At 36.5% G+C, this 288,358-nt stretch overlaps 2 protein-coding genes across 2 annotated transcripts; both read right to left on the bottom strand.

Annotated features, from left to right (window-relative positions):
• Nucleotides 1-14,066: 14,066 nt before the first annotated feature.
• Nucleotides 14,067-91,341, bottom strand: LOC135074559 (probable G-protein coupled receptor CG31760). Its single transcript, XM_063968890.1, has 10 exons — nt 91,167-91,341; nt 70,996-71,119; nt 50,373-50,516; nt 49,449-49,649; nt 46,943-47,121; nt 44,952-45,166; nt 32,714-32,852; nt 23,176-23,281; nt 16,133-16,276; nt 14,067-14,749 (listed from the first exon to the last, which is right to left on the bottom strand). The coding sequence occupies exons 1-10, from the start codon at nt 91,220-91,222 to the stop codon at nt 14,129-14,131; spliced, it is 1,929 nt and encodes a 642-aa protein (XP_063824960.1). The 5' UTR covers nt 91,223-91,341; the 3' UTR covers nt 14,067-14,128.
• Nucleotides 91,342-111,827: 20,486 nt separating this feature from the next.
• On the bottom strand, nt 111,828-202,931 carry LOC135072684 (uncharacterized). The gene is made up of 2 exons (XM_063966734.1): nt 202,704-202,931; nt 111,828-112,627 (listed from the first exon to the last, which is right to left on the bottom strand). The coding sequence occupies exons 1-2, from the start codon at nt 202,897-202,899 to the stop codon at nt 111,828-111,830; spliced, it is 996 nt and encodes a 331-aa protein (XP_063822804.1). The 5' UTR covers nt 202,900-202,931.
• Between the last annotated feature and the right edge of the window lie 85,427 nt (nt 202,932-288,358).

Genomic DNA, 288,358 nt, shown 5'->3' on the forward strand with positions numbered 1-288,358 from the left:
CTGCTGTCAGACACTACGACCCGTAACACATGGCAGGCATGTTAAATTGTGCCGATTAACATGACATATCATTAGACAGATTAATTACCTAAGGTGTCATATTGCCTTCCAAACACTACAATAGCTATGTCTCCTGAATTTAAATTGAACATAGGACTTTCCGATCAGGAAATTCATTCCATAGTCTCATCATTGATCACAAATCGCTAGCTATGATGTCACAAATGTATGAACTTGATTTCATAATGATTTTTGTGTAAAAAATCTCCAGCAAATTAAATTGAGATCTTCATTTACTCGTCCCTTAAAATACTTGGACGGTGTAAATGTTTGAAACGTGATATGTTTAGCATGTTTATTTTCACCGTTTTCAGAAGCAATCGCTTTTAAATTTGGTTCTGACATTTAATATTTTGTTTCGCAGAATCGACCCGAGTCTTAAGATACGGCGGTTTTAGATTTCTAAATTATTTAGAATCAGTAATTTATTATACCTACATATTTCTTCCATCGTGTGGGTAGTAGAATAACCGGGGGATTATAGTTTAAGGCTAAGTTGCACCATCTTATTTTAACTTTAACAAATGTCAAAAATTTGTCAAACTCCATACAAAAAACACCGGTTATCGTCAAAGTTAAGTGATTCAAGCCAGCCTGAGACTTAATAAACTACCATAGCCCATTGACATTGTGATAACGGCATAGACCACGGCTGTATCACGCTCTTGGAAGTAAAATCATATTTCTTGATACATGCGATTATTCAAGTTCAGTTAAAGGATATAAGAGTAGGTACCTACTTAAATGAATAACGTTTTAATTTAATGCCTCAGAACGACTAGCAAAGTCTAGAAACTGTAACCGCAGCTAATTATAATCTCATTCGTACGCTTACTAAGCAGTTTATGAGACACTAAATAAATTCTTTAGACACAAAATCTCACTTATCGTCTCGTGCAATCTATACAGGGTGTTAGGTAAATGGGTATATGAGCCGACACTAGCCCATGTTAACATGGGCATATAAATGGTATGGTGAAGTCAGAAATTTGATATCTTCATTTTAATTATTTTAATTTTCATACAAATCGGATTTTATATTATTTATTTTGTATGAAAATTTAAAAAAATAAAATTATGATATCAAATTCTGACTTCACCATACCATTTATATGCCCATGTTAATATGGGCTAGTGTCGGCTCATATACCCATTTACCTAACACCCTGTATATATAAAAGAAAGTCGTGTTAGTTACACCACTTATAACTCAAGAACGGGTGAACCGATTTAGCTGAAAATTGTCAGGGAGGTAGTTTAGAGCCAGGAGAAGGACATAGGATACTTTTTATCCCGTTCGAAATTTAAAAAAAAGTCTGCTTATTTATTGCCATTCAGGCGGAACAAAGTTCGCCGGGTCAGCTAGTTAAAGATATATGCGTATTGCATATAGCTGCAATCACACCTGAGGGCTTAGTGTGAGTTTACATCAAACGTCGTCACTAGCGAGCCCGTTAAAAGAATGAAGATTTTAGTTCTTCAAAGTTTCCGCTAGGGGCGCTGTACAATCCATCATACATTTAATGTCACTTTTTTACGCAGTCGACATCGAATGCGTTTGACGTAAAATCACACTACGCCCCCAGATGTTATGGGTAAGGTAAGGTGTACCTAAGTAAGTACCTACCTAAAAAAAACATTAAATCCCGCAATCTTTTATGACCTACAGTCCCTAGACTAGGCAGTCGGGACTGACCCACTGACTCGCTCCAAGTTTCGTAATTAAAAATTTCGTGCTCCCCTCCTAATTGGTTTATGCATATCACGCTTTTTTCCTTATCTCCAGCGCGATTTTAAGGCTGTCCTTCGGTATTCGCTACGTGAATTATTTTAACTGTGTTGGGACTTTTGAAATGCTACATTAACTGTGGATTTATACGTAGACCAAAGCTAGGTACCTACTCTGGTTATTTCTCAGCGTTGAAATGATATTTAAAGAGGTCAGTTTCATATGTAAAGATTAACTTTAAAACATAGATTTGAATACAAAATGTAACTTGACCCGAAAGTCTCTTAATTTTTCGACATTTAATTTTGATATGCCGGTACTACATTTTTGTCAAGTCTCGTCCGAGAGCACTCGCCCAGGTTCGCCCGAATGTCTCGAGCGAGAGACAGCCCAAAGTGTGAACACGGGATCGAGAGCGCGCGAGCGACAGCGAGACACTCCGATCCTTACACTCTCGCACTCGGTCTGTTTCGTCTCTCAGTGAACTCTCGACGAGGTGTGTATTGCCGGAATTAGTTGTAAAAATTACTCACCTTTTCCAGCATGTAACAAGTTCTCCTCCATGATGCTCCAAAGTTAAAACCGCTCCAATGCTCCAAATTTCCACTCACACACTTCACAACACACACCAAAATCACAACACTAATGTCTGAAAACAATACTGTGCATAAAATAGTCTCTAATTATCACAATAAGATCGCATAATTTGTAAATCATGCGCGCGAACCCACGACCGACGCACAACTGAAGTTGTAGCGAGCGGGTGCAGATAAAAATATTTTTCTGACTACCCGCCTTAAAAAATGTTGGTGGTTTACTTTAGACATTCTTAAATTGAATTTGTATTGCGGCATAGATTTAGATGTTACATTAATGTAATAGAATTTTTAATTTTCCACGTCAATAGATTATGCAGTTTTTTTTACAAAAGATAGGTACATATTTCACTTTGTTATCAAAGACCGTGTCAAAGCTAATGTAAAAAAAAACGAAAACGGTGGTGCAACCTATTCTTTTTTTTAATTTGTTTTTTTTTTTCACTTGCGGGTTAACGTGAAATGAGACGGTGGAATGGAGAAATGATCGAATGATTTTCGTACCTGTTATTTTTGTATCAAGTGATATTAAACTAAACGTATTTTTGTAACGATTATTTTTGCGTTTAATTTAATGCGTTTATTAGATAAAATACTTTTCGTTGTTTGTTTTTGGCGCATCCTTTCTGTGCAATTTTCTCACTTTTTTTCTTCCAATATTCCTCTTCTCAATAGCGAATGGGCTTTCTGATGAAAATAGTATAGGGACAAGCGATGTTAATAAAACTGAACGGGCGTCCATTCGGCACACAATGTTTAGTTTCTAGCTAAATCTATTGTTGTATGAACTTGATACTTAGTAACTACGAGTATGTGTCGATATTTTACATTTTGTCTTTGTATTTTAAAAGAGCCATTGTGCATTGTCAATTTTACTTGGTCTTATTGGTTTACAAGATCGCCAAAATCTAAGTATGGCTTTGCTACAGACTATAAATGTAACTACGGCATAAAGGGACCTGATAAATGGTTTTTAGATTGGTGCAAGCCTTCGTATGTATTTGTCAGCCGAATTGCACTCAAGGGAAATTGATCCTTCGAAACCTCTACTTTCAAATTAGACTTCGAATTTAAGACTTAAATTTTCCCTCAGAACTAGCTTAGCTTTAGCTTCGTTGGGTTTTATTGGCGGTCAAATTGTAAAGGCATTACGAATTTTTATAAGCTTTTGTGCAAAGTGAACTTTATGTATTTATGTTAAGGTCCAATATCGATTGAGAAAAATACAGTTTGTGGTGACTTGATGTGCTATTGACTGAATGAAATTTTGAACAGTAGTGTACCTTCTAATAACTCTACCACTCATTACCATAGAGATATGTAGGTAGTAAATACTTACCCAAGGTCTCCGTAGCGTAGACGTTAGTGAAGTCTGCTGGCAACCGCAAGATCGTGGGTTCAACTCCCACCTGATTCTTCAACCACACCAACGCGTGCCGATTGTCATCGCGGCGCGATCGCCAATGACAGGTCGCGCGGACTGTCATGGGTCACACGACCTGTCATTGGCCTATGATCGTGCTGGCGATGGCGATCTGCACGCGTTGATGTGGTTGAAGCTTGAGGCAGTCTATTAGTTTATGTAGCTCCATTATTTATTAAAATTTAAGTAAGAAAGACAAGTCTACAAGTTTAAGAAATTAATGTCGAACTACGCAGTAAAGAGCAGGGTGATGTTTTTCCAACAAAACTCCTCCACAGATTGACGCGCAATTTTGTATCGAACACGTTCTTTGTAACAACTTGTGTGTGACATTTAAACTTTTACAAAAACAAGTCGATTTAAGTTAAATTGACAAAGTTAGAAATTATATAATTATGTTTCGAACATTTGGTAATATTTATAATCTTGATAATTGCATCTTAGAAACTTTAGATTCGAGGAAAATTTTTGGCGTTAATTTACATAACTTTTTAGTTCATTTCAATAGCAATTTAATGAGATTTCACAGCCGAAATAAGGCATCTTAGAGCTTAAAACGGTCTACCTGAAAACGGTGGAGTTTTAAAGAGTAAGTACTTAGATAGGACATCATTAGCAATTTATGCACTAGAAATTAGTAATAGTCGCAATGTACTACTAATTACAAGCAAATAGGATTTAATAAAGTAGTTCAGTTATTTTTTTTTTGAGCTAGACTCTCTCTTCGAGTCCATTAGAGACTGCAGTTCTATCAGAAGGGGAGTATAGTTAAACTGATAAACTGTTAAACTGACTTAATTAAAACTGATTCATTTACGCAAAGCAAATAAAACGTGGATATCTTCACAGGCAAAATCGTATCCTCTCGAACGTAAACAAGGCCAAATGAAAATAAATCAGCTCCCTTAACAATTTCCCTTTAAATTAAAGACAAAATAAGGAGCTTACTTTATCAATGTTTTTCTCTGAAGTCGCATCTCTTCATTTTGCTTGATTTATTTGAACGTTAAAAAAGATTCGGGGGAAGTGAAGTTCGAATTAATACGAGCCAAGACGAGCTAGGATAGTCATTTGTTTCTGTTTTTGTTTTTCATAGCTCATTAATTTGACAGGATTTATTTGCCAGCTTTGATTTTCGGACACTGATTTATAACGTTCCAATTATAATACGAAAGTTGCGTTCGGTAAATGGAATCGGCTGAGTGTGAAAGCATAAGCTAGGTACTCTCCCGTTCTTACCATTACAACTGTCTTTACGAATTATAAAACAGATTGGGTAAACATGATTTCGAATCAAGGGTTACATTTTACAGCTCCTGTCCTTTTTGCAATCATATTCTTGTATGCAATCTATATGGTAATCACTTACCATCAGGTGATCCGTCTGCTCGTTTGCATCCTGTCACATAAAAAAATAAAAAATCCCAGTTTATTCAAGCCAGCATTTCTTTACAAGTAACCAAACTAACACCTAACCCAGTATTTTTTTCATGAACTTCAAATCGAGAATTCACGAGTAGGTAATTCTCGAATCATTTGACTTCCAAAATTGACTTAAAACCAGAAATGTAGCTATCGAAGCCAATTTAACGAAGCTGTCGACCGCTGGGTTAATGATCCGAATTCGATTTCGTTTTGGGGTTGTATTCCGAACGTGTTGAAATAAGAAAGAAGATAAATTAAGTATGGAGTTTGGCTATATCGTTGTACACTCAATAATTGAATAGCTGGCACTTACGTATAAACGTAAAGAGTTTACGTATTTTTAGTATCCTTATTCTTTGACTTTTTAAAAATCGTATTTCACTTCCAGAAAATTCACCTTTTCCGTGATTTTCCAATATAATGATAAATTGACTTAAAAGGTAGGCATGTCTATAATTAGGTCGCAGAGTAGACCCCACATCGTGATGATTAGTGTAATCAATTTGTACCAGTGGTTATTAGCCTACTTCAAATAGGTTAATTTGGTACAATCCCAACTGAACTACGATTTAGTGACAACTTTGATGTATTGCTGTTAATGATTAGGGATAAATCATTCACCGATACGATTGCTAAATGTAAAGGTAGGTAGAAGTAATACCTATCTACTAAATAAAAATTAAATAAGTAATCGCCACATGTCTTGGTTGTTAAAACGATTTATATATGAAAGACTAAATTAAGACTGAAATAGTGAAATTTTGCAAAGATAAAAACAAAAAGTTAAATACTATGAGAGCCTACACATGTCTTGAAATAATTTGCCCTACCTGGGCTCCGAGAAAAATTAGACAAGCGCTGAGAAGAAGCGCTGCAACAAACTCTGTCATTTTGCCTAAAAATTCCCCATAGATACTCTGAAAATGTCCCTCCCACTGAATTTTAAGCGGCTCTAAATCGATAAGCCTTGCCCCAACTTACCCCCAACAATATTTAAATATTCTCAAACATTAATACAGTTTGCGACAAGATCAAAAAACGTTTTTCAATTTCAACCAAAGTTTAGCTCAAAGGACGAATTTGAGTTTCGCGTAAACACTCTATCTTGAAAAATATTTGACTTCTGACAAATGCTCATAACTTTGACTTTACATTTCTATTTCTGGGTCTTTTTCTCTTGGGTCAATCACATTAAGGCAGAACACGTGTTCACGTGAGGTTCGGGAGAAAGTTAAATTGGATTCTCTCGATGTGATGGCCGTGCGCGTGATTGTCGCGGAACATTAAGTAAATCGGGAAAAATCAGTTGCGAATTCTTCGTAAGTCCGTTTCCAAGACAATGCTAACAGCATTGCTGTGTTTAGATATAGAAGGTAAGATAGCTAATTCCTCTGTGGTTAAAGATACCGGGTGAAGGTCGTGGGGAGGCGCGGCAATTTTTTTCAAATAAATAAAACGCTAAAAGACAAAACGTTAAAAATAGATAATCTGCTTATTTTTTTTGAAGCGCAGATGTTCCGGAAGATGCCCCCAAAATGCTCTTTTATTTTGTTTAAATTGATAATTTCATTTTTCTTTTGTCCCGTTTCTAATTTTCGAGTAAAAGCGGTAATTGACTTCGCTTGTGAACAGCGATCGTTGACATCAAACGTTCCCCCATCGACACTGTAGAAGAAAAAATGTCGTCATTATTAAAACATAAAGCCGTATAAAGAAAAGAAGTTGACAAAGTGTGTTCTTTGGTAACTTTAAATCACAAAATGCGAAGGTATTTTCGTCAATTTGTACGTTTCTACTCCTGTATTTTGATGGGCATCGTTTTGCCTACTCACCTTGAACTGAAATAAGTGAATTTCAATGTATACCTAATCAAAATGCCAGAAAATGCTATCAGACAAACATTTTAAAACCCACAGTACAGGATGGGCCAAACGTTTTTGCAAATAACAACGCTTGATATCTAGAAGACGGTTCGTGGTAAGAACGCGTGAGTGATGGAAAACTGTGCATAATTTCATAAATTTTAGCCATTAAGGAGCGTTTCACGGGACAACAACATGTACTTCAATATTTATTCTTTGCTAGGAAAATATCTAATCTGCCTAAAGTTAGTTATTAAAAGTAGTTTTCGCGATTTCTTTTGTCAACATCGCGTTTTCTTGACAGTCAACGTTTTTGCAAGGGGCGGAAATTAAAAGAGCAAATTAAGGGACCACATTGTGTGGTCTCGGAATTGTGGCCCCACAGACTTCCTGGAAGTTGATGGCTCGGAGCGAAGTGACGTGACTTTGTTGATATATTTTTCTTAGTTAGTTTTGCACTCTTGAAGAAGATGCAACCGACATTGTTGCGTTGGAAACGTATTTAGTTAAATATTCTTTGTGAGCTATAAAAGTATAGTGCCGGCAGCAGTCCTAATGAAGAAGCTCGCACATTAGCTAATTACAAAGGAAATTTTGATAAAAGAGAATAGTTGAACAAGTTTTTAATGTAAGCAGTCTTTTTCAGTTTTATCTAAGGGTAAGGAGATATCATCCTTATCATCTTAGATTACATACAAAGTTCGGGTTCCACTTGAATAATGAAGACGGGTACATACAAAGTTATATTATAACTTTTACGCATCAAAACTAAGGCATGTTTCTGGGATTTAAAAGTGTTTGAAAAAAAAAATCATTAAATGTGGTTTTGCTTTTTAGGGTTTAGTTTCATAAAAGGAAAATGGAACCTTTTAAGCTCACTGTCAATTGAAAAGTTAGAGCTTGAAGAAGGCCACTTGCGTGAAACTGCTCAAGACCGAGGCCAATGATGACATCTATTATCGGAGGCCACGACACACTGGATCACTGAGTCGTAGTGCTACGGCTCAACAAGAGAGCCAAGTGAATTACATAACCATATCTTACTAATATTATAAATGCGAAACTTTGTATGGATGTCTGGATGTCAACTGAACATGTTTGTTACTCTTTCACGCAAAAACTACTGAACGGATTTTGATGAAACTTTACAGTATTATTGTTTATAACCCATAATAACATAATTATAGGCTATAACTTATGACGAACTGTGACAAGATAAATTTCACGCGAGTGAAGCCGCGGACAAAAGCCAGTACACAATAAATTAATCACAAGTAGATTGAAGTAGCGAGTAATTTAAAAACATATTTAGAAAGTACAGGTGATTTGTTTTCTAAGCGAAGTAAGTAGTAGGTAAGGAAGAATGGAAGATGTGGAAGATAAATTTGGTTAATAGGATCAGTAGAAAGATTTACGGAGACGGATAAAAATAAGGAACCCATAATACGCGACTCCGACTCACACTTAGCCAGTTTTTTATTTAAAAGTTCGGAAAGAAATCCTAATTCGAATATACCCACGGTTCCCAGAAGATACGCTCATTAGTGAAGGTCAAAAATGCGGGCTTTTGGGATTTCTTCTAAATAATTCTAAGAAATTATAAGACATTTAAGGCAATTTCCATTTGTTATAACTTTTGTCTGAAAAATAATATTCACATATTAATATTTTCTATTAAAAATCTGTCATTCTGCTGACCCACAATTTATTACGAGTATGAAGGTTGAAAATTTCCGACAAGTAAAAGGTAGGTTCAAGCAGTTCAAGTCCCACTTGAGGAAATAGTTTTTCAAGTGAGGATTCTTGTGTGGTAAAAAATATATTTAAGAGTACAAACTGGAAAACCTGTTTGGAGGCTGGGGTGCACTATCTTACTTTAACTATTATAAACGTTAAAAATCTGTCAATCTCTTAGGGCTATATTTCATCGGGACACCATGGCGGCGCAACCAGTCGCCGGCTACCAACAAAATGTATACAGCTCTATAGAGAGTTTCTCACCTGGTGTCCGTCTGGTTGCGCAAAGCTGCATACATTTTGTTGGTAGCGGCGACTGGTTGCGCCGCCATGGTGTCCCGGTGAAATATAGCCCTTACAGTTAAAGTTAGGTGGTAAAACTCAGCCTTAATGCGCTTAGTAGCTAGTTAATTTCTAACGCGGTTTCGATAACATTCATTCTCAAATACTTTCCATAGTAAACGTTGTGTTAATAAGCACTGCGTTTAGTGTTGTTATAAGTGTAGCAGCACTAAAAGACGTTCTCTTTACTGGATTTACTTAAACCTAAGCCTCGTAAGCGACCACAGACACTTTTATCGACGAGCGAAGCGAAGTGCTCTCAACAACTATTGCATGGCGCGAACTCGCTCGATGCAACTAAAAGAGTTTCCGTGAAAGCGTTTAACTTTTTAAATACATTGCTGGAGTTTGAATTGGTGTCTTGGATATATATTGGACTTATCCTAGTAACGTTGGATAGTGTGGCCATTTTAAATTAACTTGAGAGTATAATAACAAATAGGTACATACAAATAATAATAATATATAGGTACACCAGAATTTTGATTGATATTAACATAAGTCGTAGGTTCGATACGACCTGCAAGCTTTCAAGAAGAGTGCGTATCATCACCTCAAGGCCGGCAACGCACCTGTAACGCCCCTGGGTCTGCGGGTGTCTATGGACGACGGCAATCACTTACCATCAGGTGATCCGTCTGCTCGTTTGCCTCCTGTCACATAAAAAAGGTAAAAACTATGTATAGTTCCAAAATACTGAACTGTCCTATGCATGACATTGACAGTGGGGCGCCACCGTCAATACCGGATCGCTGGTTCCGATTTTTGCCATGTTGGAAAACATATAGTTGAACGATGGTAGCGCCCCCCTGTCATTGAGTTTGGTGGGACAGTTCAGCGTGGGTCATCTATACGTACAGACAGCGTCAAATAGTTCGGAACACCTAAAGTAGCTAAAAAGGTCGCAACACTTTTTGGCTTGGGTGTCACGAATTATTTGACGCTGACTGTTTCTATGTATAAAATTATGAAATTGCTTTAATAAACGGTCTAATTTTTAAACTTTTTGTTACTTTAATCCATAACAAAAAGAAAGAAAATAAATTGGGGATAAAATAAGGAGAACAATGTCAGATATGTATTTTAAACATTATTTCATAATAATCCGAGGTAATTTATGCGAAATTAAAATTAAAATCATAACAAAAATCAATGAAATAGATATTTTAGTTAACTTGTTTAATGAGATAGTAAACATCATTATTTCATACTGTCATACAATCGTCATGCTGACCAACCAACGTCTTAGCCTACATTATTATTATTATTGCAACTTATGGTAACCTGACTTGAAGCAATAATCTTATATACATACAAATCCGTATATTACATTATATATCTTAGTCTAATATTTAATGTCAACAATTTTATTTACAATAGAACAACCAAGGTTTTATTAAACCTTCTAGTATAACGAAGCCTTTAGAGCCAATGTTTAAAAGTCAAGAACTGAATGAACCCATGATAAAATGCTTTGCAATTTTGTTTAAAAAATATTTTAAAATAACTTGTTAAAAAATGGAAATATATTTTCTCATAAATTGATTACCTACAAACTTTTATGAAGTCTGAACTGCAGATTATTTATTTTACTTCAGCTTAATAAACTGAAATTATTTAATATTTCAAGTCTCATTACTAATATTTTACTCTTAGCTTATCAGTTACGTAGACTTCCCGTAACTTCAAAATAATGTATGACTCAAATCAACAACTTATCATAGCGCTTTACAACAGTTTAAAGTTTAACCGAACGCAAACTATGCGGTGCAGCGATGATTTATCTTTGCAACTAAAAACTTGTGTGTTCTGAGGGAGACATTTATAAATATCACTCATGCCAGCCGCCGCCGAAAGTTTTGCGGCTAAAAACTTTTACCGCGAATGGTTTTAGAGTATTGGAATAGCGCGTTCGCGTTAAGTATTTGATTTAAAATCCTCAAAAGAATGATCGTAAATCTTAAACTTTTGACTAGAACTTGGACTGTATAAATGTTCAGAATGAAATTATTAACAGCGTGGGTGGATGACAATTAGGTACAGTCAGCGTCAAATATTTCGTGACACCCAAAGTGGCCAAACAGTTGACAACTCTACCTTATTCTAATTGCAATGTAACAAAGACGTGTTGCGAACTTTTTGGCAACTCTGTCACGAATTACTTGACGCTAATTGTACCTAAAATAACTTCAAATCACGCAAACAAAATGGCCACGTAAGCCTTGATCACACGTACCGAGTAATCGAGCGAGACAGTGCTCTCGGCCGAGTACTCGGTGCGTATGAACATAGCGCCGAGTGATCGGCCGAGTACTCGGCCGTGCAAAGCGACGAGACAGTAGCTCGACTCCCGTTCAACTTACTAGGCCGAGTATCCACGCTCCCGCTGCCCCGCACTGTCTCGCTCGCTCGCTCGGCAGGTCTGAACGTGCACTGTCTCGCCACTCGCCACTCGGCCAAATGATTGACGTCACGTCCACAGATTAGAGAAAAAGAAAAGTCTCAATAGAACTGAACTGACTGTGCTAATTTCAAAACACGTGTGAACAGCTACTCGCTTACATCACTGTCTCGACCGAGTAAACACTTTACTGTCTCGCCCATTTACTCGGTACGTGTGATCAAGGCTATAATGACATCGTTTTGCTGTCTCATTAGCGTTTGTTTCTTCGATTTCGAGGTACATCTGCTCTTCTCGCTTGTAATAGACTGAATGAGTTGTTGTTACTTATCAACAACTTGGTGAACAATGTCTTAGTTCAGCAGTCTGCCTAATTGTACTCACGTAGAAGTCTCTAAAACAAAAGAGCTTTTGTCTTTTGTAATAAGCTTTGTACCATTTATGAGTTAATAATAATAGTTATTTCAACTGAATTCGCTTGAATAACCTCTGAAACAAGATAACATAGTTTAATAAATAAAAATGCAATAAGAGTGTAACATGTTAAATAAAACATTACTCAAATACAATAAATAGTTTCAAAGAGAGTTTGATTGTTTTTTTGTGAATTCTGTACGAATTGTAAATTCTATCAATTGTACTGGTAAATGGTTTTTGAGTGCAGTTATTTTATTGGTAGCGGTGGTTGAATTGGTTCCTCCATATTTTGAACTTTATTGAAATGAGAAAAGCTTCAAAATGATATAGAATAGTATTCGTACTGTAAAATAAAATTTTTGCTGCTCTTTTATCCCGAAAAACAATTGTAACAGTTATTTATTTGCCGCGTTTTGAAACAAACTGACAAATATAGCACCTTTAAATTTTATCATAAAATTTTACTACATACAATCAATTATCGCGATCAGCATGAAAAACAAGACAAGTGCGTTTTTGGTAAAAATAAATAAAAAAAATAAAATAATAATAATAACGCTCTCTGAAAAACATCAATCTTTTAAACTGCGATCTCCAACCCGCCTGCCTAGCGTGGAGATTATGGCAAAACCCTCCACTATAGTGGAGGAGGCTCATAGTCCAGCAGTGGACTGTAAAGGGCTGATGATGATGATGATGAATAATAATAATTTTCAGTAAAAGTTACACCGTCAGTCAAAGTTAAAGTCCGGTTTTTGTTTAATTTTCATAATAACCAAACTGTAACTTTCAGCTGTTCAAATTTAATACATACACAATTACTAGTAACGTTGGATACAATCCTTTTGCATTTTCATTGCCTCAACCACCGTGAAGCCGTAACAACTAATTACAAGTAATTACATTATAAATAAAGCTAGCATATTTACATTATTATTGTTACGTCATATTAATCGTAATTTATATTTATTATTTACAAAAATATAATCACTAGTTGTCTTTCATCGTGGCTGGAATGTACATCTAGTTAAAATATTTACACACACTACGGTCTACCCATAGTGTTACATACATTCACTTTGGCATAATTCTTTGGATAAAACAACTAGAATTTTAAATTACTTAAAACAATCACACAACAGCACATATAAATTTAAATTTAAAACATTTATGTCGTTTCATGATGTTCACTTTAAAGCTTTAATCCTTAAGATCCAAGAAAAATACTTCATGATAAGCCTTTGAGGTAATTTTAAACTATAATAATTCATTAAAACAATGCTTAAAATTACTTACTGATTAGTTGATGTTTCAAGAACCTTCCAAAAAATTTCAAGCTACGGAAATTTTGTGCCGCATTTAATACAATTCAGATTCAAAAATGTGTTTAAAGTTACATCTAGGTTATGTTTCGAATTCAGTATTAAAATCTTACTATATTTCAGAAATTTTTAAAACTTTAATATTTCTATGGATACAATCTGTTTAAACTTCCCTAACTTATTTTAAAGCACGAATTTTTAATGTAAAGGTAAACTCGTCTACGGCAGTGCATCTTTAAGATTTAACTCAAACAAATTCATCTTAACTCTCGCCAGCTATTTAAAAATGAAAACAAAGACTTGGTCTCTTTATAACATTTTTAATAAAATTTTAATACCATAAAATTTCAGAGCTTTTAATAAAAACATAAGTTGATAATATGTTTTTATTTACAACGTACCTATTAATGAAAGTTCTTAAGCGTGCAAACTGCTCCACTTTAGTAACTGTCTATCGAGCTATGGAGAAAATTTCTTCCAGCAAATATTCCCCATTTCCGAAGGAAATCATAAAAGTTTAGCACTTACTACAGTTTATACGAAGGAAGTTAGATTTGATATGCATTTTCGTAACTATGAAACTTTTACTTCGATTTTACATATACTCCATTAAACTATGAATCACAGTAAAGACTAGCATTTATATTATACAAAACTATCTATCAGATTTGAAATCTGACACGCGTGATGTTTTTTGCGCGGTTCGGATACAACTTTTTATATCGGAAGACACTATCGCGCTGCAAAATACATTACCCGTGCGAGCAAAGGGACGAAATCTAACAAGAATGTAAGTACAGTCTTTGAAATTATATTAAACAGTGACTTCTTCTGTAAAGCGGCTCTTATCGTCTAGGTTAATGACTATCGCGTGAGTCCTCGCGTGGCCGGAGCGCACTCCCCGCACGGTCTCAGCACTGCCCGGGCTCGTCTTCAGTTCACTAGTTTTCTCACTTTTATTATTAAAACCGTTATGGCTGGCCACCTCGGGCGGCCGTATATCACTACAGTTCGGTTCACCCGATATTTTGAACACACCGTTTTGTATATCGTCTTTGGTTTCTTCGTTTAACTCCGCGCGTTTTTTAGGGGAATCGGTGGTGACGTCGGTTTGGCTTTGCTCTGTGTTGCTGGCTTCGACGCTTTTTGTGGGGCTGAAGGTTTTGTGCCTGTAGGCTGGGGGGGCTTCGAAGGGCATGTCTCGGCCGCTGCTGCTTGATTCTTCTGCTGGGGTCACAGTGCACATGAGACGGTCTGCCACTGCACTGAAGACTGTGTTGAGTTTTAAGGGAGCGGAGTGGTCTGATGTAGGAGGCTTACGGTCGTGGATAGCGGCGGCGTCTTGCATGGCCGTGATTCTTTTGGCCACCGCCACGCCGGTGCCACACCGTTCTCGAAGCTTTTCTAGCTGGTTGCAGATTTTTCTGAACTCCTCCTATTAGAATAATAAATGTGTTAGTAACTACTAAGGAAGCTACGAATATCTTGTGCAAGAAAATATCGTCCGCGTAAGTACAGCCAATTTAAACTTTCAGGGTTATTTTTTAATGTTGTTACGAGTATGGATCATGAAATGCTATACCTACTTAAAAGTTACCTGAAAAGGTCTAAAATTTTTGCAGGAGTATGGATCATGAAATTCTATGATTACAAGTTACCTGAAAAGGTATACTAAAACTTTTGCAGATGCCATTTAAAACTGTTCCAAGCAAACTTAAGCTCCGTTTACTACCTCCTTTTTACTGCTTGACATTACGGGGAAACCATTTCAGCAAATGTTCAGTTTGCAACAAGGCAACCATAAACGTGAGAATTTTTAATATTGCAATTTCTGACGAAAGCGCTCAATAATGCTTTAAGAGAAAACATTACTGTAGAAACTTTTCTTTTACAAACTCAATATTGCATGGAGTAAATTTTAGTTTTTATAATAGTGAAGAAGCGAAGTTTAATCCATAGAATTTCTGAGCTTCTTTCTAAGCAATCTTTGGAGAAAAAACAAATAGTTGAACTGCTCGAGAAAATGCAGTGCCGTTAAAATGTGTTTCAAGTTAACACTTCGAAATTCTGTAATGGAGGAGAACTTGATCTTGGCAACCTCTTCAGCAAATAGTTGTGGTTATATGCCTTACTGTGGAAGTGTTATAATAGAACTGCTTGTGGCGAACTTTAGTCAGCAATATTTTATAAAAACTAAAACTAAACTTGGCAAATCTTTAAGCGTTTTCTTTTTTCTTGGCATTGGAAAAAGTCTCTTATTACTCACTAAGCGATATTTGACTATAATGACATTTAGCTGGCGGCTACGACGTAGATCATCCATCATTTTAGGGACCTCCCTTAACTATTTCCTCCTTTTCACTATTTGACATTAAGGGGGAAGAATTTATCTAATGTAATTTTGCTTGCACAAAAGCTACAAAAGCTATTGTTTTGTAATGGTTCAAAATTCACAATGTACCCTACTGAGTTATCCTCATGAGACGTACCTAGGTAGTAATTCATGGATCTAAAATGTTATCTAGTGCTTCAATAATAATAATCATGTCCTAGGGAAGTTATTGCGAGTGATAACATTATATTGTTACAATTAATACGGGTTGTAACACAATATTTATTAAGCTTCAAATGAAACACGGAGACTCAGTAAAGCAATTAAATTGAAATACCCATCCGACTTAATTAAGAATTATTTATCTAGGGTTTTGTATAAATCAAAATCAAATCGTTCCATATAGATTACATTCATATCATTGTTGACTTATCCTCTTTAGCTAATTGGCATATCTTTGTTAGATACGGAATAATATTCAGTTACCTCCAGTTCCCTTTCAGTCATATTGTCGCAAAACCGGGTGCTCCGGTTGGTCGTCATGGTGTAGGTGGATTCAGCCGGTCGGGACCGGAATTTACCGGTTTTCTCCCGGTCGTCCTTGCCGTGGCCCTTGTAGACCATGTATGCCTGTAGAAAATGTTATAGAATCAGATAAAGGTAGATAAATAGATAGATAGATACATGACTTTCCCACCTCTCGTTCCCACCGCTACAACTCCTGTGTAGCCAGGATCTACAGCTTGACCGCCAATAAAAACCCAACCAGTGAAGGTCAAGTTTGTCCCGGGGAAACAGCAGACGCGCAACGAAATTAATCAGAAGAACAGATAGATATACCTATGTACACTTTATTGAACATCCAACACACTTAAAAGAAATCTAAATATTACATAAAACATTTACACCTACTCACACCTACTCGTATATAATTGTTTATGAAAAGAACCAACCAAATAACTAGAGAGAATATTGTTCGAAGTTGGTAGTTTTTACTAGGATACTGTGCTATAACCTCTTAATAATTGTCCCCTCAAATATGATAAATTATTCTGAGGTGACTTTGGTTTATTTTAAAACGAAAATATTTTTATCAAAATCGTATTCGTATCAGAAATTTAATTTGAACTTTAAATTAGATTTCGATACCTACGGCAGCACAGATGTAACTTATGAAAACTTTTTATGAAACACAAAACTTTTAAAATAATTTATTGAATAAAGCAACTCTATGTCTCAGAATTTATCACAAAAAATTATGTACCTACTATATGTTTTATTAAAATAATAACGAGTATAACTAAAATTGTTAAATACATTCTGCTAAGCACTCAAATTTTTATTGTACATTAATTTTATTTTGATGCTAAAATTGGAATCATTATACCTACTCGTAATATTGAGGTTCTTAATATTGAGTCAATCTTAGATTCAAGTATGTAATTGTGCTACTAACAAGCTCTAAGCTATACTTTTTAAATATGGATCATATTTAAGACATTTTAAGAGTCATTCTCGAAATACAAAGTCTCGAAAATAAGAAACGAATAAAAAATCTTTTAGCCTTTATGTTTCGTTTCTGAGGAAAGATTAATAATATCAATTTGGAGTAGGTCTGAAATTCTGAATTCGCCGTTTAATTTCTCAACCAGGCCATTTAAACCTTTAATAATTTGGTATTGATACCATTTTGGTTGTGCTTTTATTCGTATTAGAATTCTTTATTGCTTGTAAATGGAGTAAGCTCGAAATATATCAAAGGCTTTGCCACTTAAACTTAATAATAGATTCTGAGTAGTTACTCATTAACAGCAACTTGTGAAAGGAGACTTGATCGAATGCTCTCTTACGACTGATTTATTCGTTTTGCAAGAAATTGCATGCATTGGAAAACTTGGATATAATAGTTACCACTTAAACCATTTATTGTTCCACTAGCGATCCGCCCCAGCTTTACATGGGTGCTAAGTATGCATATAAACCTTGCTTTTAAATCACTCTATCTATTAAAAAAACATCGCATCAAAATCCGTCGCGTTAGTTATAAAGATCTAAGTATACTTATGGACCGACAGACAGGAGGCGACGTTGTTGTATACTATTTAGTGATTATGACAGTCATCAATATAAAACCTATTGAGCTAATCACACTGAAACCTATATAACCTTCAGTTATTACACAAAAATGTAACATGTGAGCTGAAAGTTTTACTTCCTCATAATCAAAGTTAAGTTTTTATAATGGCAAATAATTTGTAGTTAAGATGAATGACTTCAAAAAACTAATATAATATCCTCTATGATACCAAAGAGATAGAGCCTACTTAGTCACAAAATATGGTCGATGGTCTTTCCAAACACAATTATTTTTGTGGAGCACAATTTCGAAAAAAGTTATTCCTCAACGAAAAGAAACATTTGTCATTCACAACCCAAGCACAGAAACTCAAAATACAACGCATATTACACAGACCACAAACCCGTATTCGGGAATCCAGCAAATAATTCATGCATCGTTGTAAGTGAATCTTCTGTGACGCAAAGCACTCAACCTTTTAGCCGCGTTTTTTGCATTTCTCGACCGAGCCGAGTCTCCACTCTACAACTGTACGAGTGAAACGTTTAGCCAGATGCCTTTTTGTGGCCTAAAAAGTCGCATTTATATACGGTTTCACGGAACTTTGTCACGTTCTTCCAATTTATCAAGTATTTCTGTAATGTTTTTTGGCTCCCACACCAGCGTTATAGACACGTTTCTGAATATTTTATTTTAATGATGCGCTACTTAGTTTCACAACAATGTATTTAAAAAGTATTAAGTAACCTTTTCCATCTTCTATTTCTATAACAGCAAAAGGTCACTGATTGACTGACTCACTGACTCATCACGAAATCGAAACTACAAGTGCTATGAGTTTCAAATTTTGCATGGGGGTTTCTTTTAGAACGTAGTGCTCACCAAGACGGGATTTTGCAAAATTCAACCCCTAAGGGGGTAAAACAGGATCCACATGTACGAAGTCGCGGGCGGCCGCTAATATAAGAGCTTAAAACTATCATCAAGTCGTAAGCCTTATTCATCATGGTTATAAAAATATTCGCGTAATTTGCTAACTGTACCAACTTGAAACTGTAGCTCAAATGGATTGTCCAGCCATTAAACCTAGGGCAAGAGCACCAGAAATTCCAGAGCAGTGTTGATTACTTTACATTCCACATTGTTCTGAAACCTAATTCAAACCAAACTCCAGAAGTAATTGGAACTAAACTTCATACCGGTTATCTTGTCGGTTCTGTTGTCACCTATAAGTATTACACTTTGAACTTAACATAACTTGGACTAAGTAAGGATTTCTGTATTATGGAACTTTATGTTTACATTAATCTTCGTATTTAAGAATTCTAGATTTGTATAGACATTTTTTTTTCTACATACAGGGTGTCCTAAAATTAGCATCTTAGGCAGCAGCTGGGCCTAAGATGCATCGAACAAGCTTATAATTATGTTCTTAGATTATCCTATTTTAGTAAATAATATCTATAGAAAAGTTTGATTGATGAGTTTTGAAATATGACTGACACGAGTATTAGGTATTTTAAAAATAGATTTAATAGACTTTCGATGCGCCTTAAGGTTCAGTCAAACCAACGCGATTACACGCGATCAGCCGGCGTGCAGCGATGGCGATCAGATTGAATTGCATTGATCGCCATCGCTGCACGCCGGCTAATCGCGTTTAATCGCGTTGGTTTGGCTAATACCTTTAGGCTTATCTACTTCTGGTGTCAGTGTGACGCGTCACACAAAATTAACACGTCATGATGCACATTTTGGGACAGCCTGTATAGAGGGGTAGACTGTAAAATATTTTTATTTTAAATAAGAATCCAGGTTATTAGTGCAATTATAAGCCCTAGCAACCGTAAAACTGGTTCACGATGACTATAAACCGGCTAAGATATTAGGGGCGTAAAAATCTTAAAGTCTTTATTGGGGGCTCTCTCAAATGGCAGCGTTAAATTTAGTTTTGTAGATCCTTCTTTACTAGCTTGTTTTATGCGCATTGATCGCCAAGTTGGCTCATTTTTCAGTTGGAGAGATAGCAATGGTTGATAATTTTTAATACTATGTTTTTCGCCATTTTTTGTAACTTTTTATAGGTACCTACAGTTGGTACAGTCGATTCTTCAAATTAAACTTTATTCCAAAATCGGAAATAACAATATGCCAGTGATGATTTAGCCCGATGTAGGTACTTACTGTCATAAAGCATTAGGTACTGGCCATAAAGTTAATATACCTAGCGGAATAGAGCAACAAAGGACTGAGCGAGCGAGATGTCACTAGCAGCAACACTGTGAGATAAAAAGAGATGCGTGATACGACGTAACAAAACCGTTTTTTTTTGCAGCTATTTGACTGTTCGTTAGCACTCATTGGCACGCTGAAAGTTTGAGCTCAGAGAATTTTTAGTAAGAAATGTGAAATAATTCTTACAACTGACACAAATGACAATCAAGTGAATATCCTAAAATCAATTAAATTGACAGCTCGTGGTTGTTGCTCTATTCCGAAGGAATATTAACTTTAAGATAATGTCGCTATTTTATGTTATTCCTGATTTATTTGTTTCTATTTCCATTGAAAGTTACAACATCCGTTTTTAATGTAAGAATATCAAACTTGACCCTAAACGTAAACACAACGATTAAGCTTCTCAGTTTATCTATGATCTGATAGATCCTGCCGGTTGGTCGCTAAAAAAACCTTTTTTCTTAAATTTATCAAACCACGAAATACCTCGCTTCATTGATAACAAAACCCGTGGAAGCTGTATATTTATTCTATCCCCTTTCATTTATAAGGAAAAAAAGAGACCTCCATTAATAACGATTTCATGGTCTGTGCCTCAAAAACTTCGGTTCCCCGTTCCCCTTTTTCATTCATTTGTAACACTTCCTATGACAGATAAAGTAACACTAAAAGGTCTTTTGCATAAAGCTTTGGATTTGTATCTCCATTTATCCTTACAAACAACCCACGAAATTTTAAACCTTACTACATTGAGTTAAGAACATTGACATAACTTCTGAGCATTTCGGTTTGGGGACAGAAAAATTAAAACGCCTCCTTTTCCTTATTGTAAAATAATAAATGTGGGTGTTGGTTTTGTTTTTTTTTTCTGAGGGCTTTTACTTTCAATCATCTGTGAAATTGGGGTCCATATTCGGTTGCATAAAAAATATTGTCATAATTTAAGAGTGCATAAAGTTTTTTGGCATACTCATCATTTCGCATAACTTTCATACAGAATAAATCATAAAGCATATATTTTTTTGCCATAACCACTTTTATTATAATAATATAATAATATTTGAGCCGTGTGGTGACGGCAGAGTAGAATACATTTGTCACCAACCCCTACTCTTCCCGCGGGTGTCGTAAGAGGCGACTTAGGGACTACACATCAAACAGAGAATGGGCAGCAGCGCTCTCTGAAAAACATAAATCTTTTAAACTGCGATCTCCAACCCGCCTGCCAAGCGTGGAGATTATGGCAAAACCCTCCACTATAGTGGAGGAGGCTCATAGTCCAGCAGTGGACTGTAAAGGGCTGTTGATGATGATATATTTTTTCTGTATTCTTGTTTTTTTAATAACGATTTCTAGGCATAACATTTATTGGCATCTAAACCAATGCCATAAATATTACCATTCATAATATACAAAATACCATAATGTTAACAAATATGAAATAAAAAATGTCATACATATAAAATATAAGTTAACAAATATAAATAGACAAGCAAGCATGCAAACAAGCATGCAAGCAAGCAGCAAGCATGCAATCAAACAGCAAGCATGCAAGCAAGCTGCAAGGAAGCATGTAAGCATGCATGCAAGCAAGGGTGCAAACAAGTAAGCCTGCAAGCAAGCAGCAAGCAAGCAAGCAGCAAGCATGCAAGCAAGCAAGCAAGCAAGCAAGCAGCAAGCATGCAATCAAGCAGCAAGCACGCAAGCATGCAAGCAAGCAGCAAGCAAGCATGCAAGCAAGCATTTGGATTGCCTTATCTCCGGCGCTGCGGGAAGTGCGGTCCTTCCGCTCTGGCGTAACATATACCCGGCATGCCATGCTCGCTTCCACAGCTTCGGCTTGCTGGTCGCCTTCGGCGACCAGCCTCAGCCGCTCCAGCTCGCACGGCTGCCGGATCTATGTTACAGCAAGCGAGGACCGCACTCCCTCCGCGCCTCCGGCTTTTAAATTACACTCTAGTATAGGGCAGACTAGTACCACGTGGAAGAGACCACGGCCAGTCGGGATCTACATAATTCCAGACCAGGCAAGCTTAATGTTGTAAAAGAAATGTGGACTGTATTATGTGCGTTATAATAGATAAGAGGGATTCGAGATCAAACAGAATGTATTTTCACAAGCTTAAGTTTTCTAAGAGACAGATCAAAAGAACAAAAATGACAATGACCATGAGAATTTAGTTTTTACAAATCTATAGGCCGAAAGAGTATAAAGGTGGAAGGAGGAACGTTCGCAACATCACAAATACATAATTATTTACATTTCAATGTTGGTTGCTCTTATAGACAGTATTTATGACTTTAAATGTTATAAATAATTACATTATGATTATCGTATTTTATTCAAAACAAATTTTAGGAATATAAAAATTATGTTCTTTACATTTATGATTATTTAAATTATGGTATTGAAAATTAGACAAAGTTATTATTATGCCTAAGAAACCATTATGCATTTAGAAAACTATGCATTTCAAAGATTATGCGAAAAAACTTTATGCAAATACTGTTATGCCAAACTAAATTATGATGAAAAATGTTATGCGTCTGAGAGGGCACCCGTGAAATTGTACCTAAGTGGGTTTCAGTAACAAAGCTTGTCAAAATTGTGCTATCCAAAAATAGTAAAAATTACGGTACCATGCAAGAGGGCAAGCTTGCAGAAGATTGCAGAGGGAAACCTATAATTATTGGGAGGAGTATAATAATGCCCGTTCTCACCATCAATCCCTAGTTTTTAAGTGACCCCTATGAAAACAAAATTCCTGTTATTGTGTTACCAGCATTATGCATAGGGGTCATTTAAAAATTAGGGAGTCGTGGTGAAAACGGCCATAAGTGCCCTAAAAAGGTTCTCCTTACTAACCACTGGAGCGTCCCGGGTGTAAGTAACCCCAGAAAAAAATTAAGAATTTGAATTGAAAATCAGCCTTCAATAAAATTTTACATAATCAAACTCTATTTGACTGTTCGTAACTTCTTCACATAAGAATTCCAACCTAAACAGTATCGCCTGTATTTACAAACATTACTAATGAGGTCTCAAAGTGAGCTTGGACTCTCGGTGCTCTCAATCACAGAGCTCTATTCAACGCTGTGCGTTCGGTTTGCTCCTTCACTTAAGCAAGTATCGTTTATAAATACGGGGAGTATACACCATCTTGGGAGAGGGATATTTCTTACCACCTCGCTTCGACGCCCTTACCGTGCCTACCTTACTGCCGAAGATGAAGCAGAGCAACAGCGTGACCGTTAGCTGCGTGTGGCAGAAGAATATGATGTACAGGAGATCCGGGTTCGCAGGGGACTGGAGGAACAACCTGTGGAGAGAAACCAGTGTTAAAGATAGTTTGAACATTATGGACCTTGATTCAAGGCAATAAAGTAAGAAATAATGTGGCAACTTTAGAAGCTGCTTAGACGCAGCACATGTCCTGCCTGGTGGTCGAATGCAAATTAGTTACTATGGCTGTTTATACAGATTGGCCGTGCGGAGCGGGTCCGCACCGGACGGTCCGCGTGACACTAAAACCAGCCTATACTTCGCATTAAAATTGTCAAATGTTGAGCAACCCGGACGAAAGCTTCTGGCAATCTATCTATACTGTCTATACTAATTCTATACTAATATTATAAATGCGAAAGTAACTCTGTCTGTCTGTCTGCCTTGCTTTCACGCCTAAACCACTGAACCGATTTTGATGAATAGTATAGTATGAGTCCCGGGAAAGGACAAAGGATACTTTTTATCCCGGTTTTTGATACAGGGACGCGCGCGATAAAGTTTTTCTGTGACAGACAAAATTCCACGCGGGCGGATAGCTAGTCCACCATAAATGGATCATCGAGGGTCAGGTTTAGTTTGTATCCTTCTGGCAGGGCACATGACCTACCGTTGTTGTTTCAGCCAAATGACGTCCACTGCTGGACAAAGGCCTCCCCCAAGGCATCCAGGCTCTTCCCGCGACCTTTACCAGATCGTCGGTCCACCTAGTAGGAGGCCTGCCCACGCTACGTCTTCCAGCCCGTTCCAGACCTACCGTTAACGGTGGGTATATAATTGTATGTATTTATGTGACGTATTTTTAGATAAGTAACAGTCATCAGTTTCTGATGCCCACTGCTCTATCGTGTAGTACATACATACCTAAAATTATATTCTCTGAAAAGGTACATTGATCTGGTCAACGTCATCAGAAAAGCCGCAAAAAAGTATACAAATTTTGAGTGACAGAACAAACATTTGCGATGCGGCTACGGCGCGGCTAAAAAATTTGATCCCGAAGCGTCGACGGTAACAAATGGTTCCCGTAATATTTATGGGCATTGACAATTTGATTTATTTTATGTAGAGCAAATACAGATTTAAAATGGGAAATAAAAATGGAAGAATATACTGGTGATATTTGACTTTGCTTCACGAATGTAGGTGCCGTATCGTTTGCTTAAATTCAAGGTAGCAAGTGCTTATAAAATGTAGTTTGTTAAATCAAATAGGAAAATACTGTAGATCACTTTACTTCATCAAGCCGAAGACTAGGGTTTTACTTGACTGACTCTTAGAGACAATCCGACTGCCAACTGACCGAGTGTTGTTTCGTTTCGTTTCAGCCAAATGACGTTCACGGCTGGACAAAGGCCTCCTCCAAGGATTTCCATAACGACCGGTCCTCCGCTTCCCGTATCCAGGTACTTCATGTGACCTTCACCAGATCGTTGGTCCATCTAGAGAGGCTTGCCCACACTATGTCTTCTTGCCCGAGGTGGCGACTCGAGAAATTTTCTGCCCCAATGTCCATCAACTCTACAAGCTATGTGCCCTGCCCATTACCACTTGATCAACGTGATGCGTAACTGCGTGGTGTAGTTACTCACAAAAGTTCGTGGCTAAGCAGCACTGTCTGGATCATTGTCATCATAATTATTGTTGTTATTAAAATGATAGGTCCATTTGATCTAAACCGCTATCGCAGGTTAAATGGATGGTTATTAATGAACATCAGACTAATGAAGCAAATTAGCGTGAATCAAAGCAATTTAGTGGACACTAATTTGGCAGCTAACAAGCCTTTGGTCTCATTATAATACTGTCGTAATTAAATTATGAACTGATTGAGCTATTATTGGCAATTATGCTCTATGATATTTTCGATATGGTATGATATTGACCGGTAGCGATGGACATACCTAACACATTGTTATGAAAAAATAATATTAAAGAATTTCATAATTTGTCGTCAAAACTGCATCAAAATATAAAGTAAGCTGTACTGAATTTGGTGCTAGTATCATAGGCAATATTTTCATTTAAATTAGTTTTCTTCTACAAATTGGTTTCGTTAGTTACAAATTAATATTATGTGACATTACTTAAATAACTAACCCCACTTCAGCCTTTTAGTTCAGGAGGCTCATTATTTAAGTCTTGAAGTTATTCAACTTGAGGAATTTAAATAAGTTTTTAGTATCATAAGCAAACTCTTTTCTGACGACGAAGTTGCGCTGTTTAAATGCTCCAGGAATTTTAAAATTAAGGCACTGCGCCAACCAAAACTTTTTGTCGCACGCGAGGCGGACTAAAAGAGCTTTTTCGGAAATTATTTTCATATGTTTGTTTAAACATCATATATTGTTCCCGGAGCTGGTCTCACAAGTTGAAGAGTGCTCTCGTGTTTTTGGTACTAAAATACTTTTGTGTGCTCGAAAAGTAAATACATAGCTACATAGATACCTACAAGGAATTTAACTTTTTCTTAGATTTTGCCCGTGTTTTATTACCTGTATCATATCAATAAAGAATGTGCATAACAAGCAGCCTGTGATTATAGTATCGTAAATTCAGAATGCCTGATTTTTACAGATTAAGCCGTAAAAAAAGTTCTTAAGCAAATAAAACAATGCCGCCATCGGCACTAAACAAAAGGCTGGTACAAACCTTTTAAAAAAGTTTTGATTTGAAAAATAAGTTGTTAAATACCTATACTACCATCATAAGTTCCATTTACCGTGTGGCCCCAGCTTTATGTATGAAGAATTTTAAAACAAAGCGTTTGCACAGTATAAAGTCTTGCCAAAGTATGCGCCTCGCGCGACATAGTTCGGGGAACTATGCTGCCTTTTGCAGGTAGCCCGGAGATAGTAATTCCTAAAGTATGACGTCTAATGAGAATGAGCCTTAAAATTATAAAGCCGTACCAGCGCGTGGAGTGGCAGAATTTAAAGAGGTTTTGTAGTATAAACCTAATGTACCTAATACAAATTTGGATATCGCAAGGTACATGATAAGTAATTCGTCGGCCGTTTGGTGTAGGTAGTGGTTCGAAACAGACTACTATTCCGGAGGTAGCGGGTTCGATTCCCGCACAGTACAAACATTTGTGTGTATGAACATATTTGTTTGTATTGGACTGGGTGTTTTCTGGGTGGTTACAAAAAAAAGTATTTAAGTATGTTTATATCCGCTGTCTAGTACCCATAGTACAAGCTTTGCTTAGTTTAGGACTAGAAGCGCAGTGTAAAATGTCCAAGGATATTTATTTATTTATTAATTAATTCAGGAAGCGATCATAAAAGTATGTTTTGATAATGTCCAAAAGGAAAGTATAAGTGACTATTCCCGGGAAATAGAGTATCCAAGGATACAAAGCTTTTTCTGATAGCCCAAGAAAAAAACGATTTTTTTTACCGTCGCAAATGTATCGTACCCTACGATTACTTTTTGATAACTAATCAGCTGGTACTGTAATTATTGCAAAGAATTGAATTACTAACTACGCAACAAAGTTATTTGTGTTATCAATCGTTTTATAATTGTTCGGTAAATCATTCGTGAACTAAACTAGAATACTAACCTACCACAAATTATTATTTGAACTGGCTGCATGTGTTGCTTTAGTTACCGGCTATCCGGGTTTACCGAATTTAACAATAGGTTAACTTGTTTGAATATATTGCAGTATAGAACTGGTGTAACCATGTTGTAATTTGGTACTGTTTAGTATCAGGTTAGGGTAACAAAATCTCTAGCTTCCTTGGTATAGGGCTCTTTCAAATAGGACGTATGCCGAACGTCAGTTCTAAGATTGCAAAAAAACTGCACTGAAATAAAAATGACAATTTATTCATTTATTGCACATAAATAAGTACATCGTACCTATATTGTTAGGTGATATGTACTAACATACAAATTATCCAAAGTTAGAGCCTTTTCAAATTAAGCGTTTTGAACAGGACGTCAGTTTTGCATTTACAAACCGCAAAAGCAAACCGTGCTTTGCCATTATCCTTATAAAATCGCATGACAACCATTGGCTCTAGCTTATTAACTTGTCAGATTTGTTGGTTACACGACATAATTACGGGAAAAAAAAACTAAACAAAAAAAAAAAACAATTACCAGATTGGGATTTCATAAAGACAGGCAATAGCTTATTAAATCTATTTTTAATAGTTTAATGCCCGTTTTCACCATCAATCCCAACTTTTTAAGCGACCCCCATGGTAAACCATAACAGGAATTTTGTTAACATTGCATAGGGGTCACTTAAAAATTATGGATTGATGGTGAAAACGGGCATAAGTCAGCTTGAGGCAAGTGCAAGTCGCATGCTGCGATAGCGAGCGTCATACTCGCGGCGATGCAACTACGTTCGCCGTGCTGCAATTTGCGGTTGCCCTAATTGCAGGGCAATAACGTAGGCTAGGGAGAACAGTCACACCACATAGTTTTCACCTTAAAATGTGACAACGTCCCTACGTTATTCAATACAAAATATCAATTAACCTAATGTAGATACGGGACTATTCCCACCTCTCGTTCCCACCACTGCAACTCCTGTGTAGCCAGGATCTACAGCTTGACCGCCACAAAAACCCAACCAATGAAGGTCAAGTTTGTCCCGGGGAAAAGTTAAACTGTCATTGGACCCGCAACGAAATTAATCAGAAAAACATAGGAGGAGTTCGAAATTAATGTTCGACTTCCCTCCATTGCAAAGCGGATGACAGGTGACAAAAAAAGGTTTTCTTAAAGAAAAGAACCTAACCTAACCTAACCTAATGTAGATACAGTACCTACGTTTCTATAAAACAGAGTATGAGTATAAGAATATTAGAATAAACAATAGATATACATAATATCATGGGTTTAGAAACCTCATTCTGCCCGGTCGACAAAGGTAAATCACTTTGGTAAGTCAAAGTCTAGGATCTTTACCGACTCTTCGGGAGCAGGCAGAATAACTACTGACCCCATGGTGTCGCTATACTACCCACAGCTTGCTATAAAACTAACCTATTACTACATATATGTTTCAAATCACACGATGAAAGCAGACTGGCCTGGCTGTTCCCTGCAAGCCTGTGGCTGCATGTAGAACCATTGTTTCGCGGCTGGCGTACTAAATCACAAACTTGGGGAAGTTTAGTGGCCTGCAAGATTTATGGCCGCCACCAGATATGGTACAATTGAAATATTTCACTATAGAAGTGTGGACGAGTGGATTCGATGATTTATACCGAACGGAGTAAATAAGTTATTGTTTCGGTGCTCCTGATATATTTTCACTTGTTCGGAAACACATTTTGTATTGTTTTACTGCAGAACTGTTGATTATGTTTTGAAATAGTGTGTTTGAAAACATGTTTGGTACAGTTGAAAAATATCTAAAATCTTATTTCAATTTATTTGTATTAGATAGAGACGAACTATTACCATAAACGCGATGACTTTCATTGATGATGATGTTGACTTTAATTATGAGTATAATCATCAAAATATTTGAGTTCCTAATAACTTTGTAACCTTTATTGGATATTTCCCAAAATATACATGGTAAGTTAATTTTGAACAAATTTAAAACAATTAGGACACTAACCTAATTGTTTTGACTGCAAATCAAACCTAAGATCTCAACATTCGGCCTACGCAGAATAGTTGCGTTCAATAATTCTAACCAGAATAGAATTTCGGACCTTTCGGACGAACTAATCAAACTTTTAACACCGCCCTCATAAGGCTTGACGTTCTGGGGACGTGATGCTCGTAAATAATTTACGTTAAATCAATGAATAATAAATGAACGAAAGAGGCAGACACTAAATAAATAAACAACTACCTTTTCCTGCGACTTAGACTTACCCTGTACTTTTCGGGAACACATTTCCGGGTATACACCTTGACAATACGAGTAATTAAACATTGTTAAAATGAAATATTATTAAACGAGTACCTAATTAAAGTTATTTCACATGTCTTATATCATGTGGATTGCTATTATTAACTCCACAATCGGGAATTTGACACCACTAACCGATAATTTCAAAACATAAACTATTTAACAGCACTTCAATCTAGCTCTAAATATAGAGTTGGTTTTCAATTACCTATCTAATTTCATAATGCTGTATTACATAATATATTGTGAGCCTAGATAATAATATACTTCAGAGCCTTTCAAGCATCAATCTTCTCATATTCAACTTTAAATTACGAATAAACTTCATCATGACCCGACACCTGTATTATGATCAAACAAACCGACGCTGTCAAATGAAAGCAATTTCGGCCTTATCACTGGGTGGTTTCGTAAATTTCGTTTATCGCTCGCATTTCAATGGTTTCATAATACCAGCCGGTCGGGCCCTCTTCATTTTGTTTGTAACGTCAAAACAAAGTCCGGGCATAATTATATCAATCTCCAGGCAATCTCTAATCCGGGTTATCCTATTAGGCAAATTGAAATTGGGCCCGCGGTTTGTAGCATTTTCGAATTTTCTGGAACCTCAAGGTTTTTACAAACTTTGATGGAGAGATAGTTCGGTTGTAAATGAAGAGGGTCGTGTATTTTTAAGGGCTCAGAATTAGGGATGTTTTGATGGGTATATGATACGTTTGGGCCAAGAGATAGTAGATTTAAATGCTGGGTGGGAACGACCGACTGACCGTAAAATTTAATTCCCCAAAAATGGTCTCGTGGAACATTTTAAAGTGAAACGCAATAATGAACGATAGTGAATCGTGTCAAGTTCTATTTTACATTTCTGTTAATTAATAAAATTGTTCTTTGAGCGGGACTTGTCACTCCGTAAGCGTCTTTTGAAGATCAATAGAAGGCAGTAAAATGTGTATTTTTACAATGAAAACTAGAAGAATCGAGTATTTGAATTTCCCTGTATGAGTAGACGACTTCTTGAAAAAAGCTCCAGTGATGGTGTGTAGGTGGCAAAAGGAGGTTTTCCTTTTGCCCATATCTTATTTAAAATCAAAATGACACTGGTCACACTGATATTCTTGGCGTCACTACGTCTTAATTACCCATTTTAAAGCACTTATTGGATCCAATTTGGCTCCATTTCTCTAGTTTGTAGACGACAATATTTTCTTTTACACCTTGAATAAGATGTTAGGCTACTTTTGAAAAACGTGAAATCTTTACTTAGAGTGAGAGCGGAAAATATTAAAAGGGATATATTTGCTTAGCAGCCTAACGATCTAATATTATAAATTGTTTATTTCTGTTTTTCTGAGAATCGTTTTCAGGAAATAATAATTTATTATTATTTTTTAGAAATACAGTACTACTACGCTTTTTTATCCTGTCAATTAAGAATAGGGTTAGGTAGTCTGATTATGCGAGATATGTTTAGTTCAATTTCAGCTAACTATGACCAACTTGTATGAGTATAGATTCAAGGCACCACTTTAGGCGCTACGTTAACTATTTATGTTTCAAACCAATCTATTAACACTAGAAGTGCCGAAGATTACGACCCCCCTAAAAGCGCCGCTGGGTCAATTTTGTCCCAGCATGTATTTTGTAACATTTTTTAAGTTTCAGGCATGAATATTATGGTTAAAACTATTTGTAGTATCCTTAAAAAAAGGTTTATCTATGTGGTTAAAACAATATGTACTTATTTCTTTAAAAATATAAATGTATCCAATTTTAATTTGGAATTATTAAAATTTAGATAATTTTGGTTTCATTTAAAAATAGTCACATATTACGTGGTTGTATACTGTATTAAAATCATGAAATTACTACTTTAACTAGTCATTATTATTTTTAAAGAAAAAATAAATATCTTAAAAATAATAGTGCACATTTTGCACAAAGTTTTTTTGTATGGTTTTTTGTCTATCTGGTGTACTATGTGTTTAGGAATTTCTATAGGTATGGTTATTTTTCTGTTATCTGTACACAAACAATGAAGTTTTTGACCAATTACAATGAAAATTATGTACGTTTAATCTTCAAAATTTTATAAGTCACACATTTTAAAAATGTATCAAATCATACAATGTATGAACTGGCTTATGTCTAGAGGCCATCTTCCTACTAATATTATAAATGTAAAAGTTAATAAATATTGATGAATTGAAGGATGGATGGACTGATGAATGGATAAGATGGATGAATAGGTGGATATATGCCTGGAACTTGAACTAAGTGAGTATGGATTCATGGTTAGATCGATGGATGTTTTTTCACTCTTTTACGCATAAAATACTAAGCCGATCTTAATAAAACTTTGCAATTTTATTGTTAATACTTCAGAATAACATAATATAGGCCATAATTTAGAGTAATGTTCAGTTATTTGGTCAAAAAGCAACGATAAGTGTCAAGAAATTAGGTCTTTCTATGATAAACTTAATTTCTCACGGGTGAAGTCACAGGCAAAAACTAGTACAATATATTTACATTTCTGCATTGTCACGAGTCACCTAAACTCTCCTCACCTCTCCACTTTCGTATCTCCTCGAAAAAAGGACTCTTCATCGAATTATTGTGGCAAATACCAGGGTGGGACAAAATTGACCCAGTGGCGCTTCTAGGTAAAACCGATTTTAAATTTTTTTCTATTAATGTTATATTATCAAAAACATTAAAAAATGATAAAATTCAATAAATCAGAAAAAGTCAAAAAGTTTCATGGACTTTCGTTGAAAAATAAAAAAGTTAGAGCTGATCAAACTCGCGAGTGGGACAAAAATGGGACGGCGGCCTTTCTAGTGTTAACTTAACTCTTAGATAGTAATAGTTAACATCAGGTTCAGTAAATAAGAAAATACAAACCGGTCGAGTTAAGCGCACACCTAGCAGCCGTGACGTCACATCGACGCTTTGGTACGGACGCACGGGGCGAACGCGAGGAGGTGTGCAAGTGGGAGGGAGAGTCGCATTCCAGCGAGGTGCTCAGTTGGCTCGATCGGGTTGTCATATTATACCTACTTGTCGGCCATTTGGTGTAGTGGTTCGAAACGGACTACTATGCCGAGAGGTCCCGAGTTCGATTCAGGGCAGAAATCGAAATGATGAATTTTAATTTGTGTGACGGGTCTGTGTGGCACTATGTATAATATGTGTGTATTTAAAAACAAGTATATAAGCAGTATATCCGTTAAGCTAGCACCCATAACACAAGCATATTAGTTACCTACTTTGGGGCTAGCTGGCGCTGTGTGAAATTGTCAAGGATATTTATTATTATTATTACTACCCGTTCGCGCTAAGTTTGCCGATCCGTGGAATGCGCGTCCCTCCCCCAACCGCGATTAAACGCAATTAATTAGTGATTAAACGCAATTAAGTGTCTTATTTTACGCAAATAGAAAATTTTTATCAATATTAATAAATAAAAAATATTTTTAATATAGTTTGATATAGTTGTAGACGCATTCCTTCGAGTGACGTCATATCGCCAGCGGCGAACTTATCGCGAACGGATAGTAGGTATTATGTACTTACATAGATATATTGAGGAAGACAGAGAGGAGGAACTCGTTGTAAATGGCCATGGAGATGAACCGGCTCTCGTTGAACTCGGAGGGCGCTTTCCTCACCATGATGCAGAGACGGATCCCCCACATAAGGAATATCACCTCCACTGTTAAAAGAAAGATTATACGTGAATGTATTGCATAATTAAAACCAAATTTTAGTCTCGCGTCAACGTTTTCTACGTGTCCTTACTTATATTATGTCCAAAAATGTAAGTCATGTAGGGGAGCGAGGGGCTTGTTGTAACAGGGGTAAGTAGTAACAGGTTCTTTTCACTAGGATCTTAAACGCAATTGACGTATGTTTTTGACTCGATTTAACCTATAAACCGCGCCGTATCATGTTGCCATAGCTAGTGTCCCGCCAGCCGGCGCATTGTGCACGTGCTTCATTTTTGCCAGGTAATATAAAATTGTACTGTCGTAAAATTTCGGTTTGAATTACTGACTAAATTCAAATGTTCTATATCTTATTTCCATTCTTTATCTATCTCTGATAATGTGTAACAGTTTTTATAATTGCTAAATTGTTTAAATAGTTATCTTGATAAATGTTAAAAATCATACCATGGGGTTAGTTGTAACAAAATGCGGGGGCTTGTTGTAACATGTTACAAGTAGTGTTTAACTAAATAAGACTGCTTAATTACTAAATTTTTAGGTGTTGCTTACTAAAAAGTGTATCTTCATTTTAGTTATTTTAATTTTCATACAAATCGGATTTTATAAAATTTATTTTGTATGAAAATTAAAAAAATTAAAATGATGATATCAATATTCTGACTTCACCATACCATTTATATGCCCCTGTTAACTTGGGCTAGTGTCGGCTCATAAACCCATTTACCTAACACCCTGTATAATACTTACTTTTAAAAGATGTGAATTTTATTAAAAAACAAGCAAAGAATAAATGATTAAAGGTATTATTGTCGTTTTTTTTGGCGTTACTACTTGCCCCGGTAGATGTTACAACTTGCCCCAAGCACGAGGTAAGTTGTAACACCGCACTTCTTCTAGAAAATAATTGATTGTAAAATAATTACCAATATTTATGGTATTATTTTTAATTGATTTGGTACAGGAAGAGTTACAGCATCCATCCATCTTTATTTAGTAGACATTTAATCAATAGATCTCAAGATATATTAGTTTTAATGAAAACTGTTACAACAAGCCCCTCGCTCCCCTATTAATGTCATACACATTATTTGTCAATATTACGGTCTATGTAGGTATGGGTGTAGTAGGTGAATGGTGATCAACTTCAGAAATCATAATCACTTCTGTAGCTGGACAAAAAATATTTAGCCTAGGCGCAGACCATCGATTTTTCGTCGGCCGATAGTTTAGTCGGGCAGTTGATCAGTATGGGCATGTATGGAAGTGCGCACATTACACCGATTTGATTTGGCCGATTCTTCATACAATTTAAAATCGGGCACAACTATCATCCAACTAAAAATCGGTGGTCTGCGCCTAGTCTTACGCGAGCTTTGAAAGCTCAAAATAAGCACAGCTATTATTAATATTTATGTGGAGAGTGAGACCTATTCTATAGGTATTCCAAAATGACTCCATTTTTAGATTATAATGAAAGAAATACCTGTTTAATTATCTACATTAGTTTTGATAGAATGTACTTCAGACAGTCTTATGATGGCCGCCTCTAAGTCAAACGACTGGAACCAGTTCAGAACTCTCTAAAGAGTTTATTAGAATAAATTAATTTGATAAGCAATTTTGTTCCACTTGTTCCGTCATTACGACAGAAGTTCCAAATAAACTTGCCTTGATTTTCAAGATCGTCAATCATCAAGATAAATACTTTTGACAATTAAATTTATTTGGCAAAAATCCCGTTTTTGGCGAATTTCTTAATTCCAAATCGTTCTTTGATTCATCATTAATTGTTACTGCGAGACTGTCTTTGTAATTTGTGGAATTTGACTTACGTTCCCCTAATTACTTCGTTTTCGGATTTGCTTGGCCGACATAAAGGTTACCTGCCGCTAGGGTTGCCAGGTCCAAAAACACAAAAGCCGGACTGTGTGCTTCATTTGGCCGGACATTTAACCCTAAAAGCCGGACATGCGACGGGGGGGAGGGGGGCAATTAGTGAGCTCACGAGTGAGTACTATCATCATCGGTTGCCTAACGTCCTGATGCGTGCGTGCCTTATTCTGTGGCTCGACTTCTTTTGCCTGGCGCGGAAAGCCTAACAAAAGCCGGACAGGCCGGACATCGGTTATTTTGGCCGGACACGCAATCAAAAAGCCTAACATGTCCGGCTTTGGACGCCTGGCAACCCTACCTACCGCAGATTACCGAGTTAATATTTGAATTGTAAAAGATTTCAGATTTTATAAATACTCTGCCGTGATTCGTTCGAACTTAAGGTCATAGCGGACTTATGAACTCGGAAAGGGATCAACACCGTCAACAAGGAGGCGAGGCGTTTACTTTACGGTGCGGATAAGTGTGCGTTGCAGTATAGAGTTTCATACAAATAATGCTGACCGCGTCGAGTTGATACGGTTACGATCCCTCTCTGGGTTGATAATTATTGTGCTACATCCTTAAAATGCCATCTGCGGTTCTAGGATTGAATCCTGAAAGGACAAAATTAAGTAAGTGTCATGCACTAAACACTCGTGCGATTATTATTATTATTGGTTTTTGGGCCTTCATTTGCGCCAGCTCGACCAGGGGGGGGGACTCGGCCACGGACCCGTTTGATCTATTGTGGCAGCCCTTGTGTTTAAAGTTCACTGCTTAGTTCCGTTGAGTCTATAAATTTCCAGATTCTTTGGAGCGTGATATCTGCTATCTCTTCCGGGTGCATGATGTGTCTCCCGAGATGGATACTTCTTTTGCTCATAAGCGGGCCGCATGACCAGACAACATGCATGGCCGTTTCTTCTTCTGTATGGCAGAATCTGCACAGAGATTCATCGGTCATGTTTCACAAGTGCGATGGTGGATATAGTAAATTTACGTTTAGCTGTGTTTATTACGTAAAATGTGTTTCTATTTATCTATTCTACATTAGCTAGTTGCCTTAGTCTATGCCTGGTACCTAAATATCAGCTGTATTGTTTAATTAAATAGTTACACGTATAAAAAGTCTCACATTTACCAAGAAGTAGACTCCTGTAAATATTCCCCGAAGCATGTAAGCTGATAAACGGGGATAAACAAAAGTTTTATTGAACTGTGGCTAGAACATAAGCACACCAAACACTAAGCACTGCCGCACACTAGTTGGTGCTAAAAGTTGTTGGTGCTAAAAGTTGAGGATGCTTAGTATTTTTTGTTTGTGAACGGAATCAAAAAGATAGAGATGCAGCCTACAAGTCGTCGCTTGCCTCTCTAACTGACGTAACTGACATTTAGCAAAATTTTCAGGCAATTAAACAGATCGATTTGTCTTGCGAAATTGGTTAAGATGGTGTAGATAATTCAGTTTCGAAAAAAAATTCAGATACGTCAGTTAGAGAGGCAAGCGACGAAGTATGAGACGAAATTATTCGCCATTATTATCTTATTTAGAGTAGGCGCACACCGTTGATTTTTCGTCAGCCGATAGTTTAGTCGGGCAGTTGATCAGTATGGGCATGTATGGGAGTGCGCACACTACGCCGATTCGATTGGGCCGATTTTTCATACAATTTAAAATCGGGCACAACTATCGTCCAACTAAAAATCAACAATGTGCGCCTACTCTTATACTGATTTTAGAGAACAAATCGACAAAATGGTGCGACAAAAGCTTATCGCGGCACGCATCCTAGGCAAGGTCAAAAGCGCAAAGATATGAAAAGTCACAATAGCAAATCGTCCAATCGTGATAATATTAAGAATAAAAAAATGTTTCTTTTTAAGTATGACCACAGAATAATAATAAGTACTACGTACAGAAGTTTTTCTTCGCGAAGGTATTCAAAAAAATGTATGCTCAATGTCATCAACAATATGGTGTAATTTAGCTTGTCTTAAGAGTCGAGCACCGTTTTGTTGACATACGTCAGTGATCGGTACTGTCTTGATGCCATAGGGCTGACTGCTACAAGAAGCTACTGCGTCGCCATCTAGCGCACCACACTTGCATTCACTGCTCTTCGCGGCAACGCGCAGCTACATGCGGCCGCCAGTTATATAGTGTAAGAGCTAGCACCTAAATATTTTATAACACACATAACTGTGACAATTTATTTCACGTGGGCGAAGCCAAAAAGCTAGTAAGAAATAAAAATTCAATTCAGTAGGTATTTCAAACCAAATTTTATTACATAAACAAACATTATACTAATTTCATTATGGGCCCTTAGTATGTGAAAACTGCAATTGACGATATTTCGCACTGTTTTCAATATTATGTATTACAGAACGTATGTGTGATGGGATGATATTTTCGAAAACACGATTAGAAAAAATTTTTCTCGAAAAAAAAACATTTACCTCTGGATTTTTTTATAAAAGTTTAATATGACCGTGTTTTACAATAAAATTCCTATAAAATCACAAAGGTATCATGTTTGCCTCTTTGATTTCCTGGCTGTTTTAGATTTCAAAAACCTAAATATATTAATTTATTAACTTTCTGATAAAAATGTGAATGGCTCTTACGATGTCCCCCCCCTTAAATCAAAATGTCTTTATTTGGTCTATATGCCCATCATCACTACGTAATAATTATAAAAAAAGTCGCTTTCCTGTCTGTCTGTCCCTATGTATGCTTAGATCTTTAAAACTATGCAACAGATTTTGATACGGTATTTAGGGTTCCGTAGCCAAATGGCAAAAACGGAACCCTTATAGATTCGTCATAATATGACGGCTGGCTGTTTCATACGGACGGACAGACAGACTATATTATAGTCTGTCTGTCCGTCCGTATGAAACAGCCATTTTTTTCCGAAACTATAAGAAAAATACTGATGAAACTTGGTATGTAGATGTATTCTGTGAACAGCATTAAGATTTTCACACAAATTAATATAGAAAAAAGCAATACATTTTGGTTTTCATTAAACCCATACGTGTGGGGTATCTATGGATACATTTCCGGCGCCTGAAATAAACGGGTATTTCAAATAAACTCGACCTTGAAATCATATTCCATTACATTTAAGCATTCTAAGTTACTCTAGGTTTGAATTTTTATTTTTGAAAATATATTATCAAGGTTCACTTTTAAAGCAACATAGCTCATTCGACAGATTTAAAAATGTGTACATTGACCGAGAACCCTTCCACATTCATTATTAAAAAAAATACGCTGAAAAGCTTTCAAACATAAAATTAAAAAATCTACTATACCTAAGTAGCATCGCATACGAAATGAAAACATAGAACGTTTTTGTGCACTTTTTAAAATGAGTTAACCAAGTATATGGCTATTAGACTTGCACACGTCCGTCCGTTTTTTGTAGGATTAATATAATTAAGTAACATTTATTTTTTGCATTCGGCTCTTGGTCTAACCCAAACGAAACACGAACAACTAATAAACTAACAATGAACAAAGTTGATAAATTAGTAATATGTAAATAATGAATTTGTTTTACGAGCTGTCCCGGCGTACTTCGTACCGCAAATTAATATAAAGTTGTTTAAGTGATTTATAAAATCGCAATATTAATTTTTGAAAGTAGGGTCATTGTGCTGGTTTTCTATCTAACTTCGGTTTTCGTCCATTTCACTGAGCTGCCATAAACACATGCGTAAAATTTGAATACAAAGTATTGTATTCACAGAAGGCAGTAGCCATCCCGCGCTAGTTTTGTTGCAATCTATAATGCCTAAGCAACAGTTCTACCTAAATGAAAATGTAATTTAAAAAGTAGTGAGTTCCAAAAAATTACGTAAATGCGCGGCCATACACCGGTCACCGGTACATTGCAGAAATCATCGCGCTAGAAAAAAAAACGTGCTGACAGGAAAAGTTTTTGGCACGTATGTCTAATTGATAGCATTATAAACACAATTTTAAGTGTTTATTAAACTTCTTCATACAAAATTAAATCTTAGATGACTAAGGGTCATTTTTTTAAAGCATAGCTCAGGTCATATTATAGCAGGCAAATCAACTCGGAAAGGGATCAACAACGTATCGCCTTTTGTGGCATGGAGGTAATAGTGGAGAGGAAATATAGATCTATACAAAAATTCGACAAATTAATGACAAACAGCTGTTTATCTCTTTCTAACTTACCCCTGGTGATGTATAAAAAAAAGAAATAGATAATGTTTGGTCAGTACTCATTCTGGCAACATTTTCATGTGACGTCACTAACTACCTGACTTGTGCCGAGTAGGTACCTACATACAAGATTTAAGAAAACAACATATTTATAGGCAATCAGCTGACAACTACACGCACACACACACATACAAATACCTGTCAGCTGATTGCCTATATTGCGGCCATGTTGTTTTCTTAAATCGTGTATGTATTTAAAATGCGTGTAAGTGTGCGTAATGTACCGAGTACGTTTATTTTAAAGTTACGCCAAGTCCATGAGACATTGATATACGTCAGTGTTTTGCGAGCTGTCATTGCCCTTCGCGCGCTGTCATCGGCGAGGCAAGGCGTTTACGTTACGGTGCGGATTGTGTGTGCGTTGCAGTATGGACTTTAGTTGACTGCCTTTATGAGCACTCGAACGACATAAAATAATATGATACATTTATGTAAGGGTATTTTAAGATCACAAAGTTGGCAACTCCGATAGTTGGACGAAAACCAGCGCAAAGACCCTATCCTGTTTGACACCTATAATAATTGACAATAGCTGGCTCGGCGAACTTCGGCAAACTAATGTGTGACGTGAAGTGCCAAATCGCGGAAAATGTCGGAAGAAATACATGAATTTGCATGAATTATCATGAATAATAATAACCACTTATTTACCTCTCAGTGTCTTCAGGCAACAAAAGTACATTGTGTGTTTTTATTATTATTTAGGCAGTTAAATACTGCACAGTATTTTTTTATTTTTTTCCGTAATACAAGAGTACCTACGCGTGCGTGTGTCAATGCTCGCTCGTATCTCGTATGTGACGCCTTGTCGAATCGCCTCCTGTAGGTGGGCTATCGTGCGTGTTTTGTTTTCGATGTGAACTCGCGGAGATGAACAGGCCTGGTATGACGTTTAAATAATTTAATAAATTTTTATAATCTAGTTACCAGTTTCAATCGCCGTTTAGGAACAAGTTCTACGAATTATACTTAATATTAATTTCAAGACCAAGACCTAAATTATTGCAATACGTGGAATCCCAGGAACTTTGAACACGAGTATGATAAGTTAAAACATGTTCTCAGGCAAAATAAAACAGACTTTACATTTTAAAACGATGAAAGTTTCTGTTAATTTAATATCTAATTAACTCACCACTATCACTCAAACACAATCCAAAGTGATTGATCGACAAACAATTCGGATCATCATATCTGGCCTGCCTCCCAAACTCGTCTGGCCACGGTGGAAAGTATAGGCAAAGTTTCACATTTTCCACTCCATATAAAAACACTGGTTATGATTATAGTTACGGTTAAAGTAAGGTGATGCAAGTCAGCCTTAAGGCTTGGTATTTCTGCTAAAGTAGGTATTTCGCGCTGTCAAAATCTGCGCGCGCAATACTTCGCCGAAGACAGCGCGCCAAAGAGCTCTCGCGGCTACACAGTATAGAAATACGCAGTTTAGAAATACGCAGTTGGTTAGGTTAGGTTGACTTCCTTCCGTTCAAGCGTCACACTCACAGCACTTTCTAATACAAATCATATCCAAGTGATACAAATTAAAACAACTTTCAAAATTTTTGGGAATATATTTTGGAATCGAATAAATATAGAATATAACTGCCAAAGTAAACACGGTTCAAAGAGGCGTGGCGTCACCCGACCTTCCGGAAGTTCCGCGCCGGCTAGAAGAATTTCAAGATTACGTCACCCGACCTATCGGTAGATCCTCGGGAGCTTGAGCGATTGGAAAAACATTTTATGATCAGTTACTCGTAGTAGCGATTATTTAGAGCTTGGATAATAAATTATAGTTGTTGCAATTCACAAAGCTTTACATGTGGTTAATTACATTAATCAGTACACGCATCAATTTTGTTCAGTCTTTTTGTTTATTAATAAATAAAAATATCATACTAAAATTGCATACATATTTGTTTGTATTGGTCTGGGTGTTTTCTTTCCATAATTTATGTATAACGTATGTACGGGGCTCTGTATCGAAAATCTAATAAAAATATGAGGAATAAGCATCACACACGGTTACCTGGAGTGCATTACCGCAGCAAAAAGCTTGCCATCTTAAATGAACGGTATAATATCGAGGTTTCGTCAGTATAGTTGCGAACAAAGGTGTTTGTGTAGTGTAGTTGAGTTGAGAGGTGAGAGACATTTTAATAATAATTTACATTACAGATAACAATGAGAGGATGACATTGCAAGGTGGTGCCAGTCTTAAATTCGTTGATATATGCTGCATCTGCCATGTTTTTGGCTATAAGATTCCTCTATCTTACGGCTTAGACCTTTAGCTACAGACCTTAGACAGTATTTTTGTGAAAATTCTTACGCATGGTGGAGGAAGGGACGCTCTAGACACTCAAGTCTACAAGGAGTCACATGAACTCCAGTTTTAAATCCGTTGACATCTGCTGCATCTGCCATCTTTTTGGTTAGAAGATTCTTCCATCTTGCAGCGTAGACCTTTAGCTACAGACCTTAGACAGTATTTTTGTGAAAATTCTTACGCATGGTGGAGGAAGGGACGCTCTAGACACTCAAGTCTACAAGGAGTCACATGAACTCCAGTTTTAAATCCGTTGACATCTGCTGCATCTGCCATCTTTTTGGTTAGAAGATTCTTCCATCTTGCAGCGTAGACCTTTAGCTACAGACCTTAGACAGTATTTTTGTGAAAATTCTTACGCATGGTGGAGGAAGAAACGCTCTAGACACTCAAGTCTACAAGGAGTCACATGAACTCCAGTTTTAAATCCGTTGACATCTGCTGCATCTGCCATCTTTTTGGTTAGAAGATTCTTCCATCTTGCAGCGTAGACCTTTAGCTACAGACCTTAGACAGTATTTTTGTGAAAATTCTTACGCATGGTGGAGGAAGGGACGCTCTAGACACTCAAGTCTACAAGGAGTCACATGAACTCCAGTTTTAAATCCGTTGACATCTGCTGCATCTGCCATCTTTTTGGTTAGAAGATTCTTCCATCTTGCAGCGTAGACCTTTAGCTACAGACCTTAGACAGTATTTTTGTGAAAATTCTTACGCATGGTGGAGGAAGAAACGCTCTAGACACTCAAGTCTACAAGGAGTCACATGAACTCCAGTTTTAAATCCGTTGACATCTGCTGCATCTGCCATCTTTTTGGTTAGAAGATTCTTCCATCTTGCAGCGTAGACCTTTAGCTACAGACCTTAGACAGTATTTTTGTGAAAATTCTTACGCATGGTGGAGGAAGGGACGCTCTAGACACTCAAGTCTACAAGGAGTCACATGAACTCCAGTTTTAAATCCGTTGACATCTGCTGCATCTGCCATCTTTTTGGTTAGAAGATTCTTCCATCTTGCAGCGTAGACCTTTAGCTACAGACCTTAGACAGTATTTTTGTGAAAATTCTTACGCATGGTGGAGGAAGGGACGCTCTAGAGACTCAAGTCTACAAGGAGTCATATGAACTCCAGTTTTTAATCCGTTGACATCTGCTGCATCTGCCATCTTTTTGGCTAGAAGATTCTTCTATCTTACAGCTTAGACCTTTAGCTCTGTAGCTAATAAAATAATAAAAAATACTGTCTAAGGTCTGTACCTTAGACAGTATTTTTTATTATTTATTTGTGTCAGTGTGCTCTTCTAAAGAGTGTAAGACGATTGTATGTAGGTACTATTAAAATGTAATTTTAACTCATTGGTTTTGTCTCATATTTGAGGAATGTACTATGTATTATGAGTAGAGTCTTCGTTTAAAAGGATGCGAACGATTTAAATTTCAATAGGTAGACAAAATTGATAATTTTTAATTATCAAAAATTTAAGCTTTCTCCAGTAACACTGATATTATTATACTGTGACTCATCAAAGTCATCATTGTCAAAAATATTGACAAATCGCGAACTGTCACGGCCAAAAAACTGACACGCGTCCGTCCTCCGTAAGCGCCACCGCGCGACTGATTGAGATTGTCCAAGCCGTCATGGACGATTTTTTCCACATTTTTTAACATAGTAACTAAATAAGACGCAATATAAAAATTTCATCCGTTAAAAGCCCTCAAGTTATTTCTGAACTTTAGTTTAGTAAAAGATTTAGAATCTCAAATCGCTTATTTTAAAAATAAAACCATAAATAGAAAACGAATAGAGGTAACTTTGGGAATTTATTCTATCGAGTCAACTTCATCAAATCGTGTTTCCATCCGTTAATAGCCCTCGAAAATATCCTCAACTATGCCCAATAAAAATCTTAACCTTTAATTTTACTGTTTAGTACCTCAAAAATGAAAAATGAAAACCTCATTTTCGCCATTTTCTCTGCTACCCGGCCTTAAGGCTTAAAGACGTAGCACATTTACCAACCCGGAAAGGGATCGTCCATACTGCATCGCACACTTATCCGCACAGTAACGTAAAACCAGAGAATTCGGCGCAACACCCCGCTAATCCACCCTAAATTTTGTCAGTGTGTGCGTGCGCGCCGCATACGTATTGGCGCGCTCACATACAAACCGCGCTCGGTGCGTTTCTATGAAGATGACCTACTCATTTGTATTTACTCTGGTAAACCGCCTCGCCTCGCGATTGACAGCGCCCGAAAGGCGATGACATCTCGCGAAAGGCGATACGGTGTTGACAATAAGCTTTAATGACGTCGTGATGATGTTGTGATGTTGATGTCTTGAGTAGCCAAGTTTACGACATGGCAAAAGTTTCACATAGTATCAGTGGCCTGGCTTTTGTACTTTCACTATCCCAGCTGGCGGGATCGTGCTCGCTAAACACTATTTAAACAATGCAAATATAATTATACGCTCATTAGCATCCGACTCACTTTTCCCGGTCCAATTAGCTAAATGAACTGTTATTTCTTCGCTAGGTGCTAATACAGCTGTGAAAAAGTTAAAAAGATGTGCGAGAAAAATAAAATATATTCTTAAAAGCTGCTCTGTGTTGTGTAAGCGCGAATTTGCTTGCTAATTGCTCTGTTTATGTTGCTTCAGTTTTTTATTTAAATTCTTTCTTAGAAGTTAAGTACTCCGAAAGGTTCGTTTCCTTCACATCTTTGCTGGTAAATATTAAATATGAAGTCAACTTTGTTGAAAATCGGGTCTGAATAAAGAACGAATTCCTTGAAACAACATTATGTTATAACCATGTAACTAAAGCAATGTAATGGGTCTATAAAAGAAGACCCTATGGGAACCTTTTAGACTTCTACGTGGACGAAGTTGAGGGCAAAAGCTAGTGGGACTATAAAAGTAATTAGTTTCGTAATGGACTTAAGGAAGTCCATAAACACATCTTCACTTAAAGCCACTGCCAATTATGTTGTTTAAAATAACGTACAGAGCAACGAGGCTCAACTACGCTGCTTAATAATACTGTTCGTTCGTTTCAGCCGAAAGACGTCCATTGCTGGACAAAGGCCTCCTCCAAGGTTTTCCACAAAGACCGGTCCTTTGCCGCTCGCATCACCTCCCGCGACCTTCACCAGATCGTCGGTCCACCTAGTGGGAGGCTTGCCCACACTACGTCTTCCGGCTCGTGGTCGCCGCTCGAGAACTTTTCTGCCCTAGCGGCCATCACATTAATATTTGCACATCGTATGTACGATAGAATATGTTGGAAACTTCTCTTTTTATAACCATTTGTATCCGTATTCTGGCAAATAAATGATTTATTAATATTATTATTATTATCACATGTGCCCCGCCTACTAAGCTGCAGCCTATGTCAGTTAAATGCTGTCTTGTTATGAAATTAAATACTTACAGTAGGTACGGGACTATTTCAATGTGTAGCCAGCCAGGATCTACAGCTTGACAGCCAATAAAAACCCAACCAAGTTCGTCTCGGTGACAAGTTTAAATGTCATTGGACAGGAGGAGTTTGAAGTTAAAGTTCGACTTCCCTGCAGTGCAAAGAGGATAATACGGCGGAATACTTACATGTAGTGAAAGAGTGGTCCCACCAATCAGTGTTGCACAGATACGCCTTAAGATCATCCTTCGTCCTGCCCACTATGACTGCCGGCGGCGCCACCAGCGTCCGTATCGCCAGAAGCACGCAAGCCACGCCGACTATGACGCCAATCCGCCGGAGAAGGTACATGTCAGATATCTTGACAGCTTTGGCTGAACGCACTTGGAAGATCACTGATATCCTGAGAAAGAAATTGGAGTTAAAGGATTTTTATTCAGAACAAAGCAGGTATTCAAAAAAATACCTGGTGTTAAGTGAGATGCAGCTTATGATGATACATACCTGCCCTGTAAGTGCCTATTTACTCTCGCCTTGAAGAGGCCCAGATTTAATGGGCCTTATTACAAAAAAGTTAAACCCGACACGAACTCTGGTTTAAAATGACATTTCCATACTAAATTTCAATTTCAACCAGGTTCAAACTGAGTCTAACTTTTTGTAATAAGGGGGAACATGTTTTGATTTAGGTGCCACGGTGGTGCTAAAGGTGCCATAGTGTGGCAAGGGTGAAAAGTTTTACTGCGTAAAATTTTTTTTTGCAGGTATGCTTTACTGGCAAGTCTTTGTAACCTGCTCTTAAGAGTGTAATAAGTATAACTGCTTATAAATTTATTACTTGGAACCTGAACGAAGAATTAAGGCGTGGGACGCATAATGATAAAAGTCACTTTTTTTTTTAAATTTATTTAACAACTTAAAGACAGTTACATTGAGACAATTACATTTAGATAGCTTTAAAAACCACTAGGGTTTGATGTAAAGCTAACGAGTTTGCAGTGGGTACATTCACAATTTCACATACAATTACATAATACAGCATAAAAATATTTTAATATTGTTACATTAGCTTTAGGAAATAGTCCTTCAGCTTATATTTAATATTTTTAACAGTGATTTCTTTCACAAATTCGGGTGGCATGTAAGTATTTTATAAGTGAAACAAGTATTTTATAAGTGAATTGTTTGAACACAGTGGTTTGAATGTACCTAGAACTAACTGAATTCCTCGAAAAAGGCTGATGTCTCTTACTGATGAAACTGCTTTTAACGCTTGGTAAATAAAAATGAGGGTCTTATTTGTAAAGGGCACCTATTCTATTTTTATTTTTCATTATCCTTTTATGGATCATTCTTATCTAAAGCACCTATCTATTCCTAGCAACCCACTCAAAATATTAATAAAACATCAAATATAACCGCACAATCTATCCATTTGATGTAAAACTCGTGCGTCTCAAACACGGCGATCAAAGAAAATATTTTGTTTACCCTTACAGGAAAACAGGCATGTTTTGACAAGACGTGCCCACGATTTTGCTTGGGTAGTTGTTGTCATTATATTTGGATTACGTAGCATAGAATAGACCCCCTCCACTTGTCCGGGATTCCTCACCCCGCCATTAATTCTCATAGCTGAATACTAAGTGCTAGGAAATTATTTAATGTTTCTCTGAATGAGAATAAGTTCTTCTATTGGAAGTCCTACGAAACATCTAGCTAAGAATGTTACCATTCTTATGTAGTAAGTTGTGCGATATTATAAGAACTTAAATTAATCTCATGTAGTCTGATGTGCTGATGACTGTACCTACATTACATTCTTTAAGAAGAAAATGCTTTTTAATTTTGCTGATGTTACTGACCATGGAAATACGGAACTATTCCTACCCGTCGTTCCCACCACTGCAATTCCTGTGTAGTCAGGATCTACAGATTGACCGCCAATAAAAACCCAACCAATGAAGGTCAAGGTTGTCCCGGGGAAAGAAAAATTGTCATTGGACCCGTAACAAAATTAATCAGAAGAACATAGCAGGATTTTGAAGTTAAGGTTCGACTTCTTTGACTATGAAAATATCAATTTTGGCGACAATAATTACCACATCTTCACAGGAGTTACAGTAGTAATAATAATTGGGAATAAACCAAAAATACTTTAAGCAAACGTCTGCCTTACCTCCAAGTCTTTAGCATCAAAGCACCATACGTCAGGCAGAACCCAACCTCCCTCAACCAGACCCTGGCGGTGCAGGTCAGGACCGTCGGTCGTCCGTACATCACGAGGGTTGTGCAGTAGATCAGCAAGGCTCCCAGTACTATAACCCTGAGCAATGCAGGGCTGGCTGCTCGAACCACCTGGAAGATAGCCTTTGTTACAACTGCTGCTGTCAAACCTATGTCGTCTGTTGAACATAGGCCTCCCCCAATGCTTTCCATGTCGCTCGGTTGGTAGCGGCCTGCGTCCAGCGCTTTTCTGCTACTTTTATGATGTCGTCGGTCCACCTTGTGGGTGGACGTCCCACGCTGCGTTTTCCGGTACGCGGCCTCCACTCCAGAACCTTACTGCCCCATCGGCCGTCAGTTCTGCGTAAAACCTATGTAAGGTTTATTTATTATATCACAGCTGCTTATTATTGAGTTTATGTTTCTGAGATCCAATCGTAAGAGAGTCAAATAGAAAGGTCATACGATGGATTCGTATTTTATTGGAAAAACATCGTGTAAAACCACATTAACAGAGTGTATTTGTTTAGTTAGAACATTACAGTCCAAGATTTAACACACTATAAATGTATACAATTTGCCAGATATCTATGGTGACTAGTTAGTTCAAACAAAAGAAACAAGTTCTTTGTTAAAACCCACACGATCAGGGGTAGATCACCTTTTCGAATTTCATGTACTAAAATGAAAGTGAGAGTTATAAGAAATAAAATTAAATAGTCTTTAAGTAGACTGAGCTAAATATGAAAGGAAGAAAAATAAACTAAATGAACATTGATTAATGAAACGTTTATTACTTTCTTGTTATTCAAGGTTGCACTATCTTAAAAATAGAAAAACAACGTTAATGGAACTTTGAATTAACCAGCTAGTTAATTTTCAGCGTTTAAGCTGTCAGAACATAGCTGCTGAAAAGAAACTAAATCAAAAGTATTTTGGCACGAACATTCTCGAGCAAGGGCACACAATGATGTGGAACTAATTTCTTTTTGAGCGCACGCCGCAGACAGGCGGCGAGAACCGCAAAGAGCTCGGAGTCTTTCAAATGAATTGAAGCAAATTAGTTTTTGGAATGCCTCGCAACGAAAAATAGCCCCTAATGAGTTGCCAAAAAGATGAACAAATACTTGTAACGTAATACATTTTTAAGTCTGAATTTCGCGAAGCTCTAAGCAGCAAATAAAATTTAAGCTGCTAATTAAATTTTAGCCGCAAGGCACTAAATTAAATTTTGGATTGTTAGTGAAAAAGCGACTTTTTCGGCGAATCAAAAGTATAATATTTAATCTTGCCACAGCTAATTTTCAAAAAACGGACCACATTTCACGGTTTCCTCAATACGTAATTATAAATGCCTTAAAAAAGATGACGTGCATCGTGACACACTGCGGCATCGTATTGTGCTTTAATTTGTTCTAACCCCTAAGGCATTTCAACCATAATTTCTTTGTCAACTTACCATACATGCCCATACTTGATGGTGAAGTAGACAATAAAAGGCAGGCACGATATGACCAGGCAGGCCAGCGCGAATATGGTCGACCGGACCACCCAGTTAAGCGCGGCTACGCAGTTAGAGCCATCCACGCACACCTCGCATCCTTGCTTGTGTCTTAGATCTTAAGGCCTTCAGGTAAGGCTTACATTACAATGTCAACTTACCGGCACATGTCCGTACTTGATGGTGAAGTAGACAATAAAAGGCAGGCACGATATGACCAGGCAGGCCAGCGCGAATATGGTTGATCGGACCACCCAGTTAAGCGCGGCTACGCAGGGAGAGCCGTCCACGCACACTTCACATCCTAGCTTGTGTCTTAGATCTTAAGTCCTTTAGGTTAGGCTTACATTACAATGTCAACTTACCCGCACATGTCCGTACTTGATGGTGAAGTAGACAATAAAAGGCAGGCACGATATGACCAGGCAAGCCAGCGCGAATATGGTCGACCGCACCCAGTTGAGCGCGGCTACGCAGGGAGAGCCGTCCACGCACACCTCGCATATGTGTCTTAGATCTTAATTCCTTTAGGTAAGGCTTACATTACAATGTCTACTTACCCGCACATGTCCGTACTTGATGGTGAAGTAGACAATAAAAGGCAGGCACGATATGACCAGGCAGGCCAGGGCGAATATGGTCGACCGGACCACCCAGTTGAGCGCGGCAACGCAGCGAGAGCCGTCCACGCACACCTCGCATAATGTGTCTTAGATCTTAATTCCTTTAGGTAAGGCTTACATTACAATGTCAACTTACCCGCACATGTCCGTACTTGATGGTGAAGTAGACAATAAAAGGCAGGCACGATATGACCAGGCAGGCCAGTGCGAATATGGTCGACCGGACCACCCAGTTGAGCGCGGCTACGCAGCGAGAGCCGTCCACGCACACCTCGCATAATGTGTCTTAGATCTTAATTCCTTTAGGTAAGGCTTACATTACAATGTCAACTTACCCGCACATGTCCATACTTGATAGTGAAGTAGACAATAAAAGGCAGGCACGATATGACCAGGCAGGCCAGGGCGAATATGGTCGACCGGACCACCCAGTTGAGCGCGGCTACGCAAGGAGAGCCGTCCAAGCACGCTTCGCAGCCTTCCGCGCATGGTAGGCACTCGAAGGCGTCGGTAACCGAGTAGAGACTACGTTGGTGCTGGAATAAAGATCAAGATATAAAAACTTGTCGATAATTTAACAAACACAGAGTGATGCAAACACTTTTTTAACTTTTTATAAACTTTATGGAGCTAATTTATAATATAAAGATGTCTACATTCTGACCAATAATAAAATTGTAATTATGCGAAGCATGTAAGTAACTATGAGATCCAGAGAACGGGTTTAAATAAAGTTAAAAAATACAATATTATTTCGTATTAATGAAAATTTGGGATAGTAAACAAAGAACAATCGAATTTTAAATAAACAAGATTTCCTACACTTCACTTGTTTATCCTAAGTGCATACGTTTGGGACAGCATTATTTTTCTAAGGCTGAGTTGCACCACCTAACTTTGGTCGTAACTTTAACGATAACCGGTGTTTTTTGTATGGAGTTTGACAGATTTTTGACGTTTGTCAAGGTTAAAGTAAGATGGTGCAACCCAGCCTTAGATTGATACTGTTTTTCAATGCATTGTCTTCGTCACTTTAAAATTCGTTGATTGGCTGGGATATACCATCTAACTTTAACTTTAACAAAAGTCTGTCAAACTCCATACAAAAAACACCGGTTATGGGTATAGTCACGGTTAAAATATGGTGGTGCAACTCAATCTAAATGTACAAAAACAGCACTAGCTGCAAAGAGTTTTACTAAATGAAGTTATATTAATTACTTTCCTAAATAATCGACTGTAATTATTAAGAAACTTACCAATAAATGTTTCTCATACTCTTCCTCAATGTCGCTGCCGTTGTAATATCTGTTGTCAGCCGTCGTGTTGGGGAAGTAGAAACCCCTCTTGCACAGGCACCGGTAGGAACCCCGACGGAACCCCAGGCCCGGCACGGGGACACACTGAAACAAATACAACGTGAGACCAAGAACGATACCCTTCAAGTACCTCGAGACACAATAGAAATCAATATCTGACATTAAGCCTGGGCGCAGACTACCAACTTTTAGAGTAGGCGCACACCGTTGATTTTTCGTCGGCCAGTTTTCGGCGAGTCGGGCAGTTGATCAGTATGGGCATGTATGGGAGTGCGCACACTACGCCGATTCGATTTTGCCGATTCTTCATACAATTTAAAATCGGGCCCAACTATCGGCCAACTAAAAATCAACGGTGTGCGCCTACTCTTAGTTTGCCAATTTGTATGAAGAATCGGCCGATACCAAATCGGTGTAATGTGCGCACTTTCATAAATCTTCATACTGATTAACAGCCCGACTTCACTATCGGCCAACTAAGAGTAGGCGCACACCGTTGATTTTTAGTTGGCCGATAGGTGTGCCCGATTTTAAATTGTATGAAGAATCGGCCAAATCGAATCGGCGTAGTGTGCGCACTCCCATACATGCCCATACTGATCAACTGCCCGACTAAACTATCGGCCGACGAAAAATCAACGGTGTGCGCCTACTCTAAAAGTCGGTGGTCTGCTAGGCTTTATTGTTACCGCGGTCTCATGCGACCGAAAGGTTTGATGGGTTTAAATATTCTGATTTGCACTTCACAAAAAAATTTTGTTGCTGCACTTCGACTCAAATCCGGTATTTTGAAAATCATTATTCTACATCTATGTATATAACCGTTATACGACGAATTTAATTTCATTATCAACAATTCACATTTTAATCGGCTAAACAGTAATAGAAAATAAAATAAAAAACGAAACTACCAAACGTGACGCCATTTTCCCGCCAAGAAAAATGTATTGATTTCTATTAGAACCCGAGGAGCATTAGTGATTTGAATTTGGAACGTCAAAACTACTAAAAAAGAAAGTAGTTTTTTTCTTTTCTGCGTCTAAAAGGCAAAGGCATGATTACACATGTCATACAGCCAGTTATTGTATTAAGCCTAATGTAACGTGATTTTTTGGAACGTCAATTCTGTATGAGATGTGACTTTGTTTATACCTAAATAGAAAAATAATGCTTACGGAAGCGTTCATTGGTTCATTATTAGGAGGAAAAATAATTTGCTAGGAAAATTTTGAAGACATTAAAATCCTCATAAATTTTCTTTCGCATCATCTTTTCAGACGGGACTCGGCCTTATCAGTAATCTTTTGTTTTTGTTGGCAGTCATTAATCCTGCGCCGCTGTCAATTAACGGTTGCTTATCAGCAGCTGTCAGCGGGAGTCGAATCTGAGATAATAACCGCTGGGAGGAAAAATGTAGCAGCGGAGTTTGTTTACTCTAATGAAATATAGGGGTTCCTTTAACGAAATTTTGATTTTAGCATTTATTTCTCAGATGTTTGTTTTTACGGTAGTGAGAGTTAAATACATAGATTAATAAAGCCTAGATAAGTAGATAGTAAGCGTACAAAAAGTGAGGCAACTTTTAGTGGACCATCCTGTCCACTTGAAACTTAATTGTTTTAATTATGTCTTTTTAAATATTTTTTAAGTAACAAATAATAACATTTTATTAATAAATGTGGATAAAAATCTCATATTTTCGAAAAAAAATGTCATAATTTAAACATTTTCAACAACGTCTTGATAGTAATTACAATATTTTTGCCTCATTTTTGACAAAGCGTTTGTAAAAGACTATGCATACCTACATCTGGGTTTTATTTTAAGGTTAAACATTAAATACTCGTAAGTATCACTAGGAAATAGCTTTATGAAACTAAGCAAAAAACGATCAAACCCGTAATATTCAAAAACCAATGTAAATCTACGCATAAGATAATAATTATAATATGCGTAGATTTATATTTAAGTAGGTAGGTTAGGTAACTAAATAAAGGGCCCATGAAATTGTTTGTAAAATATAAGGGCAAAGCCAAAGATTGTAACATCAATCATTATTATAATCAACATTATTGGTTTCCGCATGATTCCGATCCGTCAATGTAATTTATACCGTGCTAGGGAACCCGTGAAATGAACGATAAAATTTGAAATGCCCACTTATCGGCCGCGTATTAATAATATACCGTTTCTTTCTGCCCAATAAATTGTATCAAGTGATCCAGAGATTAAACATTTCGACTAAGATTTGTTGATTCTTATCAGTTCTTATTTAACCTGTTCTTTATAAAAAGCTGATGTTTTGCGAAGTGGATGTTGAGAGATTATTGGTACAAGTTTGCCACACTTTATGCAAAATTAGTTTACAATAAAAGATTTATTCATTTATTTTTATTTAAAAACTTTATTGCATACACAAAAAAGCGGTACAAATGGTGAACTTAATGTGGCATTCTCTACCAGCTGGCCTTGGGTGAAACAGAGAACTTGAGTTAGATTGGCAACTAAGATGGAGCTAACTGGTCAAAAGATGCTATTTATAAAATGAGTCTATCAGTCTTCTTCTTCTATCGTATACAAAGCTTTCAGGTTGTTACAACACTCGTATCAGACTTGCATTAGGTATCGCGTAGAACTTACTTAATTACTTTTATACTCTCTAACTTTTTCTAACGCTCGTATTCACAAACTACCGTATTATGAGGTCTCATAGTGTGCGTGGACGCACAGGGTGACACACAAACTAATCACAGAGCTTTATTCAACGCTGTGTTAGATTTGCTGCTTCACTTAAGCAAGCATCGTTTGTGAATAAGGGATGTATAAGGGACCAGGATAGCAAACCTGAGTCAAGTTAAGTGGAACAATTTTCCCACCATCCATAACCGGATTGACTTATTCAAATCAACTCATTATTTACTCTTTACTGCCTGTCCAAATATTTACTCTAATTTAACATTTACAACAACCAAAACCTCGGACAGACAGACAGACATATCGAAACTGTAAGGGTTCCTTGTCAGGTCTACGGAACCCCAGAAATGACTACAGTACAATCTGCAAACGATGTAGAATACTATCGACAATCGATATCCCCTCAACACTGTTTTTAATGTCTTTAGTTCTTCCACAGTTTTAGAGCTCAATAAATAGTTTATAACCGGATAATACCAGTTTATACTGGTTTCTTTGTACATTTTCGGGATTTTCCCTCGTGAAACGGATTATGTAAGGTATTACAGAAGCTTGGTACGTGGAAGCTTATGGGAGATTGGGGAAGATGAATTGTTATTCTTAAGGTGGTTTTTTGTCCACATTTTCTTATACATACCAGCGACATACTTAGTTTGCCTTTTTTTGCACAGAAGGCAGGTATTCGACCGCAATCGCATCTGATGTTAAGTGAGATGCAGTCTGGAATGGTTCATATCTGTAAGTTCTTATTCACTCTTGAGGTTTACCTAAATATTAAATTGGTCAACTTGAAGCCTGGCTAATGCCTACTAAACAATGTAATCAAATATGGAGGGTGGCGAAAATGTATGTACCTACTATGTCTGATTAACCCTTTACCTACGGGGCCTTTGGAAACCAAAGTCGCCTCTCAATACGGGGTATTTTAACCTAAAAAATTGTTTGCTACACTTCACATCAAGATATTTTTAAAAGTATGAGACTTACGGTATTTAAATTTGGAATATTATATTTTGCAACTAATGTAGTTTCATAATTACAAGCGCATTTTACACTTAATTTGCAATTTTATTGTTTTTTTGTCGTTAACCGTGATTTAGTATTGGCTTTGCCAAAATAACAATAGATGCCACCCGTATTGAGAACTGACTTTTGACTTGGCAACTATAGGTGCCTCCCGTAGGTAAGAGGTTAAAATCACGGAATCACGGAAACTAATAACGTACCTAGTCAAAATTGTTTATTGAGTATAACCTACTCAAAAACAATTTAGGTTCGGTGATTAGATTGTATTTTGAAAAAAAAAAAACTTCTCTTTTATATTACTTAAAATACGTTGAATTTTTTGGAAGCTTTAATATAAGGAAAAATTCAAATGTTTTTGTAGCTTATGTTAAGCCATTTAACACACGTCTCTTCCTCAAAAGCATGGATTTTAACCTATTTTTTCGCTCAATATCAATCAAATCACAGTAAAGGTTCGGCCAAACCAACGCGTGCAGCCTGCGTGGGCGATAGGGACTGATTTCTACAGATATGGGCACTTCTTCGAAATTGCATTCTTCGGCTGATTCATATGGACAAATTTCAAATTCAATTTTGGGTCTGTAACATAGACTCGTATGAAAATAGGTACACCCAATAACATATATTTGGATGAGGGACTCGTTTTGGTAAAGTAGTTTTCAAGATATCGACGTTCAAATATTTTGTGCCCATATGAATCAGAATTTGTTACATATTAATCAAAAATAGAAATAAAATTTAAATCTTTATGTACAATTGGCTCTATATTAAGAAAATAATCATATTATAACAAAAACAATGATCTGTTGTTATGAAAAAAATATCAGTTATCAAAATATTACGAGAAAAAAATGCAACGAATTCCACAAAATTCATGAAAAACATTTTTTGAAACTTTAGTATACATCCATAATATTTTGTCATCATCATAATCATTTCAACCATAGGATCCACTACTGAACATAAGCCTCCCGCAATAATTTCCATAATGACCGGTTGGTAGCGGCCTGCATCCAGCGCCTTCCTGTGAATGAAGGTTCTGCACTGAGCTTTCCGGCACGTGGCTTCTACTCCAGAAACTTGCTTTCCCATCGGCCATCAGTTCTGCATACTGTGTCCTGCCCATTAACACTTCAGCTTGCTAAAACATCGGACTATGCCACCATGCGACTTTAGATAGTTTATGGATCTCCTCATTTCGGATTCGATTGCATAAAAAAAAAACCAAGCATAGTCCACTGCATAGTAGTGAGAGGCCGCTTTTCAGTACAATATGTCATCACTAATAACACACACTGGATGTAGACTTTCATCTTATGGCACTAAGGTATTTTAGATGACTCTACTCAGCTGTATCACTTATCCAAGCCATCGTTGTTAAGATGTCCACCCACAAGGTGAAGAAGGTGAGATGAGCTTATAGAGGTTGTGGCAATGGCAATCAGTTAATCTCGAAATCATTGGAGGCCTATGCTCAGCAGTATATTATTTATTATGTGCTATGGACGCCATAAGTGTAGCTGAAATTATAATAAAAATAAATAATCGTTGGGCAATTTCATACAGCGCCATTTAGCCACAAAATAAGCAACAAATATGCTAGTGTTATGGTTGCTAGCTTAACGGATATACTACTTATTTACTGTTTAAACACATACATTATTCATAGTATAAAAATGATGATGATTTTTTTTATTCATAACAAGACCGCAATCGCACCTGGTCTTAAGTGAGATGCAGTCTGGGATATCATTTTTAGCTAATAAACACTTTTTTGGTGCTTGATAGATCAAAAACTAATTTATTTTATGATTCATATTGGGCCCTGACCATATGAATCACGCACAGATGAATCAGTTTTTTGCCTAAAATCGATCAAAACTCGTCATACATACAGACTACAGTGTTGTCATTTTTCTACATAAATCTATAACCCAAAAGCATCACAAGAAAGACAGATTAGATTTTTAATGCAATAATATAATTTTATAAAGTAGGCATTGTAATCAGCATGCCACCTGAACCAAGCACAGATGAATCAAGTATTTGCCTTCGTTACACCGGGTTCTAAGCCAACTAGCTCCACGTCTGCCTTCTAGCTCATCCGTTGCAAGATGGGCTTGCCTCCACGCCAGAAACCAGACTCTCATGATTAAAACCTGACCAGTTATGGTCAAGAACAGCTCACGCCATATGAATCAGTATTTTATGCCGGACACTGCTTATTTATTTTTTTGCAAACAAACTAACTTAATTAAAATTATGACGCATTTTTTTTGGAGAAGGACAACTCATTGGCTTTCGAAATAATTTTAAATTATATTGATATATCAAAAGGAAAATGCTACATCAACCATTTTGTTCCGGAAAACGGCTAACGGACACACCATATGAATCAGAGAATCACACTTCAAATATTTTTATTTTGTATAAAGACAGCAATTATGTCAAAAATGTAATTTGCGCCAGATAGGGCTATAGTTAAGCTATACGAAAAAAATATTGCATGCCATTTTGTTAGTTGGTTACAGAACTATACCCAAAGACATCGAAAATTTTGCCTCCGAAGAAATACCCATATAATTAAACGAATTAATATCTACTATCTCCTCTTAACCACCATCAATTTATCATTCAATTATTTACTTCAATTCCATGTTTATCCAACAATCGGACCGGCCCGTTAACAGGCGACCGATAGCGGCACAATGACGACTAGATTCACAATCAAGATTATTCTAAACGTTCATTGTTATTATAAATTACTCGTGCTTAAATAGAAGATAATTAATATTATTGACAGTGAGACAAAGCTGTTTATAGCAGGCAGGTGGTCTGATAAATGAATTGAGCAATACTTATCGGTTGTCAATTGTTTTGACAAAAAGCTATATAGGTCTTTAGTAAGTGCTTAAGACCTACTTTTACGCCCGTATTCACAAACATTACTATGAGGTCTCACAGTGCGTGTGGACGCACAGGTTGATACATGAACCAATCACAGAGCTCTATTCAACGCTGTGCATTCGATTTGCTACTTCACTTAAGCAAACATTGTTTGTGAATACGGGCATTAACCACAAATAAGTAATACTATTTTTGAATGTCATTGCTCTATCTTGCATTTTGCGTTTGCGAAGATACTAAGGATGGTACTAAAACTTGTCTAGATATCATAAGTCTTCACTCTTGCCTCCTAAAAATCCGGGTCATTGACAAAAAAAGCTATTTTTCTACTTAATAACGTTGCTTCTAAGCTAATTCATAATCATTAATGAGCTAGGTACCCGGAATCAAAGGCGTGACCGGCATAATTACTAGCGATCAGTCACACTGCTGCACAATGGGGGCATTCAGGATATGTTTTTGCCACCATCCCGGCGCCAAATTGGCGCGAACTATTTTTCTTCTGTATTTTTTGTCTTTATCATAATAATGTCAATTGAATCCCTTAGCATGAAAAACTCGGTGACATGACTTATGACTTGGCCTCCTTGGCGTCTGCCTCCTTGCGGAAAAAAAGGTAGAACGAGCCAAGATAGCGCCATCTGGTGATGATGTTTTGCTACAGTCCGTTGTCTACCAAATAGGATGAGAATATTTATTTTATTTTGGATTAAACTACAATAATGTGTAACACTAGTGGCCGCCCGCGACTTCGTATGCATGGATCCCGTTTTACCCTCTTTGGGGTGGAGTTTCGTAAAATCCTTTCTTAACGGATGCCTACGTCATAACATCTACCTGCATGCCAAAAGACTGCCGGAAATTGGCGTCTTTTTTTTTTCGCGCGGCCATCGACCAAACCTTGTTTTTTGATTACAAAATAGTGTAATAAACCAAACTTACTATGACATGTATATCTCTAAACTCAGTCTGAACTGAGTTAAGAGCGTTAGAAGTTTGATGGTTTACATATACTAGATTTGCTTTTTGCGCGCAAGTTTTGTAAGATATTGCAACAAAATAGTGACATTGTATGTGTAAACAAACAATACCAACCATTAAAGGCTCCAGACATCAGTGTGGAGCAGAATCAGCGCAATAAAAAAATAGCGCAATATTTTGTTGCAATTTCTTACAAAACTTGCGCGCAAAAAGCAAATCTAGTATGTAAATCATCAAACTTCTAACGCTCGTAACTCAGTTCAGACTGAGTTTAGAGGTATACATGTCATAGTAAGTTTGGTTTATTACACTATTTTATAATCAAAAAACAAAGTTTGGTCGATGGTCGCGCGAAAAAAAAAGACGCCACCTTCCATACAAAATCTGGCATTGCCATTTCAGCACGATCTGTCCAGTGGTTAGGGCTGTGCGTTGATTGATCATTATGTCAGTCCTTTGAGTTAATATATTTAGATTAATTAACTTAAGTGAACGAAAAAAATAAAATAAAAAGTAACCGCAGGCACACCGCAGGGCTGCCAGAAAAGCTACTACTGTTTATGTAATGTCTCTATGTAAAACACGTCATTTACAAACCATTATGATCAGAATAGGTGATGACGCTGTTTTTATTTTTTTTATTGGTTTGTTCAACTGGATAGCAAAATAGAGCCCTTGTTGAAAGTACATTTGCAAAAATATTTACAAAATTATTGTTTTACCAAACAGAACAAAGCTTTTTTTATAGAAAACCATTCGCTACATTGAAACCAGAACAACTTTATAGCTCGCATTTGACGACGAGCATTTACCCCAAACCAATACATTCAAGCAAACTACCAATTCTTCTTAACTCGTACATAAACCGTATAACTTTATTTCTCAACATAAACAGTAGTAAATAGTTCGCCCTTGGCACAGCTTCCAAACTTTATGGTAGGAATAAATAAAAGGCCATAGCGATTGCGCCTCCTTGCTGGCACAAAATAAAAAGTTTCAGTGACCATACTCGTTTGCGAAAAAAATATAAAAGAGCCTTCTGTGGTATAATACATTCAATTCAATAGCATATAAGATTGCATAATAACCCTTTCTATGTATTATACAAACTCTGTTCGTTTCATGTTTCGAAGTTTATACTTTTACATAACTGATTTGTGTAAAGAAAACTTTTCTTTCTGTAAGTTTACATGCGGCATTTAAATACGTTACAATGGATGAAGGGAAACCTTAGAAATAGAAAAATACTTTTGTCAGCTACGACGAAGCACGGAAATTCCACACAAAGAATATTGAAACGATTCATTTTAGCACAGCGTGTACATTAAGAGTAGGCGCACACCGTTGATTTTTAGTTGGCCGATAGTTGTGCCCGATTTTAATTTGTATGAAGAATCGGCCAAATCGAATCGGCGTAGTGTGCGCACTCCCATACATGCCCATACTGATCAACTGCCCGACTAAACTATCGGCCGACGAAAAATCAACGGTGTGCGCCTACTCTAACGTAGCAAAACGTGTGTAGGATCATCTGGGCCTCAAGTACCTTTTTAAGTTAAGATGCAGAGGTGATAATAGCAGTCTAAGGCTGAGTTGCACCACCTACTTAACTTTTACCGTAACCTTAAGCCAGACAACCAACTTTTTGTCGGCCGATAGTTTAGTCGGGCAGTTAATCAGTATGGGCATGTATGGAAGTGCGCACACTACACCGATTTGATTTTCATAAAAATTAAAATCGGGCCCAACTATCGGCCGACTAAAAGTCGGTGGTTGGCGCCTAGGCTAACGATAACCGGTGTTTTTTTGTATGGACTTTGACAGTTTTTTAACGTTTTTCAAAGTTAAAGTAAGATGGTGCAACCCAGCTTTAGCTTATAATATTACGGTAGACTGATCAAAATTCAATCCGAAATGAGAGACAATGGCGTTAGCGGCTGTGTGCCAAATCCTGAATAAAATCAGTTAAATTGTAATTAGTACTATGAGCTAATAAAATTAACTCAAACATTCTAAACAGGATTCTACTGCATTTAGCTAAATAGGTACTTAGCCGTTAGAAATCGTGTTTCTCCCAAATAGTATTACCGCTCGTACATTTACTATGCAACCGTTATCGTAAAATTACAGGATATTTGCGGCAAAGAGCCACGAAATGCTTGTTATTGAGCCGTTTTGGTTGCCGAAAGGCATAGTCTATAAACGCTTTGGTTTAATTACTAGTTACCGATATATGTGTACCAATAAAGAGCTTACTCTCTTCTCACTTACTTACTTCTCAGCACTTGCCAAGTGTTTGTCTCGAAGCTGGCAGTGCAAAAACTAATGAGACATCCCAACTAATATTATAAATGCGAAAGTAACTCTGTCTGTCTGTCTGTCTGTTACGCTTTCCCGCTTAAACCTCGCAATCGATTTCGATGAAATTTGGCAGGGACATAGTTTGAGTCCCGGGAATGGACATAGGATAGTTTTTATCCCGGTTTTTGAAACAGGGACGCGCGCGATAAAGTTTTTCTGTGACAGACAAAATTCCACGCGGGCGAAGCCGCGGGCAGAAAGCTAGTGTCCTATAAATCAGATCCTTACAGCATTGACGATTTGTAAGAAATAATTTAATAAGACAAAACAAATAAAGATATTTTTGATTTAATTTTGTTAACTGAATCAAATGGAACGTGGTGTTTGAGCCCAATGAAAGTAATTTTCTCTTTTCTTCAATAGAAAATGGACACAATAGAAAAAAATATATCAAAATCTATTTACCGATGTTGTACAATAATGGATCGTACTCACGGCAATCCTGCATATCAGACTGGATCCCGCAAAACTGAACTGTCAAGTGAACACATATTAATTTATGTGTTTGAAATTCGAATCACAAATTCGAATGGATCGGTTTTTTGCGGGACACTGCAACTACTAGCCGGGATCCTGCTAAAAACAGTTCCTGCAAAAAACGGGATGTCTCCGTGGAAACAAGTTCTAGTAATATACTTATAGTCCAGTCAATGAATGCCTTAACGACGGTGTAGAGAGAAATCCGTGGAACACAATTTCTGACCTCGGGACTTTATTTAGCCTAGTTAGGTGGTGAACATAGCAAAAGTCCCCGCCCTAAGCTCTTGAGCCGGCGGGGAGAGGGGGGTTTAAAGGTACCACTTTTCGGCTTTTCGCTTGCATCCTAGTGACATGATTACTATGAACTAAAAAAAAGCTTATTCAATTTGCTACAGGTGAGACTGTCAAGTTTTTCTATATCTTGTATAGTTTTTGCGGCATCTGCTCTAGAAGGTCTGTAAAATTGGAAATTTTATTGTTGTCTTACATGTTCCTTTCAGGAGAAAATCGACTAAATCAACATTGAGCAAACACTATAGACATGCGGGAGCATGTTAAGCCTAGTTCCATGGAGGGGACTGCACCGTGCGTATATTTAGACGAACCAATTATTACACAAATTAATGTAAAAAGAGTCGATATCTCACCCAGTCACTGACGGGGTAGATAATATTTTGAGCACGGCTGACGCGTAATGTTCGGCTTGAAATATAACTTATTGTCGACAATCTTATTAGGTACTTATAAGAATCAGATCTTGGGCATTATCTTAATAGGATTTAACGTATGCCTTGAGATTTGCTTGTGATCTTGAAGGTGACGTAACCATATACGATTTCAGGTTTATGCGTTAAGTACTTAATATGTAACTTTTTTCAAAATGTAACAAGTTTCGTTATTAGCATTAGTGTTAGCATTTAGAGATGACTATCAAACTAACTAAAAGAGCAGTTGTGGGTTCCATTCCCGCCTTAGTCAATTTAATTTTTTTTAAGTCTAATTTAGTTTCGTTAATATCTAGGTATCTATATTTTTTAGTATCAAAAAATGCGACGGTTGTATAGTCTTGTCTTGATGTTATTTAGTGTCTCGGGAGTGCTTTTAGTAATGTTCTAAGTCTAGTCATATTATATAGAGGAAAGATTTTATTGTTTATTTGTTTGTATTGAATAGACTCCGAAAATATTAGACCGATTTGAAAAAATCCTTCGCCTTTATAATCCTATATTATTTTTGACTAGCGGCCGCCCGCGACTTCGTACGCGTGGATCCCGTTTTACCCCCTTCATCTATCTTACGCGGTTTAGATTTTTTCATACAAATGTTTTTCCCGCTAACTCCCGTTCCCGTGGGAATTTTGCAATACCCTGTTGTAACCAAGCTTTGAGTTTACTAAGGTAACTGCATGCCAAATTTCAAGCGTCTAACTTAAGCGGTTTAGATTTTTCATACAAATGTTTTTTCCCGCTAACTCCCGTTCCCGTGGGAATTTTGCAATATCCTGTTGCAACTAAGCTTTAAGTTTACTAAGGTACCTGCATGCCAAATTACAAGCGTCTAACTTAAGCAGTTTAGATTTTTCATACAAAAGGATTTTCCCACAAATTCCCGTGCCCGTGGGAATTCCTAAGTATCCTATAACCTGCCCAGGAGTACGAAGAATAATTGTACCAAGTTTCGTTAAAATCCGTCAAGTAGTTTTTATAAGGAACATACAGACAGACAGACAGACAGACAGACAAAAATTTTACTGATTGCATTTTTGGCATCAGTATCGATCACTAATCACCCCCTGATAGTTATTTTGAAAATATATTTCATGTACAGAATTGACCTATCTACAGATTTATTATAAGTATAGATGAACATAGGCGGTACGAAGCTCGCCGAGTCAGCTAGTAATAAATAACTAACTCGACTCTCGCTAGCATCACCTTATTTTGATTCTGTACAAATATTTTAGCATAAGATCCCTCATAACACCCTCTTCGGCGAGAGCTATCAATAACCTACGACTCCGAATGTGTGGTGATACAAATACCCTCGGAAATATGCATTCTTCTCACGTCCTTGCCTCCGCGTAGATAGTCCCTAGAAAATATAGTAAGACGATTTGGTAGACCGCGAAAAGGGGAGAGGCAAAGATTGATGGTGAGGTGGTTTTGCATAAGCTTTTGTATTTACTTATCTTGAGTAAAGATGTTGAAAAGTGTACCATTGGAAAACTTGTCAAAAGTGGAGTGAATGGATAAGTAGAGACCACAACTTGGCAAATATTTATTTATTATCTTTATTAGGAAAAAATACAGCTTATATTATGATACAAGTAGCATAAAAATAATAAGTTTTGCCTTTGAGTTTTCACTGATAATTTAAAATTGAAAAGACAGATTCACAATACTTACAGCTAACTTAAACAATATTATTATAGTGTAGGTAAACTCCTCCTGCTCGATGGACTGATGACGTCAAGAAAATACGAGTAGCTGGCAGTAGAAAAACCAGCCAAGTGCGAGTCGGACTCGCGCACCGAGGGTTCCGTACGTATTTATGAAATTAAAATTATTATTTTTTATTTAAGTTATTAGTATGAAAGATTACGCGGTAATAAGCGGTTTACGATTTACGAGGTATTAAAAAAAACTACTTGCTAGATCTCGTTCAAAACAATTTTCGTTGGTAGTTTTTATAGTAATGTCATCATATGTTTTTTTTTAGATTTTTCATTTTCTTATTTTAGAAGTTAGAGGGGGGGGGGGGGGGACCAAGTTTTTTCCACTTTGGAAGCGTCTGTCACGCAAACTATTCGGTTTAGAAAAAAAATATTTTAGAAACCTCGATATCATTTTTGAAGACCTATCCATAGATACCCCACACGTATGTGTTTGATGAAAAAAATTTTTTTGAGTTTCAGTTCTAAGTATGGGGAGCCCCCAATATTTATTATTATTTTTTTATTTTTGCATCAAAATCTTAATGCGGTTCACAGAATACATCTACTTACCAAGTTTCAACAGTATATCTCTTATAGTTTCGGAAAAAAATGGCTGTGACATACGGACGGACAGACGGACGGACGGACGGACAGACAGACAGACATGACGAATCTATAAGGGTTCCGTTTTTTGCCATTTGGCTACGGAACCCTAAAAATGAAAAAGCGGAAGGAGAGAGTCTCGTTTGGAGTCCAGCTGTGATAATATTCACAAAATAAAAGCGGAAAATCTTGCAGTGGACATGGTAAAGTATGACGTCATGATCAGTGAACAACAATTATTTACAACACCCCCCTTGACAACAGCAAACTAGAAATCGGAATCGGAACAAGCATCTCGTTCCACACCGGATTTGATTATACACGCGGATACACCGAAAACGGGCGTCCGACTTTTAGCAGATGTTTTAATCTCCACCATGCCTTAACTACACTTAGGCTGAGTTGCACCACCTAACTTTGACCGTAACTATAACGATAACCGGTGTTTTTTGTATAGAGTTTGACAGATTTTTGAAGTTTGTCAAAGTTAAAATAAGAAAAGTCAAGTTATCGTTAAAATTAGGTGGTGCAACTCAGCCTGAGTTGTGATAGGTAAATAGAGTCAGAGATAATTATCTGGTTTTTAAGAAAACAGAGACAAAACTAATTTAGGAGATACAGCAAATGAGTGAAGTAAATGCTTCTTACGATAGGTAGCATTATCACGCAACTGTGAACCGACAAATTTGAGCCATAGTAAGACGTCCGATATTCTTTGGATGTATCGGTTTGTAGCCTTTGATGTGGGGCCGTGAAACTTACGGAATACCTACTAGCATTTTATCAAAGTACTAAAGTATATTTAATATTGACGGGAACAGTGCCGAAATATCGGAGGCTCGTAAACAAGATACATAAAATATTGTAGCAATTCCGTCAGTAAAATTATTCTGTTATCATGAAAGTTTAAAACAATAGAAATTACTAGGTACTCGTATATAATAGATTTCTAAAATAAAACAACTCTGACAGTTGACACACTCACAGAATAAATATTTGTATTATTACTTTTGATATTTTTATTGGTTTTATTAGTGTACCTACTTACCTGCAACAATTTTTCCCTACTGTTTTGATAACAATGTGGGAGATAGAGATAGTACGCAAAACTGACGGCCGATGGGGCAGCAAGGAGAACCTTGCTGCCCCACTCCAGAAGGAGTGGAGGCTACGTACCGGAAAACGCAGCGTGGGACGTCCGTGTAGGTACAAGGTGGACCGACGACCTGATAAAGGTAGTAGGAAGGCGCTGGATGCAGGCCGCTACCAACCGTGCGATGTGGAAGTCATTGGGGGAGGCATATGTTCAGCAGTGGACGTCCTGTGGCTGAAATGATGATGATGATGACGAGGGAGATGACCGGGGTAGATGGGATCGTACCCTACACAAATTAACTAAATACCAAATTACCAGAAATAAACTTATTTGCCATTAAATTACATATTGATTGAACGTTAAATTATAGTAATACTATTCACATTGTGCTACATTACCATATTAACAACAACGCAATAAACTCTGGCCATAACGCTATGTCAGGACACTCGAAACGGACAAGGAAACCCATAATGTCAGTTTATTGATGTTTGTATTCTAGGAATGTTATGGATGTGAAGTTTCGGTTATGGATACGGTTAAGGGTATTAAAATAATATTATACTTGTTTTGGTTACGGTTACGGATATGAAATCATTTCGGATTATCCGAAAGATTCGGATAATTTCGGTCACGGATATTAGAATTTTCAAAATGTAAAATTCAAATAGCAAGACGCTACGCGAGTCGCGACTCACATAGCTACTTTATGTAAGTACTATGACGGCATCTATGATAAAGGTAAAACAGGAGGGATATCAGATGGTGCCAGGAAAAGCCAGACAAGTAACAAATATTAAAAAATATTAAGATTTAGGCTCCGCCTATGTCCGAAACTATCCGAAAATTTTGAATTGGTTTCGGTTACGGTTACGGATATTTTTTTATTTCGGATATCCGATAGTTTCGCTTACGGTTACGGATATCCATAACATCCTTGGTATTGACTTAGTAATGGGGGGAACGGTAGAGTTGGTGGTGTCGATAGTATTGACAAAACTACGTATACCCGATCGAGGTGTAGTGATTATGGTTGAACTCTATCGATGTAGAGTTCTTTAAGATTTTTTTAAGTAAGCGTTTTTATTCTTCATTTAATCATGGAACTTTTTATTATGATTCTTTCTATTGTTTTATTGAATGGGATAAGAAATATTGATAAAAAAGTATTACTTACAGTGATATTGAATCAGCTTGAAACACGACAACATTTTGTTTGAATTAAATTCAAAATCAGAATCTTCCATGTCTTTATTATGAAATATATAACCTCAGCAGGATCATACCCATAATAATAAGCAGTTTGGAAACGACTGGTTTTCCACACTAGTCCGAGCTAGACAAAAAGCGGTTACATTTTTTTCTTTTATCATTCAATAACGTAAATGTATTTATTTGTCCTACAGAAAGGCAGTCCTACGGATGACAATTGAGTTATAATAATAAATATGCTATAGGATTTTGTCTATACCCCGCGCCGTCTACCCTAGCTGAGGGTGTTTACTGTTTATTTTACGAACGATTTTGCGTTTTAACCTAGGCTTGCGGTGTATCTAATAGGCAATACATATAATTGGGCCTTATTGATATGAAACATACTATATCTGTCACCTACGTATATTTAAAATTAGAAAGTCATTCCAGATATTAGTGTCTCCAGACTGACTTGTAGGTAGTCGTTACATTCATAGTTCGGAATAATACCTTCAGTACCTAAGCTTTATCTATAAAATTGGGCTTACTTATTTGGAAAAAAAATACAATGAGGAAAATTATTTTTATTATCTGGTATTAAAAAATTAGGACGATTGTCCCCAAAACAAATAATAGTTATAGGTCTATTAGAACCCTCTGTTTAACTGTTAACAATTCCACTGTATTGATAACCAGAGTAAATGTTATAGCTATCAAGCTGTCCAAACTCCGAAACGACCTATCAAATTTTATATATCCACATAAAATTAAATTATACGGCCGTTCTCTGTAAATCAAAATGGCGGATAATTGAAACAGGCAGCAGAATAAACGACCAGTGTAAACAACTTGTAACTGCCAATGCTGTATTTATCGGTCACTCGAGCCCTGGTTTAAGTCCAATATTTGCAGTCGGATCGTTCTGGAATGTTTATTCTAAACTAGCTTCGATCCACGGCTTTCCGCCCCAATAGCCACATTTCCAATCGGGGTCATAATTGAGGCAACCCTGTTAATTACGTTATTTTATTAGCATGGCGTCGGGCAGATTATCTTTGGCTTGTTAATTCAGTAACAAAGAGGTAATACAAGAGCCCAAATTATTTTAAGAGTTATGAGAGTTGATAAAATACGATAAAATTCAGTCTAGTATGAATGACAACATATTGTATCTATACTACACAACTATCTGTATAAAGGCGACAAGTGTTTAGGACTTTCCTCATCTTTTCTCGTGAGAAAATGAAAAAAAAAATTAATGTGGGATATGCCTGACAATTTTCCATTTAAAACCTTAAAATTTTGTTCCGAAACAGGTAATGTATGATGCTAAGCTACTTAGCTTGAGTTTCCGTGGTCCATATAGAATATTACCGGAGTATCGTTTGCGTTTCTCATTCGCAAAGAACTTTGTCGAATATACATACAGGGTGTCCCGTAAAGAGCGTGCCAAACTTAAGGAGATGATAGACTAATAGATGAACATCATCTAAGTAAAAAAATGTTTTAGTAAAAGTATCATCATTTCAAAGATATGACTTTTGTTTTTTTTTAAATCCCTAATTTTGAGCCTATCTCTTGTTGCTCTGTGTATAAATGTGCAAATAATTTTCTAGATGATTATGAAAAAGAATAAAAGAAATATCTGCTCATTTATACATACAGCAACAAAAGAAAGGCTCAAAATTGAAGATTAAAAAAAATATGAAAAATATCGTATTGAAAATGACGATACTTTAAAAAAAATATAGATTGCTATCTATTAGTCTATTCCCACCTCTTGTTCCCACCACTGCAACTCCTGTGTAGCCAGGATCTACAGCTTGAACGCCATAAAAACCCAACCAATGAAGGTCAAGTTTGTCTCGGAGGAAAGTTAAACTGTCATTGGACCCGCAACGAAATTAATCAGAAGAACATAGGAGGAGTTCGAAATTACGGTGATCTATTTAATCTATCATCTCTTTAAGTTTGGCACGCTCTTCACGGCACACCTTGTATGAATATCGTGGCTTAAAACAAGCCACGTGAAAAAGCCTTTCCCGCACATCTCGAGGCCCCACATAACGCCACTCGGGTGTTTTCCCAAGCGCACGCTATGGGCTCACAAATTCCGCTGTTTTCTCTCCGGATTTTATTAGAACCATTTCGGATCTTCGCTTATTCGTTCAGGATTTTGGACTTTGCTCAACTGTTACTATCAAAGGGGTATGGAAATTGGCTCGCTCGAAATGAATTTGGAAGTGCCATGATTATTGCCCGATTGTTCCGATGCAGCCGATTGTTTTGGCAATCGACTGGAAAATGAGAAAACTGTAGGTGGGTCTAATGTAGAATGTACGATTGTTCTAGTGTTTTTGTTTTAGGCCCAGAACAGACGGTGAAACGCAACTGCAACGAAACTGCAACTTTCTGATGATTCTGATGAATGAAACTGAAACTGAAAGTTTCAAACTGGTCGCGTCATGTGCGGTCTCTCAACGGACGCTATGGCAGAAACTTAGATGCAACTCATAAGTAACTAGCAGTTGCAGTTTCGTTGCAGTTGCGTTTCACCGTCTGTTCTGGGCCTAAGAGTAAAAATCCTTTTTAGGTTTTCATAAGCGTCAAGGAAATAATAGAAAGACATTGCCTGTCTTAGGCTGAGTTGCACCATCTTACTTTAACTTTGACAAACGTCAAAAGTCTGTTAAACTCCACATAAAAAGCACCGGTTATTGTTACGGTTAAAAAATAAGTTGGTGCAACTCATCCTTAGTGATATTAGGTTCGCCATTTTGTACGTGCAAATGGTTTCAAATTATTTTAATCTGAGAAAATAATCTTGAATGTTTTTGAAGTTGTAACGCTAGAGCAAAATTAATACAGACCATTTCTGTTCATAACAATACGGTAACAATTACCGTATTACCGCAAAATTCTAACCTATCCCATTCATCAAATTTCATACGAATGACAACACGTGTTATACGTCATCCATGACACAATATTAATGATTAAAGCTGGGAAGATCAGCTTGTCACGTGATTATTTAATGAGTTGTAATGTAATGAATGATACATTACCCGGGGTCCGCAAATTGGAGAGATTGTGTGTCATGCAGTTAGCATGACAATAGCTTGGCGGCAATTGTTTTAGGTGTTAATCACATTTAGAAAGCTCAACAGTATATTGGTTAACTGTAGTTCACTTTGTGGATTAGGCACATTGATAAGAGTGATTGATTCCCAGAATAGTCAGTAATATCCCCAAACATTCATATCAACTGTGTTTCAATTTGCAGGATTATTAGTTTTTAGTTTGAGGTAACTATTATTATTTGAGTATTAGGTATTATAATTTTGTAGTTTAACAAAAACAACAAGCTCTACAAGAAAATTATTAACAAGTTATTTACGTCACCTACTTTATTTTGTTAAACCGGTCTTGTGAAACTTTCAGCTTATTTTTTAATCTCTAACCCTATTTTTTACCTTCAGCTAGTAAAACACAGTAACAAAGTGAAACCGATGAACGCGAATTCCAACCTTTCATAAAACAGTAAAAAAAGTTCCGGCACCAAATAACGTTTGATCCACAAATTGTCGTAATCAAATTTCAATACCCGCAATTCGGTCAGCAAAAACCAGACAAAGCAAACGTTCCCCCACCGTGACGTAACAGTGTTTGTTATTTGTTACATTCCCGCAAACGTTACCATATCGAGGTAACATTTGCGCAAGTGGGAAAGTGGGAAATACATTGACAAATGTGCCCGAAGGCGATATATTGCGAAAGGTATCGGTTGCACCCGCAAGCACGGAAACCATTTGTCCACATCATTGCTTGTCACTTCCGCACCACTACAGTAAATAAATCAGCTTGTCTCGCCTGTAAGAGCTTTGACTGAGAATACCTACCTTTCCGATGGAATGCTCCAAATACTGTTGCGTAGACTAGCTAGACACACTAGGGTATAATGAAATGTCACTCAAAATTCGATTCGGTCTCAAGCAAAGATTCAAGCCTTTGATTTCTATGAAAATTCCTATGATCGCACATGTAGGTGTATAATTTGTGGTAAAAAAGCATCGATTAAAAGTCCTACATAATAACCAGTGTGTATAAATTCAAGTCCATCGTGTGTAGGTACTTTTAAACTGCAAAATTCCTTATACACTTTTATTGGCAGCGTTACGAATCAACACATAGAAACAGTTTTGATTAAACATCTTTTTCAGTACCACCTTTTTTAGAAGCCAGGCGTTGAAAATAAAGCAATAAGTAAAAAGAAAACTTCGTTTCCGATTGAAAAGAGATATAAGTTATTCGAACTGCTCTACATTTCTTTTTTACTATTGTTTTAGAGTTTAAAACAATCCTATTGAACGAACATATTAAAATGTATGGCTTTTACCGCTCTAATAATTTTTATGCGCTGAGTTTATCAACAATAATGTTGAGTTAATAGGTTCTCATAGAAATCACATCTTGGTAAACGTAGTGTTGGACGCCCATCTTTGCCCGATGAACCGACGGCCTCAAGATAAGATAAGCCAGCAGCAGCTAGATAAATAACCCTCCTTCTGACGCAGTCGGGTAAAACGTGTTTTTTCCATGGGGAAGCTTCACGTACCTACAGCAGTGGACTACCATTGGCTGAAATAGTGATGGACGTCCACATGCATGATGGACCAATGATCTCAAGGATGGCAGTTGGATGCGAAAATAGGGAGATGTTTTTTTGGGTCGATTCTTGGTAGTTTTCTTACTATTGCCTGAAATGATATGAATGAAGGTAGACCTACCTCAGTGGTCTTCTTCTTGCATTTGTCGGTGCCGGCGAAGATGTTCAGCTGGGTGGAGCCGACCTTCAGCGGACACTGGTCGATGTCCACCCTCCGCAGATCAATGTCGATACCGCTCGTTCCTCTGAAACGAAATACGTTATTAGATATTTGGCATTAAAGGTCGCATAACTAAGTCAGTGCTTGAGATATGGGAACGGTGCGGGAGGGGTGACATTGACATATTATTATTATGACGTGACAGAGGGTACAAGTTGTAAAGCACATCTGAAGTCTCGTTGATATTTGACGTTTAAAACACCCACCCGTGACGCTTCCATACATCAGGCATTGTCTAAGTTAAGCGCTAAGCTAGACTTTAGGTATAATTTTATTATTTTCTTCAGATTGCTTCGAAACCAATCTTTAACACATAGTGATTTCGGCAAGGTTCTTTTGGCGAAGGTTGTTTTAATACTATTTGATATTCTACCGGAGTAGGGTGTTTTGATATACATTCGGGGCTCGAAATAATTACTTCGTTAGCCTGAAATCTCCCTCAAGACACCATGATTTGAAAATCACATTTTTGGTCTCCCAAAAACCAATACCATACAAATAACCTCCTAGTTATAACGTATTTGCATGCATCGGCATATTTTTCGGCATCTATTAAATGCTGTGTCACTCAAAATGGTTTCTTTTGTAAAAAATCCTACACGATACAGGAAAATCATTATAAGGAAACCCACACACTGGTGTGGAAAAGGGAAATGACAAATTGGCTACCCAAGTCAATAAAGTTGTCGTGAAAGATATATATGTGTGTGTTTATCGAATCACTTATCGATCACAACGAATGCTATGAGGCAAACGACTATGAACATATATATTTTACGGCTGGTGTAAAATTTTACGTTTTCATAGCTGGAGCTATAACCTCATTTATGTCTGAACTGTTACGGTTCTCCGAGGTCCAGTGGTTTCAATTTTCAATTTTCTTGCATCGGAGATTCTGGGTTCGATTCTCATTGGGATGAGCATCTAATTAAAACAGAGGTTATACAGTGTGAGTCACGTTAAAGTGTACATATGAAAATAGATGAAACTAGACCTGTTTTTATCGACAAAAAAGAGGTCAAAAAATTTTTGAGATTTTTTTAAATTTTTTATAGAATTTTTTTTCTTCCAATTACTTATTGTAAAGAAAACGTAATAACTTTTAAACTAAGCGGTAGATCCTGATAAAATAAAAACAGTAATAATGCTAAATAACAGGAAATACTAAAAAAAAACATAAAATACACAAAAAACCGGCCAAGTGCGAGTCGGACTCGCGCACCGAGGGTTCCGTACAAACCTGCAAGGTTTACAAAGTTCGTTCATTACGACAATCGAGTCATAACTATTGTATTTTTATTGCAAAATGAAATGCATAACATTACAATGGGGAAAGATGGAGGAGCATAAATTTAAGACAAAGATCTCTTTATCGTTTAAGTAATCCTTTATTTTATAGTATTTGATATGAATTTCAACTTGATAGCTCTACGCGTTCATGAGGAAAAAAGTAATAAGTTTATATTTATTAAAAAATATATATTTTGTAATGTAACTAAAAATTTAAGGTTTTCGGAATTTTTCCTTTATGTGTGCTATAAAACGTTGCTTCATGCCAAATTTCAAGATTCTAGGTCGACTGGAAGTACCCTTTAGGTTTTGATTCCCTTGCGAGTACTTGCGAGTTTCAAAATATGCAGCTTAAATTGCTGTTTCTTTTGATTGCGTTGACATAGAAGTTTGATCTTGTTACAGCTTAAAGGTATTATAGACCTGAGTATTTGGTATGAATTTCAATTTAATACCTCTACGCGTTTATGAGGAAATGGGTAGTAAGTTTAAAATTATTAAAAAAATATATATTATGTGATGTAACTAAAAATTTATGGTTTTCGTAATTTTTCCTTTATCTATGCTATAAGACGTTGCTTCGTACCAAATTTCAAGATTCTGAGTTCACGGGAAGCACCCTGTAGGTTTTGATTCCCTTGCAAGTGTCGAAAATTTGCGGCATAAACGGCTGTATCTTTTGATTGCGTTGGCTTAGAAGTTTGATTTTTTCACAGCTTCAAGGGACAGTAGACCTGAGTAATTGATATAAATTTCAGCTTCATACCTCCACGCGTTCCTGAGAAAAAGGGTCTTGACAGACGGACGGACAGACGGACAACAAAGTGATCCTATAAGGGTTCCGTTTTTTCCTTTTGAGGTACGGAACCCTAAAAAGGCCAACAAATAATAAAAAAATGATACTTTTTGAAAAAAATCTTTATGAAAAAAGGCTTAGTTCAAACGATCATAGCAAATGTTGTGATAGGGATAGAGACATGCGATTTTTGGTTTTACAAAGATAATACGATATAAAACAATAAAAAGTAATAAAAACCACCGGTTATAGGGGCATTTTTTGGAGAAATTTATCAAATAACCAAAAAAACAGCAATTTTTAAGCAGTTTTTTTTCAAAAAGTATCATTTTTAGGGTTCCGTACCTCATAAGGAAAAAACGGAACCCTTATAGGATCACTTTGTTGTCCGTCCGTCCGTCTGTCAAGACCCTTTATCTCAAGAACGCGTGAACGTATCAAGCTGAAATTCACATGAAATACTCAGGTCTATTGTCCCTTTAAGCTGTGAAAATATCAAACTTCTAAGCCAAGCCAATCAAAAGATACAGCCGATTATGTCGATATTTTCAACAAATTTTCGACACTCGCAAAGGAATCAAAACCTACAGGATACTTCCCGTGAACTCAGAATCTTGAAATTTGGCATAAAGCATTGTCATATAATGCAAATATAGGAAAAATTGCGAAAATTTCATTTTTTTAGTTATATAATATAATAAAAATATTTTAATAAAATGAAACTTACTACCTTATTTCTCACGAACGAATAAAGGTATCAAATTGAAATTTATACCAAATACCTAGATCTATTGTCCCTTTAAGAAGTAAAAAAATCAAACTTCTAAGTTAACGCGATCAAAAGATACAGCAGTTTATACCGACACCTTAGACGAATTTCCGTCACACGCTAGGGAATCAAAACCTACAAGGTACTTCCTGTGAACTCAGAATCTTGAAATTCGGCACGAAGCAACGTTATATAGTACAGATAAAGAAAAAATTGCGAAAATGATAAATTTGAAGTTATATAAAATTTTAAATATTATTTTTGCTTACATGACATAAAATATTTTTTTAATAATTATAAACTTACTACATACCCTTTTTCACATGAACGCGTAGAGATATTAAAGTTGAAATTCATATCAAACACTTCTTAAATCTAATTGCCTCTAAACTGTGAGAAATTCTAAATCAACGCAAAAATTCAAAACCTACCTATAATGCAAATATAGGAAAAATAAATAAATAAAAAATAATCATACCGCATATTTTGAAATTCGCCACTACTCGCAACGGAATCAAGTAAGTAATTTGATTTAATACGTCATAAATTGTAAACCGCTACGTTTGTACGGCGGAACCCTCGGTGTGCGAGCCCGACTCGCACTTGGCCGGTTTTTTATTATTTGTTGGCCTTTTTTGTGTATTTTATGATTTTTTTTAGTATTTCCTGTTATTTAGCATTATTACTGTTTTTATTTTATCAGGATCTACCGCTTAGTTTAAAAGTTATTACGTTTTCTTTACAATAAGTAATTGGAAGAAAAAAAATTCTATAAAAAATTAAAAAAAAATCTCAAAAAAATTTTGACCTCTTTTTTGTCGATAAAAACAGGTCTGGTTTCATCTATTTTCATATGTACACTTTAACGTGACTCACACTGTATAGTCTAAAATTATATTAGATAGATTAGATACTGCATGCTTGAGTAAAGCTACAGTGTGTGAAAAGAAATATGATTCCGTGGTTTAAACATTAATTAGGAGTTTTACGCCCGTATTCACAAACGATGCTTGCTTAAGTAGAGCAGCAAATCGAACGCACAGCGTTGAATTGAGCTCTGTGATTGTTTTGTGTGTAACCCTGTGCGTTTACACGCACTATGAGACCTCATAGTAATGTTTGTGAATACCGGCGTTAAATGATTAATCTTTGAGGATCATAAAGTCTAGTCGTTTAGAACTATAATTTCTACATTTCACATGACATAAAAACAAAACTAAGCACGTCCGTGTGTCAGTGCCCTAATTGTACTTGTAAGACAGCTCTATTAACCCCAATATCCGAGCCAAAATTCAAAGCCCGATCCTGTAATAACTCGAACCCAACCCTAGAGATGTGGAGCGTGTCTACTATACCTACTGTATAGCATAGTGGTAGGTATTCCAGAAACTAGGGCCTCTCCAATAGCGTTAGCGAACAGATCAGTTCTTCCCATGCTTATTAGACGCATACATAAGATCGATGGAACGCCTTCTGCTTACGCAAGTAAATCGTCTGTGACTCCCTAAAATAAGGATGTTGTGATGTCACTTGTCGATATCGGAATTTTTTTATTCCTTACAAATCAACACATTAGCTGTTCCGGCAGAGTAGTTGCAGTTAGAGGAAAAATTATATGAATACGAACGTCAAGCCTCCCCAACCCATCTGACCAACGTGGGGTTTGTTCGTTTCAGCCGAAAGACGTCCACTGCTGGACAAAGGCCTCCCCCAAGGATTTCCACGAAGACCGATCCTGCGCCGCTCGCATCCAGGCACCTCCCGCGACCTTGACCAGATCGTCGGTCCACCTAGTGGACTCCACTCAAGAACTTTCCTGCTCCAGCGGCCATCAGCTCTACGAGCAACGTGGGGTGTTTTGCCTAAATCTTCTCTTTTGCCTCTGGTAAATTGCAGGCTTGTCCTTTAGTCCTCTTGCATTGGAGTCTAAATGCTCCAAGGATTAATAAAATGACATTTTGTTGCAGTATTTATGAAATTAATGCGATTTTTGTTGAGTTAGAAAAAGTAACTAAAAAAATCGCGAGTTGTTTTCTGCAAAAAAGTCCATAATATTATCGACACCCATTCATCTAATTCTTACACGCACATCACTAACTTTCTTGTAGCCCCAAAACTGCCTCGGGAGATATACGCAAGAGGTCGCCGCCAGATTATGCAAATATCTCCATCACAATGGATAGCTGGCCTCTGCTATACTCCAGGGGCTTTAAATTCGGCCTCCCCCAATTATACTCAGTTTTAATTGTTGCTTACTTAATGTTAACACAGCGGTAATTATGATGGGGAATCAAAGGGCTGAGTTGGGAAAAAAGAAAGTCGAGCTCATTAGGCGGTTTTGTGCGGAAATGTTTGTCTGTTTAAAAACGCCTTTTTATGACTCATTTCTTGTTTAACACAAAAAAGTAGGCAGGTAGAGCTATAAGTACGCGAACTTAGAGCCAAAACGCACGCGTTGCGGCGGCGGTGCGGTGTCGGAGCGGTGTCGCTGCGTCGTTTTACATAGAAATATCTGTGGAAAGCACACGACGCCGCACCGCTCGTATGCTTTGGCTCTTCACGCGAGGATAAAAATATTCGATAAAATAAGTAATTCAGCAATCACTCCAATAAACTAACCTCAACTAGGAAACAACAACAGGGCTCTCTGAAAAGCCTATAAATACAAATTACTTCAAAGCTATCTAATTTTCAGTCAACCAACACCATAACCTGGACCTCCGTTAAAATTGCAGTTAAAGTAATTAATGATGACCAGGTGAAGTGCGATAATCCAAGATAATAATATGATGATAGTATATTTACTAGGGTGGTCCTTATTTTTCGACTTTTGAATTATCCCCGGGGCACTTTCTCATTCGATTATATACCTCTAAATATGAAATTAGCTTTTTTTGTTTTTTTTTTTGGTTAAGATTTAGAGGTCGCTACCAGCTGTCAAAATATTTACAAAAGCTTTGAAGATCTTAAATCATGGTTTCATAAATGTTTTATTTAAGTGTTTATATCACATTTTACGTGCAAATGAACATCGCATAGATAGAATAGACAATCGCTTCTTGTCCCCTTCTCCCCTCAACCCCTCTTCTATACCGACCATGGTACCGACGCGTCGAGATACTAACAAGTAAACTCTTATATCTTAAAAATAATTGATTCAAATAATGCACATTGTACATAATATCTTAGTTCATAGCAACAACAATAATTTTGTAATATTTTTATTTGGCTTTGGCTTTAAAAATAAATGAATCTAACAAATACAAATTTTGTGTTTTTACTTAAAATTCAAACCTTGGTAGCGACCCCTAAATGTCTTTTAAAAATTAAAAAAAAAATAATGAAAGACTTTCATATGGTATATATTCAAATTACGTGGTGCCCCGCAAAATATAAGAAAAAAATTTTTTTTCGTAGGAATAAGGACCACCCTAATATTTACATAAACTTAAAATTACTTAAAAACTAAAATTTAAAAATTGCTAATAATAAAAACTATTTACAAAATAATAAAGATTTCACCCCCAGCGCCGCAGTCAGGAATGGTGCCCAAAAGGCTGGCAGGATTGCCACGTTGAATGGCCAGGCTAATTCTCTGACCAAAATAGCTGCCAACCTTTTGATCGACGGTCATGATGATATTAAAATTTGTATCATTTGAAACAGTTTACTCTAATCAATCAGTATTTGCATAAGTCTGAGGACGCAGATGTACCGTATGTATATTTTTATTATTACACATCTAACATAGCTCTATCTACCTCCTGTCATTAGGCACACCCGCCTAACCTCTACACGTGCGCTCAAAACACTCTCTCTAGATTTATCTTTTTCATTTACCAAAAGCAATGTTTTCCACTGATTTATGACCGCGAAACAAAGGGCGCCATTGAATAACATGCTTTTGTTTTTGCGAATATTTGTTATGTTTACTAATAAAGGGGTGAAAATGTTTTTAACATCTGTTAACCAATTTTGTTTAGTCTTATTTGCATATAAAGTACTTTCAGCTGATAAGGCCCGTTATATCTTTTAAAAATATTGTTTAAAGGTTCGAAGCCGACTACACGCAGTTTCTATGTTTTTTGTTTTTCTATGAAATACCTTCAGATGACTTGTCTACTTGTGACTTGTAACTATTACACAGATACCAGTAGTATTGAGTATGTAGTGTATAGAAACCAGTAGTATTGAGGCGACACGTCGTCTGCTGATGCTGCATGGTCTCAGCTACGAAATCATCATTTTATTAAGTATAATTTCAGCCATAGGACCGTTCACTGCTGAACATTGGTCCAAAGTGTATGTAAACTCCAAAATATGTTAACTCCAAACTCTCAAATTCACCCATCAAGGTGAAAAATCACAAAAATCCCCGTAACAAGAAAAGATTCGTGTCTTTATTTTGAATGATGTGCATATTTTTGCTACCTCTGACAAATGTGGGCCGTGATAAGTGAATTTATTCAACAAGTATGCTGATGAGGCGTACCCGAAGCGGTTGTAAGACGTGTTCCGTACGATTTGTAGTGAGGAGTTAGGCCATTTTTCACCGGTAAGCGGATTGAATATTTATTTATGTATTTATTTAATCATTTTGCACATTTTACAGTACAGTGGCGGACTTTATGCCAGGTGGCATTCTCTGAAAACTACTATGTACCTATTTATTCATTGGAAGAACATAGAACTACTCGTTTCACAAAGTATCGGCACTTTTATAAAACAGTAAAATCATATCTACAAACTAAAGCTGAGTTGCACCATCTTACTTTAACTTTGACAAACGTTAAAAATCTCTCAAACTCCATACAAAAAGCACCGGTTATTATTATTGATACGGTTAAATAAGGTGGTGCAACGCAGACTTAATGTCTTCATTATTCGTAGTAGTGTGTTTACTTAATTAAACGATGTTAATAATAACAATAAATTAAATACTATCTACTTTGGTACAATGTATTTTGCTTTTTAAGTTGATTGTACTTATTGTTTAATTTTTTGGTACCAAATAAATGTTTTTTCTTTCTTTTCTTTCTTTCTTTTCTTTCTTTCTTTTCTTTCTTTCTTTTCTTTCTTTCTTTTCTTTCTTTCTTTTCTTTCTTTCTTTCTAATTTTAAGATTTTCCAAACATCCACATTAAACTTCATCATCATTTTCTAACTTAAAGAATGACGAAATGCTTGTTTTATAACTTTGGCTGCTATCAGCTTGAGACTCAAACAATTCTAAGAAGTCTTCAGTAAACATTTGTTTGCCAGAATATTTGAGTAGATATTTGAGTTAGTATTCAACAGAATAAAACAGTATAAAGTCAATAGCCTGTGCAGATTCAAATAATTATTCAGTGTCTTAAGAAATAAGGGGATGTAAGTTATTAAACACATAGTCAGTTCCGAATATTACTCAGTTTACATACTTACGATGAGATGATTTATTATCAGATTAATAGCTACAACTATATTTGTTAAGTAACAAAAGAGGAGACCGAGGAGAGTTGTAACAGAGGTGAGATGTCACATAGCCGATTTCTCGGCGCCTATTACAGTTAAGAGCTCTTTCAAATTAGACGTTTTGTTGGTTGTTGTGCGTATGCAAGTCCGCAATAACTGTTGGTACTTGTCAATTTTCATCATCATCATCATCATCATTTCAGCCATAGGACGTCCACTGCTGAACATAGGCCTCCCCCAATGACTTCCACATCGCACGGTTGGTAGCGGCCTGCATCCAGCGTCTTCCTGCTACCTAATTAATTTTATTCTAACGCAATTAAATTGCAATTTTCCGTGTGCGGTTTAAGTTGAAAGAGCCTTTAGCGAGCTGACAATTTCACGCAACTGTGGAGTGTCGAAAGAGCAACGAATCCGCGAACGTATGCTAACGCAGTTTACAGTCTTAGATTCAGAGAAATTTACTTTGTTACAACATACCTCTGGCTCTGTTACAACTCTCCTCGGTTTCCCCTAAAACTTTCAAAGAAGTAAAAAAAACCGTTTCAACGACCTTTCGACCCGATTCAGGTTTCAGCAGGAATGAAGTTTTAGTCAGAATGAACTCTGAAATCGTATAGCCAGAAAGACGTATAGTTACGTACAAAATTCTTTGTCACTGTGGATGCTGCATTCAACATTCTTTCATAAAACGGCACAGAAAATATTCCCCTAAATCCAGGTAAAAAAACTTCATAGTCTGTCATTGATTTCTTTTTGTCGCTGAAGTTTCGAACTGTGGCTGGAATTTAGCTCTAGCTTTAGTTTGGTTTTGAAATACTTTGCTCATACAGAAAGGTAGTGAAATATAAACGAGTGAAGTTAAATGAAGAGAGATTCTTATTTTATTTTCTGTGCGCTTATAGAAAATAGCTTTGGCTGTAACATTTTCTTTTAAGATTCGAACATTTTTATCTCAATAAATGAATGTTTAATATATTTTGATTAATTAATTATCGAATGAAACCGTCTAAGAGTAACAGAACAAAGAAATTCTACGAAAAATAGTTTTCTAGATCGACTTTTCTATAATAAATTGCTAGTTATATTAAATTCGAAATTAACTGCGCAATTTCATTAACACGTTTTTAAATTCTTTCAAAGGACTAAAATTTAATTATTTCAATGTCAACATGAGAATCATTGTTTTAGCAACCTCGTTAAAGTTCATCAAAACTCTAGTATTTTGCAAAACAAAAGATTTTATTATTATTTTGATGAGACACCGTGTCAAAAGAAGTTAGTCTTAACTTCTAAAAGCAATGAAAATGTTTCTTTCAAATTTGCAAAACCATAACTTTTATGAAAGCTGAATTTTGTCCATACCGATTTAAACAAAAAAGTTTCTGTAGACACAGGTGGGTGTTTGCAAATGAAATTTTGGGGAAAAGTTTAATATTTCATAATATTTAAGTTTAAGTTTTGAATTGGTTTGGGGCTATTCCTCAGAGTCACGAATAGAAGCCGTCCGATAAAGAAGATGATTGATTTCGTTTATCCAATCTCTGTTTTGGGAAAAATCTGGTATATGTATACAAAGCAAGCTCTATTACTATAAAAAAAATGCATTGAATATTTTTAGGATCTCTAAATGTCAAGGAAAGATAAAAAAGATTTTCTATTTAAAAAAAAGCTCTATTACTTAAAAAAATTCGCGCCGTGCAGTCGAGAACATCGTTCATGCATTTCTACATTTGGTGGGCCTTAGACTAGTGTAGTCCTATGCTCTGCAGAGGGACTTATTTATAAAGGCTTACTTATTTCCCAACAGTACCCAAACCGTGTACCTTGAATCGCTCGGCAATAAATTACAGTGACCCACCATGCACATAAACTCGCTTGTCCAGTTGTTACCTAAGCCTTCCTCTGCCCTTTTTTACGATTGCTATTTTCTAACCTTGAAAAAGTAGTTGTGTAAACAAAAAAGTAAGAGAGTTCTCTTCGCATCATTTGCCACAAACGAGGTTCACCCTCATCGCTTTGATAGCTAGCTATCAGCTGGGGTATGTACATCGGTGGGACGATTTGTCACCATCGGTGATCTGAATAAAACATTCCTGTTTATATGAAAAAAAAAACACTCTCCTAAAACAAGAAAATAAAATTCATGGAAAATTCTTGCATAAAGGTATCATAATTAAAACATTACCATATTGATAGCAGGTACAGATCAGATACATTTATGTAAAAGGACACTGTTCTGATTAAGCCACGATCTTGGTTAAAGGTATTTAATGAAACTTTTCCCGCTCAAATTACGGCGTACGAGTAGAAACCACGTAAATTTAAAATTTCATCAATTAATAAACCTGTCGTTAAAATGTCAATTACAGGTGTTTAAACCAGCATTTTCGACACAACTAGTAAGTGATTTTGCAACTATAATCTCGTAGACGCGTTCCCGCTGCCACACAATAACTGCCCCGAACTTCGGCAACTCACTTAGCAGCATCGATTATTGAAGTCCGCCTGGTCTAGTGGTTCGAGTACCGGTCTATAGTTTCTGCTGTGGTCGCAGATTTGAGTCCTACAGGGGGTAATTAAAGTGGAAAGAGTAACGCATAATGCAAATCTGTAGAGTCATGAACGGTTTAGTAAATTTTTAGTCCATTCAGGTACTTATCTAATTACATTAGTAGGTATATACGTTTATCCGTTATCTAGCGGCGACATAAGCTATAATTACTTAAACAGTTTGAGACAAATTAAATTTCTTAGAGTAATTTAATAACTCATCATCAAGACAAACAATTTCCGTTGGAAATATTTATCATTTCATGAAAATTGAGACTCTGAGGCAGTCTTGCAAATGCGGATATCTCAAATGTATTAAATTAAAACTTAAGATAATAAATACCAAACATTTCCTCCACTTTTCAGTAAATGTATATGATCCAACTACCCACATTACCCACAATCTCCCGCTCCCACTGCAGCCCAATAACTCCGTCCAAAGTTTGCCAACTCATTTGATCGCGGCATCGATTATTGTCAAGTTAACGAAGCCCCGGTAAACAGCAAATCCATTAACTGGTGTCTCTGAGGCAGTCGCGTCTGCGGTATATTGGATTCAAACTATCACAGACTTGTTATGTCATTAGCTAAGTTCATTCTGAGAGAATTGGATCTGGTATGCTGGATTGTCTGATTCTGATTATAGTTACGAGTATAATTGGTAGAGCGTGTTGTGAGTCCTAGTAACTAGACGCAAATAACGTTAGCAAATACAATTTTAACATATAATTGTTCATAAGATAGGTCCCCTTAATTTATATTTATTGTCAGTGGTGCATAATATCTTTTCTTAAAGATTATTAAAGCTTTGTTCGCCACCTATTATCCGCTTTGCAATGGGGAAGTCGAATCTTAACTTCGAACTCCTCCTATGTTCTTCTGATTGATTTATTGCGGGTCCAATGACAGTTTTACTTTCCCCCGGGACAAACTTGACCTTCACCTTGACCTGGTTGGGTTTTTATTGGCGGTTAAGCTGTAGATCCTGGCTACACAAGAGTTGCAGCGGTGGGAACGAGAGGTGAGAATAGTCCCGTTCAATTAAAATTAACCCAAGAAGTTCAACATTAATTGGAATTCCTTATTTTGATGAACTGCATGGGTAAGGAAGTTTCCTAATCTCTCCTATCAACCATGGCTCCTCAAAAGCTTAATAAAGCGCACAATAATAAAACTATGAATAGCACCGCAACCCACTCTAATTCTTCGCCATATTTTCATCCATCCGCAACAAATACCGTCTGAAATCCTTCAATTGCCATTGAAGTTAGTAATAGCGGAAATAGGGTCGCGGCCACGGAACGGATTGCCCGCTATCGCACCCTGTTTGATCTGTGAGGGGATCGACGGATATCGTGATGCGGACAGACGGGAATAAGCCGCTCTTTATGTGGGAGATTAATTTATAGAAGACTAGCACACGCTGTGTTTGAAAAGAGGATCTGGGATTAAAGGTTTCTGAAAATCTTAATGGGTAATGATATTATGTGAAATTAAACACTGTAGCGTCTTGTGTAGGTAGTTGAGACAATATGGTGATTTATAACATAAATACTTTAGTTTCAAGTGCTGTCTATTATAGTGTTTAAGTATAATCGCTTAAACAGTAACAATTGTAACAAAGTAAATTGAAACAAAGATTGTAATATTCAATTGTTTTCGAGGGGATAGAACCTTTTTGGCGTATCCACACATATGCCCGTCATTAATTTTTTTTGCTTTAAGTTTCCACGTACTATAAAAGTGTTATAAACTATCGATTTTTTATAGATATCTTTTTCACTCACCACAAATAAAATTCTTAGATACCATACAACAGTCTATTAACCGGTTTAGTTCTATCTAATTCGTTATTCAGTCCGTAAGAGGCTATAACGGAGATGGGCGCGATACCGCCCGCCCAGGGACCAGGTTGCCGCCTATCGATATATCTGGTCGGTAGATTTACCGATATCCGAGCCTCTCGGGCGGTTCGAGCAATTGTATTTATTTGGCACTGAAAAAAGTATTGTTTTGTGACGAGTGAATAGTTCATTGATGTGCATTTTTATTGAAGACTAGCTTTCCGCCCGCGGCTCCGCCCGCGTGGAATTTTGTCTGTCACAGAAAAACAATATCGCGCGCGTATTTGCTCACCGTTTAGACCTACCCTGGACTACGACAAACATTTTAAAACCAAAATCAGCTCAATCGACCCAGCCGTTCTCGAGTTTTAATCAGACTAACGAACATCAATTCATTTTTATTTATAGAGATTAGGTCTTGTTTCCACGGGATTTTCGGGATTATCCATTTTTGCAGGAAAGTAGTACGTATTTTAATATCAACGTTCACATGAACATCCCGTTTGCAGTGTCACGCAAAAAATCGATCCATTCGAACCTGTAATTCGAATTTTAGTGTGTTTAATTATTCGTCATGTATATTCACACGACTATCCGGTTTTACTGGCAAAACTGGGTTGCCGTGAAAATGAGACCTTAAACACTTTGTAGTTAGGCTGGGTTGCACCATCTTACTTTAACTTTGACAAACGTCAAAAATCTGTCAAACTCCATACAAAAAACACCGGCTATCGTTAAAGTTACGGTCAAAGTTAGGTTATGCAACTCAGCCTTAGTAACGTCTGAATTGTTCAAGTATGCGTGTTTGATACTTAAAATTTCAGTCTAAAATATGGCGAATTTACTAACATGCATGCAATTAAGGCGACAATACACGAGGGTGTCGGCATCGGACAGCTGATTCGATTCGAGGAGCACTAGTTCGATCCCCGTCGACACTACGAGTATTATGGTGATCTCACTTCTATATTGACTGGGAAGGTTGTTTGTTCATAATAACTTCTAACATTTCAAAAATACATCACTAACAAGTTCTGGGAATAATTGAAGCACAAAATGAACTAGTTTGTGTTCCAGTTAGGGCAATAGAAATGGAAATTCCAACGAAATAACTACATACTCGTATCTGGGGACACGGCAGTGCCCCCACCAAGTCGAGCAAAAAAGCGGCACGGCCGTACCATCCTTTTCTCGAAGCAATTCAGGCCATTTTCGACCCCCTGTATCATCGTTGTGGATAAAACTAGAAAACTGAATTTTCAGTAACCATGCAGGCATTGTAAAGACACGGTATATTTAAAATTTCATTCAATTTGAACCAGTAGTTTAAGAATTATAACGGGTCAAAGTTTCTTAATTTTGTCACTCACTGACTGACTGACTGACTCACCGATCATCAAAATTCTAAGGCACTTCTAGCAGACCTAGAAGCTTCAAATTTGGAATATAAGTAGTGTTTGGTGTATGAATCAAGGAAAAACTAAAATATTTGGGGGCACGGTAGTGCAACCTCTAAGTCTAGCAAAATTTTTCAATTTCGGTCTAGTTTTATAAATATTTAACTACTTACCTAAATAAGTTTGTAATACCATATAAAATTAAATATAAAGGCACACGGTAGTGTCCCCGCCAAGTCGAGTAACATTTTTCAATTTCGGTCCAGTTTTCAGTTCAAGAAGTAGAACCGGAAAAGAGAAAACGGAAGGCTACCTACGAAAATAAGAAAATTTCATAAGTCAGAGAGAGGACGTTAAGAAAATTCGCTGCTGGTTAGATATACATACAATAAGTAGAAGGTACCGAAAAGGAAAAAAGTAGAACTGTTTACAAAATACAAAAAGAAATGAGATCCCATCAAAAACAATACTTGTCAAAGAAACCAAGTCTCGCAACTCAGTTGTTCTACGGTAAAAAGTTGTGAGATCCATGTAATACCAAGTCCAGGCCAGGAAATCTTTAACGTTTTACATAAATTTATTGACTTGGCCATCGCACTAAATAATTTAATTTACAAGTGTTTTCATGTTCTCGTTATAATAAGTATTTGGTCCACTGGTTGTATGGCGTTTGGTGAGGGGTTTCAAAGAGCTTCCAAATTATGAATCCAGAAACAACACCGTTTCTTTAGAGACACGGAATCTCGCTCGGAATTGCATGTCATTATAATAATATTTTTCAATAGCGTTCAGCCTTATTGCGTTCCTGCGATTAGATCTAGGTATTTCCTCGAGGCTCGAAAGAAATGATAACGATGACACACATTATTTACCACTATTTAGGTCGATTTAGGTATAAGAATAGGATTTAAGATACCGCGCAAGCACTCTCAAATTTAATAGCTGCTTAAGACGATTTGACAGTTGTTTGAGTAATGCTTAGCGTTGAATGGCGTTTCAGTATGCGAAAATTCATTTAAGTGGCGTTTGAGTTCAACTTAATTTGAGAGGTGCTTAAAAATTGAGAACTGCTCAGATATTGTTTTGAGTATGCGAAATGTAAGTTTAGGAGCTGCTTAACTATTTGAGAAGCCGTCAAATATTTAAATGGCGTTTCAGTATTCGGCCGTATCTGTCTTGCTTTCACGCCTAAACCACTGAACCAATTTTGATGAAATTTGGCATAGAGATAGTTTGAGTGTCGGGAAAGGACATAGGATAGTTTTTGTGCCAGTTTTTTAAACAGTTTTTCTGTGACAGACAAAATTCCACGCGGGCAAAGCCGCGGGCGGAAAGCCAGCTAAATTATATACCATTTATTTTATTCTGTTTCCAAGGATTAAGGCCGTTAAGAGGCTAATTCAGTTAATTTCCACAATTCAAAATTTCTGCGAAATGCTAGTTTACTGTTTTGAAAGACCGCTTATCTCTGGATTTCTTGACACAACATCCTTCAGAACTCGAGCACTTAGTTAATTAACAATTTAATCCATCGTTCCATGAAATTAGTAGACTAAATTATTGCAGCAACTTTAATTATTTTAGTTTGTTAAATTGTTATTTACAAACTGCAATTTAATTAAGTAACGTAGGATTTATTGAATTTAAAACTCATAAAACTCATTTATTTATGCAAGTAGGCTTTTAAAAAGCACTTGTACACGTCCCAGTATTATCAGTAGTACTTATTATTATTCTGTGGTATTATCCCTACCACTGCTTCAGGACAATAAATGGGCCAGTGCTGAGAAGCTTCTTAAACCGTTTGTTAGTAAGTTAAGGCTAAAACACCTAGTAGTATTCGTAAAAGTAGCAAATTAATTTTAAAGTACCATTCACAGCGAGGAATAAGAGAAACTCAATCTGTTTTCGTCCAAAAGCTCAACGATTTAAAGCCTGTTGCACTTCCGGAAATGCAAAGTTAATTTAGAGCGAGCTTTAAAGTTCGACTGCCGATTGTGGTTGCTGTTAGTTCCGAAATGACAGTTAGAATGGAAGTTTGTCTTTACAATTAAAACAAATTGTAATGTTTAGAAGCATCAAATGACGTCCACTGCTGGACAAAGGCTTCCCCAAGGGATTTCTATAACGACCGGTCCTGCGCTCCCCGCATCCAGGTACTTTCAGCTTTCCGCAACCTGTTCATCCACCTAGTGGGGGGCCTGCCCACACTACATTTTATTTGTCAGAATTTTTAATGTGTATTTTTTTTATCCACAACGAGGAAGCTCTTGGCCTGTATCTCACCTGATGGTAAGTGATGATCAGGCCGAAGGTGGAAGCGAGCTTCACCCGTAATCCACAACCACGGAGGAACTGGCTATCTTACCTTTAACTGCCGCAACACCACAATGCTGTTATCATTCTTGTTATGGCGACAGACTTAGGTAAGATGGTTGGATAGATTTTGAATCAGAGAAAAGATATTTTTTTAGAGCGAAATTGCACAGAAATCATTAATAATGATTTATAGTTCTTAGGTCTTCCTCTAAATAAGTAATTAGTTACCTATTTTTTATCACCTAGCCTTTAGATCTCAATCTACTTAACCATTCTTTACACAACACTTCACTCGCTTGGATCCCAAAATAACAAGAAAGAAACAGTGTGTTTACTAACAAATTATTCACAAACTCAACTTGTCCCAGGCTGACATCTTAAGTGCTGAAACTTTCATCTTAGACGGAGTCTCAATTGATACCTCTGTCTTGGGCAATAAATTGTCCCCAGTATGACTTCTGTAAAGGACAATAAAGATACTGACAATAGGTTAACATAATTTACTTTTATTTTGATCGAATACTTTGCCTCTTTCGAAAAGCTTGATCCAGAGGTCACACTTCACATAAAAACTCTTATCGCTTCGATAGAACCAATCTTTGTAAGCATTTTTTTTTAGTTTTTGAACTTAAAATACGCAAAATACAGTCGCTAACGTGCGACTTTAATACTGGAATCAAATCGTTGCTCTGAAAAGCCTAAAAAACTTTGATGTTATTTTGTAATTTAATAAATTGAACACGCATGTACCAAATACATTTTTTTCCTACCTATATTTACTGAATTAATATTATTTGGTTGAAACCTCTACCAGTTTTAATTGAATTCGTACCAAACAAAATGATAGTAAAAATGTTGGTGCTAAAAATAAAAACGTCTAATGTAATGTGTTTTCATAGGTATGACCCGACCGCCCTATTGCCTTTATGTAATCCACATAATTGTGCATAGACCAATCCGAAAATAAAACAAAATCCCTTTTAGGAAATTTGTAACAAGATAGACGCTAATTGTATAAAATTATTGCCGTCGTCGGTCTTCAGATTTTCGGGTAAAAATATATTTCTTTGGACTTAATGATCTCCTTTAGACACGGTTGATGTACGTATTTACGTATTACATAATGTCTATTTATAAAATATTTCGTAAATAGTAACCTATAATGGTTAGGTATTTTGCTAAAATAAAGATAAGTAGTAAAGATGTAGGGTAGCCTCATTATTAGGAAGCTAAAAAATTGAAGCTATCTCGTTTAAACAATCTGGGAGAAGATTTTTAAAGAAAAAACAGAACTTATTTTTTATTCTGAAAGTAGTGATACAGATTTATGATCACTTTCATATTTCACTAAGAAGTAAATTCTTCAGGCTCCGGAATTGATACTCGTACTTAAGTTTATTAAGGCTGAGTTGCACCACCTAAATATAACGGTAACAATGACGATAACCGGTGCTTTTTGTATGGCGTTTGACAGGTTTTTGACGTTTGTCAAGTTAAAGTAAGATGGTACATGTACAACCCAGCCTAAGAAGTAAATTGATACTCTTACTTAAGTTTACTAAGGAGTACGTCAAGTTGATTAGCACGAGCATTAACTTAGATGCTTAGTTTGGGGTTTAGGGTTAATGGATATGACAGTTGGCACTGTTATTACAGCACAGCATAGCCCACAGAAACCGCGTGACCTAGCATCGCCTGTGCTCTGTCAGACAGTATAGTACGCAGTACAACACAGCCGGGCGTTGTACAGGGGCGTAGCTACTAAGGGGCAAGGCGGGGCAGTGCCCCGTGGCCCCCAAGCTCAGAGAGCCCCCTAATCCATATCAGAAAATCTCAATTAAACTGAACTGTGAAAATTTCTCAGATTTTCAAAATAAATAGAGAGAAATTCAAAAGCTGTATCAGAAGTAAGTAAGCTTAAAGTCAATAAACTTGATAAAACCTAACCAGTTTAGATTGCAGTGGGGCCCCATTTTTTATTTGCCCCAGGGCCCTTGGTTACCTAGCTACGCGACTGGCTTTGTAACACAGATTACTTAATAGTTACTGTTATGACGTGATATCTAGACCCGTTAGAGCTAGACACGAGCTAGAGATGTGACTGAGGGTACATCATAATGTTTAAAGTATCCGATTTAATTTAAAGCTTGTTATGTCCTATTGAAACTGGGAACAAATTGACACCTGTAGAGTGGAGCGCATTTAGTTATTTTATTCACATTTTGTCCATCGATATTGAACTTATGGTAGAATCTCTCAAAATAGAGTTTGAATTTACTTATCAGGAGAAGCAGGAAAGGAAAGCACTTACTTGAAAAAGTACGAGTCATTGTTGTACCTAAGAAAGGTACGGTTACGGATAGGTAGGTACGTAGTACGGCTTGCGATCACTCAGGGAATCTAACCCAGTTCCATCTCTGTATGCAATATGCATTGTATCGTTATCGTATAAGCGTATTTGTTAGGAATAATGAAATAAAAGCACTTACTTGAAAAAGTACGAGCCATTGTTGTACCCAAAGAAAGGTACAGTGTAGGTCAGCATCCAGATGTTGCCGCCGCCGCAGTCGTAGTACGGCTTGGACCACTTGCCGTCCTCATACATTACGCAGATAATCTTACCCAATTCCATCTCTGTATGCTTTGTATCAGTATAAGCGTATGTGTTAGGAGTAATGAAAGTAAAGCACTTATTTGAAAAAGTACGAGTCATTGTTGTACCCAAAGAAAGGTACAGTGTAGGTTAGCATTCAGATGTTGCCGCCGCCGCAGTCATAGTACGGCTTGGACCACTTTCCGTCCTCATACATTACGCAGAGAATCTTATCCAATTCCATCTCTGTATGCTTTGTGTCGCTATAAGTGTATTTGTTAGGAGTAATGAAGTAAAAGCAATTCACTTGAAAAAGTACGAGCCATTGTTGTACCCAAAGAAGGTATCACTTGCCGTCCTCGAACGTAACGGAGAGAATTTTAATTAGCCCAACTCATTGCCTGTATGGCTTATGTATATGTTAAGAGTAATCAGTAATGAAGTAAAAGCACTTACTTGAAAAAGTACGAGCCATTGTTGTACCCAAAGAAGGGTACTACAGTGTAGGTGAGCATCCAGATGTTGCCGCCGCCGCAGTCGTAGTACGGCTTGGACCACTTGCCGTCCTCGTACATTACAGATAGGATTTAGCCCAACTCTTTTTCTGTATGCCTTGTGTTGTTATTGGCGTATGTGTTAGGAGTAACGAAATAAAAGCACTTACTTAAAAAAGTACGAGCCATTGTTGTACCCAAAGAGTACCCTTCTTTGTAGTGTAGGTGAGCATCCAGATGTTGCCGCCTCGGGCTTGGACCACTTGCCGTCCTCGTACGTAACGGAGAGGATTTAGCCCAACTCATTGTCTGTATGGCTAGTGTATATGTTAGGAGTAATCAGTAATGAAGTAAAAGCACTTACTTGAAAAAGTATGAGCCATTGTTGTACCCAAAGAAGGGTACAGTGTAGGTCAGCATCCAGATGTTGCCGCCGCCGCAGTCGTAGTACGGCTTGGACCACTTTCCGTCCTCGAACGTAATGGAGAGGATTCAGCCCAACTCATTGTCTGTATGGCTTATGTATATGTTAGGAGTAATCAGTAATGAAGTAAAAGCACTTACTTGAAAAAGTACGAGCCATTGTTGTACCCAAAGAAGGGTACAGTGTAGGTCAGCATCCAGATGTTGCCTCCACCACAGTCGTAGTACGGCTTGGACCATTTGCCGTCCTCGTACGTCACAGAGAGAATCTCGTCCGGCTCCCTCTCTGTGTGCGCTGTGTCGTTGTACGTGTATGTGTTGTACCCTGTGGGAAAAAGGGACAGTTTAGTACTGACATAGAACATATTCAATAACTTATCAATCTCCGAGTATTATCCAATAAGTTCACTTTTTAACTTGAACGTACTTACTAAGGAAAGATACAGTAGATATCTTTCATTCATTCTTATCAACTTTTCAAATGGAACATTGACAAAAGACTTTTTTTTTTAATTCTGTACGAAGATATTATAATCTACTCCAAGATAATATTGAGCAAATGTAATTTTTTGTTGTAGTATGAGTATGCGCCAACCTCACACTAACATACACTTTACCTATAAATCTGATGTTGCTATGTAAAACTATGTAAGGTTGCACCATCTTACTTTGAACTTTGACAAACGTCAAAAATCTGTCAAACTCCATACAAAAAGCACCGGTTATCGTCATAGTTACCGTTAAAGTTAGGTGGTGCAACTAAGCCTAACTTATTAGACCAAAGGTTTATGGAATGAATTGCTTGAAATAAACTTGATTATTTCCACGTTTTGTATAAAAAAAAAAGCCTCGTTTAGTCCAGTAACTGCTTGTAAATGTATCTCAATGAAGCGTACCAAATAAATGTGGGTCAATATGACAAACACCAATAATTGATAAGGGAAATTCAGTTCCTAAGGGATACTTCAAAGTTTTTCCAGGAAAAACCGAGTTAGGGCCCGCGGGAAAACGATAAAACCCCTCGAATGAAGGCGTGAGGGAAAGAAAACAACTCGATAATTGAAACACAATATAAAATCAAAATGTTTTGAATGAGATAGTAAAAAAATATTTTGAGTCTAACATTGTTACTTTTTTCTGCCTTATTTGGAATGCAATTACAAAACAGTTGTGGGATTTGTTTCTTATTTGATACGGCATGATCTTAGTCCATTCTTATAAAGCAGCTGTTCGAACATAGAAGCAAGTCGATCGCATTGGTATGGTAAGACCAAGAAGTAGTGGAGACCTCGTCCACTTAATAATTATTTCCCATTAGGTTACTTTTGTTTTTGTGAAAATTCAAGCATTGCATTGTGATTGTAATCAGTAAATAAAATTAATTTTATTTTACAAGTGGGTTACACGAAACTCTTTAACTTAATAGCACTTTCACTTTAATAGTAAATTTTATTTATCATGGATTAATATTACGTCATATCAAATCTTACAAACAGTGTACAAGAAACTTGATGCATGTAGTGTATTCCTATTCCAGTCGAATTTATTTCCAACTCACTTAAACTTGGATACAATTCCCTGTTCCCCCTCGCAGAATTGAACTGACTTAAACTCCAACTAACTATATTACAAGCAAATTAGTTTCAAATCTTGAGGCGCTGTCGTTCGCTCCCAAAAGCTGAGAATGGCAATTAAAAGCGTGCTCTCCGGTTTACGAACACGTGTGGATTTTGCTGCGATCAATACCAGGTAAGGCGACTGGATGAGTCTTAAAGGATACAGTCAAAATAAAGGAGTATTAATGGCCGGTTTCCACCAAGGCCCGAGCAAAACGGAGCGAAAAAGTGTTTTAAATAACCAATCAGATTTCATTATTTCCACTTCTCTCCGCTTCGCACAGCTCGGCTGCTGTCAAATTCAGTAATAAAAAAATTGACAGTCCGACACTTCCACTTCTCCGTTCCATTCTTACTTATACGGGACTATTCCCACCACTGCAACTCCTGTGTAGCCAGGATCTACAGCTTGACCTCCACAAAAACCCAACCAATGAAGGTCAAGTTTGTCCCGGGGGAAAGTTAAACTGTCATTGGACCCGCAACGAAATTAATCAGAAGAACATAGGAGGAGTTCGAAATTATACAGGGTGTTTGGCGCATCGTGTGCCAAAATGATTTGGCAGATAGAATGGGTCATTTCCTATATTTTCAGCCCCCATAACACGTTCCATGCCAGGCGGCTACTTTTATATTAATTTTTTTAGTAATTTCACCAAAATACCCAAATCGCATCATTTAATTTCGATTTAAAAAAAAACTACTAGGCGTAGCCTCAAAGTAAATATTTTGTTTTGACGTGCATTGATGTAGGGTTGCGTCAAATCTAAATTTACTGGCAAATATCATCTAGGTTTTTTTTAATTCAACTTTGAAGTTTTCCGAAAAGTTAAACATGGACTAAACATTTAAGTTTACATGGCTATAAAAAAATAAATAAAAGAGATAGCGATCTTCGGATTTTATCAAATCTTCTCTAGTCTATCCCCATTCAAATGGTATACTAATCTTGTTTAAATAATAACAACAACTTCACAAATTTCTTAAATTAGTGCATTGACTCTACTCGGACTGATTTGCGAAATTTGTGTTTATAGCCCCTTTTTGTGTGAATAGCACGTTAAACACCTAACAGGTAAAAATTATTTATCTTATGCAATGTAGAAACCTTTTCCCTATCGTTTTTCAATGTGGATTTCTTGAAATTAAAGACGAAAATAATTATTTTGATCGTTTATTAATTATTACAATTTTTTTCAAAATGACCGCCTCGGCAACGTATACACTCACGACTTCTTCTTCTAATTTTGACTGTTGTCGTATGCAGCCACATTTCTCTTTTTATTACTACAAAGGCGTTTTCTACTCGTGGATTAGAAGAGATGGCCCTATACAGTGGCCTGCACGTTCCCCAGACCTAATTCCGTTAGATTTTTACGTCTGGGGACGAGCTAAAGAACTGGTGTACGTAACGGATTCAAACAATAGAAGAACTACAACAACGAATAATAAACGCCTTTGAAGTAATAAAAAGAGAAATGTGGCTGCATACGACAACAGTCGAAATTAGAAGAAGATGTCTTGAGTGTATACGTTGCCGAGGCGCAAATTTTGAACTAAATTTGTAATAATTAATAAACGATCAAAATAATTATTTTCGTCCTTAAATTCAAGAAATCCACATTGAAAAACGATAGGGAAAAGGTTTCTACATTGCATAAGATAAATAATTTTTACCTGTTAGGTGTTTAACGTGCTATTCACACAAAAAGGGGCTATAAACACAAATTTCGCAAATCAGTCCGAGTAGAGTCAATGCACTAATTTAAGAAATTTGTGAAGTTGTTGTTATTATTTAAACAAGATTAGTATACCATTTGAATGGGGATAGACTAGAGAAGATTTGATAAAATCCGAAGATCGCTATCTCTTTTATTTATTTTTTTATAGCCATGTAAACTTAAATGTTTAGTCCATGTTTAACTTTTCGGAAAACTTCAAAGTTGAATTAAAAAAAACCTAGATGATATTTGCCAGTAAATTTAGATTTGACGCAACCCTACATCAATGCACGTCAAAACAAAATATTTACTTTGAGGCTACGCCTAGTAGTTTTTTTTTAAATCGAAATTAAATGATGCGATTTGGGTATTTTGGTGAAATTACTAAAAAAAAAATATAAAAGTTGCCGCCTGGCATGGAACGTGTTATGGGGGCTGAAAATATAGGAAATGACCCATTCTATCTGCCAAATTATTTTGGCACACGATGCGCCAAACACCCTGTATATTATCCATTCTTATTTGTTCTGCTTTTTGTGTAACTTATGCTTGTTCTGAGAATATAGTGCAAGTAAATGAGTTCATATGCATTGTCTGTAAAGGATGTAACGGTACTATTCCTACCTCTGGGTCCTACCACTGCAAATATGTGCTATAATAATAATAAATAATAAATCATTTATTTGCCAGAATACGGTTACAAATGGTTATAAAAAGAGAAGTTTCCAACATATTCTATCGTACATACGATGTGCAAATATTACAAAAAATATGGTTATGTTTTTAATATTAAAAAGTAGTATCATTATTAATTGAATGTCATGCAAATGTCAGAAAATGATTATGAATTATTGAAATAGCACAAACATATTACATTAGATTCAAACAATGTCAATGATACAAATTGTCATATTTTAAGAAATTTTTAAATGTCAAGTACAAGCTAGAGTCTATAGACTGGCCGCCAACAAAAACTAAGCAAAGCAAGGTCAAGTTCATAGCCGGAAAAAGTTTTAAATTATCCAACAGAAAAATACAAATTGGTAACCAAAAGAAAATAGCGGGTTTAAACGGTAAACGTACTTTTTCCGGTTTTCTTTTTGTAAGTACGGGACTATTTCCATCTCTCATTCCTACCTCTCCTGTGTAGCCAGGATCTACAACTTGACCGCCAATAAAAATCCAACCAGTGAAGGTCAAGTTTGTCCCGGGGGAAAGTTAAACTGTCATTGGACCCGCAACGAAATTAATTAGAAGAACATAGGAGGAAGTTTTTTGTGAGCCTCACATAAAAGTCATACATTAAATACATCTTTTGAAATATGTAAAACATTAATGAAAATAACTTACTTGATCTTTTTACTGTGCCTAAGTCGCTAAGTCTTTATTTGAGCCTTTCGCAGCGGTGACAAAGATATACAAGCAGATTATTTTTGACAAGCCTGTGTCGACGGGACCACTCTTATTGTGTTTTAAAATTGACCCGCATCTCGTGAGTGAAGGCTTTTATCTATAAAAGTATTGTTGAAATCAAAGAATTCGTTTTAGAGAACACCCTTTAGGCCTTTGAACAATTTCTACCACTCTGTATTTTTGGAGTTTATATCGTTATCAGTATTTTTAGAAGATTACCTTTTACCCGCAACCCGTGTGAAATTTTGTCGGTCACAGAAAAAGTTTATCGCGCGTATCCCTGTTTCGAAAACCGGGATAAAAAATAACCTAAACTATTTCCTTTCCTGGGACTCAAACTATCTTTATACTTTATATACTTAAAATCAATTTGGTGGTATAAGGGTGAAAGAGTAACAGACAGACAGAGTTACTTTCACATTTGTAACATTAGTAGTGAGTAGGGAAGTAGGGATAATAGAGTATTATCGTCTAATAAATGTTTCCTTACGACCCAGTAGATAAATCAATACTAAACTATCCAGTATCTAGTACCTATTATCAAATCTTCGTGCGAGGCTTAATACTCACTCGCATGCGAACGCTCAACAAATTTACCGTGTTCCGCGGAACAGGAACCCCCCATCAATAACGTTCCGGAAGTGTTCCGGAACTTAATTGGAACAAAATTACTGGCCATCGACTCTAATGCACGCCCACACTTATTTATTACGAGAACTGCCTTTGCCGTGATGAAGTATGATAGCCTGCGATAAGAAATGCAGATGGGAATGTTCACACTTTAGTGTGCTATTGTCATAAATTATTCAAAATAATTCTGAAGTATTGTGGTTATGTTTGATTAGTTACTGCAAGTCTACCTTACTACATTTAGGTATTAAGTAGGTATCTAACATATTGAAAAATAATATAATCTGACAACTTTTGTTATGCACGATATAACAAGAAGACTCTGTTTTACTTAGAAAATGCACTAATATAGATTTAAGGAAAAACTATTTACTGAAATCCTTGAAAATTTCATCTTTATGCTCTTAGTTACTAAAGGGAAGTAAGTAGTAATAACATCAAAAGAAAAAGACAGACAAAGCGGATAGTAATAAAATTGTTCATTTGTATTTTTCTGCATAGTAGTTTCCTGTTCAAAGCTTCTTTTGCATTTTCAACTTGTACCTATTTCTTGAAATTCTAGCGCCGGATGTGAAATACGACTTGCGGACGGCGCTCGTTATCGCAAGTAGGTTATTGATAACTGATACTGATATGTTGGAAAATTATCTTAAGAATCTGAAAAAAGTATACTTTACTGTAGAAACTTTTCTAATTACGATAGGTAGGTACCTGTATTACGATGATGCACCTTAATGCTCTAGAAATAATTAAAACTGTTAGACTGAAACCAAATTCAGGTATCATTCTCTCAACCTCAATTTTACTGAAAAAGTACTTTGTGGGTGTATGTGTATGCTGGATATCTATCTTTATTATATAAAAGAAAGTCGTGTTAGTTACTCCACTTATAACTCAAGAACGGCTGAACTGATTTAGCTGAAAATTGTCAGGGAGGTAGTTTAGAGCCAGGAGAAGGACATAGGATACTTTTTATCCCGTTATTTATTGCCATTAAGGCGGAACAAAGTTCGCCGGGTCAGCTAGTTTTTCATAAAGAAAATAGTTTTTAAAAAGAAACTACTTGTTTGTTTTCTAAAATTAAATAATATTAAAGGAAAAATGAAAATGGCAACATTGAACTTTTTATTTTAGGTAGGTACTTATTGCATATTATGGATTGTAATAAAACTATTTGAACAGAAATGCTAGCTTATTTATTTCACATTTGATATTCAGATTCATACTCTTCTTTAATATGTAGTTGCTCAATAATTGGACAAGCGATTTTCACAAACATTGCAATATTACGAATTTCTATTCCATCTTTTCAAGACGCAAACAAACCCAGTAGACACCGAATCGCTATCACTTCTAACAAAAGAAGAGAAGAGAAATGTGAACCCGTAAAAAGTGTGACCAGCTATCAATTACTTTTAGAGCCAAAGCACACGATGCGTTGCGGCGACGGTGCGACACCGGAGCGGTGTCGCTGCGTCGCATGGTCTTTGTATAGAAAAATAATATGTGGCAATAGGGATGTTATGGATATGTAGTTTCGGTTATGGATACGGTTACGGATGTAGGAATAATATTATACCGGTTTCAGTAACGGTTACGGAAATTTTTTTATTTCGGATATCCGAAAGTTTCGGTTACAGTTACGGATATCTGTGCTTTAGAATGCAAATTGCAATAGACATTCATGGCCACATACTGTAAATCGAATAAAAAGTAATAAAAAAAAAATATACTAGATGACATTATAAAGGTAAATCAGGCTATTAGTCTTTATAATGCTATACAAAAAAAAAACAATTTTAAACTGCCTTCATCCGAAACTTTTGAATCGGTTACGGTTACGGATATTTTTTATTTCGGATATCCGAAAGTTTCGTTTACGGTTACGGATATCCATAACATCCCTGGTGGCGACCACACGAGCAGTACGGCGCCGCGCAACGCGAAATAGCTAAATCTTTGTGATACAGCGCCGCAACGCATCGTGTGCTGTGGCTTTTATTCTTGAATATTATTAATATTGCCCAATTAATGACAGCGCTGGCGGAGAGGTCTTTTGTCATCTCCGCTATCGTGGCGCTCAGCGGAATTAATATAGGATCGGCACAGGTGCCCGTATTATGACCCCTGATTTGTACGAACTAATTTTGTCTTGATATATCGATATATGCGAGCGGCGCAGGACCAGTCTTTGTGGAAATCCTTGGGGGAGGCCTTTGTCCAGCTGTGGACGTCTTTCGGCTGAAACAACAACAACAACAACATATCGTGACATTATCAAGGTATGAACAACGATGGGATAGGTAAATCTTATGTGGATATAATGATGTCCAAATTAATTATTATGTCAATTAGTTAATTAATGACCTTTTCGCGATTATCTGGTGTCTTTATTTTTTCGGTTAATTTGAACTTGTGTGTTTTGCCATGTAGCGCGATTTTACTACGAACCGCGAGTGCTGTGTCTGTCTGTTCTGATTTGTAATACTATCAATAGAATTATTTGGCTATCAACAACACTATTATCAGTTTAAATTCATCAAGATTCAGTTTTTTTTTATTTTCTCTCAGTTAGCTTACCTCTAGCATTTATGTTCTCGTCAAGAAGACGCGATCACGCCGCGAGAATGACAAAAAGTTTCACTTAGGCTGGGTTGCCCCATCTTACTTTAACTTTGACAAACGTCAAAAATCTGTCAAACTCCATAAAACAACACCGGTTACCGTTAAAGTTACGGTCAAAGTTAGGTGGTGCAACTCAGCGTTAGCATTTTACCACATCATTTCGGTGATGTTTTCTAACAAAAAACAATATTGTCATTGAGAACCTCCTCTCTTTTGAAGTCGGTTAAAAGCGCAAATTGTCTTTGAGATGTTCACTCAAGACATAATTAAATCATCTTAGCAAATCCCCAAGCTCTGCTGAGCGTGAAAGTTAACGCAATGACGAGTGTGAAACGAGGCAGTTAACCCTAACCTTTTGTTTGCCTTCAGATTAGGGCTTTAATTAGAAACAACTTGGCATAGTGTTGCACTTTGATAGACATTTTCGATAAAGAAGAACGGTCACGCCCCATACAAAAAAAAAACCCAGACCCGACAGAAACGAGACATACCTCAGTTTTTTTGTCATGTCTTAATTAATTAAATTATATATTTTTTATATCCGAAATCTATGTATAACACCAAAATATTACCCTTTTTTTGTTCAGGCGTTATACAATTAACTTTTTTTAAAAATAAAACCGACTTCAAATGCGTGAACAGAAAAAAAAACTAAAAATTGAAAATATTGCGTATAAAAAAGTTCATCCCCAATTTCCCACCCTTGGGGGTGAAATATTTTCTTCAAATTCGCATGAAACCACCCTTTTGATAATAACTATTCAACAAAAAAATAATCGTTCAAATTGATTTATAATCGGCGGAGATATTGCGTATAAAAAAGTTCATCCCCAATTTTCCACCCTTGGGGGTTGTTTTTTCTATTATTAAATTTAAATGGGACCACCCTTGAGGTATTACCTATACGTAGAAAAAAGATTTGTTCAAATCGGTTCATAATTGGCGGAGTTATCGCGTAACAAACATAGAAAAAAAAAAAAAAAAAAAACATACGGGTCGAATTGAGAACCTCCTCCTTTTTTTTGAAGTCGGTTGAAAACTAATACAAAATGCCTATTTATTACCAAAATTGGTAAATGTATGTACTTAAATGTCTATTACAGCTGCTACGGAATGTATCTAGGTGACCTGGAGATACAGCCGGATTATACAGGATGGTTATACATAATATGGAACGATAAGTGATATCACTCGATTATTTCTAAACTATACAAGATATCGAAAAACTAGTTACTGATTCTGAAAGTGCTTTATGAGCTCTTTCAAACGGCACCAATAATAGGTTACAGATTATGGAAGCTGGTAACATTGAATTTTTGGATTTTGTAACTTCTCGTTTCCACCCTGTATAATCCGGCTGTATCTCCAAGTCACCTAGATACATTCCATAGCAGCTATTTAGGTACATACATTTACCAATTTTGGTGATAAATAGGCATTTTGTATTAGTTTTTGTATGATGCCTGAACAAAAACAAAGGGTAATAATTTGGTGTTATAGGCCAGTAGAATTAAACACAAAAATTGATTAAATCGGAAATAATTCCTACAAAAGATTTTTTTGCTTTAATGGCTTCATTGGTTGTCCATTGAGACTCTCCTAAGTTTTCGACTTCGACGGAGTTGTGCTTAAGTGGTGGGGGCCCCCGAAAGGGGCGTTTTTTCGGTTTTCCGGTTATACCGCGTAAAGGACTTACCCTATCGAAAAGTGGTCTTCATGACGGTTAAAGGGCACTTAATCCTGCATTGAATAAGACCAAATTCATATGTTTTGGACAAACCGTTCTCGCGCTAAAGTTCGGCAAAGTAGAAAATATACGTATAATTAATGACCCTCTCCACATCCAATGGCTTGTTACCCACATGCTTCCAAGCCTTGTAAAGGGTCGCCTTAACCAGTGTAACCCTAACAAGGCTCACGAGTTTGATTCGCTTATCCTTGTTCGTCCCAGCCGTTCCGTAACTGCGGTTGCTGCACCTCTTCCTGGCACTCTCCTGAACGACTCTGTGTTACCTAATGTGGCTGCCCCTCTTCCTTGTACCCTCCTGTACGATTTCATTGCTTAGCCATATGCCTGGTCCAAGGTTCGACGCCACAAAATCAACTTCGTACGAGTGAAAATAGTTTAAATACTATTTCCCGTGCTTGCAACATTTTTCTTTACTGCTTCGCCTCTATTAGTCGTAGAGTGATTGTATATATCCTATAGCCTTCCTCAATGTATGAGCTATTCAACACAAAAATAATGATTTCAATCAAACTAGTAATTCTTAAGATTAGCGCGTTCAAACAAACAAACAAAAAACTCTTCAGCGTTTTAATATGAACTTGTTGTTGTTGATTTTTGGCGTCGAACCTTAGACCAGGCATACGGCTAGGCAACGTAGTCATGCAGGAGGATACAAGGAAGAGGGGCAGCCACAGTAGGTAACACAGAGTCGTTCAGGTGAGTGCCAGGAAGAGGTGCAGCAACCGCAGTTAAGGAACGGCTGGGACGAACAAGGATAGGCGCATCAAGCTCGTAAGCCTTGATAGGGTTACACTGGTTGAGGTGGCCCTTTTCAAGACTTGGAAGCCTGTGAGTAACAAACCATTGGGCATGGAGAGGGTCATTAATTATACGTATATTTTCTACTTTGCCAAACTTTAGCGCGAGAACGGTTTGTCCAAAACATATGAATTTGGTCTTATTCAATGCAGGATTAAGTGCCCTTCAACCGTCATGAAGACCACTTTTTGATAGGGTAAGTCCTTTACGCGGTATAACCGGAAAACCGAAAAAATGCCCCTTTCGGGGGCCCCCACCACTTAAGCACAACTCCGTCGAAGTCGAAAACTTAGGAGAGTCTTAATGGGCAACCAATGAAGCCATTAAAACAATAAAATCTTTTGTAGGAATTATTTCCGATTTAAAAGCTAATTCTACTGGACTATTATACATAGATTTCGAATATAAGAAATATATAATTTAACTAATTAAGACATGACAAAAAAACTGAGGTATGTCTCGTTTCTGTCGGGTCTGGGTCACAGATGACCGTTCTTCTTTTATCGATACGATTGCCTTAAATGAATTTTAAAAATGTTTAGCTCCTTACTAACAAAAAGTTACACGTTTTGTTCAACACTGTAGTAAAGTGACATTTCCATACTAAACGTTAAACGCGGGTTAGAGTATTACAATAAGCAAAATTGCAAGGTTTCAACCAAAGCGGAAAAGAGATGATATTGTGATTAAATAACCAATCAGTGGTGGAATTGTGTAAAGCAATCGTAATAATTCATAACGTACCTACGATAAAGTCAGTTAAACAAAGCGTTTGACGTCAAATGATTACGATTTCTTTACACAATTCCACCTCAGATTACGTTATTTTCACAATCACCTCTCCACTCAGTTTTAATTTTTATTTATTTTACATTTTATTTTCGTTTTCATGGTTGCAATTTAATGACCTGCCATGGACGTCTGACATAATTTAAATTGGACCAAATCTTAAACGATATAAAGATTTCTATTTAAACTAAATTACATTTATTATTAGACAATTCGTTTCCCAATTATATTAGTTCCCATTCATAGTAAAGGTTGTTGATATTCTTAAGTTCAATTTTCATTCAAAACAATTATCCTTTCAAACAGAACTGTATAGGATGATGAATAACGCCCCAATCAACTAATTGGATCATTGTTACTCGTACTCGAGACTTTAATTACACCAACTCTCAACAACGCAACGTCGACTTATCTCATACTTGTTATATCGAGTATCGATAATAATATTATGATGACGAACTTGATCTTCATTGGTTGGGTTTTTATTGGAGGTCATGTTAGTTCCTCGCTACACATTGCAGGAGTTGCAGCGGTGGGTACGAGAGGTGGGAAAAGCTCCGCCTATCGATGTTAAGATATCGACATCTGAGCAGCACTGGCTGTAGTGGTGCCAACCTCATTGTATGCGCATAATGTGTCTCTGGTTTCGGATAATCAAAGCTAACTAAGACGCCATTTTGAACGTTAGGCGTGTATTAGCTTCTTGCTGTTTGTATTACGGGAAGACACTTAAGGCCGGGTAGCAGAGAAAATGGCGAAAATGAGGTTTTCATTTTTCATTTTTGAGGTACTAAACAGTAAAATTAAAGGCTAAGATTTTTATTGGGCATAGTTGAGGATATTTTCTAGGGCTATTAACGGATGGAAACACGATTTGATGAAGTTGACTCGATAGAATATATTCCCAAAGTTACCTCTATTCGTTTTCTATTTATGGTTTTATTTTTAAAATAAGCGATTTGAGGTTCTAAATCTTTTACTAAACTAAAGTTCAGAAACAACTTGAGGGCTTTTAACGGATGAAATTTTTATATTGCGTCTTATTTAGTTACAATGTTAAAAAATGTGGAAAAAATCGTCCATGACGGCTTGGACAATCTCAATCAGTCGCGCGGTGGCGCTTACGGAGGACGGACGCGTGTCAGTTTTTTGGCTGTGACAGTTCGCGATTTGTCAATATTTTTGACAATGATGACTTTGATGAGTCACAGTATAATAATATCAGTGTTACTGGAGAAAGCTTAAATTTTTGATAATTAAGAACTATCAATTTTGTCTACCTATTGAAATTTTAAATCGTTCGCATCCTTTTAAACGAAGACTCTACTCATGATACATAGTACATTCCTCAAATATGAGACAAAACCAATGAGTTAAAATTACATTTTAATAGTACCTACATACAATCGTCTTACACTCTTTAGAAGAGCACACTGACACAAATAAATAATAAAAAATACTGTCTAAGGTCTGTAGCTAAAGGTCTAAGCTGTAAGATAGAAGAATCTTCTAGCCAAAAAGATGGCAGATGCAGCAGATGTCAACGGATTCAAAACTGGAGTTCATATGACTCCTTGTAGACTTGAGTCTCTAGAGCGTCCCTTCCTCCACCATGCGTAAGAATGTTTCAAAAATACTGTCTAAGGTCTGTAGCTAAAGGTCTAAGCCGTAAGATAGAAGAATCTTATAGCCAAAAACATGGCAGATGCAGCAGATATCAACGGATTTAAAACTGGAGTTCATGTGTATCCTTGTAGTTTTGAGTCTCTAGAGCAGTGGTTCTTAACCTTTAAGTCATGAGGGACCATTTTACCAAATTTCTGTCTTGTCAGGGACCACCTCATAATCGGTCAAAAGCAGTTTGACTGCAAAAATCAATTAAAAGTGGTTTTGACCAAGGTGTGCAAGTGCACATCGTGGACCACTTAGAATGCCTCCAGGGACCACCAGTGGTCCGCGGACCACCGGTTAAGAACCACTGCTCTAGAGCGTCCCTTCCTCCACCATGCGTAAGAATGTTTCAAAAATACTGTCTAAGGTCTGTAGCTAAAGGTCTAAGCTGCAAGATAGAAGAATCTTCTAGCCAATAACTTTAAAACTATAATTTGAACGAATTTTGCTATTAGTGGACAAATTTCTGGTCACGATGGACTAATTATCTGCTATACTCTCGACTCTCTAAAGCACAACATTTATAAAAATTTTGCTGCGGTAATGCACTCCAGGTAACAGTGTGTGATGCTCATTGCTCATAGTGATTTTCGATACAGAGCCCCGTACATACGTTATACATAAATTATGGAAAGAAAACACCCAGACCAATACAAACAAATATGTATGCAATTTTAGTATGATATTTTTATTTATTAATAAACAAAAAGACTGAACAAAATTGATGCGTGTACTGATTAATGTAATTAACCACATGCAAAGCTTTGTGAATTGCAACAACTATAATTTATTATCCAAGCTCTAAATAATCGCTACTACGAGTAACTGATCATAAAATGTTTTTCCAATCGCTCAAGCTCCCGAGGATCTACCGATAGGTCGGGTGACGTAATCTTGAAATTCTTTTAGCCGGCGCGGAACTTCCGGAAGGTCGGGTGACGCCACGCCTCTTTGAACTGTGTTTACTTTGGCAGTTATATTCTATATTTATTCGATTCTAAAATATATTCCTAAAAATTTTGAAAGTTGTTTTAATTTGTATCACTTGGATATGATTTGTATTAGAAAGTGCTGTGAGTGTGACGCTTTAACGGAAGGAAGTCAACCTAACCTAACCAACTGCGTATTTCTAAACTGCGTATTTCTATACTGTGTAGCCGCGAGAGCTCTTTGGCGCGCTGTCTTCAGCGAAATATTGCGCGCGCAGATTTTGACAGCGCGAAATACCTACTTTAGCAGAAATACCAAGCCTTAAATGTTTAGAGATTATATTTGGAATGGCAGGGTGACGACATTTAGGCATTTATCTTGACTGTCACTCTTGTTACTTAATACTTGTTAGTACTACTACTACGTACTACTCTTGTTAGTCAAGATTTCAATGTGGAATGAAAATTAATATTTTATGATGAATTTTATGTATATCATTGAGAAATTCAAAAGTGAATTGAGTTATAGGCCTATTTCTAAATAATATTCTAAATAAATAAATCTACAGCAAATACTAGCATATTTTTTCTCGAATATCAGAAAAAAGCAAAGTTTGCTCTCGAAAAGTTAAACGCATTTATCAAAAGTAATAATAAAATAATGAAATACACGAGCAAACCGAAAAGCCACGAAAGTACTTTACAGTCAAAGTTTGAGGATTGAAAATTGAAACAATTTCCGATTGTTGTACGAATAAAAATTTTACGAACGTTATATTCCGGGAAGTTACTCACCTCGTTTTCGGGTTAAAAGAAACAAGAACTTTAGGAGTTTTCGACATGCCACGGCAATATTCCCGAACTGTGTTTTACTGACACTTTTATGAAATTGCTTGTTTCTCCTTGTTGGTTTGTTTTCGATTATGTTACTGGCTATTGTCACGCTAGAACGACGTAGAGTAGCAAACGTTCTGCTAGATTATGATGCAGTAGATTCTGATTAGTAAATCCTTGATGATGATCATCACCATGTAGATCTTTATAAAATCGTTTATCTGGTTATCAACTCAAAACTAAAAGTACAGTATTTAGAAAGCTGAATTCGTAAATACCTAATGTATAATCTTCCGCAAAGGACTTTGATGCAAAAGCAGGACCGTGGTGCAAAGCTGCAGAAAATAACTAGTTAAAGTTAATATGTTAACAAGGCATGACTAATTCACCATCAATATGCTAACAATGATATTTATCTTTAGTCTCTTCTTCTCTCTGATTTAGCTCAAAAACAGCATAACATTTCATGTAACAATACACAAGCCACACACACTGTTGAGAGAGTGAGACTTTTGTATCTTTTCCAGTTGTGACATAGTAAATGATTGGAATGACATTATTTTTTACTGCATCAGTTTTGACTTCAGTAACCAAAGCAGTTTAGTTTAACCGAGTTTACGTGACCGCCGTAGAATCGACTAGAAGTATTCAAATTGCATGTACTTTTTTGTTTTCTTTTGGCAGCCAAAAATGGGCTTACTTATTGCATGGAGATATTTGTAGGAATTATTAGATTCCTTCATGTTTTGTTCAGCTATTTCAGCTTCTAAGTGATGTAGCCTACGTGGACTGTATTCATTACCCTTAAAAGTATATCATAACCCTTAGGTACTTATTTCTTATCTAAATATATGTATATCTCAAAGATGACTGACTGACTGACGGACTTACTGACTGACATAGTGATCTATCAACGCACAACTCAAACCCTGTTCGGATCGGGCTGAAATTTGGCATGCAGGTAAATGTTATGACATAGGCATCCGCTTAGAAAGGATTTTACGAAACTCCACCCCTAAGGGGGTAAAACGGGATCCACGCGTACGAAGTCGCGGGCGGCCGCTAGTTAGTACATAAAATTACGATGTAGAAATTAGAAGCAAACCACTACGAAGGCTACCATCATTACTTTGTTCAAATTACAATATTCATGCTTGATCATTATTTCGTTAATGCCATTATTCTCAACGATCTCATTATTGTATTCTTTACATTTTAAGACTTATACCTTTTTTTTTACCTCTCATGAATGAGAGGGATCTCATGGAAGGTTATTTATAAAAATAGAAATTTGAAATTTCCCCAACCCATATCCTACCTAAAAGAAAATTAAAACCGAAAGGTAGCAGCTGCGAGGTTATTATACAAGCCCAATAAACGATCGAAATAAACATGAGCCTCAAAAAGGCGGGCTAATACGAGATTTTATTTGGGCAGGTGCAAATCAGGCCAATTGGGCTGATGCTAAATTAGAATGTGGAAGGGACCGTGTGTGAACTGTGTTTTAATTGAGAGGGGCCGTTTAAGTATTACGTAAGCAGATTTCTTACCATTTTTTACCCCCCCGCCCCCCTTGTCATCAAAAGTAAGCAAAGCACTTACCCCCTCCCCTTATGGTTACGTAAACATTTTCAGCCTTACTTATAAAAATCAACTAATCAACGTCTAAGCAACTAATTAACTAATGACTCGTTAACTTCTTAATCAGTAATTAAATATTTCTCACTTATAAACACTGCTTAAGCGTCACTTAACTAATCAACTGTTAATTAGAGTTTTTCTTTTTTAACTCCACCTGAACCGAACTTCAGACCAGTTCTAATGCCAAAATGCCGAAAGCCAATGCTTAAATTAAGAATAATAAACGTCAAAGTTATGTCAAATGAAACGCTGTCTGTCAGTCAACTGTCAAGTCTACAACAACAAACAAACAAAAGTACTGTGGCGACTATGTCCCACATACGCCATATTAAAATTATGTACCAATTATAATAATTATACACTAGATAATTGTAATACTTCTTGTACAAACTTAAGATGTAATTAATGCTTTGTTAGTTTTAGCGCAATTTTAAGGCATGGTAATTTTAGTTTCTCACGCACAAGCACCCTTAGGAAGCCTTTAGGATTTTATTGTCGGAATGTTTAACTCAAGTCTTTTTAGTGTTTCGCCGAGACGCCGACGTAACATGTGGTGTATTATTAGTCCATTGAATTATTTTAACTGTGTAGGTATTAAGAAACACCAACCGTTGTAATGTCTATCTATTGTTATACTTTCACTTTGTATTATGTTTGCGCCAACCTTTGCCATGTGTTTCTTGTTTTGTGTGTATCTTCGCGCAGCGCAGCAACACAGCGCGCGTTGCATGGCACGTCACGCATCAGCTGTTAACTTTTTGATCCGCCATTTTGGTAATTAGGGCTTTAAACAAGGGTCCGACGCTGTTTAACTTGACAGTTATTTAAGCAGTCACTAAGACGTTGGTTAACACTAATTATCGTTTTTAAGTTAAGATATTATTTAATAGACCGTTAAACTGTGTCTTAATTTTAATAAACGTTTATAAGTAAGGCTGTTTGTTATAAATGTTTTTTATACTGTCATTTTTAAAATAGGAAAATTCATGAAAATAATAGGTTTAACTGATACACATATAGAAAGGAACAAAAAAATATAATCAGAAAAAAATAACATAACAAACATAATTGAAAGAAAGAAAGAAAGATACATTTATTACAATGGACATCACACAAATACAGGCAATTACATAGACATGACAGTGGCACATAATAATGGAAGAAGAAAAAATAAAAACAAGAGTAAACTGAGCAGTGCCACCCATTCACCAACAAGATGCCCACTGCAACGGGACCCCACTCAGCATATGCCGTGGCCCACGGTGACGAAGGCCACGGCGCTGGTTTTCAGTGTGCCCCATGCCGAGTGAGGGTCACGGACCACTGGTAAAATAAATAAAATAGTAAGCTGCATAATATTTTCTAAACATACATAAATAGTAATATTAGTGCACAGATAAATACAAAAGGCGGGAAATCGGTAAGGATGATAAGACTACGTTTATTAAGAATACTAATGAAAAGAATACTAATAAAAAGATAAAACTGTTTGTATAGTGTATGTAGTAATTGCATCAATTATGCATCAACATAAACACAAATGATAACTTTCAATGCTTTCAATACGTTTAGTATCCAAACGTTTTGTTTGGGGCGCGCGCGGGAGGTCGGAATCGCGTATAAGTAATAATATTTTATGCGGACTACGACTCTCAAATTTCAATGGGCAGTGTCGGCACGAGAGTTAATTATTAGACAAGTGAATAGCGCACGGTAATTTCCCTAATGTGCGGTAATTCCCCTAATCAGTTCTCAAAGCGAGTGCCTACGCATATGTATTATTTGCGGGAATCCCCGAAAAAACGTAAATAACTAACGATGACGTAATCATCATCTAGACCCCCCTACCCCCCCATGTCATCCAAAATAAGCAATACAGAGACCCCCCCACCCCCCTTGGTGCTTACGTAATACTTGAACGGCCCCAGAGGAGTTTTCTGCTTTTTTGTAATCAAGTTCGAATTCATTTTCCATATTTTTCACCTGAAATTCATATTGTACAGCAATCCAATTTGCGATCACACAATGGACTACCAGGTTTAGACAACAGACTTGTGGAACGGACGACGCCGCGAGCCGCCCAGTCTGCTTGTGACCACTGCTGCAGCATACTAGCCGAAATGTCAAGCCGTGAGTACATAATGTGAATCATTAATAAACGTCGCGTTAAGACCCGTCTCTTATTATTTTACCAGACTTGTTGTCTGAAAACGTTATTATAATTTTAGACCTTATTTTTCCAGTGACATTATTATTATCACCCGACTTGTTTATTTGTGCTACTTCAAAGCAGTCTGTATGCAGTAAAATAATTACGTTTTCTTCGAATATCTCTATTCAAGGAATAGTAAATCTGCTATACAAATATTTTTCTTCAAAGCTTGTAAAAAATAAGGATAAAAGTTATAAGGATATTAGAATTACAAAGGTAAATTTATATTTTCCTATTCCTTTTAAATTGGAGAGCACATTAATCCCATTCTTGCTTTATTATTTAGCAATATTTTTATCCTAATAAGAAATATCAACTCAACTTTGTAGTTACGTAGGTATGGAAAAATATTACAAACTAGCTTTCCGCCTGTGGCTTCGCCTGCGTTGAATTTTGTCTGTGAAAGAAAAGCTATTTCGCGCGCGTCCCTGTTTCTACATAAAACCGGAATAAAATCTACCCTATATAAATAAATAAATATCTTTGGACAATCTCACACAGCGCCATCTAGCCCCAAAGTAAGCAATTAATATGCTTGTGTTATGGGTGCTAGCTTAACGGATATACTACTTATATACTTTTTTTTTAAATACATACATATTATACATAGTAATACCCAGACCCATCACAGAAATTAAAATTCATCATTTCAATTTCTGCCCGGCCGGGAATCGAACCCGGGACCTCTCGGCATAGTAGTCCGTTCTGAACCACTACACCAAACGGCCGACTATACAGGGTGTTAGGTAAATGGGTATATGAGCCGACACTAGCCCATGTTAACATAGGCATATAAATGGTATGGTGAAGTCAGAAATTTGATATCATGATTTTAATTTTTTAAATTTTCATACAAAATAAATTTTACAAAATCCGATTTGTATGAAAATTAAAATAGTTAAAATGAAGATATCAATTTTCTGACTTCACCATACCATTTATATGACCATGTTAACATGGGCTAGTGTCGGCTCATATACCCATTTACCTAACACCCTGTATACAGTGTGTCCGGGCATGTAGTGATCAAACTTTAAGGGCGTAATCTATGGACAATTTTATCGGTGAAAATACTTTAAATTTGGGGCTTGACCCATTTCTCGAAAAATTACATCGATTTAAGTTTTTAATTTTTAATTTACACCTCTTCTTTAAAAAACAAGTGAAAGCGTGGGTAGCTTAACATTAATAGGCAAATATTTTATATCATGCGATAGCCAATAAAATTATCTATTAGTAGAAGAAGAAAACAGACACAAATTTTATACATTTTATGGGAGTAAGAATGGATTGAATTAGAAAAATACATTACTTTTTTCACTTCTTTTTCAATTATTTTCCAACACAAGAAAAACCAGGTCGTTAAGGTATGTTTTATTTGCATTGTATTATTAATATTTGAGCTATTCTACAAAACGAATGTAAATTTATTAGTCTACGTCTATTAGTTTCGACGTAATTGTTGAACAAAGATACCCCTTCCCAGCGGTTTCCATAGCGCACGCGACATGCGAAAATGCACTGCCTGAAAGAATCACACAACCTATTTCGATTACTATGGAAACCGCTGGGAAGGGGTATCTTTTTTCAACAATTACGTCGAAACTAATAGACGTAGACTAATAAATTTACATTCGTTTTGTAGAATAGCTTAAATACTAAAAATAAAATGCAAATAAAACATACCTTAACGACCTGGTTTTTCTGGTGTTGGAAAATAACTGAAAAAGAAGTGAAAAAAGTAATGTATTTTTCTAATTAAATCCATTCTTACTCCCATAAAATGTATGAAACTTGTGTCTGCTTTCTTCTTCTACTAATAGATAATTTTATTGGCTATCGCATGATATAAAATATTTGCCTATTAATGATAAGCTACCCACGCTTTCACTTTTTTTTTAAAGAAGAGGTGTAAACTAACAATTAAAAACTTAAATCGATGTAATTTTTCGAGAAATGGGTCAGGCCCCAAATTTGAAGTATTTTTATCGATAAAATTGTCCCTAGATTTTGCCCTTAAAGTTTGATCACTACAAGCCCGGACACACTGTATAATCTTTTCTGGCACACAACTATCTCTATGCCAAATTTCATAAAAATCGGTTTAGTGGTTTAAGCGTGAAAGCGACACAGACAGACAGAGTTACTTTCGCATTTATAATATTACTATAGATTACCACTCACCTCTTCTAAATTGGTTGTGGTTACGAATCACGCGTTCAGCATTTTTGCGAGCGATGTAAAACCACTCCGAAGTGTTGCTCAAATATTTGTACTCCACCGCCAAGTCCTTCGCCAATATTGGCCCTTCCGGCAATCTGTACGCGAAAGGGCAGAACAGTTGGTAATCCTTATATTGGTATTGGTCGTAACAGTTCCCCGCTGCAAATATATCGTCGTCGAACTCCACCATCGAAAAAACGCTTGCGTGCAGCAAATACTCATTGTGCATCACAGTCGAGCCAGCGTATTTCCAAAGTCTAGTCAGCATGTTGGCTCTATTTACTGCTACGTCTGCTTCTATTCTAAATCTTTCTTGGGCGTATCTATCAACAACGCCTTCTCCTAAATTAAGATGCGTACCAGCTGTACAATTTTCTCCTAACAAATGTTGCGTTTCTATCAATCTTAGGAATTTAGTTACTACATCCTCGTGAACACTTGGTCTTGACACTGTGACGTTTTCACCTTCATTCAACGTTTCATTTGTTATATTAGTTTCAGTGTTGACGTCATCCATTGTCATTCTTTGTGTGTCATTATTGTAGCTATGTTCTACGTTTAGGAGATGGTCTAGTAACGACACGTCTTCTGTCGTGAAATCTAGGGTAGGATGACTGATTTGGGAGATATTTCCGAAGAACTTTTGGAATGTGTCTATGCTATCCTTAGGAGACCCGTCGTCATCGTCCGGCGCTCCGTACGGTCGTAAAGCTGACACCACTGGATCCTCTCCAGATTTGTCGATGCTTTCTGAAACAAGAAAAAAAATGTGTTAAATCTTTGATATGTTAGTTAAAATTAAGTTTAGATTATGACAGGCTATATTTTTTAACTGACTTCGAAAAGGAGGTTCTCATTTCGGTTGGTATTTTTAATGGCTTGCGCTTGCAATTCAGCGTAGGTAGGCTTGGAAGCGCGCTGAAATATACAATTCTATATTACAATAAGTAAGTACAATTCGTAAACAATGAGGGTTTTCGCAAATAAAAAAATCCGCCGGATGGTAATACGTAGACGCGAGGTCCAAATGCTGCATGATTGGTTATTTTTGACATGACATTGACAGATATGTCAAAATCCACCAATCACACAGCAGTCAGATCCCACATCCACGTCCCGCCATCTAGCGGATCTTTCATTCGCGAAAACCCTCATTAAATAATCCACAAAAATCTTCCTACAAAAGAAAAGGATTAGACATCATATATTGTTTCACGTTAGACATAATTTGCATGGAAATTGAATATTCTCTTGCTAGGTTTTCCCTCGCACTTATTTCTCATTCGTCCGTTGTTTTTCACAAAGTCCTTCCTAGTTAGGGACGATCAACGTTTTACAAGCTGTGCTTTAAAGCTCTCCCTTTGATCTCAAAAAAAGTAACACTTAAACCCGCACCGCACTAAACTTAATTAACTTTTTCGGCTCATTCTTGCTTTTAACACTCCGTTTTGTGTAATGAATAAAAATGTTTATGGTCAATTAAAACATTTCAAAGGTTGCCCGAGTATAAAACTGCGCACAGATTTTAATCTAGATAAAAATATCATTTAATTAACTAATTGACTTGTTAGTAACTGGGTCGCGTTATGTTGTTGGACATGAAAAGCTAGGGCCACATAATATACCAATTAATTTCATGTCAGTGAAAATGCTAGGACTTTATAAAATAAAAGAGTTTTTAAACGAATTGGCCTAAATCACGGCAGGTTGGGCGTTTCAGCGCAATAATATATCACAGATACGAATTAGGTTACAAAATAATTATTTAATTGCGACATTCGTTTTGTCATTATGAAACATTATCCTGAATAAATAAGATCAAGGAAAAGTAGGAAATAATAATACTGTGTATTCATAAAATTTTACGGTTCCAATTTATTTTCAACACTATCTATCAACCAAAACAAACTTGCATCCGTGAATCGAATTTTCTGCCTCCAGATCAAATCATTATAAATCACCCCTTTATTATCTGAAAGCGTTTACCCTAAACGCCATTTAAAAATCGCTATCATAATAATAATCGCCATTACCTCGGAAGGCGATTGCTATCGACGTAGAAGACAATAAGGGCGCTGAACATTATAAGTAAGAATTTTATTAAAACGAGTTCTGGGTACATGCAAAGGCGTTCGTCCCGTAAAAGGGATTTCGCGAACAGCCTGTAAAGGCGGCTATCGCCCCTATAAAGAGGGATTTTGTTTATGGGAACAACAAATCGTGCCTTTCATTATGGTGCCTCCGTGAATTGATGGTGCGGATTATTTATCGGTTGTAATTTCGCTCAGCACTGTTTTATAGTACTGTGGATAGTTTCAACGTTTCAATTCAATTTCGACTGTTTTAGAGAGTTTGTGCAGTGAATTATGTGTTAGTTAATCAAAACTTTTGTAACAAAAGATACGGTTTTATAATACGACTATCACACAGTTTATGAGCTGTTATATCAGACATCTACGGTTGCTATCGAAGTCTGATTGATATGAGACGAGTTATGTTTTATCAACATTTAATGTTCTTTATATGTCTATTGAACAACTTTTACAAAAATAAAAAAATCCAGTTGTTGAAACAATCCAATCCAGGTACTGTAACAGTCATGAACATATAAAAAAATTGGTAAAGAACCTAATGTACATAGTTAAGCATTCATTAAAATTCCTATACTGAAATGTATTCAATTATGTTTCAATTATCGCTATTATAGCAATTAAATGTAATTTGGTAACTGTACAACACCAAATAATTAAATTAACAATGAAAGCAATATAACGGTAAAATACTTGCATTCGGAGCGTTTAATAATATTATTATTTTCCGAAATTTCATATTGTTTGTCGGGTTATTCAATTACGTCACGGAGGAGAGGGGATGCCTAAATAACGCGAAGGATGTTACGGATATCTACGATAATATCCGAACCTTCCGGATATCCGGACGGAAGATTACCGGAAAACGTTGTGGGCTTGGGCGCTACATTATTGTGAATATCGGTGACGATAATCTTGATAATGATGACGTCATCAATCAGCTTGACAACATTGGAAAAGTCTTTTTTTTTAATTTAATTTATTAAAAACGCTATTTTCATTGGTTATTTATAAAAATATTTTAATTGATTGGTGCCATTAGTTTTATTCTCAATTCCTGGCGTTGTATGCAGCTAATGCAGCACAACCCACAAATTAAATAATGATTACGTAGTTTTGGATCAGGAAAAAACGATCCATTTATTATAACGTCAATTTCTGTCCATCTGTCTAGCAAGACCCATTTCCCAGCAATACGTAGAACGTAAGAATCCTTAAACTAAATTGTTACAAATACAGTAGGCGCGCGAGTTCATGTCCATCGGGGCCTTACTTACTTACTTATTTACTTATACTTATACTTACTTACTTATAAGTTGCAAAAAATATGGAATAGATAAGGTTGACCTATTTAATTGGTAATAATTATCGATATCGACATTAGCATAATTAGTTAGGTAACAGCACTACCGCATTCCTCAGGATGGACATGAACTCGCGCGCCTACGGTATAGTAATTTTCGGACTTACATTGCAGTTACTTATTATAGAAGAAATAGAAATAGAAATAGAAAGTATTTAGGTATTTGTCTCAAAACAGGTTTCATTTACAGTTTTTCACAGATACAAAAAATCATAAGAGACAAAAAGGTCTATGACTCAGTGATTGCAGGACACCCACAAACCCTGTTATTCTGCCATAGCCAAGATATACATAAGTAAATAAATATTAATTTATTACTTAAAATTACAATTCCCTAAAATTACAAATTGCTATATGAACTTATAATTAGCCAGTGCCAGAGATTGCTCTTGAAGCAGCCAGTTGCGACATCTTTTGCGGAAGGTGGGTAGCGTAAGATCCAATGCGGCGCGAACCGGTGGTGGCAGGTCATTCCAAATTTTTGCAGCGGCAAATCTAAAGCAGCCCCTAGCACTAGCCAATTTTATTTTTGGAATAAGTAGCTTGGAGTAAGAAATGAATGCATCTTCGGTTTGCTTACTTTTACTTTTATTTCCTAGAAAGGGATTAAAAATAAGAGGGGAGGAGGGTACGGGACCCTCAGTGCAAGAGGCCGACTCAAACTTCTTTAGCTTTAGAAATTGATTTCCCCCAAATTCTTGATACAAGTGCGTTTGTGTGGCAATTATTGTGACGTCTTGACTTTTTCCTTTATTGTTTGGTAAGGGCTCGGTCCCACGGCACTCCAGTTCTGTGGGATCCAGTAAATGCAGGATCTCACAAAACTGGACTGTCATGTGAACGCACATCATTATCGTCCCTTAGCTTACAACACCGCTCAAGTCGAAAAATGGCGGTTTTGAGATTTCAATGCCAATTGATAGAGTTGCTCATTGCGCATCTAACCATTGGTCACATGATATTTATGTGTGTTTTTGCGGGACACTGCAAATATAATGTTCGTGTGAACATTACTATTAGAACACGTATACCTGCTACTAAACGGGATGCTGCAAAATACAGTTCCTGCTAAAAACGGGAACTCCGTGGGAACAAGCCCTTAGGTGTGATTCTGTATTCAGGTCCAAAAAAAAAATTAATTTCGTTTGTTCGTTTCAGCCAAATGACGTCCACTGCTGAAAAAAGGCATCCCCTAAGGATTTCCTTAACGACTGATCCTGCGTTACCTACCCATATCCAGGTACTTCCCGCAAACATCACCAGATCGTCGTTATTTATTTAATCTTTTAGATTTCGCCAGCAGTTTCAGCCGTGTGTAAAAATTACACACTCTATGTTTGTCTTTGGGCTTGAAATTATCTCTAAAACAATTTTTATTAAACTGATTTAGCAAGGAAAGGTAACAGACAGACAAATAAAATCTACTTTTGCATTTATTTCAGTGTGCTCTAACCCCAATTTATAGCCTAAGCGCTATGGAACTCTATTTTTTTTAAGTGATATTGAAACAATTTTAGAATGTGTAACTTCATAATAAAACTTTTTGTTACCGCTTATAAAAGTGTAACAAACTGGTAGTTGTCGAACAAGACCAATAGCAAAGAGTAACTTTAAAAGTGTTCAACTCGCTACAATCAGTTCTCCTATTTTATACCTACAAAGTTTCCTTTCAGCCAAAGTTGTTGATACTAACAATACTAACCTTTAACCGGTTAGTGAAACAGAAGCGAACTCGACTTGGCAAACAAGCTAAAATATCTAAGCGCTTTACATAAAATCGCTGTAACCAACAAATAAAAGTGTTTATAGCTTGCTCTTTGTCGCTCCGCTGTCTGCTGCTGACAACCAATTTGTGCGCGGGCAGATCACACAATTATCGACCTTATTAGCATATAGAACTATTGGCGTTTTGATTATGTTCGGATGGATTCGCGGTCTCGCTCATTTGTTTTTAATTATGAGATTTGCATTGCTTTCATGTATTATCTCTTTTGATGAGAATGATTCACATATTTTGATGTGTTTATCTGGTGCGAGGAAAATTATGCCTTAATCATATTATTATTAAAAGTTATTATTACAATCTCTCCTTAGTCGAACACTCTTGTCAGAGTAGTCGATTGCGCTGACGAGGTCTACACTACACGATGCGGTGTTCGGTGTCATCTCTGAGGGTAAGTAGCTCTCCTCACTGAAAAAAATGTTTGGTTACTGCTCACACAACAAAAGTGACCACCGAACTAAGTGTTAACTATAACCAAACTAAGGCTGAGTTGCACCACCTAACTTTGGCCGTAACTTTATCGATAACCGGTGTTTTATGTATGGAGTTTGACAGATTTTTGACGTTTGTTAAAGTTAAAGTAAGATGGTGTAATCCAGCCTAAGTCTAGCTCACTACAGAATTATTTGTTTAATTTACACAACATTTTGTTCCTCATATAACCAAAGTGTTCGGTGGTCACTTTTGTTGTGTAAGCAGTAACTAAACATTTTTTTCAGTGCTGATGTGCTTCCATTTCTGATGGTTAGAGGCGTCGCAAGTACACTGGACCATGGTGGACTCAGTAGCCTTTGTGATGGCTGGTATTATGTACCTACTTTAATTTATACAATATACTCCCCTGGCTTCGTAACTTAGTAAACATATCAGTAAATAATTGAGAACCAAATTTGCTCCGAGAAACATGCACTTCCTTTAATTGCATTATCCTAAAAGGGTTTGTGTTGACGATACCGCCTCATACAAATGCATCGTCCACTTTGTAAGTGAACGGACGTTTTCAAACTCCTTATAACTAACTATTAATGTTTAATTTTGACACGGGATCTAAGACAGTTTAGCTACAATTGAACGTAACAGAATGTACGGACTGAGTTTGACCAGTGGTCAAGCTGTAGATGTCGGATACATCAGAATTGTCTTTTAGCAGACCAGAATGTCTGAATGAGAGAGTGAGACTTTCTCAACTTGTAGGTTTTGGGTTTGATTCTTAGGCGGTGTATGCATAATATAAAATTACATTAATATTACTTGGATCAACTTAAGAATCCGAAAAAGAAATAAATGGTTCCGTGCTTAGTAAGAGACATTGACATCTTACTCTTATGTTGTTGCGGTAGCTTAAACTGTTTTGCTACAGCTAAATAATATATTATTAACTAGGCTGCGTTGCACCACCTTATTTTAACCGGAACAATAACAAAAACCGGTGCTTTTGACAGATTTTTGACATGTGTCAAAGTTAAAGTTAGACGGTGCAACTCAGCCTTAAAGTTAGATTTGCTATCAGCTTACTAAGCCGTCATTTGAATTAGGATTATCGCCATTAGGATTATCTATTGCTTCTCATACATAGTAAATGCTTCTTGTTAGTGGTTACATTTGCATTGTGTGGGATGCAATTTGCGGGGAGTGGGCGTCAGTTAAGGACATGCAAATACAATTGTCTACGGGAATTGGCCGAATTACTCATGTGGGGTGCAGGATACGGAAATGGGGCAATAACGTGGAAATGCACAGTGCTGTAGAAGCTAAAACGTATGTATCTATAACCCAACTATAACTAGGCTATACTGTAAACTAGTTCAGGAGTTAATTAAACACATACACTTTTCATAAACATAATGTGATTCAAATTGTTGCCAAAATATTATTGTACCATAATAATATGTAACTCAAAGGTGACTGACTGACTGACTGACATAGTGATCTATCAACGCACAGCCCAAACCACTGGATGGATCGGGCTGAAATTTGTAGCATGCAGGTAGATGTTATGACGTACATCCGCTAAGAAAGGATTTTACGAAACTCAACCCCTAAGGGGGTAAAACGGGATCCACGCGTACGAAGTCGCAGGCGGCCGCTAGTTAGTTCCATAAAGTTGTACTCATCGTATTACAAGATAATGGTGCGGATGATATCAGCATGTTTGTAGCTTTGCAAATTTTAATGCCTAGTCTATTTGTTTGTATCCTGTCATCCGCTTTGCACTGGAGGGAAGTCGAACCTTAACTTCGAACTCCTCCTATGTTCTGATTATTTTCTTTGCGGATCCAATGACAGTTTAACTTTCCCCCGGGACAAACTTGACCTTCACTGGTTGGGTTTTTATTGGCGGTCAAGCTGTAGATCCTGGCTACACAGGAGTTGCAGCGGTGGGAAAGAGAGGTGGGAATAGTCCCGGACCTTTTTTTCCCACATAATGTTTTAAGCCTCAACACACCCATTCCTCTATGCATAAAACGAAGCGTAAAACAGAGCGTATGAAATTGATTTCTGGAAGGTTAATTTTAATGATTGAGTATACGAGTACTCCGCTCTATATTATATTATGAGTATACTCGAATAATCCGAGATTAAACAATCCAAGTTCTTGTGATGTCATCCTCAAACGGCGAGTGTTTTGTTCCTCCTTGGGAACAAAAACATTACCGTCACGAGCAGATTTCATTCCAAGTAAAAACACTTAAGATTTATCATCCTATTGTACTTGTAAAAATATTTAAACCATTATCAACGTACTTAGGCTAAAATCTGTTCTTCAAAATATTATAAAAATAAGTAGAGTAAGCTTTGATAGTCTACTAAAGAAATAATAGAGACAAAAAATGTATATCTAGGCACAGTTTTTATTTATCATCACTAGGAACATCTACGTAATAGATAAGTATCAAGGTATAGTCTGGTCCGTGAGCACGTAGAATTTTGTCCAATGACCCCAAGCTACCCATCCTTATCGCTCGCGCGTAATTATATTGCTGTCGCGACTGTGCGACGGATGCCCGCAGTGAGTGTGCGAGCGCGACAGCAACCTAATTACGCGCGAGCAATAAGGATGGGTAGCTTGGGGTCATTGGACAAAATTCTACGTGCTCACGGACCGGGCTTTAGATCAAAACATTGCGATTTCTGTATGTTAGATAGAGAAACACAGATAGCTAGTAGACGACTAGCCCTGATTGTTTGAACCTTGTATTCCATGTTCACCATATTATAACAAAAGTTTTCAGAATTAAATACATTAGGTTACATCAGATTCAACATGTGGAAACATTACCTGAAGCTATCACCACCAATAAACCAATGTTTCAAAAAGGGTCCTATTCTCAAAACGTCAAATCGTATTCGTCATCTGTCCAAAATGCGAAGTCTATATCGCAGTAGCTGACCGTTTATGCTCAGCTGAGCGTTTGAGTTATGCAGTGTGACGTGCGGTTTGAGTAATGGCCCCGGATTTCCAGGACTTAAACGGGAACGCTCGTGAAATAAAATCTGCGTTTATCCAAGTTGGAAGACTTTTTGAGATATGAGTGTTTTATTTGAAGCGTTAGATTTTAATTTGACACACGTGGAGTTTTTAATACAAAAACAATTTTTAGTTGTGCGTAGTTTGTAAAGATAAAGTTTTTTGTTAATAATATGTTTCACTGAAAGCGCTGAAATCAAAATTGTCTCTATTCTCTCATACTTTTCGTAGTTTCTAAAGAATCTATCCAATTGATTTCAGGTAAACTTGCCAAACTTTGTTTGGTAGGTACAAGAAACTTCGGAGTTCGTAAGGGCGGTAACTTATTTATAGGCTGATTTATTGAAGTTCAATAAATTGCCACAGGCTAGCAATTCAAAAACTCACCTTACGTAAAAAAGTATTTTATGGTAGAAGTTTTATTTCATGGTTTGACTCTTTGGCTTCGTGACACTAGCCATCAAGAAACGTCATCATTATTCGAAAATAAAATTATGATCGTTTTTCTTTTGTTTTACTCTCTTATTTCGACTCTCGCATTTTCATTCAATACATTGCCCACAAATCTGTGTACATATTTCATTGTAAATAATATTTCACATTAGTACTCCAAAGTATTAGCATAAGTTTGTAGATATGAAACCACGAAGCAAACCTTAACTGAAGATTTTGTCCTATCGAACAAATGTGAGGATTTTATCCGCAACATAATCTAAAGACTTATTTAGAAGAAACCGATAATGCAATTGTAAGTGACATCATTATTCTAGAACTGCTTATTTTCAGCACTCTACACATTTTCGTACAGTTCCTACCTACACCACGTACCTACCTAGTGTAAAGATATTTTGAGCATTTTGCCGGCACACATATTTTCGAAGTACGGTCTACATTAAGATAGCTCACAGACGAGCGACATTATGTCGGCGACTGCTTGCGATAGTGGTAGGCGACGGTCAGCGACAGTCTCCGATTCGTGCCTTTCGCTGTCATGACATGTTGACACTCTGACTGTGTGATCGCCCGTCTTGGAGAGTTGCGATACATCAACGACTGTCGGCGATCATCGGCGGTATTTGCGATACGTCGGCGACCGTCGTCTAATTTGAATATCTGTCGTCAGCGACTGTTGTCGATCGTCGCCGATTTAAATCGCAAGCAGTGGCCGATATATTGTCGCTCGTCTGTGAGCTCCCTAAAAGCAAATTTCCGCCGAATGTAGATATTCCAGGCCGTGTACAATTTTGAAGCAGAAACACTCTGTTTTTGGTGTCACTACACTACACCTTTGTTGAAATTTTAATCCATGGATTATTGACATACATTCCCCCTTTGTTGGCGCTTCAAAATGCGAGTGGATTCATTAGCAAAGTGTCTCTTGTGACGTAGAGTTAAGTGAACTGTGATTTAATTAGGTAAATTCCTAACTTTTGTACTATAGAGACTGAATTTTTTATAAATGCTTTACAATAACGAATAAAAGATTTCTTTATTAGTTAAGCAATAATATCTCAACAAAAATGTTTTTCTTCTGATACCTACCATAGGTTTTGCACTTATCAGTGTCAGTGCCTGAGATTTGGGAGTAAGGGAGGGGTGACATTGACATAATATTATTAAGTCTCGTTGACTTTTGAAATCTCAAAAACAACCTCCCGTACCGCTCCCATTCCTCAGGCACTAAGTTAAGCCCCTAGCCCTATATTGAATAATAAGAACTGAAATAAATTATGTGTACATGAAAAATGGTCATGTGTTATAGTAGATATTAGAGGAGAGGCTTTTGTTAAAATATTAGTTTTAAAACGTGAAACCATCATATTTGTTAGCAATACTGCAAACACATTGTAATTCAAAATTTACACCAATCATACACGCTTGAATCTCACTGAACTCAATTATCCAAACATAGGTGAGTATTATAATAATTATATTTGCTCAACTAAATTAATTTAGTTTCAAGACCTTTCTAATTTAATACGGGACGAGTAAGTGGAAAGGTTTTGCTGAAATTTTCTGGGAAACAGTCACGGGTCGGCTCACAGTTCCTATTTTAAACAGCAAATAATGAATAAAGCATAGACAAAGATTTATCAAAAAAACAATAAAAACTAAAAAACAAAAATAAAAAAATGGTGCCTGGATGCGGGCGGCGCAGGACCGGTCTTTGTGGAAATCCTTGGGGGAGGCCTTTGTCCAGCAGTGGACGTCATTCGGCTAAAACGAACGACTGATGTTTCAATCTCTCAATTTGCTGGTAAATTAGAGAGAAACATGCTTCTACGGTGGAAACTGAATGTCCTGATTATGATGATGATGATGATGAATACAGAAAAATATTGTAAAATAATAATTATTTTTTATGCAGAATATATATACATATATTTGACTGCAATCGCATCTGATTAAGTGAGATGCTGTCTAGGATGGTACATATCTGCCCTGTAAGAGCCATTCACTCTCGCCTGGAAAATTATTACTGTTGTTATCATTATTGTTTATCGCACTTTTTGAACTTCTTTCGTGAATCATTCGTAATATAAACTTTGTAAATCAGCTAAAAGAATTCAACAAATTAATAGAATGTAATCCAACTCATCCCAAAAAAATAGCACACCGTCTTGCAACTGGAGTAATCCAATAGCACCTTTTGCAAGGCATAACAAAAGATCATATTAACAAAAAAAAAACTTATGTCGCATTCTTTAGAACTGTATCTTGGGATTAAAAGCCTTTTGTGACACTCAAGAGCCTTACTTTAACGAAAGATTGTTTTATTTTGTTCCGTAACTCCAGGTGCCGAAAAAGTTCGGAATTATTTACGTTTTTTCGTTCTCTCGCTCAAAGTTATTTAATTTGTGTTTATATTTTTGTGTTTGCGCCCTTTGGATGAAATAAACGAATTTCTGTGTTGTTCGGGTTTCTGGTTTTAGCTAATTGGATTAACTGAATTTAAACGACACCTTGGTTTTGTAAGTTTAGACTATTAATGGGTTTTCCATTAGAAAGACTTTCTATAACCTTTCCTTGAATTGAAAACTAGTGTATTATTTGTAATTGAATTTAAGGTCAGCTGAAAAACCATATTATGAATCAAAGTAAGTAAAACTAGAAGTATTTTAAGATATTTGTTGACGCAACGCAACAACGTAATTACAATTAAAATAACAACTTAATTTACCTACATTTTGACCTATTTCATTAAATTTTACTTACAATTAGTTTGGTCTCTAACGATGTCCAGTTGCGAATCTGTCCACTTGCTATGGAGGGCACATAATAACTACTTATAGATTTCAATTTTCCTACAGTAAATGACAATAAAGTAAGTACGTAGAAGCGTTTCTTACGTAATCTTACAGGATCGAGTTACCCAACTTTTTGGGGAAACAGTAAAAACATTCTGCTAGTTAACTTTTCCTGGGACCTTCGGACTTTTATTTAGTTCTTTAACAAAAATAGCCCTTGTAAGTTCCACGAAGCGAACCCTTCTGAAACTTTCGGCTATACTACACTTTTTCCTTAAATAATTCGCAGATATAAGACCAAAGAACAAAAGGGGAAATTAAAAGTTTTAATCAAGTTAACCGACAATGAAAAATCTGAGTGAAAAATTAAAAACCAATCAAAAATGGTGTGAGTTTGAAAAAATATTATGTAAAACTTCAGTCAATTGCGATAGGATGGAATGTATTTAATAAGGTTTCTTATACCAAAATATAGCTAAGTAGTACGTTTAATTAGAAATTTTACTTTGACTGTGAAATATACTAATAAGCTTTTGTGATCTTATGATGATGATGATTGACTACATTATGTATTAAATTATAGTTAACTTAGTAGTATTAAATTTCAATAAAATGTATTATTTGTTGGTCGGATTTCTAATAGCAATTAAGCAAATCCAGGCCGTAGTTTAAACGAAAGTATACTTTAGATAAACATAGCTTAAAAAATTACTCTACGACTTATTTGACCAAGACACAGTTCAGTTAACGTGCCATAAAGGCTGAAAAATGGATTCAATTACTTGGACGTGTGTAAAACTCTTCCTGAGTTTCCTTTCGTATGTGAAAATCGCTGGAAAATGTTAGAAAAATTGCAGCTCGGCTTTCAGGCGCTCCTGTGGGATTTTGTGAGGGTAGAATAATATTTGTTGTGGTATAGCTCAAGTGCAAAGGTGAAGCGATTAGAGGTCGTAGCCTAAATACACTGTCTTGTTAAGTCAATATACAAAATATACCGGTTAGCGTTATAGTTACGATCAAAGTTAGGTGGTGCAACTAGCCTTAAGCCTTTAACACACAGTGAAACGCAAAAGTGACGAAATTGCAAGTTAGAAATTGTAAGTCCTAGTTACTTTTGAGATTCAATATTAAAATCTTTAGGCAAAATATAGATGATGAAACTAATTTGAAACATCGTGTGTTGTTGCTTATGTAGGGCTTTATGGTTTCATACACTCAAATGCAGCGTCGGATCTCAAAGAACTCTATGGCTTTAAACTAAAATAAATTAAAGTTGTAGATAGGTAGGTACGTTACTTTTGTAGCTATTAGCGTTTAAAAATATACTCTTTCAAACTACAAACATAAAAGCTTAATTATTTAACCTTTGTTTCGCAATTTTTTAAAGTTTTTAATAACATGATATTTTTATTTCATCGTGTATTTTGGGCCTACAACCGGCGCCGCTACATCGCCCTATCGCGAAAGTTCAATCAATCATCAATTGTAGGGCAAACTCAACCACGCGAAGCCTATTGTTGCCTGAAATAGCATAAAATATAGGTCTGATCCCTTATTTATATGTATGTAGATCCAGAATAAGGGTCTATGGGTCAAAAGTTGACAGGTAATTAGCATTAAGTTCGCCTTTCCTAAACCAATAAATAAATGTAGCTTAGGACGTTCACGATGACGAAAAAACATCCCAATCCTATTAAAATAGTAAGACACGGGTCTTAACGCGACGTTTATTAATGAGTTACATTATGTACTAACGTCGCGTTAAGACCCGTGTCTTACTATTTTAATTAAAATGGAACGCGAAAGTTTAAAATCTTATAATAATGTCCCAATCCTAATTCTATTTTAAGATGTGTTTTTTTATTATATATTAATCAATAATGCTATCAAAATGAGACATACTTAGGTAAATATTTTATTAACGGAAAAATGAGAGTAATATTTTTGCGATATTTTCTACACGAGATTAGCATTTGTAAAAATTGTTTAATATTTGTTTGCAATAAATTCGTAATCTCTTAAACACGATACAACGGCATTGTAGAAATCAACACCGTCTCTAAGCGGGTATAAACTCGCTCTATTGAACTCAGATCTCAAGCACAGCGGTATGCTGGAGCTGGTATTTGCACTGTTAAACGAGAGCTCCTCGCACTCGGTCACGTGCACACGTCCGAATCACAGCTCCCGTGTTTGGGAACAGTTATCGCTAGTATTACGTTACGTGACTATCATGCGTGGGACAGGCCGTTTCATGGTACCAGTTTTGAACGTTCGGCGTTATTAAATAATTATTGCTAGTTTAAATTAGATGCTACAAAGGTATATTTCTTTCCTTTAGACAGGAATTGTGACAATTAATATGTACCTATGCTTAGATCCTTAATACCATTGTACATACTTAATACCTTACTTTAAATGTAACACAGGATAATCACTTGCCCAATGGACGGTTGATCTAATTTTAAAGTTGAAGGACAGTGTTCAGGCTGATACAGAACTTCAGTAAATGTGGACTAATAAACGTATCAACATTATCATTAACTACTCAATGAATTATGTATTTGACTTACTGCAATAGTTATACGACTTTTCCACGGTAGAGCATCTATACCATTCCAAGAAATACCTAACCTAACCTAACTGGAACTTTGACTCTAATGAACTGAAAACTCATTCCTGAATCCTGTGTTAGTTAAAACCAAACTACCAAACTACGTGTTATCTGTTCTACGTAATCCGTGCAACACCTACTTCGAGATATCAATGGTATCCAGTGCAGTAATTTGATTACGCCGATCCAACTCCAGTTCCGGGAACTAACTGGTCATGCAGGGATTATTCGTGTGGAGGGATAATAAAAAGCAGCGATGTATCTGTGATCATTGATATACTAGTTATTGTCACGCAATCCTAATACCTAATCACTGTTGCGTTTTATCTTTATAGATCAGTAATTCCGTTTTATTCGTTATTGGTACCTATCGGTACTAAATTACAGCTGGGAATAGTGGTTGAAGTTGAAGTTAAAAGTCAAAATAAGTGTTTCAACCGTAATTTAACCGAATCACATGCCAGTGCACAGTGTCAACTCCAAAACGTCCAGTGCAAAGCGGAGAATAGATGACACAGGTATTATCTTAACCTTAAGAAAATCCGCTTCTCACTGAAGGGAAGTCGGTCCTTACCAACTACTATTTTCATCAAGTTAATTTCATTGCAGGTCCAATGACGTTTTACTTTCCACTGGGATTCTGGCTTTTGCTAGTTAAGTTTTTGTTGGCGGGCAAGTTGTACATCCTGGCTACACAGAAGTGGCAGAGGCGAGATCAAGAGGTAAGAATAGTCCCGTATAGGGTTGCCAGGCGTCCGGCAACCCTATATGGGACATGTTAGGCTTTTTAGGGACTTGTCCGGCCAAATATTGCCTTGTCCGGCCTGTCCGGCTTTTGTTAGGCTTTTTATTTGGTTGCCGCGCCAGGCGAAAGTCGAGCCACAGAATCATATGAAGCGCATGCATCAGGATGTTGGTTAGCAACCGATGATGATAGTACTCAGTCGTGACCTGAATACACCCCCCCCCCCCCCCCCCCCCCGTCACATGTCCGGCTTTTAGGGTAAAATGTCCGGCCAAATGAATTACAAAGTCCGGCTTTTGTCATTTTGGACCTGGCAACCCTAGTCCCGTACTTAAGAAACCTTTTTATCAATGCCCATCGGTTAACACTCTACGTGCCCGCCACTGTTTTTACTTTTATTTCACTGAATTCTATACTTTCCACCCTTTAGAATGCGTAAATTAAAAAACTTCTTCGTAATTAATTATTTCAATTTGCTTGAAGTTGGGTAAATAAATTTAACGAATTTCTTTGTAAAGGGTTTAATTACAATGCCTTCTGAAGTATTTACTTTGTGCTATGCTGGAAACGTATTTTTAGACTATATTTTGTTTTACTTTCATTGTAATACTCGTATGTCTGAGGTTAGCCTTTTATAAAATAATACGTTTATTATTATATAATTTGAAGATTGCTTTTACTTCTTGAATATTATTTTAATACAGTCTGATTCTTACTATACTCGACGCAAAGACTCGTGACAGGCGGGGCCATAAGTAATTTTTCAAACAGAGATACACTCGGCAATATTTTATTAATTATTTTATTATTTATTATAAACAACGCTATGCCTGCCTCTGTGTGACGTCACCAATAACCAGTGTGAGTGTGAGAGGAAACGTGATATGCACTGTTTTATTATTACACCGCCTGCCACCAGTCTTTAGGCCGAGTATAATCCTAAATACACGAATAGTTTATTCCACACTAGCAGCCGCCCGCGACTTCGTACGCGTGGATCCCGTTTTACCCCCTTCATCTATCTTACGCGGTTTAGATTTTTTCATACAAATGTTTTTTCCCGCTAACTCCCGTTCCCATGGGAATTTTGCAATATCCTGTTGTAACTAAGCTTTAAGTTTACTAAGGTACCTGCATGCCAAATTTTAAAGCGTCTAACTTAAGCGGTTTATATTTTTCATACAAAAGGATTTTCCCTCTAATTCCCGTTCCCGTGGGATACTCTTAAGTATACTATAACCTGCCCAGGAGTATGAAGATTATTGTACTAAATTTCGTTAAAATCCGTCGAGTAGTTTTTGTTTCTATAAGGAACATACAGACAGACAGACAGACAGAGAGACAGACAAAAATTTTACTGATTGCATTTTTGGCATCAGTATCGATCACTAATCACCCCCTGATAGTTATTTTGAAAATATATTTCATGTACAGAATTGACCTCTCTACAGATTTATTATAAGTATAGATTGTCAATGTGTTACACAAGTGAATACGTCACATATGACGTCAGGGCTCTCCTATCTTGCTTGTATCCAAATATTTGCCGACCCGAAGACAGTTTAACTTTCCCTCGGTCGGGTCGAAGTCAAACTTTACTCGTAAGTTTTATTGGCGGTCAAGCTGAAGGTAGCTGAATGATAGTGATGGGAAAGGGTGGGTATAGAGTGTTCTATGTTGCATTGATAGATGACTTTTTTGGGAAAATCTCACACCATGATTGTCTCCGTATTGAGTGGACAGATGGAAAAATAAAACTATGATTAATATAAAACAATATTGACTATACTATGCTATTCCGCAGAAGCCTTTAGAGCAGTGGTTCTTAACCGGTGGTCCGCGGACCACTGGTGGTCCCTGAAGGCATTCCAAGTGGTCCACGATGTTCACTTGCACACCTTGGTCAAAACCATTTTTAACTGATTTTTGCAGTCAAACTGGTTTTGACCGATTATGAGGTGGTCCCTGACAAGACAGAAATTTGGTTAAATGGTCCCTCATGACTTAAAGGTTAAGAACCACTGCTTTAGAAGTTCTGACCTCAATTCCCAGATGGATCATTCGTGTATTGTTTGTGTTTGTGGCAGTTTATGATGTTTGATAAAAGGGTTTGTGACCTTTCAGTTGTCAAAACCCACGCGGTACATACAATATTAAACAATTTAGGGCTCTACATAAAATCTTCTTTAATTTTGAGCAATGCGCTCTCTGTTACATTAGCGCGCACTCTACCATGAATTAAACTAGATTTACAGACATAATGCGCGTACAAATCTTCACTAACGTTGTTTAACCATTTCAGGAGCACAAACAATGCATTTGATCTTGCCTAATTGGATACAAGGCTCAACCAACAGTTCTTATTTGTGTAGAAAGCTTCATATTATCTCTATTATGCATCGTTACTATAACTTGTTAAATCTAAATATATATGTATAACTCAAAGTTGACTGACTGACATAGTGATCTATTAACGCACAGCCCAAACCACTGGACGGATCGGGCTGAAAATTAGGCATGCAGGTAGATGTTATGACGTAGGCATCCGCTAAGAAAGGCTTTTACGAAACTCCACCCCTAAGGGGGTAAAACGGGATCCACGCGTACGAAGTCGCGGGCGGCCGCTAGTGTAATATAATATTCTTCAAATATTTTTTCTTGCCTCCAGAAGCAATAGACATACTTTTCAGATACAACTATTAAAATAAAAAATCAAAATAAAAGTTATCTTTCGTATACAATAATTATATTAGTACTTACAGGTCGTCAAATGCTCTTAAGGAGCCTATACATGTCTCATTCTTTTTTTGCCCTACCAGCGCGGCAGCGCTTCGAGACAAACATTTGGCAAGTGCGAGAAGAAGCGCCGCAAAATACTCAGTCACCACTGTCTGCCGGTTTAAAAATAGAAAAATGTAGGAAGTTTACCAGTATGGTATGGCGGTTTTACGGTTTTTAGCTCTCAGAATAGTCTGCGATTTAAAAAGCCAGCAACAAACTTACACATAGCTGTCAACACATTAAAGACTCATTTACCACACCTATCTCAAAAGCCTCACCCAACTAATAATACCCAAGGCTTTGAATTTAATATTTATTTCACAGGAATACCCCGCAATATTTCATCAGGATCCGAACTGAAACCTTTGGAACGAAGCCAATATTTTCAGCCTCCTATAATTGGTATGGAATCTGAATGCAATCGGAACGCGCCAGGTTTCCCAGATACGATTTATTAAGATTCCATAATATTCTTTAACTTTTATACAACTACTAGCGGCCACCGACTTCGTACGCGTATATCCCGTTTTACCCCCTTAGGGGTGGAGTTTCGTAAATTCCTTTCTTAGCGGATGCCTACGTCATAACATCTAGCTGCATGCCAAATTTCAGCCCTATCCGTCCAGTGGTTTAGGCTGTGCGTTGATAGTCAGTCAATCAGTCAGTCAGTCACCTTTGAGTTATCCTATTTTGATACACATGTAAAATATGTTTTTTATAACTTTCTATTCATAATGGATGGATGGATCTGGTTATGAATAAAGACATTTGAATTTGAATTTGAATAACCATAATAATGGCCTAGAGCGAAATAAATCTACGTTAACAACTAAACTAACTACCACCGACATCTCTTTTGCAAAAAAGCCAAATAACCTGTTCATATTTTTCCAATTTCCGGCTATTTCGAAATTAATTAATCACATAACAATAACATCTATTAAAATAACAATTTGTTTAATCAAACAAAGAAAACCGAAATAGTTCCAGTGATTTTATTTCCCACGCGCAATTATTCGTTCAAACAAAACCGATAGAATTAATGTTTTTGTATGCTTTGCAAACATTCACATTCGAAAATTGTGGGTGAAATTCTTCTTATCGTATTTAATCAAAGCAAAGATATAAAACTATTGAATACTGATAGAGAGGGAGAGAGCTTCAACCATTAATATATCATACTTTACGATTAATTTATTATCAACTTAGCTTGGACTCTCACAAAGTACATAATGTAATAAAAACTAATTTCATTTCTAAAAAGTTTACGTGAAAAGTTCTGTAAAAGAATAAGTACCTAGTTTTATTACTATTAGTAGGTATTATTAGTTATTAATAGTACCTAGAGTCAAGCACGAATCGGTTTCAATAGTGAGCAAGTAAAAAAATCTTCGAGCTAAAATATTTTTCGTCTAATCAATGTAATAAAAAGGTCAAAGTACTCTTACTTGAGTGAAACCAGGGGTTGAAGTTTATTTAAGCAGTGACGGTCCTGAAAAGGATTTTTACCTTCAATTATAAGAATATTAAGTTACCGTCCACGTCCTATGAATTTAACTAACAAGCTTATTTACAAGTTAAATCATGTTTACTCATAAACCAAAACGAATTTCGTAATTTACTCGGCTATTCAATTAGCGCGCTTGACCGTTTCATTTAGCGAAACTAAATACGTTAGCAAGTTCAGTCACCCGAGAGGCTCATACTACGTACATCAAAGTATACGGAATGTCAAAATACTACAAAATGTACAGAAATAGACACTTTGATGAGAGGGAAACCCTACCCTTAAAAAGCGTTGAGGGAAGCGGATTGTGGAGTTAGATATGCGAATTGGTTGTCATCTTTAATCACCATGTTATTGATCCCATTTTTTTTGTTTTAGTAAAATAAATATTTATGTCTTAGCGACTGTACTTTAACTTCGTTTAAAAACACCGTTCTTTCACTTTATCATGACAGTTTTAAGCTTGACGGACTGACGCCCACCTTTCTCAGCGTTGGAAATGTAGACCTGATCCTTCCTTTTGACAAGAATTTTAAACATTTCAAAGTAAACACTTACATTATCATCTCATATTCATTCTCAAAAAGATACCTGCACTTTTAGTATTGTAACTCAAAATTACACAGCGAGCTGCATGTCATAAGCCGTCTACACTGAGCCAATGAAAACGTTTGATCATGTCATAGTTAATACTACCCGTTCGCGCTAAGTTTGCCGGTCTGTGGAATGCGCGTCCCCTCCCCCAACCGCGATTAAACGCAATTAGTTAGTGATTAAACGCAATTAAATGTCTTATTTTACGCAAATACACAATTTTTATCAATAATAATAAATAGTTTTTAAGTCATTTTAAGTTAATGTATTATTATAAAATTTATTCTCGAATAAATAGAAAATATTTTAAATACATATAGTTTGATAAAGTTATAGACGCTTCCCTTCGAGTGACGTCATAATATCGCCAGCGGCAAACTTAAAGCGAACGGATAATACTACAATGAACACTAACTTGTTTGATCATGTTATAGTTAATACACTTGTGAATGCATAGTTCATTCACCCGAGGGGTCCGAACTTCAAAGTATAACAACTGTCAAAACACGACACCTGTACCGAAATAGAAATTTCGACGGCTGAGAGACCCTCATCAAGGCGTTGAGGGTTAAGGATCCGATGTGCATATTAGCTGTGATCTTGAATAATTGAACTGGATGTATTGGTAGCAGGTAAGCGAAAGGATTAATTTGATGGTCATTTGATTGAAAACTAAGTGACAGTGGAATCGGTTCTGTGTCCTATATTAACATTTGAAACAATTACCCAGTTTTTTTTGTAGGAATTATTAGAAACTCATCCATCGTAATTCGATGAAACAATATTCCCAATTGGTCAATCAAAATGATGAACTCTGTGACCTTGCTAGAGCTAATCATGATTTGTACGGAACGTTGGTCTAATGTAGACATTTAAACCGAACGTCCACCGCCGGCTAAACAAGTTAGTTTAGATTAGCTCGCATAGTTGAGCCAGTTTTTCATACATGTGCGTCCACCGCAAACTATGCCACATGTATGAAAAACTGTCTCAACTATGCGAGCTAAGCTAAACTAACTTAGTTTAGCCGGCGGTGGACGTTCGGCTTTAGGTTCATACGTCAAGTGTTCGTTCATACCTACTTAGTTATTACTTTTATACTGCTTTGATTGCTTAAACTATTACATTCATGAAAAACGTCATCAGCTTCAGTGCTGGAATATCAACTATTTTCACGTAAGTGCTATTTCAAAACAAAAACGTGGTCCTCATCTGTCTTGTCTCCAACAAAATGGCATTAGGTTCAGTTTTGCTCAGATTTGCATGACCCACTTAATATGCCCAAACCCCCATAGACCCTTTAACTTGTATACCCTACCTACAGATTCAGTTACTTAATTAATATCATTAGTTTACTTTATTACGACCCGTCCCAGGGGTCATTCCAGAGCCCATTACTTCATGGACCCCAAAAAACTTTTGTAAGTAAAAAATATGGATAGCAGTCCTTTGATATTAATTTTAAGCTGTGCTGGTGTTGAATCTTAAACAATTTGCCTACGTAATATTTAGAACGTTTTTTTTTGTGTTCCTGAATTTTGGAGTTTTACTTGCGTTTGAAATACTAAACTTGTTGGTTTTCACAGCAAAAATCCCAAAAAGATTACAGTTGATAAAACGTTAGCTCTACCAATTTGCAACATACCCGTCAACCAAACGTACGATGATCCTTTTTGCTGGTAAGTATCCTATTTCCTGAGCGATAAAGTACCCATCAAAAAAGTGTTGGCTAAAAATAAAAACCACTTTATTGAAACTCTGAGCTACAAAATAAAGTAAAGACTTCAGATAAATATTAACACATAGCGGCTCGAAAACGTTATTCAATTATTCAGGCGAGGGTACCGCTGCGGTTGGTAAACAAAGAAGAATAGTAGGGCCGCTTGTAAAACAGCTGGATAATGTGCTTAGAAGTTCTAAAAGGGCCCTTACCCGCGGCAACTTTTTGTAGCGATGCAGTCGCGCTGCTGTAGCTGTAGCGCGTTAGTAGCGCGTTAGCATCACTTCTATAATGCGTTGCAAACTAACAAACTAACGCGCGTTAGTAGCGATGCTGTCGTGCGTTTCGTGAACGTCGCCGTGGGCGGGGCCCTAAGGCGGTTATCACACTGCGCCGCGCTCCGCCGCGGTACGCGGGACGACAGATTTAATCATTGTATGCAAGTACCTCAGTTTGTATAGAAAACGCGCGCGGCACTTCACACTGACAACGCGTCTGCGCCTGGGATTTTTTATATGAAATCACGCGCTCCGCGGCGGAGCGCGGCGCAGTGTGATAACCGCCTAATTGAATCACAGTAAATCTTCTGATCGATTGGTAGCGGCCTGCGTCCAGCGCTTCCCTGCTACCTTTACGATGTCGTCGGTCCACCTTGTAGGTGGACGTCCCACGCTGCGTTTTCCGGTACGCGGCCTCCATTCCAGAACCTTTCTGCCCCATCGGCCGTCAGTTCTGCGTACTATGTGCCCTGCCCATTGCCACTTCAGCTTGCTAATACGTCGGGCTATATCGATCAACATGGAAAGCATTGGGGGAGGCCTATGTCCAGCAGTGGACGTCCTGTGGCTGAAATGATGATGATGATGATGATGAAATCTTCTGAACTCACAAACTAATTCTACATCCAGCGCTGGTGAGGTGAAAAAAATGGATGGGAAGTAGGTAGTTATGTGACTTTACCGCAATAACGATAGATAAAATTAGAATTTCAGCAATTTGCTCTTCTGCTAGAAGTAATTTTACTCAATGAGCACCATCAAAGAGCACCATTTCCCGAGGATTTCTATAAGCAATATCCAAATATACTTTTGAAATCATCTGTCTGTCTATAGAATTGGAGGACAAGCAAGTTAAGCTATTTTTTATCACTGTGAGAGAAAATAGAGAATTGAGAGTCTAATAAACGCACCATTTTGAACTATAGATCGTTTTATCCATGAAGACGCGCCCCACCAATTTTTGGTCAGGGTAGCGCGGGGTGCGAGGATTTTGATCATTATTGTAGTATAAATCAACTCATGGATGATTTAGCATGTACTGATAACACTCAAACATTAGCAGAAGAATGGTGGGGCGCGTCTTCGTGGATGAAACGATCTATACATGAGTTCTTAAAGCGTGACGTTTCGGCTGTGTTACTACAGCCGTGGTCACAAGCAGACTGGATGAAATAAAATGAGTCCTAAGTAGCCGAACCTTCTATATCTTTCTCCTTTGTAGCACCTTCGCGGCTGTTGTATACATAATGCATTGCCATCTTATTCTGTTCGCAGATTAATAGATATAAGAACCCTTCCCTTTGTGCGGGTTTAAAAACCACTCTAGTAGGATTTGATCGCTGGGAACAAAAGTAAATTCTGACTTTGTAAATCCGCTTGAGCATGTTGTGGTTGTAACTTCTTTGGTTACCTATTCGGATTTAACATGTTTGACGTTTGTCTAGTCTTTATCAAGGATATTAATATACATACAGGGTGATAGGGAAACTCAACCTATTTCCTTAGGAAGAATAAAAAACCAGACAAGCGCTTTTTTTCAAAAGATCAATAAAGTTTGTAATGAAGAAACTTATTCTCAAAATGCTTTTTGGTTTTCTAAAAAATCTAAAAACCGTCACAATTTGTAACCATCAAGTTTTGACCCATGGTTCACTGGACTTAATTTGTTGTTAATATCTTCTAATATAACTTATTTCAAGGAATAGATCGAGTTTCCCTGTCACACAGTGTATTCTTTAACATGATGGTATTATAGAAATATTCAACTATGACTGTTAACTTTGATATGGAATCACGGACTCACGATTTTCTTAGCGAGCTAGTAAGTTACTCGCTCTGTTGAAAATGTGTGACTTTATTTTGGGTTACTGATAGTGTTCATTTTCAAAAGCACAGGTGGCAGTTGGCTCCCTGCCTAATGGACAACCGATCTGATATAGGTTACGCTTAAGGCATTGGGTGCAGCTTGGATATCTTGAAACTTCTCGTTACAGTACTGGATACGAATAATGGGACCCAAGTGTGGACACTTCATCCTCACGATAACGTAATAATAATAATGATTCATAACATTGTAAAAGAAATATGACTTCATGACTATGATTCATTCATATGTCAAAGCACCTGAAAAAATCCTGAATATAATTTGCCCTACACCCTAAAGTTCAGGACAACTTCAAAGTTGGTAAAAGTAGTGACGAAAGAAAATCGATCGTCTTTTTTACCAAAGAGTCTCACACCCGTATTCATAGTCGATGCTCGCTTAAGTGAAACAGCAAATTCAACACACAGCGTTCAATAGTGCTCTGTGATTGGTTCGTGTGTCACCCTGTGCGTCCAAGCGCACTGTGAGACCTCATAGTAATGTTTGTGAATACGGGCGTCAAAATTTTTCTAAGCCTAGTTAGGTACTACTACTTACCTACAAGAGTTTGCAATTTGAACTTTATTGTTTATATCTAGCAATAAATTGTATCCCTAACATTAAATACTCAATAAAAAGGGTTTTATTTGCCATTGAATCTTAAAAAGGTATCCGTACGGCAAAGATTTGATAGTGCAGATAAGTCACTTGGTAGTTCCTATGTCATAGCGCGGGTCGAAGCTACAAGTCAGACCCTTGTCAATATACAATTGATTAAATTTCTTTCACTGCTACTCGACAATTTCGGCGATAAATATTTCTTATACACTTGAAGTGGGTACTTGTAAAGGATTTTTGTAGTTTGAAATCCAATTGCACATTATGAATGGATTTTTGGAATTTCTAGTTTGAGCATGTTAACTTTGAGCACAGCATGAAGCATAAGGGTTCGGCCAAACCAACGCGATCACACCGCGATCAGCCGGCGTGCAGCGATGGCGACCAGACCTAAATGCATTGATCGCCATCGCTGCTCGCCGGCTGGTCGCGTGTGATCGCGTTGGTTTGGCCGAACCTTAAGTCTCATGACTGAATTGCTGATTATGATGAGCAAAGGGTGACATATATTATCAATGTACCCATGTCAATCTTCATAAAAACTCATTCATAATCATTTTATTTTAAGCAAGTAAGCTTTTAAAAAAAAATTGTATGCTCTTTGAGTGGAACATAGTGATACTATCTAATGTAACATGTCACCATTTTACCTATGATTCACAATAAATGATTTTGTGTTTGTATTTGTAAATCACTTTTATGCGTCCCAGTATTAATCCTACCACAGCTTCAGGACACTAATCTATGGCCAGTGCTGAGAAGAAGTACCTAGTGCAAGAAACTCGTCAGCCTCTTTTTCAAGGGCTTACAAAGTCTTTAAAATATACATAGTTATTAATAATAATAATAATAATAATAATAATAATAAAAAGCATTTATTTCTTTCTTTCACAATCCATTATTACAGTGAAACACAAATTGCTATGTACTAATTGAACAGGGTAAGATTGTGAGAGAACTGGAGTCTGAACTAGGCGAGAAGCCTGTACTACAGAGCGCCAGTACTCTCCTCTCTCGATAATGGCCGGAGCACATAGAATTTATTAAAGTTATTTTAAAACTAGACAAAAACTGGACGAGTATTGAAAGAGAGTGTGTAAAAGGTGAAGTGTAAGTGATGTGAGAGTGAGTGTAATGAGAGTGAGAGTGTATGTGAGTGTAGGTGTATGTAAGTGTGAGTGTATGTGAGTGTAGGTGTATGTGAGTGAGTGTGCGTGTGTGTTAGTAATGAACCATCTGCCCGTATTAAAGTTACCTAATTGGTTGAAGCAGGTTTTCCGTTTCAGCATACGTCAAAGATTGCAAGTAATTTGAGACCTTGTACTTACAATGAAATTTTGGCAAGGAGTGGAGATCTAAATTATGGTGAAGAGCATTATACAAAAAAGGACCCAAGAAACAGTAGAAGCGATGAGAGAAGTAAGTTTTAAAAGAAGAAGAGGGAACTACCAGGTGATTACGTCGGACAACAGAGGGATCGAAATTTGCTAGATGGTGTTGTTTTAAGACAATATACAAGATGAAGAGTTGGCGGACGGTTAAAACTTGGCAGTATTGGAAGAGCTCATACGTAGGGAAAAGCAGCGGTTTGAAGGTGCAAATTTTAAGGATGGCCCTTTGAGCTCGTTCCAGCTTTATCAGGACAGTCTTGCAGGCACCTCCCCAAGAGGTTATGCAATAAATCAAAAGTGACTGGCAGAGGGCTACATAGACTGTCCTGACAAGGCTGGGGTCTGCTACGTGGCGAAGCCTACGAAAGACAAACATAAGCTTGCGGAGTCTCCCGGCTGTAGCTACGATATGGGATTTAAAAGTTAGTCTCGAATCTATAGTTATGCCTAGATATTTAATTTCATCAGTCGAAGACAGTGGTGAACAGTTACAAGGTAGGTCAGATAGAAGGGGGTGAGTATGGGCAATTAATCGAAGACCACTAAGGGTATTTGTTGGGATTTTGTTAATAGAGAACGTCATATAATGGGTTTTTTTTACGTTGAGCGTTAGAAGGTTTTTTTGTAACCATAAGGAGACCTGGTGAAATCCAGACTGTGCTCGCCGGAAAGTGTCACCCCATGAGTCGGCTGCAAATACGAGGGCTGTGTCATCGGCAAAGGAAATAATTTTACAGTTTGGGATGGGAAGGGAGCAGAGATCGTTGATGTACACCAGGAAAAGCGTGGGGCCGAGAATGCTTCCCTGGGGAACACCGTACTCTATAGGGACCTCAGAACTCACATTTCCGTCTATTACGACCGACTGAGAGCGACCTGTAAAGTAACTGCGGAATAGAGAAAGCTGGTTGCCTCTAACACCTATCGCCTCCAATTTGGCCAGCAGGATGGGGATGGAAACCGTGTCAAAAGCCTTGGCCAGGTCTAGGAAGATCGAAAGACATTTCTTGCCCCTGTCCAGACTTCTAGAGACGTGGTCGGTAAGTTCATGAACCGCATCAGCTGTAGATTTACCCTGTCTAAAGCCGTGTTGACCAGGAGACAAGAAATCCCGCTCCTCAATGAATTTGATCAGTCTGTTGTTTATTAACCGCTCTAAGATTTTCGACAAGGCTGGCAGAACCGATATAGGACGGTAGTTATTGACACGGTTTCGATCCCCAGACTTGTAGATTGGGTGAACTAGTGCCTTTTTAAAAGCATCCGGAAAGCAACCTAAGGAAAGGCAGAGGTTGCAGATGTGTGCAATAGGAGGGACTAGCTGGTCTTTACAGCGCCTCAAGAGGGTGGTAGGGATATTATCCCAACCAACTGCGCACTCCTCCCTGAGGGATAATAGAAGGGTTTCAACCTCTGCGGTAGAGGCACTCAGGAGAACGAAAGATTGACAGGCAGAAGACGAAGAAGAAACAGGAGGTGTAGGAGAAGAGGAGGGAGGACCGGAATTATTTGAGAGAATTTCTTCGGCGAGGGACCTACCAATGCCTGCGAAGAAAGAGTTAACGTGCTCAACAGCTTGATTTGGAGTGGGCATACAAGAAAGGAGGTCGGTAGAACTTGAGTTTGTTTTTTTGATATTAGAAACTTCTTTGATGGCGTTCCATAGTCTTTTGTTATTAGAACCCGCCTTAACAATGAGATTCCTGTCATGTGCAATTTTGATTTTTTTAAGTAAAGAGTTACAAAAGTTACGGTAGCGAATATAGGTCTTACGAAGGATTTCATTGTTAGGCTCATTTCTGAGTCTTTTGTGCATGTTATCCCTGTTTTGGATACACCTCAATAGACCTGGGGTGATCCAGGGTTTAAGGATTCTACGACGTCGAGGGACAGTAAGAGCTCGAGTGTGCTGTGCAATAGCAATTTGAAGTTTGGATATTAGGAGATTAGTAGCAATATTAGGGTCAGAAAGCTGAAGAATGGGCGAAAAATCAATGTTTTTTATAGATTTACAAGTTTCAGGGTAATTAACTTTTTTAATTTTGATGGTGCCAGGGTTTCCGATTTTGGACTGAATAGCGAGAAGGACTGCATCATGATCAGTTACAGTGGACTGGATAACCAAACACTGGGCAGGTGACGAAGTTTTGAGAATGGCATGATCAAGACAGGCAGAACTGCGGGTCGGTAAGGTGTGACCTGGAAGGAGACCGTGAAAGGCAAGTGCGTTAAGGTAATCCTCAGAGTCTGGGTCTGACTTGGGTGATGAGATCAAGTTGATGTTAATATCGCCCATGACAATTATATTTTTATATGATTTAAGTGGCAGTAAAATCGGGTCTAGGGAAAGTATAAAATTTTGGGCGCTTCGGAATGCACACGGACGGTAGATAGCTAAAATCGCCGTTTCGTCGTTTATAGTAATTAAAAGACAGCTGGCATCTGCTATGTTGGGCTCCGATATTGTGACTCGAGGTATTACATTATTGTAGTAGACAATAACACCATCGTTTTGGTTTACAGGGTTCGAAGAGGAGTAGAACGAGAAACCATCGAGGTTAGGAATAGGGGGATTATTTAAAAGCCAGCACTCAGTTAATATAATGAAATCCAAATCAATATCTAGGTTACTAAGTAATGTGTAAAAACTATTTATGTTGGCTGATATGCTACGTATGTTTTGGGATAGTATTTTGAGCGTCTTCTTATTTGATGAGTTTTTAGGGAAATAAGTGTGAACTTGTGTGGAGTCGCAAGTTGAGGCAGTACAAACAGAAACACTATCAATGTTGTTAATTAAGTCATTTTGACCGTTGAATTTTAATGTTAAGAATAATAGGTGCAGTTACGAGGATCGGGGCCACACGTTGTGGAGTCTTTAGTGTAATATTTATATAATAAAAATATGTATATAAGCTCAAATAGCAAAAAGTAATCGTTACATCGCTTTGGTTATATATTGTTTTTTTGTTTTTAGATAAGTAATTAACGTGTGAGCTATTTATGATTGGTTCAGAACTGGTAAACAAATAAAGGTCGATATTTTTTACTAGTGGAAGTAGTCGAGTGTATGAAAGAGGATGCGATATGCTAATCGAATAAGTAAGTAGTGTAGGGCAGCGGGTTAGAAAAATGAGTTGAGGTGAGTATTGTGAGTTGAGGATGAGAAGTGTGTTGTTGAGTATACAGGTTTTATTGAAACTTAATATTGTAAATATGAAACAAAATTTGTGATAATAAACACAAATAATAGCGAGTAAGGCAGAAACAATTATAAAGTAGCAGACGTCTAAAGTTAGTTTTTTGACCTGAGTTCAGTTAATTGGGCTTCATTAGAGAGGACTATAAATTTGGCATTATCTTCTTTGCGCAGGAGGACTTTTCCATTTGCCGTCCAGCAGTGTTGGTAATTCTCCGCCTTGGCAAACTCACGGCCCAAGTAAAAAAGTCTGCGGGCATGGGCGGTAAGGTTTTCCGAAATGAAGATGTTTTGTAGCGGAAATTCGGGTCCTAGAACGGATGAGTTCAGCCTCTTTCCTGAGCCAGATCGGTTATAATGTCTGAAGGCTTTCAATAGTCGGTTTTTCAGGATGACCGAGTTAAGCGTGATGAGGATGGTTTTGCTATCTTGCTTGATTATTGACGCGAGCTAGGCAGTTAAACATCCTAAATATTTTTACCCAAGATATTAACAACCCAGAAGGAGGGTTGTTTTTATCTTGTATATCAAGCTCATAATAAAACGTTCGTAATGTGACGTCATTTAATCTTTTTGGGGCCTGAATTCATATTCCGTCATCATCCTTAGCAACGGCAATGAAGTCAAGCATGAGTTTCATCAGAATCCTTTACCCCAACTTAATCCAATCATACCAAAAACAATAAAGAACCAAGTTGCCGAATGGTTAAACATGTGAAATCATGCATATCTTATTCGACCTTTCTGCCTGATCGACGATATGAATCCGAAAATTGAACGGAGATATTTTTGCTTGTTTTTCCATATTTTACTACCGCAATCAGAGGCATCTGCGGCTGCTAATAGGATTTCAACGGTTTGTTGAATGTGTTTTTAAAATACAATTTAAATAGTTGTTTTTTAAAGATTTTTGTGTGAAGACATTTTAATGTCTCATCGCAAATTAATTCTGTACCATTTTATGATGCTTGAAAGGTTTAACTTTCGAGTTATAGGTACATTGTTATTTTTATAGAAGCCACGATATCCGAATGGTGAAGGGGTCGGACTGGCTGACTCGTGATCCGGGGAACGCGGGATCGGTCCCCGCCGCTTGACTATTGTGGTAAGCTCACTCGTGATACAAGCATATTTAGCTTAGTACGAGGGGCTAAATTTTTGTAATAAAAAATTACTAATAATCTTTTAAAAAAGAAAAAAATCTAATACATCTCGACTTGATGAAGCAGCATTCCGTGGTATGTTATACAGAACTAAGTGGGATTTTATGCGAGAGGCTCAGAAATTGACTAACTAGTTAATCAGAGTGACTCTATAGTTCACTCATAGTTCTTATACATAAGTAACGCTATAATTTGTCAGAAGTTATTAATAGACTTGCTCTTAAAAGCCTACTCTAATATTCTTAAAGTTCTTAAGCCTCTAGACCACGGAGGTGTTTACCAAATTCATCTTCATTAAGCCAGATAAATTAATTCTAGCCTTCAAAGTGCGTGAGCCTCACATCTTTGTTCTTTATAATCTGACGGAGCGTGATGCTCATTCTCCCGTGAAATATCGTGGCGTATTACCCACCCAGTAGGCAGAAAAGGGGTAACGCGTGAACTATTATAGGTAGTTTGTGTTTAGTAAACTTTACAGTCACGTGGAAATAAGGTTGTGAGCACGAGTGACCTTTGGTGGAAAATTTTGATGTTGTGAAAAGTTACACGCATGACCAATAAAGAAAAAGGTTTGGATTTATACAAAATGCTTTTTTTGATTCCCGGAAATATTAGGGGTTTTTCTATGAATAAAAACTAGTGAAAAACAACTACCCAAAAACCATATTAAATTTTGGATCTAGATGCAAGAATAATTTTGGGGATAGAGACACTCTTATTTCTAATCCTCCACACAACAAAATTAAACTGGCATACAAGTATACTAGCAAGCCACTCTTGAAGACGTTACGTAAGATACACATTATGAGGAAGCTTTTAGGGTGCACCCATAATAGCCCGTGAAATAGGCGAAGGCAGGCGACGTTGTATTTACTTGGTTATATCTATGAGGATCGGTTACATCATACAGTAAAGTTGTGCGACAGAGAATAATAAGAATTAGGCTGAGTTGCACCATTTTACTATAACTTTGACAAACGTCAAAAATCTGTCAAACCCATACAAAAAGAACCGGTAATTGTTACGGTTAAAATATGGTGGTGCTACTCAGCCATAGATATAGTCCACCAGGTAAACAATATAATACAGGGTGTCCCAAAAACAATGCATAGCCTTGTAACTATCGATAAGCCACACTATAGTCTCTATAAAATAAAATTTTGACCAAGTTATCACGGTTTATGAAGATTTTTTTGTATTTTTAGAAAATTGCAACCTGCTTTTGCGATGCGAGAATATGAAATAAATTTTTATTTCCTTCCTTTTTTAATACTATGGTACTTGAATTTCATAAGAAAATCTAACCACTGGTGGTAATTGCCTAAAAATATAAAAAAAAAATTGAAAAATTGTGATATTTTTACTAAGATCAAGAAATTAGAGAAATCATGGCGAGGCCTATCGATAGTTGCAGGGTTATCCATTGTTTTTAGGACTACCTGTATGTATAATATTTGTGTAAGACATCCATAATTTGACGGCCGTCTGGTGTAGTGGTTCACGTGCTAGACAGTTCGATCCACGACCATTACAAATATTTGTATTTGTCAGTGTAGGTTTTTTCTGTAAATAATGTTATGTGAATTTATTTAAACAAAAGTAATATGTGTTGGAATTCATGTGTTACGGGTTTTGTACACACGACCACACTGTTAACTATCCATTTCCGTTTTTGCTCTCGCTCTAATCAAATGGCGATTCTTTGCGATAGAACGAGATGACATGACTTTCAATGGGCAGTTAACACTGTTGGCGATAGTACTTGATACTAGATAGTGCAGCGTAAAAAGTCCAGATATCTGCTTTTATCGATTTAAATGTTTTTGTCTGTTTTTATGGAACATTATTATGATCATGCGTACAAAATTGTAGTGGCTATTATCTGTTTGTATCGGATTAGGTTATTTAAGCTAATCCTTGATCATAATTATGATCATACGCTCAATGAAGGGATCGAACTCGCAAACTCGGGCGCAGTTGGTACCGCGAATTTTTCGGCCGCTATATAAACTAGGCTATTCAATATGGTGATATGTCATCAATATGTTTAACGCCCGTATTCACAAACGATGCTTGCTTAAGTGAAGCAGAAAATCGAACGCACAGCATTGAATAGAGCTCTGTAATTAGTTCGTATGTCACCCCGTGCGTCCACACGCACTGTGAGACCTCATAGTAATGTTTGTGAATACGGGCGTAAGTGTACATACATAATTAACATATAAAAGAGAAAAGAGGTCACTACTTATCAGCAGAGGTCATAAAACGTTCAAGGCTTAGACAGAATTTGCCGTAAAAATAAAAACTAATTAATTGCGTTTGTCTGAGAACGTCATTACGGCTATCTACGACGGAAAAATGTCCGTTCAAATTGCGGAACCACGAAATGTCTCGAGAAAAATCCGCGGCCATTACGTAACGAGCTCTTAGGACAAGCGAAGGCTTTACGTGGCATTTAGTTCCTGCCCAGAAAATAAAGTAGAAAAATCACTACGTCAGAAATAACCATTTTGATGTATAGTCAACAACATTTCAAACTGTAGCTTTTGCAAACTCGCACTTGTTAGAGACACAAGTTCTTTAAACACTTCAATCTAGCCTAGAATTGGTTTTAAAAAAAATTGGCTGTATAATTATATTTTTAGTAACTTTAATCAATCAATTGCTGTTAGTCAATTTAGTTTACAGATTTATTGCTCGGAACAATTTGCTATACAAAATAATAAGGGATTAATTAGACAGCTCATAAAAGTATGTCAATTGACATTACAAATTCTGCAATTGACTGTAGAGTCATGCCCCCAATTTTGTACTTTACTTAAAGGTATAAAAGTATTCAGCTTAACATGCTGCCTACTGTATCCACAAGTAACTTTGCTCGCTTTGTTAAGAATAAAGTAGTTTATTTATTTGGAAAAGAAATAATTTGGGCTGTTTCGCTGCTGAAAGGCGAAAAATGTCTCCGTGCGCCGCTTGGGCTTTCATATAAATTGGAGTGGGTGGGTATATCTAGACCAAAATAGTTAGACTGCTCTTGAAGACAGATTTTTTGGACTTATTTCATTTACACACACACAGATGAAGGTAAATATTATTGCTATCTTATCTTGGTTATATTAGAAACAGAGGAAATGGTTTTGATGAAACTTTCAGCAAGTAATATTATTAACTTTTCGTCAGAATAACAATTACTAAATAAGCAAACGAAGTTGCTAGCCTTTGCTAGATAGAATATAATCTATAAAGAATACTGATGGCATAATATCCGAGGTATAACATAATATTTTTATAGTTATAGAGTAAAAAAATCTTGAATTCTAATGTCATCAAAGAGTAACTCTTTTACCTGTGAAAAAATAAGTTCAATGACTAATCTTCGAGTTTTCTCAAAGTCATCAACCTCCTCTAAATTGTGAATTCCCTAAGTTCGCGCAGTGCTTTTTGTCCCCAAATAGATCGGTTCACTTAAAACTTCCCCGCCGTCCTGTGAAATCTAATAACACCCTGTTTTCTTCCCCGCAACTTTGTTGCAACGGAGTAATACTATTTTCGTGTCAGATAACTCAATTTTCAACTTTTCTAAACTGTCGACGTCCATTGCTCGGGAAAGACGTGACAATACTGCGGGATAAGATGACAGAAACTTTATTTATTAAATTTAGTTCATCACTGTTTTCTACTGAAGATTAGTAATAGTTTTAAATTAATAAAAAAATGAATAATTATGTGCCAGATTACACACCTGTGGTTACCTATACTCAACATCAAATAAACCGCACCTTCCGTGACGCGAACTTTAAAGATTTTCTTCTGACACAATCATAGTGCCCCATCAATATTGGTGTTGTTTGAAAGCCCAATAAATATCCTTTAAGAAAAACACATTTAATTTCTTAATAAATCATTAAATATACCATAAATGTGACTTGAAAAAAGACCTCACTTTGGGCTCACCTCTGGGATCAATTAGACCAAATTTTATGGTTATAAAACCAAATAATGACCACACGTGTCCTCTTTAACAGATCGATAGCGATTAATCCCAACTTAACAGTTTTATATCCATAAAAGTTGGCTCAAGCGTAACTACCTATTTTTTGAAGAAGTGACTCTAGATCCTTCTAAAGACACATTTTTGGGGTAAAAACGTCTCCTTGAATGAAATGAAGGTTAGAACTAGGCTTTTAAATGGTGCCAATATTGGTGGGAAGTGGGGATGCATACGTTTGAAAGGGCTTGTCGCGGGAGGTGCGATTTATTTGATGTCGAGTGTATTACTGTTGTATTTGTAGCTTATTATATTTTGTTGAGGTAATGCACATTCGAAATCACAATAGACAACATTTTTGTCACAAAATATTTAGCCCCTTATCTAGACGTAGACTAAAAAGAATTAGTTAAAATCCTCAAAGATGACTAAAGAGTAGAATTTATTTTAGTAGATTCACCACTCAGGTAAAAAAGTTCGCAATAATGCCAGATGCCAAAATAAAGCATCGTTCGACGTTGGTGTATTTTGTATTCCGGCGTTTCATTACGAGCGAAAGGTGCTGAATGAATTACAAAAAGGATTTTGACAGACAGGTGTGAAGGAAGTGATATTTCCTTTTTCTTGTTGAGCTACGGGACCTTAAAATATAAACAAAAATTTAATCACATCTTAGGTGAAATACCAATCTAAATTGTTAAAATAACGGTATCGTTGTGGCCAATGAGCTGTTGTCATAGTGACATTGACGTAATGTCAATGACACACTAGGATCAAACGGGAGAATAGAGGGACGCGCGGAGACGACTCCCCGCGCTTTTGATGCTATGTGATGAATTGTATTTAAAATAAGGCATTAAAGTGTGAAAGTTGAGTATTCAGTGTTTTATTTATGAGAATAGATCGACCGGCCACTAATACTACCTACTTATACCTACCTTTAAAAATATTTTTAGTGACGAGAGTGTGAGCATTTTTTGTCATCAACTGCCACACTGATCTGACTAGGTCTAGCGCATCTCAGTGCCTGAGGTAGGAGGCTAGGAGCGGCACAGTATAAGTGACATTGACATATTATGACGTGACAGAGCATACAAATCAGCCCCCCTAGACAAAACGCACTTTTTGATCGAATCGAAAATCGAATCCGTCAAAACTCCATACAAAAAAGGGGCTTTTCGACCACTTTGCGACTGGTTTGCGATTATAATTTGCACTTTGTCTAGACCCGCTGAGCATATTACTAACTGAAGTCTCGCTGACGTTTGACGTTCCAAAAACACCCTCTCGTTCCGCTCCCATCAGGCACTGAGTTAAGCGCTATAGTTTTTCCTTTTGAAAGATCTTTATGTCATGTCTGTCTGTACCACCTACTCGTAAAATATGGCAATAACAAAAAACCAAAACAAAGGTAGCTTTATCTTAAATCTTAAGACAAAATAATAAAGAGTTTTAAATTGTAATCTTGAAATAAAAACAGAAGAAACTTCGACATTACCTGAGACAAGGTCAAACAACTTTCAAAATGTAATAACCCTGAGCTACCTGCTTAATACGCTCAAAGTTAAGGAATTGTTCTTTAAATCTGACATGTTACAAAGTCGAACTAAGCCCGAGTCAGTGTGGGTGGGCGTGAAACAACGTTAGACGTAAACACTAAGTGAAATGTACGTATTTTGTACTTAGTTCCAAGTTTATATCAAGTACGAGTAAGGTACGTAATGTACGAAGTATTTAAGTACCATAAGTGTGCCTGTCTCAGTGCCTAATAATCTAATAAGTTGAATTTGACCTACTTACTAGGCTTGAGTAAACTGTCATACGTATCTTCTTTTTCCTTCTTATCAATAATTGTAGGTGCTTTGTTGACCCTGACCAAACAAAAACAGATGATTATTTATTTAAGTATTTAACAGTTTTAAAAAAGCACCTGGCATAAAACAATCATTATTAATGAGAATATTCTAATGTTAAACTATAGGCTTTTCTGGGCTACAGGTACATTCTATTCTTCCAAAATTTTACTAACAAACAACAACATTCATACCTATTATTATTAATGAAAATACTCTTATGTTTAACTAGGCATATTTGCTTTTCTAGGCTATACATACATTCGATTTACTACTCTTCCAAAATTTTACTAACAAGAACATTCATACCTATTTTAAAACATCATCTTTTAAGCACCAAGGCATTCTAGTTCGAGATAAACCTATTTTGTTGGGGGAATAATGGCTCTTTTCAAGGTACACAATGTTTTCATTAAAGTGTCTCAAGAATGTATAAATTAAATATTTGAGGAAGCCTGGAGTAGGAGATTCAAGAAACACTAAGCCTGTTCCAACAATAAGGAGCGTACACTTTATAAATGATGTGCTTGGTTTAGGGAGAATTTAAATTTTCAATTTCATCCAGAAAAAATAGCTTCAACATAATTTTACAGTAACATTTCGTAACAGATTTGATTCCGGCTAGCCGAAAATGTTAGAGTGATGAGCACAATCATCATTTCTTCCCAGATTGATGATCATTAAATTATTTTTTATTTATTAAAATTTGTTTGAAACAAATACCACATTCACTCTCACAAAAGGAAAAGATTTCACAAAGAGCATCCATTGAAAACCAATAATAAAAGAAATCATCAAAATTATTCCTCACCTCTTTTTTTATCCACCCCACACAGTTGAAATGATTTGCATTCGTCATTTGAGCTCACGACAAAAGGTTTACGCATAAATCTTATTATTATATTTCCTTCTGCTACCTTAACTTATGGCAAGAAGCATGGCAAATGTTTGTGCGCAATCTTATTTGGTAAACATATTAGGCATCCCGTTTCTTATGTCGGCGCAGGTCACTAATGGCACCGACTGCCTCTGATTTAATGATGCCACATAAATTTAGGTAATGCTGTGTTGAGCTGGATCAAATGTTAGCAATATTTAAGTAATTAATGTGGATTGGAATCCCTCCAGAGTCAGTTTATTTTAATGAAAACGATAATATTATAAAAATTGATTTATTCATAGCAAAACTATAATTTTATAAACGTGAAAGTTTGGATGGGTGTTTGTTACTCTTTCATTTCAACTCGCACGATTTTGATGAAACTTTACAGTGTACTAGTTATATCAAACAACCTACAACCGATGTGAACAACGCCTTAACGTGACCACGACCGCTCTGCCAAGAGCGTAACGAATAATAATAATAATAATAAGAAGAAGAAGTTATATCAAAATAGCACCTAGGCTATAAACAGTCTGTTTGGTAAATTTTCACCGAACGCGGTCTATGTCGTAGGAGAGAGATACACAGTAGATACTCGTATACATACAGGGTGGAAACGTTAAGTGATCTCACTCGATTATTTCTAAACTATACAAGATATTGAAAAAATGGTAACTGATCCTGAAAGTGTTTAACGAGCTCTTTCAAACGATATCAGTAATAGGTTACATAATTAACTGGATCTATCCAAAAATTCAATGTTTTCAGCCTCTATACTAAATGTATGCCACTATGCTAGCCACACAATATTAGAAGTGTTATTTTTTTTCATTTTAAATAATAAACACTTAAAATTAACTCGTAAATTGCATTCTTATTTAAAATTATTCATGGAAAACATTGGCTTTAGGCCTTTTCTTGCTATAATATTATCAAGACATGAGTGCCATGACTGTGGCAGTAGTCATTGTATGGAAGTTGGAAACATTGAATTTTCGGATAGACTCAGTTTATTTTATAACGAATTATTGGTACCGTTGGATAGAGCTTGTGAAGCACTTTCAGGATCAGTAACTAGTTTTTGGTTATCATGTATAGTTTAGAAATAATCGAGTGAGATCACTTATCGTTTCCACCCGGTATACTTAGCGTTCTATAAAATCTGTGTATGTACCGTTATTCGAAACCTACGCATACAATATAGTACAAACTTCGTTTCGGCTACGTGATTGGTAGGCGTAGGTTTGAAAAAAATCGCCTGTACTATATTCACGGCTTTGTCAATATGGTTATTTAGCCAAAAAACAGTCCAAATTCAAAAATCGGTGAATAATAATACATAAGAAATAACATAATTAAGTGAAAAGACATAAAAGAAAATTTGTATACAGTCACGCCAAATATTGTCGAAATTGGGCCACTCTTTGTATCTCTCGTATACATAACTTTTATCCACAGGTAAGTACTCGAGCTATTTTTAACCCATAATTAAATTATGAGGTAATCAGAGGTAAAAGTGCCACAGGGTAGCGTAACTCCACAAATTATGCTGCGTTTGTTAACTTGACTGCCAATTTACATGTAGGTAAACAATAATTTATGGATGATGATGATGTTATAATAATTATACTTACAGTTTTATACCTTTATACGGAGTTTCCCTGCGTGATCGAATCAGAAATGAGGAGATCCGCAGGAGAACCAAAGTAACCGACATAGCTCGCAGAATTGCTAAAATCAAGTGGCAGTGGGCGGGGCACATAGCAAAGCTGTTTTATTTTACAAGTAAGTATGTATTTAATATCGGCAGCTGCACGTGCTATCGGCAGATACTTTCTGCATCCTTCTTCGGAATAGCACCTTATGTATGGAAAATTATCTATTATATAAATTATCTAATATAATATAGTGGGTTTTTTTTCAAAATTCTAAAGGTAGGTATAACCTACAGTAGTTTAACTACGTAGGATACAATATCAATTCTCTTGACTTCAATACCACTGGCTGGTTCAAACGCAGCACCAAACCGTCGGCTCCGGCGACGACACGAATTTATGTAATTGCCGCGGGGAAAGCGAGAAATTAATGAGTCGGGAGTGCGCGCGCGCGGTGCGTATCTGAGTTTTCCGCAATTTCGTTGATTGTGCGAAAGCGCGCGTTCCGACGTTCCGTTTTTATAGGTTTTCAGTTACTACGTTTTTCGGAAAGAGCACCCAAAGGAATAGTTCATACATTCAACACCAGAGTGGATTGTAATAATCTCACAACGTATTGCTTTAATGTAGCGTTATATTATCTTCATTCGTAAATATCTCACAATGCTATTAACCAATTACTCCTTTGTTAGAAAGAACAGTAAAAAAAAATATCCACAATAACGCATTGAATACTACTTTTAAGTTTCTGTTCCATTTCAACTAAAATAAACACGGGTCTCATAATATTATTAAAAAAAATGTCGCGTTTAAACTCATGTTTCTCTATTTTAGAGGCTTTACTACCTAGTAGACAGAAACAAGAAAGAAGTAAGATACCTATCTAAATAAACTTCTTTCTTCAACAATATCGGTGTTTATAAAGCTTTGACAGATAGATCAATTTTCCCGACGATTTTCTCTGACTGCCTCACGAACTTCGTTGCTCATTGCAATTTATCAAAAATCTTCCATTTACCAAAACGTATTCAGTGAGAACACAACCTTTGGCACTTACGACGTTCTTATTCTGTCAGTTTTTAGGTCGGATTCCTTACGAGCGGAGATATGACTCGATTTCAGATAACGGCTAGTATTTACAGTTCTTTATACAGTTTGCTGTAGTGCGCTTATTGTTTTTGTGCTACGTTTTACGGGCGATGTAATACGAGGTCTTTTTCTACCGATTTTGGGGCCCAAATGAATCTTTATTAAACTAAGCATAAAATAAGTGTTATAGGTTTAGCACTTATCTCAGTAAATGCCTGAGGTATGGTGGATTTTGTGATGGTCAAACTTTAGCGTGTAATGATTTTATAATTAATATTCCTATACGAATATTGGTTACTTTTAAATAGTTATTGTAACAATTTTAGTATTTGTATTGTATTTTAGAAGAACTCCAAAACCCATTATTAAATTAGAATACTTTATTTGATAACTTTCTGGGCATTTTGCAGACATAAGAATTTATTTTGTATTACATCCAATTATTCCATATTTATTTTTATGGAATGAGTATTGCATTTGATTAGTTCCGGGGCATGCCGTCGATAAGTCGTTTTGAACCGGTCGACTTTCACTAATGGAAGAAGTTACCTTATCGCTGGCATGCCGCTGGACAGCCAGTTCGATTTGAGCGTTCGAAGCAAGAGGTACTATTAAGATGACGTCGTTATGTTGAATCTGTGTTGAAACTATTAAGGTGTCGGAATTGCTTAAATCAGTGGTGCTGAAATACAAGTTAAACAACCTACAAGAGTGTTTCATTAAAAGCTAGACTCAGATTTGTATGCCCTGTACCTAATGTCATAAATAACAAACTTGACCTTCACTGGTAGGGTTTTAATGGCCGTCAAGCTGTAGATCCTGGCTACACAGGAGTTGCAGTGGTGGAAACGAGAGGTGGAAATAGCCCTTAACGTCATAAATGTCAATGTCACCCCTCTCGTGCCTCAGGCACCGACTGATATAAGCTCTAGAGCAGCGGTTCCCGAATGGTGATCCGCGGAACCCTGGGGTTCCGTGGAAAGGCCTCAAGGGTTCCGTAAAAAATATTATCCGTTGTTCGCTCGCACCGACTTGTTTACGCACATGGGAGGGGCAGGGCGTGCGGGCGGAGTAGTACGGGGGTTCCGCTAGGAAAAGTATAATCAATTAGGTTCCTTGGCAAAAAAAATTTGGGAAACCCTGCTCTAGAGTCTAGACCTATTAGGTATACGGTTACTAACGTCTGGTCGTTTAAGTTTCTCGATTTGCCCTCGATTGCCCAGATTAGAGCAAACTGAAAACCTTAATTGTAGTCATAATCATTAAGGTTTCTTTTTCTTTGTAGGTTAGTCTAAATAATCATTAATTAGTATAAAAATGGGTGATCGTCATTCACCATTTTACTAATGTGGGTTTAATAAACGTGGGTAAGTAGTTTTTTTCTCTTTTACCAAATACAATTTCCCAATTAAGATAGGTACAATACATTTTGCGACGGTCTATCGCATCACACTGTACATCTCATACATATTAAGTAAACTAGTTACGTTCTTGTGATTCTGTATACATTAGGCCTCAGCCTCGAACTTAGCGGGCAGCGGGGCGGCGGCGGCGGCGGCGCGGGAGCGGGGCGGGCAACGCAGACCCGTTCTCGAAACAAGCGGGCAGATCGCGCGGCGCTTTAGCGGCGAAGTGTTGTGTTCGGGGTTGTGTTCTCGAGATATTTGTTTTTATTCGCAAACGAAATGTCTGAACAACGGCGACAATTTTATTTCGATTCAAATTTATTCCTAACGCTCGATTTATTGTGGGCAAAAGAAGGAGTGCGCTGCCCGCTCGTTACCCGCTCCTTCGCCGCTGCCCGCTCGGTGCCCGCTCCGCCGCCGCTGCCGCGCCGCTGTTTTCGAGAACCGGTCTATTTGATTTCACGCATAAGATCCTGCCGCTGCCGCGCCGCCGCCGCTCCCGCCCCGCTGCCCGCTAAGTTCGAGGCTGAGGCCTTAGGATACAAAATCTGACACGTGCCTACAAAACGTCGTAAAAGGATAAAAGACAAAGTTCTTAGAGTTTTTCTAACCCAAAAAACAAGTTTACGGTAAAAACTCATATTATCTTTCTCATATTTTTTTAACATAGGTCAAATTCTATCAAAAAGTCTATCATCAGTCGAGTTGATAAAAACATTTAAGTAACTCTCGAAATATCTTACGCCCCTATTCACAAACGATGCTTGCTTAGGCAGAAAAATTGAACGCACAGCGTTGATTAGAGCTCTGTGATTGGTTCGTGTGTCACCTTGTGCGTCCACGCGCACTGTGAGAACTCATAGTAATGTTTGTTGTTTGTTAATTTATACATACAGGGTGTCCCAGAATGGGCGAATCAAACTGCTAGGGGAGGTAGCTCTACTAATGTACTATCCGGTTTTAAACCTTTGTTTGTCACCTGTTATCCGCTTTGCAATGGAGGGAAGTCGAACCTTAATTTCGAACTCCTCCTATGTTCTTCTGATTAATTTCGTTGCGGGTCCAATGACAGTTTAACTTTCCCCCGGGACAAACTTGACCTTCATTGGTTGGGTTTTTGTGGCGGTCAAGCTGTAGATCCTGGCTACACAAGAGTTGCAGTGGTGGGAACGAGAGGTGGGAATAGTCCCGTATTTTTTAATGTACCTACTATCCCTAAAAAATATGAAAAAAATGTTTGAGTTCGGAATTTTTTTTTAAATAATGTGCTCTAAACTCGAAATCTAGTCATTATTTTCAAAAGTTTATTTACAGATAAACGAAGCGATCATGTGCAATTAATATTTGTAAGAAAAAAGTACAAATAAACTCCAAACGCAGCAATTATATTAGGCAAAACTGATTTATTTTTACTTTTAAAAAAAGTTTTTTTTGTGTCCTTATGCGCTTTATTTTTTTCATATTTTTTAGGGATAGTACATTAGTAGAGTTACCTCTCCTAGCAGTTTGATTCACCCATTCTGGGACACCCTGTATAACCTGCTAGGTTAAAGCATAATGTGATTAAAGTTTGGGGCAATCGGGTCCGTGAACTATGGTGCGCCCCGGTGGAGTCCACCTTTACACTTTCGTGCACACGCTCTTACGAACGGACGTCAGTCCTCACTCGAGCAATATATTAGCTCAATGGAATAATTTGATTTATCCGCTAAGTAATTGACTGACTGACCGTTAGTGCGTAAGACAAAAGCGTAGAGGCCCCCCGTCAATCTTTATTTGGACCCCTCTTTAACGTTAGTGTTTCTAAGCACTAAAAGCATTAGATGTTACCATAGCAGTTCGTTCGTTCGTTTCAGCCAAATGATATCCACTGCTGGACAAAGGCTTGGCCAAGGTTTTCCACAATAAATGGTCCTGCGCTGCCCGCATCCAGGCTCCTCCCGCGACCTTTACCAGATATGTTACTATAGCAGTAATACTTTTTAAATATACGATAATGTTTAAATAAGTAACATATCTCTTTACTCATCAAAAACTTTCGAAGAAACTCTTTCAATCTTTTTCTTTAATTCTTTGTAGACTTACGAATTCTTAGAACAAGGGATAGCAGAATAATTTAGAGCATATCACATCTATAAGAATATATCGAAAAATCGCTTTTCTTTATCTTATTTAGCAAGTATATTTGAAGTTTATGATTTTATTTGTCTGAGCTTATCAGTAGTGGGTACTTTCTCAGAAACAAATAAAATGAAATCCTTTGAAACGTTGAGTTATTCCGATTCGGTCCTCAAATTGGATTCGTTGCCAATCGGGTCCCTTTATTTGACTTAATATTACGTCCACGAGGCTTACGTTCAGGGCAGATAACGTCATTGTAAACATCCAATTGGTGAATCACAAACCAATAACAATACCAAAGAAATAAGTGAGAAAGTTGCAAGTTTTTGGAGAGGAGGCCACGTAACGGAAAGCTCAGTGTGTGTGTGCTCACCCACAAGGTGGACCGACGACCTCGTAAAGGTAGCAGGATGGATGGTTGCACGCCGCTAACAACCGGTCATTATGGAAATCATTGAGGGATGCCTAGGTCTATGTTCAGCAGTGGACGTCCTATGGCTGAAATGATGAAATGAGATTCTTAAATATTCTGATCAAAAAAGTATATTTTTAAGATAATCGAATCTTCACCGGTGCTAAATGAACAGGCACAGAGGATGGGTCGTAAAAGGAAACAGTACAAATAAAACCGATCCCTCTGGAGATTAAATATAGATCGAGCCGGAATATCTGAAACGCTACGTTTCGCTTCGGAAACAACCTGATAAACGGCGGTTTAATATTGGATCTAAATGCGTTTCAGTCTAGACACAAACACAGGTAACCGCAGAATGTTCCTGGATATCGGAATTTTTGTGATATCGATATGTCTCAGACAGACATTAACTGTCAGTTAGCAGAAAATGTCTTGTTTATAACTACTTCATAAATCGCGTTTATCGGAGTGTAATCATAAGTGTAAATAAAATAAATGATTATTCCATAACAACAACACCTAAGAATTTTAAACTTTCGCGTTCCATTTCAATTAAAATAGTAAGACACGGGTCTTAACGTGACACAAGCAGACAGTCTGCTAGTGACCACGGCTGCAGCATCGCAGCCGAAACGTCAAGCCGTGTGTACATAATAAAAGTCGCGTTAAGACCCGTGTCTTACTATTTCAACACATAAGAAATTTACATTAAATGTAGGTACCTACCTTGCGTATTTCCCTTGAATTTCAAATTTATACCCTAACTAGCTTTTGCCCGCGGCTTCACCCGCGTCAAATTTAGTGTCACAGATCGGCATAAATTATAGCCTATACGTTATTCTCGGTTACAAACAATAATACTGTAAAGTTTCAACAAAATCCGTTCAGTAGTTTTTGCGTGAAAGAGTAACAAACATCCAGATATCCAGACATCCAGACATCCAAACTTTCGCATTTATAAAATTATTACTTAGTAGGATTTGGATTTTAGGTTACGAAAATTATCGAAGTTCGAAGGAAATCTGTTTGAGAAACCAATAGTGGAAATTGAATCTATAGAAACTGATTATTAAAGGCCTTTGACTGGGAAAATTTAAGAATAACAGCTCGAATTACCTTTAAACATTTAGTCTCAGGCTGATCAAAGCGTAATCTTTAAATTACATTCTTCATTGAATTTAATCAATTGATAGTTAGGATTTTTATTGCAAAGTTTAGCGTTTCAATCTAATATTTATCAATCAAAACTTAAACTGAAGAGGCAATATCGTCTTGTAGATTTCAATTTGATCAAAGCTGAAAAATCTAAGCTGAAGAAGTTAACCTTTAACTACTGACGTGGGGGCCTCTCAGGCCTTGCAAAAGTCAAATTGTTGAATTTCTCCTCTCCCACGTGCACGACACACGCGAATCTTTTAGTACCTTCAAGTTTCATTGCGCCGAGGCTGTCAACAACGGTGCACGTGATTGCACGCGCAATTTCAGTAGGTAAATTAATTTTAAAGTTTCTTGTGGGCCTCTCAGGCCCCCACCTCAGTATTGGCGTAACTTTTTTTGTCTATAGTTTTCATTTAGTTGTCGTCTTTTCTTGAAATAATTTGAAAAAATCTATAATATGGAGCCCACAGTACGTCGTCCGAGAGAAAGCGGTATCTCGGAAGTAAAAATAACCAGCATTTAACGAAAAATAGAAGAACAGTAGTTTTTGGCACGTATGCTAGGAAATGATAAGCCTGTACCTGTCTATCAAGATTTAAACAATGAAACCAAGTGGCATACATGTATTTTGAAGATTCAAATGAAATCTACATTTTAAAAATATGTATGGCTTCCTTCACTGAGCAAAGCAAGTTTATCCAGACTGTGTTTAATTCGCACTATTTAATGTGTGTAATTTTTTTCCCCCTTTTTCATATTAGGATTACTGATATATCAATAGCTAAAAAGACTATTGAAAATTAAGATTCTAAGTTGATTTGTTGAATTTATGAATATTTTTCATGATAACTTTGTGAATCATGATTTCATGAGATCTTTGCCAAAAAATGCTACATGTTTTCTAAATATTGAAATAATACGTACTTATTAACAAATAATTTACATAAAAATCGTTTTATTGTATTTAAATATAACCACTATTAATAATTATTAAACATAAACCCCTAAAAAGATTATATTTTTTAAATATAAGCATACATATGTACGGGCCTCTCAGGCCCCCACGTCAGTATTTACGTGAAATTAAATCCACCTCAGTTGCTAAAGGTTAAGGTAAGAATGTCGACTTTTTCAGCGACTTGACTCACTTGGCCCACTTTTAGCTTGGTCCATGGGCCATGTTTCCTTCCGTCAACTCTTCAATGTTTTATTAATAAATCAAATACTTAATCAACAAAGATATAATCTAGTATCTAAGAGTGAACCCAGTTGCCGGAAGAAAAAAATATTTAAAAATTCAAACCAGCGACTTGGCCCGTGGACCAAGATAAAAATGGGCCAAGTGGAAGATTCAGAATGACTATTCTTAAATTAATAATTATCAAAAAGCTGGAAAACTCAGAAATAAAACGCTGATCAGACAAAATTCATCGAAACTTGATTGGTTTGATCAGTGAACTGATCATTGTTTCGGTCGCTTGTGAAGCAGTAATAGCACTAAGCACTCGGGCAATAAACGGTTACTTCAGATTAATTGTACAAGAGTAATGGCGGATAATTTATTCAATTCACCTTTATTGCACCACTTTGTTCTCGTCACAGCGATTTATTGTTAGAATCAGAAGCGAGAATGAAGCCGTCCCAAATACTCCGAGTAGGTAATTCTTTGTTTACGAAATAAATAGGTAATAGCGAAGAAAATTTCTTCTGAGAAAATCCGTTAAAATGTTTTATTTATTAGACTTTCAAAGCAAATGTGTCGAATAATTTGGTATTTCATTATTTTGTATTGAAATCAGAATAATTCAATACGTTTGTTTATTTGTCTATGTTGGTGGAAGCCTTTGAAATAAGCAAAAATAATATCGCATAATACAATTCAATGCGGAAGTTTAGTGAACTGTGATTACGAGGAAATACAGGCCTTAGACCTGTATTAATAAACGACACCAAAGTATAAAATAAAAGAGACTAACGTTATGAATATTGTGTCTAATTATTTCTATTGCAAATTTTATTTTAATCGTAGTATAGAGTCACGTTAATAATAGGCAGTAAAAAAATAGTAAAGCTATTTATTTTATCAGTAACTAAATTATACACTTCCATAATTTACTAGGCGACACGTCTATTAGTATAAAACATGTATAACAACTTAACAGATACGATTTACCCGTGGCTTTCTGATGTTAATTATAGTTTGTATTGGATCGATCGAGTCATATGTAATAGACAGGCACACGCAAAGGTTGCCAACGCCTATATGATACAAGAAGGATCTTCATTTGTGTGGTAAATTAAAGAAAAAATAAAAAATATTTTTATGTTACTAGACACTGGCCCATTTATTGTCCCTAAGCAGTGGCAGAGTTAATACTGGGACGTGTAAAAGTGATTTTTAAAAGCCTACTTGAAAAAATAAAATGTGTTTCAAGACAACCTGTTCTGCACTGATATTGTTGAAAAGTATCAACAACTAATTTAGTCTTAGGAACTTGCAAGAGAAGCAATCGCCCGAATTCACAAACGATATTTGGTTAAGTGAATCAGCAAATCGAATTCACAGCGTTGTATGGAGCTCTGTGATTGGTTTGTGTATCACCCTGTGCGTCCACGCGCACTGGGAGACCTCGCATGTTTGTGAATACGGGCGGATGTGTCGCAAGTCTCGGGAAGTTGTCGCCAAACTAACACCTTTTTCGATTACTGAACTTTTTTTGCTTAAATTCATTCAAAACGTTATTGTGTGCAATAAACGCTTAGAAGATAATAATATCTTCGAGACAATTCAAGCAAAAAATTAAATCTTAGATGTTTTCACGCCCGCACTTAGGTATTTTCATTTTTGAACAGGCTTGTCTACTTCTGAATGCCTTTTGTAGCAGAACTTTTCGGCAACAAACCATTCAAAGGCAAACTCCCATCAATAATCTAGTCTCAAACACTAAGCCCAGTTCGCAGCGTTCTCGCTCAGCTGCAAATCGTTGAAACAAAACTAATCTCTCACATGCCCCACACTATCTCTAAATATCCTACTGAAAGCTCATTCAAAACTTTTCGGGGTTTTAGCGACTTCACAGCTTAAGTGAAAACAGAAAAACCATTCAATATAGAATGCAGATTCAGATGAGGTCGTTCTATCCCAATCCCACTAACATTATAATTAAAAGTTCAGGAAAGAAAGAATATGGATAGTTTCATTTGTTAATCTTTCATGCAAAAAACTACTGAATAAAACTACTGATAAAACTTTACAGCTCAATTGTTTATACATCAAATTAATATTTAGGTTTTATTAATGTTGATTTTGAGTTGATTGGATACTTTGTTATAAGCTAGCCAAAATTTAATTTGTCTTTTTTGTTCGTTCGTTCGTTCGTTTCAGCCGAATGACGTCCACTGCTGGACAAAGGCCTCCTCCAAGGTTTTCCACAATGAACGGTCCTGCGCTGCCCGCATCCAAGCTCTTCCCGCGACCTTCACCAGATCGTCGGTCCACCTAGTAGGAGCCCTGCCCACGCTACGTCTTCCAGCCCGTGGTTGCGAGAACTTTTCTGCCCCAACGGTTAGGTCATTCTGTGGGAAAACTGAATTTCAGTCGGGAAAAGCCGGAACGCTCTTAACTTACAAAGAAGTGAATAAGTATTTTAATTCAACAGCAGAATAAACGATATCCTCAAATAAATACAGCAATGTAATGATGTAATAACCAAATTACTTGACGTGTAATTTACTCCACATGCCTACTCTTACTAATTTCCATTACAACGAAAACTTTATGCAAATTAATCATAACACGTTAAAACAATGTAACTATTACAATAACTAACATTTCGCATGTTGGATGGGTAAACAGACAAAACAAACATTTCCGTGTGTATCCGAAACTGTTTCACAAATGGCAAGATTTTCACTTCGTAATTGAAAATTAATAATGGTTCGTTTGGCTTCCAAACCGTTGGTGCATTATTTGGTGATACAAATTGAATAGTTCTAAATTATTAGATTAGCAAAACAGTGAAGCAATTGAAGTAGTAATTAACTTTGTACGAATATTATTTTGATTAAAAGGTAACAAATATTCATCAACATTTATCAATGCAAATTCAAAGGAGATAAAAGGTGGGTCTTTTTAAGGCGAGCTTGAAGCAGTGTAAGTGGGCAGGTATGGTACCACCCTAAATAGGCACTTACAGGGCAGATATGTACCATCCTAAACTGCATCTCACTTAACAACAGGTGCTATTGTGGTCAAATACGTGCCTTCTTCTGCATAATTCACAAAGTTTTCTGAATTTTAAAAATAAATCTTTATTTCAAATCTCACGATATCTTACACATCATCTGGGTCATTGACTTTTTGGGTCAAATTTCCAAGAGATTGCGCACAGAAATCGCCCAATAAATACCATATGGCATATTTTTACGGGTTACCAGCGGCAAATTGGGATTTTTACGTACTCAAATACGTGTAAAGTATATCCCTCGTAAAACCTCTTTTTTCAGTCGAAAAGCCGGTCAAGAGGATTTCTTCATCTGCATAATGTAAGCGAGAACGGAAGGATTGCTCCGAAAAATAACATCACGCGTACGTAAGATAGAGCTAGACAATAGTTGGGGCAACCATTTTGTTTTGTAGTGTCCTTGATTTGATTTTTAAATTGACGTAGTCCTTTAAAATTTTCAGAAGATTCTTATCTAATGAACAAATTAGATAAAGGTTGCTAAAACGTAGAATAAAACGTAGTAAATATAGTCAAAATAGGACCTATATCATTTTCACTATAAATAAGATGGTTACACTTTTTAAATGATTGAAATTATGGAGTAGATACAGGTTTTTTTAAAGACTTGAGAGGTTTGAGAGAGTGTATATTGAGAGCACTGAACTTTTTTATAATGTGAATATAAATACTCAAGATTTTTAGCGGCAAGCGAAAAATTAGCATACAATCTATGAGATGATAGAACGGTAAACGTTGCAGTATTGAAATTTCGCCCTGGAAATATGTAAAACTTACTGGAATACTAAATTAAATGTATCCCTGGTCCGCAAGTTTCTGGATATCACGAATTTTGATCAGTTTTCCGGCTTCAAAAGAAAACAGTAACGTGAAATTGTGAAAGTAATTTTCATATGATATGAGTTGTGGGTTGTGGGATTCCTGATAAAAAATTAAAACATTTTCTGGAATTCCAATTGAAACGCTACGACGAATTCGTGATAAAATATATTTATTAGTAGCATACAATATGAGGTTTGTGATGTTTACACTATACATTTGGAATTCATGTGAATAACTCATTAACTGTCGCAAATATGGAATTTACTAGCTTTCCGCCCGCGGCTTCACCCGCGTGGAATTTTGTCTGTCACAGAAAAACTTTATCGCGCGCGTCCCTGTTTCATAACCCGGGATAAAAACTATCCTATGTCCTTTCCCGGGACTCAAACTATCTCTATGCCAATCATCAAAATCGGTTCAATGGTTTAGGCGTGAAAGCAAGACAGACAGACAGAGTTACTTTCGCATTTATAATATTAGATAGATTTCTGTTGACAGGACCATGAAACGAAGTGTTATTGTAACAGTAGGTTGATTGAAACTTGCAATAAAAATGAGTAGGTACAAATAAATAAAACGATTTTACACTACGAGTATGCACTCATACCAATTTCAGCACTAAGGTGAACCAACGTGAGTTTAGTATTTATTTATTTGTTGTCTATTTGAACCAGTTGATTAATAGATAGTATTACATGAAGACAATGATGAATAATTATCAAGGCTAAAGGGTAAACTAGGAAATTAATTCGCAATTACCAAGTCGTAATTAATTTTGAGGCGCCCGCCATCATTCAAGCAACTAAACAAAGAACAAGTTTTGATTAATTCCAGCCTATCATACACTGTACTGAATAATAATTTACAAATTCATATTTCTTACTAAAGCTCTTGGTAAGAAACAAAATATTTGTGTATTTGGACTGGTTTTATTCTCGCGACAGCTATGAAAAAAAACATTACCAACACAATCTATACTATCTATACTAATATTATGAATGCGAAAGTAACTCTGTCTGTCTGTCTGTCTCGCTTTCACGCCTAAACCCCTGAACCGATTTTGATGAAATTTGGCATAGGTATAGTTTGAGTCCCGAGAAAGGACATAGGATAGTTTTTATCCTGGTTTTTCAAACAGGGACGCCGCAATAAAGTTTTTCTGTGACAGACAAAATTCTACGCGGACAAAGCCGCGGGCGGAAAGCTAGTAAAATATACGGGGCACGGCACATAGCTTGCCGAGCTAATAGCCGCTGGAGCAGAAAAGTTATCGTGGCGACTACGGGCCGAAAGACGTAGTGTGGGCAGGCTCCCTTCTAGGTGGACCGACGATCTGGTGAACGTCACGGGAGGTGCCTAGATGCGTGCGGCGCAGGACCGTTCATTGTGGAAATCCTTGGGGGAGGCCTTTGTCCAGCAGTGGACGTCATTTGCCGGAAAACGCAGCGTGGGACGTCCACCTACAAGGTGGACCGACGACATCGTAAAGGTAGCAGGGAAGCGTTGGACGCAGGCCGCTACCAATCGATCAACATGGAGAGCATTGGGGGAGGCCTATGTTCAGCAGAGGACGTCCTATGGCTGAAATGATGATGATGATGGACGTCATTTGGCTGAAACGACGACGACCAAAAATTCCGCGTAGTGTAAACAATAATGTACAAGTTACTGTAGAACGCTCTAACTTTATCAATCGTCACCTCAATTAATATGCCACTTAAGGACATTATGATAAACACTTTGGCACCCTAAGTTTTTGTATACATGCATCTGACGTGTTCCTACTGCACTTGGGACCAATGCCAACCGGTCCAGTTCCGTCCACTTGCTAGCTGAAAGGCACACTTGACTTAATTTTCCCAATCAAGGTCGCATTTACTTGCAGATTTGACACACCATGACGTTATCCACCCAAAACAAATTTTTGAACCGTAAACGCGATTCGTTATTGTTATTTTTATGTACAAAATAAGTATTTCAGTATGAGGAATAAGGAAAATTATTGGGATTATTTCCTTTGATCGTTCAAACTACTATAGGTAGGTACACTTAACTCAGTGAGGTATGGCAGCGGCACAGGAGTGTCTTTTTAAGACGTCAAAAATGTCAGCGAAACTTCAGACATGCTTCAGATTTGTATGCTCTTTCACGTCATAATTTATGTCAATGTCACCCCTCCCGTACCGCTTCCATACCTCAGGCAGTGACTGAGTTAAACGCTGCTTTGTCTACAATGAAACAAAATTCATTGAAGGAAAGAGACATGAAAACATTGTGGAATTCCCAACATAGAGTGACCCGTTGTTCTTTACCATTTTTTATAGTTTCAACTTCGTATGGTACTCCATTGTCCAGTAATAATTTGAAAAACATTTGCAGCGGCATAAATAAAGCAGTGGAGCTATTAAATCGCGGGAAAACGCATAAATCGATTTTATTACCCACCACTATGGCGATTTTGTTGGACAAAAAATAAAAATACCCATTCGGGACAAATGAAAAAATCTGTGGAAAGCTTTTGTGAATTACGTGGAAAATATCGTGCTACAAAACGCGTGGACAAACGAATTTCGATGTGTAACATCCTACGGTAGAGTATCGATACATCGCAATTTAAAGTCATCATCAAAATGTTTATTAAAGGACTCCAGAGAGCTCGATTTTCCGAATTTTAATCACTTGACGCTATATTTCTGTCTGTAGTTTAGGTTTTGGTCTGTTTAATACATTATGTAGATTATTTCTTTCCCTACAATTTTGATCGGCATATTGTAACGGACCGTTCAACATTAAATACTTTTGGCTGAGTTGCACCAACTAGCTTTAACCGTAAATATCATGATAGTTGTTGTTTTTGTATGGAATTTGACAAACTTTTAAAGTTTGTTAAAGTTAAAGTAAGGTGCAATCCAGCCTTAAAGGTGAAAATTATCGATAAATCTGTAGTCGATAATTTTTTTGCGTCTCTATTGCTACTTTGATCCGACAAATATTTGTAACCAGGGGCCTATGCCTACTTCGAAAAATTACGCATTGTGTTCCTACGCCGCCACCACGCCACGCGCTTCACGCGGCGCGTTTAAACAGTCCAAAGGCGCGGCGGCGCCGTCGTGTGCAGGAGCGCTAAGAATCTTTCTCATTTCAAGGAACACTATATTTTCTATCACCAAAGTTTATATTTATCTCCAAAATGGAAATTATTTTCCTAATTAAAATATCTACTCCCGGAGGATATTTTTGTAGCAAATTAATTAAAAAGGTCTTCAAGTTTGAGTGACCAAATAAATGTAAAGTACCTAAAATAAACGTTTGATCACTATTCCTGGAATACGACCGACTACTCCGAATTTAGGATACGAGGAAAAATTTAATTAGTGTATATGGGCTCTTATAACAATCTCACCAGCGACCTAACACACCCGTATTCACAAATATTACTACGCACAGGGTGACTTATGAACCAATCACAGAGCTCTATTCAACGTTTGTGCGTTCGATTTGCTGCTTCACTCAAGCAAGCAGTTAAGTTTTATGGCCACAGCAACCATGCTACTAGCAGAATGTTATTGAAAGTTTCAATAAACAACGAATGTCACCTAACGTGATTAGGGATTTCGTAGCAAAATCGATATGACCTTTATAGGACTTTTACTGGTTTATTTAAAAAATAAGCTAGAATAATCAAAACAGATAACACGACAAAGCTTTTAAGGTACTCACTCATTATAATGAACATTTTGCCTGAAATGGATTGAGCCATTCAGATGGGAGTCATTTTATTACCTGTAACAAAAAAATAAAATCGTGTTTATTAATTTTATACATATGAAATAAATAATTATTATCATCATCATCGTGCAGCTTACAGAGCTATTAGCTTTTTGATGTTGAATGTTGTGCAACAGAGTTTTAAAAATATACAGGGTGGCTAGGGCGTTGACGTTCAAAGCTAAAATTTAGATTCCATATATCAAGGTGTATCTTAATCACCCCCATGTATGTTCTAAGATTTTGCTTAGTTTAGGAGATAGAGTTAATTATACAGTCAGAGTTAGATACATCTTGATGTAACTCCCTGGCCAACCTGTATACGAGTATAATAAGATATTATGATTATTAAATACTTAAATATTTAATATTTGTTAGAGCGTTACCTTTTTGTAGGTCGTTTACAAAAATAATGAATTTTTAACACTCAAAGTTCAAGAAGATGAATTATGTAGAAGATTGGATTTGGTAGGTAACATTAGACTAGACAGCACATTAAACAATACAGTTAATTACAAATTGCCATATATTAGAATTTTACATAAGCTTTAATTTGATGTGTCGTCGTTTTCGATACAAACAAAGGCCAAATCATTTCAGTCCCTTTATAGGTTTTTTGTTTATTGTAAACTCATAATGTCCAGCCGTATAAAAAAGGGTCTACTTGTTTTAATGACTTTATTTTTAGGTTTTTAGACAAAAGCAATTAAATTCTTTCCAACGGCAAGTCGAGCATTTAGCATAATTCCTGTAGATAAAAAGGCAAACACTGAAAAGGTCTAGGCATAGATATAAAACTGTCAGGCGCAGTTTTGTTGAGTTTTCTCAGCCACAAAGGGCAGCTCGGATTCTTCCTGTCTGTTCTAGTAATTTTAATTGGAGTTTGAATAGGCATAGTTTGTTTGTGAAAGATATCAAATAATGTCTTGGAATATTTTTTGACATTAATTGTCTAGGAAGGTCTTGGGAGTCAAACTTTGTATTTGCGGCGATAAAAGCTGTTGAAAGTTTTTGAATTCGAGTCCCAAGAATGAAAATTGTGTACAATATTAATAAAAACCACAAATTATGATGCGTATGAGTACCTAGTTACTGTGTATGAAACATTAAAACACTGGACCGCAAAGAAAAAGGCCTCTTTTTGCGTCACAATGCCTAATAACTCTCCTATTGATAGGTTTCAGATTTCATGAGTCACCACCATAAAACAGAACATTTCTTTATCATCCGATTATTATATTCTATATCTACGTACTGGTCAAGTGGTCACTTCGATGTGCAAATGTCACCACTTATTTTTAAATCAGCCTAAATCTTCAAGGTATAAAATCAATACCATTAGAATACCGGGTGAAGCTCACTTCCACCTTCCGCCTGATCATCACTTTACGTCAGATGAGATGCAGGCCAAAAGCTTCTTTGTTGTGGATAAAAAAATATTCGAACGTTTTGAAGCTAGCAATTTAAGTATTTCTATGTTCGATGGATGTTTTATACACACTTGAAACTAAACAGATATATTTTTTCACATGTCTGTCTGGGAATCGAACACAACACCTCCAAGTTAATAGAGTCTCCAGTAGACTACTAAGTCTTCGGCCAGCGATTTATTTCATGCGACGAAAACATTCGTTCGTTATGGAGCGAACTTATCAACTCAGGATAAACGACTTCCCAAACTAATATTGGCTGATTAGAGCCGACGTCGTATTACATTCGCTAAGTATTATTGCTAGTAAATAAGTTTTCCGTGCGACAGGGCAGAGAGCACGCGAGATTAGGTCGCGGAAAATGGTACGAGAGCTACAAGCATTCTTGAACATACTCGTAATACGACGTTGAAATCTACCACAGTGATTTGAACTGTGGGTCTAGACAAAGTGCAAATTATAATCGCAAACCAGTCGAAAAGTGGTCGAAAAGCCCCTTTTTGTATGGAGTTTTGACGGATTCGATTTTCGATTCGATCAAAAAGTGCGTTTTGTCTAGGGGGGCTGAACGCCATAAAAACATTTTTTTCCGGTTCGTTGGTTTCAGCCAAAGACTGGTCTTTCGCCGCCCGCATCAAGACACTTCCCGCCGCGACCTTTATCAGATCGTCGGTCCACCTAGTGTCGGATTGCCTACATTACGTCTTCCAGCTCATGGTCACCACTCTAGTGCTTTTCTTTTGTTTTTGGCATTGACAATAATTGAAGTTCCAATAAAAGTTTAGTATTTAATTTGTGACAAAAGAGCTAAAGCACACGGTGCGAGCGTTATAGAGTTATTTTTGCGGTACGGCGCCGTTACGTACCGTGTGCTTTGGCTCTAAAATTGACTGCATTATAATGACTTAAGCTTCAATCGCCATCGCTTGCGCGATCATAGGCCAATGACAGGTCACGCGGACTGTTATGGATCGCGCGACCTGTCATTAGCGTACGATCGCGCCGACATTAGCGATATCAACATAATACCTACTGTCAATTGAAATTTCGAAATCGGTGATATAAAGGACTACCCGTAGTCTTCCCTTGGATGTTGTAAAAACAACTGAGGGAAAAATCTACGCGAAAATCGGGCCATAATCAGGTAAATGACCATTTTCACCGACAAATCAATGAAATTTCCATTGTTACTGACATCGCAGAGATAGAAATAAAATTCTTATCAACCGGGGCCAACGTTTGAAAAGGCGTTCCTATTAATTACTTTTCTACGATATTTCCAGAAAAAATATCTCGACTTCGAAACATTCATCAAAGGTCGCTCTCCGAATTGGTTTCCAGCTGTATACCATTATGGCAATAAAGATATTTCTTTCATGTAATACCGAAGTTATTTACAAACCAGTAAAAGATTACAAATACGAGAACGTCTTCCATTTTACGCTTCGCAAACACATAAAACACACATTTCTGATGTAATTGCTTTCCCTAATATCGTATTTCAAGCCCTGTATCTCAGACACCTATGCAGGATCTTTATTACGAAAGCCAAAATAAATGCGAGGTTGGAATGGCAACTCTGCTGTTTACCGGAGCGAGGCATTTTTGTATGGAATTATAATACGTTTGGATGTCACGTGTATTTGCATCGGAATCTGCTAATCTAACATGCGCGATAAATTGTGGGAATGTGCCTTTGTAATATTCATACAAACATTGAGTGGAGTGTTATAAAGTTGAGTTTTTAATTTTGACTGTGGAAATATTTTCCAGTGCAGTATTTACAGTACCTACATAAGATGGAACAATAACGTTATAGTTTTTTATTTTCACGCAATGTAAAATCAGATTGACTGAGAGACGACGACAAACGATGGTTGCACATGGTGTAATTATTTAAAGAAATTACCTTTTCCACGGGCCAACTTTGTCTCATTCTCGACCCCACTTAAATATAACTAAGTAATAAACTAGCCAAAGTAAACTAATCTTGCTGTTTTAATATCAGTCTTCATCTTTGCGCTAACCTGGACAACTGAGTCTTTCTAACAAGGGAAATAAGAACCTTATTGCAGCCGAGAGCAGGAACTAATAGCAGGACCTAAAAGTACTACTAATACTATAATAATACCATCTATTGCAAATCAAATACCAAGCGAGTCTAGTATTACGTCGTTAAATATCACGTAACAAGCGTATATTCACACGCGGAGCGTGCAGCTGATCGGAAGCGTCAAAATGAAACAAATGACAATGTAGAGCGTCCATTGTACGCTCTTATTCTTAGTAACGTATCTTTGCGCTTCTATTCCAGAGTTTCAAAGTGCGTACCAGAATAAGATCTTGAGTTTTAATTATGTTATTATAATTATAATTATATTTTGCCATTGTGTTAGCATTTCTAACAAATCTAGGGGGCATTTGGGGTCTCTCTAATACCATGACATACAAATAAATGCTTTCTTTACTTTTTTATTTTATTGGCATTGTAGACTCTCCTGTAGGCACTTTAGCACGTAAGCAAAAACGACTGTACTTATTTTACGTTCCGCCTTCGCTCATCGCTAAGTGAACACAGCCTTACTTCGCTCGACGAACTCGGAACAGTCTAGTTAAACTGTGTGTTTGAGTTGCTATGTTTAGAATGAGCTCTGAATGCAGCTATTAACGTGTAAGGATGAACCTCAATTATATTGTATACGTAGTTATGAGAATATTAAATTTGAGTCTTCTTACTACGAGTAATTTAAGAGGTCAGTTAAATCGATGCTCAAATTTCACTTTAAACTCGTACGTACGTTTAATTTGGTAATTTTAATACGATACGCGAATACATATTATTTTTATCAACCGACAGACAGTGGTGACCGAGTTTGTAGCGGCGCTTCTTCTCAGCACTTGCCCAATGTTGGTCTCAAAGCGCTGGTAGGGTAAAAAGATTATCTATTTGACTACTTCTTCTCAGCACCAACCCATAATTATTATGTAGTCCCGAAGTAGTGGCAGGGCAAGCTATATTTGGGACTTTTAAATACGCGCCCTGAAAAGGACCTAAGTACTGAATAAAAGCTTTGACTTTCATAAGATACCACAGTGTAAATTTTCTATCAATTCATTGAATCCATAAGCAAATCCCTTGAGGCTCCATTCTGACACCCACTACCTGCACACTGACTGTATACTTTAACACCCACGATGTCAAACGCGTAAAACAAACTCAAAATTGACTCTAACAGAGGCGGGCCACTCAATTAAGTTGAATTTCATCGCACACAAGCTGAAGTTTGTAATTGGTGTTTAGTTAATTGAATTTGTTTTATGGACTGTCTAAACGACCAGTGAAGGGGAAATTAACCAACTTTTAACATGTGGGTTGTGACCGATTTTACCTATGTTAAAAAATATAATTCAATACAAGAGTAAAGTTGATGAGACGTTCGTTGTTTTCTTGAAATATAAATTGGTTCAATTTGTTGAATTGTAACTTGCCTATCTTAAAATCTAAACAGTCTATCTCTGTTAATTAACGATTAGTTACTATGGAATTGTCATTAAATATTGAATCTCTAATAGTCTTAATAGAATTACTATTTTTGCTGGCAATTACCACTTCGAAAACTTGTCACGAATCACGCAACCCTTCTCAAAGTCATTCGACCATTATGTCTTAGATCAATAGTGAAATTAATTGAATATTAATTGGGGTTAAACAGTTTCCAGGCAAATGTCACGACGACGCCGCCTCAATTGCCGTAAAGACAACGACAATCGATTTCTGTACCCTTGTATTCGATGTTGAATCGATTACTCCACTGTTCAAAATTTAGGTATAGTTCTTGCAACTCACGAAGGCGAGTGAGCTTCACTTGTGTGTGTACGTGTACATGCACTTGCACATTGCACATATATCAAAACTTTTGAAAAAGAACAGTAGCGAGCCACCACACATGTAAAGCTCATTCGCGTTCATGAATTGCAACAACTATAGGTATGTCAAGCAGTAAGATCTAAGGTCTCAAACTACATTTTTGTTGTGAAACGTCATCTATTCCTAACTACATAACACTATAGTTTTTGGCTTTATATGCTGTCGCTCGTACCTTACTTAAGAACGAAACAAAGCGGAATTTCCCATTGGAGTGATTGCAATTCCAGTTTAAGTACAGGCACATATTTAAACTGTAAAGGAAACTTGTTATATGTATAGATAATTTAATAATAAATATTATTTATACATTATATCTACGCTACACGCTCACACAAATGAACTAACCCAACCCTATCCAAACTAAGCAGCGCTATATGACTAGTTAACAAGTACTTAATGAAATACAAGGTGTCTCAAAAGAAAGTTTACATTTGATTAGCTTACTGCCTGAACGCAACAAATCCGAGGTGTGCAAATCGAGGTGGGTGGGGGTTATGTCAATCAGTAGCCTGGCTCTTGGGAATTTAGGTGCTATGGAGTATTTCTCGGGAGCAGACCGCGCGTTGTCCTTGCGAGAATTTTACAAAAATGGTTATTTTGCGACTGTATCGCATAGATTTCGCCACTTAAATGATGCTCCAAGCATTCTTCTTATTAAGAAATGGGCCAAAAAGTTTTAAGAGACCCGTACAACGCTGGAATAGTAAAAATCCGGGCGACTATAGTCATCAAAAACGGTAGAAAACGTGGAGAGTGTTAATCAGTCCGCTCGTGACGACCCGAACCTTTCAATTCGGAAGCGCACTAGTGCTTTAAATGTGCATAGATCATCATTACACCGCATTTTTCACAAAGACCTAAAGCTACACTCCTAGAAAATTCAATTGATGCAAGAGTTAAAGCCCCAAGAAGCCAATCAGAGGCTGGTCATGTGAAATTTTCTTTGGAAAATTGATCTCTAGGAGAGATGACATCAATTGGCCTCCACACAGTCCTAATTTAACCACTATGGACTTTTTCCTATGGAATTAACTAAAATGTAAAGTTTAAGCCACTAAACCAACTTCCCTGGCGTATTTGAAAGAAAATATCCGTCATGAAATGGCAGCCATCACTGAGTTTACCTGCCTGAGCCGTCAGCAGTGATTTTACGGTTCGATTAAATGAGTGCTACTAACGCGAGGGTCTACATTTGGACAACATTATTTTTAAGAAATAAATTCCCAAAATGTGTACTTTAATAGTTACTAAACATTTTTTCGATACACGGCTTACTTTTTTTTTAATCGATCCACTAAATATAAACTTTCTTTTGAGACACCTTGTATTTAGATCCTCGTCCATGACACAGTTAATAAATGAACGTGCTTACCAAAATAGTCCACTGCGGGATTCAAACTTGTACCTACAGTACGAGCTAGAAAGTGGCAAATTCCTAAAGAAATCGGAATCATATTGACGCAGAACTAAAGGTATACGGCCTCTAGTTAAGTGTATGTAGTTAAGAGTCAGTTTAATTGTGTTTTAGTCCAATTACAAAATTGCTGAAGCCAACGTTCGCCAATGCGATGGATAGGCGAAATGAAGACTGCTGTAGACAACCGTCTACGCGAGTTTACTGAGTTGACCACCAACAGTGAAAGATGATGAAATATCTTAAAAGACTCTACCTACACAACAAAACTTATATGACAGCCAAAGTGGCGTCAAAAAGTGTAACAACTGACGAAGAAGAAGATTGGCAGCATTATGTATCCAAAAACTATGTAAATAGGTAATATCTGGCAATTTAGCATAGTCAGGTCAACCAGGGATGTTTGCCCTTTCAAAATAAAACTATTAATATTAGGCAATATTCACGCTCGAGCTACCAACTTTTCAATAAGGCCATATTATCTAGAACCTTGAAATTTCACGGCCTTTCATCTATGTTTCCATTAACACTTTAGCCGATATCAATTAGTTTGTTTAGAATAAACGAAATATTCAACTAAATCCGGTTTTCAATCTTACTGTGTTCTGTTTAGAACTCATTTTTAGTTAAACTGAGTCTTAGACGAAAGCAAGCCTGTTTCTTGTTACTGAGGCTGAAGAAGGTGGATGAAAAAATACTTTTAGCCTGATTTTTTCACTTGATATTTAATTAACAGTCATATCAATAACAAAGTATTTAAAATGCGCAAAAACAGGGACGAAAAGTTGCAGATTTCTTTATACGCTAATTGGTGACACTATCCTAATTTGCTTTTAAATGTATTAAAATGCATGAAACAAAGAACAAAATATTAAAAACAATTTATTAGGATTGTATTTACTAAGTCTAGTGTCTTTTTATTTGATTAACAAATAATAAGCTTATTTCACAGAAGTCAACTCGTTCATTAATATGTAAAACCCTAATAAGTCCCATAATTAAGACAATAATTAAGGTCTGGGCCACAGAAAGAAAATCGCTTAATTCAGGTTGGAGCTCCATACAAGGTAGGCGGGAGTTGTGTCAATGAATAATGTATTAGTACAGTCAAAATAAACAGTTTGATGCCAAAATAGTGCTTATCATATACCACAATGGATGCTAAAATGACCCCTGAGGTACCGTCGTCCATAAAACAATTTGAGAGGATTCTAGTCTTATTTGAAACAGAAGTTTTAAATGAGCTTAACTGAATAAAATTAATCATGTTTCAGTGTATTTATTACTAAGTATAATATCATATAGGAAGACGTGCAGACAGCGCAGGACCAGTCGCTGTGGAAATCGTTCATCATCATCATCATCATTTCAGCCACAGGACGTCCACTGCTGAACATAGGCCTCCCCCAATGACTTCCACATCGCACGGTTGGTAGCGGCCTGCATCCAGCGCCTTCCTGCTACCTTTATCAGGTCGTCGGTCCACCTTGTGGGTGGACGTCTCACGCTACGTTTTCCGGTACGAGGCCTCCATTCCAGAACCTTGCTGCCCCATCGGCCGTCAGTTCTGCGTACTATGTGCCCTGCCCACTGCCACTTCAGCTTGCTAATCCGTCGGGCTATGTCAGCGACTTTAGTTCGTTTACGGATCTCCTCATTTCTGATTCGATCTCGTAAAGAAACACCGAGCATAGCCCTCTCCATAGCACGCTGTGCAACTTTGAGCTTCTGTATAAGGCCTATAGTGAGAGGCCACGTTTCCGGAAATCCTTGGGGGAGATCTTTGTCCAGCAGTGGACATCATTTGGCTGAAACGAACGATATCGTACAGAATATTTTGTCAGAAGACGAACTCAATACTTTTTTCCTGCCATAGTAAGGGCTTAAGGGCTTTACCCCGAACGCTTTTAACGAATATTAGTCGTCTTTTTTTGGAAAATTAAAAAAGACAATTTTTAGCTCATTCCTAAAAAGGCTACAATAGGTTGAATAATGCTCACTTATACAAGCGGAAGCAAAGAGGCGAATTCGCGTGGGTGGGTCGATAAGGAAAATCACACCGAATTGCAATCCCTACGTAGCGATAAGGCTCCTGAATGCCGCTACTTATTGTGTTTCCTCTGATTGTCAGTGTTATGTGGTAAGAATATAGTAGGTATGTGAGTGTACTATGTTACGCTCTAAGATTGAAAACAGTCACTCAGCGAAAAAACTGCTCACAACGAATTTTGACCGCTGTCTTCAAATTAAGGCGCGAGAAAGTACTGCCGTGATGCCACTGCGGCACTCTTGTCCTAACAACACTAGTTTCCTCACATCTTCAGGCACACCAACGCCGCCAAGACAGCTAGGAGTCGGAGTGGTTGACATGGCTGAAATCGGTCGGATGGATCATCATCATCATCATCAGTTTTCTTACAATTTCTAGAAGCGCAGTAGCGCTACTGCAACGCTTGCCTCTAATTTGAAGGCGCCCTATAAGATCCAAATTCAACCCTGTCGTGCTATCAACGTCTGTCGTGATAATAATAGTTACATAAACTAGAGCTCAAAACGATTCTCAGTTTTTTTCCATTGCTACATTGGCCGATTTATTGTCCTGAAACAGTGGTAGGGTTAATACTGGGACGTATAAAAGTGCTTTTTAAAAGGCTTTTTATGAGTTTTTTTTTACAATGCGTCTTAGCAGTTTTCATAAGCAGCCTTAACACAAATTCGCGATGTATTATGTGATTACATTGACCACAACGCTTTTGATCAGGTTTTTCGCACATTGATCGTTTTCGATGTTTGAATGTAACATCTAAACTAATCTGTACTAACTGCTTGCTTGGGAGTAGGTTAAGCCGATCCGATTGAAGTATGGCGGATACATGGTCGATCTTAATTGAATTCAACATCTTACACCCCGATAATTTGGCTTCAATTAACATAATTAATTTTACGAAGAGGCATCAAATCTCTATTGTAGTAATTATTATTACAATACTGGGTGTAAAATAAACATTTCTTCTTTCATTCTTTCAAAACTTAAACTTTAAAGAAAATGGCCTGATTTCTTTATAGCTCAGATGACATCACATCAATGTTATACTGTGGCATCTTATGCCAATGTATAGTTTATATAAGTGCTATTTTGCAGAAGAAACGTAAACATTACGTTAAAGTATTTACGTATTTTTCTTTGTTGATATCGTTTCAAGCAATGATACAATAACTTTTAAACTCTTTTCCTTCACACCCTGTATGGTTTACTTATGTACCTACTAAAATAGGCAATCGTTTCGTTGAATTTTGTGTTTACTTAGTATAATTTTCTCATCCGTTTTCCAGACGAGCAGACAGTTAATTGTGAAAGCTAATAGCAGATTATTGTTTCAATTTTCAGGGAATTACTATTCCGGCTCGATAACTCGCATGTTGTCAGACACAGTTTTATTCGCATTTTCTGCTTGAACGAACAACAAATTGTCCTGCTTATGCTTATAGTAATTACTAATTATATTTATAAAATATAATTTTATTTGGAACTTACCACAAACATAAATGCTGGGCACTACATGCATAATAATGACGTAACTACAATTAATTTAATTTACATACCTAATCCTACATTTTCTCATTGAATTGTAAAGAATATGTCATTAAAGAAACAATTATAATTTAATAATGAAGATACATTATTTCAGATAATATTCGGCTATTTATGATAATGGTGACTTCAACATGGTAAAGTGTGTGAAACATGTACGTTTCAAAATCGATTGTTTCGACCGACTGCTGTAATCGTGCCTATTGTTAGTTTTCTGGTTATTATTATTTACTACCATTACTTTTATGAGTTTTTACTAAGTACTGAGTTTTCTACAAAGACCGGTCCTGCGCCGCTTGCATCCAGGCGCTTCCCGCGACTTCACCAGATCGTCGGTCCACCTAGTGGGAGGCTTGCCCACGCTACGTCTTCCGGCTCGTGGTCGCCACTCAAGAGCTTTCCTGCCCCAGCGGCCGTCAGCTCTACGAGCTATGTGCCCTGCCCACTGCCACTTGATTTTAGCGATTCTGTGGGCTATGTCAGTCACTCTGGTTCTCCTACGGATCTCCTCATTTCTGATTCGATCACGCAGGGAAACTCCGAGCATAGCCACTAGGTGGACCGACGATCTGGTGAACGCCGCGGGAAGCGCCTGGATGCGAGCGGCGCAGGACCGGTCTTTGTGGAAATCCTTAGGGGAGGCCTTTGTCCAGCAGTGGACGTCTTTCGGCTGAAACAAACGAACGAACGAACGAACTGAGTTTTTTAGATTACTCACAATTAGGTAGATCTCAATAATCTCTCACGCGTGTAGCAGTCAGAACGTTGAACTGACACTAGCTCATAGTAAATGGAACAGAATAAAAGAGTAGCCCAATCAGTACATGAAACGTTGCCATGGTGTTAACAAAATTATTTGCGCGTTACTCCCAGTAATTAAATACGTCAAATTGATAAATTGGGAGCGAAATCATAATCACTAAATGTATCTGTAGGTACATACTTTACTTTATTGAAGTTTAGCTAAAACATTCGGCTTTGGGTTTTTACTGCTATGAAAAGCTTTTGTCATGCGTTCAATAACACGATTGTCAATTCGTATTTCTACTGAAACATTCTTTATATCAAATGATAAAGCAACTCCTCCTGTGTTCATCTGATTAATTTTGTTGCGGGTCCAATGACAGTTAACTTTCCCCCGGGACAAACTTGACCTTCACTGGTTGGGTTTTTATTGGCGGTCAAGCTGTAGATCCTGGCCACACAGCAGTTGCAGCGGTGGGAACGAGAAGTGGGAATAGTCCCGTGCCACCAGTTTTAGTGTATTGTGAATAGTCCATATCAAATGATAAATTTGTGTAACTAATTTGCGAAGATGTCTCCTATACAATTATTTAATATAAGTTCATTTTATAGTATAGTATGCTAGATTCTAAGATTGACTCTATAGGTGAAACATTCAAGAAATTAAAGCGCGAGTAAATATCGAAACACTACAGATACTTTCGAATTTACATTTACACTAAGGCTGAGTTTCAGCGTCTTACTTTAACTTTAACAAACGTGAAAAGTCTGTCAAACTCCATACAAAAAACACCGGTTATTGTTATAGTTACGGTCAAAAGTAAGTTGGTGCAACTCAGCCTTATACCTAATTTGTTTTATCAATACTTCCGATACAATGCAAAATGCATCTCCATTACCGCATTGCAATATGCCACGGCCCTGCCTGTAGCCAATCGCTTACGACCGGCACGGAATCACGAAATTACGACATTTGCATAATAACAGCACTGATTTTAAAAAGCCCGACATATTTTCTGTTCGAGTTATCGAAATTTTGGATTCCTGCGCCGGATCGTAACTATGAAGAATATTTTGCATTTCTCCGCTTGCTCGAATCGTGCGCTAAATGTTGAACGTCATTTTGTAAAACGGTAACAAGACAAGATTCCGTTTAAAATGTCTGACGATTTGCGCACTGAATTGTGGTCGTGGGTTCGGTTCTCGTTTGGAGCGAATGCGACTTTTTTTTTCAGTCTTGACATGAGCAGTTTAGTCTTGAGACGTGGATATTTCATGGTCTCTAAATGCGAAATACTACCTGCAAGGTGGACCGACGCCATTGTAAAGGTAGCAGGGAAGCGCTGGACGCAGGCTGCTACCAATCGATTAACGTGGAAAGTATTGGGGGAGGCCTATGTTCAGCAGTGGACGTCCTATGGCTGAAATGATGATGATGATGAAATGCAGAATATTCGTAGTCATAACTGTGGAAAGGTTATATACCTATCTAAACTGTCCACCTTCTAAAAATTTCCATAAAATGTTGAAGCTTTCGGTTTATTTGATGGGCTTACCACAGCCCTTTAGAAAATTCCTGGAAATTCGACCACACGTCTAACAACTTTCTGAAAAAGTTGTACTCGTTTATTCGGTAGTTTTGCCTGGATTCGCGCCGCTCGCAACAGTAGGTACGTACGAGTATCATAAACAAGACATACTTTTAGTAGCTCGTGCTAGCCTAAACATTTTCTACATAAAACTCGCATATTAGTTTTTCGCCAGACCTACAAGTTTGTGCTAGTAAACTAGATCCAGATTATAATAGTTTTGGCACGGCACGCTCGGTGCGCCATGACAAACGTCTCTAAGGGTTAAACTGTGAGACAAAAAGCCAACTACGAACTTTCGTTACTTTCCCAAATATTTCCTTACACTTTGTACTCTCCCCCAAAATAATAAGGCGTGTTTTTGTTCAGCAATAAAATGTAAAGGGTAAACATTTCTGAATAATGACGAAAGTGTCTCTATAACAGAATTTTCAACGCTTACTCCACTATTTGTGATGTAATACAGCAGTTCTTTACTTGGTCGCAGTTTTTGTTAGAAGCGCGGAGTTTTCGCTTGTTAGAAATAGGAGGTGGCGCGTCCTTCCTATTGTGCTTAAACAAATACAGAGAAAAGAGTTGCAAATTGAATAACGTTTGTGAAGCGAACGATACAAAGAACGAGGAAAATGCATAGCCACATACAGGTATAAATTTACATTTTATGTAAGTAAAATTCATCTAGGTGGCAAATTTTTTAGCTCTACATACACTGGCTTATAAACAGAATTTAGGTACACAGTTTGAATTGCCGCAGTCATTCCTTTGTACAGTTTTTGTCAAACTAAAAACTATTTCAATAAATGACGAATTACACTATTATAAACTTATTATTTACAAAATACCTATGGAATGAAACATTCTTGATTGCAGCCTCCTTTTATTATCCTAGTTGTTGATGAAAACATCAATAATTGATATGCCATGAGCATAGTTATCCATTTTCATTATTCATAAACCTACCGCATATTGTAAATCAACCATGAGTCCTTAAGTAAGACTTTCACGATTACATAAAAAATGTGGAACGCACGCAAAAGGCAAGATAATTTCAATTGGATACAATCCAAATATGGAGAGAATATTCATTTTTCCAGACTAAATTACGGCACCGAGAGACTGGTACGCGTCGGGTTTGATCGGAACCACTTAGGGCATCTTCACACCAAACATTTTTTCAGCCAAAGATTTGAGTTTTTTTTTATTTTAAACCTTAGCTACACACTGGTTTTCCAGATATATTTAGTTTTTTATTTAATTTGTAATTTTACTGTTGGTTAAGCAGGCACACAATATGTTTTACATAAAATATTTTGAAAAAGGCTAAAAAAAGCAGCGCAAGAAATTCTGTCATCTGATTCATTACGTACCTATTTCACATTGCCTGTACTACAGAGCGCCAGTACTCTATCGAGAGAGGAGAGTACTGGCGCTCTGCAGTACAGGCTTCTCGCCTAGTTCAGACTCCAGTTCTCTCACAATCTTACCCTGTTCAATTAGTACATAGCAATTTGTGTTTCACTGTATTATTGGATTGTGAAAGAAAGAAATAAATGCTTTTATTATTAAAAAAATGCTTTTTATTACATTATGAAAAATAATTTTGTTGATTAATTTCTTTCAAATGGCAAAATAATGTTAGTAAATCTTTATTTCTGATTAAGTACCTAATAGCTACTACAAGTTGAGATTAAAAGCACATTTTTTCATGGTATTCACAGCGAACCTTGCTCTTTTAAGCGGCTGGCAATAAGTACGTTTGGTGTGAACGCGTCCTAGTTTTGGTATTTGATGAGTCGCTATTGGGACGCAGATTAGATGTTGAGATTTAACCTTAAAAAGCTATTACTGGAGGTAAATACTGCCTTGAGTTCTTTTGGGGATCTGCGGAACGAAAATCTTTTTTGATTGGATACTTTAGGTACAAGAGTTTAGATCGTTGTATGTATGGTTCAACAACTGTGTGATGTATCGTAAAGAAACACTCCTAGTCGTGGCAACCAGTTCATGTTTTATTTTTATTACCTAGTTTCACTGCCACCAGTTTTACCTAAACTTCGAATCCTCCTATGTTCTTCTGATTAATTTCGTTGTAGATCGATGACAGTAAAATTATCTCCCGAGACAATCTTGGTCTTTACTGGTAGGGTTTTTATTGGCGGTCAAGCTATAGATCCTGGCTACACAGGAGTTGCAGCGGTGGGAACGAGAGGTGGGAATAGTCCCGTGCCACCAGTTTTAGTGTATTGCGGGTGGTGTACGCATGTTACATAGTGGCCCAGTCTTGTGTTTAAAATGTACCTATGTAGATTGTTCAACAAGCAGCACTGAGATTTTGTGAGTCTATCTTAATTCTTCGTCTGGGCTTAAAATATCTCGTAGAAGTTTAAGTTGTAAGCTACGTCTAATTAGTTTTGAACAGGGCCCCCAATCTGACCCTTCAGCCTTTAGGTCACCAAGCTACAGCTTTATCCAGCTGAGTTGATGAAAATATTCTTCTGTAAAAGTTTCTACATTGAAGTCTAAAAATTTTATTATCATCCTGACTTAGTTTGGTAAACAAAGGCACATCTGCCTAGGCTTTAGAATAGCTTAAACCTGAGTACGATATTAGGGCCAATTTTACCCTTAATTATACATGCATTAGGTTTTAAGTACATGTAAAGATAGTGATAATGTGTGTGGTAATAAATAAATAAATCTATACTATAATATTATAAATGCGAAAGTAACTCTGTCTGTCTGTCTCTCTTTCACGCCTAAACCACTGAACCGATTTTGATGAAGTTTGGCAAAGAGATAGTTTGAGTCGCGGGAAAGGACGGGAAAGGATAGTTTTTATCCCGGTTTTGAAACAGTGTGCCTACCATGAGTTTACGTTAGGTGTGTTCGCTAGCGACTGCGTAAAAAAATGACATTTAAATGTATGACATATTGTGCAGCGCCCCTAGCGGCTACTTTCAAGAAATAAAATCTTCATAGAATTTTTTGACGTATTCGCTAGCGAGCTCACCTAACGTAAACTCATGGTAGGCACACAGGGACGCGCGCGATAAAGATTTTCTGTGACAGACAAATTCCACGGCCGGTATAGTAAATAAATAAATGTTTCATTCTAAACTCATCTAATGAACCCCTCTACGGAATATTCCACTCTTTTCAATGGTTGTTACTAATTTAACCAAAAGTGTTCTAACCTCCAAAGTGAAACATATAAAAGGCGAACTAATTAAAAGTTTGTTATTTACACCAACCCCGAAATTAAGGCACACAGTGGTGTAATCAACGTAATTTACTAAAATACAAAACGGGGCTCCTGGGGCATATAACGATGTCAGACGTTTGTGATGTTTTAATGGAAAAAAGTAACACGATTTAATTATTTTTCGCAATTCATAAATTGAAATTACTTTTGCCTGAAAAAAGAGTTACATTAAGGTAAAAGGTTACTTAAAAGACAATTATCATTTCAGTTAACTGCCGGATCTAAAGGGAAGAAATGCTAAAAAACGTCATATAAAAAACCGCAGTGTGATCTCTCATTTTTTTCAGCCTCTGTCAGCTATCTTCTTGAGATCATCTCCGTCCATCTAGCAGGTGATTACAAAATACAATATTACCTTGTAGATTAAAAGTGGAAAGCCCATGGACTTTTGGATTTTTTTGAACTCTGAGAAGGTGACAGTGTTTACTGATCACTGCTTTCTATCAATGACTACCAAGGTTGAAGTAATCGGAACGCAAATAGGCGAACCTTTTAGTAAAAAAATAAAGACTTTTTATCCTGTATACCTACTTGTAAACGTTATTGTATAACAATTGCTTGTTCCTGGAGCATTGTTCTCGTATAAATTAGTAATAAGTGGATTTTAGCGAAAAATAATTAGGTACTCAGCCCTCGGGATCCGTAATTTATTTTACTAGGACCATAGTATGTCGAGGCTAATACTTAGCTCCCTAGATGCTCCTTCGTCTTATGAGCAAATTCCTCAGACCTAGTTTAGGATGGAGTCGACCCTTGGGTATACTTTCAGAATTTGCTAAAGGCATAGTGGTGAATTTTGGTTACAGACTATGTTCTGGAGTGTAACCTATGTTCTACAGGCTTATGCCCATGTTGCATGGATTGCTCGCTACCAATTACTTAGCTTGTGTTAGAAATTCTGTTGTAGGTACCTACTGACAACGGCGTGTCTAGTCTTCATAGTTATAATACCTACTTGTGATTTTGCAACCAAAATATTATATAGTCCATTACTTTATGCCTAAAATTTTATTTTTTTTAAATATTTTTCATTGTTATGGCAAAAAATACAGAAATAAAATCGTAAAAAATATACAATTTTAAGACCCTTTTAGTTAATTTTATAATTAAGCTTGCTCTTTTATATCTAAGATAAATATTTTTTAATATTTTAATAAAAAAAAAAAAAAAAAAAAAACTAAAATTGTAATGACATTAAATCAAATTAAAATCGAAGTATGTAGTTAAGTAATATTTTTTGATGAAACCTTGTTTTTTAGAAGAACTGGATTTTTTTAAGACTAGTACCTATATCAGATTAATTTGAAGCATAAGCTATTGTTGTTTTATCTTGACTAACAATACAGGCAGGTAGATAAAAAAAACACATTTTAACAAATTTAAAACTGTCTAAAATACCTATATTATGTATTATTCCACTCCTTATTACCACAATACAATACCCACAGCCTTTAATTTAAAGGCAATTTAATTACATAGCCTCTATACACTGGAACATTCTAAACAGACCTTGATTAAACCGTAACCCATCGATTGTATACGAATACAAGACGGTATACATCATAACCACAATTATTTATGGTATATAATTGATTCTCAAGCTACAGGCACAAATACAAGGGGTAAGGGCTAGCTTACATGAACTTGAAGAGCGAGAGATATGGAGAGTATTGAAAAAAGCTATGAAAATCTAAAGTCTACGCAAACACTTCACACGTGTCTCTACTTAGTACTTCGATCTTCTTCTTTCGTGTCGACAACAAACCTACACTGCGTCAGCCCAAAACTCCAGTACTTCGATGAAAGAGTAGGTTTGTCCTACTCAGGAAGATCTTAAGCACACTTTGCTTTGCTGTAACTCTATACTAATATTATAAAGCTGAAGAGTTTTTTTGTTTGTTTACTTGAACGCGCTAATCTCAGGAATTACCGGTCCGATTTAAAAAAAAAATTCAGTAGCCCATTTATCGAGGAAGGCTATAGGCTATAAACCATCACGCTACGAGTAATATGTGCAGAGTAAAAATGAAAAATGTTGCGAAAACGGGTTTTCACGCGTACGAAGTCGCAGGCACAGCTAGTTTCTACAGAAAAGAAAAAAAAAACACCAGAGTATAGTTGTTGCATCTCACGAAGGCGAGTGAGCTTTACTTGTGTTTGTACGTGTACGTACATGCACATAACAATAGTGTAATGTCTATCAAAACTTTAGAAAAACGAACAGTAGCGAGCTACCACACATGTAAAGCTCACTCTCCTTCGTGAATTGCAACAACTATACACATTTTGGTGTAATGACAACTTACCTGATATTATAACATACCATAGACATTCTACATAAAGGGGAAGAATAGCACTGCTTTTATTTATGACCAACTAGACTGTGAAAGTACGGTAAAAATGTTTGACAAAACGGAACGTAATGCTGCGAGGAGTATTTATTATTGGCTCATCCATGATCCATCAGAGAATTTGCAGCGCATTATAATAATTATAACAGCTCGTACAGACTGCTAACCGTGCGATGGAAGCTAACTTCGGCAGACAGTGGTGACTGAGTTTGTTGCAGCGCTTCTTCTCAGCACTTGCCAAATGTTGTTCTCGAATGGTAGAGTAAAAAGATTATGAGAAATGTAGAGGGTCCTTAAGAGCAAATTATTTACGATTGGTAAGTAGGATAAATAGTCTATACAAATAAAGAAATTTTGACTTTGACTTTGAACTGTACCCGCTCCCGCCCGTTTCCATTCAGCCTCAATAACTCTTTCCTATCCCGGGACAGGGAATTCGCGTCCTATAACGGGTAATGGAAAATTAATTACTGCCTTTGAAGGAAAGCCTCTGAAAATCATTTGGTAGCTGCACGTCTGCGTACAGGTCATTATTTATAATTTGCTGTACCAAACGACGTTTACACGTTGACGAATAACGTTGTAATTTTAAATTGCGATGGCTTAATTGCCGTGATGGGTCTTGTGTTGACTTAACAGGTATTGATGAGGTGAAAGCTGCAATAAATGTATAGTTAACATGATTGGTGTGTTATTATTAATGAGAAGAGTATTCATAAGTAAAGCAGACTGTAATCAACAGCACGTCAATCAACCACGAACTCTTGATTTGAACTACTAGTATAAATTCAACTTATGATGATGATTGCGTGAAATTTACAATCTTATACTCGTCGTTATGAAAATCCTTGGCGGAGGCCTTTGTCCAGCAGTGGACGTCATTTGGCTGAAGCGAACGAACTCGTCTGTTTAATTTTTATTATTATTAAAATGTTAAGGTAATTTAACGACGGAGAAGTTCTTAGCCTGCATTTCATGTGATGTTAAGTGCTGATCAGGCCGAAGGTAAAACTAAGCTTCATCCGGAATCCGTCACCACAAAGTAACTGGCTGTGTGCAAATTTGCCGCTAAAATTAACTGGCAATAAACAACGGGTTGGATTCGACGATTGACCTCTTTCTCGAAGTTGGACCTACCTAACTGGACTGTTTGTCCCAGGTATACAATACATAATTGTCAACAACTTCGAGTGTAGAGTCTCCAACCTTCAGAGGAGTGGGTGCAACACGGACATTAGACATGATTTTTGTCTTGTCCATGTTCATTCTGAGGCCCACTTGTTGAGACAACGGGTAATTATATTCTTGGAATAGGAATTTCCCAGAAACGTTACACCAGTCTTTCTGTGTCAAATTGAATCCACATGAGCGAGTAAAGACGTACATACATCTACACGTGGAGTATTATTAAAGAGGGTAGCGGGAATAAACCGCGAGGTGTGGTTCAAGGTTTGATTTTGACTCGAGCGATTAACGGCAACAAGTTATTGGAATTCTCTTCGAATATGACTATTCTTACCTCTTGTTCCCACCGCTGTAACTGCTGTGTAGCCAGGATCTACAGCTTGACCGCCAATAAAAACCCAACCAGTGAAGGTCAAGTTTGTCCCGGGGGAAACTTTACAGTAATTGGATCCGCAACGAAATTAATCATAAGAACATAGGAGGAGTCCGAAGTTTTGTCTTCGGATTTGCATGAATATTATTTGGTTGGCATTTGGCTTGGCTGTTTTTTCCGGTTTTAGAATATTACGCTAAACTTAGCGTAGCAAGAACTACCAGCTTAAATAATAAACAAACTGCCATGAAGCAACGTACGTATTGCAAGTGAAGTAAAAAAATTACGCGAGCGCTTCACTCGGATGACAGAACAGCAGTCATATTGTACTCTATCTTAAAACAACGAAGTGGTCTCATTAAAAGTCCCTCTTACCCTTTTGAAGTAGTTATTACGAATGGAAAAAAAATGTTATAAACTGTCACACACGAACTAATCGCAGAGCTCTATTCAACGCTGTGCGTTTGATTTTCTGCTTCACTAAAGCAGGTATCGTTTGCTAAAAAAAATTTTTTAGTCCGTTAATTTTAATATAAAAAAATATTGGGCACGTATATTTTGAATTGTGAATCAAACAAATAATTACAAAGTTATAATGCGTTGAAGTTCCGCGCGACGTCACAAAGTGCTGCACTTTTAAGCACTCATTGACGTCACGGGCTTTTACTTTAGAACTTTGGCACGCTTTATCTCTTTACATTTTCATTAGTTCTAAAAATATGTGTTGAGTAGTTTTTCATAAGCTAACTGACGGACTAAAACTTTTGCTTTTTTACCCAGGAAACATCCCTATTAGACAACAAAAGAGAATTAACCTTTAGTAGGTATTATTCAGTATTTAGCGTTAATAAATAACGGAATAGTAAAATTGTATTTGCTTTAAGCGATAGCCTTTGCATACGCGCAGCCCTTAAACTTTAGAATAACAAAATATTAAATCCCAGACGCAAACGAAAACAGCACCGTAACTTTGTGTAATAGAGATCAACGTTCGCTAACTCATTTATTCCCTTAGAATATCAATTTAGTGATGTTTTTGTATATTTTCGTCTCCAAAGACCTTCCCGGAGGAAATGCAATTAGCCAAAACACTGGGGTACTCGATTCCATCCTTTCAGGGTCGTAAACATTGTAATTTGGCTCAATTCCTCTTGTTATGACTTGTTTCTAAACATAACTCGTCTATTCATAATTTGAATTAATTACTTTATTCAGAGTTCAATATCCTATTTAAGTGTAATTAATTTCACGCATGTAGAGCAAATTTCAAATTACTAGTACACCTACCTATCACAAATAGAATATCCAGTGTTTATAGTTACAGTTTCCCAGTGTTTAGTTTTGCTGTCGTCTTTTGTAAAATTTACAAAAAAATAATTTCATCATCAGCATCATTTCAACTACAGAACATAGGCATTAAGCATCCCCCAGTGATTTACCGCGCGGTTGGTAGCGGCCTGCATCCAGCGCCTTTCCTGTTACCTTTATTAGGGCGTCGGTCCAATATGTGGGTAAAAAAAAAACACTTATTCATACACAATACCTAACAAGTAACGTTAAGTGATAACAACAATGGATTTCCCTACCCTTGGTTAGGATGATGAATTGTTTTTCTATAATAACATTGTGTTTTTCAACATAATAGACCTGTCCTATTTCCTTTTATCAGGGAACATTTTATACAAAAATAATAACAACCAGTATAATAATAATAATAACATAAAAAATAATAGATCCCTTATTTCCAATACGCACCCTGGACAAAATGGCTCCAGGCTTAATCCTGTAAGTACAAGCCAAGGTTGAAGTGCAAATGAGGTGCATTATAATAATAATGACATAAAATATTATTGCTTTTAATTTGCAAGCAAACCCAATTCTGTGCGGAATGAACAAAGGTAAGTATTGTGCTTGAACAGCGGTTTTGGTCAGGTCATTTCGAATCGGACGATGGCAATTTTCAATAATAAGTATACATAAATGCATGTAATAAGATAAATATACATAAAGTTGTAAACATCCATAACGTTTTTGTTCTTTGTGGTCGTCTATAAAAATTATTGATGTCAATTTTCTCTTAGTATAACTTTGGTACCTAAGTACCTACTTTCGATATATTAGTTTGAAGCTTAAAGCTATATGTTATCGTTTAGAACTATCGCTGGCATATGTTTGGTACACACTAAATATTACTTGTACATTATTTTTCAAATTAATATTCTATTCTTTAATTAAATAATGTGTTTTAATTTTATCCATTAACTATTTTCGTTTAATTTTTATTCTCACAGAAAAGCGATAGGTAAGTAGTCAAACCAAATTGTACAAACTCCCTCCCAGAAGGATTTTATTAGAAATTATAGGCCCGTATTATTTTAGTGATAAATTAATTTTGTAGTGACCCGAATCTGTCAGGGTTCGTAGGCGGGATAATAAACGTTATAATATTGATCATGTTATTTACTCGGCCATAAATAATAGATCTGTTTTCTTGTGACGGATAAAGATTAAGTACGAGTAATATTCCGTGTGTGACGATGTTTGTTTGATTTCCCTTTTTAGGGAAGCAAAAATAAGAAAGTTATTTTTAGTCAAGTATAGCAATTAATATAATTTAAGGTGAGGAATGTGTGATAGAGTCCTTCGTTTGTTTCAGCAAAATGACGTCCACTGCTGGACAAAGGCCTCCCCCAAGGCTTTCTCGAGTGGCAACCACGGGCCGGAAGACGTAGCGCGGGCAGGCCTCCTACTAGGTGGACCGACGATCTGGTGAAGGTCACTGGAAGAACCTGGATGCGGACAGCGCAGGACAGGTCGTTATGGAAAGCCTTGGAAAGTCTCCTAAAACAAAAATATACTTAAAACTTGATTCAAATTCAGTCATAGACCCTGTTTTGTAATTTGTCTGGATATTAAGGTTCAATCTATTAAATTCCTCAATTTTTGTTAGGATAGGTAGTCCCGGATTCAAATGAAGGATCCTAGACATTTATGTAAGTACCTGAGATCTAGGAAAAGTCAAAGGTTAATCGAGCTATCACTACCGGCTATTTCTCTTCATTTCTCAAAATTGAATTTACCAAACCGTGATAGATTGATATCATGAAGGGATTTACATAACAGTTAGAAAGCCAGAAGAAAAACAAACTATCCCTTTGCTTTCGTAAAATGGTAGAATAGTGATAATAAAACATTGAAATACAAATAAAACCCTCGTTTAGTTTTCGTCCAATTTAACCCGGCGCCAATGACGTGAAAATAATTGCAAAGACGATGACCCCGGGTCATATTGACCCATACTTCATCGATCATTTTTCAGGAAATTGAACATGTAATCTTAATTTTAATTACTGTCTATGTTTATAGGGTTCTTTACTGAGCAAATAAAACAAAAATAAAACTAATACATAATATAAAACAATTTTTTATTAATTTTTAAACAAAACATGAAAAAATCATGTAAAAAACACAATGACTGTGTGTTTTTTGTTTTTGGTAAAGATTTTTAGTATTTATAGGAATCAACAATATTATATAGTGAAAAAGAGATAAAATCAACTTTTTATATGCAGATACAACGTGATCAGTCTTCTACTTCATCATTCAGAGCCATGGAACTGCTGCAACTGGTGCAGTATGTAATCAAATGTTCTGGGCATGTAAATGTGGCATGACGCACTTGCCAGCGTCGTACTAATGCAAGGTCGAGATTATCCGAAGACTGAGTTCACATTACTTGCGTCTTTTTCACATTCGTTGCCATTTCAAAGTTCTGGCTATTACAGCCTATTACATTCTTCACTCTCGGAATCCGACTCTTCTAGCAGCGCTTTATTCTTGCTGGGTCATTTAACAAAGACATTTTGACTAAAACTTAAAAAAGAACAACATAAGCTAGCACTAAACACAAAAAAAGTGATTAAAAGTAAGCCACAAAATCACCGCGCCACCGATGACGCCGGGTCATAATGACCCGTTTTAATTTGAAGCCTGTGTATCTCGCTGCGCAAGCGGAGTCACACTGAGTTAACTAACGGAATTGACTTAGGGAGGTTGTATCTCCAGCTATACGAACGCTCGAACCACAAAATGGACGCAAAAAAAAATTATGAACGTTTGAAAATGCATCGGGTCAATATGACCCAGCGTCATTGACGCCGGGTTAAAACATTTATTCAGCTGTTGTATAAACTTTCAAATCTCCGATGTATCACTAGCGGTATTTCATTTGTGAATTAAACAAACTAATAAATTGAATTCAAGCCCAGTTTATTCATTTGGCACAAAACGTGTTATATGAGCGAGTGCAACTAACACGAAAATGCATTTTAAAGAGTGGCTTAATCGCAGCTCGCTCTACAAAATGCCACGGGATTATTTTAAGACCACCTTTTTACTGGGCACTCGTAGTCGACAGTTTTGAATTGGCTTCATGACCTTTTAAAACTTTTACGGTTCGTTTAGTTTAGACTTATTATGTGTTTAATAGTAGTATGACTTGAAACCTCAGTGGCGAGATGTGTTAAGGTTTCTTACCAATATTTATACATAGATTTTTATGTACAAAAATATGTAGGGCTTTGTACTTGTAGAGAATATTTTAGAGTATAAGAAAGTATCATCATCTATAATATCAATCATAAAAAAGACTGAATCGACACAGTTTCGCGGTACCTAGTAGGTGATTCTTTAGACTTCTTCTCAGTAAAAAAATATATTTGCGGCGCGATTCCACACAAAAGAAACTCAATTTGTATCCAACTGCTAAAGATCATTTGGTTCCAAATAAACGTATTGATGAGAAAAATATTTTTTTCCGACAGGTAGGTAGGTTACTTCAAGAAATAAATCACTATAAATTGTTTTTTTTTTGCCATTCCATTACTCAAAGGAAGCTTCCGTTTACCTATTTCAATGCTAAAAATGTTTCGGCAAAATATTTATGAAATACTGTAGCAGTATTTGTACGTGAAAAATGGTTAGAACATTTTTAAAAACTGCAGCTTTTTCACTTTAAGCTTTCACTGCCAAAGCTCGAGAGTCGTTTGTAAGCTCGACGACCGCTTAGCGGGACCTGGAGCATTTTAGATAGGTATAGTTCATAGAGTTAGAAATATTATGATACATGGTGAACAAACGGATATAAGCATTTTTTACGTTGTGCGAAAATAGCTGTGCCCGCGACTTCGTACGCGTGAAAATAGTTTTAGTAATATTTTCCATTTTTGCAACATTTTTGTTTACTACTCCGCCCCTATAGCTGTAGCGTGACAAAGCATAGAATTCCTCGAAAAATGCGCTATCCAACAAAAAAATATTTTTCCAAATTGAACCATAAATTCCTGAGATTAGTGCGTCCAAGCAAACAAACAAACTCTTCAGTTTTGTAATATTAATCGTTGTATAGATTTAATACACATTTGAATTAGACGGCACCATCCAAGCAATTAAATGTCATCATTAATGACCTTGAAACCGGCTGGAATTCGCATATTCGGTTTAGAAAAAGTTTGGTCTCATTTTAATACTACATGACCACAGGCTACTAAATAAAAGTTACTGTTTTATGTACTTCAAAGCAATCGACTAGTTTTATTCGTTTTACGTAACAGCAGGCACTCGGCGTTACAGCTGCGGAATAGTTGACCTAAAGTGGGAGCGGTAGACCCATTGTCCACTTTCATCCATTTTATATACTTAGGGATGAATACCAACACCTATTAATAAAGTTTATATTCAATTTAAAATTATAAAACCATACGAAAAAATAAAGGTACCTATACTAAAAAAGACTTAAGGGTCTTCTTAAAATTCTTTATCTCAAAAAGAATTTCGAATATATACCTATCTCAAAAGATATAAAGGACAATGTTCGTTCTCCATACATTGTTCGCCGTTAGATCAACAGTGCCGAAAAAATACTTTCTAGGTTCTAAATGACACAAATCTTTATGTAAGAACAATTATACCTGGCGGACCAATTCTATAAACTTATTGATAGCAATATTGTTATCATAACCTCTTACTTACTAGTATTGTATTATATTATTTTATGCACATCGATTTGGGAGATGTTCTGTATTGTAGTTGTCGCAGCCAAATTGTATTATAATATTGGACGGGTTTTGGAAATAGCTCGGCGTTCCACTTTTATGATTTATTACTTACATTTTGCACGTAAATAAATAACATGAATCCTATGTTTACTTTCCACTCTTGACATTTAACACGTGACTTACCAAACTAACTATCTCCATGGTTACCGTCTTAGTCTATGCATGACTAGGGATTGAACAACTTTTAATTGAATATTATTAACAATTCTCGATAATTTATCGATTGAAAAATATTCGGTATTTGAATCGAAAGATATATTCAATTTTATCAATATCAAAATATTCAATTTTAATAATAAAATAAATATTATTTACTACTACCTATGAAATGTTCTGAACATTGCCTGGAGCGCTCCCCCAATCCTGGGTTTTCCCTTTCCAAGCTGAGAGGACATCATTTTGGTTCTATCTATACATTATAAAGGTACTTAATATTTGAAATGTATTACCAATTATTGTTATAAGCATTTTGAGCGAATAAAACTTTCAATTCTATTAGAACTTTAGACATTTCTCTCACTTTAAGCGGCATTGGATTTTTCATTGGATTTTGAACTGTTACAGATATATTAAAGATGATCCCATATTGTTGTCATTGTCTATATCAGTGTTATGATCACAATTCTTTTTATTTTATTCATAACCTTCGACCAGTTGGACACATTAGATAGCTTCTTGTAGTATCGTGCAATATATTTTTAACTTTTAATTAAAATCTAGTCATACTGTAGCAATATGGACGATTTATTTTATTTACAAGATCGGTATCTTATTGTCTATGATGACCGCAGTCACCATCACTATTACATGGATTCCTAACAATGAAGTACGGCATTGCCTTGTGCCGATTTTACATAGATTTTATCGACACAAATTATGGAACTTCATAGGATATGGAGCAGGCCACGCCCTAAAATGTCCGGATGTCGTCATAGTATTATGGAATACATATAAAAGACTTTTATTATTTCATTTTCTAATCCTCAAGTGTCCGTTACAATCTAATTAATATTTAAGTATTCAAAAAGTAAGAGATTAATTTTGATACTTTACTGCTGTGCCCAGGAATCTAAGGCGGTTTCTGACAATGTCCTTTCCGCAAGTAATTAGTTTACCAGTTCATGATCAATGAGAATTTTAATTCTTAAGATCTTTTAAGTAAGTAGGTACCATAAGTTTCCTGAACATAAGGTTAAAAACCATAACCTGAAAAATATGACTTGAAAATCGTTTTTAAAATAAGTTTAACTACTTATAAGGGTTAAGAGTTGGTCAAGTGTTTAGGCTATAATAAAAGGACGTAAAAGTAAGCCACACATAAAACTATGGTAATACGGGACTATTCCCACCTCTCGTTCCCACCACTGCAACTCCTGTGTAGCCAGGATCTACAGCTTGACCGCCACAAAAACCCAACCAATGAAGGTCAAGTTTGTCCCGGGGGAAAGTTAAACTGTTATTGGACCCGCAACGAAATTAATCAGAAGAACATAGGAGGAGTTCGAAATTAAGGTTCGACTTCCCTCCATTGCAAAGCGGATGACAGGTGACAAACAAAGGTTTAAAACCTTTAAGAAAAGATTATGCACCACGGACAATAAATATCAATTAAGGGGGCCTATCTTATGAGCAATTAGCAACTACCTGCCAATCATATTTTTCACAAAATCGCTTAAAATCACGGAAGTTTTTCCTTGTCGCGACAAGATCGGTGTAATAAATTGCGGAAACAGATGTATGTTGTATTTAATTAAGCATTATATCACGTTCATGTTTCCAAATATCACACTCCCACAAGATATGACGGGCAGACTACTATGCTAATAGTAAAACCACAGAATAATAATAAGTACTACGTACAGAAGTTTTACTTCGCGAAGGTATTTAAAAAAAATATGCTCAATGTCATTAACAATATGGTGTAATTTAGCCTGTCTCAAGAGTCAAGCACCATTTTGTTGACAAACGTCAGTGATCGGCACTTAAAAAAGTACATTCTGTGTTTTTATTATTATTTAGGCAGTTAAATACAGCACAGTATTTAGTACACCATTCTCTTTATTTTCTTCCATCATACACAAGAATACGCGTGCGTGAGTCAATGTTCGCTCGTATGTGAGGCCTTGTCGAATAGTATCCTGTAGGTGGGCCATCGTGCGTGTTTTGTTTTCGATGTAAACTCGCGGAGATGAACAGGCCTGATAAAACGAACACACACTACCTATGTAATTTCAAATACGCCTGCTGCGCCCTTCCCCACTACACATACGGGGTTAGATAAAGCCATCTCTTTTAATATTCATGTTTATTTGCTTAGGAAAGTGGGTTGTTAGGATAAAACTGAATTGGTGGGATGGATGCCAGAACTGTTAGAAAAATTCAAACATTTACCAAAACGCGATGACCATCAGCATTCATGAATATTTTAGGGTCAGAATTTGTTATTAGAATGACTTTTGTAATAACCAACCTTTTTGGGTCTAAAATGGCGACATTGTACGTTTCACATCTGGTTCATAATGATACCAAATAAACATATTCATGGAGCAGATAAGAATTAACAATGTCACCATTTCATATCTAGGGTTAGAACAAAATTAAAAATATCTTTCAAGTGGTATTTAAATGATATTTCATAATCTTTTTACCCACCGCTTCGAGACAAACATTGGCGAGTGGTGGAAAGAAGCACTGCAATAAGTTCAGTCACTGCTTGACGGTATAAATTAAAAATATAATAAGAAAAGCTAAAATTAAAATGCCACTTAAAGATTCAAGGCTTTCCGAGGATTTGTGACTAAATTTGTCTTGGTACCATTTATTCTGCTCTCAGGATTCAATACTTCTAAAAAATTCAATATTATGGGAGATCGAATTTTAATCTACAATTACTATTAATTCAGCACTTGTAATAATTGATTAAAACAGATAACCAGACAATCCAAAAATGAAAGAACGAAATAATTTGCAACTCATTCCCATTCAGCACGGATCGCATTATGGTTGCTTCGCTTTTTGCAGACATTCAAAAGCAATTCTACCGTCAAACCCAGCTTAACTCAAATTAAGCTTCGGTTAATAAGTTTGAGCCTTTATTTCTGCTTCTTTCCCCTCCTTAAGCAGTGATTACCATTATCATTGTTATTTTTTTCGGTCTATTTATCAAGTATCTTATTTTAGTTCACTCTTCTTGGAAAAGCTTTAAGGTTGTTAGGAAATGACGGAGAAAACCTCCATCTTTGCTTCGTGGAATTTTTCCCATTTTATTTTGGTCCATTTACCCTTACGGTTTTGGGACATCATCTAAAAGCACTTTAAGCTTAAAGCTATGGTATCATACGCCCGTATTCACAAACGATGCTTGCTTGAGTGAAGCAGCAAATCGAACGCACAGCGTTGAATAGAACTCTGGGATTGGTTCGTTTGTCACCCTGTGCCTCCACGCGCACTGTGAGACCTCATAGTAATGTTTATGAATACGGGCGTTAATGACATTATTGCCAGGAACATATTTTGTGTAGATTGATGAACAATATTTTGACGTCGTTTTATAATTAAACCTTAGCATCGTAAGTTGCAACGAATAATCTGGGGGCACGGTAGTGCCCCCACCAAGTCGAGCAAAAAAGCGGCACGGCCGTACCATCCTTTTCTCGAAGCAATTCAGGCCATTTTCGACTGCCTGTAACTTCGTTGTGGATAAAACTAGAAGGCTGAATTTTCATTAGCTATGCAGGCATTGTAAAGACACGGTATATTTAAAGGAGTTGTCCCAAAATGTATGGAGCCTAGGCCCACAACCTGTACACCTACCAAAAAGAAGGGCTTTTAAATGTACAACAGTTTCTTATTATTCAATTTCTTTTAAATGGTTTAGTTTATTCGCTTAAAACAAAAGATTGTTAAGAAAATAGCAATACTCAACCACAAAAACCATCATGGTGGACGAATGTCATTTTGATGACATCTGTCACTTTTGACATTAAGTCGTATCTTGGTGGAGAGTGACAGATGAAATCTGACAGCGACTGACGTTTAGTTAGTCTATGGTTCATCTTTTTTTTTTTATCTGACGCCATACGCCATCTTGTGTACGCATTTGAGAATGATAATTCATGAATAGTTTTTGATTTTGAGCGGCTAAATTATTTATATGCTAGATATAGTTATTTATATTTTTCCCTTAATCAGTAGATTTTTCTTGATTTTTGATATGGCGTACAACCTCTGGGCCGAAATTGGGACATCTCCTTTCATTCAATTTGAACCCGTAGTTTAAGAATTATAACGGGTCAAAGTTACTTAATTTTGTCACTCACTGACTCACCGATCATCAAAACTCTAAGGCACTTCTAGCAGACCTAGAAGCTTCAAATTTGGAATATAAGTAGTGTTTGGTGTATGAATCAAGGAAAAACTAAAATATTTGGGGGCACGGTAGTGCAACCGCCAAGTCGAGTAAAATTTTTCAATTTCGGTCCAGTTTTCTAGATACATAACTGCTGTCTACAAAATACAAAAAGAAATGAGATTTGGGGGCACGGTAGTGCAACCGCCAAGTCGAGTAAAATTTTTCAATTTCGGTCCAGTTTTCTAGATACATAACTGCTGTCTTCAAAATACAAAAAGAAATGAGATCCCATCAAAAAAAATACTTGTCAAAAAAACCAAGTCTCGCAACTCAGTTGTTCTACGGTAAAAAGTTGTGAGATCCATGTAATACCAAGTCCAGGCCAGGAAATCTTTAACGTTTTACATAAATATATTGACTTGGCCATCGCATGAAAACACGTGTAAATTAAATTATTTAGTGAAATGAACACGTGTAAATTAAATTATTTAGTATTTTTGATGGGATGAAGATCTTACGGGTGTGGTTACAAACATGACTGATATAATAGATGAATAAGTAACACTTTATAATATCTATCTACAAAAGTTTTCCTAACGCGTCTTAATAACATTAAAAGCTTTATTTACATATTCTGCGTATTTACCCCCACTGTTCTTGGTTGTTAAGGAAGACTTTAAGCTTAATTAACGAGGAGGTAACGCAAGCTTAGTCTAAAAACTTTTCGCTTCTGTACAGTTACTTAAAAGTATACATTGCAGAGTACACTTTGATATTAAATACGACCAAAGGAATTTTGAAAAGGGTTGTTTGAATATATTTTTAATAAAATTTGGCTATTTTGTATATATCGAGATAAAGCGACTTGTTTTAATTTTAATAAAAAGGCTGGCGAGTTTTATCTTTTGGCTAAATATCAAGAAAAATACTTACTAATATTATTAATTTAAAGTGTTGTCACGAATTTCTATCTAAATCAAAATATCTTTTGTTATTTTAAATTATAATATCTCCTGTAAAAACTTGTTACGCTTACCTACATGACTAAGGATTACTCACGACCTTGATACAATTTCTAGGTGAAAACTCACACGAAAGAAAAACAAATTACTCATAAAAATTGTATATTATTATGTTCCCAGCGATATAATTATGAGGTTAGAATAAAAAACTTAAAAATCGTCGGACAGAAACTCAACTTTGGGAGTATATTTGATTAATCCTAACTAGTATTAATTTAAAAATTCGTAACTCTAACATCTAAAAATAATTAATTCTTTCTCCCCAAAACAAAGCGTCATTCATCACTTATTGCTTCAAGCTTGTAGGTTCAAGTATTTTCGCTTTTCTTAAACAATTTGGGAATCGAAACTAGACTTCAATTCAAGAAAGTTCAACAAAACTAATATAAACAACGAGCCTACCTGTACCTACGTAAGTAAGTATTTTCACTTACCTAAGTGAGAACTTCAACTTTCTTGTGTGAACTAAAACTTTTGCTTTTTTGTTCAAACATTTCATTAAAAGAGATTTATAAAAACAATTTTACTCCTGTTGCCTAAATAAATATTTCGTCGTTTTTCCATAGAATGGGAAAAATGTTTTCAAAGGTATCGTTTTTTCACGAAAATTTTTCATCGACATAAAACCTTTGTTTGTGTTTGATCTATGTCAAGGCAATTAAAGCAGAACAGTATTTAAGAAAAATGTTAAAAAGTGACGTATTTCTTTCCTCATATTTTAAAAATCATGGTTATCACTGGATAAGTATCCTACCCAGTGGTAGGTACATAACTATGTCAAAGTCAAAGCTTTTTAATACTTAGGCCTTTTCCAGGAAGTTTATACACGTCCCAAATATAGCTTGCTCTACCACCACTTCGGGACAACATAATATGGGTTGGTACTGCGAAGTGACGGAAGAAACTCAGTCACCTTTGTCAGCCTCTTTTTTAATGAAATACCTAAAGCTAATACCGATATGCGATATATTATATGCGAGGCTTTACTAGTAATTTTAGTCAATAATTAAAGTAGGACCAAAGCATGCAAGTAAATATTTAACTTTCACATCGTGTAATACTTTTTTATTGGCCAGAAATTCCACATAACTTACAATGTGTAATAATTTTTATCCGGCTCTAATTGGGGGCCGAAACGTTAAAACTGAATGCATATTTTAAAGAATTATGACCTCTTTTTGAAATAATACAAAGACCGTAGGGGATTAACCTCATATATTCTGCTGTCAACTGCGTGTTGGCAAAGGCCGTAAAATATTAAGCCAAAACTGAGAATTTGTATGACTGCAGTTCGTAAGAAGTGTACCATTCATAATTAGTTTTATACGTTGAGCAGTAATTGTGTGGCACTCGAGAGAGCTGACTTTACCATGAGTTTACGTTAGTTGTAGCAACTGCGTTAAAAATTGTACAGCGCCCCTAGCGGTTACTTTCAAGAACTAAAATCTTTATTAATTTCTTTGACGCACTTACTAGCGATAGCTGTAAAAACCTCCTAAAGCTACCAGCGCGCGTCCCTTGAAAAAATCGCTAGCGATTACGTTTAATGTAAACTTATGGTAAGGGCCCTGGATACTTCTAATTCTTCAGCTTATAATATGGTGAGTTGTATTTGTTCTAAGGGGATAGGTTTTTAGTGGGTGGGCTTAACAAGTAGTAATATCACTTTTGGTCGTAAAACAGTCTCACATTCCCCAGAATGCACAATTTGTCGTTGTCCCCAATACGATAGGTTTAAAGGTTTTTTTTTTACAAAATATCTGAAGTGTCTAAATGTTCTATCTACTGAAGTCATAGCTAAGGGAAGATGATGATGTTCGAGCATAAAATCTTATTTTCTTTAAAAAACACTTCAATCACCTATTTTGTTTTATACGTAACATCTGCAATTAAACATGGAAAATCGATTTGTTTAGATTGTTTTTATAATAAAATCTTTTTAATCTAAATTTTAAATTATTTCTACCAATCTTCTTTTCAGCGTAAAGCAACATTACAATACGTTTTCTTTTCATAGTGTAATAGAAAGATTTACTAATTCGACTTTACTCTTAATTACCATTTTATCATAGATTGCTGAAACGAATTTCTAGCCATTAAAAAACTTAAATTTATTTTTTGAGAATTTTGTTTTAATTACAAAACAGTTGTTATTTGAACACAAGTTTTCCCCTTGACAATGTAATTCATTCCACGAATCATGGTCCAGTCAACAAGCCTAATGCTGTGTCAAGTTAATTATAGTTCATTATGTAAAGTTACATAATTCAGGGACAATTCCCACATCTCGTTCCCACTACACACTTTTACTTAGAAGGTCCACCCTGGCCGGTAATAATGCCCGACTATAGTTTGGTGGTCCCGGGGGAAAGTTAAACTGTCTTGGAGCCCGCAGCTAAATAAATCAGAAGTAAACAGCAACTTTAAGGTTTAGATTGTTCGGTTCTAACGTTTAAAGGAAAAAGGCTTATTAGAGGTAAACGATTCCTTGGTGGTTTGCTCAAACTAGCAACAAAGCTTGGGAATTAAAGGTCTCTACCCACTACACCGTATCATACCATGCCGTGCTAACGGAACTATTCCCACCTCTCGTTCCCACCACTGCAACTCCTGTGTAGCCAGGATCTACAGCTTGACCGCCATAAAAACCCAACCAATGAAGGTCAAGTTTGTCCCGGGGGAAAGTCAAACTGTCATTGGACCCGCAACGAAATTAATCAGAAGAACATAGGAGGAGTTCGAAATTAAGGTTCGACTTCCTAGCACGGTCATGGTATGATACGGTGTAGTGGGTAGAGACCTTTTTAAAGACAAAAATCAAGTGCTAACTCTGTTTGGAGGAAGATATTAAAATGGTGGCCAATTGAAAGGAAATTGTAAGATTTAATTAACTTGATTTTTCAATCACCATCAGCCAATTTCAAAATCTTGGTTGAAGGAGCACGATCGTCTAATTTACCAGAGGCAAATGGAGGATTTGTCCTACACTCCCCACGCTGGGCAGACGTGTTGAGGATTTTTCATTAAGATATTTATTACTAGTTCCTACGAGTACCTATAATGTCGAATTGTCGAGGTCACGTTAATACAATAAAACTTGACCTTGGGTTTTTATTGGCGGTCAAGCTGTAGATCGTGGCTACACAGGAGTTGCAGCGGTGGGAACGAGAGGTGGGAATAGTCCCGTCATGTTAATCCCTCGGTCAAATTTAAGCATGTCAGTTCACAATTCTTATTAAATCCCTGAAGATTGATGATATATATACTAATACATACCTACCTACCATAGTATTATAATAATGCTTGTACTTACTGGGATATTAGGTAGTCCAATTCGGCCTAAAATCACATAAATACTTAATTAATTTCTACTTTCTTTCACTTACTCCTATAATTTTGAACTTTTAATTATTTTGAAGGTCATTCTATTGATGTTTCGTTTTCAAGTAACTGTTAAATAAAAAAATGGTCTCTTGAAACTTTTCCGTTTAAAAAGTTCAATAATTTTGTCAAGTCGTATCAAAAGTTGATTTATTTATTTAACTAAGACCTATGGTATGAATAAGTAGGTATGTTGATGGTTTCGTACTTATTGTTTTAAACAGATCGTTTCTCCATACTTAGTTATAAAACTTTGTAGCTCTAAAATAGTTAATTTTACTGTCAAAAGCCGTGTGGTGACGGCAGAGTAGAATACATTTGTCACCAACCCCTACTCTTCCCGCGGGTGTCGTAAGAGGCGACTTAGGGACTACACATCAAACAGAGAATGGGCAGCAGCGCTCTCTGAAAAACATCAATCTTTTAAACTGCGATCTCCAACCCGCCTGCCAAGCGTGGAGATTATGGCAAAACCCTTCACTATAGTGGAGGAGGCTCATAGTCCAGCAGTGGACTGTAAAGGGCTGTTGATGACTGTCAAAATAAGAGCTTTTGTAATCATTCAACATGCTAAAATTACGCATAAAATATTTGGTCTTCCAGAACTAGTAACTTAGAATTTACTTCCATTTTAATTTAAAGAAAACACATTGATTCTAACCTAAAATTCAATTACTAAAACATTATTAGCTTTGCGAGTTAGTTTCATTGGAGACGCTTGAATTTAATTTGAAATAATTTGGCGTCTTTACTATGTAAGCAATGATAAGGGTGGGTTTTATGATATTAGAATAATAGTTATTGACTTTACGTCAGTATGAAAATATATGCCTATCAGTTTAAAGGTTAGACAAACTCATTGTTATTTAAATTTCTTAGCGAATAGTCGCTTCGAGAGTCGGTTCCAGTCCCGCCTTAGGCAGTTCGATTTTTTCAAGTTGTTTATTTAAAACTCATTGTTATTTACTAATCCATGATAGAACAGTCTTGGGTTTTTAATAAGTCTGAATCAATAACAATTCAGTCAGACAATATACTTTTCAACAGTATTTTAATTAAATTATTAAATAAAAGGCAACTTTTTAATTACGTAAGTAAGTGATGAATAAAATACTATAAAGTAAATGTAATAATCATTTACAAACCAAAGTGCGTGAACTTTACCTTCCTCGCTCGCTGGAAAGGCTTATATGTAGGTACTAATGAAAGTTTTGACATTGATTATTCGGCCATCATAAAATTATATTTGTCTCCTACTTTGAAAAACCTAGTAGGAGGCTCTATGTTCACTATAATTATGTATTTATTTGATATTCACTATTATGAGTATTAATGTCCGTTTTCACCATCAATCCCTAATTTTTAAGTGAACTCTTTAAAAACGAATTTCCTGTTATTTGTTACCATATGGGTCACTTAAAAATTAGGAATTGATGGTGAAAACGGGCGTAAGTCTCCGAAATAAACCTTGAAGGCACTTTATTCGTGTATTTTAATAAGCCCGGGTAAAACAATCAAAAATACATTTACCCGGGCTGATGTAGTATCGTTAGGATTTTTTACTAGCGCCATAAACCGCCTTATCGCTTTGGCACCTGCCACCAAACCAACACCCACTAAGAGCTTAAACTTAGATTTGAGCTTATTTATGTAAGCTGTAAAGCTTCTACGTTCCGTAGAGTTTAATTAGAATACGTCTTTCCGTTTGTGTGCTTTGAAATTATGCTTTAGGTAAGAAGGAAGTTCGCAGCTTTTATCTTGCTCTACGAAAGTGCTGATGTTTTCTTACGAATCATTAGATTGTGTTTTATTATTAATTTGAAAGTCGAAATTGTTAGAAACTTATTTTTTGTTTTAATTTTTGATTAGTTTTGAAACCTTAGAAAAGATGATTAATAAATGGCATTCAATTTTATAATGGAATTTTTTAGATGGTTTTATTCCTAAAAAAATCTATAAAACTTAATTAAAAATTTAGTTTTGCAACTCACTTAAAAATTGGTTTGTAATATACTATAACCATAATTTAGTAATTGAATAATGTGGTTTTTTTTTCATATTCTTAGTAACTTGAAAGTCTAAATATGATTTAATATTTGGGAAAACCTTTATGCCTTAATCAATATTGAACGCTGTTTTACATGTTTTTATACAATATAAAGTTCGTTAGAGTCTCACAGCGAAAAAATATTTTACGAAATTTTCCAAAAATATTTTTTTTCCGATACAAAAATTGGTAATTAAGCACTTCTCACTAACCTAACTCACTGCTTCTCTCCGCTTCGATGACTTGCGCGACCAGATCCCGGGCCCTGGAGTGCATCCGCGAGAAATGCACGCGGGACCTGCCATGCCTTATCAACGTCCGCCCACCATGTCTTACATGCTTCACAAAATCACCCTTATATTCACACTGCACTAACGTCGCGAAGTATATCAGTAGTAGCGTCCTCATTCTGGGCGCGGCATCGTGGTGCGACCGCTCGCACCGACCGACGGTCGTAGACTGCCAACTTAGTAAGAAGTTTTTGTTTCAAAGGTTTAATGCTGGCTCCTGATTAGATGTTCGATTGGTTTTTGAACTTCGAATGAGTGTTGTGTTGTGTTTTGTTTTTAATAATGGCGTCGAAGGAGGCTGGTTGTAATTTAGATGGCGCATGGCTGAAATTTGAAAATGGAATGCGGTGATTAGTCGGAGAACTTTTTGAATTTGGAATTGGGTTGCGAGTATTTTGGTTTTCAATTAAAGAGGTTATATTTTTTTAAATCATGATTATTTTGAAGAAATGGAACGCGATACTTATATTGTACTTGATAATATTTTCATAATCTGTGACACTATTCTACTTGTATTTCATGATGTTTACAATTTTAATTTAAAAGTTTGAAGAATGTTTGATATTGTTTGAGCTCTCTTTGTAGATATACGACTGTTTGAAACGGTTCATAATAAATGTTTCAGTATACGTCCAACATAGAAGCTGATCAAAATACTACTTCTCTCAGATTGTATCAGAAAGTTTCAAACGAGAAACAAGACAACAAGTAAATAAAGAATTCAATATCAACTTGCAACATGTTGTAAAGACCGATGACGAAAAATGCATAGAAGTATTACTAACATGACATTGAATTTCATAGAAATAAACGTTATTTTCATCATCATCATCATTTTACTCACGTCCACTGCTGGACCTAAGTCTCCACCAATGATTTCGACATCGCCCGGTTGGTAGCGGCCTGCATCCAGCGTCTGCTATCTTTATGAGGTCGTCGGTCCACTTTGTGGGTGGACGTCCCACGCTGCGTTTTCCGATAAATGAATTGATATTATTGCATTGTAAATATTTATTTAAACAAGATTAATCGAAAGCAAACAATATTAGATGAATAGAGGTGGACCGACGACATCATAAAGGTAAGCAGGAAAGCGCTGGACGCAGGCCGCTACCAACCGGGCAACATGGAAAGCATTGGGGGAGGCCTATGTTCAGCAGTGGACGTCCTATGGTTGAGATGATGATGATGATGATGAAACAATATTAGACATCATGTCCACCAAATTATTCTCAAATGAAGTTTCTACGGCTTTCCATGTTTCCTCTTAATAAATGCGCCGAAGCTACGTAGCTACGTACTACGTCGTAGCAATATCTACGACGCGTAGCATCTGCAATATGCTACGATATCGGATACCGATGATTAAAAGGTTAGTCGGAAAATTTTCCGCAGTTTGTTCATTTCCAGCCAGTTTTTTATTTTAAAAACAAATTGATTTTCTTTTGACGAGCTTTTAAAAGGGGTTTTTCTATAGAGTTTGTATCAAGTGATATGATATTTGAAATCACTCGATACTTTTACTTTTCAATAAAAATACTCATGTGAAATCGTGATTTAATCAATTTTATAGTAATGCCACATGCCATAGCAATGCACGCACGCACACACTGACAAAATTCAGCGCACCTCACCGCTAATCAACGCTATATTTTGTCAGTGTGTGTGTGCGCGCTGCATACGTATTGGCGCGCGCTCACATACAAACCGCGCTCGGTGCGTTTCTATGAAGATGACCTACTCATTTGTATTTACTCTGGTAATGCCGAGTAATTTTTCTTGCTCCTAATCGCTAGGACTTTTTTAATGTATTAGTCTGAGTGTTGATAGGTCATTCAATCAGCAAATGGCTTTAAAAACAGATGAAAGTAGACTGACAAACGGACAATGTATCTTTTGAATGTCACGAAGAATTACATTGTAGTTGTTGGGTATTTCAACGTTTAATAAATCACTTTAAGCCCTGAGACACTTAATAACTTTGCTGGCACCACAATAGAAACAAGCACAGTAAGGCTGGGTTGCACCACCTATCTTTGACCGTAACTATGACGATAACCGGTGTTTTTTGTATAGAGTTTGACAGATTTTTGACGTTTGTCAAAGTTAAAGTAGGATGGTGCAACCCAGCCTAAGGACCTTTTCCCACTGCAATCCAGTTTGGGATCCTTCATTACTGGAACCCACAAAATTGAACTGTCACACACAAGTGCGTATTCGACATTAGAATTCAAAGTTCGAACGTGTCGGTTACTTGCGGGACACGTACACTACAAAACGGAAACGGCACGTCTCCGTGGATTCCGTGGAAAAGAACCCACAATCCCTATCTCCATTTTGATATTGTTAAGAGAGTAGTGATTGAATATTACGTACCTAATGTTAGTTTTACTAGGCTTATCTCTCGCGAATGTGACTAACTTCAAGAATAAGCCTTCTAGTTTTTAGATGCTGGCATTCTTTTGAAAAAGGTTCCAGGAAGCAAATTGGGTTTGTGATATTGCAATTAAGATACGAATGTTATAAGTTTAATCGACGCTTATTATACAAACAATGTCTAATAGGTTCCAGGAACCTAATAACTTATTACCCTAGGCGCATACCACCGACTTTTAGTTGGCCGATAGTTGGGTCGGGCTGTTTACCACTATGGACATGTATGGAAGTGCGCACATTACACCGATTTGGTATCGGCCGATTCTTCATACAAATTCGAATCGGGTCCAACTATCGGCCAACTAAAAATCGGTGGTCTGCGCCTAGGCTTAGTAATAAGTGTGACCTGTTGATCAAACTGTTCATTCAAGACTGTCCTTACTGGATATGAGTCTATTGTGCCCAGATCTTCCTTACTTAGCCCTAGCGACGCTCACTTCGGGACTTGTAAAGTTTATGATATCTGAAACTTGAAACATTGAAGATTCATTATTCTGTAGTTTTGTATAAACTTCTTAGCCTTGAAGTACCTACTTAACTTTACTTTTTGGGTCCTTTTATGTTAATGATGGGCGATAAGGATGAGAAGACACAAGACTTCATAATATTATTTCTAGCGTAACTTTATAACTTTGTGAATTGTGGCAGTGTAAAAGTATGAAATGTTAATATTATAAGCTTTTTTAAGCTATTTGTTACAAAAATCAAGACGTCAAAAAGGTTTTACAAGCAACTAATGAATGTCAATGTCATGAACTAAGCCCAAGGCTTAGGTACCTATTTAGGCCGCCTAGACATACGCCCGTATTTACAAACACTATGAGGTTGGAAGAGGCCTTTATCCAGCAGTGGACGTACATTTGGCTAAAACGAACGAACTATGAGGTATAACAATGCGCGTGGATGCACAGGGTGACACACGAACCAATCACAGAGATTTGCTGCTTCCCCTAAGCAAGCATCGTTTGTGAATACGGGCGATAGCTGCTATTCAAAAAAAAATTTGATCCACCATGGATCGCATACTACATTAGCTTTAGTTAAATGATTTAGTTTATGTTTTAAAACTGTAATTAAGTAGTTTAAAACTTTAAATTAACTCGCAAGAGGTTACTAGTTCAAAGTCAAGATGGCGGTAGTTACCGCAACGCCTTGCGTGCGGCCGCGGCATTGGCGAACTCGGTTAATGAATTGCACATGGTTAGAAATAATGGATTTAATCGACCTTAGAACCGCTGCTAAAAGAAGAAAAGTCAAGTGCACCGTGAAAGTTCATAAAAACGTTATTATGAATACTTATAACAACTTCCATTAGTTGATTATTACCAATTAAATTTTTACCTCTAACTACAATCAATGCTCATATTTCATAACGAAAGAACAAAACGAATATTAATTAAAATATGAAATCGATTACAAATTCGATTAATCGAGATCTAATTTCTATTTCAATATCGCGTGTTCCATTTTTGAATTTGTTTTGTTTATTTTATCATGGAACCACAACAACGCGTTCTATTTTTGAATTTGATATCATCACTCATACTTATTCTAATCTGTGATCTGTCAGAGGAGTACTCGTGACATAATATTTTTAGAACGTATGTTCTAAAAACGAACAAGTCGACCTCGACGTGTATTGCCAACATCATCAAAAAAGAAGAAGAACATACACGAAATATCGTATCATTCAGGGTAAATAAAAAAAAAGTTAGTGTCATTCTCACTATGACAATTTTTTTATTGTAGTAGTGCACTAGATTACATTAATGCTAGATTACTAAATAGTGTTAGAAGGGAATTGTAGTTTTGTGAAATGATTTGATAAAGTGGTGCCAAGTTCAGCAAATGTTTTGTGACAATGATGACAGTAACAAAGTGAATGTACAAACAATTCGTGCTTGCGGGATCATGGTGGCTTTAGCCGGGTACTTCGGGTCTAAAAATATCTGGTATGTATCTGAGAAAACCGTATTTTTTGAATTAGATGTGTACCTGAATATGAGTTGAATCATGGAACATAATATTTTGTAAAATATTCATATTTTTATCACTGATCTTTTGTCTAAAATAATTGGCATTATGATGCACCAAACCTACTTATCCAAATTAAATTAAAGCTGTTTTAATTCACAATAAGAAGCTTCGCTTACAAGGCCGCTAAGCATTTACTTATAATGCAATTAGAGTCCGTGCATTAAGTAAAAAACACATTTCCATACGAAACAAGGTATTGTTCAACTTGGCATGCCAATTTAGATAAACGAAAGTACGAGTTAATAACGCCCCGGCAAACACGCCAAGTTCTACAAGAACGTTCTGCATTCCGTATCCAATGTCAAAATATGTATTTATCGAATAAACCAATTAGTAAGTGCCCGCTACCGATGAGGCTTTCGTGTTTTGACCCATTATGTTTGTATGGGGTATGCAAGAACGGTCAGTCAATTAGAATGTGGATTATTTTGAAGGAAAACTTTTTCATTGCATGATGCTCATCATCATCATCATCATCATTTCAGCCAGAGGAAGTCCACTGCTGAACATAGGCCTCCCCCAATGATTTCCACATCGCCCGGTTGCACGAGTCTGCGTGATTGTATTTATTTAGTTAGATGTAAGTATTTACTAGAAAGAAATTAAGTAATACCTATACATTAATTGTTATAATCTGGTTTTGATAGTAGAAGCTTAGCTGACATGAATTACAACCGCTGCCTAAAGTTTTTTTACGTTTAAAAATTAATCTGTACTAATATTATAAATGCGAAATTAACTCTGTCTGTCTGCCTTGCTTTCACATGTAAACCACTGAACCGATTTCGATGAAATTTGGCATAGAGATAGTTTGAGTCCCGGGAAAAGACATAGGATAGTTTTTATCCCGGTTTTTGAAACAACGCGCGCGATAAAGTTTTTCTGTGAGAGACATAATTCCTCGCGGGCGAAGCCGCGGGCGGAAAGCTAGTCATATCTTACTCGAGGTTATCAAATTATGTGTTGTTTCTTACTAGCTATTAACTGTTGACTTTCTTAGCAAAATGCATAATAATTGTTTGACCTTGTTCGGTAAAGGCCTGTATCATTGACCGACATTGTTTCTCATAAGCTGCACAGTTTGTAATGAATGTTAATGAAAAAGAAATGAGCTTTCGTCTTTTTGTAGTGGAAAATTTAGTTTTGTTGAATACCTCTTCTTCTATTATTTGGGTTTTTAAATCTGAAACCACACAGCCTGATTTCAGGATGTACGAGCAACCAACTTGAGGGAAGCCTTTGTCCAGCAGTGGATGTCATTTGGCTGAAACGAAAGAAGGAGCAACCAACGCAAAACCCTGGGTTGCGTCATCTCACATTGCTTGAAAAAAAACGTCAACGTCAAATTTCTGTCAAATTTTATAAGAAAATCACCGATTTATAGTTATGGTTAGAGTTAAGGTAGTCAACTGTGGCTTAATACTCTTTAAAATTTGTTGCAGGTAGCAACGGTCACATCTTTGGTAAGCGAATAAAGTTATTTACTCATAATATTCTCATAAATGCACACAAAAATAAATAATACAACTACCCGCACAAACTTACAGTGTGTTAAAACAAAGCTAGTACGCCACGAGTGCGCCCTGAAAAAACGTTCCACTGCTCACCATGTGGCGCAAGTGGCCTTTGTAGGTTATTAAAAATTCATTCAGTGTTGCAATTATTTTCAGCACTTGGCTCTTGCACTACACTGCTCGCGCATGCATTTTTTATTTTGATATTTTCCGCTATGTCAATATGCAATAGGTAGTTGCTAAAAATTGGCAGATAAACGTGTAATTAACGTGTAGGTATGTGTGTGTTTGATTAAAACGAGAAAAATAATTCATTATTTAAATAAAAAACTTTATACCTACCATCTAAATAGCTTCGAACTCAAATAATGTGTAAAAGTGTAATGAAGAAACTGTAAAAATAGTGTGAGGAAAAGTTTTTTATTTTACTGATACGGCTGTACACAATGAATATAATGTATTTCGATAAAAAAATAATTATGATAAAAAATGATAAATCTAGGCCATTTGTGCCTAATTTTAATGAAACAGCTGAGTTGTGCATAAATTGCGTGGGCCGTATATTTTATTTACCCGTTAGTTTATATTAGAATGGAACATAATGCTTTGACAAATGGCATTCGGTTGACAAATGGCACTTAGACTGAGTTGCACCATCTTACTTTAACCTTGACAAACGTCAAAAATCTGTCAAAGTCTATACAAAAAGCACCGGTTATCGTCAAAGTTACCGTCAAAGTTAGGTGGTTCAACTTAGCCTTACTCTATTTAAAAGGGTTATGGTTTCAAAGACTACTACGAGAAAACAAATTAAAATAATTAATTAGGTTTACTCTTTAGTTAGTTCATTAATTAATTATGTAACTCTAAAGTCATGTAAAAGAGCTTTTCAGAAAATGATGTTTGAAAGTCATATTTTATTATCACAATAAATAGCTAATATTTGAAGCTAACAAATGGCTTATAATCACATACTGAATGACAATAACTAACTACATAAAATCGAAAATACGAACAAATTGACGACATCTCAAATACAAAAGATAATGTAAAATTGAAAGCGATTTTAATACGAATGTAAAATGGATTTTTCATATGAAAGGAATTTTTCAATACGTTCTTGTATTAAATATCAGTTTTATGTTGGTAATTTTCCACACTCTAAATCCAACTTTATGTTCTTGGTTTAAAGATAAAAGTTGTTTAACCAGAGTGTATGGCCACTTGCAGGCTTCTTCCTAGTCAATGATATTAAAGAACTATAGATATGTTACGTTCATAGAAATTACGATTTGAATCCGTGCCGAGCTATTCCAAATTGCACACATTGACAAATGTAACTGATAAGTGAAACAAAAGATACGAAATAGCACGCAAATGAAAGAGATAGCTATAGTTTTAACGATTCTGCACTAACTAATCTATGTCCGCAGCGCACGCATCCTTATCGCTCTAACGTCAAAACAAGATCGCTTTCTCTTTCTTAACTTGAACATGGCGCATGGCGTCTTGATTGTTTGCATAAATAATTGAAAATATAAATACTAAATAATTTTGCATAATCACATGTGGTAAGAGATCCCTTGTATTTTGTTTACTTTAGAGTCATAATTGGTACACTTTCGAAACACACACGATGGCATTTTTTATTTATTTTGGTAAGAACAGGAACTTACGGTGTGGTACGCACGCGATTGCGCACGACGCAGGCCACACGAAGACTAAACACAAGACGTCCCAATTGGGACGTATTTGAGTATTCACAGCGCGAGCGCTTATAACATATCTGCTTTTGTTTTTATATAATATCATTGTTCCTAGTTGATTTTTTTAAAATATGTCGCGAACACCGCGTAAGCAACAAGCGGCTTCATGAATTAGATTTCCTCTCGGACCGTTGGTTGATTTCAGGTCTAGGGTTGACACTTGAATTTATTAAAAGTAGATATTAAAGTAAACGTGTCGTATTTTTTTATTTATTAATATGCATCGTTGTGTACCTAATCGTAACTGAGTGCCGAATGTAAAATGATTTATGCAGCAAGCTTCTTTAACCATAAGTTGAAAGTTGTTTTATTTACCCTAAAACGATTGTAGCCACCGTACACGTAATTTTCTCATTCACAACTGACAAGACGTCTATCAAACCACTTGCTTTAAGAGTAGGCGCACACCGTTGATTTTTAGTTGGCCGATAGTTGTGCCTGATTTTAAATTGTATGAAGAATCGGCCAAATCGAATCGGCGTAGTGTGCGCACTCCCATACATGCCCATACTGATCAACTGCCCGACTAAACTATCGGCCGACGAAAAATCAACGGTGTGCGCCTACTCTAAAAGTAAAATAAACCGAGGTACAAAGCGGAGGTCTCACGCGTCGGCAACAACGGTTAAAGGAAAAATATGTCTAGAGGTACGTCAAGATTCGGTAGTTATTTTTAATAAAAAATTAGCCAAGTGCGTGTCGTGCCACGCGCAGTGTAGGGTTCCGTAGTTGTCCGTCGTTAACACAATACAGGGTGGAAACGTTAAGTGATCTCACTCGATTATTTCTAAACTATACAAGATATTGAAAAACTGGTTACTGATTCTGAAAGTGCTTCACGAGCGCTTTCAAACGGTACCCATGATAGGTTACAGAATAAACGGGATCTATCTGAAAATTCAATGTTTCCAGCTTCCATACTAAATGTATGCCAGACACACAATATTAGAAGTGTAATTTTTTTTTATTGAATAATAAACTCTTAAAATAAGCTCGTAAATTGTATTCTTATTTAAAATTATTCATAGAAAACATTGGTTTTAGGCTTTACTTGCTATAATATTGTCTAGAGATGAGTGTCATGACTGTGGCAGTACTAAATGTATGGAAGAAGGAAACATTGAATTTTTGGATAGATCCAGTTTATTCTGTAACCTATTATTGATACTATTGGATAAAGCTTGTGAAGCACCTTTAGAATCAAAAATCAGTTTTACGATATCATGTGTAGTTTTTAAAATAATGTGACTTTACTAAATGTATGGAAGCTGGAAACATTGAATTTTCGGATAGATCAAGTTTATTCTGTAACCTATTATTAGTACCGTTTCATAGAGCTCATAAAGCACTTTCAGGATCAGTAACTAGTTTATTGATATCTTGTATAGTTTAGAAATAATCGAGTGAGATCACTTATCGTTTCCACCCTGTATATTTCAGAAGCAAGCAATCACTTCATCTAAAGTCACTTATAATATTTTCTTCCAAGTAATTTGTTTATGCATAACAAGGCAGATATTTGATCACAATCGCACCTGATGTTAAGTGGGATGCAGTCTAGGATGGTACAATATACAATATTTATTAGTTAAAATTTTTCAATACATGAGGTAAATGACTATTACTCTTAACCCTCCGTGTACGAGGTGACTAAAAGTTACGTCCCGTACCAGGTGGGGTATGACACACCCCAATATACAAAGTGATAAAATTTTCATTCAACATTTTTTTAGGTGGAATTTAATATTTAATATTGATTATTTACGTATGCTAATTAGGTTTAAGAAATGCTCTGAGTTGAAAATATGTATTTTAACATTTTTATCATAAAAAAACAAAAAGACACAATTTCCGTTGTTCTTGTAATTTAGGAATCAGTTTCCTATGTATAATTTTTAATTAGTGCCTTTAATTATGACAACCGTTTTTATTTAACAAAGTACAAGTATTCACTTATAATTTAAAAGTAAATTAAAAACTGGAAGGGTATAAATTTGTTTTGATCATCGGTTTTCAATTTACCACAATTCTGATGAAAGAAAATGAGTATGGTCAATGCATAAAATGGGAGCGTAACAATTTTATTTATTTATAAAATATGTTATTTCATTTCAGTAGCCCATAAATTGTATCACCAAGTATAAATTGTAGCCCATAAGTGTATGTTCACATACATCTTCGGATATCAGTACTTAACTTCCAGATTCGCACTAAAAGTCATCTCATTGGACTAAAAGTGCTTGAAAATTTCAGATACCGTAAAAATCACGAAAAATAATTTTTGTATTGAATTTTATTCAATTGACAAAGCTAAAAATATATAAATTACACCAAAACTGTTAGATTTTTTTTTTAACTTTTTAACAACGTCCCGTACCAGGTGGGGTGTGTGACACCCACACGCACTTTAAAGGCATGTAACTCAGTTGGTAGTCACCGCTGGACTGATTTTGCAACGCTGATCGAAGCAGCAGTGTCATAATTCCAGCTACTGAGAATTTCAAATTCAGCACTTGCAAATTTTTAAAATTGTGGCTATTTTTAAAGTACTGGGGTGTGTCACACCCCACCTCGTACAGCGAGGGTTAAACTAACTGATCTATCTTAACCGTTATAGTTTTCCTTGAAAGTTGATGAGAAGCAATATAATTGTGAATTATGAATTTTTCCACATTTTTCAAGCCAACAACAGTTTAGTTTTTAGAGAGGGGGGGGGGGGGGGGACGCCCTACTCGAACAGAAATAATAATTGGCACATTAAACTTTAATATTTTGCAAACGGTTCATTATCACGGTTCAGAACTTCAAAACACAGTTCATGGTTTGGAGTCCAGAGTGTACGTATTTATTAGCTAACATAACATGCGACGAGACAGCCCTAGACCCAATGTTCTTAGCAACACAGTCGTAAATCCTGCGCGGACAAAGTCGGGGGAAACACTCCAACAGCGCAGTGAAAGCAACGCGGCCATTATGCTATTAAAAATATATTAAGCACGGATTTATTTGGTTTGGTTTCGTTAAAGTAAATCTAAAAAATAAAACCGACTCCAAAAAACATACACTAAAAAGTAGTCGGTTTTTTTTTAAATAAAAATTAACTTATTTCTTGCTTTTTAGTTACTTATGTTACCACTGAATGTAGGCAGTACATTGAGACTATATTTTTCATGTCAATTGTAAAATAATAATCCCTACAAAATACAGGTTACCATATCGGCAACCTAAAAAGACCTTAAACCGTCAGCCCACCTTAAAAACATGAAAGAATACAACTCTTGGTCTATTTGTACCTATAATATTTAAAGAATTATCCTCCAACTCCTAAGCGTTAAGGAGTTGTACGTACCATGACCAGTTCATCATGATGAGATGATGACTATCTGATGCAAACACTTGAATAACTTTAGAAACTATACTTATCTATAAAATTAAAAGAATCATTCTCCAACTCCTAAGCATTAAGGAGTTTTACCTTCTATCATCATCTCATCAATATGAGATGATGATTTCCAGAAGCAAATACTTGAATAACTTAAGAAAACGTTTGAAAAACGATATACATGCCTATAAAATTTGAGGGTTGCCCTCGATTTCCCTAAGATCCCATCATCAGATCCTGACTTGGTGACAATGGGACCACCTCAGAAGTGTACTCTATCGAACAAAAAATGAATTTTGAAAATCGGTCCACCATTGACGGAGTAATCGGTGAACATACATAGAAAAAAAAAACATACATACAGTCGAACATAATATAAACTCCTCTTTTTAGAGTCGGTTAAAAATAGCTAAAAATTTAAATCCAAGGAGTAACTATAACTATCCAAGCAGAATCATTACAAAAAGTTTATCATCATCATCATTTAATCTCTACTGCAGGATGACTACCTCTCCAATTTACTATAGACAAATAGAGGATTGATGAAAACGATTTACTAATACACTATTTTTGGTATTGATATCACTGTAATTAGCTATTTATTGACTAAATCTGCATTTAACGTGTGCCAATGGGCACGTTAATGAGCCAATTACGTAATGATTATAACCATTCGGGGTAGTTTTCATCAATTTAAATTTAATTCACAAGTGGGTCGTGAAATATGAATTGAATTTGTTGAAAATAATTCAATTCACCGAGGTAAAACAAAAAATTCACTAACATTAGTAGTAGAATCATGCATCTATTCATTCATTCAGTTAACAACTATGGAATTTTTGCTTTAATTTTTTCCAGTAAAGACGCATAATCTTATAACAATTGCTTAGCTCATAAATTAACCACTATCAGCCATTTATGTATTGCGGATACAGTATTCTTATCTAGGTAGTTCTGATAGATATTATTTAGCTTTCAAGGTAAATAACCTCTAATAACGATTTGGGATTATTATTTTATCACAAGTTCTACCCAGATTGTTCCTTAGGGCACAAGCCTAAGCCTACAGTTACAAACCTTTATTAAAGCTTAAAATCAAGCCTACCAAATCTTGAAAACTAACTCAGGGAACTCATACTTTTCACCCAACCGAATAACTAAGAAATATCTTCCCAAAATACAAAACTGAGAGCCAATAAACAATAGAAAATATACCTAAATCGGTTTTCCATGGAAAGTGAATAAGGCTAGAATAAAATAATTCAGAAGGCTCACAAAGTGTTCAATGAATTAATGTGATAATGTGGTATTTTCAATCAAATGACGTCCACAGCTGGACAAAGGGGGTTACCTACGCCATATCGAATGACAAATGATCGAAAATCAAAATATCGAACACGTTTCATCGAATGATCAGAATATCGAACGATCAAAATATCGAATGATCAAAATATCGAACGTTCAAAATATCGAACGTTCAAAATATCGAATTTACAAATGATCGAACGATCAAAATATCGAAAACCAATATAGAGGTTTTAATTAAATTTCACATGATTAATGTAAATAAAACATCATTAATATACACATATTTTTTATTCTCCACTATAGGGTACCATGGTCAACAAGGAACCCTTACCTCCATCTTCCTATTATACTATGCAGCATAAGGTCGACTTTCGATATTTTGATCGTTCGATAATTTGTAAATTCGATTTTTTGAACGTTCGATATTTTGAGCATTCGATATTTTGATCGTTCGATATTCTGATCGTTCGATGAAACGTGTTCGATATTTTGAATTTCGATCATTTGTCATTCTATGATTTCCGCAACGATCAGTCCTACGCTACCCGCAAGGTGCACCAGGTGTTTCCTGCGACCTTCACCAAATCGTCAGTCCATCAAGTATAAGGCCTGCGTTATTACGTCTTGCGATCCGTGTACACATAAATGTCAATTTAATCGTAAATTCTCTATTGGAGCTAACTTCATTCGCTATTTATATCGTTTGGGGTATATGTTTCTTAAGGTGCATCATCATTCATCACCTCACATGATTTCTTTAGGCTCGAACCTCACATAGGAAGAGAACCTACTGTACATAATTAAAGTATGAGTATAGGTTGGAGCGGCGGAATCTAAGGATCCGCCTGGATGAATGATGCATGAAATGAAACCTGGGCGCGCGGATATACTGTACTTCCAAAGGAATATTACGGCATAAGTTTTATGTAGGTACGATATCATTATAATTTGTATCCCTATAAGGGAGTGATATCAGCTTCTACTTGGCATGTTCAGATAAACATTTATGTTCAAGTAGGTAATCCTTAAGACTTTGTAAGGCGTCTTTATTCATGTCTTTTAAACTCTTTAGCGCACATTCTTCTGCTATCATGTGGTCGGAACATACGAGGTCACATTTCTGCCATTTCAAATGTCTTCAGAAGTTGCGACATGTATAGGCTCAATCGGACTAAAATAGTAATGTGCCATCCTAAGCACAAAATAAGTTGAGGTATAGTTTCCCAACCAAATTTTAAACAAAAGTACAAAGTTAATTTACACTACCTAGATAAAGTGCCCCATCTGGGAATCGTAATCAGAACCTTTGATTTAGGGAGTTCAACAATCTATCGCAAGGCCATGAGTTGGCATTTGGCATTGTAATGTTTATGTCGAATATTATTAGATATAGCTAATTAAGCAATAAAACTTAAGTAACTAAATAAATGGTTTCTTTAACAAGAACCAATCCATAGAAATATAGACAAAAGCTGTTTATCGTCAACAATAACTCAATAACTTGAACAACAATGGGCTTCGTAATAGAGCACTCGACTCAATATCCCTAAATCGCTCTCATTTCCATTGAAATATTCACAATGCAGCCTTTTTCTGAAAGAAAACTCTACTGATGAAAACTTTTTTCTCTACTAGTCCAATGGAATCGAATATTGCTTTTACAACATTACATTTTTGGCCACTTTCGAATTGCCCAACGCATTTGGAATCTTATCTTCACGAGATAAGGCTGGGATGTACGAAAAAGTATTTCGGCGAGTGAATAGATAAGTTGGTTTTTATCCATCGATGAGACGCTACCGCCGATTCGTCGAAGTCAAACAAAAGTCTGGCGATCGAAAACAGCAACTTTCGACAGCTAAACGAAGGCCTCGCGAACCTTTTTCCTAGTTGGCGGTAGTTTGCGAATTTTCGTATGTAAAACATTTTGCTGGAATAATGGTTGCTACGCCAGGGATATGGGATGGAGAGTAGCATTCAATGTACACGTCAAATCCTATCAACAGACGATAAAGTTATATCCAATTTATTAAACTAGTTTTTTGAGTATTTTGTTTATTTATACATTTTAATGTTCCGAACCTCTCTGAAAATTGGAGGCGCCTCAACCATAGCATATTATAAATACTATCATTTCAAAGCTAACTTACTCTTCTCTTGGCGCCCTTTCATGATCCTTTTGTACACTAACACTGTGAATGAAACATTAAGATAGCGAACAATTAAGTGTTTCGAAGTTTCTTAGCGATTACCTAAAGTTTTTAGAGTTTGTTTTAAAGCAATATTGTCGTTTTGACAGCTAGATAGAAAGAAAAAAAGATAAAATAATTAGAATGGACATTACAGTGGCACATAATAATAATAAAAAAGAAAAACAAGAGTAAACTGCCACCCAAAGCCCGGTCTGTGAGCACGTAGAATTTTGTCCAATGACCCCTAGCTACCTAGATGGGTAGCTTGGGGTCATTGGACAAAATTCTATTTTGTAGCTGATGGGTAGCTTGGGGTCATTGGACAAAATTCTACGTGCTCACAGACCAGACTATACTCATAATCGGGACTCAGAATGCCCACTGCAACGGGACACCCACTTAGCATATACCGTGGCCCACGGTAACGAAGGCCACGACGCTGTTTTTCAGTGTGTCCCGCGTGATAAGAGTTACTATGGCCCAATTAATATAAGAACAGTTGTTTTTACTTCCTTCTGCAAGGTAGAGTGCCTCTGCATCAAACAATAAAGAGATGTTGTAATAATAACAGAATGGTCTGTATTTTTCTAGAACACACTCCAGTACCTCTAGCATGAACAACTTTCGTCTTCGAATCGCTTGCGTACCTATTCGACAAAAATCGTTAGTGAACCTTCAAATTAATCGATAACTTGACTATTTTGATTCTCAAAATAAGTTTCTTGCAACCATTTTCTCATACTAAGTTCACTTTACGACACGTATAAGGGCGCGGCGGCGTCGTGTACAGGAGCGCTAAGGGCGCTGTTGTAGTTTTCGTACTAAAATCTTTTGATGGCGATTCGAATACGCAAACGATTCGAACTCGAAAGTTTTTCGTGCTAGCCGTACTGCACTTTGTTAATAAAAGTTTGCGTCGAAAACATTTGCGCAACGTTACTGTTACTGATGAACTTTTGTGCGAAATGGTACGGTCGAAAGCTTGGCCAAAATATCATTATTTTATTACAACTGTATAAGATGCCTCAGTATTTAGCTTGATGTGCCGTTGTTTGTACTAAAAAGTATGCCAACGAAAAAGTTATGTAACTTTTGTGCCCACACTCGATCCAGTCGACTGAAGCTTCCCACTTGGTTCAAGACTGAATTACCGAATTACTGATATAGTGATCTATCAACGCACAGCCCAAACCACTGCACGGATCGGGCAAGCAGGTAGATGTTATGACGTAGGCATCCGCTAAGAAAGGATTTTACGAAACTCTTCCCCTCGCTCGCCGCTAGTTACATTTATTTGCCATTCTTTTCAGTTTCGTTCATTTCGTTTCAGCCAAATGACGTCTACTGCTGGACAAAGACCTCCCCCAAGGCTTTCCATAACGAACGGTCCTGCACTGTCCACATCACACACATCATTACATCACACATCCAGGTTGTTCTTGCGACCTTCACCAGATCATCGTCCACCTAGTTAGGAGGCCTGCCCACGCTACGTCTTCCGACCCGTGGTTGCCACTCTTTTCAATTTAATCTGGTGATTTTCTCAGCTGGATTGGAGCTCGACCTAAAAGATAACTTGATGAAATCATCCACCGTTCATTTTCCCATTCAGCTTGGCGAGCTCTCCAGATCGCCTTTGCACGTAATCGTAAGATTTTAATCAAAAGCCTACCCATTTAATAATACAAAAACATTAATTTTCCCTGAAAGCATTAAGACAGCACATCAAGTTCGACATAAGGGCATCTTATATCGTTGCAATACAGGCTATTTTGCAACAAAAGTGTATAATCTGATGTACTATTGTTGCTTTCTGCCTAAATCTTTAACGCCATCGTAACGTAAAACACACATAAACAAGTTCAAACTTATTACATTAGCAATTCTAAAATGTCTTCATTTCTTCATTCAATCACTTACGGTGTTTTTCGAAACGCATAAAAGGTTCCCATTTCAATGGAGATTTCGGGTCGTTGACCTGATTCGAGTTGGTAGGTTTTTAGGACAGCTTATCGCACAATAGAGCTAAATACAGTATTTTTTTACTGTTGCCATGCTGAATAAAGAGTTTGAAAGTCCAATTTGACGCGGGTGAACAGAATGAAATATATTTAAAAAGTCACTCAACAACTTTCAGTGTGTTTCACTTTTTATTATTGAACAGAATTGCCAAAACAAATTATCCACATTGAAATAGGCTGAAAAATAGCTTTAATCTTGTGGAAAAAAGTTAAAGTAATTGAGAATCCTAACAGAGTTTAGAAGCTCACACACAGTCACAGTACATTGGCCAGTTGGGCGGCGCAGGACCGGTCTTTGTGGAAATCTTTGGGGGAGGCCTTTGTCCAGCAGTGGACGTCATTCGGCTGAAACGAACGAGTGGCCATTTATGGTCATGTTTATGAACTTACTGTACTTACTTATATTGGACAGATTGTGCAAGTTACCGTGAGGGACGAGCCAAAAAGGGCTTAAAGAGCCATTGTTTAATATGTGAGTCGGGGGTTTGACGGATCTTTTGACTGAAATTAATCAGTGTAACCGCGGCTGTTATCAGTGACCGGCGTTCTTTCTTTTAACTTCCACATAGTATTAAAATTATGTCTGTTATTACATTACTGTGTACCTTTTACATATGTATCTAAATCTATACTAATAATACAAAGCTGAAGAGTTTGTTTGTTTGAACGCCCTAATCTCAGAAACTACTGGACAGATTTCAAAAATTGTTGTAAATCGGATCGGACCGCTAGTAGTGTAATAAATACGAATGAAATTATCACTCCTATACCAAAGAAAGAATAAAGCAAATATTAATTAAATAGATCAAGATATCAGCGAATAATAATAATTTATAGTAATAGATTAGGATCGGGAAAGTTTGGGTCCGTGGCCGAGTCCCCCAGTATTCGACGCACCCGTGGTTGAAGCCCCCGATTTAAATAAATTTAATATCATATTTTTTTCGGCTTTTGCACTAAGTACAGTCAACGAAAACCATGCATGGTTGACGCTATTTAAAATGATGTATTAAAAAATACTTAATTTTTTTATAATTAAAACTTTTATTTGTAGTTAGTTAAATGTAGAGAGGGTAGAGTTATTTTAAAGACTGATTTTACAATTATTTTTATTAGGTAAAACGATTTACATGTTATTATAGGTAAATAAAACCTATGATAAAATATGATAGATTAGGTTAGGTAAATAAAACCTATTAGGTATATTTTTAGGTATCACTATGGTAAGTTAATATTAAACATTTATTTGTACGATCAGTATAAATATTTATTCGTTTATAAATATTTTTGTGACTGACTGCACATTTGATTAAAAATTGCTTCTATCTGAACGGGGGCGTCGACCACGGGTGCGTCGAACACAGGGGGACTCGGCCACGGACCCGAAAGTTTTCTCATTTGATGCAGAAGATTTATTTTATGTATCACATTGTACAGAATCCACATAAGAAGCTTATGATTTTTCACAGAACTCAAATGTTAAGTCCGTACCGCGCGGGAATAACTTGACATGTCATTTTTGCGTACTTTTCAGGGGAGCGATTTTAAAGTTTAGAGTTCCCTGGTAAATCGGAATTAATGATAATTGATATTTTTATGATTGAAATAAGCTAATTTGATGCATATCTTTCGATTGGCGTAAGAATTTGATTAAATTATCTTCTTAATCTATTAAAAAAAAGACTTGTCAAGTTTTGTACCGACGACTTGTCAAGTTATTCACCAAAGAAAAACAAATATTTAAGGTGTAAAAATTGGATTTAAGTTAATTATTTTGAATGAAGTTTAAGTAAAAAAACAAAACATAAAAATAGAACATATTTTTATCACTTTTGCAATGAAATAGTAGCAAATTTATTAGAAAAATCAAATATAATCGCAGATTATTATCGCTTTTGATCAGGTAATTGTATGTTTACTTAAAATTTAAAAAAAGACAAATAAAAGAACAAAAGCCATGCTTCATAACAAGCACAATTAATTTTAATTATTTTAAGCTTACTATTTAGCTTAAAATAATTAAAATTAGCTGGATACATTTTTGCGTAAGGTCGACACGCCCTTACGCGTCCACCGTCCAGTTCACGTCCAAATGACGGATCACTCTAGAACGAAAGCTATTGCTATGATTCCCTGAATGTATGACACGTAAACCCACATTAAAAAAATCTTATAGCATGCTACCGTTTTTGCCAAAAATAAATCCCACATGAGCAGGTGCGCGTTTTAAGGTAAGTTTTTAATATATTTAGGTCTAGTTTGGGATTTACCGCAGTCTATAAGCCTTAACCATGAACCATACAATACGGATAATGATATCGGTGATTGTACTTTATTAAATGACACTTAAAATAAGGTGGATGCGAATTTACTACAATGCAATTTCCACTTTGCGTCAGAAGTGATCGCGGTCTGGTCTAACTGGGTCTAAGATATTAAAATATACAAAACAATGCATGTTTTATATCATGTAAAACGTTATTTACATGAAGTATCGAACACAAAGATTTTTTTCAGTACTTAAGCCTTTTCCTGGACGCTAATACACGCTCTTAATGTAGCTTAACTGAAGCAATCGGCGCAATTAAAAACCTCTGGCCTTACTATAGACGAGACAAATAAACGGAAACCCAGGATGATTGTACTCGGAGTTCCTGCTTCTATGCAAGAAACTGAGGTTTTTAAATGCATTTACCAACAAAACTTAGCCGAGAAACTACCAAATACATCATTTGAAGCATTTATGTCATCTGTTAAGCTAAGTCATAAATCAGGTAAGAAAGATGCTGAAACCTGCAATTATGTCATAGAAGTCTCAGCTCAAATACGAAAGACCTTAATAACAAATGACCGAGTTTTTGTGAATTGGTCCTCGTGCCCTGTAAGAGATTTCACTCTGGTGACAAGGTGCTTTAAGTGTCAGCAGTATGGACATGCTGCAAAGACGTGTCGGGAGGCCACCATCACTTGCGGCCACTGCGGAGAAGTGGGTCACGCGCTGAAGGACTGCACGAAAAAGGAAGAGCCATCAAAATGTGCGACCTGCTTACACTTCAAAAAGCCCAGCAATCACAAGACAGGTGACGCTGAATGCCCTGCTAAAAAACTTGCAGAAACAAGATACATTAACTCCATAGACTATGAAGGCGCTTAAGGGCTATTGCGAGTTATTTGTGTTATACTTATTATTTATTATTAGATAGGTAGGTTAATTTCTGACTTAGATAGTGTATTCAATTTTGTTCCATTTATAATATTAGTAACTAACTGCAAAATTACCGATCACAGAACTGTTCTACTAACCTTAAAACCGAAATCATTGTACTCGTAAATTGTTATTTTTGTTGACACAGACACCTGCATGCCGTATGTAATAGAAAACGCTAAGTAAGCAATATTAAGTAGCACAATGTAACCATAATAAATGATTTTAATTCTTAGATTTTACTTAATGTGTACCTATAGATTTTAATTTTTAGTATAAACATAATTTGTATTGATAATTAATATAATTTGTTGATTGTTTATGTATAATATGTATTTTGCTAATGATAGTTAAATAAAGTATCGTTAAGCCTTTACTTCGCCTGAGATACAGGAAAAAATTTCCTAGTTCAGGCACATGTATAACTTTACCTTTTGTAGCATAAGATTAGCCTAGAGTTTAAACTGTCAAATAAGATATTCAATAAAGAATTTATTATTATTATTATTATAGCTTACCCTTGTGATAGCCAATTTGCGTCCACATTATCACGACTTTTTTCTAAATACAGACGTTGTGAATAATATTAAAAAGCAAACTGTGCCTAGAGAGGATACCATATTGCAAATTGAGCCATACTATTGAAATTTAAAAAAATGAAATAAACTAAAATATATGTCTGTTTATAATTATTAAGTGTGATACCTAAATATTTTGAATACCAATTAGTAAGATTTTATTTATGTTTTTTTATTTCCATGCTGTTATTAATTATTAGTGATTTTGAATGCATTTTTTCTATATTTTATTAATATTACAAAGATAATATTAAAACTTCTAATGGTTTAGAGCAAGTTTAATACTATACTTATAAAGACTAATTTAAAGGGAGCATAATGACAACAATTTTTCGTTCAAAATGATTACGAAAAATTTTAATCAACCTCAAATCTACCAATTCACTAAATGGACGAGATCTGGCGTATCGACCCTACTTACTTTTACCTCATCATTATTCCTAAATAATGTCATTGAAGTCAAATAGACTATAAAAATAAAATTATCCGGAACTTAAAATTGACCTAAAAGTTTATTATTAGATTTTTACTTAAATTCTGTTGTCAAACGAAATATTAGTCTGTTATGAAAAAACATTAGTAGATAGTACCTACCTATTGACTAAACTTATCCTTCTTCTTTCAACTTGCTATTTAAACGTTAATTTAGTTTTAAACTTTTGAAAATAGTAATAAAAGTAATAATTAACGCTTAAATATATTAAAAAAATATTTTCAGGGGTTGGTAAGTAAAAAATATTTAAAGACGCTCGAAATCCTGACAATGTTATATTTTAACAACTGCTAATGACACATATAAAAATATGATTATACGAAGGTAATAGCTGGATAACTCCAAATATCCAAACTCTTGACTGCGTGCATAACGAGACAACTGCACATATCATGGATGTGTTTAGTACTCAGAGGGGATCATAACTTGATAACTGTTTTTGTCAAATTAAAAACGAAAATCCATAAATGTATAAGTCGAGATATTAATAAATACATGTTCTGACATACATTGATAAATCGAAATATAAATGTTTGTAAGAATAATATTAATTGGATATATCGTTATGTCAAATATTTATTGCCTAAATTAGAGATATTTACTTATGAACAAGAGCTGTATTTCAAGTATTTTTGGGTATTTCCAGTTGAGTTTTTTATACCAGTAGGGTATAAGGTAGAGGAAGCGCTTAAGCTAATAAAAAAAAAAAAGTGCAGGTCGAGATGTCAAGTTATTCCCGCGCGGTACGGAAGTGGTACTCACTCAAGTACCTATTCGTTGAAATCTGAAGAAGTGTCTATTGAAGAGTTACGCCATTTTGAATAATACAATTTATAACTGTTTTATTGAATTTCTTCGGAAAATAAATTGGCCATCAACTTACCGGGTTCTATGAAGCACTCAGCCATTCACTCACATTGTTTCAAACAGAGGCAATCAATCTAATTTGGGTCGTGTTCTCGAGGGTAGATGCCGTTATGGGGGAATTCCTTGGGAATAATTGACCTTCCTATCTATTAGAGTGACTAGCTGTACTTAGGATATCATAACAACTATGCTGGTCTTTGAAGTGTGTAACAATAATTACAGTGATTAATCTTAGTATCATTTTAAGGCCGAATTTCATGAACAAACGAGCTTATGAAACGCTACTTGGCTGTGCCTGCGACTTCGTACGCGTGAAAATAGTTTGAATAATAGGTATTTCTTGTTTTTGCAACATTTTGCTTTACTGCTCCGCGCCTATTGACTGTAGGGTGATGTTGTATAGCCTAAAGCCTTCCTCTATAAATGGGCTATCCAACACAAAAAAACATGTTTAAATCAGACCAGTACTTCTAGAGATTAGCGGTTCAAGAAAACAAACAAACTTTTCAGCTTTATAACATTAGTGTAGATAGGTTCAGAGTCATTGTCATGTCAAGGGATTGTTTACTATCACAAGACAAAATAATTCGTTTGTTGGTGAAATTGGGCCTAACTGTGAAAGTTTGGGAGGATGGATGACTGATTTGTTACTTACTGCTTCTCACAAAAACTGCTGATCGGTTTAGATGAAATTTTACAGTAAAGTAATTAATTTGTTCTAATAAGTTGATACTCGATAACAACATGGGCATTTATTATGATTTCCAAATATAACCTATATTGTTATTTTATCCAATATCCTTCTGTTTATGTATTTATCTATTTTCTGTATCTTGAATCAATATTGCATTTGCAACCCTTCTTTTACTGGATACATACATTGTATAAATATCAGTAAACATATTTTTTCTGCAATAACAAGACTGAGAGCATGAGCCCAATTGACGAACATGTTTTCTACTGAATAAACATAGATACCATTATTTATTTTATCCTCGTGCATTTGCGAGTACGTATAACTTTTAGACTCTAATTCATTGTGGTAGCGTTCAAAATGGAGATTTTCACGGCCAATTATAAAAAGCTCCGCTTGAAAAAGTCCTAATTGACAGAGCCTGAGGGCAGAATATATTTATGTTTTATGACCTGCGATATTCCGAGGTAATACGTTTGAAAAATGTATTCAAAGCTGGTTTTGGGCTTATTTATTTTATTTTTAGAACGCTAACTCGACCTTTGAGTATTTCGGCGGCTGTTTACTAATGAAGCTTCAAATGGGTTTACAAAGAGTTTCTAAATATAAATATTTTATCAAACAAAAGGTTCAACTCTTCTGGCGTTCCTCTGTCTAGGACTGAGTGTGTGTGAATAGTGACTGAGTTTCTTGCGTTGCTTCTCAGCACTGGCCCCTTTTGTTGTCCTGAATCAGTGGTAGGGTTAATACAGGGACGTGTAAAAGTGCTTTTTCTAAGCCTACTTGCAAAAATAAATGACTTTTATGAGTTTTTTATGAGTTTATCAAAGATCAACCCAGGCAGTGACTATATAAAAAATACTCTTTAGCACTCCGGCCCATGAGTCGAGCAGTAGCTAATAGTGATGATATTATTTTGAGAAAGTAGTGACTGTAAAAAAGATGCTTTCAATCCATAAGGAGTTTTCAGTTCATGAAATACTCAACAGTTATAAAATTTAACTCATTCAAGAGAACAATTTCTAATGCCATTTAAAGTAACCCCATTCGCCACTAATATCACACTTGTTTCTATCGCCCGCTCCGCTCGCTCAGCTTGCGATCCGCGTTCGGAAAATGCAAAATGCATTTTCTGAACTTAGCGCGATCGCGAAAATGAAGAGTAATACTTTTCAATTTTAACAATGCCCTTTCATACGTCTCCAGCGGCGACCGTTATAATGCGATGTCGACTTTTTAGGGTTCCGTAGCCAAATGGAAAAAAACGGAACCCTTATAGATTCGTCATGTCTGTTTGTCCGTCCGTCCGTCCGTCTGTCCGTCCGTATGTCACAGCCATTTTTTTCCGAAACTATAAGAGCTATACTGTTGAAACTTGGTAAGTAGATGTATTCTGTGAACCGCATTAAGATTTTGATGCAAAAATAAAAAAATAATAATAAATATTGGGGGCTCCCCATACTTAAAACTGAAACTCAAAAATTTTTTTTCGTCAAACACATACGTGAGGGGTATCTATGGATAGGTCTTCAAAAATGATATCGAGGTTTCTAAAATACTTTTTTTCTAAACCGAAAAGTTTGCGTGACAGACGCTTCCAAAGTGGAAAAAAGTTGCCCCCCCCCCCCCTCTAACTTCTAAAATAAGAAAATGAAAAATCTAAAAAAAACATATGATGTACATTACTATAAAAACTACCAACGAAAATTGTTTTGAACGAGATCTAGTATGTAGTTTTTTTTAATACCTCGTAAATCGTAAACCGCTTATTACCGCGTAATCTTTCATACAAATAACTTAAATAAAAAAAAAAAAAATTTCATAAATCTATGGTACGGAACCCTTTGTGCGTGAGTCCGACACGCACTTGGCCGGTTTTTGCATTTATCTTTTTGCATTCATTCGTAGCTTTGCTATTCTGACTTTATGATATTTGCTGGAAGACCCTTTGATCTTTTACTGAAACTCCACTATCATTCCACGATGTGGAAATGTGAACTGCGATATTCTCGTGTTAAAAGCGACCGGTTATTGACAGTAACGAGCATAATAACTGTTTCTGTGGTAATTGAATTAATAATAAAGTAATTAAATGGTATAACAGTTCTGTTTCAGGCCTATATTGATACACTAATTATTGAAAGCGTTTTACAAATAAAATCTGTAGTTTATAACCTTTAGGAAAGTTATAACAGCTCAGTAGTCCTGGTCAATTAGTACCTAAGAAGGTCTCTTTTGTATTGAACAGGGCATTTCACATATTGTGGGATGAATAGAAAATACTTAGTTTAGAAAATTTCAAACATTGTCAAATTCTGGGCTTCTTGCAAAGTAATTGGCCTAAAAGTAATTTTCAAAATGACTTAAGCAGCTGTTATTAGAGACCTTTTTACAGCAAACACAGAACAGTATTCACGTAATGAGAGTGACTTTATGGGCTGTAAAATAAAAAAGTGGTCAGATTGCGATCACAACAGGCGAAAATGTAGAAGGCCTGTAAGTATTTTTGGAAAGCCTCACTAAACAGAATTTGGTGCGACAATAATTTATTTACCAGAATGAATTAGTTTCATTACTAGTTAGTTGTTATTACTTTTTCTTTTATGTGATCGTATATCAAACTTTGCAAGAACACTTGCCTCACGCTCTCAGCACATTAAAACTTTCACTGCTTAGGTGTTTCTGGCTCTTTTCAGTCCCTCATAGCGCCGCGTATTTAAGCTTCTGTGATGATATTAAACTGCTAAACACTTTAGAGCACGTTACATGATTGTGGTCACAGTTTTGTTGGAGGGCAGTAATTAATAGTATCGTTAATAGGAAATAATAAAACACGTCTTATTTTTTGAAGCACGCTCTATCTAAGCACGTTTTATTGAGATTAGTTAACAAACCCTCCATGGTTTTCTTCAGGTCATTTTAAAACAATGATAAAACTCAGTATCTGGAGTGACCCTACTGCAAAGCTCTTATTGTGTAGCGTGTTACAGTGATAACACACCGCCAGTCCTCGTAAACTTGAGCCTGCGAGATCAAATATTGGAAAACCAGTATACTTATATTTGATTGTAACCCTGTTACAATATCTATGGATAACACAGACGCTGCCTACTTCGAACTCCTTCTATGTTCTTCTGATTAATTTCGTTGCGAGTCCAATGACAGTTTAACTTTCCCCCGGGACAAACTTGACCTTCACTAGTTGGGTTTTTATTGGCGGTCTAGCTGTAGATCCTGACTACACATGAGTTGCAGCGGTGGGAACGAGAGGTGGGCATAGTCCCGTAATAGATACTGCCTACTGTTCGTTCTTTTCAGTCAAATAACATCCACTGCTGGACAATGGCCTCCCCCAAGAATTTTCAAAACGACTAGACGACGCTGCCTGCATCCAGGTGCTTCCCGCGACCTTCACGAGATACTCCACAAGAAAACAACTAACAACACTAATCTTTATGCAATAGGGTCCAAAATAAATCCAATTAAATTCAGTAAGACCACAAAATATCGATAGTCTAAAACAAAGAGTATGGCTAGTTAGGGTATTCAGCATGCAAGTTGCAGTTTTTGACGATGGCCTTTGTATACGGACAGAATGTTTTGTATTTTTTAGAGGCAAGGGTCTCTCTTTCATATGTACGGTGACCATAGTGTCAGATTTTATTTGGAAGTTTATACCAGTGGCTCATTTATACTAGTTTTAATATTTTTATTGAGAGCCACAACACCTAATTTAACGAGAGTTTATTTTTAGTAGGCTTTCTTAGTAAAATCTTAAATATCCTTTCAAGTATTAGTTTCCTTCTCCATATTGCATAATTATTGACAACCTACATTATGTCGAAGTAAGCTCTAATTAACGGATAATCTCCTTAATTAAATTAATTAACGTCATTAGTCTACTGATCCCATTTAATGAGCATTGAATTTCGACACATTAACCATCTAATCTTGAGTTAGGCACAGAAAAATCGTTCCATTTTAATCAGTAAATTAAAAGGAATTAATTGAAAATTAAAAGCTTAGGAATTTAATTCAAATTTATTGATAATGGTTTAATTTAAAATGGTTATTTTTTAAGTATATTCATCTACCCATATCATTCAGGTAAGTAAAGTAAGGGATAAATTAATAAGAAAACACACCAGGCACCGGCCAAACTCAGGGCACTTGCATTTCCGAAATGACTAATTGTGAGACCCTACCATTATGACTGTATCCATCTTCTGTACCACATTTAAAGCAAATAACTGATGATTCTGATTCTGATTCTTGGGCAGCCTAGCAGTGTTAGCCAAAACCTCCGTTGTCTCTGGTAGCTAGACTTTCAGGGTCATTCTCCTACAGTGGAAATTAAATGACCCAATGATGATGACGATTTCCAATTTTCTAATTCATTTAGTTGGCCACCCTACCGGGCAGTAGTGCCCCAATGATTACGTGAGTGGACCAGGATCTATTGTGGTGACTGTTTTCCATGACCTCTAAAAGTTTCCCGGGAGTCCACGTATGAACGGCATAGTTTTTATTTTAATTTACGATGACATTTAATGGCATTCTTAGTACCCTGTGAAACATTTTGACCAACGAGTGTAATTCTGTCCACTACTTTGAAATAATGAAAAGACACAAAGCATAAACACTTACCTAGGGTTTACACAACTTTTGAGCGACACCATAGTCTATAAATTGTAATACACACTTATCTTCCTAAAAATCTCGATAGATACAAGTTACATCTCACAAACTTATATTAAGCAAGATTTTCGCCGTTCCACATTACAAGCAAAATCTTCTCTGGACAGTTTATAAAAGTGAAATATTCTTTTTTGTCTGTAATAAGGCCATATACATTCAAGTAAGCAGCACTAAAAGTTAACATCAACATAATCTATGTACTGTAACTACTTACCCTCATTCCCCACAAAGCCAAATAGATACTTTTGTGCTTTTTACATTAGCTGCTGTTTGAAAATTTTAATAACGACTATTTTCAATGCATACGAAATCTTACGCCTCTTTCTGCCGTTCCCACCAATGCTTTTAGGCCACGAACCACAACAAATTAATCCTTTGTATGTGAATACGAATAGAAAAATATTGCTGCTCCGTGATGTAAGAGAATTTTTCAATTAAAAAGCATGTGTCCCTTTTACAGAACAATACATTCTCTGACTGTATTTTTTAAATTTTAATTTTTCTGTACAAAGTTTTTAAAAAGTTTGTCCTCATTGTATAACGAATTAACCTCACCATTCTGAAGTGATGTGTGATCATACATTTGATCAAGAAATAGAATAATAATTGTACTCTAGTTAGAATGTACCAACCGGGCGATATGGAAATCATTGGGGGAGACCTGATGAGATGAGATGATGATCAGCAGTGGGCGATGATGAGACCATGTTCAGCAGTGGACGTCCTGTGGCTGCAATGATGATGATGATAGGTACCCCACCAGAACAAAGATTTCTTCCACCATGTATCTTAGTTTACACTACAATAGTAGTCAGTTCGATTCCGTGAATTGAAAGAGCCAAATGTTATAATAATATTGTTTAATTAGCTATTCCCATAAAGTGAAAAAAATATCTTGTTTTTACTATTGCCCGAAAGGCTGACTGAGATGAAGCCTGCAAGTTGGCTGTATCTGTAATCCAATTTTGCCTGACCTTCGAAGCCAACTTTCGCCAATTGATTCAGAACGGTAAGATTATCCCCGGGACTATAGCCCCTAAGTAATCGCCTAAAACATAGTTCCAATATGTTTCCAGTCCGACACACACCGCTTCGGGAAGTAAGTAATGTAAATAGATACAGAACTCCTAAAAGAACACATTATTTATGTGTTCTAGTAGGATTTCCAAATGTTGTTATGTTTACTTTCTCTATTACATTAAAATGTATTTCTACTTCTAACGCATTGGTAACAATTTTCCTACTAGATCACATAGATTTCATTATCATTATTAATTAAAACACACATGTTCATTTTTGTACAGTAAGTGTTTGTGAAGAATAAAACTTCTGTGTCATTTTTAATTTTCAAATTAGTTGATTTACACCTGAGCTCCGCTTGTACCTTTCCGTAGAACATTAGTTTCAGTCAATTAACGTCCACTGCTGGACAAAAGCCTCCCTCAAGGATTCTGCTTCGAAAGGAGAATCTCTGAGTTGCCCTACTATACTTACTTGTCTTATAAGAAGAACATCCCAAATTAGATTGGTGCGAACAACGTCTCCGATTCGATTTTTTCCTCGATTGTGTGATGTTTTTTGTCGATCTGTTTGATATTACCGAAAATAACCGCTGCGGAACGTACGTAACGTGAAATAAATATTATATAAAAAGATGGTTTTACCTTGGAAATACATAAGCAGGTTATAAGAATAGGTAGGAGTTATGAATATCAAGGGGCTTACGATGCATATACGAATACGTTAGGCAATGCTTGGCATGGTCCTTCTAAGAAACTAAACTATTTGCTTACCCCAAAACTATGGCAACTTTGTAAGAGCATTATGATGTACTTAATATAATAATTTACGATGATGGCCTAAAATGGACATGTAGAGCCATTTTCCACTGTTTCAAAGATACCGTCGCTTTGACAAATAATGTGAAGATAGTTTACAAATTTTCAGAAACAATGGAACTCTGCGATAACCAAGTTGTAACAATTTTAGTCCAAAATCGCTTCAATTTATAACCACTTAAAGCACCTAAGTTTATTTTGATGTACCGTCGTTACATACATTGTTTCCAAACATTTGGATCCCTTTTTGTCCAAGAAGTTGGCTAGCAAATTTATTATGTCATTGCTCACTTGTTGAAGATTAATTGAATCTCTTGGGAATCTCTTACTTTGAGTTTTGAAGTTTTGGTTGCCTACACTACTTTAGACTACTTTGGAAATACTTACCCAGCTTCTGGTTACAAAGCCAGCGGTCGTGGGTTCCCGCAAGACGTTTAATTTTGTATCATGGTTGTGTATGTGCTTAGGTACTACTTATCCCTAATACTTGTTTACTTATTGTTAGACATAAATGTAGTATCTTATATTCAAGTTCTGAGTTTCACTTAGACATGGTAACTAATTAAGTTTTGTCTGGATTTGGGCTGATTTATTGATATTATATTTTGTTACCTCATAGCATAAAGTATTAAATAAACGACAAGCACGGTCGAACTATTTCTATTTATTACTTACTAGCTGTGCCCGCGACTTCGGACGCGTGAAAATAGTTTCAAAAATATTTTCCGTTTTTTGCAACATTTTTCTTTACTTCTCCTCCCCTATTAGTTGTAGGGTGATGTTATATAGCCTAAAATCTTCCTCGATATATGTTACCAACCAGGATATTATACAAAAAGTAGTCTCAGAAACCACTAGTCCGATTAAAAAATATAAATTTGTGTTGGATAGATAAGTAGCTCATTTACCGAGGAAGGCTTTAGACTATATAACATCATCGTACAGTACTTGAATAGGGGCCGAGCGGTAAAGAAAAATGTTGCAAAAACGGGAAATATTATTCAAAATATTTTATGCTATGCTATGCTAGTAAAATATATCAGTAGTGCAGTGAAACTGATATCGAAAATAGGCTAGTTATAAACAGCATCGCTGACCGGGACCTTGCCGCGCCCTCGAACTGAGGTTAGCGGTGCTTGGGCACGCGCGACACCCTCTCGGAGATTGTCCATCGATGAACTCTCGGAGATGTGGTGAGAAGTCAGATAAGTATACATGTCAAAGGTTTGACGGTTCTAGCAAACGGCTGGCATGCGTTTGTGAACTAGTAGGTTATTGTAATTGGAAAGAAATATCGGGACTTGAGGGATTACTTCAATAATTATTTAAGACAAAACTAGAAAATAACAGAAAAATAGAAAACAAAAGACAAGGAGAATACAGAACTGATCCAAAAACAATAGAGATAATAAATAAGAGATCGGTCCATGACCTTTCGAGTAAGATTACGTCTACCTACGTCACGTATTTTGAAACAGCCTGTAATATTTTGTTTGAAATTACAAAACACGCTATACAAAATATAATTTAAAGTTCACTTTATAAAAGCTTTTAAAATAGAGCTTTTGTTCACCAAACAGTATAAACTTTTAGTACGAAGTGGAAATTTGCTCCAATTGAAAAATATTAGTTTTGTAAACAAATTCAGCCGGTGATTCAATATGACGGGCATTCAAAAATTGACGCAGTTCAAATTGTGATTGTTTGATTTCATTCTTTTGAAAGTAACTTGAAGGGTTGGATATTTCATTGTTATTTCTGTGACACCAATTCAGCCCCATCGGAAATTACGGTCAGTGCATGAGGCTTCACCTGCCAGTTTGTACGGAAGATATAAATTTTAATGCTGCTGAGGTGGTTTCAGGGGAAGTCGTGACTACTACTCTGTATTTTTAACATTGGTCGTGCAGCTTTATAAATTAAAGAAAACAACAAGAAATAAAAATACACTGGACACCTAAATGACAATGACAGTCAACTTACTGGATACTGGATGACGTCCTTTTAACCTTTGAGTTAACAGCCATGAACCGTGGACAAACTTCTAATATTGATCACCATTTCGTACGTAGTGACTTCGCTATATTTGTTTAGTTTCAAATAGTAACTTTCTATTAATTTTGTCAGCTGACTCCATTTGTGTATGGATGCAAAGGTATGCAAATAGAGTCGTACATTTTCTTCGACACTTAAATACGTACAGTCGCAGAATGAAAAGGTTCGTCACCTTAGTGTCGGTTTTCGCTTGCACTAGGTACTGTAAGAGTCAAACCTGCCAACATAACAGTGCAAGAAACAGAGCTGCTAACATTTAAATAAATATGACGTTTGCTAACGAATAAGGTTTTGCTTGTTTATTTTTCTATCCCATCAGTGCAATGTTACAAAATGTAGTTTTTTTTATCTAGAAATAACACTGGCAGGTTGAACCAACAAGAAGGTTTTATTTAGTTTATCAATCATAATAATCTTCTTGACAAGATAAATCGACTTTGATCTGAATAATTTTGAACTTTACTGACGAACAGTTAAAGATTATTTTCTCTAACTCGAGATTATTCTGTAACATAGTTTCAAAAGGTAATATGTGCTCGCGATTCGTTGAAGGAATCAATTTGAAAACTGACGAACCTTTTCATTCCGCGACTGTACATTCGATTCGACAACCTCATCAATCCCTAAAAGTGATGATGGAAATTGAATTCTCTCTCTCTGTTCCATTATTTAAATGTATGCCTACTTAATAAAGCGATACAATAACCAAAACAATAACATCGAAGCTAGTTATCGCTAATTTCTTCCGCACATGACACTTGCTCGTTACGGAACCATTTACACGTGGTATGCCGCTGTTTAATTGGAGTTCCTTTTAATGCAAAACAAAACTCGGAGTTATTGAAGTTTACAGTTTATTGACAACCGTCATTTGTTTGCAATACAGTCGAGAAAAATAAGTAACTTTTAATGATGGCCGCTCGGTATTTATAAACAAACAAACTACAACCAGATCGGTCGCGGATTTTATAAAATGATTGTATTTTCAGTTTGAAAAATATAAATGTATATTTTTTTAATAAAGAAAAATAAAAAATAAACGTAAATAACACAATTAGATTAAATTCTCATTAAAATTATCATCATCATGCCTCGTTATTGCAGCTCGGTGAAAAATTCAGTTACCCATGAAATTCTTCATTATTACTTTTTGATCTTAGCTTTTTAATGGCTCTGTAAGACCTACATTTAACTTTCACTGCTATAGGTTAAATACTCGTAACTGCTAAAAATATTTCTACAATTCTCAATTTAAATTTAAAAATCTAGTTACGTAAAAATAAAACAAATGAAGGCAGCAAAAACTTGATGTAAGCTTAACTTATTCAAACGAACCAACAAAGGCCACCAATTAACGCGAACTTTTAAAAATATTCACAAACTTAGATTAGCATTTTTATTCGCGTCGACGAGTTGGGCTATAATTAGGTGCGGGGAGGTTAATGACCTATTTAAGTTTAATGAAATTCATCTTCAGTAAAACTTTCCGCTGGATAGTATTCACGGCTATGACGTAGAATTTAAGCTACGGCGTAGAAGCTTGCTACGGTGTAGAAGCTGCTACGGCGTAGCACTTAGGCTACGACGTAGTCAGTTCGTAGTATAATAGAAGTCTCGCGGTTTTAGGTATACACTATTAGCTTTGGCCCGCGGCTTCACCCGCGTGAAATTTAGTTTGTCACATATCGTCATAAATTATAGCCTATTTAGAGTTATAAACAATAATACCGTAAAGTGTCATCAAAATTCGTTCCGTAGTTTTTTCGTGAAAGAGTAACAAACATGTTAACATCCAGACATCCGTACAAACTTTCGCATTTATAATATTAGTAGGAATTAGTAGGAAAATCAGTTCATTGCGTAATGGAGGTCTAAAAAGTCGCGGTTTCGTTATACAAGCTTAAACAAGCACCTATTGTGTCTTGATTATGAATAGAAGGAAAGCTTTGATCTTAAAAATACTTTTTTTATAATTCATCATACAAATTATTAACGCTGTAAGAAAAGGGCAGAAAAGTTCTCGAGTGGCGACCACGGGCTGGAAGACGTAGCGTGGGCAGGCTTCCTACTAGTTGGACCACGATCTGGTAAAGGTCGCGGGAAGAACCTGCATGCGGGCAGCGCAGGACCGTTCATTATAGAAAGCCTAACTAATATTATCGAATATGCCATAGAGTCTATTCTTACAGCTTTCGTTCGTTCTAGCAAAATGACGTCCACTGCTGGACAAAGGCCTCCCCCAAGGCCCATAATGAACGGTCCTGCGCTGCCCGCTTCCAAGTTCTTACCGCGACCTTTAACAGATCGTCAGTCCACCTAGTTATTTTATTGATAATTTACAATGAGTATTAATTAAAATTAAATATGTTCCTGAACCTAACGTAATTATTAAATATTATCAGATATTAAAAGAAAATTAATTTATATCACGATTTACGGTGACAGCGCAAACTTTGTCGAAATGGTCTTTTGTACAAAATTAATTATTTCTCGTTCAAATTCCGCTACAATAAAGCTGAAATGTTTTGGATAAATAATTGTGGTGGCTATGTCGGCGTTCAACTGAAAATTCGATACGACAGGGATTAGATTTTACAAGATTAAATAGGCTACAGGCATCCGCCCCGGTTTTAGCTGTTCTTTTGAATATCGAGTTTAAAAGTGTATTTTTGAAGTAGGTTGTGTACTCATCTGACGCTTTACGAAGAAATTAATTAATCGTATCCATTAATTTATCATATTACTTTAAGATTAAGTAAAATATTTTTCATACAACTTTTATATTAACAAGTGGCGATTTTATTTTTCAGAATAACTAGCTATTTGTTAAATTCCTTTCGGTCTCATAATATCGATGCAACTGCAGTGTGATCTTTTATCTATCATATTTCACTGCCATTTTGAAAATAATTTCTTCTTCGACGTTTCCATACTGACTCGTGACAGAGCGAGCGTGTTTTCGATATTTAATTTGTTCGTTTCAGCCGAAAGACGTCCACTGCTGGACAAAGGCCTCCGCCAGGGATTAATTATTTTGTAATAATTCTTAAAAATAGTGCCTTGATTCTTTTAGTAAATATGTATTTTAAACTATTCGATTTAAACCATATTTTATGCATAACAAGGCAGGTATTTGACCGCAATCGCACCTGATGTGAAGTGAGATGAAGTCTAGGGGTACATATTATTTTATCTGTAAAATAATTTCAATTTATTCTTCTACGTCTCCCCCATTTACCATTGTTGCCTTTATTAGTGTTTTCCTTTGAGAGTAAAGCCGTAATAACATAACATCCTTGTGAACCAAGTCAAGTAGGAAATATATTTATTTTTGTTGCTCGTTGCGTAAATCATGTTTTGAAACGAAGAATAATAGCCGCATGGGATTTGCACCATGTACTTGTACACCGTGGTCGCTGGCATGGCGTAACATGGAACCAATTTTTGTATCAAAGAGGTTCTATGGTCTAATGGGGCTCTAGAGTTTTATACAGATAAATAACAGGGTGCTTATCATGAGTTTCCTTTGTGTTCTCGCTACTTACAGCGAAAAAAAAACATTAATGTATGACTGTTCGCGCCTTGCAGACGCGATGGAATTTTATAAATAAAACTCGGAAACTGCTTATTTCGTTGTATTCTTGAGACGTTACAATTTTGATGTTGTTCGATCGGAATCCCAAAGGGAAGTGAATTTACACAATGTTTAACTCAATATGACTGACAAAAGTTATGTGGCAATTACGTTAAAAGTAGATTTTGCTACGAGAAAATGAGTAGGCGCGAGTAGGGCCGCAACATATGACAAATTGTACAGCACTCCTAGCGGATACTCTCAAGAACTAGTAGTGAGGCGGGTCGTTACATTCCCTCTAATATGGTCGAGTGGAGCGATGGCTGGTTCACTCGTCATGTCTGTGAACAGGCGCTGCTTTCGGGGACTGGTCAATCCAAGTTATTCCAATTTATGTATGCGAGTCATTTCTACTAGTATTTAAGTATGTAATCTGTAAGTCTAGATATTAGCACGTCACTACCTTGTTTAATATACCACGCAATTTTGTATACCCATTATAAGATACACTATACAAGAATGCATGGTAAATTCAGTGAACTGCCCCTGAATCGAATGTACCTACTACTGCTATTTCTATTTATTTATATTAACCGGCAGACAGTGGTGACTGAGTTTGTTGCGGCGCTTCTTCTCAGCACTTGCCAAATGTTGGTCTCGAAGCGCTGGTAGGGTAAAAAGATTATGATGTAGAGGCTCCTTAAGAGCAAAATGACGATTTGTAAGAACTATTTATTAGTCTAAACAAATAAAGAAATTTTGACTTTGACTTTGACTTTGAAACTAAAATCTTCATATTTTTGACGCACTCGCTAGCACACCTAAAGTAAACTCATGCTAAGCACACTGGTTGAGTTTTTAGAAGAGTTTCAGCGGTGATTTAACGGTCCAGGAATGAATATTGAAATGATTTTTCGTTCGTTCGTTCGTTCGTTTCAGCCAAATGACGTCCACTGCTGGACGAAGGCCTCGCAAGGCTTTCCATAATGAACGGTCCTGTGCTGCCCGCATCAAGTTTCTTCCCGCGACCTTTACCAGATCGTCGGTCCACCTAGTAGGAGGCCTGCCCACGGTACGTCTTCCAGCCCGTAGTCGCTACTCGAGAACTTGAGAATTGAAATGATCACAAAAATATATTAATCTATACAAAATTGGGTCACGTGTAACGTGCGTACCTACGTTGGTAGAAAATATTTAGGTTAGTTGTGTATTTGAACGGAAACCAGCTAAATTGATTTCTTCATAATGTGCTAGTTGTTATTGGAATTGAGTCCAGGAATTCCGATCGAGACGAATTTTAGAATTAGAAGGATTTTTTTAAGGATTTCTGTTTTCTGAGACAAACCAAGTTTCGACGAATCATAATAATCATTTGAATTTGTGAAATACAAAATTTCATATATTATGAAAGATTCATAGTCATAGGCAAAGCCTTAAATTTTTAGGTTCCTTACACCATTTTAAAATGCAATTGAATTGAGGTAAATGATTTCTATAATTTTGTATATAGTTACCAATAATGGTTATGAAATTCGTTTTCCTTAAGGTATGTGTACATAATCTAAAATCGATACGAGTATAATGCCACACTAAGCAACGAATACCCGACTGTGACGAATTCTCGGAACTTTATTTTTATTGTTTTATTTAAAAGGAACCATTTCAAAACTGATCGAGGATTGGTTTCTGAGAAAACTCCCGGACGTCATTACAGCGCTTTTTACTTTTCCTTTTGAACATGGAACAAACCAGGTATGATAATTAGTATCGGAGTTGTGCTTCACCTTCGAAAAAACACGAAAAATACAAACAAGAGACCACGATTTCGGCAGTCCTCTGTCTCGAGGGCCCTTGCTGTGAGATGTTTGGATCTCTGTAGCGGGTGTTTGAACAAGTTTTGTTCGAGGATTGTTGGTGAGGCATCAAAGTGTCTGAGAGCAGCACTCCATGTAGACACTCATTTGTAAGGTTTTGTACTTTGGGACGTAAGATCAGAAGAGCTTGCCCGCGGTCATATTGCGTCTGGACCGTAGTCAAGAAAGTTCTAAAATTGTTTATTAAAATATCCGCCTGTGAAATTATTTAAAATCGATCAAAAATCACACGTAACGCAATTAAGATTCATTGAAATTAAATTAGTCAATAGAGCGAAGGTCATAACGAGTGTTATGACTCCAAAATGACATCTCATATTGAAATTTTAAAACGAACGCTTTTGTTTAGAAGATACCATAATTTGTTATTTGCTTTTAATTCTTAATTTCATAAAACTGTAGCTGTTACCTATTCAATGAAAAAAATACTCTATTTTGGCTCAGAGAAAAACGACTTGTAGTAAGATTAATAATACTTATTCATAATAATATCTTTGAGCACCCAGTTCGCAAGTAACTTGTGTAAGTAGCTAAAAGTTGAGATAATTGTCACCAAAAATGTTTTCAGTAAAGATAAGGTAAATGTCAAACCCAAATCTTGTCCGAACAGCAAAACAAAGTCCGAGCGTTATCAGAAGTAGAAATAAGAAGGTCGAAAGGCATGATTACAGCTACCCCCATTATCGAGGAATCCCCGAATCACCAGCTTCAAGGGTCTTCATACTTTGTAACATGGTGCAAGAGATGAAGAGATAGCGATGACTTGACTTGACTTATGGTCCTATGTCCCCTAGATGGGGCAGAGGGCGTCCACAACAGTCCTCCATCGCGTTCGGTCTTGAGCTATGTGTTTGATCTCGCTCCAAGTCTTGCCGATCTTCTTCGCCTCGTCTGCCACAGTGCGCCGCCAAGTTTGCTTGGGGCGACCACGTACAAGAGATAGCGATGTAACTCCTTTATTGTCTTAAATAGCGGCCGCCCGCGACTTCGTACCCCCGTTTGTTTTACCCCCTTAGGGGTGGAGTTTCGTAAAATGCTTTCTTAGCGGACGCCTACGTCATAACATCTACCTGCATGCCTTTCAGCCTGATCTGTCCAGTGGTTTGGGTTGTGCGTTGATAGATCACTATGTCAGTCATTCAGTCACCTTTGAGTTATACACCGAGTATATTTAGATGTGGTGAATTCGATTCTATAATCTCAATAAATCAGTTGTGTTTTTCATACAGAGTGGAATTCGTTTATGTGATCATATTATGTTCCCGATTTCGTATTATAACCAAAAGACTTTCAAGTACATAATATCGGTTGCATCTACATATGTAAAGATTGTAGGTAGGTTGCATAAGAAATGTACAACACCCCATAATAATATTTAAGACTATGAAAATATGGTCTTTATTCCAATCAAAAGAATTAAAAAAATATTTTCAACTTTCAAGATCTTGATCCATAGATTCAAGTCTAAGTCAGTAAAAGTCGAAAATAAACTAAATAAAAAGAAGAATATTTAAAAAAATGTACATTATAGACGACCTACTCTTTTCACATGGACCCAAACAGTAAAACCCTTTCGCTAACAATAAAGATGTTCTTAGTAGACTTGCATTTTTCACATTTTTGTATTGTAATGATCTCTCCTTCGACTGTAACGACGCAGCAGTTTTGCAAATGTTCATGTAAATTATTTCGTTTTAAGAAAATATTCATTTTGAGGAACAACGTGAAGGATATTGATTATATTATTTACTCGCAAATAATTATGTACCTACCTACATCTTACCTGTGAATTTCAGACTTTATTTTATCCATTTTATCCGTTAAAAAGAGATATTCGAATCATACAAAAACCAAATCCGTTTGAGTTTCTCATAGTAATAACAATAGGATTCAAAAGCTATCTGAAACCAGAAAAAGCTTAGGTTTTGAATCAGAATCTTTACTTACGGGTTTGGTAAGTAGTAAGTATGGGATTATTTAGTGTTTCATTATATTTACTCTGCAGCACGCCACTGTAAATTTGTTGTAAATCCGCCCGTATTCCTACAACACAGACATCACTTTTTACCTTAATGTGCTCTCGCCCTTAATTAATAAGGTAATAATAACGTGTGAATCTCAAAATTCTCTCAATCTCAATACGCATATTTCTCGTCTAAACATCGTTCGAGCTTCGGATATTGAGACAAAATTGTTACAAGGATTTAACTTGGTAAAATTAAATTGATGAAACAATTTCTCGGTGGCCCCAGAAAGGGGTCGGCAAAAATTGAATTAGCCCACACCCAGAGATTACGGGAAAGGGCCCGTAGTGATGCGAGTAAACTAAACATATCGATGATCGATAGTTACACCAATTCCAAATTTTCAGGCACCCAAAGAATCTTTTTCTTCATATTTTACTAGCTTTATTAGAAATTTAGTGTCACAGATCAGCATAAATTATAGCTTATAATATGTTAATCTGAGTTACAAACAATAATACTGTAAAGTTTCAACAAAATCCGTTCAGTAGTTTTTGCGTGAAAGAGTAACAAACATCCAGACATCCAAACTTTCGCTTACGAATATTAGTAGGATTTTTAATTTTAGTTCGACAATAATATAGCAAAAAATAGTAGAATTACAACTAGCAAAGTCAGACACGCAAGAATAGATTTGGATTTCTAGGAATTCTGTAGTTTAAAAAAAACATTTTGTAATCATTTTCACCAAAAGCTAAATAAAATATATCCGCTATACCAAATTCACAATAGCTCATCACGGGTGTCATAAATAAACAACGTGCCACCAGGGAAATCACTCGTTTTTCTTTTTATGTCTGTGTAATAAAACAGTATACGTAAATTATTTAACTGTGGAATTCACGCAGCGCGCAGTATAGGTATGATAGAATCATCATAGTTTCCTTTCTGACTTGTTATCACAGTGAAGGTTATTTAAAAAACTTCTTATCAAATTTATGTACGACTAGCAGAGTCGATTTATTTTAATTTATCGATATCTACGTAAAATATCGACATTATCACACCGTTTGCCTAAACACTGATCACTCTGACTTGAACTTTGATAAAACTAATCTCGGGAAAAATAAAACGGATCGACTCATTTCGGTTCTGGTAATTACAGCGTTTAAGGTCTAGGAAAAAGTCTGGAAAAGGAATATCAAATTGGAATTTCAGAAAGTCTGATTTTATATTGGATTAGGTTTTGTGGAAAAGAATAAATGTTATAAACGTAAGCCTCCGTAAAAGCCTGTTCTCTAAGTGATGTTCATCGTAATAAATATTTTTTGCTTTCTTTCTTTCTTTTTTCTTTCTCTCTTTCTTTCTTCTTTCTTTCTTTCTAAAATATGGTAATTCTCGTTTTTGCTTTGGCAAATTACTCGTATAGTACAATAAAAATGCATTATACCTAGTACCTAGGTACTTTTATGCATCGCCACTATAAGTTCTGCTTGGCCCTCAGGTTGGCAGGAAAATAATGCTTTACTACCTTATGCCTTATATTGTGAGGGATAAAGTTTTAAATAAGTATAAGTTCTTGGATTTATGTTTTTTTATTTAACTATTAAGTATATTAAGTATACGTAGCAGTCTCTAAGTTTTGTTTATCTACAGTAATATTATGAAGACGAAAGATTTCATTGTTTGGATTGAACAGGATCCGAAACTACTGAACCGATTTGATAATTTCTATCACCTTAAGCATCCTACATTATTTTTGATGAACATAGGCAATACGAAGTTCGTCGGGTTAGCTTTTAGGGTTCCGTAGACCTGACAAGGAACCCTTATAGTTTCGATATGTCTGTCTGTCTGTCTGTCCGAGGTTTTGCTTGGAAATTACTGGAGAGAGAGCAGTAATTTTGTGGAGGTATGTATATTACGTCGAAAAAACGGCAGAATGAAATTTTGAAAAAAATTTTTTTTTATGTAGGTCCCCCTACTACATGTAAAGTGGGGATGATTTTCGATAGTTGTAATTATTAATTCAAATAATTAGCTTACCAGTCTTAACTGCTTCGGAATATAACGCGAGTCAGTACAAGAAGCAGCACAAGAAACTCGGTCAATCCAGTGTAATGGCATAAAAAAGCCTTGCGCATGGTTTTTAACCTTCAGCCCAGATTTCCCTACGGCCGCACCCAATTAACGGGGCCTTTTTCAACAAATTGAATGTGTTCAAATCATCCGTAGCCTGGGGATATTATACCGATGTACTCGTACGTCTATCGATCTATTTATACCGATATAAATAGACGTACCTATGGCGATATCAAAATAAAATATGGAGATAAATCGTGGTTGTACAATTTGGCAATCTCGAAAACAAATAAGGTTTTTAAGTAACTTTAAATAATAGGTTACAAAATATTTAACTCATTGAGACAGTTCCAAATCTTCATTTATGATACTGTATCGTTGATTCTTCATGACTATCTAACTATATGTGCCTAATATTTTTTGTAGAGGCCGTCTTCTTGGACCAATAATGCTTTGAATCGAAAATAACTAGATTTGATTATGTAGTATTACGAGAAATCATCTTCTCATTGCTAGAGGTACATAATAGTCTGATGTCGTCTTGATTATAAACACTATTTAGTGTTATTAATTTAATTTTAATCTGGCTCTAAATTATAAATTTAGTTTGTAAGGAGAGTTTACAATTTATTTCAACGTTCTATTCGTTTCTTAAAATTTATTAATATAAAATTAATTTCAAACATCAAATATGGCCAGTAAAAGTCACTTACGCTTAATGGCCAACGATTGATGTAAGTTGGCGAAGTTGCTTCATTAGAGCAGTTTAGGCTTTTACACAAATTAAGGGCGTTCACTCGTCGCGCGTTTTAAAAACGCGAATAATTATGTTTTGCCAATCATTAGACTGACGAGACGCGGGTAAAACGCCGGTTTACCTATAATTAATTTCGAAAGAATAAACTTGGATGCGGGCAGTGCAAGTCCGGTCGTAGTGGAAATTTTCGGCAGTGGCTTTTGTCGTTGAAACGAAATAAAACTTCTATTTTGGAGAAAATGAGGACGCTTCATTTATTTATTCAGTAATTACCTTAAGTTTTGATTATAATATGCGCAACAATACTAGAATCCTTCTTTTTGTTATCTCTTTCGTTTGGGCTGAAATAATTCCGGTGTCAGACTTTATTAGCTACCACAGGTATCTGACACAGATAAATTAATTGAAACGTGTACTCCATAGTACATGACTTTCTGTTGTTTAGCAAAAGTCAGGTTATTAATCCTACAATGTCTTAACCAAACTATGAGTCTGGCAATTAAGAGCCATTTCACAAAAAAGTTCCGCGCGAATTTAGGTAAAAGCTGTCAACGCAACGTCAAAAGAGTAAAAAGAACGCTGAAATGGACAAAAAAATCTTGAGCCGTGACCGTATTAAGACTTGATTTAAGTTATTAATTTTAAGGTAGAATGAGGTATTCAAACTTGATTAATTAATTTAAATTTTTAATAGAGTTTATTAAGTCTTTTATATTTCGATTCATAATGAAACACGAATAGGTATAATATGTAAAATATATATTAAGTACAAAATAAAGACAGTCACATAGTGAAAAATAAATCTGCCCCCTTACAGCTCCATCATCGGACCCTGGATACGAATAATGAAACACGAATAGGTATAATATGTAAAATATATTAAGTACAAAATAAAGACAGTCACATAGTGAAAAAAAAAATCTGCCCCCTTACAGCTCCATCATCGGACCCTGGATACGAAATATTCGTCAAGGCGAATCACACAAGCCCAAACTCCATATGGTTCTATTGTTTTGTTACGGAGGTGGCCATTGCATCTCCTCCAGATCCATTATCAGACAGAGCTAAGAAATAAATAAATAAATATTATTATAAGTAAACAAATAACTAAAATAATTCATCTTACTATCTTACTTTTTACTAGTCTTACTAATATTATAAATACGAAAGTTTGTGTGGATGTCTGGATGTTTGTTACACTTTCACGCAAAAACCACTGAACAGATTTTGATGAAACTTTACAGTACAGTACAGCAGTACTAGGCAGTCTGTGTTCAACTATCACTCGGGTCGGACGTTCCTATCGCAAGACCTTTGGTTCACTCAGTTCCGATACGACTCTAGTGCTGTGTGTAATTATTTTCGTTAATACACTGAGTTTATTAATTTCTACGAGTGGATTTCATTTTGCCTGAGACCTACGCCATGAACCCTGAACCAGAAGACCCTGTCGCCAGCGACAGCGACGCTCATCCATCCCTGGCGTCGACCAGAATAACAATGTATAGGCTATAATTTATGACGATCTGTGACAAACTAAATTTCAAGCCGGTGAAGCCGCGGGCAATACTACATATTTCATACTAGCTTTTTGCCCGCGACTTCTTCTGCGATGAAGTGGAAAATGGTTCTACATTATAGAATTAAAATATTCTAAGAAAATTAATTTTGTTAAATGATTATATTTTTTGATATAAAATCTACACATCATTATGTTTAAATATTTGAATACTTACAAAATTATGAGATCTTTCTAAAACAAAATTAAAACACTACACCTGCCGCAGATTTCTTTGTAAACAATGTTTTTTTGTTTTTCCTTCAGGTGCTAAAATCACCAGGCTATTGTGTGCGCATACTCTGGAGTATTCCACATACAACTGGTCGTCGGAGAAGCATAGATTTCCATTAAGTCTACTCCCGCTACCATATGGAACTCCGCTAAAACTCGTGAGGGCGCCAACACTTGCTTTTGTATCGAAAATTAGTATGAGCAGCTGCGCACGCGGTTGCCCGTTGCAGGCTCTATGCAACTACACTATTTTAAACCGTGGTCCCTAAGCATGAGATGGGAAACTGCACTCTCTTGAATTCTCTTGAATTTGATGGTGTTAGGGGAATCCTAGGAATGAATACAGACTTTCCAATGGAATCTCCTCATCAATATTGCGAAATTGCGAGTTGCAATTCAATGTTACGTTTTCACTTGTTATTTTATTGTAATCTGACCTTGATTTTTCAAACACGTGTCAAAATAAAAAAAAATATTTTAAATCAAAAGTACTAAGGAATATTTCATTGATATCAACTTAGAAACAAGCACAGATCACAGAAACTAAAGGGAAATGTGACAAGGGACAAATTGGAACATATTGCTTGTGAAAGCAATGATGACAGTAGCGACGTCATTATGTAAACAGTTTATATTGCTTGCATAGTACTAAAGATTATTCGAACGTTGAATACTGATACCGCAATGGATAATGAGCACATAATTTGATTTCTTTGTGTGTGTGAATTTCTAATACGACACTGAGTTTCGAACTCAGCGCATTACTTAGCATCTCTCTATATTTCTATGGAACCAAGTTATCTCCAAAATAACATTCCACACCTTTTTAACCTAGTCAGGTAATAATTTTAATAAAATACGAAGCACGTCATCTATCAATAGGATATATGTATATTTTAGAAGTTAATAAATTATGTATAAAATATAAACACTTTAGAAGTTTAGTTAAATCGTAGAATTTCTGAAAAACAAGTATTAAAATCGTACTGAAAAAAAAAGTATTAACATGTTATCTAATTTATTTATTAAACGTCGAAATTTATCAAAGATTTTGGACTAAAGTTTTTGAAAATATTTTACAGCCTACATAGAAAAAAATTAGGATTCTAAATCGTGAAAGAAATTTTTTTCGGAGCCTATTGCCTCCAAACAAACAAACAAGCAATTAAATCTTTCCTCTTTTATTAGTATAGATTTAACAACAAAACAAAACGCTTCTTTTTCTTCTTCACGAAACAAAACTCAAAGCGGATAAATAAATAAACAAATCTTTGGACAATTTCACAGCGCCATCTAGTCCAAAAGTAGGCAACCAATATGCTTGTGTTAAGGGTGCTATCATAATGGATATACTTTTTTTATAATTTATTTATTAAATTAAATACATGGTACCTACATATTATACATAGTTACACCCAGATCCGTCAAAGAAATTAAAATTCATCATTTCAATTTCTGCTCGGCCGGCCGACTCGAAACAGCCTCTCGGCATAGTATCAAATGTATTTGGTCGCCGTACAAATCACCGCTTTACGACACGAACGCACGTAAACGTCACGGCGGGAAAAATGACACAGGTCCTGCCTTGACGGGCGCTCGCGCCATACTAATCGATGTCGGCTTGCGCATTGTAATTTATACTGATATTCACACCAATATTTTGACAAAGTGGTTACTAATATTTAAACAATAACTGTAGAAATTAATTCTACAATGAATATTCTTTATTTTGGGATACTTTTATTGCAGTTTATGCTGTGTTTTTAAACCAAAAACCACGATCAAAATGTGACGTTAATCTTCAAATTTGCCAAATTATTTTTAGATTTTACTCAATAATGGTAATGAAATTCAAGAATCTATTTCATTAATGGACTACAAGAATATATGTCCGATGATTACTATATATTTTTAAGCTTATTATATGAGCATAAATAATAGATACAGGACTTTGAAAATGAGTCTGCGGCAATTTTTTCGTAAAATGGTTGTGGGAGATGGGGCACTGTGAATTAAGCAAAAGAGTTTTAGTAAATCCGTTTCATTAATGATCAACAACAAGGATTGACCTATCTTTTGCAGTTATTAAATAATCTCTGGGTGTTGCTTAAGATAGTAATTCATGCTTCCAAAATCTTAGAAATTCGCACGAAAATGTAAAATGGCTCTTAAGGTCTACGTTTACCACAAGACTGAGATAGCGTTTTTGTTGCGTTAAAAAACGACTAATCTGTAATCAATATTAAGTCTTAATTAGTAAACATTACCGAGAATTTCCGACGAAAATTGCTGGAAACATACAAATGCTCGGAATGAACAACTTTGAATTTGCTTTGAAAATTAGTCGAAAAAAGTTGGGACTCGTTAGTGAAGAAGTTGATGATTTGAATACCGGTCCTTTTTAGACGTTTCTGGACAACTGTAGATAACGTAGATTGATGACCAGATGACCTGATGGCCAGGTGGCCAATCTAAGCACGGTCGTGGATTTGAATCCCGTTGGGATCTAATTTTAATTCAAGAACGTCTAGCTACCCTAGTACTTTTACGCAGCACTAGCGGCCGCCCGCGACTTCGTACGCGTGGATCCCGTACACCCTTAGGGGTTGAATTTTGCAAAATCCCTAAAAGAAGCCCCCATTCAAAATTTGAGACTCCTAGCACTTGTAGTATCTGAGATTTCGTCATGAGTGAGTGAGTCAGTCAGTGAATCAGTCAGTGATTCAGTCAGTGATTCAGTCAGTGAATCAGTCAGTGAGTCAGTCAGTGAGTCAGATAGTCAGCTTGTATAGATATATATAAAGCAAGTAAATACTAAGGCATTGCTACGAACATGCTACGACGCTGCTGTAGCTACGAATACATTTGTTCGTAGCACTTCACAGTAAGCTACAGTTACTACAAGAAAATTTGTCCGTAGTTTTTTAATACAGTAATTTCATACAATTTGACTTCCTTCCTGAAATAAGTAGAGGCTAACCCATTATTGTTGATTTCATGTCTGTCCTCGACAATCGTTAGTATTTCGAATCGGTGCGGGGTTGCAAGCACACTTGATGTTAAGTGAGATTCATCATCATCATCTCAGCCATAGGACGTCCTCTGCTGAACATAGGCCTCCCCCAATGCTTTCCATGCTGCCCGGTTGGTGGCGGCCTGCGTCCAGCGCCTTCCTGCTACCTTTATGATGTCGTCGGTCCACCTTGTGGGTGGACGTCTCACGCTGCGTTTTCCGGTACGCAGCCTCCACTCCAGAACCTTGCTGCCCCAAGTGAGATTCAATTTAGTATGATAAACTTTTTAAATGATTGTTTCTCATGACATTTATTGTTCTGTGTTTCATGACTTTTCTCATTATATAAAAATTAATTACCGATAAAATGATAACTATTACTAACATCAAAGTTGGCATTTGAATCTCCATTTCGTAGTCTATTCGGGTTTCTAATGACTGTGACGTAAAATATTAATTTCAAAATATTTTATGCTCCTAACTAGCTGTTTGTAATTCAGATAATTCTGACCTCTATAAAATTATTACGAGCTCATTTTATTATACAGTCTACAGCACTTCAGACTTAACAATTTTATTCTAAAATAGAATCTATTACAACCACATAAGATACCGCAGTGTTTAACTTGATGTGCCCTTTTCCGTACGTTCACTGTTTGGTGTGAAATGTCGTTTTAATTTCGTCAAATCATCCCTCGCCCGCTCGCTTGAAGATCAAAGCTATGTTTAAATTAATTTGTACGTAGAACTTTAACTGCTCCAAAAAACAGACGATTGAGGTTTTCCCTTTGGTCTCGGGGTTTTGTGTTGGGAAATTAAAATGTTGTGAATATCTGGAAAATTGTCTTTTGTCATTTGAGGACAATAACCTAAAGAATTCTACATACTAAGGCCCAGAACAGACGGTGAAACGCAACTGCAACGAAACTGCCACTTTGTGATGATTCTGAAATTCTGATGAATGAAACTGAAACTAAAAGTTTCAAACTGGTCGCGTCATGTGTGGTCTCTCAACGGACGCTATGGCAGAAACTTAGATGCAACTCAAAAGTAACTAGCAGTTGCAGGGCCTAAGCCCGTCAATAGCCCGGCTTGGTGTCGGCGGCTTTATTTCAAAAGAAACATGTCTAATTTCTATGACTGTTGATAACATGTTGAGTCGACGACTCATGTCGGTGGGTCGATGGGTTTGGTGTGTAGACTGCATAAATTGTGTCACTGCCAATTATTTGAGATTCAGTAGTTGAAACCCCGTCACCGCTGGACTATTGTAGATGAAACCTGTCTTATTAAAAATATGCTAAAAACAGTCAGTAGCACCCTGAAGGGGTTGGACAGGCCGACTCGTGATTCGAGGGACGCGAGTTCAAATCCCGCCGTAGCTCAACTATTGTGGTGAACCCACTAGTAACACAAGCATAGGATTATTAGTATCTAATTTGTATTTAAAAATTGCTATTATTCTTAAAAAAATTGTTCAAAACAGTACCTACGTATATAGTAAAACGTGGGTGAAGCATTCATTGGTTATTTTATTACAATTGAGGTAGGATTTAAACCATGGGCAAGGTCAGATAATAGTGAATGAAATTATCAATATTTTTAAATACAATTTCTGGAAAAATCTGTCTAGAAATATGGAGTAAAAAACTCATTTAAGTATTTATTTATGCAAGTAGGCTTTAAAAAAGCACTATTACTTTAAAAGCTCAGTATAAAAACCAACCAAAAAGGTTTAGTAAATCGTGTGTACTTTTCTAAATGATTTAAAAATAGTTATTTTACCGACGAATTGAATATTCATAACCTTTTTGAAGAAAAGCAAGTAGTGGAACAAATAAAATATGAACACAATAGATCTCAAATACTTTGGCAATCATTCCTTTATCAAAAGAAAAATAAACGTGTAAACATACGTCTGATATTAACGTCATTTATATTACTACCGACTAGATGGACCGACGATCTGGTGAAGGTCGCAGGAAGTACCTGGATGTAGGCAGCGCGGGACCGGTGGTTTTGGAAATCCTTGAGAGGCCTTTGTCCAGCAGTGGACGTGATTTGGCTGAAAGAAACGAAATTACCTGCATCGTAATATACAATTTAGGAGTTGGCATAAAAATAATGAAGTTATACAGGGGTTTATTTTTAAAATTCACGTAAGGAAAGACTCGTGTGAATGCTGAATTTTAATTTCTCTGACGGATCTGGGTGTTAATAAAATTGTCCAAAGATTGTCCAAAGCTAGTTTCAAACGAATTAAACAAGCGTTTGGTTCCTAAAGCAACAGCGACATTGTCAATGGGTTCCAACAATGTCTGTTAGCTAAGTTAACGTTCATTTTCTCCCAAAACACTAAACCCACATACGACCAGAATAACGTTCTACATAATAACAATATTATGAATTTATGTCCGACATATTTAATGCTATATTAAACGTATTATTGTGCAGGTAATTCATTAAGAGTGACTTATATAGTTTGCTACGGAAAATTAATTTAATACTTTAATATACCTACATTCTGTTAAGTACGACTGACATTCTGGTTTTGCTGATTGCGTATCAAGTATTCAAGAATAATGAGTAGTGTTTCTGAGAATAAGGTAAAATGGGACATCGTATCTTCATATTATGATTTTAGACTAAGAGCCAGTGAACGCCAGACCTTCGTTATTTTACAAAAGCTTATGTAAGTATACTCGTAATAGAATTACTTACAGTTTGATGAATATATCTCAAAAGCAGTTTTTCTTATGTTTATTAATTATTATTATTAATACTTGCGCAATAATTAGATGATGTTTCCTCATCAGCATGATAGTTTTGACCATTCCAATCCCTTGCCAGACAAGCATTATAGGGTAGCTGCTAAAGCCATGATGACCCAAACTTCATGAAGGTCCAACGTTCTTACCTATCTTGAGAGCATGCACTGACAAACTTTCAGCTTTCACATTGTTATACTAGGTATTGGTGGAAATGATGTAAATATACAAATACTACATTCGAATGTTTGCATAATACTGAACCAATTATGTAAGAATACAGTGTATTTAGCACCACTAAATTGTAATATTAGTCTAAATGTTAGAACACTCCATTATAACCTAAAGTTATGGACAAAACATTTCAAAAATTGTAACATTATTGACATAAATTGGTTCAACCTAAATCATTACTCTTATATCAACTACCTTTGTGACAAAATAAATCTATGCGTCGACTATGTGGAATATAAAAGTAAATACCTAACGATCGAAAGCCTAAAAAAACATATTTTGAGACCTTGTACAAAAAATATCCCTTCACACAATTCAAATACGGACCAAATACTACATTATAAGAAAGGAACTATACCATTTTATTTTAAAGCAATAGTAGAAAGTAAGTCACAGATTACTCAAGGTACACTGAATACACCTACAAATACGGTACAAACAAACGATTTTTTTCGATCCTAAAACTGATACAACTTTCACAATACTTCACCAAAATATCCATGGTTTATTATCAAAAAAGGAATTAATAGAATTAACTTTGAAAGAAATCAACAATCACACAAAACCGGATATATTGTGCTTTACAGAAACTTTTGTTAGAGACACGGATGTTAAGAACATAAATATTAATAATTATGAGGTCGCAAGTAACTACTCTAGACAAAATAAAAGAGGAGGTACATGTATTATGATCAGGAAGGGCATTGAACATAAAAAAGTTACATACTTTGAAGAACTTGTTATGACATTCCATTTTGAATTTTGTGCCACAAATTTAACGCAAAATAACATCATAATTGTATGTCTTTACAGAATTCCTACGAAAATCAAACGACACATGGACTATTTTTTTGAAAAGTTTGAACTCTTGCTTTACAAATGTTTTTTTAAATTCGGAAATAAGAAGATAATTGTGGTAGGAGATTTAAACATAAATATGCTGAATATTGACCCAAATACAACGAGATTAAAAGATATCCTGAAAAAGTATAACCTTTCATTGCATATAAACCAACCGACTAGGCAAAAATCTTGCATAGACCTAATTATAAGTAACATCCCAAATGGGTGCGGATCTACTATACCTCTTTGGTTATCCGACCACAATACGGCACAGATACTAAAATTTCAGTTAAAAAATTTTAAAGCCGCCCCAAAGGAATATTATATTTACAAAAGAACATACAATAAGGACAATATAGAAAATTTTAAAAAATATTTGGGGAGCATTTCATTTGCGGAGGTCTACACACTTACCGACATGAATGCTGCTTTCAACGGTTTCTATGACACCTTTTGCCTAATCTATCAGCTCTGTTTTCCAATAAGGAAAATAAAAATAAAATTGTCACGTAGGTTGCAGTGGACATCTAGGGGCCTTAAAAATAGCTGTGTAACAAATAGGAAACTCAGATATAAATACTACACCAGTAAAAAATTAAGTGATAGAAAAGCATACCTAGCTTACAATAAACTATTAAAAAAATGCACCTCAGTCGCAAAAAAGCTCGCAAACAGAAAATTTGTAATGAATAGTCAAAATACGGGTAAAGCAACATGGGCGGTCATAAAAAATGAAATGGGCCAAAACAGTACAAAAAGACAAATTAATAAATTGACATATAATGGATCGGACATACTGAATCCCTCAGACATAGCAAATTTATTCAATAATTATTTTATTGAAAAAAATGACAACATAGCAAATAGAGACCTAAAAAAAACATCACTCGCTCAGTGCAACAAAAACTCAATTTTCTTAACTCCTGTTAGTGAAGACTACATAAGCCAGATAATAATCTCGTTAAAAAATACAAAGTCTGAGGGCTATGATTCGATAAACACTAAAATTATTAAATCATGTCGAGAAAACCTCCTGCGTATATTAACTTATTTAATGAACCTATCATTAGAAAAGGGTACTTTTCCAGACAAATTGAAATATTCCATTGTGAAGCCATTGCATAAAAAAGGTGATGTAACCGAAGTAGCCAACTATAGACCGATCACTCTTATACCCATACTCTCCAAAATATTCGAGAAAGTAATGTATAATAAACTTGCTTCGTTCCTAAGTCATCATAATATTATTGAGAAAAACCAATATGGTTTTCAAAAAAATAAAAACACAACTCACGCAGCGTTTCACCTAGTAAATAAGGTTTTGCACAACATAAACGATAAAAGTATAACTACAGTACTGTGCCTGGACATGTCTTCAGCTTTCGATCGCGTCTGCCATGACACACTACTGAAAAAACTAGAGACCTGTGGTATTAGGGGACCCGCGTACCAGTGGCTCTACACATATATAAAAGATAGGTATCAATGCGTGGAAATCGACTATCTTAATCTAAATAGCAACACGACTGTCAGATCTGACTACAAAAAAATCAAATGCGGTGTCCCACAGGGTGGAATTATCTCGCCATTGCTTTTTTTGCTTTACATAAACGATATTGTCAACATTACAAAGCACGAGACGATCCTGTTTGCGGACGATATTTCTATAGTAGTGACATCTGATGCAGAGCATTCTATCGAACAACATAAAACAGATATTAGTGACACACTGACATTATTGACTAACTGGCTTCAAAATAATAATTTAAAAATCAATTTATCAAAAACAAATTTAATTAACTTCAATAATTTTAAACTCAATAAAATTGACATTACATTTAACGGACAATTTCTCAAGAATGCGGAATGCGTGACATTTTTAGGCTTAATTATTGACAACAAATTTAATTGGAAAGAGCAAACAGGAAAGGTGTGCAATAAATTAAATAGCTTTGCATACGCTCTGTATAAGTTATCAATCGTGGCATGTAAGAGCACGGCGCTAACTACGTACTTTGCATACGTGGAATCGGTGCTAAGATATGGAATACTTTTGTGGGGAAACGGTACGGATAGCAGGAAAGTTTTTATTGCCCAAAAAGCTTGCATACGTGCAATATGCCATATAGCCCCAGACGTTTCTTGCAAACCGTATTTCAGACTTTTGAATATACTTCCTCTACCATGCCTCTATATCTTCGAGGTAGGAAAGTTCGTAAACTTACACCAAGAACTGTTCGTAAAGGCAAAGGATCAAACAAACCGGCAACTTCGAAACCCAGATAGACTAGTACTAGACACGATACCAAAAACAACGCGTTATAAAAAAAATTGTTATGCAATGTGTATCACGCTCTATAATCAGATACCTAAACACATTAAACTGCTCCCAAAATCCCGGTTTGGAAAAGTTCTTAGAGAGTGGCTTATAAAAAATACGTTTTATTCAGTGGATGAATTCTTAAAGTACAAAGAATAACTTGAAATGTTGTATGGATAATATGGTTGATGCATGGATTTATTGACTTATCATAATTGACATTATATTTAATTTTTCTCACTCTGTGACCACTCTGTATATTTGCATGTCATAGTCTATGACTAAATAGGTCTTAAGTAACATTATATGTAATCAAATAAGAACTACTGTAACCACCTATTTAAGGCGAATAAATGATTATTATTATTATATTATTATTATTATTTCATAAAACAACGTCTGGCGTTCACTGGCTCTTGTTCTATTTCTTTTTATGCTGTCAAATTTATGCATGAGCTTATTTTACATCAGACTGAGTTCACGATTGACGTATCATATGAGAATGTAACTTGATATAAAATCAGTGTAGAAATACCATGTTTTCTCAGTAAATAGATATGATTTTTCCACACGTGTTGGTGAAGGAAACTTTAATTACAGAAAATAAATTAGAAAGTTCCGCTCCGTTGTCAAAAGCGTCACAAAACGCTTTGTACTCGTATGTCTTGCTATGAAGTAAATGGAACAGAACTTGGAAAATATTGAATTGAATTTGAAAAAAATCGAGTAAAGCATTGTGTGATTGTGAAAATTGTGACTAATTAAATTAATTCACTTCGCAATGAAAAATAGGTTTATGCAAGTGCTAGTCACTAAAAGTACAGTTTAATTTTGTCCGGCCTTATTGTTTTGAATGACTGTCGCAGTCAAAATACATAAATAAAATATTACGTAAGGCTCGGTTGCCACCAAAGCGCAGCGAAGCGGAGAAGCATCGGTGGAGCGGACATGAGAAGTAGAAATATTGAAATCTGATTGGTTATTCAAAACACTTCTCCACTACGCAACGCTCTGCTCCGCCTTGGTGGAAACTCTAAACCAACTCCAGTTGAAAAATTATGCTCTATTTTAAGGCTTGGTTGCACCATCTTACTTTAACTTTGACAAACGTCAAAAATCTGTCAAACTCCATACGAAAAGCACCGGTTATCGTCATAATTACTGTCAAAGTAAGATGGTGCAACCCACCCTAAATAAACTGCCACACAACAATGCGGGCACGTCTCAACTACTTCCCCGTATATTTTACATTCCTTGGAAAATTTCGGGACGCTCTCCCGGGACATCTTTCAGTACAGTCGTTCTTCAGGACTCTAAAATACCAAGCGATTGATACGTTCGGGAACAGATGGCGCTTAAGTGCTTTCCAATGTTCGATAGCATTGCTTTGTGGATGCGAAAAATATGACAAGCTAAATATTATTCCAATTTCTTTGGAAAAGGTGGAAATGAATTGAGGTTTGTTTAAACAAGTTTTTACTTAAGTTAGAAAGAAGAGGGAAAATGGTTAGCTAAACTATTTTTGTTATTCCCAAAATAACTTACCTATCTTTTGTTGAAAAAGGTAAAGAATGAAGTAAAAATGAAATGGCAATACTTTAAGTGAGTTCACTGCTCCTACGTATCAAATATTGGGTTCGTAAGTCACTTTGTGTGTAAGCAATAACTGAAACTTGTATTCAAAAACACATTATCTTTTGTGCAGTTTTCGCAAAATTTAGTTAAAAAAGTAATTTGTTGCAAACGTGCTTTTAAAAAGCGTATCCCGCTGTCTGGTTGTATAAACAATCAATATTTATATTGATCTAGGTAATAGTTTCTAAACTGGAATGTCTAATGAATTATGAATAGAGAGTATGGTGGAATAATAGGGAATAACTATACTCGTATTGTGTATGTGACTTTGTTGGTGTACCTAATAAATAAATAAATAAATAAATAAATAATAGAGTTGCGGGGGTGGTTCTAATTAAAGGGCACGATTGATAAATATTATTTTCGGCACCAAAAGACCGCTTGAAAGAGCTATAGCTTACCAATTTGTTTACATAATAAAGTGAAACTTAAACTAACTTTTAACACATTGATGGAAAAGTCATTTTGGAAAAAAACTATAGGTACGTACACTTGCCAGAAACGAATTTGCCATAAAATGATGGACTAGCCTTAAATATTTCCCTATCCCTTTAAATGTTCATTAGTTTGAAAAAGTGAAAAAAACGTGTCGAGTATTTTTTGATAAGTTGACTGACGAATTTAAACTCTGGCTTTTTTACCCAGAAAACATTCCTATCTAAGATAGTAAGACACGGGTCTTAACGCGACGTTTATTAATGAGTTACATTATGTACTCACGGCGCTTGACGTTTCGGCTGCGATGCTGCAGCCGTGGTCACAAGCAGACTAACTTACTATTTTAATTGAAATGGAACGCGAAAGTTAAAAATCTTATATCCCTATTAAACTTAATCTAATAACATCTGTAAGCCTTATAAGGTACACATCATGTTTGCGCCCGCGACAAGGCTTACGAATTGACATATCGGCGCGTGTTAGCCTCGCGTACTAAGAGATTAGTCCCGGGCCGGGATCACGTGACAAATCTACAATATCACCCGGGATCACCCGGTATTTATGGCCGTGTCGCGTAGTACGAGGCTGTGTTACAGGCTTTACAATGGGGTAAGATACATCGGTGTAATACAGTAATTAAGGCGCGTAAACAAACGTTTTAACGCACATAAAAGATTGGGCATTTTTGTGCTCCTCCGTAAGTAGGTGTAGTTGAAGTATCCCCACAAAAATGCGACAATAGCTATTGGTTCTTAGACCACTTTCACTCGGTATCTTTTGATTGTCCAGTACGGCTAGCACGAAAAACTTTCGAGTGCGAATCGTTTGCGTATTCGAATTGCCATCAAAAGATTTAGTACGAAATCTATAAGAGCGCCCTTGTAAACGTGTCGTAAAGTGAACTTAGTAAGAGAAATGGTTGCACGAAACTTATTTTGAGAATCAAAATTGACACATTATCGTTTAATTCGAAGGTTGAGTATCGAATTTTGTCGAATACGCAAACGATTCGAAGACAAAAGTTATTCATGCTAGAGGTATGATGTCAAGGCAGATATTCGCCCATATCTGGGAAATCAAAAGAAAAGTAAGGCTTTATACGTCCCACTGCTGGACACAGACCTCATCCACACTTTATGGTGGCTAAATGTAGAGCAGCTTCTCTTCTCTCGCTTGCAATAAAGGGAAGTCGAACTTTAAAACTCTATGTTCTGCTGATTAATTTCGTTCCGGGTCCAATGACAGTTTAACTTTCCCCGGGGACAAACTTGACCTTCACTGGTTCGGTTTCTATTGGCGGTCAAGCTGTAGATCCAGGCTACACAGGAGTTTCAGCGGTGGGAATGCGAGGTGGAAATAGTCCTTACAGTACCTAGTAACTTTCAGTAATATTTCAAATAAAATACACGCAAAGAACTAAACAATTTAAATACATATTTTATAAAGCTTGCTCCAGTTTTAAAGTTTTCTTTCACTTCCGTGACCTTTTAACATAAATTTTCAATAAAAGTTAAGAGATATGAAAAGTTGAGAGTTATTAAATGGGTCAAAGTGGCCAACCGCACTCCTTTTTTATTTACGTTGCAGATTGTGTTTGCTTTGAAAGGATTTAACTTTTAAGGATTTTCAAAAGCATCTTTTTAACACTTGTTGGTTATCCTAAGACAATATTTATTATTTGAACATTTTGGGTGATTTAAAGATGATCTCCCTAATGTATTCATTTATTATTTTGGCCCGTAGAATGTTAAAAACGACGCACTTTATGCCAGAAAGCATTAATCTACCAGTCAAACAGACGATTTACTGGCTAAATACAATTTTTTAAAACATACTTTTACTCAAACGTATTTGGGCTGATGATAGAGTCAAATGAATACCTTTTTAAATTTATTAATCCTCTGAACAAAAACAGTACATGATTTTATATCAATTGCATTTAAAAACTACTTAAATTTATAATTAAGCTATCCTGAGTTTACTAAGTTACATAAAAACAATAACAAAGATTATCCAATGCTTAACTTGATAAGTACAGGCGATAGCACGTCAAGCTTACTTATAAAGAGCTTTCAAAAATATCACATCTTTTCTGTATTCTTAGGCATAAGAATACCTTTTTATCTGCCTTCTTACAGGCGTAAGTGAATATCGAAGACGTATAATGCCTGAATCAGGTAGGCTTAAGATCGTCGAGCGGAGACTAATTCTCGGATCACGTGACAAATCTACTACATCGCCGGGATCTGCCCGGTATTTATTGCCGTGTCAAGCTTGACGTGTATCATGGCTAAGTACCTACAGTATTAAGGACGAAGCACACTTATAAACTCGGAAAGTGATCGTAACCGTATCAAATGGAGGCGGTCAGTATTCTTTGTTTGAAACTCTGTACTGCAACGCACACTTATCGGCACCGTAACCTAAATACGTTGTTGATTCCTTTCCGAGTTGATAAGTGTGCTTTGTCCTTAATACTGTAGGTACTTAGCCATGGACCTTAATAAATAGGTACAGTATTTAATTCGATTGCAAGCTTCTACTAAGGGAATAACATAGATTTCAGTAATTGTGAACACATGGACCTACTCGTAGTATAGATACAGAGTCAATATGTTTAGAACATTTTTAATATTAGTCGGTTGGGGCTGAAAAATTATCGAGTAACGACAACGGTCGGTCGGTCCACCTACAAGGTGGACCGACGACATCGTAAAGGTAGCAGGGAAGCGCTGGACGCAGACCGCTGCCAATCGATCAACATGGAAAGCATTGGGGGAGGCCTATGTTCAGCAGTGGACGTCCTATGGCTGAAATGATGATGATGATGATGAACGACCACGGGCCGGAAGACGTAATGTGGGCAGGCCTCCCACTAGGTCAGTGGTTCTTAACCGGTGGTCCGCGGACCACTGGTGGTCCCTGGAGGCATTCCTAGTGGTCCACGAAGACATCGTAATAACAAGTGATGTGACGTGTTGAGTCAAGTAAACACAACGCAAACGGCGCACAGTGAGCGAGAAATCGACCTCCCCTTTCATAGGATTTTGAAAAAAAAAAAAGTGGTCCCTGAAAAGATAGAAATTTGGTAAAATGGTCCCTCGTGACTTAAAGGTTAAGAACCACTGCACTAGGTGGAAATCCTTGGGGGAGGCCTTTGTCCAGCAGTGGACGTCATTTGGCTGAAATGACAGTATGAACGAATAACGTTATGAAATTATTGGGTAAAAGCAACAGTTTTCCAGAAAAAACGACGCTTTTCACTCTTGAAATGGTGTGTTTATTTCACGGACAAAAACTAATAACTACGGTTTTATCTTAGGAGATATCTAAGTGCTTAGAAACTATCTACTGAAACTGAATGAAGGGTGAACTTTTGTAATTGCTAAGTAATAGAAAAAGTTTCAAGCTTAGGGTTTGTCGTAATAAATAAATAAACCTCTGAATAAAAGAAAAGCGTGCGCGCAAGCAGAGACTCTGATCTTCGGCATTTAGTAAGTTCTGTTACTGTGCTATACCTATTTAAATAAATTAATAAAATAATGGAATTTTAATAAAAATAACATAAAGTTAACCAAAAATAGTCTCTTATGTTTCAGTACCTACACGTTTTTAATTATAATTGAATCCTTTCATAATAGAGATTTCAGTTAAATTGAAAAATGTAAAATAAAATTGTACTTGACTTTAAGACCAAAGAATAAAAAAAAAAATTTTTGACAATTGTGCCCTTGTTCTACCGAATGTACGATATGCTCTTTACAATTATTATGTTTCATGATAATCATGCAATCCAATAATGTATGACACTGACTGATTGTGATTAGGTTGATAGCCATAAATTTTCTCATTTCCTTTCTAAATGTCTATTTCAAAATTTCCTCGTACGCTATAGTACACGCAATTTATTTTACAGATAGGTTTGTATTTTGTACCCACGTAGAGGCTTAGTACCTTTAACCTTTCGTAAGTACCCCTTTCAGTACTGGCCCTAACCTACAGAAACCCATTTTTATCTTTCACCCCCACAATGTGGACGGGGCGACAGATTTATGACCCCAATCGGAGCAGTCATTAAGTTTTAATTTGCCCCTTTGTAAAGCTGACCTTAATGAACCGAGAAAGCAATAATTCCGCTTGTCTATGGGCAGGGTGACAAGGATTTAGGGGTCATAGTAAATTTTAATCATTTTAAGGGTACATTAATGACATCCTTAATTCTGATTTTAAAAATGAAAATATTGTATTGTTGGTAATTACGTACGAGTACAAACATACTGAAACGCAGATTTAGTCCCATTAAAATTAAGGTACCTTTATAAAAATAAATGAAAAAATGCAACTGATTGTACAAAAAATTGCTACATTTTCTTAATACGAGTTTAAAAGTCAGCTCCTCATTATTTATTTCCCGCTGAATGCAGCCAGCCACATCCACAGCTAGTTTCACTAGTACATAACCATTCATAGAGGCTTGAACAAAGTCTGATACTAAATACGGTATAGTATAACAATTCTTCCAGACCATTATTCATAGCAACGCTAAAGCTGAGTTGCACCATTTTACTATAACCACAGAATAATAATAAGTACTACATACAGAAGTTTTACTTCGCGAAGGTATTTAAAAAAATGTATGCTTAATGTCATTAACAATATGGTGTAATTTAGCTTGTCTCAAGAGTCAAGCACCATTTTGTTGACAAACGTCAGTGATCGGTACTGCGCCGTAGCTATAGAGCTGACTTCGGTAAAATGATGTGACTTGAGGTGCCAAACTGCAGAAAATGGTAGAGGAAATACATGATTTAGCATGAATTATCATTAATAATATTAACTACTTATTTACCTCTCAGTGTCTTCAGGCCACTTAAAAAAGTACATTCTGTGTTTTTATTATTATTTAGGCAGTTAGGTATCAACTTTACAGTATTTATTTAGTACACCATTTTCTTTATTTTTTCCACCATACACAAGAATACGCGTGCGTGAGTCAATGTTCGCTGGTATGTGAGGTCTTGTCGAATAGTAATCCTGTAGGGGGTCATCGTGCGTGTTTTGTTTTAGATGTAAACTCGCGGAGATGAACAGGCTTGCTTTAACTTTGACAAACGTCAAAAATCTGTCAAACCTCATACAAAAAGCACCGGTTAATGTTATAGTTACCGTTAAAGTCAGATGGTGCAACTCAGCCTAAGTCCGGAGTTCACGCCACCGCCCGTCACGTTTTTCCGCCGAAAGACAAAAACTTATAACAAGTTTCTGGCAACAAAGAACTTTTGTAACGCTCCTTTGAATTCTGAAAATACACTCAGTAAAAAAATAATTAATTTCGCTTTTGTCGAGAATATTAAGTCCAACTTTGGGTCTTCTACGCGCTTTACATTTTTAGTTCTTGTTGTTGATCTAAATATTACTTAGAAAGATGAATGCTTTGAGCCAACAGCGGTTTAATTTTAAACTCTTTCATTTTTGTGTTACATAATTTATGTAAGTTTTTATTTATGAAAGTTAACGTAGCAGAGCACGAGTTGTGACCTCGAGTGAATGCACGTAATATTTCACTAACTTTACCATCTTAATAATGTAACAGTGTATGAGATTACCTTCTTAAATTTTAACACAAGGATGCTTAATAGAGTTTTTATAGACAATTTGAATGAATTTTGAACATTTGATTAAACATTAGTGGGTTTTAAAAGTTTTTTTTTTTAACCCTAGATAGCTAACCTTCCGGCGTACCCTGTTTAAGCTAACCATCCGTCGAAACGACGGGTATTAAAAAAACATTATTTTTGGACGAAGTAATTTAAAAAATCTAAGTCTTTTTTACAGTTTGATTCCTTCATATATTTGTGAATAAATGTGCATTATTTAAATTCACCTTATTTATTTATTAATTAAATTAAAATATTTTTTCTTAGACCTCTAAAGAAATTTGAACATTTTGTAAGTAACCACTTTGACATGCAATATCAATGAAAATTTTAAATAAAATAATCGGTTTTTTGACTTAATATGGTACGTATAAACATTAAAAGTAATAAAATCATAAAATGATTTTTTTCTTTTTAGCGCAAGTGACACAAAAATCAACTTTATGTTTACCGCATATTTTGATATGATAATAATGCTGATTTTTGTAATTTCCGAGGGACCGGCATTTAAAATAATTGACGAATCACGTTCCACGTCTGAAGACAGGTCTGGTGGTGGGTTTACTTAACTTTACTCATAATCTGATGGTTAATAATTACGATTACTTTGCACATCATCTTCCACCAGAAAGTCTTCGGTCTCACGGGCATGACTAGCATCCAGGGCATCGTGAGTAACTTCTTATAGTAGTAGATTTATTATTTTATCGTTTTTTAACGAAAACAAGATGATAATATAAAAAAATCACAAATTTATTAAAAAAATGTATGCGGGCACTCGAACTAAATTACTTACGGTAAAGCTAACCATCCGTCGAAACGACGGGCAAAGATCAAATATCCTAAAAACTATGAAACTTACCTGTCCACTGCCTACACCACTGCAAAGGACTCCCGGGCCTCTGAGTTGGCTAGTCGGGACAAAACGTTTGGACGTGGCATTAAAAAGTTACAACGTTATTTCTTTTCAATGCCCGTCGAATCGACGGAGGTTAGCTATCTAGGGTTAAATAATTAAGTATGCGTTTAGTGTAGTAATTTTAGTCCCTTGTTTAGTTTAAAGCGTGCTTAAAATTTACATAAATCAATATCTAGATCTGTACGACGTAAGCTCTCCAAGAAACTAGCAGTGGCACTAAGTAAGTGATGTTCCAACTTTATGCTATTAAAGATTAAATAAAATAAAGAAATTTGATTTGATTTGATTTGATTTGATTTGATTTGATTTGATTTGATTTGATTTGATTTGATTTGATTTGATTTGATTTGATTTGATTTGATTTGATTTGATTTGATTTGATTTGATTTGATTTGATTTGATTTGATTTGATTTGATTTGATTTGATTTGATATGATTTGATTTGATTTGATTTGATTTGATTTGATTTGATTTGATTTGATTTGATTTGATTTGATTTGAAACTGACTGACTGACTGACATATCAACGCACAGCCTAAACGGCTAAACGTAGGCACTTGAAATTTGGAAGGGTACGTAGCTTAGGTACCGTAGAGGTGCACTAAGAAAGGAATTCCCGAAATCCCTACGGAAACGGGAATTAGCGGGAAAATCCCGGGAAAATCCTTTTGTATGAAAAATCTAAACCGCTTAAGTTAGACGCTTGAAATTTGGCATGCAGGTACTTTAGTAAACTTAAGTTAAGCTTAGTTACAACAGGATATTGCAAAATTCCCACGGGAACCGGAGTTAGCGGGAAAAAACATTTGTATGAAAAAATCTAAACCGCGTAAGATAGTTGAAGGGGGCAAAACGGGATCCACGCGTACGAAGTCGCGGGCGGCCGCTAGTAAATAATAAACGTCACAGAGAACGATATCCCAATTTTAAATGTACATATACGCCGTGAATGTAACGGTTCATTTACGTACAGAGCTGCCTGCAGGATTAAAAAAGTTAATTCAAATGTCAAAAAGTTCCGAGTGTTTAAGCCCTCTGGCCGTGTTACACCTAGACGGCTAATAAAGGTTAAATTGTTTTTCTTTTTAATGATCGTTTCTTGTTATTCTTTTATTGATAACTTTCTTTTCTGAGATTCATTCATAAAGTATTTAAGTATATGTAGTTGGTTATACCTAGAAAAAATATCATATAAAAACATTATAAAATTGGTAGGTATGTACAGTTAACGTCAAATAGTTCGGACACCCAAAGTAGCCTAAAAGTTCGCAACACGTCTTTAATACAATTGTTATAAGGTTGTTTTTTAAACTTTTTGGCCACTTTGCGTGTCTAGATGGCACAGTCAGAGTAAATACAAATGAGTAGGTCATCTTCATAGAAACGCACGGACGCGGTTTGTGACTGACAAAATTTAGCGGGGATTAGCGGGGAGCCAGTCGTGGTTGCGCCGAATTTTGTCAGTGTGTGCGTGCGCGCCGCATATGTGTTGGCGCGGTTACATACAAACCGCGTCCGTGCGTTTCTATGAAGATGACCTACTCATTTGTATTTACTCTGGTACAGTGTCGAACTTCAAAACGGTTAGATAATTATTAAAAAGTAATAATTACTTAGCTTAAAATTTCTGCTCAATGACGCCGGTACCGGTTACCATATTTTCTTTTCAAATGCCAATTTTTCTCACAACCAGAGACAGGTTGCATTGTCTGTAACCGATGTGCCGATATGGTTACCCTAGAGCGCCGAAAGCACAGCTGTATTAAAGTTGTAAAAGTCAATTGCGGGTAGACAGCGCCTTTTGCTCGTAATGTCCGCCACTCTTCACTTCCATTGTTAACTGTGTCAAATTTTGCGATACAACATTGATGTCCTGATGGTTTTAAAGTAGAGAAACGTCTTTTCCAATAGTAACAGTTCTCTTTGGTTATAAATTTTATTTGTGCGCTCACAGGCTATAAGATATTATTTCTGTCTAACAGCATTTGATAGCAAGGAACAGTTGTTGTTGTAGGTACATAATATTAGGCCACATAATGTATAACTAATGTATAATATGCAAATACTGATTAGTGTTATACAGAGTTAATAATTGTTTGTTAAACACCAGCAACTGATATCATAATATACAAAAACATTTTTTCTACTACAATAAGCCTGCCTATGTACTAAAATTCAACTTTAACTCTTGATCTAATGGTGTTTATTCATTAGTTTTAGGTTTACCTACATTCATAGATCAGTCATAGAGCAATTGATTAGGTAATATGAAAAAAACCTGCAGCATTTTTCATATAATTTTAGTCCATGAAAAAAAAACATCTTTTACATTGACATATTTTACACCAAGGAAAGTGTAATAAAGTTGTCAAAAAAATAACACAAGGGTGCAAAAACCTGTTGGAAAAAACGTAGCCGATGGCATTGCCGATGAAGACGAATGTAGAAACGTCACGCACCATGGTAAAACCCATTAATCTGTATGGGACGGCACACATGGGGCGCGCATGAGTATGGCATGCAAATACACTCAACATCAAATAAACCGCACCTTCCGCGACGGGAACTTTAAAGATTTTCTTCTGTCACAATTATGGTGCCCCAACAATACTGGTTTTATTTCAAAGCCCAATAAATATCCCTACAGAAAAACACATTTAATTTCTTAATAAATGATTAACATAAGATACTTACCATAAATGTGCCTTGAAAAAAGACCTCACATTGGGCTCACTTCTGGGATCAATTAGACCAATTTTTATGGTTATAAAACCAAATAATGATCTCACGTGTCCTCTTTAACAGATGGATAGCGATTAATCCCAACTTAACTTTTATAGCCATAAAAGTTAGCTCAAGCGTAACTACCTATTTTTGAAAGAAGTGACTCTGGGTCCTTATAAAGACACATTTTTGGGGTAAAACCTTTCCTTTAATGAATGAAGTTTAGAACTAGGCTTTTAAATGGTGCCAATATTGGTGGGATGTGGGCAGTGCCGTATTATCCATAAGGCACTTTAGGCCAGTGCCTAGGGGCCCACTATGACCAGGGGCCCAGAACTCCCGATAAAAAAATGAAAAAAAAAATTAAAGATTATTTTTATGCAACAAAACTCAAACGACCTCAAGACTTCGCCTTATTTTGGTTTACACATTCAATCGTCATTTATTTCGATATTGTGGAACCTAATTCATTTTCGTAACGTTGGCATTACTGCTTTGGTTTACATGACAGGTCGACGGTCGACGCCGTTCAGAGGCTAAAAAGCCTCACTGCGGAGGCTAGGGAGAGGGGTGAGGGTATGTTGGCTGTATCATTCGATATAGCCAACGCTTTCAATACCATCCCTCATTCCACCATACTCTAGGCACTTCAACATCACAGAGTGCCTCAGTACCTTCGAGCGCTGCTGGCCGATTACTTACGGGACCGCGAAGTCCTGTATGTTAACAGAGACGGCCAGCTCTAACGGCGCGGCGTAGCCGGGGTTCCGCAGGGTTCGGTGCTCGGTCTGCCCGGGGAAGACATTTGGGGCCGCGGCATGGCTGGCGTCGGCGGGCGGCACATTAGTCGCTCGCAGAATACGACGCCTCGGCCTGAAAGTCGCGCTGGAGAAGGCTGAGGTTCTCTTCTTTCCGGGGCCTCGCCAGCGGGTCCATCCCGACGCCCACATTGTGGTTGAGGACGTTAGGATTGACGCCAAAGGCCAGATGAAATATCTGGGCCTCACCTTGATGGGAGGTGGCATTTTAGCCCGCACTTCAACGGGCTAGCGCTATGCCTCCTTAAGGCAGCCGGCGCACTGAGTTGGCTCCTCGAACGAGTTGTCGTCGACTTTATGCCGGCGTTCTGAGGAGCATGGCGCTGTATGGCGCCCCAATCTGGGCGGAAGCACTCAACAACAGACCCCAGTGGGCCATAGCGCAGAGGGTCGCAAGGACCTACCGCACGGTAGGGCACGCTGCGGCGTGCGTCCTCGCTGGTACTCCTCCTTGGGAGCTAGAAGCTGGGGTCTTGTCTGTCATCTATCACTGGATGGCAGACCAGAAGGCGCGTGGAAAGCGCCCGGCCCCGGAGCGGCGCGGCGCCGTCAGGCAGGAAGAACGCGAGATCATGATCGACCGCTGGAAGGAATACATGACTCGCACGCAGTTTGGCCGCCGCACTCTGGACGCCATTGGTCCTGTTCTGGACCAATGGTTGGAACGACCGCACGGGTTCCTCACATTCCGTCTGGCGCAGGTCCTGACCAGGCATGGCTGCTTCGGTTCGTACCTGCATAGAATCGGGTGAGAGGAATCTCCCGCTGTGACACAAATGCGGCGCGGCGGATGACACGGTGCAGCACACCCTCGCAGTCTGAACAGGCTGGGAGCAGCAGCGCCGTGTCCTCACTGCGGTCGTGGGCCGGGATCCTTCGCTTCTGAGCCTGGTCAACGCCATGCTGGGAAGTGAAGGATGCTGGAAGGCGGTCGCCTCCTTTTGCGAAGAGGTCATTCTTCAGAAGGAGGCAGTGGAGCGCGAGCGGGAGAACGATCCTCTCGCCTCATCGCTCCGCAGGCGGAGAAGGTGGTGAAGAAGGCTGTTGTACGATCGTTCTACTCTGCCCCCAGGTGGCGGCCAGCAGGCCGGGGGTGCGGGGGCACCCTTGTCACCTCCGTCTGATGGGAACGGCTTGGCGTTTCGGGCCATTCCCGTCGGACCCCCACAATGGGGGCGTGTAGGGTCCGCCGTGTAGGCGAGCTGTCGCCGGTGGTGTCACGGAAGTCTAAGGGTACGGCCGGATACTCGCGACACCCCCACTTGGGCGATGTCGGAACGATGGCGGAATGCCGCGGAGGTTTTAGTGGGTATACCCCGTCCTTTTCAGGACGGAGCAGCGCCCTTTTTAGGGCACCGGGAGTCCCACACTCCACCCTATCCCATGGCAGTGATGAGGTGGTGACGGTGCGCGAAACATTTCCTCCGCGACAAAAAAAGGGGGGCCCGAAACGAGCTGTGCCTAGGGGCCTCGAGATGGTTAATCCGGCCCTGGATGTGGGGATGCATATGTTTGAAAGTGCTTGTCGCGGGAGGTGCGGTTTATTTGATGCCGAGTGTATGTATGTGTTTGAAAAATTTAAATCCGCTGAGAAGGTATCTTTACGTAACGAATATATTGCGTAACATTAAACGTATTGCGTGACGTAAACGTATCCCACGTTACGTAGGATTAGGTAATGATTAATAATATTTACAATACTCCTGATTGCGCATTGTTTACTGATTTTATCCTGTACATATATTATGTAACAAGAACAGGCTGTATTTAGTCATTGTATTTAATCGGCTAAATCTAAAACTATATCTAATAATGAGATATAACCGATTTGTAATTCGTAAACGAACTAAAGTCGCTGACATAGCCCGATGGATTAGCAAGCTGAAGTGGCAATGGGCAGGGCATATAGTACGCAGAACTGATGACCGATGGGGCAGCAAGGTTCTGGAATGGAGGCCGCGTACCGGAAAACGCAGCGTGGGACGTCCACCTACAAGGTGGACCGACGACATCGTAAAGGTAGCAGGGAAGCGCTGGATGCAGGCCGCTACCAATCGATCAACGTGGAAAGCATTAGGGGAGGCCTATGTTCAGCAGTGGACGTCCTATGGCTGAAATGATGATGATGATGATGAAACGATTTCTAAACTTTTTGGGGCTTACAGTTTTTTTAAAAGAATTACCTTATCCGAAAATTATAAGTATTGGTTTAACAGTTCTTCAATCAGTCTTTTCATTCATTTTGATAGTGTCAAAACCTTTTAATTTAATTAAAGGTAGATTGTCATAGAATTCGCGCGAAGTCACGGACTAAAGCGAACTGAAACACTTCGAAGTTGAAGTTGAAGGTGCGAGTTGAGACAATCTCGGAGGACTCTAGTTAAAAACTATGCAAATTCATGAAAATATCCTATTGTTTAAAAACCCCTACTATTAAACTTCGAATAGAGCAAAATAAACTTTCACTTAATAAGCCTTTTATGATTTCGAAAACAGATTGTGTCTTCAAAAATATAACAGAATGGGTTTGTGAAAAACGTTTGAGTATTTCTTTAAGTGAATCTGCATTTGTTGTCACAGTGTTTAGAATTACCGAGCTTTTAACTGGAGAAAAAAACTAATGCCGTCATTGAATATTTTATTTACTTAAAGAAAAGCTAAATCATTACAGTGAAATAGTTCAATATACTAAAATTCCAATTATAATTTTTCAAAACATAATTATCGTCATTTTGAATAAGTGTTCGTCCCAGGTTTAACTTTTTTGTAATAAGGCCTAGTTATGTATCATTTACCATTCACGTAAGTCCCTTATTCGGCTATCGTAGGTAAATATAACAATACAAGTTTTTCCCTCAACTAAAAGTACTAATTTTCAGTTTATTCATACTTTTGTTTCAGTGAGAAAATAGTAAGGCCCCATCTCTGATCCGCGGCAAATTGCGAAGTGAGTAGTTCCAACATTTACTCCCCATTCCGACCGCAGTTGGCTGCAGTTTCTTAACTCTTTGAATAAAAACTAATTGTATTACGACGACTTCGCAACTAATAAAAACTGTAAAAACTGCTACTTTTGAATTTGCGAAGACCTTTTGCTTTCTTTTGTCGAAGTAACATTCGTTCAACTTCGCCCACGGTGAATTTTTGGGACTTTTAGAATTGAAATTAATAAGTTTTTTTTTTCTAAAAGCGTTTACTAATTGCTATTACAAAAAATCGTCGACTTTTTAAATTACATTATTATAAGTAACATTTTTGTTATTATAAAAGTCATCTAACATAGGTTAAAAGTACCTAATCGAATAACTGCTTGCTTTGCTTGCGTGCTTTCCAAAGCACAGTTCATAATTCTTGCTCTTTTATAAAATAACAATATCAAGATTGCTATGTCCAAACTTACAAGTTATTTTTTTACGTTGCCTGCACATGAAACACGGACAACTTTCCATCTTTTCAATCACATACCTACTTACCTATTTTTGAGTTAAGTTGTAATAGTAAATACGTACCAAATTACTCGTATATCTACACTCTAGTTATGATTTTTTGTCTTTAAATTCTTCAAGCGTTGATAGTAATGTCTAAATTATGTAAACTCAAGTTAGTTTTAGTAGTGCCAAGTACATTCGGGCCATTAGCGCGCGGTTGTGGAGAAGGGTAATTACTGGCCCATTAATCACTGGAACCCTTGCTGTCACCCTGGAGTGCACTAAGGCACCAGGATTAGGGAAACCTGAAGGTTTGAACTATTAATTGATAGCAATCTGAAGAGGCAAGTGAGGTAGAGCAAATTTGGTTTATTTTTTACTATTATGAGATCGTCAATGAATATGGCAGTTTTATATTTTTATAGGACCTTTGAAATTTTAGATTTATGTAGAGCGACAACACATTATCTATATCTATAAAACCGAAAGGACTGACTGACTCACTCATCACGAAATCTCTAAAACTACAAGTGCTAGAAGTCTCAAATTTTGCATGGGGGTTCCTTTTAGAACGTAGGTGCTCACAAAGACGGGATTTTGTAAAATTCAAAAGGGGATCCACGCGTACGAAGTTGGGGGCGGCCGCTAGTACTTTATATTTATGTAGGAAAATAGCACTTATCAGAGCTAAATAAGATGCCACAGAGTTAGCTTGTTATGCCGTCGTGCACAGACGATCAGCGTTATTAGTTCGTGACACCCAAAGTGGCCAAACGGTTATTCCAAACACAACCTTATTACAATTGTAAGAAACGAACTTATTGGATACTTTGGATTTCACAAACTATTTGACGCTGACTGTACATAGTAAGATTAGTCTTAGACTTACTCTTTTTATCGTTAACACAAAAACTTATTTGAATTTGAATTTTTATAGTTAAGGGTAATATTGCCAAAAAGTTAAGGTTTATATTCTCAAGAAGCAAAACAGCACGAGCTACTACAAGGACTTGACTAAACTTAACAAACTGATATCACCCACGACCAACTTTACAGTATTTTTACCAAGGAAATTGTGCTGCATATAAGCAAAACGTCGCATGCTGGCCACAATCTCTAGAGAACCAACTTGTTTCGTACATAAAGTGGTGGACTTATCGATACAAGTCGCAAGTATAAAATATTCAGTACTCACCTTGCAGGAATTTAGTAGATTTTGCAGCGATCCTCCTACCTATCTTGAAAGATTGTGTGTTTGCATTCGAAACAGCAGCTGTGCAGTTTAAAAATGTATCTAAGATAGATTACAATGATGATTTGTAGAGATTTAAAAGGTTTTTTTAGATAGAGATTCAAAGCTCCTACCAAAAGATCCCCCTGTTTGATTCAAGCTTCGCCCACAAAGTTTTTATTACAAATTTTTTGATCATACACACAGTAACTTTAGTGTGTAGAGTCTCCATTGTAGATGATAGAAAATTTTCTCATATAAATTGAGAATCACAAATAAATAATAATATCTAAGCTTGGTAGAATTATAATAGACACTTTTTAGGCATTGCAAAAAGAAATACAAATTACAAAAGGAAACTCCGACATTATAAAGCCAACGCTTAATAAAACACGTAGGACAAATCCCTCCATCGATTTCCAATATCATTAAAAAGGTACACATAATTCTCGCTCATGCCTGTCGTATTGCAACATTTATTTTTATCAGTGGCAATTTTGTTCGGCGAGTTCGGCACGAACCTAACTCAAGTTCAGGCATAAAGGAGCATAATAAAAACATTTTACGGGCTATGAATGCAGCTGATAGGCTGAGCCATGATTTACTGGAGCTGAAAGCATAAATACGAGATGTACGTAAATGGATTTGCGTAATTAAAACAGGTAGAGAGTGATTTTTCACTGTTACCGCATTATTTTCTATGAAAATTATTAATAAAATTTTAAAGGAAAAACTTTCAAACATAAATTTACTGCATATCATCCTATAAATGGTCTCAATGAATTGAAACCATAGCTATGGAAAACTAATAGTTATGGCACTATTCCCCTTTATGTCGTCAATACGGCTCTTAGAATTATTTATTGGTGTCGTTTTGCTTGTGAATAAGTACCTATTGCTCAAATTGTTAACAAAAAGTGCTTGTGGTAGACTGAAATTAAATGAGGAAATTATTACACAATATTATGTAAATACTATACAATCTGGACTCCAGATTCTTATACAAATACAAAAAATATAAAAAGCTTTTAAACTTATTAAAATACTTCTAAATCCGCGAATGGGCAAGGCGGTGGTGCGGTGCACTCGAGCGTTTCTAAAAGCGGCGAATTCCGCGAACAATGGTCTTACAGGAAAATCAGAGCAACAAGGCAACTCCTGAATCAGAAGGAATATTTGATCAGCAATCCACATGCCGCCGGCGCACTTAGCAATATTTAATTCGAGATGTAAAGAAAGTGTTGCAAAATTGATGTGCTGTTTTTGGCTGTTTTATTTCAGGATCGTTGTGATTACTTCTTCTTTCGTGATTAGGTCCTGTACATCGGTAGATTTTGCTAAATAAATGAATCCACCCGGACTCAGAAAAAAATAATTAAAATAGCTGTAATTTTTTAATAGTAGGGATAAAATGTTTTATTCCAGTGAATATTTCGATAAAATTGATCATATTACTGCGCCCTAACGGGTCAGACACGGGTGACCAGACACACGTATAAAAAAATTGAATTTTAAAACATAACTTATGCTGCAATTAATGAGATAAACAATAATAATTATCGTAAAGGTACATTGTTCATGTTAAGTAACATAAAACCAAACTTCATGTTCTACATTTTAGTCCGCCATAGAAAGTTTTCCCATGGACCCTCCGCTCTCAGACCTGTGTTCTATCAAAAATTCCACAAAAAAAAAACAAAGTAACCTTTCTGAACGTTCCAAAAATGCAGATTCGTACGATAGCTGCAGTAAAATTGCAATTCCTAAGCTATTCCTGAAGCACAGTAATTGTTTTGGCCCGCACGCATCGTGATTCGTGATACATCAGCCGGCCTCGTTACGGGGTACCTGAACCGAGCTTGAACACGTTGCTTTAAAGTATACGAAGCGGGTACGATACGATTCGACTGATGAGTGACAAATATACCTTCTAAAAAATAAAACCGACTCCAAAAAACCTACACTAAAACGTAGAAAAATAATTACTAATTACCCACTTATTTATTACGACGAATTATTAATATTTATGTAGGTATACCATGATTGATACTTCTGGAGTCGGTGCCAAGATTATGAAACATGTAAAGTTTGCCTGCACCGACTCCAAAAGTATCAATCATGGTATACCTACATAAATATTAATAATTCGTCGTAATAAATAAGTGGGTAATTAGTAATTATTTTTCTACGTTTTAGTGTAGGTTTTTTGGAGTCGGTTTTATTTTTTTTTATAAAATTTTACTTATTTCTTGCTTTTTAGTTAACTAATTATTACCTTGATGTTACCACTGAAGGTAGGCAGTACACTGAGACCAAAAAAAATTGGTTCATAAAATCGGCGGAGATATTGCGTATAAAAAAGTTCATCCCCAATTTTCCACCCTTGGGGGTGAAATATTTTCTTCAAATTCGCATGAAACCACCCTTTTGATAATACCTATTCAACAAAAAAATAATCGTTCAAATTGGTTTATAATCGGCGGAGATATTGCGTATAAAAAAATTCATCCCCAATTTTCCACCCTTGGGGGTTGTTTTTTTTATTATTAAATTTAAATGGGACCACCCTTGAGGTATTACCTATACGCCGAAAAAAGATTTGTTCAAATCGGTTCATAATTGGCGGAGTTATCGCGTAACAAACATAGAAAAAAAAAAAAAGAAAAAAAAAAAACATACGGGTCGAATTGAGAACCTCCTCCTTTTTTGAAGTCGGTTGATAAATAAATAAATATCCTTGGACATTTTACACTGCGCCGCTAGCCCCAAACTACGCAAAGCTTGTACTATGGGTACTAGACAACGGCTATAAACGTACTTAAATACTTTTTTTTTGTTAATACATAGGTATATATACATAGAAAACACCCAGACCCGTCACAGAAATTAAAATTCATTATTCCAATTTCTGCCCGGCCGGTAATCGAACCCGGGACCTCTCGGCATAGTAGTCCGTTCTGAACCACTGCACTAACGGCCGACAACAGTCTTCTAGGAGTAAGATTGAATTCCATAACTTTTTAATCATTTAGCGTGGCACAATGTGACCATAAGGCCCGGTTTCCATCAATATCAGATTTCCACATCTCTTCTCCGCTCCCCATAGCTGCTCCGCTCTACGCCACGCCGCCATTCTATGGAAAATAACCGCCTCTGTGGTCTAGTGGTAAGACCACCTGCTTCAGACGCAGAGGTCCCGGGTTCGATTCCCAGTGGGGACAGACTTTTCTGTTCGGTTTGGTTGGTGGTAGGGCTTGTTCTAAGTCCGCCTGGCTAGCTACCACCATCTTACCTAATTATATCGCCATAACAACAATGATAACAGCATTGTTGGGTTCCGGCAGTTAGAGGTAAGATAGCCAATTCTTCCGTGGTTGAGGATTCCGGGTGAAGCTCGCTTCCACCTTCGGCCTGATCGTCACTTACCATCAGGTGAGATACAGGCCAAGAGCTTCCTCGTTGTGGATAAAAAAAATAGGTGCGATTGTGGTCAAATAACTGCCTTGTTATGCATAAAAAAATATCGTCCGCCGACACTTCTCCGCTGTTCTCCGCTCTGCTCCGCTATGGTGAAAACCGGGCCTAACTATACAATTTGCTCTTAAAAAGTCTATTAGTTTTCGATCACTTGTTAATTTAAATTTTAGTCGCTTTTATTAATTTCAAAGCAAGTTATTCAATTGAGTTTGCAAGAGACGTCATCGGCTTTTATTGGCTTACAAAATCTATGATTCAATTTATTGGTTCTATAAAATATTATTGCCACTGTGACTGTGAAAACATTATTTTGTTAAATTATAAACTAAGGCTGGGTTGCACCATCTTACTTTAATTTTAACAAACGTCAAAATTCTGTCAATGTCCATACAAAAAACACCGGTTATGGTTATAGTCACGGTTAAATTAAGGTGGTGCAACTCAGCCTAAGACTACATTTTTTTTCCAAATTAAGTCTGAAAAGAACCTTGAAACGCAAATCAAGATAATATTATTTATTTATTTAAGCTTTTGCGCATAAAAGTGATCTACAGTGGCTTAATGCCGGGTGGCATTCTCTGCCAGTCAACCATGGGTCAAACAGAAAAACTAATGCGGTGTAAAAATTTACAGTTTATAATTATTATTTTAATTTAATTTTATCAATCTTAGGAAAAAATAGAGGGCTTTCCTTAGCAGACTAACACATTAGAACATTGTTCATACTCTATGCGTGATAACCACTAGTAAGTAGATCCCTCTAACCAGTTTACAGAGCGCTGGACTTGACAGTTATTGTGATGAATGCGTAACGTCACTAGCAGCAACCAACGTTTGAAACGTAGTCCTTGGTCCTAGCATAGAGCAAGCAATTAGGGGTCTAGCGCCATGGACATGAGGTGGTCCAGATTAAACTAATACAGAACTTTGGGTTGATGAAATATAATTAGTATGCTTAAAGCGTTTTGATCTGTTTTATTTCATGACACTTCTGTGTTACTAGTTTTCAGTAGGATATCTTAGGTTGTAAACGCCATTTGCGTCTGAACCGGTCAAGTTTCAGAGCATCTCAATTTACGATCAGGAATCTGGAGGAGCATTGCACCGATCCTTAACGCTACGTGAATAATGTAAGCTGAGCCATAGACGATGTGCTTGGGAATTGTATATTTTAGTGCTTTGTTAAAAATTCCAGTTAATTTGAGCAATTTAAGATAACTGTAAAATTTTCTTATTTTTATATTTAAATCGAGACAAAGCGATATTATAATACCTAATTTATAAGACTCGTTATATCATTACGTATTTTCCTTAAAATTATGTCAAAATCCACCATGACATACATTGAAAGGAGGCTCTGAAAGTGGTTTCAGGGGTGTAGATTAACATACTTAGGCATAACACTTGAGTATTAGGTGAGGTCGTTTTACCATTCAGCAGTGCGAAAATGACATATACACACACACCCTTTAAGATATTTTTGAATGTATTTTACAATTATTTGCATACTAGCTTTCCGCCCGCGGCTTCGCAAGCGTGGAATTTTGTCTGTCACAGAAAGACTTTATCGCGCGCGTCCCTGTTTCAAAAACTATCCTATATCCTTTTCCGGGACTCAAACTATCTCTATGCCAAATTTCATCAAAATCGGTTCAGTGGTTTAGGCGTGAAAGCAAGACAGACAGACAGACAGAGTTACTTTCGCATTTATAATAATAATATTAGTATATACGTAGTGTGTTAAATAAATCGTGTGTTGTAAAAGCCAGTTTGTCTGAACGAGGCAAGTTAAAGCGCGGTGGATTTACGGCCGGATCTGAAGCCGCACTGCGCCGCTCCTTAGCGCCAGGATACCGTTTGGCCATAGTCAAAGTCAAAGTCAAAATTTCTTTATTTGTTTAGACTAATAAATAGTTCTTACAAATCGTCATTTTGCTCTTAAGGAGCCTCTACATGTCTCATAATCTTTTTACCCTACCAGCGCTTCGAGACCAACATTTGGCAAGTGCTGAGAAGAAGCGCCGCAACAAACTCAGTCACCACTGTCTGCCGGTTAAATATAAATAAATAGAAAAAGCAGTAGTAGGTACATTTGATTAAGGAGCAGCTCACTGAATTTACCACGCATTCTTGTATGATGTATCTTATAAGGATGGGTATACAAATAACTAGAAAACCTGAAACACTAAGGCTGGATTGCACCATCTAACTTTAACTTTGACAAACGTCAAAAATCTGTCAAACTGCATACAAAAAGCACCGGTTATCGTTATAGGTACCGTCATAGTTAGGTGGTGCAACTCAGCCTAAGTATAGATGAGACTTGTGACTTAAATAAACTGCAAAATACATAATTTTATACATAAATAATTTACTTATTTATACTATTTGTCTTTGTCTTTATTCGCTCCCCAATAACTTCTTTTGTTCGTTTCAGCCAAATGACGTCCACTACGGAACAAAGGTCTCTCCCAAGGCTTTCCATAACGGCCAATCCTGCGACCTACACCAGATCGTCGGTCCACCTAGTGGGCCAATAACTCAAGAATGAACAGTAAAATAAATATGCATCGTTATCCTTCAAATTAACCTGTGTGTGACTAACTTTTACTATACAGTTAATGACTTTGTTTTAGTTTTTTATGCGTAGGTAAAAACTGCAGACAAATCTTTTCATAAGTTTCAGAAAACTTTCGAAACATTCTAATTGAAAGCAATAAAATGTAAGAATAAGATTACATGATTTATTTCATGACACGTCACGGGACACAGGGCAAAGTTACAGCGTCTCGTTGGTCTCGTATAGTCCTTGACGACTAAGAAACGTTAATTGGAACTAATAACCCAACGTTGAAAGAAGCGCCCTCCTGTAGATATCATAATAATTATATGGTTGCTGTTGCGGCTCAATTCGTCTCTCAAGCATCTCTAATACTTAATTGCATAATTATAATTAAATAATCAATTAACTTCCTTTCCTAACTAAATCGTAATTTCTAGTACATGTAATTGTTTGCTATTGCTTTGTCGCAGACGTTTTTAAACACTTCATACTATTTTGTACTGTCAAAATCACTTACCTTCCAGTCGCAGCGCGATACGCACTATATTGTAATACATTTTCAAATAATACGAAATATTCATCAAACCTGAGTTTTATTGGCTCCGAATGTCAGCGAAGACAGATGCCCAACATGGCAAAAATTGAAACTTAAAATCCAATATTGATAGTAGCACCCTCCTGACTATGTCATCGCTGTGACGGTTCAGTGTTGGACAACTATAGATTGAACGTTGGGGACATTCGTCCTCTAATGCGAAATTTTCGACTCAGTTATGCTGCATTTACCGCTCCCGTACAGTAGCACATCAGCTTCACATTAATGTTGCAAAATCGCCCCTCTCACAACTGCACACGATCCCACGAGTTTAGCTTGACATGCCGCCTGTACACATTAAGGTCGAGCCTAATGATGATTGCACACTCGCGCATAAAGCCCGCCCTGGTTCAGAATGAGCGTGGAATTTGTCCGGTCCCACCAGCATCCCTCTTGTATACAAAAGCCTAATGGCATTTGTATGGAAAGGATTTATCTGAAATTTTGAATGAGAATAACTGAAAAGATTCTCTCGCTCATTTACCACAACATTTATTATTATGATACTCAACTGACCAGAGAAATGAATCCGTATCTTTTTTTTTATCACTAGACCTTCTATTATATATAATTATATACCTTCCCTCTATTACGAATTGAGTAGGAACTTGGGAACTACCTGGAAGAAAGATTGAGATAGCTTAGGAATTCAATAAAAATACAATAAACTAACAAAACTTTCATTAATTCTTCGTTGACTAGTTCGTTTGTTTCAGCCGATACACGTCCACTGCTGGACAAACACCTCCCCAAGATTTTCCACAAAGACCAGTCCTGCGCCGCCCGCATCCAGGCACCTCACGCGACATTCACGAGATCGTCAGTTCACCTAGTGGTAGTAGTCGTCCATCATTAATTCTTACCTATACTTGATGCTATTTTTAAAGTCAGAGATAGGTAGATTCATCGTCCTAGTAGTGCATAAGGCCGGAGGAATGTTTTTAACTTTCATATTGGTCTACCTAAGTGATCAGGGTCGCCCTTCAATATAATTTGAAATTGTCACTCAAGGAATACGAATAACTAATATTATGCATTTACGTACTTTGTTCAAACCTCATTTCCGATAACATAGCGATTTAACTAAAAATAAAGGACTTATAAAATCCAGTCCTAATAGAGCTATGTCAAATGGAATGAGCGTGCTTCGAGCAATCACTACTTAATCCCAGAATCCCAGGGCACATAAATTTCTAACGGTATTACACAGAATTGCCAAAATTGTCCAGAAAGCTTTTAAGACTGTCGATTTAACATTCTGACTTCGGCCATTTTCTAATTTTCCACATTTCAATTGATTTACGAGATTAAATGATTAAAGGGAATTGCGAAGAAAATCCAACAATGAACGGACTCGTTCAAGTGACTACGATTGGAAATTAGACGGTCATTTAAAATTTTAGTGCAATTATTGCTGTTTCTGGGTTGCTGAATTCTTTATAGCAAAAGAAATCACACTAATAATAATATTACAAATTCGAAAGTTTGTGAGTGTGTATGTTTGTTACTTCTTCGCGTCTAAATGGCTGGAGCGATTTTAATCTTTGGTTTGGAGTTAGCTGACACCCAGGATTAACACATAGGCTACGTTTTACCGCGGGTTACACCGCGGGGCACAGCTCATCATCATCATCATCATTTCAGCCACAGGACGTCCACTGCTGAACATAGGCCTCCCCCAATTACTTCCACATCGCACGGTTGGTAGCGGCCTGCATCCAGCGCCTTCCTGCTACCTTTATCTGGTCATCAGTCCACCTGGTGGGTGGACGTCCCACGCTGCGTTTTCCGGTATGCGGCCTCCATTCCAGAACCTTGCTGCCCCATCGGCCGTCAGTTCTGCGTACTATGTGCCCTGCCCATTGCCACTTCAGCTTGCTAATCCGTCGGGCTATATCAGCGACTTTAGTTCATTTACGGATCTCCCAGAAATGAGGAGATCTCGTAAAGAAACACCGACCATAGCCCTCTCCATAGCACGCACATAGGGGCACGGCTAGTAAAATATAAATAGGTATAGTTCCACGAAGCGAAGATTTTGGCTGTATTGCGTCGCTGGTTAGCTAAGGTCCTTTTTGCGTAAGGGCCTTTTCCCACGACAATCCAGATTTTCGGGATCCAGTAATGCAGGAGTGCCGTGTGAACACACAAGTATGTGTTTGAAATTCAAATTCCTAATTCGAAAGATTTGGTTTCTAGCGGGACACTGCATGTTTGTGTGAATGTTAATATTAAAACACGTATACTACTAAATGCGGTCCTGCAAAAAACAGTTCCTGTAAAAAATGATGTGAATTTCACCACTGGAAACTCCTTTATACGTGGGAAAGATAAAAAAAAAATGGTTTCCTCAAAATCCAATGCATTATTGTTTAAGAAATTAGTTTTTTATCTGCTCATGCAAACTTACCTACGACAATCTGCTGAAAGTTAAATATTACTGGAACAATTTGTTTCACATTATAAAATGTTCAGTAAAATCTTTTGTTCCGGACTTTCAATTACTCCAACAAATGGACCGTTTAAACAATTAATTTCTAAGTAATCAGAACTTGGTTCAATTAAACTAGTTTATTAGAGCCTTTGTGCTAAAGCGATGTCAAATTAAATAAAACAAAGCCCCAGCACAATGCAGTTAGGTCTAGTAGAGCTAATAATAAATAATAATCAGAGGAAACCGAATCACAAGAGGAACTCTATAAGACACCAAGAGAAACAGAAATAGACTCGCCTCTAGTAAACCCCGACATAAGGCTCTCTGCGTCCTCCGATGACGAAAATACATTCTCCTTATCCCAAAGAAGCCTACCTGACCTCTCTCCGTATGGCCGCGAAGATGAGTGTGACAGCCTTAAACAAGAAAATGAAGATTTAAAAAATAGATTGGATAGTGCACATGCTGAAATAGAAAACCTACACATGGAAAACAATGCATTACAAGAAAAAGTTAGACAGCAAGAATATAGGATACAGCAACTTACACGAATATGTACACCAAACCGGAAAAATCGGACAAATAAGCCAAAGCGAGACTCAATAATATTAAGACAAAATAAATCTCTTGACGAGCCTATGAATTCAAGCAAGTGCTGTATGGAAAACTCGATGCATAATTCAATAAATGAACAAACTGAAGTTTCAAACTCTGAAAATAAGGAGCAGGTTGTTTCACCTGAAAAGCCGAATAGTACTGAATCTCAATCAAAAGTATGTCTCGTCAACAGCACCTCACGTAGTATACTCAAAATGACAGACCATACCATTAGCGACGCGAAGATATCATGTCATTACTTTTATCCCGGCGGAAGGATTCAACAACTGTTCCAAGGATTACAGTCGAAAGTGAAGGACTTTACTCTCATGGACTATTGTATTGTATTTATTGGCGAAAACGATTTCCATTCGACAACCGACTTTTACGGGCTAATTGACCTAATAAGAGAAAATGTACAAAAATGTAATCATACAAATGTTGTGCTTTGTTTACCCACATATCGATTAAGTGTTAATGCTAATTTATTTAACTATAGAATAGAAACATTCAATAATCTATTATACCTTGACAATGTTAAGCACGAATATGCATACATATTGGATACAAATTTGAATTTGTCATACACGAAATCAATGTTTATGTCTGCTTATGGTAATGTAAATAGAAACGGACTAAGCGTTGTTTTTAGGGATTTAGTAGAGCTTATAGGAGCGATCTCGCATTATCATGGGGGGAGATTATCTGAAACTGTGTGCCATCAAGATTGTAACCGTAGGTCGAACCAACTTAGTGGAGGACCAAGTCAAAGTTTGCAGAAGAAAATAACACAGTACTTTAAAATATTATGTCCTAAAGAAAACCTAAAAAATTACAACAACAAAGAAAACTCTATTTTTTTTCGATCAAAATAATATAAAAATACTCCATCAAAATATCGCAGGTCTTTTAAATAAATCGGATCAGTTGACAGTACATATTGAGGAATTATCGAATAGGCAGGTAAATATAGATGTAATTTGTGTGACAGAACACTTTATAATATCGGGTCAGGAGTCTTTGTTGAACATCCCTCACTACCGTTTAGCGGCGTATTATTCAAGAAAAGGCAAAAAGCGCGGTGGAACCTGCATCTTAACTAAAAATGGCCTTACTTATAAAGAATTACCGAATTTTGCAAAACATTCGGTTTCTGGTGTCTTCGAATGTTGTGCATTAGAATTGACAACTTCTCAATTGACCATAGTGTGTATCTACAGACCCCCAATTCAGAGTAATATGAACATCTTCTATGATAAGCTTGACTTAGTCCTTAGAACATTGTGTAGTAATGCTAGAAGGAGGATTGTAGTTTGTGGGGATTTCAACATAGACACTTTAAAAAGAAATAGGTTAACTCTAGATTTTGAGTACTTCCTCTTAGGTTACAATCTCAATTTACAAATTAAAGAAGCTACTAGGTTGAGCAGTGGTTCATGTATTGACAATTTCGCGCATAATTTAGGACGTAAATGCAGGGTGGAAATAATTGACTTTGCCTTGTCTGACCACTCGGGTCAGATTCTTGAACTACCTATCAAAAAGACACCCTATCTAAATGTATGGCGTATAAAAAAACGTGATCTTTCAATGGAAAACTTGAAATTGTTTCACAAACATCTGCAGAGTCTCTCGTTTTCAGACATTATACGGTACAGATGATCCTAACATTGCCTATGATGTCTTTCTTGATCATTTCCGCATGCTCTACGACCTGTGTTTTCCATTCAAGACAATATACATAAAACCTAAAAAACAAGTAAAATGGATCTCACGAGGAATTAAATCCTGTAGTAAAAAACAAAGACAGCTTCTTTGGAAATATAGAAATTCACCATCCTTCCAGAACAAGATAGCATTTAAAAACTATTCGAAAAAATTTAAGCAAATCATCAAACTCACTCAAAAATCTCAAAATAATCACTTCATCAATACGTCACAAAATAAATCCAAGGCCGCATGGCAAATAATAAATAACACTCCTCATTCAGCGGACCCTATACAGGTGATAAAAAAAGACAACAAACTGATTAAGGATCCCTCAGACATTGCAAATCTTTTGAATGACCACTTTATAGAAAAAAATCAAACACACTTAACTAAAGCTAAAGCTAATCACAATCCTGACATTAATAATCAACCACAATGTCCACAATCAATGTTCATGCCACCAATATTGCCTGAAGATATAAAAAGAGCTATAGAGTCACTGAAAAATAAAAACAGTGTAGGTTATGATGACATTGCCACGAAAGTAGTCAAATTCGTACGCCTTAATATAATGACGCACTTAAGTTATATTTTAAACCTATGCATCAGCGTTGGTATCTTTCCAGATAGCTTGAAACCAGTCATTATCAAACCACTCTACAAAAAAGACAATAAATTAAACATGACAAATTATAGACCGATAGCATTAACTCCAGTACTTTCTAAGGTATTTGAAAGAGTTATATATGACGCAATTTATAAGTATCTGTCTAAATTTAATATATTATGTAATGAGCAAAAAGGCTTTAGAAAAAATGTAACTATTAATATGGCAATATTTGAGCTTCTTGAAATAACTATGAAAAAAATGGATAATAGAATACCTATATGTGCAATTTTTACAGATATGACCCAAGCCTTTGACTGCGTAGATCATAAAAGGCTTTTACAAAAACTCTTTGCTTATGGCATCAGAGGAAATATTTTGGATCTGCTAGAATCATATCTCAGTGGCCGAAAACAATACGTTGAAATAAGTAGAATATGCCATAAAGACAAAATAGAAGTTAAATATCTTTCGAACGCTAAATTAGTAAAATATGGCGTGCCACAGGGAAGCGTCCTTGGTCCGCTTCTTTTCCTTCTCTATATTAATGACCTACCTAGACATGTTAAACAACAAATGGTATTATTTGCAGATGATAGCACTATACTAATTAAATGTAACAACTTTAATGACTATGAAAAAGATATAAATGCCGCTTTAAGGGATACTGTTGACTGGCTTGACATTAATAATTTAAGGATTAACTTATCAAAAACAAAAATAATGCATTTCCATCAACGAATGACCTTAAAAAAAATTGACATAAATTACAGTGGACAAAATATTGAAGACGTTAAAGTAGCAAAATTTTTAGGATTGCTAATGGATAGCCAATTGACATGGAAGCCCCAAATAGAACAAATATGTAAAAAGCTAAATTCATCTGCTTACGTTCTCTACAATCTAGCTAAAAAGGTCAATAAAGACACTCTTTTGACTGCCTATTATGGTATAGTAGCACCAATTTTAAGGTACGGCATAATTTTTTGGGGCAACTCAAGTGAACGGGAAACTGTGTTTAGAGCCCAAAAGAGATGTGTTAGAGCAATGTGTGGGTTGAAAAGCACTGAGAGTTGTGAACCTATATTCCAAACACTAAACATACTAACTCTGCCGTCACTATACATCTTGGAAGTTTGCATTTTTATTAAATCCAACCCCCATCTTTTTGTCAAATTCTCGCAAACTAGGTTTAGACCAATGCGTACCCAATACCAAAACGCTCTCAGTGTAGGTGGCTATAATACAGCATTGTTGCGGAAAAGCGTTCTCGGTATGGGTCCAGTAATATTCAATAAATTACCAAATGACATAAAAGAGTTAACATTTCAATTATTTAAAAAGAAATTGACATTACTATTGAAAAACAAATGTTATTATACTATAGACGATTTCCTGAATGACAAATTTTGAACTTTAAAATTAATTTAATATCTCATAAAACATTAATCTGACATTTCTACGCCACATGGCAAAATATGATGGACCTTTATTGTAATAGTTAAGACCTTATGACTGTACCATATTTTAAGAAATAAATCATTTGAATTTGAATTTGAATTTGAATACATTGATTAACATCAACATGGTTCAAAACAACTTTTCAATGGTCAGTCTGTTAAATAAACTCATACACTTTTCAACATCTCATTTTTAAAATTAACCACTACTTTGGGCCAATAATTTGGCATACAGTTTAGACAAAATTAAATCAAAATCGCTATGTCTAGTCAATTGAGTTTCTTATACGTAGATTGAGTGAATACATAAGTGCTAGATTTCCTAAAGGCTAATCTGATGAAGACATTTCTGAAACTTGTCCGGTCCCTTTTATTACCAAGTAACCGCCCGTTTTCACCATCAATCCCAATTTTTAAGTGACCCCTATGAAAACAAAATTCATGTTGTGTTACCTTAAGGCTTACTTAAAGAATAAGGATTGATGGTGAAAACGGGCATATATTGCCTATTATTTAAATAATGATGACGTAGGCTTACTCTGTTCTCCGCCACTATGCCCTCTGCGTTTATTTCTGAATTGCAAAAGTCGTTGAGGCGTTTTTCGTGGAAATAATCTTGGCCAAGTTAAATTCCATTTATCGTGAATCCCGGACTTTCGCGGTGTTCTTTTGCGAGCACACGGTTGAATATTCATATTTTAATCGTTTTAATGTTTGTGGAACGGATTTTAGTTGCTGGGACAAAGGTACAGTGTTTTAATTTAAATCGCCGCCGTATTTTTACAGCTTTAGGTCATTCCAGTAGAAAAACAGAATCAGTTAAGCAAAAGCCGTTCTTCAAATAAATTAAAACAATTAGGAAACTCATTGAAGGTTGCCAAACTGTTTTTTAGAGTAGGATGTGATTTTATGCTAGTTTAGAAGTTCAACTTTTTATATTGGATAGGCCACTAAGAAGGTATTTAATTGGTAAATAAAAGTTGGTATACAAGTAGCAGTTATTTTACAAGTCTATCAAGGTTTCAACTATGTTCATAGTAATCATGCGAGCCTATTCAAAATCCTTTGACGTATCCTCCCAGCAATCCGCAGCATTGCAGATTCTAAATACTCTGAGGCGCATTGTTTGACTTTAATAATACCTACAGAAGAAGTTTTAATATAACGGAAATAATATACATGAGTTTTGCAAAATGTACTGAATTTATAATTCCAATCCAGTTCTAGAACCCTCACCACGAAGATGATTCTTACCAATTTGTCATAGCAATACATTAAAAGGTCTCGTACATGATTTTGCTATAAAGATAATGTACGGCGTTGGCGGTATCAAATGCAGAGGATCTATGTAGTTACCAGCAGGTAGTAAAATGAACCCTATTTTAGTTTGTAATTAATTACAATTTAAAATGGTGATTAATCACAAAGCCACGACCGCAACACCGTTTCATTATTTCAATTTATCTGCGGTTGAGTAAATCTGAGTACAACATGTGGTTAAACATAGTAAGTAAATTGGTAACAAATGATACCTAATAAGTATTTAAATAACACACTGCATAAATCCATGAAGTGTTAAACGTCAAATCGGAATTTGACCACGAAAATGATTCAAATTTCGGCGGCAAAATGCATCTAAATTCTATGCATTACATATTAATGAGGTTCATAACATACTAAAATTTTAAATGGATATGATTTTAGGGTGACCACGAATTCTGAGATTTTTTTTTATGCTGAGGCTGATCTTGTTTTTCGCGTACCAAACTACCTACTACGCCAGATAATGTGAATTCAATCCCTGCACAATACAATTTATACATGGATAAAATTAATTGAGTATAAATTATTTGCAATTTTTTAGAGTGAATTTTCCAAAGCGTGTATAGGTATCTACTACACACTTCTACACGTTCCACTTTTCAATACCTCTAAGGGAAAATAATGTAGGTACCTAGGTGCAGTGCTGAAAAAACTAAACTTCATATTTTCTTAACTCGTATGATATCCATACACAAGCTTCATAATTAAGTAGGTTGTTTTCGATTTCTTACTTTAGGTTTACGATCAACTATTCACTTCTAAATAAATCTGTGTTACCAAGTCCCAAACCAACAAAATGTTTGGTAACAGCCAAATAACACTGATTCGGCCATTTTGTATATTCACAGCTGCTGATGTGGCTATTGCTAATCCGCTGTTTCGACAATTGCTGATTGCAGCCAAAATTGCTTTTACCCGATATTGTTTACTGGCTCTACCAGCTTATATTGTGTGAAACCCCAATTTTGATTCTGTGTATGACATAAGCACTGCATTTTTATGTAGCGACATATTACTCGTATATCAAGTGGTTAGTGCATTTTCACTACGAGTACCTACAACTAAAGTATTTGAGGAAGTCATTGTGGGAGGTTTATGTTCAGCAGTGGACGTCCTATGGCTGAAATGATGATGATGATGAATGTTAAGAAAATTAAACCCTACTAAAAAAAGGGTCACGTAGAAAAATAATTGCCTTATTTATGTATGAGGACAATTTCTCAATAACATAGACAGCTAAAAAGAAGTTGTTTAATAAAGTACAGCAGCACCCAACTGTGGTACTCCCGCGATTTAGTGTTATTCTGTAGAGGATTGTACCAAGTTTTATTGCCGGTCTTACTCACGTACTAAAATGGTCCAAGTTCTAAAGCGGAACACACATAAGTCAGTATTGTTTCTATTACCACTTTAGCCTGGATATAATGCTGGTGCTTTCGTAATTTCAGGTTTTCTCTCTCTCACTCGTATAGTTTGTGTTTGATGTGACTAAGAACATGGTTTCCAGAATACAGTTTAGTGAGTAGACAATAATGTCCATCAATCAAGCAATAGCTTGTTTAGTCACGACAATGCAACAGTAATTGAACTCTGTGATGTGATGACGCTCAGTCCTCAATCTAAAAGACGGGTTCTGGTCTATTTAGTAGTCTGGGA

This window comes from Ostrinia nubilalis, chromosome 1 (genome assembly GCF_963855985.1).
Source record: "Ostrinia nubilalis chromosome 1, ilOstNubi1.1, whole genome shotgun sequence".
NCBI classification, from domain to species: domain Eukaryota; kingdom Metazoa; phylum Arthropoda; class Insecta; order Lepidoptera; family Crambidae; genus Ostrinia; species Ostrinia nubilalis.

Coding starts and splice junctions, on each gene's coding strand:
- LOC135074559 (XM_063968890.1), bottom strand. CDS start 91,222: ATGCTGACCTACACTGTACCCTTCTTTGGGTACAACAATGGCTCGTAC. Junction 49,650..50,372: donor AGTATGAGAAACATTTATTG/GTAAGTTTCTTA, acceptor TCTTTATTCCAG/CACCAACGTAGTCTCTACTC. Junction 23,282..32,713: donor GTCTTCCTCAATATATCTAT/GTAAGTACATAA, acceptor TTCTCTCCACAG/GTTGTTCCTCCAGTCCCCTG.
- LOC135072684 (XM_063966734.1), bottom strand. CDS start 202,899: ATGAGGACGCTACTACTGATATACTTCGCGACGTTAGTGCAGTGTGAA. Junction 112,628..202,703: donor GGAGAGAAGCAGTGAGTTAG/GTTAGTGAGAAG, acceptor TTCTTGTTTCAG/AAAGCATCGACAAATCTGGA.